The sequence below is a fragment of the Rhopilema esculentum genome, chromosome 12, assembly GCF_057945365.1.
Source record: "Rhopilema esculentum isolate cy_ngs chromosome 12, ASM5794536v1, whole genome shotgun sequence".
NCBI classification, from domain to species: Eukaryota; Metazoa; Cnidaria; class Scyphozoa; order Rhizostomeae; family Rhizostomatidae; genus Rhopilema; species Rhopilema esculentum.
In genome coordinates, this window is record NC_142826.1 from 1,035,158 (window position 1) to 1,252,290 (window position 217,133).

The following is a 217,133-nucleotide window of genomic DNA, read 5'->3' on the forward strand; positions in this document are numbered from 1 at the left end:
CATATCTTTTTCTGGTAGACTCTCCGTACCGAAAACCTTGGCGCAGATCGCGAACGGCACTTCTAGCAAAAAATATTTTCCTTCTAAGTATTCTCAAAAGCAGAAGTAAAATAAGTTGTTCTTGTAAGACGCCCGCCATAGCTGCAAGACTCAAATAAAATGTGATTTCTGAAATTTCAATACTTAATTCTATCTCAAGTGGAAACCGAATCGGTACATGGGTTAATTTTGAGATAGCTCGCGTTATCTCACGCTATTTCACACTATCTCAAGTTAACTTGAATTTAGACCATGAGTTAATTTTCAATTTAGCTCAGAATTATCTCACGTTAACCCATAGTGGAAACCAAGCTTTACTGATCGAATTCTCTGATGGAATCTAGACGAAATAAAGAAACGATCCTGCTGAGAACTCAGGGCCTTTTTTATTATATCAACCAGGGGGCAATGGCCCCTCCAGCTCCAGTGACTTTCCATTATTTTAAACAAAGGTTTGTCCCCCCCCCCCCCTGGGAGTTGACTGGAATTGGGCACACTTCCTTATTTTGTATTTATAATATTGTATGTTAATAACTAGTAAAATTATAAAAACACTTGTAAAGACGATGTGTCATTTGTAATAAAACCTATAATATTCCTTGTGTTATAAAAGGGTGGATACTAATACGATGCAAACCTAACGGAATTAGAGATCTTGAAAAAGCTACAAACACTCAGTAAATATTGCTACGGTGAGCAAAAATTTCTTTCAGATGACAAATGAAGACCAAGGGCTCTTGAAGCGTGTTCAAACGATATTTACAAAATTCATTTTAAATGAAACCACTATGTAAATAGCTCTTAGAGTAGCATTAAACCATTTTCTTTCAAAATAGTTTCTTGCTTGGTAAATATCAACTTTTTCACTTTATTCGCATTCAAATTTTGACTAAATGTTTCACATTCTACCAACCTTTTTTAATTTTTGTTAATTTAGTGTATCATGCATAAAAGAAAAACTGTGGCATTAGTTAAAGATAACTGAAGATGTTTGGAACCAAATGTGAACCTTAGCTAAGCTGTACCCATCTAGGAAGAGGTTTAGCATTTTCCATGCTCTCGGGCAAGATGGCCTCCGACAACGACGGGGAGTGGGATTTCTACAAAATGGTTTGTGTGGGCCTCCCCACTTTCCAACTTGCGTAAGAGCCTCTGTGAGATGTATGTAGTGTCGAGAAAAAAGGAGTGACATCTTTGATTGGACGAAAGATAAAGTGAAAAGCATTCATTGGATGAGAATCTGTTCAGAAGGAGTATGACGATACAATAAGAGGAAAAATTGCAAAGAAATAGGCAGAGCGTTTTTTTAAGAGTCTGAAAGACAGGCTGGTTTATTTAGGTTGCAAAATTCTGCAGTCAAAATTTACTGTAACGAAACTTGAAAATCTTTTAATTTGTCCCACTATATGTTATGACTCAAACGCTGTCATGTCTGAAAGCGTAGCTGATTTGGTAAACGGCTTTTAGAATTTTTTGAAACTTTTATTTGGAAAATTTGCCACTTTGGAGATATTGGCCTACCGGAATAATGGAAATTTGCCTTCTAATTTGTTACCTTATTTACTGTCGATCACCAAGCAAGCAAGCTTGTCCAAAAGTAAACATTGTACCTATTCTACGACGCAATCGTGGCTCTAAAAAAAGAAGCAAAAGCTATCCGTCAATATAGAAACAGGTGTGTGTGAATGAAGAAATACTCTAGCATCAAGAATAAATAAAAGATCGCATTCACGAAATGCTTTTTCAGAGCTTTATTTAGCTGCCTGTGTGGAGAAGTCGTTCCTTACCATAACTAAACCCTTCACAAGTTTCTCTATTACACAGTTAGGGCTTGCTGGCCTCGCAGAAGAGAGGAGTTGAACGAACAAGACTGACGAACGAACAAAAAAAACATGTTAAGTTGACGTCTTCGTTATTAAAACCAGCTATATAGATGATATTGTAGCTCAAGAGAAGCTAAATAACAAGCTGTTTAAATAGCTGTAGTTTTTCGGTTATTTCAATTACACAAAAGCTTTTGAAGACAAACTTCTGGGTTCTGGCTAAATACGCGATAACTGAAGTTTTAAGTACGCGGCCCAACCATCGTCTTGAAATAAATAGCTATTCGTAACCATAAAATTTCAAAAATAGTATACTTTTAGAGAGAATATAGACCTTTGGGTCAGAACTATCAACAATTTTATTATAGTTTGGCTAAAGAAGAGATGATATTATAAATTGATAATAGATACTGTTGCGTATTAGATACAAAAAATGAAATTCTCCAAAGAAAAGATATAGGAAAGTTAGCATTCCAATGTGAACTGTACAACTACTGAAAATATTTTGTTTCAGTCTTCATTCTTCTTTTTCTTAGGTATATAAATAGGAGTTATATTTTTCGGCATGTATTTCGAATATGGAGAAAACGGTGTTCCAACAAATACCACGTGATTCTCCTTGTACCAAATTCGCCACATTCCTTTATGAAAGCCCCTGACATCGAGGTCCCAAATCTTGAAGCATCGTGCCAGTCCCAGCCAGGTATCCCACGAGGTCGATGTCTCCATTCGGATGTATGCAACGTATATCTTTCCTTTCGTGTTTGGAATGAAATCAGCTTCGTGGGTGCATTGATTCTTGCCGTGATCAACCAATTCAGCGTTCCTTAGGAATGGAAAAAAATCATTTATCTAACGAGGGATGTAATATTTTCATCAAAATTTATAAAAGAAAAATACTGTCTTAACCTTATTCTCAAATGATGTATGATACAGCTGTTAAAAATAATGAATTTTTTTCATTATATATACCCCTAATGGCGGTTGCTGATAAGGGCAACCACTATGGGCATAGGCGGTTATTACAAAATCGAAAGATGGCACTAGACAGCGAAAGCATGATACCTCACCTTTCTCAAAATACACCTACAAAAAGCAGCAAAAATCTAACGCTTTATATACCTACATTTAGAAACAATATAGAGGTGTCCATGTCATATTCACAAAAATAAACACCTAATTTTGAAATTTTTTTAATTTAAGAAGCTCGGAAGAAATGTAATAAAATGTTAGCATCAAAAATTTATTGTCAACTGAGACGAAGAGTCAAAAGCCAAAGCCTGCCAGAGGCCAATGAAAAAAAGCTTTCAAAACTTCAAAACAAAACAATCAATGCGTTGAATGGGGGCGGTACTTCAAACATTATTGTTTTCAGTGAACTTTTTCATGGTTGTAGGTCGCGTAACGTCCGACGATCTGGACTAGGCGTTACAAAGTGACAGCACAAAGATCGCAGGGGCGTTAAGGGTCAGTAATGACTGCCTTAGAAAGAAGCTCAAGATGCAATCTGAAAAGCCAACGGAAAGAAGCTGATACATACTTGATCATGCTGTGGACCTCCTTTTCATAATTGTCCTTCTGCACCTTTGAAATATCAAATTTGACGCCAGTAGCCCGGTTCAGAGCATGTTTTGAGAAATAAATGTCTTGAAAGTACGGATTCATATTCAGTCCTTTCATGCCAAAATGGTAGGTCCTGGATATATCTGGTATAATACATTCGCGACCTTTCCTGTTTGAGTCCATCCGCATCCACATGTCCCAGTCCCAAAAATTTGTCGGTCCAGGCCATTTGGGTTCCAGCTCATCTTTATACAGGCTGCGCTTTAGAATCCTGTACAGAATTCACGTTGAAATTCAATTCCAATTCAGGAACACATAACAATAAAGTAAGGTATGAAATATACACTAATTATTATAAGACTTTGGTGTGTTAAACAGGACGAAATAAGATAGAAAAAGGCAGTTATCAAAAATGGTAAATTAATTCAAGAGACAAATGAGATCTTAACAAATATATTAGAATTTCTAGAAAGAAAGATATTTCTATAAAATTTGCACTCCTTCCAATGAGAGAGATGATATATTCCATGATTTGCCTAACAACAAGCAATCCACAAAACATTCTATCAATACGAACACAATCATGGTCACGTTATTACGTCACTTATGCAAGAAAAGTAAAGCATAATTTTAGAGGACATGAAAATTCTTACCAGCCTAGTCCTGGCATCGTTTCAACACGGTAAAGGAGTGCAGGGTCGTGACAGGAATGTTCGTATCCCTACAAATGATAACATAAATGTGACGATACGGTAATGTATGGTAATAAAAATGTGACATACTAAATATCATATTTTCTTTAGTTCTAGAAATCGCATTCTAGAACTCCTGATAAATTCGATTTCCTGATAAATGATAACTTCTTCTGAAATATTTCGCATTTTACAGTAATAAAAAGATTTGATCTTATCAATAATATGAAGATCTAAGAAAACATTATGCAAACTGTACTGTTAGTTATAACATTGACGCTGTGAAGTACATCAATGAATATTTCTTTCTATACATGATGATGGACAATTTAAGTGAATGCGACAGAGAAGAATTCTAGAAAAAATTTGAAAAAGAGAAGGTTAATAAACGGTTTGAGGATGTAAATCAAGGTAGCAAGATTAAACCATGTTCTGTTGCTACACTGTATGCACCTGTGGAGAAACGAAGCTGCGGTTGTGGGGGAATTCATCACATTTTTGTCTGCATGAAATCGAAGGATCATTTAATGGAATGAAAAAGTAAAACTTTATAAATGAGTATTCTCAACAATCGAAGACCCACTTATCTAACCTGACGTTGTGATATCATACGACCTTTACTGCAGATATGCGCTGTGAAAAAGTGGGCGTTACCTGATCATTCCATGCCGAGACACAATAAAGGCTGGGGTCTGATTCCAGAAGGGGCATCATCTGGCTGAAATAATCAAACAAATCTTTGGAAACATCAAGGTCCTCCTCCAGAATTAATATGGCCTTGGCGCTTGGGTACGAATCAAAAGTTGTAGACAGAGATTTCTTGTAATGCTGAAAAGATAGTATTGAAAGATTTTCATCACATAAGATTTTTACGATTTTAGTTTTGTCAAACTGAATACTTCACAGATCAAAGTTAAAAATGTTGGTTTATTAATGATTGCATGGTGAAACGCATTTCTGTTCAAAACATCATCACATTGGAAGCAGCAATGTAACATATTTTCTAATATAATCTCTAACGGGGCTTGGGCAGTTATTTCTGACTTGCAAATGCCCTGTCCAATCCACAAACTTATATTTCAAGCCTACCATGCTTGATGATCTGTTCGTACATTTACATGCAAATATGAATAATGAATAGTTCTTATTTTCACAAGCTGAATGACGAATTGCTTCCAAAAATATGACAAAACTTTAACATCTAGGATGGAAATGTTTACATTTTTTCAAAAATACAGCAATGACTGAAACTCAAAAGAGAACAAGCATATTTGACCTCTGAAAAAAGTTTGAAAGAATAAACCAGCTCAATATTGCGAAGCTTTATCTCGGATAAGGGTTTCAACTACCTGTGCATGTCCAGCACAATTCGCTTGTCAGAAAGGAAAGAACAGTACGATTACATGTGCAGTACCAGTTATTATGTACTAAGGGTTTAATCGAAGATGTGACATGTTGCCTGCTAGTCTGAGCTTCAATATTGCACTCTTCATTTACTTGTTTCATGATTGCATGCTAGTAAGAGATATCATATGCATTCATATATACTTAAAGAAAAGGCAAATCCCCAACAACATTTTAACCACAAACACAATAGATATTAGTCACACACACATAAAAAATGACTCACTTGTCCAATCCTGCAGTTTTTACTACAAACAGGGGTGTGATGAACTGCTTTGACGTTGAACAACCGACTCACAGCAGCAGGCTCCTCAAAAAATCCATCAATATATACAGTGGTCATTTTTGGATTTGCCCCAGGAATACTTAGCAATCCTCTCAGCATGCGGTACAAATACTGCGGCCGGTTTGCTGCAATGATTGCCACAGGCAAATCTGCAACCCGGTTATTGGGAAGTGGGCCACCATTTAAGTCAATTGGAGCTGGGTCTTGACCTAAAAATTGGCAACGAAAAAAATTCAATAAGCTCTGCACGATGCACTTTCGCCTTTGAACAATAACTGAATCAACAATTTACAGCTTATAATAAAAAGAATTATGTATATACCTCAGAGGATAAAACAACTTCTTAACTTTAAAGATTCTCAATTGGAAACCATATTGTATTTATGTGTATTTAAGGCATTTTTTGCTTCATTGCATGCAGTTCAGCAAATTTCAAGATGATAAAACTGATGAATGGGGTCAGCAATGCCAATAAGTTATTAATTTTTCATGTTAGATATATTTGACCATCCATGTCAAATGGCACTCTGTGTTCATTGACAATTCAGATACTTTCTGTATACAGGTTTGCCTCCATGCTAAAACGATTATATTTCATGAATGAAAAGTGATTTCGTAAAACGATTTGGTTCTCAATTCAGTGGAAAGCACTTTCAGTATTGAAATAAGACCAATGTGTGAATTTATTTGTGTTATTGTGACATAGCAATTGTTACCAAAGTTGAATGGAAGCTTTAAGGTTTAAGTCCAAAGTAAGGCACTAACATATTAAATGGAGTTCAGCCAATATTGAAGGGCATTTTAATGTGGCACTCACATGACTGTCACTAGCCTCTCTGGTGTAATACTGATAAACAATAAGCTGCCAGGAACTGTACCACAAAACATGCAGAACAGCCATAATTAATTTGAATATCACTGACTCACATGTACAGATACTCCTGTATCCCTCATACTTGTCACAAAACTCTTTCCGCCTCTGAGCAGTTTCACCCTTGCCATAATCACACGACTCCTCTTTTTCTGCTACAAAGACAGAAACCTGGACTATCGACGGGGGTGCCCATTTATCAAAAGCTGGGTTTTTCTGTATTGATTCTGCTAGCCACTTATTTGGTTTCTTTACAATGTAAACCCACGAATCTCTCCACTTTACTTGATTTACAAGCTTACTCCCAAATGTTGCAATTGCATTTCTTCCTGCTTTTTTTAAATGCATACTTCCTTCATCCTAGAAAGTTTAAAGGCAATTACAATAAATAAAGTATCCACTTTAATTCTAATTGATTCACAGATTACAAGCAAACAGGTAATGGTAATAATAAAAGGTAATTATGTATCATGTGTGATGCAAATAAAGCACAGTTTATCTAGCTTGGAAAGTAAAATAAAAGTGATAAAATTTAACAGAAGTCTGCTACTAGTCTACTAGATTATCATAACAATGAACTAGTCTTAGCAGGTTTGAATTTTGTTGTTTGGAACATAATAATTTTTAGCGTCCCTAGTAAATGTTTTATAGCTTTGGATAGATTTCATAGCTTTGAATAGATTTCAAAGACGGTTAAAGTTTATTTGAAAATTTGTGCTTTAGTGTTTTACAAAGTTTAGTTGCACACTTTCAAAAGGAACTGACAATTTTTAAGTTTAGTTTTTGCTATTTGTCATACATAAGTGATGTTAAATGATGTTAGTTTTTATCTTTTGTCTTGCTTAGTTTCAATATTAATTCAACATTGGTAAAGAGTACTGGGCATAGTACAGACCCGTGAGGCACACCTTTGTCAATCAGGAAAATCTTAGTGGTTTTATTTGTCACACACAAGTGTTAGTGTTGTAACTTATGAATCAAGCATATTTTGCCTTGGATGCCACAATGCTTAAGTTTATTGGGGGCATGAGAACCATTTTGACTGGCTGATATAAAAATCAAAATGTTAGAAATATTCAATCGACAACAAACTACTAAACAGGCACTCACTTTCAACATGAAAACAATGATGCGTCCTTGCTGAAGAATTTTCAGAAAGAGAATGATTTCTTCATCAAGCAGCTCTGCATATGTATCAAATATCCTAGTGGCCATCACAGACCCAGTATGCTGGTTCAGTACTACAATATGGAGCCCACGAGAATTTCCACCTTCAACCGCATCTTCATAGACCCTAACTCCATCAACTGAAACATACACTAAATCTTTGGCAGACCTTGCCTCTATCTTTATTGTCTTTCCAGTTTCTTCTGTAATAAAGATATTGAATAAAAGTTTATAAGAAAAGTTAATCACCACTGTTGATTACCTTATATATAGAAAATAATTGGAAGCTGAGCAAAATAGCTTTCCTAAGTATGATGCTGAAATGGGCTTAGACTTTAGGTGCACAAATCATTGGAAATATGGTTAATCAAGTTTTTTAGATCATAAATGTGTTCAGCAATAAGATGATATCAACTAATGTTGACAGCATACAATGCTAATGGATGCAAAGTAAAAATAGCTGACTGTGTAAGAAATAATTCATGCTCCATGCATTTATGTTTACTTTGATATTATTGATGTGGAAAGGCCATGCATATTTATAACATAACATAAGATGATATAACATAAATATGTCTGTTAGGCTAGTTCTATATCCAGCTCTATATGAATAAGGTTTTCAGTATCGCATTAATGATCTATATAAAATTGCGATACAAACCTTCATCTTTATCTTTTTGATCCAGCAATAAACTTGCTTTTTCGACTTCGTCGTCAACATCAGATGATGATGGGTAAGATGGGTTGTTGCTATGAGTCGTTCTTAGCCTCTTCGAGTTGTCAATTATAAATAGGACGTTAAAAACAACAGTTACAACGAGAACACTAATGAGAACTAATTGTAAAAAACGTCCTAGAACACCTCGCCTTCTGATTTTGATGGGTGTTGATAAACATGGCAACTGAATAACGTAAGCTGCTGAGCTTGGAATAAAAGGTTTTGCATCCAGATTCGGTTGCCAGGTGGAAGACATCTTCAATGATCCCTACAAAGGTATCTTCCTACCACAACACTTTTGCAACAACTTTTATTAGTCTAATGTTGTTAGAAACCTTAAACCTTTTAGTAATTCATCCTTGTCTTTGATAACAATATGTATGGCCTAAGTAAGCAATGACTGGCCTTTTCTTGTTGGCTCACTTTCATTGAATCACAAATATCTTCACAAATATCAGCAACAACGACGCCAAATTTTATCGCATGATTACGCATTTCACAGACATGCCACGTTTTCACAATAAAAACAATGCAAAGATTTCCCGATACAGATTCTTTCGGTTACAAAGGGCAACCAAGGTGACGCTCGCGAATCTTGTACAATTTCTTTCTTCGAAGCTCCTACACAGCGAATTTGAAGCATAGAGATGGGATTTGAAGCCATTAAGCGAGGCTGAGCCACTGATCTCAAAAAAAGACTGGATCGAGCAACCTATTGTCTGCGACCACTGATCTCAAAAAAAGACTGACTTTTAACTTTTATAAAAGCAAGTTCTTTTAATGCTAAAATTTTCAAGAACTTCAAGTCCTTAGTCATTATCTAGTACTGTTTGTTAACTTGTTAAAATTTCAAGTTTATTTACTCTCTATATAGATATAAGAGCTGAACAGGAGTTTTGTGTAATGATAAAGCTGTATAATATGGATACAGACAGATTTTCTTTGAGAGACCTTTTGCTATCAAGCAAAATTGTGTTGTAGTACTTGTTTCAAATATTTGCAATCATGATTTTGCTTATTAAATGCTTACATAAACTTTCTGTCAATATAGATACGAAAGTGCTTACAGATATATATCTAAGAATATCGACTTTAATTGTTTCTTCTAATAATTTTATAGGAAGCAAAAAAACGTAAGCCACCTAAAGACAGACAACAGTCAGTCCTGTCAGCCAGCAACACCACCAGCAGCACAACCAGCAGCATTGCCAATGAAAACCCAAACCATGACAATCCAGCAGAAGGTCCTCCAGCCAAAAAGGTTTGCTTACAGCCTGTGCAATTGTACCACTGCTACCAGTTGACTGCCTCTCCAAGGAAGTTGAAAAAGGAGCTGGACAAGGCTAAAGAAAAAATGGCGCACTTGAGACGAAGGCTAAAGACATCACAACAAAAGTCTCGCCGCCTAAAATTCAAAGTCAGGTCTTTGAAAACAGTTGTCCAGCATTTGAAGAAGAAGCAACTCATATCTTCAAGCTGTGAGCAGATGCTTACTCAGACATTTTCTGGTGTTCCATTGGCAATGATGAAGAGGATGACATCTGGAAACTCCTCCGGGAGGGGTGTCAAGTACTCTCCTGAACTAAAGTCCTTTGCTCTGACTTTACAATTTTATTCTTCTAAAGCCTACGAATTTGTTCGAAGAACATTTCAGCTTGCTTTACCACATCAAGCCCAAATTAGACGATGGTACGGAAGAATACCTGCTGATCCAGGGTTAAGTAAACCTGCATTTGAAGCACTTCGACTCAAAGCAGAGGAGGCTAAAAAAGGAGGAACACTAGTGGTATGCTCCCTGATGCTAGATGAGATGGCTATACGCAAGCACATTGCCTGGGATGGTACCAGATTCCGTGGCTTTGTTGACCTGGGAAATGGTGCCAACAATGATGACTCAGCTCCAGTAGCTAAGGATGCACTTGTTTTCATGGTTGTCAACGTGAATGGGTCATGGAAGGTTCCTTGTGGCTACTTCTTGATTGACGGCCTGCAAGGAAAAGAGCGTGCCAACCTTGTAAAACTTTGCATCCAACGACTGTCTGATACTGGTGTTACAATCGTTTCTTTAACTTGTGATGGCCCATCATGTCATTTCACAATGATGTCCGAGTTAGGTGCATGTTTGAACCCGCAATCATTGCAGCCCAGTTTTCCAGATCCCAGTGGCAGTGACAGAAATATCCATGCGATCTTAGATGTTTGCCATATGCTCAAACTAATGAGAAATACTCTTGCAGAAAAAGGATTGATGCTTGACAAAGATGGCAAGAAAATCCTTTGGCAATATGTTGCTGAATTGCAGAAGCTCCAGGAAAAGGAAGGATTGCGTCTTGGAAACAGGTTGAAATTGGCACACATCAAATGGTATCAGCAGAAAATGAAAGTCAATCTGGCAGCACAAACCTTCAGTTCCAGTGTTGCTGATGCCATTGAGTATTGCTCATCTGTGCTAAAGCTTTAGCAGTTTCAAGGGTCTGAAGCTACTGTGAAGTTCATTCGGATCATTGACCATCTTTTTGATGTTCTTAATTCCAGAAACCCATGGGCAAGGGGCTTCAAGTCTGCAATGCGTGTAACAAACAAAATGATATGGGAGCCCTTCCTCGATGATGCATATTCATATATATTTGCATTGACAGATCCCACTGGTAAACCAATGTATTGCACGCAACGAGAAACTGGGTTCATTGGGTTTCTGGTTGCCATAAGGAGCATCAAAGCCCTTTTCAATGATCTGGTTGAACAAGCAGAAGCTCCCTTGAAGTATTTGCTGACATACAAATTCAGCCAAGACCACTTGGAACTGTTCTTTGGAGCTATTAGATCTTCTGGAGGCTTCAACAATAACCCAACATCACAACAATTCATTGCAGCCTACAAAAGGTTATTGCTACGAAGCAACATCCAAGGTGGGCGAGGGAACTGCCAGAAGCAAGAGGAAGTTAACATTCTCCATGTCATTGGTGATTCCTGTAAAGTCAATGGTGAAGAAGTAACCCTCACTGAAGCATCATTGATCAGGAAATATGATTTACAATTGAGACATCAACCAATAGTTTCAGAGCATGATTACACTGATGCACCAAACTTTGCCTACCTGTCAGAGTTCAAGATGTCTGCCATTTCATACATTGCTGGGTATGTTGCAAAAATGGTTGATAAAAGGATCATGTGCCTTATTTGCAGCAACGCACTGGGAAGCACAAAGCATGTAAGTTTATCAGCAAGCTTTCTGAATTTCAAAGATAGGGGTGGTTTATTTAAGCCAACATCAAGCGTTATTGTGGTTTGCAATGAGACAGAAAGATGCTTTCAACGAATGCTAGCAGCGTTATGTGGCAAGCTTCCACAAGGCAAAGGCTTTCCAGATGCAGTCGCTTCGAGTGTTTTGGCGGGTATCAACCTATCTAGAGTATTCAGAGAGCTTGGAGACCATATGTTGGATTGTTCCTTACAAGACAATCACATCTTTGTGCTGATAAAAACCATAGCCAAGTGCTACTGTAAAATAAGACTTCACCATCTAGGAAAACTGGCAACAGAAAACATCTCAGGCGCAAAGATCAGGAAGAAGCTGAGCAAGCTAGTGCTGTTTAAGCACCAATAAACTTGGTGTTTACCAGCCTAAAATAAAAACGGTTTTTTTAAAAACCACCAAAAATGCTAAATGTGGTATTTCTTACCCTTGAAAACACACACAATATTTAGTCCTTTGCTTATAAAGAAAATCAAAGGAGGCAGAAAATTGTTCTTATCAACTGATTTCAAAAGTCTTGTAAATCAGTAGTGTATTATGCAATATAAATAGTTGAACAAAATTTTGAGCACAACAGCAAATCTGTTATTGGCTATGTTCAAAATCTGAATGTCACCCCAATGGGGGATTTTTTTGCTCTATGTATGAGTTGTTTTCCAAAAGTTATTTTTAGAAAAAGAAATAGTTTAGAAATAGACCTGACTTTTAGAAACTGTCACGATTTGTTTAGTGTACGTATAACCCTTGCCATTTGACAGTAGAGTGCATATTTTTAGTCCAATAGATAGACACTTTGAATTTTACTTCTAAAAATAATTTTGCAGGATATAGAAGGACTGAAGGTTATTTGTAAGAAGGTTACTGTACTATAATAGTTTCTAAATATTACAGAAACGAAATAACAACATACTTTCGGTGCTTCTGTCCGGCTGTTTTGCATTTGCTAAAGGAGTTCATGCATCCAAATTAAGTAAGTGACATAGGACTGTATCTTTTTATTTAATGTTGACATATCGAGTATTTTGGAACCCTTCGCAATGCTCTCCATTAGCAAGTGCCTTTCCGCAATACTGTAGTCCACAAAATGCCAACGGCATAGCAGAGGCTCCAAACTTCTATGCAGATTTTGAAGTAACAAAAAGACTCCTAATTCTTGTTTCTACCATACACAGCTAAGAATGCCAATGTCCACGACCTAAGATCTTCCCGTATTTACAAGTTCTAATGACCATTCACAACACTGCTAAGGCCCTCCAAGATGGCCGCCGCAATATTGTTATGGTCACAAAGTCGCGCAATAGGTTGCTCGATCCAGTCTTTTTTTGAGATCAGTGGGCTGAGCCCATTGGCTGAGCCCATTGGCTGAGCCTATTGGCTGAGCCTATTGGCTGGGCCACTGGAAATGGGGGCGGGCGTTTCACGATAAAATTACATACTACATACATACAAGGTTGGAAATGGAGCTCCAGAAAATTTTCAATCAGCATAAGGCTCCAGAAGTTCCTTCAACGATTTCCGACAATTCTAAATAAGCATATTCAGCTTTGTTTTGAGCTTCAAATCTGAAGAACACCTTAGTCTTCACACGTCCCCTCGAATGGAAGCCTAACAGCATAAAAAATTGAAAATATGCCCCGGACTTTCTTTCGAAGAAACATAGTATGTACTCTCAAGTAGCTCATTGTATGGGGGTCTAACAAAGGAGGGGGTTGGCATTTATTAAAAAATTCTACAATAGGGGGTGATAATAGATTGAAATGCTTAGATTTTCCAAAATTATGTTTAAATTGGGGGTGTTAAATAGGAATTTTTGCATGAAATACATAATTAGGGGGTGTTGATAAATAAAAATGGGTATGCAAAATTCTGAAAAATGGAGTCCCCCCCCCCTACGATTAGAAACTTGAGAGTAAGGTTGTTCTTTCCTCAAAAGAAATTCCTTCACAAGTGCCTCCCAAGGATCAGTACTTGGATCGTTGCTGTTTCTGGTTAATTTCAACGAGATACCTTTAAACCTCAAGTAATCATGTTTTCTTAATACATAGCTCTCTTGGACTCAGTTTCTGTCAGATTGAATAATCAGAGCAATCCAAAAGTAAGTTGCAAAACCACCAAAAACTGCGGTACAAAATACAGGTATATTTTTACAAAAAGCTGTCTTTAAGAAAACCAAGCTCTAAGATGACAAAATTGTTTATAAACCATAGTACTAAGATAGAATAAGAGAGTTTTATTTGTCCTTTTTTCTAATATATTTTGATGACAGGAAACCTTTTAAACAAAAAGGTTGAAGCTTTCCAACTGAATGCCAAAAACAATAGGTGAAGTTTTAGTTTTAGGCTCTGGCAGCCAGGGTACCCATCCCCATTCTCCTTTCGTCAGTCTCTGCTTCAATTGATACGAATATTAGGCACATTTCCATCTTACACAATTTTCAGTAACTGGCATAAATTATCTATATTAACACATGAATGGGTTAAGGTCCACACTTTAAGTTCTGCGTAATTTACTGAATTCATTACCAATCAAAGACATGGAACAACAAACCTTCCTTTCTTTTAAGGTGCGATTTAAAAATATTTCATGGACACCTTGAAGAAATCTTGATAACTTGATAATATTGATAGTTCAATTACTCTGTCTCTTTCAATTTCAATGAGAGTTTACCTCTAATTTGCATTTTAGGCTGGAAAGAAGTGTCACGTATTCCTGCAGCTTACAATTGCTCATACCTTAAAATACTTACACGAATAAAAACACACATCTTTCATAGCTCAATTGACTGCTTTTCCTTATCCTAAAGACAGTTTTTAGTCAATGGCAATTGCTACATATTTTGCAGTACATTTCTCTGTAGAAATAAATTCATCTCGCTTCAGGATTATACTCTTTAAAAAGAGAAATACCTTTTTCCTAAAACTTCGGGGTACTTAACTCGGATTTTCTACTTACAGAACCTTTGTTTTGCATTCAGTGTTTTGTTTAAGCAGTGATCTCCAAAACAAGGACCAGCCTGTATAAATAGGAAGCTAACATTCTAGCCCATGCCATGCTTCTTTTGATGCATCTCAAGTTTCTATCCTGGCTCCCAGTCTATTCGTCATTTTCTTGAATGGCTTTCCTTTCATATTGCATGAGGAATTATTTGCAATTGCAACTAAAATCCACTGCCATGCTGATGATACCCAACTGATGTATAACTGTGCAAGACTTAGCACCTTGCAGTAGCACTGGTTCACAAAAAGCAATTTAAACCTGATCCTAAAAATTATAATTTACGTCAGTTGATTCTCCGCGGCTACTACTTCGAGGAAATCCAGAGGATCTTAGGGCTATCAACTGTAGTGGCCAGGAATTAGTGAAAGGATAAGCAGATATAAATTAAATGATTTGAAAGGTGCTTCAATGTCCAACTTATAGCGACACCCCCTCCCCCTAATATTTCTGTGTCCTTCGGTAAATTTGCTTCCATTTGGTAAAAATAATTTGTTGGTAGTCAGTAGTAATCAATCAACGCCAAGATTTTCCTTTCTTATCTTCTTATCTTCTTTACCTTAAGTTAAAAGCTGTATTTTGAAATAGGCGTTTTCAAAATTAGACTTTAAGGGTGTGGCATCAAAATCCAATTAGCATCTAACACCCCCAACCTCCAATCCTTGTCGCTTAAATCTGTCCATGGTCAGTGCTAGAGAAACTCCTTATAGAGTTATCTGGAATGCACTTCCCTAGTATGTATGGACAGGGCCGCCGAGAGGCGGCCTGGGCCCTGGGGCAAAGTCCCGGTTGGGGCCCAAGAATTGGATAAAATTTTTTTTCGAGACCACGCCCTTTATAAAATGGGAAACGCCCATTTTTTTCAAACGTTTGCGCACGTTTGCTTTTTCAGTTGCAAATTGATCAATGATATTGTCGTAATCAATTTGTCTTGCTAGTTCGTGCTCGATCGAATAAATCACGAGGCTTGATAGTCTGTCTTGAGTCATTGTTGAACGTAAGCGGTTCTTTATTAATGCTATTTTGCGGAAAGGGGCCCCAAAAATATAATATAGCTTTATGCAACGAGTCTAAATGCAAAAATAACTCACTTGAACGGGCCATAGATTCAAACAAGATTATGTGGGTTACCTAATTTTTTATCAGGGCTCCCTTCCCCCAATAAGTACGATTTTGCGAAACTCAGGGAAACTCAGCTTAAAAGATAAATCCGTAAAATATGTGATCTAAGGTTTATTCAGCTTTTCTTGGGGCCCCAGACTCGATAAATAAAGCTGATAGGCCTTAAATTCGAATAAAACTCAGTGTACGGACCCAATAAAATTACTGCCATCATTTTCGATATTAACAAATATATCCTTAAATGCATTTTCAGTTTCTCAAAAGAAGACATTTTAAAAAAATTTCAGAGTAATTTCGGGGCCCCTTTCAGGCCGAGGCCCTGGGGCAAATTGCCCTCCTGCCCCCCCCTCTCTGCGCCACTGTGTATGTATGTATGTATGTATGTAGCTAGTGCAAGCGTTGCAGATTATTCTGACAAAGGACAATGCATCCCAGTGTCATCAAGTTTGCGTTTAACGAAATACAGAAATATCATAATTTTGCAGTCGGATTTAAGGCAAGAAAAGAGAAATTCGACAGTATGTGTCCAGTTTTGAACAGAATGGAACAGGGGCGAATTCAGAACAAATTTGAAGAAGGGGCAGCTGGTAGTGGGGGCGCTGAAACATTTACAGAAATTGTTGACGAGAGTACGCTGTACGCAACAATTTCAGACCCTTACTACAGAGGGAAGGCTCTGTATTCACTTTCAAAGGAAATTTTCACAATAATTGTGCCAAAACAATGATATAAGTCTGAGCATGACTGGAGGTCTCTTAATAATTTTAATAATTAGTCTCAATTAGAATTTGTCCCTTAATAAATAGATTTTCCGGTTGAACATTCGCTGCTCCGCTATAGTGGCTCCAACCCTGCTAGAGTATTCTGCCAAAAGGGCTCAAGAAATTGAACATAGTTTGAATGAAAACAGAACTTAATGAACATAATTTTATGAATAGCCTTTGTTGTCTTCCAAAGCGTGACTTTTCCAGCAAAACGTGATTTATTTTCGCAATAAACAACTTAACTTTGAGGTAATCCTTGAAGTAAATCAACCTATAGATTCCAGAAACTTTTTCGCCTGGTTCTCATTTTTCAAAATGGGCTCGCAATGTCCAAAAAGGGGCGCCAGACTTGCTTCAACTCAGTGAGATAGGGGTAACTGTTCCTAGTTGCCTCCCTTGAACCAAAACTGGACTGAAAGCCCAAGAATGGGAGCAAGGTTTTGGCACAGTGGCATACCTGGATTACCTCAGGAGGAAATGCTTAAGACAGATTCATCAACAAAAACAAGAGAAAATTTTATGCTGTACATCAATAGGCTTAGCTATAACTTTGAATTAAGAACATTTTTCTACCTTTGAGGTGCAAATAGCTATAACTTGTCAGCAATCTTCAATGAAATAAACGAAGAATAAATGCAAATTTCTTCTGATTTGCTCATTTAGTTACCTATCACATCTTTTATGGATTCCTGTTGGTTATCGTATCATATCTGTCACCCACTTGGAAACTCCAGTTCCAACATCCTTGAATACCATAATTAAAACTTGACTGTTGAGTAAATGAAATTAAAAAATATTAGTCTTTAAGAGTCTTTAGTTGACGGCGGTGCACTGATCTGTAGGCACGGAGGAGCGTGGAATGTTTATTAATCCAAGTTGGAGACAACGCGTGCGCAGTGGAAAATCAATGTTCGTCAAAATAGTGTTGTGATGGCGGCGGTGGCAGGCGAAAAGGCGGAAACCAACTTTCACAGAAATCTGTAGGAATATTAGCAGTAGAGATTGATTTTTATCGATTGATTTCCACAATTTAGATTGTTCTAAGTGTTGCGGGAACTTTAAGCTGCGGAAATGCCGAAGAAAAGAGATAGCATACGACGCAAGAAAATTCGCAAGAAGGACATTAGCCTTCCCGATGCTTTTGAGCACCGTTTCCACATGACATACGACCACAGAGAAGGTTCGTATGTTGGAGTGCCCCCACAATGGAAAAGGTTCCTGGGAAGAGAATTTGAACGGCCTAAGCCTATTATTGACGCGAGTATTGTTACAGAAATCGGACCAGTTATGGAAAAGATTTTGCAACAGAATGGGCGAAGTTCCACGGTTAAAGCCCCCTCAAAAAATGTAAATGTTGCTCGGTCAAACTCCCTCAGAGACACAAGAACACCAAGAGAAAAAGCTGAAGCTAGAGGTTTCAATGATTCTGGCATGGCGCAACCTTTGCCTAGCCAGGATCGTGCGAATTTCGTTTCAAGAAGTTTGCCAAAGAATATCCACGCAGCCAATCGGCACGAAATGTATAACCAGTTTTACTCTCACAAAACAAATGGACAAACATCAGCCAGTAGGCTCGGAGACTCAACATCAACTCGTCCTTCTGGAGATAAGAACTCCAATTCACAATTGATAAAGAAAAAAGTCGAATCTGGACTGAAGCCCAGTAGCATGTCTTCGATGGAAAATTTGTCAATTTCGCATGATGAATTCAAAGAGTCGTTGCAGTTGGTAGTTTCCCAAAATGACCCACGCGAACATTTAGAGCAGTTTGTAAAAATAGGAGAGGGTTCTTCAGGAACAGTGTGTATTGCTAGAGACAAACGGACAGGAAAGGCCTTAGCCGTGAAGAAAATGAATTTGACCAAACAACAAAGAAGAGAGCTTTTATTCAATGAAGTGAGTTTGATATTTTTTGTTGACACAAGATTCAAGTAGGCATTACTCTTCTCTTTATACCATATTTGATGTTTTTCATAAATATTGGCACAGGTCACGTGTCACTTACGCAAATACAAAAAACTTCCTGAAGTTTTACTTTGTAGAAGAGAGGAATTAGAGTTTGAACCAATGAAACTAGAATATAACGTTTAAAAATTTATGGAATGGAGGAGGTTGGAAAAGTTTTCATTTTGTTGCTAGGTAAGGTTAAACTAAAACTATGCTAAAAAAATTTTTCATAGAACTTTTTTCATATTAACAACCTATAAACGAATCAAGGCTATTTGAAAAAAGCCATAAACTCAAAAGACAAAATCAGAATAGACAGGAAGTTGTGGTCAACGATTTCTAACATTACCATGACATACTGTGGCTACATGGTTTTGAACATAAAAATAAACTGGTAAACTTTATTCCAGGTTATTTCATTTGAAATATTTTATCTGTGTGATAAAAGTGTTGGCTTTATTTGCATGAATGGAGTTTTTATAGTTTTTTGCCAAGAATTGATTTCTTTCTAACGAATCAAGATAATTCTATAGTCTTGTGCTTGCGTTTTTCTGATTGGCCTATTTCGATCCACAACTGGGTATATATTTTTCCATTGTGTTTTTTCGGAACCTATTCTGACGTTTTATGCTCTGAGGAGTGTCAGACGAAAAAGCTTTTAGTATGCCGTAAAATGTTTGCTTTTTTCAAAGCCATTATAATTCTATAGAAAAGTTTTATAATGGTAAATGGTATACTCTGAAATTAACCTATATGAGTTTCCTTTATTGAAGATTTATATGTGTATATATTGCCTGATGATCACAATAAGTGTGAAACTTGTGTTTGCAACCTAGAACTATGCTGTTCTATACACCAAGCGTCTTTACATTTATAATACCTATCCTATATTTATTAGAAAGTAACTGTTTATTTTGAAATCTTTTTTTCAAATAACCTAAATAACTTGTTTATAGAATGATTGAAGCGGTATAGGCGGAGGATCCTCTCTTTAAGGAAACTCAGAGTAACAACTTAAACCCTTCCTGTTCTATACACCAAATAGCCAGTATCTATTTTTATATATATGTATATTTTATATATGTTTGTTATAATTTTATTTAATAATGACTTTGAAAATTTGCTTTACTGTCATTTGAATTAGTAATTGTGATTTTTTGAAGTTTGTCAAAAGACTCTTGAGCATAACTTTAGAAAATTGCTGATAAAAACTTTTTAATGAGAATTAAGTTTAAATCAGTTTGTTTCTAAGGAAGCTGAATACATGGCAGACTGTTTAAATGGTCTTTGGTTTGCAAAGATAAAGAATGGCCTAATATACCTGCTAGTCTACCTGCTGTTTCGTTCTTAAACAAAGAAAATGATAAATAATTACTTGTATTCAAATGCAATTGGCTGTCAGAGAAAATTTTCACTACCAAGACCCACAGTTTTTGGGATCTACAGATACTTATCAATTATAAAATAAGCAGATTATATGCGTACAAGAAGTTTGAAAAAATATTATTTCTTATTCAGAAATGTTATAAATATGATCTGTTTTGAAGAATGCTCAGTGCAATATTGAATTGTTTTTAACAAAACATTTTAGTTTGAGTTTTTAGACAATAGATTTCCCTATTTTCAGATTTTGATCCCTGTCAGCTAATCTGAGTGTTTTAAGTTTATCTTTGTTGCAGAATTAATTTTGAGATGTGGTTGAATTAAGTTTAAGCCTCTGATTTTGCAAATAAAGAGCAGAACACTGCACATAATATTTGGTTTTTACATATACATTCTAAATATACATTTGGTTATACATTCTAAATAATTATAATTCAAGTATGTTTATAGAATTTGATAATCAGACCATTGATTAATTAGCAAATGTTATGTTCATCCAATGGAGTAAGTTATCCAATGGAGTTAATGGAGTAATTTCAGCTCATTTAGCTTTTATCTGGCAATTAGAATTGCGAATTTGAAGCTTTCCTTAAATTCATTTTTTACTTTAAATTACCTTAAAGCTCAACATTGCTTACCTTAATTCTGATTTTCATTAACCAATATTTTTCTGTTTTTCAAAGGTGGTTATTATGAAAAATTACAAACACTCAAATATTGTTGAAATGTATGAATCATACCTTGTTGGAGATGAGCTTTGGGTTGTTATGGAATTCTTAGATGGTGGAGCTCTAACAGACATTGTAACTTACACAAAGTAAGCACTAAACTGCAGCAGTTTTGTACTTTACCTTGCTGGTGTTATATTTGTACTTTACGTTTTTAAGGGTGTAATATTGCACTTAACATTATCATAATCCACCGTTATTCCCCTTTTATTTATGAAGTGTTTTCCCCTTTTGTTGAAGTTCATCTGACCACAGCTATCTAACAAAAACCTGTTTCACTTAACCACAACTGCTTCTTCTTTATTCAATTCTATTCTGACCCTTTTGTCACATCCAGATATTTGGGATCATCTTTATCTTGTCTTTTCCCTGCCTGTGTATTTTCCTCTTTGTCTTTTAATCAAGGTGCTAGGTTTTCCTGAGTTATTTTTCTTTTGTTGGTCCAAATAACCTTCGGCTTCTTGTTAAAAAAATTGAATAGAAAGGTTATTTATCTATAACAAATTGAGAATGTCACCAATGATAATACCAGTGGAGGCTAACAACCAGTTGCTTGATTATTGATTTAAAAGATTTTCAAAATCAAAGCCTAGGGCTGCCACTGACCCAGGGGTGCAACACCCGATATACTATAATCAAACTTATTAAGAACATGAACACTGCAAGTGAGCTGATAAAACGATGATTCATGCTGAAGAGCTGATGATCCATGAAATCAATAGTTCTTATATTGATTATTGTAACCTTTGTTTCTGGGAGCCTTGTAGGGCTGGCTTGGGCAAATTGAGGCCCATGTGCCACATCTTGCCTTTTGGAAATTCCTGGTGGGCCTGCATGAGTGTTCCATCAATCAGGATCAGGAATGATGTTCATGCTATACAATTGTGTTACTTTTACTTTGAAAACTGTAACAATTTTTGAAAATACTTGTACTGGAATATTTCTCCACTTGACATTCACCATAATTTCATATATTTATTATCTTTATCTTTCCGGCAACAAGTGATTGCTGAAATATAGAATAGTTAATTGCTTTTTGCATTGTGAGAAAATGAGGGCTGCACAGAATAAAATTATTGTTGGTTTGGCCCTTCTAATACAGTTCAGATTTCTAATGTGAACCCTTGTAAAAATTTATTGCCCACCCCTGCTTAAGGGTGTCTTTTCCCTCCATTTTAATGATTTATGATGATATATTTTTCAGCTTACCAGAAGATATAATTGCATACATTTGTAAGTGCTGCCTCAAAGCATTGACATACTTGCATTCTCAAGGAGTTATTCACAGGGATGTGAAGAGTGACAGTATTCTTCTATCTCACAATGGCCAGGTAACAATTTCACCATTGATGTATCAATTTACCCCCTGGTTTTTTGTGTGAGCTTATTATTATTTTTTGTTGTTCCAGTTTATTAGCAAAGATGAGAAATTATTATTAAATTTCTTGCTTTGGTACCTAATGTTGACACCTTGACTTGAATAGATATGGAGTATCATTGAAATATTACCAAGAGTTTGGTCTCTTTGCTCCAGTATAAGAATTTTGGTTGGTGCTTTGGGGCTAAAATTCTAGTTTATAAGTTGGCTGTGTGAAACAAAGTAGCATTTAAAAAATCAAAGGATTCTTTTAATTTATTTATTTCTGAAAAACTAAAATTGTGTTAAACTAAAGAACTAGAAATCATTATTTTAATTTACTGATAACACCTATCATGAACACTTATGTATGGACTTGGACTTTTTATAAAAAGGAACAAAGAGTACCCTCTGCTAAGCATGTAATGACTTCTTTTACTTGAAAACAATTTTAAATGTCAATCAAATATACCTAATATTGCATCCAAACATTTGCTTTGTTTTTGTTCTTAGAAAACCAGAATCACTTACAAGGCATTTAAATTTTGTTATGGTTAAATATAAGCATTTTTTGTAGCAGAGTAGATTCATTAAATAATAGTAAGGCATGGTATACTTATTTTTCTTAGGTAAAAATATCTGACTTTGGCTTTTGTGCCCAAGTTAGTGAAGACATTCCAAAGCGCAGGTCACTTGTCGGCACACCGTATTGGATGGCACCAGAAATCATTGCAAGATCACCCTATGAACAGAAGGTAGTACTTTTGATGATAAAAACAGATATTGTAGCTTTTTATCTGCTTTTCTGGGAAGGTAAATACGGAAAATGTGTCAACACAAAGTAGAAGTGCAAAGAAAGCGATTTACAAATGTTCCTATTTTCTTGTTTATGTAGATAGATTCCAAAACTGCTAAATGAAACAGCAATCAGGCTCTACCAATAATCCAAGACATGTCGCCATTAAAGATTTTTGCACATTCTGGGTTTTCTAGTAAATGCTGCCTGATAGCAGAATGGCTAGTTTTTCCTGTCGTTTTTTATCTTCAAGACTATGTACATGAAATAGATAATGGAATCTATCTACATTCCGTTTTCCCCTCGGGGCTCCATTTACATTTTAAATGGGGTAACATTTTAAATGTAAATATTCAATTGTTTAGATTAGAAAATTCTACACAGAAAGATATTATGTTAAGATTTAAGAAATATTTTTTTGTAAATAAGTATGAAATTTGTTAATTCAAGTTTTACAAGATTTATTTACACCCTTTTTCTTGCAATCTCCTGCATAAAATTCAATATCTTGTAATTCCAATCTCCTGCATAAAATTGCGACGATTGTCACCATCAAATATTATGTTTTCAAATATCTAGCATTATCTTGTAAAAGTATCTATTTTATAAAATATAATTTTGCAAGTGTTTCTGGTAAATTAAACTTAAAACTTATACAGATTCTGCAACTTTCTAAAATTTTCTCTAAATTGACAATCATTCTCTATGTGAATATTTGTGTAGGTTGACATTTGGTCATTTGGAATAATGGTCATGGAAATGGTTGATAGTGAGCCACCCTTTTTCAATGAGGCACCACTCACTGCTATGAAAAAATTGAGAGACAGTCAACCTCCAAAACTGAAAAATCAAAGTGTAAGTTGATTCATAACTACAATCAATGTTGGATTTGTTATCCTGAAATATTCTTTTCCATTGCAACTTTGTACATCCCTTGTATATATTTCTACCTTAAGGCATCAACTGTAGGTTATCCACAAATTATACAAGGGTCATTGACTGAAGCAGATTGTTGACACTGTTGTGGTTGTGTAATCTCTTTGGTTTTCAACCTGGTTACCCACTTTGTAGTACAGAGGCTTTAAGGAGATCTCCTATGCATGTTAACCATAGTGTTCATTGTCTGAATTTGTTACACTAAAGATCTTATGTTACCCTATTCAACTGCTCACTCTACAAAAATTGCTGATTGAATTTGCCACCAAACATATAAGTATTCTTGCGGGGTTTCTGGTCTTTTGAATAATATTTAGTTCGAGAAAAGATGGCAGGCTAAGTAGCAGTTAGTCGATAGTGGCTGGAGTTAAAGTGACTAAATGCCCACCCACCCCCAAAATTTATTCTTTATTTTATCATAGTCGTTTTCATGATGTGCTTGTTTTTCCCAACAACTCTCATAATATATCAAGTCATTGCGTGCCAGTATTGCGCAAAATGCTTTTATGAGAGCTAACTTAGGTCGTGGAGGTCATCAAATTCCTGAAATTGATTAAGAATATGAAGTATTCCGGTGTCGAAAATTCGAATGACGTTCAAGAGAAAGCACCAATTGCTCGCTGTAAAGCAAATTTTTGAGAGTATTATTTGAACATTTCAGTCAGGTCCAGAGCAGGACTCCTTTGTTGAACTGCGCATTAGAGCAAGTTTTAATAAATGTCACATTTATATTGCTGAAAGTTTGTTGAATGGTTAATTTAGTCGAGTGTAAAAGTAAATGAATAGTAGGAATTCATATTTCAATGCTCAGTTTATTTTTGCAAGACCTGTACTCGTGCTTATCCGTGTTTTTAGAATCAAGCTTGTACAAAAACTGCATCTTGTCATTTCCAGGTGTCCCAAAAGTTGCAATCATTCGTGGAGGCGTGCCTTATCAAGGATCCAAACTTGCGGCCTACGGCTTTTGAGTTGCTGCAACACCCTTTTCTTCGACAAGCTGCCCCTGCGGCGGCGCTTTCTGGGCTTGTTAAGGAATACAAGCAAAGCTCTTGCTGAGATGTAATGGCATGTAGGTTTTTAATATCAAAAATCCATTCAGTTTATATTAAGAACGGTTGGCTAAAGCAGTTGGACAACATCCTAAGATTAGCGCAACTTTCTTATCAATTTATGAATAGATTTTAGCCAAAGTTTCTTCCAACATGGATTACCCTTTTTAGACGAACAGGATTCAAGTTCTGCCTAACATTTTAGATATGTTTGAGTTCTTTCTTATCTCTCCTGCTATTTCCAGATGTTCAATTGTTTGTTTTTCCGATTTAAAACGAATGAGTTTGATGCCATGGAAACACATAAAGTTTAAGTACTTTTTGATAATCTTTGAAGATAAAAGTAAGTGGAAGTAGTGTATTTTACTAAGGACCCCCCTCCTCCTTTCTCCTCCCTCCCGAATGTACGATATGTTCGCTAGTTTTGCAGTTTTCGTAGAACCTGGTCTAGCTGCACTTATATTTACGGGTTAATTCATGTTGCCAGAAAAGGGAATAAAAATGATTTTTTTCATCTAATTTTTTGTGCTGATCCAAATTTGTCATTGACAGTATAAAAGGGGTCTGTTTATCCTGTTGAATTTATAAAGTTTTTGCCTTCTTGATAAAATCGTAGTGTTAGAGGCCCCACGCTTCCTACTTAAAGCCTCGATACCAAGGTTACCATCAGTTGTCGATCAAAAGTGTCCAGAAAACTCTCCTCGTACATTACAGAAAATAATAAAACAAAGGCGGTTTTAGTGCGGTACATTCGTTTTCGTTGTTTTCGTTACGGCCATTAACCGTGTGTCCAGTATGTTTTCTGGACTCTGTTGTTTTAGTATTATTGTTGCAAATGTAATTAATCGTCAAAGATGGGGATACCTTACCGTGTAGTGCTCCTTGGGGTATAAGGAGTTTTCGAAGGGGTTTGGTGAAGAAAATATGAGTATAGTTAGTGTCTTTAAAGACAGACAAGATTATGTTTTGGTAACAGTAGATAAAGCATAACTTTGATAACGTTTTTGAGAGACTGAGCTAGGCCATTGGTGTGGCCATTTTAATTTGTTTCAGTTGCTATGGAAGATTTTTTTATTTCTTGAGATTAATAACAACGGCATTAATAAAGCATAATTAAACAAGATATTTTAGTAAATAGAAATGGTCTTATTTCTTGCTAGAAATTAATTGCTCGAATCTCTTTACAGTTTTTACTGTATGTTATGAAATGATATACCTCCTTGATGATTTTGTTTTTCATTCGAAATGCAGGGTGAGTATTTAAAGCAGTTTGACGTAAGATGCAATATTTGTTTTGCACTGTGTATAATTTAAGAAAGGTAATTGTCGTGTAGTTCTTGATTTCAATTTTTGTATGTTCCCAAGTAGGGTTAGTTTCCGACCACAGTTATACCGATGTTTTATTATAATCAGTTATTTTAGAAGATGTTGATCATTATTGTAATAGGACGAACATGAACGTATACACTGTTTGTTCCTTGCAATATTCTTCGGTGCTCGAATCATACTATTTATGATCCCTCTGATGGTGTCGTAAATAAGTATATTGGTTCAGACGTGTTCTCAGATTTCTCTATGCTTCTCTCTGTTTACAAATTTCGCACTCTTTTTACAATGATGATCAAATGGCAACTGCAGTTTTCTAATGTCTTTAAAGGATAAACAATGCTAAGAAAATTTTGTAGGCCGAGATGTAACAGCAGATCTGAGAACGTTCCAAAATTCCTTATAAATTCCTTGAAGAATTCTTTACCTTCATGCATGTATCAAATCAATGTGATCTTCTGTCGCCGAAGTAAGGTACTGCCACCAAAACTGGGGGGGGGGGGGGGGTATAGCTTAAAGGAAATCTGTCACGGATTATAAGAACAAAGGGATTATTAATTGTTTCCAGTCCCCTTTTTATTTATCGAATTGTAAAAAATATGGCGGAGCGCTGGAACTGTGTTTAGGCCATTGTTCCAGCTATTGTTCTCGTTAACCAATCCACAACGAGACAGATTGCCTTTAACCCTAACAAAACCAGGCTGTATTTGAATTCATGTATAAACCCTATTAAAATTTCTTGCAACGGCGTTTTGGTAATGAATGATGATTTTTTTGTGCCTTGTCGCGTTGCTTTATAGCGTGAGACTCATCACGTTAAAGTTATCTGTAAAGCGAATCAGACCTGCCACGGTACCAAACTTATGGACACCTGAGCATGCGCTGGGATCATGAGTGGTTGCATACTTTTCACCTCACATGTAGTTGAATTATTAATCAGCTGCGAGGGAACTCCAACTGTCCTTTAAAGGTGTCCAACAAAAGGAAAAAACAGACATTCACATGATAAAACATCGCCATTTAAACGGTTAATGGAATTCCCATTTCGGGCTCGACTCAGTCAACTATTGTAGAATGAACAAAGCAATGCTGTGCTGTGCTTTGAAAATTAAAAATTAAAAAGACGACGCACGTATTTTAAACCAGGAAACAAACTTAGATGCAGCACAGTTCAAAAGATGTTTTTGACGTTGAACTAAACAGTTTGCAAGTAAACATCTGAAAGAATTTTAACTTTGGATTAGTAACTAGCGAGAAAGCTCGAAATTGAAAAAAGATTGAATAATATCGAAGAAAAAGTTTATTCATTTATGGTCCTTCCACTTCTGCATTGATTGATTAAACAATTAGGATTACTGAGTTGATTGAGATTACTCCAAGTACCGAAAAATACGTATAAATCATAAAAAGTAGGGTATAAATGCAGATACAATACTTCCTTTGCAGTGTGTAATTCCCAACAGTAACGTGCTTCTAGCATGACCCTCTCTGGCCTCATCCTCTGTTGAATTGGTCATTCGCATCACTTGTCATGTATGCACTTTGATATTATTATGAAAATCGTGTAGAGTATTGATATTCAGGGATACTCTTTGTACTTTGTATAGGAACCTATTTGTGGGGGTCAGCAAGATATTTAGTATCAAGATCTAATACGAGGGACAAAGCGATCTAATAATCTTCATGGATATCCTATTGTTTTATCTCAAAATCCTCGGAAATCTAATCCTCAGAAATCTTTTTTGTATTGCCCCTCGACCTATTATAATTGGAAATTTGTTGGGTTCGTAGGGCCCCTTTTCATAACGCTATACTCCAGCTTGTAGCAAATTGATAGCAAATGGGTAGCAAGTATTTGAGCAACCAACATATGACCCGATCTTTTTGTTTCCCAGCAATTTTTCTGTTAGATTTGACATCATTCCTGACGTCCCCGCTGGATTTGATATCATTCAAAACCAAAAATGGAAGAATTTGTAATTCTATTACATTCAATACTAAGAAAATGATTCCATTCAATACTTAGAAAAGTTGATTTAGAAAACTGAATTAGGTAACTGTTACCACGGTTATGAAAGGAGCAGGAAGCTCAAACATGTTTACGTATCTTATGAACTCCCTGTTGATACCGGCTGTGCAGGGGAAATCCGCAGCCATGCACTGTTTGCGATGGCCAATCAGAACACATAGCTGAAGGTGAAAAACCACTGACCCGAAGCAGTCAACCAATAAGCGGCAGGCATTTCTTGCACCTGATTTGAAAGTAATACGTGCTAGGAATCATGCTAGATTACGAAGTAAAGCACTTGTTATTGTGATTAGAACAGTTAGCTCTACGATTGAGGAGAGTGGGTTGTTAGCAAAGCGAGAGAACGAAACAGAGGTACAAACTCACATATGATACGACACCATTAGTCATGAGGCTTTTGTCTATAGCTGGAAAGCTCCAGGAGCAATCTGCCTGTGGTTGTCAAATGGAAGATGCGGAAAGCATCGACGATTATGATTTGTTTCGACCGAGCAAGGCTAGTATTCTTGTAAGAAGGTGCAAGTCTGTAAATGGTACGGTTGACACACCGAAAAAGAAAGGCGTGCTGAAATCCAGAAGCTCGCCTACAAGTCCGAAAAAGGTACATTTTGCGGACTCAAATGGATATGACCTCGTAGAGGTGAAGAAATATACAGCAGTTTCAGAGGAAACAAGTGATTGGTATCTCCCTAAACAGGTACTCAGGCCAAGAAGCATCTCCGTACCCCCTATTTCGTCCATGAAAACACCGGGAGATAAGCTCATCTTGCCGTGTTTTTCGCTGAAGCCATGCTTTGACTCAGCATGTCTGGACAAGACGAATCAAAATGTAAACAAAAGTGGCATTTGCCTTGAAAATGTAGCAACCGACGCACGCTGGCTAACTGTTACTTGCAGAGTTTGGAATTATCATTTTGTTAAAGAGGTCTCGGTTCGTTTTACATTCGATGGGTGGGACTCATTCACAGAGAGACACGCCACCCATGTATCACATGCTGAAGATGGTCTCACTGACAGGTTCCAGGTAAGTCTACATGTGCCAAAAAGAGTCAAGGCAATGGAGTTTGCCCTAAGGTATCGTGTCGATGGCATGGAATTTTGGGACAATAATAGATCACAAAACTATAGGGTCGTGGCTTATTCGTGACTTCTCAGAAGTAGTGAATGACCCTCGGTCGGTCGGTGCAATAAATACACCAGGCCGTTTAAATGGGAATACGTTCGTGCTAACTTGCACGTGGATTGTTGTGGTAACAGATTCTTAAGGCCCTTGCAAGCGAATGACAAAGGCAGCTGGTCGTTAAAGCTCGTGCAGTTTTACATTTGGAAATCTGTGCTTGAAGAATGTATGGACAAAGAGGGTGTTGTTATGTGTTTGGTTTGTTAACGAGCACATTACTGTTAAACCAATCATCATTAGTTCGTAAAACGTATCCTTAATGAGGAAGTAATGATTATTGATGGACTTTGATGTTTTCGTCATCATTCCTTCGTAATCATTTACACGATCATTTTGTTCTATGTTTTTGGCATCATGCAGAACAAAAACCCAAGTGACCAAAATGGTTGTTTTAGAAAAACATACACATTCAAGCCTCCTGCCCCTTGTCTTTAATGAGAAAATGCAAAACTGCTTGCAAGACATGAATTTGGGCTCATCCGTAAACAGGCGAAATAAAAAATCCGGAAAAACAATTACGATATCGTTTATTGTTTGAAACCCCTGTCCATGTATTTGCTTGTTTATCCAGACATAAAGCAGACCGCGATGGTCAAAGAATGGTTTCAGAGGAGTTGAGAGCCCCATGAATGATATAGGATAGATGATTGACGTCAATGCATGTTTACAAACCTGCCTGCATTCAATGTGGCATCTGTGTTTGTTGAATGGCAGGCCAGTGGGCATTGTTGTCTCAGTACAAAACGCCTGCTGGTGAACCTGTGTCGAGGTAGATGGAGATAAAATTAATCAAAGTAAATGTTCATCATAATCATAATGATTATCAGCTGTGCCGTACAAAGGATTAATTGATTGAGGGCACCATTTTTTGAAAACACAGGAACTTAAGGGATTGTTGGTTGGAAATTCTGAGGCTCGTGTACATAAAGTCGCTTTATAAAAAAGGGTGTGATCTTCGTCGAAAACAAGTGTAGTCAGTCTCTTTGTGGGCCTGCACTTTGCTTTATGACGTAGCAAAACCTTACTCGGAAGGGTTTGGAAACATCCCCCATGTTTGCGACTACTTGAAATTTGTTTCTTTTTTGCCAGTGGATGAAGACAGTGGATACTTTAAGTTATCTACTACATCTGGCTTTGCCTAGACTAAACGTAGGTCTGTAAATATAAATCATAGATGAGAAGTACTGATATGAAATATCTCTTCTGCTTTGACAGTTGATCGTTTATTATTCAATGGCTTTGTTTAATTTTTAGAATTATTCTTTGTTTTAAAGGACGGATTTTGAATAAGGGTTATATTTTTAGAGACAAAAAGGCGTATTAGAAATCTAAGCGTCTTTGGTTTCATTTTGCTGTTGATCTGTTAGTATGCTGAGGATTTGCGAGATAAAGTTTTAGAAATCCACTGTATTAAGAAATCACAGTATCTTTCGTTTTGTAAGTTGATTAAAAATCAAGAATGGGATATTAAACTTTTGACTTGCGCCACTTACAGTTACAGTTACTTTGTTTAAAACAAATGTTTAGAGAGGCTTGAATGTGTGCTTCGTCATGATACAAGCAAGAGTCCAACTCTGAATTTGTTTTGAAAAAGTCGTCCATGGCCGTAGCTATTTGAGTGGGAAGAGGAGGGGGGGGGGGGGTGCTCAAGGCTGTCACACAACTTTTCGGAAATCCTTTTCAAAAAAATATATTTCTTCCAGCTATGGGTGCCTTGTCAGCAAAGTAAATAAAGGAAAGCTCGTCAAATTTGTCGGCAAATGGGACTGGCTCGAAGTGGACACCCTTGGGCACAGTAGCTAGGGACGACCCTGAAGTTGGTATTTTTATGTTTAGAGGGGTTAGACCTCAGATTAATTAGATTAATTAACAATGCAGAATTCGTTTTGAAATCATTTTCGTATCTTGATAGCTTGAAATACGTTAAACCTCTGGCTACTAGCTGGCCAAGGCCCCTTCCATTTGCAAAATTATTTTCCTGCTAGGGAAGGAACTTATACCCCCAGTGTTATATGATCAAGTTGTTTAATCAGCATATTTTTCTGTGTCCCATATTCTTGGTTTTTCGGGCATTAAGTGTTGAAAACAAGGAAATTCGGACAGCAACCCCGCCAAGTTGAGCAGTCTCCCTTCATAATTCCCTGCTTTTGAATATCTTCCAATTAAAAATCTTTTGGAAGCATACCATAGTTAGGGAAAGAGACTTTGAGTCCGTGCAGGCTAAATATTTGTTACCTGCACTTGAATTATGTGTGTGGTAGCCAGAGTAAAAATTAAGAAACCCTACAACAATTTTTAAATGAAAATTTCTTATGGAAAATGCATGTGTAGAGCTTGATAGCATAGTCGAGTCGTTATTTTCAATAGAAATATAATTTGGGTTAAATTTATGCTTTAAAGAATGATTGGGCTTGTTGAGCTGTAATAGTCTGTATTAATTAGAATTGTGTAGAATAGAATCTGTTGCAGTCAGTATAAATAAAAATCCATTCTAGTAGAATTCGCTAGAGGGAACCAGCTGTATATAGCTTGCCATATTGAATTTAAAAAATTCTATTTGCTTGATTTTTTATCTCTTTCTTTGAAACTTCATTTATCATGGGTCATTATGGAAACTGTCCCTGAAGTTGACACATGGAGAATGCAATAATACCAAAAAAGGCACTATGGTTCGCCAAGAGACCTGTTTCAAGGGACAGTGCAGGCCCGTCGGAACCGGGGGGCTGGGGGGGGGGGCTGGAGCTCGTTACCCTTGCTAATATTGGGGGGCTGCCCAATAATTTTCAGACTGTAGTATGTTTCCTTTAGAACAGTGTACTGAATGAGAAGGAAAACAATGGGCAACCTCCTAATATTAATTTCGTGTTCCGACAGCACTGTAGTGTGTCCAATGGACAAGGAAGATTACTGTATAAATGAAAGAGAAAAAACCAATAATTTACATTGATTAGGTAGCCATAAAAATACGATGAACACAAGGCGACTTATGCCCTGTTCGGGACATGAAGCTATTCTTATTAGCACGATTTCGTATTTTTAGAGATTCATTAGGTACAGAGAAATTTTTAGCTGCTTACCCTAGAAATTGAGGTCAGCAAATTAACGTCTATTAAATACCATGTCAATAAACAGCCTCTATGAAGCAGGTCTTTACATGAAGGGCTTGAAGTGTAATCGCTGCACGTTTTTTCAAAATTTTTAAAAGAAAATATTCTCGAAAACTTCTCTGGGCCCTAGATAGACAGTAAGCAGAAAAATCTAAAAATCAAGCTTTGAGGGGTGTATCAATTTTACCAGTGTACAAGATTTTCTAGAACAATTGGTTTTATAGAGATTTATAAGATGGGTTTATCTCCAAAACAAAAGAATTTTTGCCAAAGGTATACGAGATTTTCGTTGAATGACACCCCGCGATCAAGCTCCATTTGCAGGGCGGTTGCAACAGTGTTCTTGAGTGTGATGACGTCATAGCAGTGTTTTTTAGAATTTTTGAGTTTGGACCACAAAACCTGAAAGAGATTATTCATTCACTCAAGATATTAGCCCAAAAATACCTATACAGATGAGTTAAATGTAAAAATTGGCTGAGAAGTGGCTCTCTCATCGGATCACTGCTGCTTGCTCTTGTTCCAAGCTAGTCAAAAAAAGTTCGTACGAGTCTCTAAGACTAATGCGTACTTCTTTTCTTAAAAAAAGTAAACCGTTGGCAGACTTTAATGGCCATTTACCATCTAATATTTAACTTATTTAACTGCTTTTGCACATTTAGAGGTAATTGATGGTATTCTTTCAGGTTGCGTGCTCAAAAGACTCTGTTTCTATATTTCACACTTAAGAGCCCTATAATGCGAAATTACGGGTGCGAACTAATTAAGAAATAAAAAATCAGGTTAGATTAATTATAGAATTATTTAATTAATTGCCTTCATCCACATTAATTAAGGAATTAATTAAGGAATTTGCTCAAAAATGCCATTAATTTCATTCATTAAGGAGTTTGTTATTAAATTTTGGATTAAGAAGATGCAAAATTTAAAAGTGGAATTTCTTAGTCACACCCGTAATTTCGCGTAATGAGATATCTAACACAAAATGAAAAGCACTAGTTTTTTAATGGGGCTCAGGCTTATTGAAAACATTTCTGAATAAATTCCTGAACGGCAGAATCAATGATTTTTCCAGTTTTTTCAACCTTTCGCACTGACTTGGCTAACGAAAAATGCTAAAGGTACAATAGTTAGAGTTTGAACATGTTAAGCTTCAAACAAGAGCTTTTCTTTCTTTCAAACAAATGAAGACGTGTTGGGGTCACAATCATATCTGTTGTCAAGTAATGCCCAGTAGTTGGACATTAGTTTAATTTTGTGCCCCTTCAAATTTTTGGTACGCAAATAGCCTTCCAAGACACTACGTCCTTGTACTTATATAAACAAATAGCTGATACAAATATCAACTAAAAGGAAACCAATGGTTGCAGACCAAGCAGGCGTATTTATTTTCACTACAGCAGCTGTTAACTGATATGATTCTTAACGTATATCATTCCTAACGTTTACTGACGTTACGTCATCTATATTCTAGAACAAATGAAATCAATCAGAGGCTTCTAAGGACATTTCATTTGAGCCCAGTTAAGCGAAGGTTACACCAAGAGGAACAGAATCTCTTTTCTTTTCTCGTTGCTTTTAGGTCCTTCAAGGCTGTAGCATCAAGGGTAACGAGCTCCAATCGTTTTCTACCCTGAGTACCAGACTCACTATATAAAATAATATTATATAGTTGAGTCTATTTTATACATAGTGAGTCTGGTACACAGGGTAATCGTTTTCGTGACTGGCAGAGATTCGATTGGCTCAAAGGCTTAAAGAAATGGTCATAAAGTAAGTACTATAGGGTAAAAGACTTTTGAAAATCTAAACATCATGGTTTCCCCGATCGTGACAACATCATGTTTTTCCCATCATGACCTCTAGCACTTTTTCTTTGCCCTACACAGAAATTTGATAAATATTTTGATAATTGCAATATAAGGTTGCCATAGCCAATGTTTGAGTTACTTTTTATGAAACCTGTACGTCCAAATGGTTTCAGTTTAAAACAGAGATTTGATGAGATTTCAATATTACAGAACTGTTTGGATCATGCACCAACTTACTTCATTTTAGTCTTATCTCTTTGTATATCAAAGTTCACCAACCGTTACCAAACCGGAAAAATAATCGAAACTTACTGGCAAGGAAAAAAGGGATTTCAAACAAGTGAAAACGAGAGCATCAAATGCTTAATAAACAGCAAAATGAAGATATTTCGATATCGTAGATGAACACCACACAAATTGCCTATTGGTGGCAATGTTAAATTGTGATGAATTATTTTGGCTCTGTAATTAAAATGATGCAGATTTTACCTGATGCCGCCAAGTACTTGGAAGGACATAAAAAGGTAGAGACACACCTTGACACCGCCCAGAAAGAAGATACAAAAAGAAAATGACTTAAAGCTTAGAATAAATATCAACTATTGATAGTTTTTTCAAAGAAAATAAATGGAGCCTCTGCTGAAAAATACTCCAATTTGGATACATCATCTGAATCAAGTGACAATACTAATTCAAATCACATCACGACGATGAAATTCGAAAATTTGCATAGGAGACAACAGGATTGGTAGCCTGAAAAGAATGGGTCTAAAATTCAATTAGAATATATTGGAAATTTGAAAGGAAAATAATGCAATAATCTGCTAGCTATTGTGTCCTCCGAATGGCATATGTAGATTGGTCACGAATATCGTGATAAGAATTGGGATAGGCAAAGTAGAAGAAAAAGCAAACAATTTATCAAGCCCAAATTTGAAAACGATGCAGCCGGCCTTCCCAATGAAGCTAGGATGAAAAGTTTCCAGGTCTTTTCATTTCATGTGCCTTGATGTTTGGCTGTGATCTAAATTATTATTGGATAGGATATACAATAGGCTATTGTTACACATCCCAATCAGGGCCCTGCAGGGCATTGCCGGGAAATTCTGCATTTGTTTCGATTCAATCATGCTCTGTGATGTTATCCAGCGATGCAAAAAGACAAAAGCACGCTGATTCAAATATGGGCAATATACCACGCTACATATGGCATTGATTGGAATCAATTGGATTTGGAGCCCCATTGTGATTTATTTGTTTGTATTTGCATTGAACAAAGCACTTGAATAACAGGATGAGATTTCGTGGTGGTGGATTTACAGAGATGAATATAGACTTGTAAATAGAATAGCAATTAAGCAAGCATAAGTTTCGTGTCCCGCCACACGATCGGCGTTAATGTACCAGGATCGCAACCTGTTTGCTTGCTTCAGCCAGTAAACAGTTCAGTTGATATCGAAAGGCCAGAAGAGCTTTTCGGGACGCTGCAGACTCTTGCTGTTGTTAGAAAGGCATTGAATATTTTTCACAGCTTGAATAAAAATACCAGAGATTGTTTCTTAGTGCCGCGTAAATAGGATCCCAGTGCAATCCAAGGTATTCTTGCTGCAGTTGGTGAAGGCAGTTGGGCTGTCGCAAGAAAAATGGGGAATTGCATGGGACAGAAAAGAATAGGGAAGGAAGACACTGGGAAAGGACGGGCACCAAAAACCCCAGTTAAAGACCAAGGAGACAACACGCCGTCGGCAAACGAGAAAGAAGTAGAGAAGGAGGCCAAAAGTAAACAACCCGCCAACAATATTCAGGCCAACGAATCGAATGATCAGAACTTAAATCACTCCAAAAAGCAAGATGATAAACCCGAAGAAGTGACAAAGGACACATGTCAACCAGAAGAGAACAAGGGAAATGGCAACGATGCTGGAAGTGGCGTGTTAACAACAAGTTGGGTGGTTTTTGATGAAGACGACGATCAGAAATCCAAGCAGGCTGATCGAAAAGCAGGCGAAGGGGCGAAAGAGAATGGCCTAAAGTTAGCAGAGGAGAACCAGACCAGTGAGAAAGAAGATGGAGCACTTAAAGTTGATAAACAGAAAACAAAAACAAAGGAAGCTAGCGCCGAACCTGGAAAGCCTGTTTTGCAAAAAAATAAAGACGAGAAAGCCTTCAAAGGAAACGGTAAACAGAAAGAAGTTGTAATTAAAGACGACAAGAAAGATAAAGCTAGCCAAGATTCAAGAGAAGAGAAAGCTCAAAAATCAGAGAAAGTTGAACAGAAAACAGAAGGCATCGAAAAGGCAGAGAGTGCTTCTAATTCAGTAAAGGTGTTGCATGAGGTTAAAAATGGGCGAATAGTTGCTACGGAAAAAACCAAGAATGAGACCGAATTAGCGAGAAAGCCAGAAGAACTGGATGCCAAGGAGAAAAAGATGCAGGTTTTACGCAAGAAGATGGAAAGTTATTCTAAGTCCCTAACAACCTTTGGAAACGTGATTGATTTTGAAGAGAACATCTTCATGGACCAACTTTTAAATAAAACAATTTTGCTGGAAGATATAAAAATTTGTGGTAGGGAAATCAACGGCCTAATTGCATTATCGGGTGATCAAAAGCCTTCAAAAGTGGTTGTAATGTGCACAACAGATTCGTGGAAATCCAAAGCGGAAGAGGAAGCGATTCCTTTTTCATCCTCTTACAATATCAACGATTTTCATGGGCAAAGATTCTTTTTCTCTCTTTTCGTTCCATTTGCAAAGTCGATCGAATTAGCAATCGAATGTTTTGTTGAAAACAAAACTTATTGGGATAACAATGATACGAAGAACTATTTTGTTGAAAATTGGAAGAAGGAAAATGAACCAGGAAAATTAATTCCTCGATTCTTAACACCAAAGCACATGGCATTTGCGAAATTTGTCCAGTCGAAATCCGTTTGTGTAAAAAGCGCATCTGCTCAGAATGGGAAGGTAAACATAAAAGTTGCTACTAAAAAGTGCCTTGGAACCCCACCGGTTGTGCGATACACACTGAACAATTGGGAGTCGTTTTCAGATGTTGCTAGCGTCAAAGATACTGAAGTATTGGATCAAGCTCCTGAGCGCGGTTACGATTGTTATATGGTTAACTTTAATGTGCCAAAAGAAGCGAAGTTGGTTTTTGCAATTAACTGGAATCATGAGGGAAAAGATGAATGGGACAACAACTTTGGCAAGAATTATGAAGTGACTGTTTAACAATGAATGTTTATTTAGTTTTGTTGTTATTCGAAATTAAAATTTGATAGCTTTTATTCTTCTTTAAGTGACTAATGAAACAGTTTTCAAAAACTCACCCTCTCGCTGCCACTCGCTGCTACTCAACAATAAAAGTTGATTTCATTTCATTTAAGGAATATTAACTTTAATTCACTCAATTGCATCGTCAGAGGAGCAACTGCACGGTATGTGATTCCTTGGGGGCATTCCCATATTCTCTTGGGAGACTCTCGAGCCTCAGTTGTGCACTGGGAATTTTTAATCATTAGTTTATTCAACAAACTACGCAGTACAGCCTTGTTCATAAAGTTCAATGAAATAATGGGAAATGTTTTTGAGAATTTTAGTTTGTATGTACAGCTTGCTTGACTATTTTAGTGCCCTTCTTGCATTCTGCTCTTATCAGCGGGTTGGGACCGTGAATTCTAGTTTAACCATATTAAGATTTTCAGAAGAAAGAGCTTAGTTTGGATAAAACAAAACATTAGGCCCAATTAGTATGACTTGACGCGATAATGAAAATTATTGCAAAATACAACTTTTATATGTCAAGAACAATCTAAGAATACAAAAACCACGCATAATGAAAATAATTTTTTTGAACCGAACATGCAATGCCAATATTCAACAGCGCAAATTAATCACGCATGCTGGCTCAGATGAGAGTACGCTCTCTTTGTTGGGAACCTCTTTCTAAAGGACAGGTATTTGTTCAACCGTAAATTCAAATTGAATGCTTGTGGCAATAACATATTTAACTTTCACACTGGCTTTAAAACTAAACAAAAGCAGCAAATATTCAAGTAAGCAAACATTAAAGGGACAATTTTCGAAAAAATAAACGATCAGATTAAACAGTTTTCAAGCATGCCCAAGTCAACTTATATTTTTCAAAGATTTCGAAATGATTTTGGGCTTAACAAGGAGTGCTAGGAAAGTCAATACTTGCAAAAAACCAAAAGGGGAACTGCAACTTTGCTCTTTTGCTTGAGGGCCTTCACATCAAGTCAAAGATCCAAAAACAGTTACAGCTACACAGCAAGGGTTTGGCAAACTCAATCTATTAATGTATCTCTTCAATAAACACAAAGTTAAAGTATTAGAAGCTTTATGAACCCAATAAGATAACAGTTAATTCAGCATGTATTCAATTTTTAGTTGTCATTTTGAAAGCTTTGTCCATTAATAATTCTGCCAAGAAATAGCAGAAGTTCCATATTTGGTCAAAAAACATGACGGCACCTTCACCACCTCTCAGCAAGAGGCTTCTTTCATAGAGGACAAGGGAGCACTCGGAAAATTTATAATTCTTGTAGTCATTGTTATCCCAAAATTCAATTGAATTCATTGCATTGCGACAGAAAATCGCATATTCCAAGGAAGTACCAACTGGCACGTTGATGTCAAACTTGAATCGCTTAATACCACCCATTTTGGTCTTTTCTTCGTCCTCAATGCACTCACAGGTCTTGTCATTGTACGAATCCCAAGAATTCAAAGTGAATCGAACTTTCACCTCCCAGTTCTCCTTGTTTTGATCAAAGTTCTTCATAGAAACAATACCTGTAACTTTTCTCCCATGAATGCTAAAATTCTCTAAAGCAATGAATCTGTCTTTCCCTTTTCCTTGTTCTGAATCAAGGTTGAAGCACAGGGTCCGCACTGTTTCTTTGCTTTTTGATGAACCCATGCTTGCCAGAAGCAGGAGTTGGTGTGAGAAATGTGAACAGATGCAAATTTTAACGGGCAGAAGTCTGAAGGACTAACACAATTAGATAGCAAAACAGAAAGTCAGTTTCGTAAACAGAGTTGAAAACAAACCGAGCCGAGTCGAAACAGGAATATCTGAGCACAAGGACTGAGCAATAATCCGAATGCAGTTGTCATATGGTGCTCTTAGAACCTTGAATAGATTGGAACTCCCTACCTTGAGCCAATTTAAAAAGAAACTTAAAAACATTTGTTGAGCTGAGAAAAACACCACGACATCCCGGAAGATCAGCAATCGCTATGTCATTCTTATACTGATCATTCATTTTCCAATTGTATTCTTTAGATTTTCCATGCTTATTAGATTATCAAGGATCTTTATCAAAAAAAGAACATGTGAAATATATAATAAAATGAAATATTATGAAACATATAGAACTAGCAAAACGGAAAAAGTTCACTTAAAAATAACCCATATATTAACCTTATGAACGTTTTTCACGCAGGATCAAAGATTGAATCAAAATATATTTTGTGAGAAAAGATTGTTGCTGCCCCCGTAACATTTGCATCATTTTTTGTCGTTACGTTTTATGATGTGTTATGATTGGTGGTTCTTGTTGTTGTCTCAAAAAGAAGCGCTTGGTCGTATGCGTGAAGCCCTGGCAGGGCTAACAAAAAACCCTAGTAGAAAATATTATTAAAGTTGGAAACTGTTTACTTATTAGAAAATTTGGGGTGCTGCAGCCCCTTCAGCTCACTCCATCACTCCACATTGTATGTTGTTATGAAAATAGTCTTGAATTTATGCGAAGTCTTGGCAACAGGTCAACAACGTTATTGGAATAAAACATTGTTGAAAGGGTAAGCCAAAATTGGTTGTTACTTAGGGCACCCACGAGTCTTAATACAGTTATTGCTTAAGCCACCGCCCCTGGCCGTTAATCAGCACCGCCCCTGGGACCTTTACTTGCTGATCGTTTTGCAAGTGGTCTTGCATTATTTTTCCAGCTTCTGAAGACGAGATAGTGAAGTGATCCACCATACCTATATCTTCAGTACGCTTGCTCTTAAGATGTAATTTGGGCGATTTGTAGCAAAGTATAGAGGTCTTGGGAAAATTGGGAGCACCATCTTTCTCCCCTGTAGCTTCTCTAATATATTCATTAATTTTTGCTCAAGTTGGAATTGAGTTTATGTAAAAAATCTAAGTAAGTTTGACAATTATGGACCAGCTCCCTACATACACATATAAACATATCAAAAATCATTAAAACATTGATATCGATCTACTAAAGCAGGCACCGCGCAGCCATTGGGCTAGCAGGGGCTATAGCCCCCCCCCCTACTTTTTTGCAATAATAGGTTAGAAATTTTTAGAAAGTTTACTCCAACACAATTTTGGAAAGCTTACTCTAACGGAACGGATCCCAAGTGAAGTAGCAGTTCGTCTTGACTAGGAGCTCTTTTTTGTTCATTTTCTTGGCCAGTTCAGTTCAGTTATCATTTTAAAATTCCACAACATACAAAAATCCATTAAACAAACTAACATGAAAGTAAAATTATAACAAGTTACAAATACGACAAAATAGTTAATATAAATAATTACCATAAACTAGAAATTTGTATGGAGAGGAATTTCTTGAGGAGGAGCTCTCTCAATAGGTAAACTAATCGAGGAGAGAGCACCCCTGTACTAAAATCCTATTAACTTTTGAAAATCTTCAAAGAATGTTTGGAGGTTGATATAACCAAAAAGCAAGTTATGGAAGAATTTGTTCTAAGTGATGAGACCAGTCCAAAGGCATACCAAGGCCCCCACCAAATGCACACTAGAGCATGAAATGCCCAAGAGAACCCGAAAGGCAGTGCAAGAGTTCTTGAATGTCTTAAATGTCTTGAATGTCGAAGTTCTTGGTGTCTTATCTTGTTTAATCTGTCTTTATAGTAATTGATATCTTGTCTGAATTGGACTGTTTATAGACAATAAGTAGAAAGAAGCAAGTATTTTCTAAAAGGGGCGTTTTCCGGCGTTCTAAAGGGCGTGACCTCAAAAATTCTCGGCCGCGCCCTTGTCAGGCCACCCACGTTTTGAATGGTGGGCGGTGCCTGTACCAAACTCAAAGAACGATACTTGTAGTTTTTAAAGCAGAACTACCTGCTTCCTTATTTTCGCATCAGAGACTGACATTTTCTTTATTTTGGTAATTATGTTTGGTTAGGTCGTATTGTATCTTGGCTTGCTTCGAAGCCTTCCTGGCCTAGGTACCCATTGAAGAAAACAAAGTGAATGTCTTTATTCAGATACTTTGTGTTATTTGAGCGATTCTGAACAGCCCTTGAGTGATACTCTCATGTTTTATCCGTAGAAATTTTCACAAAACATTCAAGATTCTGTGGTCTATTGGTTATAAGAAACAAAACTCACAGTTACTTACTAAAATAGAATGGAGCAAGATGATAAATTGCAAATTCGTGTGCACATGAACGGGTTTTGTCTTTTTAAACCCTTATTCAACACAAAAAGCTATTGAGTAGTGCATTTACATTTAATTCAATTATGTTAAGAAAGTGTTGGCTACAAGCTTGTAATTTTGCAATCATATGATAAAAGTGAAGTTGGACTGACGCTAGTCAACCAAATGTATAAAGGCAGACTGAGCATTGACCTGCTGGAAACATTATATTGTGTGCATGATAGTGAGTTTCCTGCAAAATATACCCTAGGATTTAGCCGGGAGTCTCTTAGAGAGGAGAGGTCGTCTCCAGGTGTAGAAGCATTTATTCTTGTCTTTGGACTCGTACCTAAGAGATAGAGCAACAATTACAAAGTAAAACAGACTACAAAGTTGGTACATGTAGCTTAAAATGGCTAAGCAACAGGAGGCGTGGCAGTAAAACCAAGGGAGCAGTGGGTCTGATATCACAGGGCTGACAGGTTTTCGAATTTCTTCAAAAGTTTTTGATAAATGGAAATGTGTATAGAGAACGTCTAAAAGAATGTTAAATTTTTTGAACTTATTGAAACAGGGTGGGCAACTTGTCCCGGGCCATTTTTACGAGATTTTATATCATAATGTACTTTGTGTTTATCGTGTGAAAGATCATTGTTGGTTTTTTATCACGTAAATATCACGTAAGGCAATGGGTTATTTTCGCAGCTTCCTTTATTGAAGACTCATTGCTGACAATGTGCCTTTGCGAGCGTGGCGACGGTCCAAACAATGGCAGTAAACTTCTACAGATTAACCAAAATTGATTTCAGACTGTCTGAAAATGCATTATGGGATGCTCGCGTACCGCAAAGGCTCGGTGTTAGCAATGAGTCTTTAAAAATATTTTCTACATCTTTTTTTGTGTCAAATGCCTTTTGAAATGAAAAAGTCTCAGCATCATGTAACTTGTGTGTGCGACATAAACAAGTTACTCAGAGAATGTATAGTTCTTGTACTCGTTGTTATCCCAAAATTCGCTCTTTGCATTGCGACAGAAAATCGCATATTCCAGAGAATTACCAACTGGCACGTTGATGTCAAACTTGAATCGCTTAATACCATCCATTTTGGTCTTTTCTTTGTCCTCAATGCACTCACAGGTCTTGTCACTGTACGATTCCCAAGAATTAAAGGTGAATCGAACTTTCACCTCCCATTTATCTTCGTTTTGATCAAAGTTTTTCATAGAAACAATACCTGTAACTTTTCTCCCATGAATGCTAAAATTCTCTCAAGCAATGAATCTGTCTTTCCCTTTTCCTTGTTCTGAATCAAGGTTAAAGCACAGGGTCCGCACTGTTTCTTTGCTTTTTGATGAACCCATGCTTACCAAAAACAGATAATGTGACAAGTATGAACGGAATTGAAAAAGTTGAGCACAAGATTCCTGTCCAGTACCAGTTGAGAGTGATTAAGCAAAGTTAGTTTCATAAATAAGACAGAAAAGTCCGAAACAGGAAATTCTGAGTACTTGCCCACGCGCAGTTAATTGCAGAGAATTTTGTTTATCAAATTTTCAATTGGAAAAAATCCCTATTGTACCTTTCAAATAATTTTACAGGCTCCACTTGTTTTTATATGTACGAAACTTAAAAAATATTTCGGAACTGAAGTTTTCTAACTTTTAACGGAATTGACTACTCGCAGTTTCTAAAAGGTTTCTTAATTTTTGAAATAACAGAATAATATTGGAACAGAGAACTGACTGCTATACGATTTTTCAGTGCAATTCGACTATTACATGGACACTGGAACACATTTTGGGGCTAGGGGGCTCTAGACAAATAAGCAAACTTTTATGGTAGTTTTCCACCATTATACTTGATGCCACAACATTGATATCATATTCCAGCAAAAAGTGAGGGAGCTGCAGCCTCCTCCAGTCCCCTCCAGCCCCCTGGCTCCAGCGTGCCTGTATTTATAAATAAGATAGCACCCCAGACTGAATTTGTATTATCTGATTATAATGCATATGGTCGTCCTTTTTAATGGCACAGGGAATGATTCCTTCCAGGAGAAAGGTTTACTATTACTGTATAGTTAGGAAGTTTCTTCCTAATTTATGAGTCAGTACTGAGACTTTCTTAGCTACAGTTCTTTATAGATAGTTTTTTTTAAACAAATTTTAAAGATTGACAAAGATTGACCAGGACTGCGATAGACCCAAAGCCAATAAAGAATAGGCCAATCACATCTTTGTGCTTTAAAATTTATTGACGTAGCATAACAGCAAAAGAATGATAGAAACATAGTCAGTCCTAGTTAAATTTATTTTGTAACTCAAGCAATATTACAATTTTCCGCTAACAGCATTGCTAAAAAACAATGGTCAAGGTAGGATGATTTTCGCAGTTGTCTTGTCTAGACTTTTACGAATTCTTTTGTCTGGTTTCAAAACAAAACAAACAACAAATTATGACATGATCTTGCAGTTTTAAGTCAAAGACGACAGGCCCTGTCTTGGCTGATGCTAAGAATGCAGGTATAATCGTGTTTTGTCGTAGGAAAGAAGAATCATGGCCTTTCACCTTTGATCTCTACGTACCGTGAGTGAGCGTGTATAGTTTATGGCAGCTGCAATTTTGCTTGCATTAATTTAAAGTTTTTCAGCTCAAAGCAATTAAGCAAAAGTTTAGTCATATTCTTGTCCAATTTTTTTTATGGTTGGAATTCTCCCAAAAGACAGCAACGGGCCTACCACTTTCAAGCGAAGATTTCATTATCCACTGCTGAGTCTCACTTTGCTGAAAGAAGCCAAACTTTCAGCATTTCCGAGTTTTTATGAAACAGACGAGACCATATCAGTAAATTTATAATTTTTTTCGTTGTTATTATCCCAAAACTCAGTCCCATTCATTGCATTTCCACAGCAAATCGCACATTCGAGAGTCATGCCAACGGGCACGTTTATTACAAACTTGAATCGCTTCCGATCATCCATTTTCGAATCTGGTTCCTCCTCGACACATTCACAAGCTTCATCGTTGTACGAATTCCACGAATTCAAAGTGAATCGAACCTTCACCTCCCAGTTCTCCTCGTTTTGATCAAAGTTCTCCACGGAAATAATACCTGTCACGTTCCTCCCATTAATGCAAATATTCTCAAGAGAAATCAACCCAACGCTCGTTTTTTCTTGCTCCACTTTCAAATCAAAGCATGGTACCAATTTATTTGCTGGAACTTGCACTTTCTCTTTGCTGTTTGACTTGCCCATCTCTATCAACAACCAGACAGCTACAACCGCCTTCTACTTTCAGTGGCAGGCCCAACAATTAAGGAGAACTACACAATTTGTTCACCTGTCAAATTTGCACAGGCAGATGTTTAATTGAACCATTGAACATTGGCTTGATTTTATTACCATTTCCTCTCCACCATGCCTGTTCCTCCGCAGGGTCTGTTGTTCCACATCTGAATTTTCATGCAGACAATTCCGAGGGGCAATTCACTCTTGCAAATAGCGCACGAGATTTTCCCTAAAACAGAAGGATTTCTGGGGATTTGCAGATAAAACAATAGGATTTTTACAAAAGGTGTACGGGATTTTCTTGGAGTGATTTGCCCCTCGGACAAATCTTGCATTAAAGTTCTCTCTCATTTTGATAAGCATCGGCCAGAACCCACAAAACGTATCATTGCAACCTTAATCTCAATCACTCCACAACTCTCTCAACCTAAAAAGGGTTCTTTACAGCACCTCTGTAAAAAAGATATCAAATTTTGATATTCAGAAAAGCAGTATATTTTTTTCTTGTTTTGAATAAGAACGATGCTGTTACTATCAGATTTGATCTAGAAAAATAGGCTAGAAAACCAGAAAGGAAACGAAAAAAAAAGGGAAAAAGAGGCATTATAATTTTATCCTCTCTGTCCATTTTCTTTACATCTCGCTCACTTGTTACGTTTCTCGATTTTTCATGTTTCCTACACAACTGCAGCACTCATGCCTCTTTTAGTTGATAATGTTAAGGAGAGACAAGGAGACTTGAGAGGCCAAGAAGAGAGGGACCTGAAAGCAAGTTTGTGATTATAGCTTAAACAAAGACAGGTTTTATCTTTAGAAAGATAAGAGATCGAGGGTGTATAGCCAAGTAAATAAAAACTTTTGTTCTTGATTTTGACGTCCATTTGAGGAAATGCATCATTTATAAATGGACGTGTCATCAAAAGTGCTAACGCTGGCTGAGTTGTTCATTCAAGACTATGTTTGTTGTGAGACATTCTCACTAAAATTATTTTTCATTTTTTATGTCAGCTTTTCAGTTCTGAGGTACAAAAGATCTTTGCACTGGATTTGCAGCAGCAAAAAAAAGAATTTTTTTCTGCTGTGGCCATCATATACAACGTACACAAAGTATAAATACATTAAAGCTACGTTTAGAATTGTGTTATCAAAGGAGCTATTGTACATAGAGGAATTTGAATAATGATAGTGAAATTAATTAAATCTGAGACTAATTAACCCGGACAAAATTTGATTCGGAACCTTTCAAATGAAGTGTTACCAATGGTAGCACAACTATCATCGATTTATTTGCGTGCATCTAAAGTAATAATACAGCTTAGGCATACATATACTTTCCGGGAGGGTGGGTATGGTTAGGGAAAATCATTCAAGAGGAGCCTGTGCAAGAATGACGCCAACGATCTGTAATCGATCTAGTGCAAACTTATTTCAATTAAGGCTCGAATCTCAAGTATTCTGCTTGGAAGCTATTCTCCACTACATTAAACAACTTAGGCAAAATGCATTCTGCAAAAGTGCCAACCACGTTTCTTAGGCAAAATGCATTCTCGATTTACTCGTGTTATATTCTTTACAGCGAAGCTGAGCTGTTGCAGACTTCTATTTTTCTTTCTTGAGCCCATCTTCGTTTCTTTCCTTGCTGTAAGGATTTGGCAGGCTCTGTATTACCACTAGCGTGTCTCCATTTTCAGGCCCCAACATTATCTCAGTGCTTTTCGTTCTTATTCGCAAAAATTTGAGGTCATCCCGCGGGTCCAAGTTTTTCACCACATATCTCGCAGCAGCAACGAGCTTTTTTGTTGCGACTTTGTAGTCTATTGCGCGCGCCAGATCCACAGACGATCTTTTTATAATTCCTTTACAATCGACGATCAGAAATCCCTGCACCGAAGGATTCGACTGAATTCTTTGAATTACTTCCTCAGTCGGAGTTAGTACTCTGCAAAACAGTAGAAGATTAAACCTTTAAAATGTAGTTTTAATAACAGCGCCTTCCTTCACTAGAAGCATAGACGATGTATTTATTTATGGAGTACGCGACAGCATTGAGATCTTGAAAAGTATCACCAAAAGAAGTCAACCCACTTGATTCCACAGTCATTGAGAACCTTTGAGCAATGGATGTACGATAAGGGTGGAGAGGTCAGGCAGGCAAGTACGTTCGTAAGCTCATTCATTTGGTCCTCCGATGTCCACAATGAAATTGCAGCGGAGAAATGTTGTGTACCTTCCAACGCCAGAAGGAAAGATGGTAACCAGAAAAAGAGATGCATCTAAATGAAATGCATATTCAGAAACAGATAAAAAGTCGGGAACTGGGGAATCGGGGAAACCAACACGAGACTCAAATCAAGAACAACATCTGAAGAGACAAAAACAATTTAAAAAACAAACAGTAACCTGCTTGTTAACGTTTAATGAACATGGAAATGTCAAGCTTAGTGATGAATATTTGCCATCTAACCAGTCACTTTATCATCTAACCAGTCACATGAAACGTGGAAAGGTTCTAATCACTACCACCAGCTCTTTCAATTCATCATTGGAATGATTCTTTCTTGAATACCAAGGCAGCATTGCTGCAACTACATGGGGGGGTTAGGGGGTTGGGGGGGGGGTTTACCCTGGGTACCAGACTCGCTTTCATATATAGTGAGTCTGGTACCCAGGGTAGGGGGTTTTATGCTAGATACACCTTTAGAACATCTTTCCAGGGCGTTTTTGTCATTCGCTTTGATACTTATGTTTATTTTTGAAATCAAGATGAATACATCAACACAGCGGAAGACAAGTCATGAAACGTGGAAAGGTGCTTGCTGGTATTATACCATTATGTAGTGATACCACATTTTGTAACAGTTCATCCTTCATATAGCGGATATCCCATATCGAGATGCATATGAAACACACTATCATTAACTTCATTTTTATCCCCACATCTCTTGATATCATCATAGCAAAGAAACCAGATATTTCCACTCCATTTCAAACCCAAAGATGGTTTGTTTTGCTAAATATGAAACTGCTCTCAGTAAATTGCCAACCGTCGCTAACCAAATGTAAAAGTAATCAATAGAAAACAGCCTTGCTCCTACCCTGAATTTAGCATGAAATTCATTGATAAAGATGAACATTTGAAAAAGTGCGATTAGCTCCGAAAGACATCAATGAAAAACATGAAGAAGTCCCGCTCTTACCATACAGCAGAAAATCAATTGAATGCTTTAATGACGTAATACAAAGAAAGCGTACTTACACATCTTCACCAGTTGGTATTCCAACATATCTGTCTTTGGCTTGGGAGAACAGCTCTTCCAACTCAAGCTCCTTGATTTCGTCCGTCATCTTTGAGCTATGAGTATTTCTCTTACTCCTCATTAGCGTATGATAGGAAATTCCTGTTCCGTTAATCCGAAACGTGATCGGATTATGAAAACCGTGATAAAGTTGCAGAAATAAAGACGGGTCTTTTTATGATGTTAAAAATGACAAGATATGTGAGGCATAGGCATTCACAAGGTATCACCAAAATTTGTCTCATTAACTCTTGTTTCAACATTGGCAAATAAAAACAGCTTAATATGTGCGCATTTTTATAGTCGTCTTTAAATATTAACGCAACTGGGTTATTGTTTATTTATGAAATGAAATTTTTGGTGGACATCTTCAACGGTTCCAAGCTCTGATGCAATTAAAGTACTCAAATTAGTGCCTCCTTGCCCTCGCATACGCCACATATCGCTTAGAAATGGAGCTTTTTACAGGTTATAAATGTTCTTTCATTTGGTTCTATGGTTTTAATCTTACTGAGGAAATGACCTTGTAGAAAGCAGTTTCCATCTACATACGGATTCCATTAACGTTTTGCCATGTTTCTTTCAAGCTCTTTAATCTCGTTTCAGACTTATGCTCTAAAAAGATTGAGACTACATTTAAATAAACTACATCCTGACTGGGGGATAACAAGAATATATTCTTTGAAGACTAAATCCTAAATATGTGAGTGGTGAATACACAATTGACATATACCTCGTTATACAAAGCAAGGCTATTTTGTCACAGACAAAGGGGACGCATAGAACAACAGAGAAGAAAATTCGGTAGAATTTTGGGTGATGATGAGCAGACGAAGAGCGCTGTTGTGGCGACAAAGCATCTGCTGTTTCACGTACAAAACTCATAAATTTGTTTCATTTTTGTCAAAAGAGATTAACGTTTACGAAAACACTTCTGATTAGTGGTTTGTAGACTGACTTTACGGATGAAGAATCACCAAATGGTGTTGATAGAGAGCGATTATCTCTTGAGAAGAAATCTGGGTCATAGAAATAACGGTGTTCTTGAATCCATAATTATACAGTTAACCAATGAAATCATACAATTCGAGTCAATGCTGGAAAAAATCAATTGCACTTTACAGATATAAAAAACATGATCGACAAAAAATGCTGTTTTCTCAATTAATCCATGAACTTCGATTTTAAACATATTGCAACTTTATTCGCACTTTGAATATGAAACTCTTAAACATTATTCATACATAGGTTTGTCACCTGAAGGGACACCCGAGAGTCCTATGATGCCCCTTAAGTGCCCAAGGGGTCTAAGCCGGTAGATTAAGAACCCTTTTGGTTTCGTAAGTCGAATGCATCTTTGAAGTGATAATTTCCTTCTGATTAAAAAAGGCTTTCTTGGGACCTACCCACCCTTGAGACCTACCCACCCTTGGGACGTGCCCACCTTTGGGACCTACCCACAAGGAATTTCCCAGAAGACGATAAATTGTAAGTTCATATTTCTGGTTTATAGTACCAGTCGAAAAAAATTAATTGAGATGCAGCTTGTGATAAGATATGACAGGTTCTAACTGCGCTGCATTCTAAGCTTACAATAGAACTCTCTCTAAAATTTCTGGTCAAAAAAGCTAGTTCCCCTCTATTTCCAATGACTTAATGTCAGAAACACGAGTTCGCCAATCACAAATTGAATTCTCACACAAACACTGTAATCCAGATTTCCATAAAGTTATTATTTCAGCTCTTTACAAAATATTACATCTTTGCACGTGGTAATGAAACAGCTACGTGAAAATTACAATTTTTCTTGAAATTGAAATAAACTTTCATATCAATTTATAACAACAGATAAAACGAAGCAAGAAAATCTTTTATGTATAAATTTGACAAACGTAGGCAAGGGAATAACGCAGGCAGGGGAATAAAATTGTAAATAATTTCCCTTCTTACTAGCTGATACTAAATATGATAATTTATAAGTTAGTATTATCAATGATAGCATCTCAAAACAGCCGTGGAAAATAACATGTTATTATATTAGGCATGAAAAAACACCAAAAACTATTTTTCATTCACTTTTTGAAATGACTTACTATTTTTTATTCGCATACACAATAGCAATTTTAATAAGCTACCTAAAAAAATAACACACAAGCATGATGGGCCTAAGAAAAAGTGAAGTGAAAACGGATGTGAAAATGTTTATTACTTTGGGATTTTCAAATTTTATTACGTTTTAGCACATTAAGATGGAATTATTATCTTTAAAAGATTTTGCAAATAAGACTTTGAAAATTTTCTTCTTACAAAGCTGAAAGAATTTGCGAAACCAAACAAAATGGGGTTAGGCAGGTAAGTACTACAACATGAGCTAGTTTGCTTTTAATTTTGGCGTAACTAATTACAGTGAATAAATTAGAACGAATGCAAAAACTGGTCAAAAGTTCAGTGTCTGTTTTAGCGGCCTACCTTATCATTTTCTAACAAAATATTATTTGTAAATAAAACAATTGAATATACAAGATACGACACGCTACAAGTGGTATGCGACATAAATTGGATCTAATTTGTCTTCCAAAAAACTATCACGCAAATGCATTCGCTGCTTCTCACCTCGACTGTTGAGGGGGATTACTGCTGGGTCAACTACAACAACAACGCCAACTATCAACTGATGATCTTCAAGTACAACGTTCGTTACCAAGGGAACAACATCAAGAGCCTCTTTTTCATCAGCATCCAGCTCCACAACAACAACCAGAAGAGTGGTCCAAGTGAAAACAGCACTGTCATAAAACATAAAACAGGGTAAATGGGACAGAAGAAAACGCTGGAATTTCATACTGGCCAATAACAATTGGCCAGAAACTAAGTTGTAAAAGAACAGGCATGCGAGACATAACAGATCAACAAAAACACAAGTAAGCATGTTTTGAAGAATATAGCTTGACGCAAGCTGCTGATTTCAGGAATCAAGAACACTACAGAAGCTTATATATTTTTCATCTTGTTCTTTAAGGACCTTATTCTAATGTTTTATTCTCTGAGGAGTATCAGACGAAAATGATTTTAGTGTGCTGTAGAATGTTTGTTTTTTTCAAAGCCATTTTTAAATTTTGTTCAATAGTTTATGAAGACAAACCATTCACTGATTCCTTTGTGGCATCGCGTAACGCTAGCCTCGATATCAATTGGGTGATACCGCAGTCCTTTGATAAGAAGGGCTTCGTCGAGGGAGCCGACAATAAACAGAGCATCGTGTGGGGCTACAAAACAGGGATACTGAAGTTAGCTACATCGTAATATCTATTAAAGGCAAAATTAAAGCATAAAGTGACAAGACAAATACAAAATTGAAGGTCAGTACAACATTACCTCCGTCTGTTTGCGTCAAGTCGGTTCGTTTGATAAATCCCAAGTAGCCGGTTCTGGCATAAGGGGTTGCGATGTCCCCCGTCGCAAGGTAGACATTAAAGTGTTCTTGCGTCAATCGGTCGTCGTCATTCACGTTGAAAAATCCTGATCCGTTATGAGATGACGACACGAAGATCTGGAAGGAAAGCAGAGACTGTGACGACATCCATGGACATCACAACAGACCAGAGGACTCTCTTCTACGCAAAATCAATACTTGGTAGTTAGAAACAAGGAAAATTTCTATCACTATATTTATGAACACGGTGTTAATTGGATTATAATTGCTGCATACATTAAAAGGGATTCTGACGATAGTTAAGATCATAGTATGCAGAAGGAAAGCATCAACGAATAAATCAATACTAGCAATAGTAGAAACAAGACATAAATATAGACATTGAGGCAGAACAGAACGTTAACCCCAAATATCAAAATCATAGTTTGATTTTGAGATGTGCCCCCATAGTCCATCGACCTAATAACGAGCCTGCAAATCACTGCAGCACACATACATGCATATAAAAGCAAAGAATCAAATCGGAAATGAATTAACAAGAAATCACGAGTACCTCTCCAAGTGATGAGTCACCACACTGGCCTTTGGTTTCTGGATTTGCAATAACAACCCGGACACCAGGAAGAATCTGAAAGTGAGCAATTACTCATCAACTTCACATACATGAATAAAAAATAAGTTATACATTTTTCTCATATCTTAACGAAATCATAACGAAATCATACTGAAGTTACTGTCTTATTCAATAAGTTGAAAAATTTATTCTGTTGAAAATCCATTAAAAGCTTAAACAAAATTCACGAAAATATTCATTTATGATACACTTACATACGATGTTTTAAGACTAGAAAATATTGTAACAACAAATTTGCATACCCTTCCAGATTCGACCAAACACAAACTGTTAGGACTTCCTCTTTCAACTTGAGCGATCCTAAATTACAAAATATGACTGCATTAGTAAAGACAACAGTTTAAACAACATGAAAACAAACAATGACAAGGTTCTCTGTCAAAGGCTGCTACGAAGTTGAAAGAGATTCGATCTAAATTTAAATACTGTCAAGGTTGTCAAAATTGCTTCAATAACACAGACAAAAAATCACAGAATAAAATTCAGTAATAAACTATCTTAGACTATCTCTGAATAGAATGAAGAAGTTAATTACTTCCAATTTGTGTTTGCTGATTAACAGATTTGGTGCTATCCCTGATGCCTTGCAGTGGTTCAGGGAAGGGTTCAAAACTCTTTTAGTTTGATCTTAAAACAGTTTTAAGGAATCTCTTTCTACCTGTCGTGTCGGAGTGATCTGGTGTCAATGTAAACACTCGACGCTTCCGGGTGAGACGCTTCCTGGAAAGAAAATGAATTCTGATTTACAAGGAGCAAAACAACCATTGGATATAATATCGCAAAGAGGCAAACATTATTATAACATCGAATCAGCTTTACATTGATATTTTTGAGCAAACCTTCCATACCTGCATGCTTATGGCAATGTTAACACGTGACCCAAACGATGTGCTGACTGCATTTTGCGACAAACCAAGGGATGAAAACAAAGCACTAAATGTTTGCGTCAAAGAAATTCTAGGCCGCTCCTCTGCAACGGCTATGCATGTTCGCAAGAATGATAAATTTATCCCTTTCATCTGAAAGATAAAGCAGTGATAATTCATACACTATGAGATTGAAAAAAAACGGTATAAGAAAATTAAAAGCAACATGATTGCGGAGATATTAGATTAACCAAAAGTAAAGCTGTGTCATGTTTTGTAAGCAGATGTATCAAGCTTGGAATCTATCAATATTTCAAGAGCATTAAAGCTTACAGGGTAAATGATTAATGCCCAGTTTTGATAAAGCTAAGCTTTTGCATCTACAACCTCATAGATGACGTTAAGGTGATTCAGACGGGGGATACAGGGAAGCTGTTTTTGATAAAAGAAGAACAAAGCTCAAATAGTGTAGAAATTGAATGAAGAAAAAAAGGCTTGGAAATTCTATTTTAACAGTCGATTTCGGTAGAATTTATAAATGAAATACTGGGAAAGAATTTGATTTGCTATTTTAAACGAAGTTGGACATACCTTCATTGTGGGAATGTGAGGAGCCAAATGCTTTGTACAAAGCTCCATGACTGGATATGAACAAAATGTGTCTCTGACTGTAAAGAAAATTAACAATGGTAAAATAGGTAAAATAATTAAAGCATGTAGGAAATAAAACGATTGAAAATACCAAATAAAGAATTTGCATTTCTTCTTTAACGTTAGAAATAACGACTTGGGCATTGTAAAACGGATGTCTTTGTAAAACGTACTCCATACAACCAGTGACTGTTACGCTTCTCAGAACACTCTTTCTATTACAGAATTATTTCATTTAAGTACAAAAGCATCGATCCATGCAGAAAGCACGATCCCAGATACCACAAATTTCAGCGAAAATGCAGCAAGAAAGGAGATGCTTGGGCCGCTCACCTCTATATTGACTTATGGCTTGGATCCACAAACTTGGACACGATTCTAACTCAACGGGAGGTACTAAAATTGTATGATGACCAGAATAAATACTGTGGAAAGGAAATAAAAGAAATTTAAGTGAAATAATTGGACTGAAAGGAAACTCTTACATATGATACAAGAGGCTTTTATGTTATGCGAACCATCTGCTTAAGTGTCATTCTTAATAAGATTATCATGGATTTTTAGGGTTCACTGGGAAAAAAACAAGATCATTAACCACAACAGTTAAGTCTATAAAGCCTATAAAAATCTATAGATATCAGGCCAAACAGAGAATTAATCAGCATTCACAAAACCAAGATTATTCCAACCCAGCTCTTCTCTGTCGATAGAATACATCAATAAAGATTCAATGAAAGTTATCAGTACACTGACCTGCTAAGACACCACAATGTGAAACCAAATCCACAGTACGGATCAAGACAAATTGCTATCTCTCTCGATGGATAAAGCTCGCATGCTAACTTTTGAGCCCGGCATAACGACGTCACAGCACCATGAGAAACCTGCAGAAAAGTTGAACATTAAATAATGAACAATTTGTTTTAACACAACATTATAAGAAGGATAGAACAAAAATTAATTCCTCTACTTATTGCCCCCTAATATACGCCCTTATTTATTTCGGCTAAGTGAAGAACGCCCCCTCTTTTACAGAAAATAAACTTGGTCTCTTGGAATCCTTCTCGTATTAAGAGCCTCTTGGTACAATGAGCTTTCTCTATAGCGAACCTTTTTCAAGGATCCTAAAAAATGGAAATAACGAGATTACACTGTATTTAGCACAAAAACAGGGTGCAAATTTTGACAAACCTTAACTCCAGCTAACATTCCAGTCGTTGATACACTGAAATCTAAGTACGCAACCATTTCCGAGCTGGCTGGCCTATACGCCGGCGATAGTCGCTTCTTCGGTAGATCTTCAGTGGGAATAATAGCAGGCCACTGCCTTGCCTCAACTACAGTTTGAGCCTCTTTTGTACGCAATAACTTAATAAGTGGTAGCGTTGTAAGTATGGCGACTGATTTGCTGACTTCAACGATCATTTTAACGGTTGGTAACGTTGTGATTACGTTGTGAAAATTCGGTGGTCGAATAGGAACAGGGATGAGACCTTGAGAAAAGTAAGTGACATGAGCAATGAGCATATTCAGTAAAGTTACAGAGCAGAGCAGAGCAGTAGTGGAATATTAGATGAATAACAAGTTGGACATCTAGCCAAGACCTTTGAAAACAAACGCGAATCTCGAATGCCTTTAGCACCTTGTTCCATTTTAAGCAAAGTTGCTCCCCTATAAACAGTATCGAGAAACAAAAAAACAAGGCAACCACCTAAAATAATATGCATTTGTTTTGTAGCGCCTTTTTCTAGGTTAAGAGGATGGGGGTAGGTAGTTTTCAAGTGTCTGTGAAAATATTGTACACTTCCTTGCAAAATCTCAGGTACCTCGCCCATGACTGTAGGCAGCAGAGGAAAACGGGGAGACTTGACCTCATGTAGGAATGAATATATAAATTTTTCAGACAACATTAAACTCACAGCAGGATAAAAAACGAAACCAACATACCCACGTATAGACATCCTAGAACGGCTGTAATTAGATCAAGCCCTGAAAAAAACAGGAAGAAAGATCTATTTCGCATACTCAATGTGTCAGAATAACCTTAGAAAAAAATCTGGAAAAAACCAATTTTAGTTCAGAGCGAGGTGAGAAAAATTAAGAGTGATAGATGGCTAAAATCATGGAGGGACAGAAAAGTTAAAACAAGTTGTTGACATACTTAATATTCCTATCCAACTATAAGATGAATATACAATGAGAAAGTAGATGATACGCAATTCATGATTTAAGATCTTTTCAGGCAAGGATCGTCCATCAGGAAGTGAGCAATGATTCATATACAAAGCAAGACTGTTTAATAAATTATTCTCCAGAAGTTGTTAAAAGCATACCGGGTGGGTAAAGTAATGCAACGTGGTCACCGGTCTTCAGTTTCGCTTGTTCAATGCACAAATAAGCAAATCTCTCCGCTCTTTTGTGCAGTTGGAGGCAGGTTAAATTACCAGCAACGTGGGCCTATAATCAACAAAAAGCGATGTAATCCAAATTTAATTGACCAAAGCTTAGAGATGCCTAATTCATAAAACATTGAATAAACGTTGTAATAAGGTCATAAGACGCTATGACGGGAAAGATGGTTTAGCATGCGAAAGTAAATAAATATGGATTAACTTTCTCACCTTTGCATTCAAAAGTGTGAATATGTTATGATCAGGTGATGATTGCGCCCTCCATTTTAATATTTCTGACAAAAACTGGTACTGGAAACAAAAAGTGAAAATGGTTACTTCAGAAACAGAAAGAGCTTTCAGTTGTTCAAATCAGTTTTTTTGGGTTCTGATTAATGCTAGAAATAGCAAAATAAAATTTTAGATTCTGTGCAGCATTGAGAAAAAAGACTCGAAATGAAAGGCAAATGCTCTGAAAGGTACCAAGAATAGTTAGATAGATTGTAATGGACTAAAAATTCTCGGCATTTTTTATATAATCGAAGTAAGTTGAGCCATATGGTGTACTTTCCATTCTATTGCAAAACTTTAATCTTCCAAAAGAAACTGAGCCCAAAAGTAACCATACAAATTAAGTTAAGTGGATGTAAATTTTTGAGTTGTGGGTGTATTTGTTTTTCTTCGTGGAATGTAAAGTTTTTCACGTTGGCCATACCATGCCGAGATACATATTTGTTAACTATGGGGTTTAATAGTTTCTAGCGCTTCAGCATTTTGACTTCTTCATAATCCCTCGCCTAAGGAGGGTTGTGAGCGGCCAACGTCAAGCCTTCGTAACAAATCATTACAAAGCACAACAGCTTTTATTTCATAAAATCTTTCACAGTATTGATTTTTTTTAAAAACAGGATCTATTATTCAGCAGATCTTACAATTCTTTCTGCGTGTTGGTCAAAAAATACAATTAGGCCTGAATCTAGCTGCGAGAAACGCTTGTCGTCAAATTGGTGAACTCCTCTGATTGGTAAACAAAGTATAAAGAATTTCTTAGCCAATCGAAGAACTGGAACCTACGCTTCCACTTTAATTTCAATTATGCTTGCGAGAGAGAAATTTCCCCAATGAGTACTGACGGACAAAACAAAAGTAAGTTAACCTTCATTTCAGCATTGAGAACTAGGCTAGGCTAACCTTCATTGCAACTCGACTCAAAAGTGACTTTTCACAAAGGACTAAACAAACAAATGTTTTTAGATTAAAAGTTTCGCACCTTTTTCGCTAGATCAGATTCATCTTTTTCACCGATTTCCCTGCCAACAGCAAAAGCCATTCGGGCCCCTTTCACCAGATTCCCAACCATGGTTTGTGCAGGTCCTGGCTCTGTTGAAAATCGAAATTTCATTACAATGCATCCAAAAACTGCGTTTGAAGACTCATCAGAGCGTTTTCTTTTCAAAGATTTAAAATGCGCAAAAGAATCTAATGCTTGAAAACGAGTTTGATGTTGACTCAGATTAGCGTATATTTTTTATTGTAATCATAAGCGAGGAGCTTCACAATAAAAAGTTACATCATCATAGTCAACAGAAAGTCGGCCATGCACTATGCATTATTTTAGGGATCACGGATAAAGAGAAACCACCCCGTGCAAATAATGGTACCCATGTTTTAGTGTAGCGGGAACGACGGCATAATTGGGCTCGAGACTGCCCAATTGGACCTTTAATCATGTCAGGGAGGAAGAGAGGGAATACAAATTTGATCAAAACAAAACCAATTAGGTTCTATAAAATAATTCACTTCTGCATGTTACTTTTTGGTTGTTATTTGACGTTTCAGACTTTCCTTAACCAAAGCCTTCAAGAATGTTGAATATTTGTTACATCCCGTGCTAAACTTGATAAATTGAGTTTAACTTGTTCATTTGCATGTAGAAGAAAAGGCTTCCAAGCTTTGCTTGTGACTTTTAAATGCACTCGCCTACCTGACATTAGATCCTTTCCTGACGAAACAAATGTACCTCAACATCGTAAAGAAAAACCTGACAATAATGATTGACACCATGCAAGGCAACAACCAATCAGATGTCTTACCTGAAACCTTTAGCCGTGGTTTAGGAAGGTTGGTGACAGTTGTATGTGGACACATCAAAACATTCACAGGGTGAAGAGAGCCTTCCAGAAACCTCAGTTTTGCTTCGTGTACACTAATTGAGCCACTGCTATACTGTAAAATCAAACATTATAAAAGTTATAACTTAATGAGTCAAGCAAAATCAATCGATAGCTGGTAACTTCAAAGGTTGGTTATGTCTAAACGGGCTTTTATACAAAAGGAAAGATTGTTTTCAGTAGACATGCAATTGTAATACAAACAGTACGTCCAAACTAAAATGAATTAAAACTTTTCCGGCTTACTTATGTACTTATGCATGAATTTCAAGAAGCAGAGGCAAGGCATTAAACTATCCATGCGAGGTTGCAGCAAACTTACCCTTGGTAGTCCATCTTGTGCAACTAGGCATAGACAATAGATACCAACCTGCAAAAATATATTGCAACAGTTGACTTACTATTTCAAACATACAGTATCAACTATAAACCCATTTATTACTTCGATACCCACACCCAAGGGTCTCCACAAGGCTCTAGCTTTGTCATATTCGTGTTGCAAATGAAACGATTAATTTTTTTCGTGCTGAAATCGCATTTTGCATAGAACAGTAAACATTTATATCTGTGGACATAGTCTAAAAACAAAATTAAGTAGCAAAATAAAAAACTTAGGAAAACTCACTCCGTGAATCCCGTCTACAGCTGGAAGCACGTGACTCATCCACAGGAAGCTCTATCGAAAAACAAAGGAAGAAAATTAAAAATAGTCAGTAATGATTTGACTGGCAAAATTTAATTGTTATTTACCAAGTTTATGATTGTAAAAATTACATATTGAATTAGAAGATTTACCTCCTCCTCTGTACAAGTCCCTTTTTGCTCAGCTACCACTATTATTCGCTCCTCTTTTAAAATTGTTGCTGAAAACACTGCTATTCTATAAGGAAAAAAGAAAAAACATTACCAAAATAGCTCGGTTTTATAATGAATTAAAAGCAACAACCTCAAGTATCCGTGTCAAAAATTGAGGCTCTAAATATCACCTGTTTGTTGTACAAAACCTGATTAAATTACAAAAAGTTCTGGAATATGAATCTTATTAATAATGGCAACATACAAAAAAGCACAGCAAAGGTGTTTATAGAGAAAGAATAAAATTGTTCCTGAAATTGTAGACAGGAAAAGTGATTATTATTACACTTGAACATCTAGCAATTTTGAAACGAACCTTCCTTTATGCACAAATTTAATTGGATCTACAGCCAGAACGGTCGATTTGATGTCTTCAGCATTGTGCTTTCTTCCTTTTACAGTCATGAGGCCTTCTGATGTTCCCGAAACAAACACGAGCCCACCCTTAAAAACAAGAAAAATTTCAGTAATGGCAATTCTATCAAAGACATCAGAAAAAATTCCATTTGGATGAAAATTTATTCTAACCCCTACAAGAGCTTGGACGAAATATCAATTGTTACAAATCAATAAAGGATGCATAAAGTACATACGGGACCAAGGAATCCTAAAAGGCCTGTTAAAACATAGGAATCTGGCGCGGTTTCTCCATTTTCTAATGTAGGCCGTACCTAGAATAAACAAAAAGATATATACCTGTGGTGTTGATTTAAATGGTAATGCTATATAAATTAAGTTACATATGCAGTACAGTCATTACCAATAAAAGGCAGTTCAAACAGTGCAGGCATCAATCGATATAAAAATGGATGACAATGATGATGAAAAGAATTCTTTTTATTATATTCTTACGTTGAAAACTTGATTTGTTTTGCCATGCAGTCCCCAATAGCCATCACCAACCGTTCTGCTTGATATGCACAGTTCACCGACCTCATCAACTTTGCACAGTTCATTGCTTCCATCTAACTTCAATACACAAACTTTGGCTGTAAAAATAAAAAATGGCGGACGATAAACGTCAATGAACATAAACAGCAAACAAGAAAACACCAACAACAAGAAAACAAGAACAAATTCTTTTAGGATAAATAAGAAGGATTTCTTGATAAAAGGGTTAAAACTTTGGCTTCTCACAAAGTGATCTTCAGTCCGCCTCTCATTGTGAGACATTGACATGTGCATATGTTATGTCACTGCAAAGACTTCACGGCCCCCTGAAAAGCAGTTCTCATGGACTGACGGGGCTACCGTGCCTAAATAATTAAAAATGTGAATGTAAAGACTTGAATAGAATAACAACATCTGCTGAACACATTCACAAACCTCCTGGAACAACCAGACCACAGTCCTGTAAAATTAACGCTGTGATGGATCCTTCTTTGTCAACACGAACAACGCCATGACTAAGCCCAGTCAGCGACAATATCCCACGCCCGCTTGAGCCACAGTCAGCACGGCTTGTCCTTCTTATTGCAATGGTCAGTGTTTCAGGGGAGTACGCGCAGGGACAAAGGACCTCTGGACGCAGGCCTTTTCCTTCAAAGGCTGACAGAAACGTATCGCAAGCTGAAAGTGACCCTGCAATAAACACAATAATATGTTTATAAGTAACAACATCTTGCAACAAAGCTTTAAAATAGTGTAACGCTACCTACAGACAAAATTCACAGAAGCGCTTAAGTATGCAAGGTAAACATGACACTCTCAAAACGGTCATCGATATTGACATACAACTCTATTTCATAGCCTTGATTACCTAGAAATTTGTAACACAATGAGTAAAATAAAGCTGACGATAGATTCCTCGTTTGTTTAATGAACGGGTTCAGGGAGCATGCCTCAAGTTGAAAACACATTCATATAATCAGAACCCACTGTCAGCTTATTTACAGTTTTCATGCATATTCTGTACATTAATATTCATATTTAGGGTGTGAAGTCAGTCTTTGGAAAAAATAAAACCCGTCGTGAAAGCAACGGTAAACATCTGAAATTTCTTTTTGAATAAAATTCCGAAGATCTTTGTTGCTGAATTTACAAGATAAATAAGAATTGCTTACAAGGGTTCGCTCGGTCTGCTAGCAGCAGCATCCTGAGATTTGAAAAATTGACTTCTCTGTGGTCCCTTGTGGCGTGCAAGCTCCAATGCAATTCTTTTGAAGTGACAAGGCATGCACTAGCTAAAAACAAAACAGTCTTAAATAAGTGAAACGAAGAGATATTGTTAACAAATGATCAACGAAAACGTGCAGCTCAATGGGGAATAAAACATTTTATTTTTGCAGATAGATAGAATATAAAGACTTGCGAGACTTGCGGATGTAAAGATAATCGATCCTCATAGGGACAGACAAGTCTCAAAAGGAAAGACGATTCCAAAAGGGACAGACGATCTTCAAAAGGGGCAGACGAATTCTTTGCAAAATCTAAGCGAACTATTGAAATATTACAGACGTTTTATATCTAAATTGAATCGCGAACCGCAAAGTGCTGGTGACAAAGAGTAAAAAAAGGTCAGTAGGAAAGTCGTCCTTTCTTTATTAAATCTAAAATGATTCATGATTAAACTGTAAAATTTCCCATGCTTTTTTTAACTACTAGGCATCGGAAGGTTCAAAATCGGTTATGTCAAAACATGTAAAACCGAACCTTTATACTTGCTGGCCATCATCATCCACATGGCAGGACTTTGTTGGATGACAGACGGGGGGACATAAATGACGTGCATTCCATAAAGGACACCCTGCAAAGAGAGGCAATAGACAGTCAGTCGAGCAATAGATTTACCAGTCCCGAGGCCGTAGGAATTGATACAAAAGATGCGTAAGAAATGTATCAGATTATACATTCACACAGGTGGGTCGAGAGTTTTATGCTTTTTGTTTTTATAAAACCCTATTTGCAATTATTCAAATTGAACAAGGTTGGCATGTTTCTTCTAACAGTTTGAATACCGAGACGTTAAACAACAGTGTGATACAGTAGTCTGGTAGAAAAACTTCAAAGGAACTTACAACGCATACAGAATGCCATAATCCGACTCCCCTTTTGTAATCCAAAGCACTGACGATAGTGTCGCCTGCAAAAAAACAACAACAACACCGCAAATTACCATAATGTTCAACGCTTGCATGCGAGTCAAATAAAAAAAATTTAATCAATATATCATTGCTATCTGCAAATTTTGAAGATAGCACAAAAGTGCTGAAAAATAGCAAACTTTCAAAATTTAAAAATTACATTGTATTCCAATCCGCCGATTAGGGAGCCAAAAGACGGTTTAATCTCATTCAAATGCCTCCATGTGTTTCTGCTATCAGATTAATAAGGGATGCATGGGAAAAAGATAATTTACCTTCATCATACTGACAAGCCTGGATTAGCATTTGTGTGTGAGCAATCATGGTTTCTCGAGACACAACCACGCCCAGTGCACTACCATCCCGATCTTCCGAATACTGCGAAAAATGGGACGAATTACAACCATACTAGCTACATTGTTTTAAGAATTGTAGTTGCAGGGTTCGCAGTTATTACTTATTGCAACTTCAACGCAAAACTTCAGAAGCAGTTACGTTAAATTTGAAAATTAACAATGACAAAATTGTTGTTGCCATCAAATTAACAAATTTTATCTTAATTCAACTTGGATTCCACCTACTAAGAAAGTAAAACTGTTTTGAAATTGGGTATTTCCTATTATGAAAAAATTCACCTCTATGTATGCCGGAACCTTCCTTTCCTTGCCTAACAAAGGAACGTGCCAGTCTCTTGCCGGTCTACCAAGATTTTCAGTGACGAAAAATTGAAGCCTAGGCCAGCCTGTAAAAAATATGAAACAAAAATTGAGAAAGGAATTATTGAAAACTGAGACAAAAGAAAAAAACCGCGAATGGTCTCTTCAAATAATGAAGACCTTACAAAAATAATATAAACATCAAAAAGCAGTTTGCATACAATGCTTCAAACCGCATACCTTTAAATTGAATTGGATGGCCTAAATCGTCTCTAGGCAGGTTTCTCAGACAACTTTCGGAAGTTAGCACCCAGGAAATATTGCAGCTACCCAAGAAAAATCCAACATGTTGCAATCCGGCATCCTGAACCAAAGAAAATGAGATTAAGGATATCGATTCCAAATTTGACAACAATGAAGGTTTTGCAACAGTGTATAAGGGAGAAAATGGCTGTCTTTTTACCGTATGATTATGTAATGTCAGGAATAAAGGGTTCTTAATTGGCAACCGAAAGTAGCAATAAAATAGCAGCAGTTGTGTATCAACAAGATCAAGGAATAAGATGAAATTATTTAGCATTCCACTAGTAGGACCGTGGCTCATAATTGATCATATATATATATCAATTATAATAGATCATCCGAGGCCAAAAAATTGTTTGCAAAAATGTGAAAAAATTAAAAAGAAGGCCGATTTCAGTATAATGACGACACAATTTTGATGCATAGATCTAAAAAAAACATTTTGCAATATCCAAGAGGGTTTCTTGAATTTTCTTCTTTTCAAGATATGATTATCTTTCTTAGCAAATCATTATGGAATATGACAGTTACAAAATATTACGTTACTACAAGAGAAATAAAGGTAAACAAAGCTTCGTTTGTATTAAGATAAAAATCATTTCATTCACCATTAAAAACTGCATAAACTGAGAATGGCTTTCATTACAATAATCAATAATGGAAACTGAGTAACGATCAGAAATGAGGAATCCATGCTTGGCTGATCGCTTTTGCACTTGGAGATGAAATAAACATGGACATGATGAATTCAAATATGAATTGATCTACTGCTGCCTTTGGATACTGGAATTTCAAGGTTGAAAGTAGGAGTAATGCGTAGGAGCATGTTTATTATCTAGATTGATATGTGAAAGACAGGCTTAATAATAACACGGAATTTCAGAAATGAATTTCATAGATGGTGTCATCTTTCAAACAGTGTTTGCTCAAATTAATCACAAATGGCAGTCAAGTGAAATTGAATTAGAGGGACCAGACGTAATTACCTCCTTTTTCACAGGTGGGTCGATTGGCACAGGGACAATACCCGCAATTAAACAGCCGTAAAACGCAGAGATGAATCCGACAGGGTCATCATAACTGTACATAAGAGCAACCTGAATTGCGAAAAACAAAACACCAGTAAATAAACTGTTAAAAGCTCTAAAGCAATAATAGAAACGTGATAAGCATTGGCTGCGGATTATAGAGAAAATAATGATTTTGTTACAATAGATGCGACAAACAACGGCGAATTGTAATACTCTTAAGAAAATTCAACGAGTGATTCATAATACATTCATGGCGACGAGATAAAGCCTTAACAAAAAAGCCTTAACAAAAAAGCCAGACATTGGCATCAATACAAAACGAGGATTATTTTGGAAAGGGTGCGGGTTTAGTTTGCCAACAACGTTTAAAATTTAAAGAGCAAATTGGACGGGGGTAGATGGGGGCTGGTTGGCGACTGGATGAGACTGGAGGGGCTACATGAGGCTAGAGATGCTGGATGAGGCTGGAGGGGCTGCATGAGGCTGGAGGGGCTGAACGAGGCTGGAGGGGCTGAGCGAGGCTGGAGGGGCTGAACGAGGCTGGAGGGGGCTGAACGAGTGTTGAATACAAAACTCAACACGCAAGACGAGATTCTAAAACGTTGCTAACAAAGAGAGGAAGGGCATCCACTTCCTTTCAAGTCTTTATGGATTAGATCTCTCCCTGATCTTTGATAAACAAAAAAATAAAGCAGCAATACTGTACACAACATCTGCATTGCTAAAAAATTGCTGACAACCTAAAGTAAGACCTTTGATCTCAAGCCCAAACTACTCAGGAGATGAAAAGTAGCTTACCCTGTCTCCTTGAGAGATGATATTCCCGTCTCTATGACTTCCAACTTTGTTTAGAAGCGAAAATGCTACTTTTTGACTACGACTAAGAAGTTTTGCTAAAAAGAAAAAAAGGTTGAATGAAAGCACGGTAGGGATCTTGTTGTTGACAACTCTTGAACACGAATTTCACGACGTTTGCATTTCTGACTTTAATTGGTATCGGTTTCTGAAGTTAAATGGGAGTTGCGTGAAGGCGCAGATTGTGGACGGGGCTTCCTTTAACGCTGTGTTTCTTTTGTTTTTTTGTGAAGACACTGAAAACCTTTCATTTCTGTAAGAATCCATAAAAGAGTTTCCAGGTGGGCTTAAATCGCGCGCGAAATTAGAAACAACACTAAGCGGCTAAGCAGATACTGTAGTTATGGTATCGGGGTTCAGTAACCATTTTCAATCACAAAACCTGACAGAAGAAAATTTAAAGCAAAGGATTAGATCGAAAGTGACTGATATGTCAGTCGTTATGTCATTGTGGAAATACTCACCGTACAACAGTGTATAGAGTATTTTTCCATTGACGTCGATCACCGAAATTGCGGGCGCTTTATTGGATGAACCGTATTTTCGAATGGCTTCGGTGAAAGCATGAGGAACATTCTCTGGAAGCTAAATATGACAAAATCAAAATTAGATACATCACCCTACACCACTAACCAGAAACAGCAATTTCAATTTGTCTGGAGCTGACACACTATTATCAACATGGCAATCATTGTAATGCTCTTATCGGAATACTCTGCCTGACTAAAATGCCAGATGATTAATGTTCTGATGATAAAAACCAAGATATGCTATAGAGAAATTAAATTGCAGAAAACTAATCTAACAAATGCCTTACAAATTAAAGTGCGAAAATGCGGCCGAGGAGCTATGCACCATGGAGACAGATGTGGCCTGATATGAATTCTTCGAAAAGCTATTGCCTTGATCTATGGTTTACTGGTGTTTGTCTCTCTTGCCCTTATTATGTTTAATTGAACAAAACAGAAAGTTGAAAAAACTCACCGAAAACATTTCTCCAACTGCTGGCTTGCTAGAGGTACCCTCTGGTTTTGGTGCATTTGGGTCTGGTTTGCTAACTACAAAGCAAGAATTCGCAGTTTAGTTTACACAAAATTGTCGACAAAGAAGATTAAAGTAGGAGCAATGACTTAGAAACATGTTACAGATGGGGGTTTCAATCAGTTTATATATTAGAAAAATACTCATCAGCAACAAATTGGGAGAGGTTTTGGAATAAGTATGGTTTGAGGTTCACATACACACGAAAAATTTCAACTTTTCGTTCACACATTTAACATCAAAAGTCCATGGGATTTACATGATGTATGAGATTAAAATAGTCGAAGAAGATATAAGCCATAAGTCATTGTTACAAGATAAAAATGTGCAAAGATCAGAAACGACTGACAAAAAGAGATGAGCCAAATATATTCAGAGTAATCCTGCTACTGAGATAACGCCAGAATCAATTCTGGGTAGCAAGCACGTATAGGGTAATTTCCACCCCGATCCATAACATGAATTTTATTGGCCGTGAAATCACCAATGAGCGGGGGGGATATGTAGGTGGGAAGGTTGGGTTTTAGTAAATCTTAATATTGCCTGTTGAAATGACTAGTTGGACGTAATTCTTTGATGGATATCAACCTTCAAGCTGGTCATCTTCTTCAACAAAGTACTGTTCTAGTGGCTTCTTCTTCGGCCTCTGCAAATTTAAAAAAAAATTGGCATTTTGGATCATATTCAAACATGAAAATCTTTCCAGATAGAACGAACAAAGTTTTACTTCACTGCAATACTCTCTGTTGGGCACTGCTTGGAACCACAGGATATGAAATAATTTACACTGGCTTACTATGTTGAAAAAACATGACTGGACTGGAAATAATATTTGGACAAGTAGAGGAACATTTGAGACAATACACCAATAGCTTCGCAATCTCCTCCAGAACTGCGAAGGACCGATCAGATAAAAGATCTAGTTTAGATTTCTAATATAATTTTCCATTCTCGTGAAAAAAGTAAGGCAATAATATATAGGTATTCTGACTATGTTCCTTTGCCAAACTTGAACAAATTTTACTGAGCAAAGTGGCTAATTGGAGCTACCTATCTTCCAGGTTGAATTTTTTTGCCTGTCTTGAGAAACCTTGTAAATGTGGAAATAAATCAATCATTCTCAGGTCAACAAGATTTGTGAACAGTCATTTATTGAATAAAAATATTTTTGTTTTATTCTCTCAGGCAGAAACCACGCTGTAAAGAGCAGGCAGATGTTACAATGATAAAAATATTATCTTTCGTATTTTTCCACGGAACAGTTTTACGGGTGTCCAATGAAACAATAAAATATGTGGGGATTTGTCAAAATAGTATTATTTTACAGAAAAAGCTTTTGATATGCGGTGAGACCAACATTCATGAGATTGTGGCAAATTTGATTGACGCAAATGAAATCCGAGCCAAGCGAAATATTCCCATAGTTTAAGAATGAGATGACCAAAATGGGTCAAGCTTTTCGGTTTGAGGTAGCATCAGACAATGACAAAAACTACTAAAAATATCTCTTAACATGCGATCTGAGAGTGCAAGCCAGGTTTATGAAATTAATTAAAATTGGTATTCTTACTTTTAAAGTGTTCAGTAATTGTTGTATTTTCGCTGATACTCGTCCGCTGCCATTCATAACTGGAAAGAAAAGTAAAACTTAATTTAAAAAAGTTAATTCGTAATTAGTGATCAACTCAGTGCCTTTTATCAGTTTCTATTTAATCTAGCCGCTTGTAATTCACCGGTCAATATTGGAACAGGCAGGTTGAGATCGAATGCAACCAGTAAATATCCAAACGGAATGGCAATTAAATCACATTTGTTTAGCCTATATGTTCGACTACGCCGCGCACAGCCAATCTTTCAGTCGAAGATAACTTAGAGAAAGCGTAAGAATAAATTGAGATTTAGCATTTCAATCTTATAAGTATAAACAACTTTTTTTACCATTATGTCAGAGATAGTTACGATGCCACCATAATGCCAGAAAAAAAGTTACGTTCAACATAGCCAACTCAAAAAGTTACTCAAAACTTGACATTTCGCTAACTATATGCTATAATTACCGCTCTGTTTCGCTTCCAAGTTAGGTGTATTTTGACGGAACAGTTACGACGTACGAAGGCCAGATACAAATACCGTGATAACATAAGTAGTAATAGTACCATGAGTGCAAAAGAGCACATAAATATCCCTAACGGAGAGATATAAAGTAATTATCGAAAAAAACATTGTGATTTCTCGTTCTGACCAAATAAGCAGGCAAGCTCACTTGACACCAACAAGAGTGTGCGTGTGTGTATCGTAAGTGCTGCGGCGAAAGCTCGCAGTCTTAAACGAAAAGAACAAGACCGAACCTTCACTTCTCTTAACTCTAACCGATGACATATGCACACTCCGTCTTGTATTCATCCCAAAATTTGAAGAATCACCTTGAGGTATCGTCACGTCCGGAGGAGGTGCTCTATTTCCAAATTCGTTACTCTTCGTCCGTGAGACATTTGACAATCCCCGTTCTCTTCTGTCTCGAGTTCCTTCGTCGGTTACGTGGACTACGGATCTTGAACCTCTTTGCTGCACTGGTGGAGTTTGAACGCTCGGTGCCAAATCCTCCTCTGAGCCTACTGGCGTTCCAGTTGGAGTATCTGAATGGGAATTACACAAGAAATTGTAAGTTTTAATAATTAAAAAGCATGGATTAATTTCTGAATTTTAATCCTGCTCTCCAAGCAAGATATCAATTGTTTTAAAGCCGTGTCACCGTTTAATTCATGTTTAACAAAAAAGAGGACCAGTTTTGACCCGGAGTTTTCTCAGTTACCAAATCGTGCATTTTACTCTAACATTCAGACAGGATGGCATTTCCGAGATCTACACCTCGACTAAAACCGATTTCATAAAACTGGCATACCATCTGCACAAAATTTCTGCGGTGGAAACAAATTTTGGAAATATTCTACAAAAGTAGTAAAATCGTTAATTAACTAGCTCATTGTCAGGAGCCCCGGCAAATACCTTCCTAGCCTTGCTCTGCCGCTGATTTCTACTTCCTTTCAAAAAGTTAAAACAATCGAAAAGTCTTAGTATAAGATACTGTTTTTCAAACCGATGTGTAGCAAATCATTATTTTCGGCTTAATACGATATAGTTAACTCTAATTGAAAATCAAAAAGGAAAGAGTAGCTCAGTACTTTAAATCTTTCTTTGACAGCGGGCTGGGTCCTCGATATGGGGAACAGTATTTCACTACTATTGGTTTTTGAAAGGGATAATTTTAGACCTTTGTTGATTAAAGGGGAAAAGGTCGCTGCTTCCTGAGCATCTCGAAAAAGAGTTTTGTCTTTACTACAAGGGGAATCCCATTCAGTGGTTTACGTAAAAAGTTTCTGTTTCTGAACATCGACGAAAAAAATAGAGGTACAAGAATGTATAACAAGCAACTTGATTGTCAAATACGCCGAGGTCCAGTTACAAAAATTGGTTATTTTGATTTCAACATCGTTTCTTAATTTTATTTCCCGAATTTCTTCCAAGCTTTGATTTATTTCAGGACACAGAAAATATGTAAAGAACAAACAAATTAAATAAAAGAAATAACACAGATTTCCATTTATCGAAATGATTTTAGCCAGAAATCGTAGATCCTAATATCGGATACGTTCTCGAGAATTTACTGTGGCCGAATTATGGATTTTGCAAGTAGCTAAAGTTACAATTTACTGACTGTAGGCAAAAAACGTTTGCGGTCAGATTCACACATGAACCTTAAAACCGCCATGATAAAATTGACAATGCAAACCAATTCCATACGGAGCCTTGTACACAGACAATTCTACGGAAAACCCCTCAAAATGAGATCGATCAATGTAATGTTTATTTCAAACACTAGGAGGTAAGGGGGAATGCCAATCAGCAAATAAGGTTAAAAACTTCTCTAGCTTGACGCTTTGGCTGAATTAATAAGTTGAAAACGCAACGAAAAGTAGCTGGAACCAACCTGTAAATCTGGTTGGAACCATGTAGCTCGAAGAAGGTCTGTTTTCAGCAGTTTCTGTTTTCCTTTTGGTAACAAACGATTGCCTTTTCGTAGGTGCCGGGAGGCCAGCGGTTTCATCCGACTGTTTCTTGGCCAGTGCCATTTCAATGGCCTCCTTTCGTAGGCCTAAAGCGAAAGAGGTATCATGTGCTTGCGTCTTTTCGTTTTAATTGCTAGCTTCTTATTTGAGTAGGGTAATATAGATACAAAAATTAGTCAATTGCATAACAACATTACAAATAAAACAAAGAGAAAATATACTTCTAAAGACAGTTATCATATAATTGGCTTTAATCCATTTCAATTGTTCGCCAAAACGTGGCCTCTTATTTTCTTCTCTGAAAACAATGTCTAAAAAGCAATAAACCTAAACAATGGATTAAGTAAATAACCTTTCTTTATTTATTGTGTTTTAAGGCTTGTTTCTGAAGAGAACAGCAAATCCAGAATGTCGAGAAGAACAGAGTGGCAACCAGCAATTTGGGTAACAAGGCAGCACATAGGCCTAGTAATCCCTTGGTTGCTTTAAAAAACAGACATTTTCAATAAGAAAAACACATCTGCGACCAGTGTTTATTAGATTTCAGTCGCGCAAGGTTAGGTTTAGATAAATGATTTGTTGAAAGAGAAGATATCCTCAGATGAGATTAAGTGTATCAAGGCGAAAAATAAGCACATTACAGCTCTTTTAATTTTTGCAATTATCAAATTCTTTAAATTGTTCGTTATAATCTCAACTGATACAGACGTCTATCGCACTGTCAGGCATTCGCACGGTAGTACGCATAACCAGTAGGAAAAGGAGCTTTAGTAGAGATGACATGTGGTTTTTAAACAACAAAGAAGATATGAAACGTAAACAAAGAAATCCCGGACTGAAGAATGGAACTGCGATCGATCACATGGCGGGGTCACGTGCCGAATAACCAAGGCAAAGCAGTCGTTTGTGTTACGTATCTTCAGCAAGTAGAAGATGCTAGAGGCTTTCGAGTTACTCGAAGGAAAACCAACTAATCTGTGAAAACGATAAGGACAGATTCACGAAACAAAGACCCTTTATCGGAATTAGCATTAATATGTGACGCATTTTCCGACAGGATGCTGATATATTTGGCAAATTCAATCTGAGATCAAATCGAAAAAGATATCTGGTTTAAGGGGTCATAAAAATAATTTATCTATAATATTGATTTCCAAAGTACCACCATTTCAACATACGACTGTTGTAATTGAATTTTAGATGACAACGCAAAATTTCTTTCTTGAATAATCATGAGCATAATAAAGAAACATATCATGGACAATGATGACAGAATTGGACAAGGCACACTCCTTGAAGTTAAAATGCCCCTAAACCGTCTGAACTTTTGTTTGGTTGTATCTCATAACTCTGGTTAAACAATAAAACGCCAGAAATTCCTAGCAGCAAGAAAAATACTGACAAGGGGTTTCGAGAAAACGACAATAATATTACGACCTAGTGGCCTATATGTATATGAAAAACTCAACACAAAGAAAGTATTGATCAACACATTGAGCACATGAAAACAGCCACCCGACGCGTCGTGCTTCGTCTGCCCTGACGTTGTGTATAAACAAAAAAAAGGAAAAACTAAGTTCAGAAGAAATTTTAATTCCACTGTCTCAAACATTCAATATAAGAAAGTTGCTAAACGAACTAATGCCGAAATCTTTACTATCATACGAAGACATCACAAAACAAAGAGGCATGAAAAGAGAAACACACTTACTTTTGTTCGCATAGTGTGCAGGCATCGCAAAAGTTTATTTGCGATGAGACGTAACGCATAACAGAGCGAGGAATAAAACTGTTTCTCCCATAAACCGCATTATATCATACTTCCAGCCAGACACGTTTACAATAATATAATCGCGGATCGTCTCGATGTGGTTGCCAAACAAGACTAAAATCCTTAGACAATGCAATCCCAAGATGAATGATAGCCAAAACTCTCACAAAGAGGCCTCGTAGATGTCATATACTTCAAGGACGTAACTCGTTTTGGCTTGCTTCTGAGAACAGTAAAACATTTTTGGACTGAAGGCGCGTCAAGTTGAAACCTCTTTATATCAAGATTGTTACCCCATACTAAATCTACTACTATTCGAAGCTTAGTTAAAAAATACATAGAGATATCATAGCTAAAAGAAATTTGTCTGGGATAGGAAACAAACAAGAATTTGTACAACATTCAATATCTCGAAAAGTCACTTTAACCAGAAAGCATAATTGGCGTTTCAATTGCATACCTAGGCCTTCCAGCTCTAGCTCTTTTCTATATTTACGGGGAACCACCCTTTGAGAAAGACAGGATTCAGTCGCTTTTCAATATGATAACCGATACTGTACACAACATATATGGCACGCAAGGATCAAAGGGGCATTTTCAATATACACGCGGAACTGTTTGGGTGAATGGAGCACACCCTTTTCTAATCAAATAATTGCACAGGTCCCTGTCCTACGGGATGAATAACTAAGTTTTCCGGAAACGAAAACTGAAAATTCAAACAAGAAATTAACAAAGATTGGACGGACAAAATTAGTTTGGACGGACAGACAAAATTGGACGGACAAAAATGCCACAAGGAAGCTAATAACGATACAACGGTAGCACTGTTCTTAGACTGCACATTGAATCACATTTAGAAAAAACTTTGTGATATTCTAGATGGTGCAAAATTTTTCTTCTCTCAGACAAGTGTCGGTTCAATTCAAGGGTCATCAAATGCAGGTAATTACTTGATTGATGTGGCAATTGGGTAAATCAGAAAATGCTTCAATCTTATTTTCCTAACGTCAAATTAAAAGTGGATGCAAAATTATTGTTGACATGCAGAAAAGCACACACGTTAATACCAGGGGGTGTGGGGTGTCACACGCTTCAAATCTTTGAAATTCTTTAAAGTTGTCGGAAAATTTGAGAAATCGGAAAATCCAAGTTCTATATCCAAACGACCGAACGGTTAAATGATAAGGTTTTGTAATTTAAGGTTTAGTACAATCTTGGTACAAAATTACGACTGACTTGCTGTCAGTCGGAAACTTTGTACCCTTCACTCAACCTCCCAACCCCCAAAAAGGCAGCCAGTCGCAAAACTTTTTCTCTGTGAACCCTATTAGAATGTGACTACCATGACGCCACTGATCTATTTATACCAATAATCAACATTGCAATGAAACAACTTCGCATTTATTAGAATCACAGTACCCCATAAACCGGATCACCATGGTCAGCTGCCCATTTCCAAGGCCAATTGTTCTCACAAGGATGTATTGTGAAGCTCAAACACAGTTATTTCGAAAATTCCACTACAGAACCACAGACCATGGGTTAGGCAAGAAAAGCTCAAGGTGCATATCCCTTTACACAATGTTCGATGTATGTTACACATACTAAAATAACACAAACCACAACAGCCTCAAAATAAAGAACCATTTGGTTGACAAAGTATGTGCTTTGATAAAAAGGCGGTTTCGTGTCAGAGACTGACCATTGTCTTAAGAAAATGAAAGAATTTAAAACACTTAATTTGTTAAACTGCTGTTATTTAAAATACAGAACAAAGTAAGGCATCCAAATTGTTATGAAATTTAAGAAAGGCCAATCAATGTGACTCCATTGGACTTTTTAGTTAGATTATTGATAATCAGCGAGCAGTGTAAGGAGTGGAACAAAATCATTATGTTAAGAGCAAGAAAGTATAAACAATAGATTTAAGGGCATTCAAACAACCCTGATTAGACTCTATTAAACATGAAAATGGCTTGCAACTAAATACTTATGCTGGAATTTAATTGGCATTTTGAAGTGGAATGCATTAAAAATTCAAAATCTTCATTAACTTTAATTTAAGCCTTACTAATTTCTATGTTTGATATAAAGAATACTGAGGTCTTTAATTGCAAATGTCAGCAAATGAAAACAATTTTTAAGTTTCACCATATTTAAATATTGTCTTAATCAATTATTCAAATTACTTAAGCTTAACTTACCAGAACTCTGACTAACTTCATCACTTTGCCTTGGTGCTTCTTGTCTATATTTCTCAGGTCCTGCTAAAAAAGTTAAGGCAAGCACATTATTGACATGGAGCTGAATCAGTCAAACCATTATCAGGCGCGGATCCAGCCAAAATTTTGACCGGCTTCGAGGTGTTTTTCCCAGTTACGGTTCTGTGTTGTTGGTCCATAAATATTGCCAAAAGTTGCTATTGAGCGGTTCTGTGTTGTTGGTCCATAAATATTGCCAAAAGTTGCTATTGAGGTTAGTAAAATGTGATTAATTTGCCCACACTTTATCTAAATTGCTGCAATTTACTCGGTCCATTTGATCCTCTTCTCAGAGATAGGGGGCAGGGGGGGCTGAAAATAAACCTGGGAGGGAGGACCCACAGGATTGGGTCCGACGTGAAAGAAAATTTTTCAAATTCAGCCTTCCAGAATGGCTAAAGATTCATCTCCCAGACTAAAATTTAACAAATTACTATAATCCTCAGAACAGAGAATTGGACAATCTTCAAAAAACACTGCTTCTTGATTTTTAGGACAAAATTGGGAGGGCTGGAGTCAGTTGAGGTAAGAAAGGAAGGGTGACCTTTGGTTCAAAGTGCACATCGATGTGAATAACAAGAAGCTGAAGTGAAGATAATTTTTACTAGTACATTTTTAAATATTTTATGCCTTGAAGGCAGAGGTTTGCATGCTCTGGTATGTAGAACAGGATGGCTCTGAACTACCACCCTGAGCAATTAGCACACAAAACTGAGGCGATCAATTAATCTTAGAAGTAAAACTATCAACAAAAATATAAACAAATATATAACTCTGAAATGACCTCTTTGAAACGGCGCTAACAGTCTTGCTTTTTTCTTTTCAAATCCCTTTTGGGTAATGTCACCTGCAAATAAGGAATAAACATTAGTAACTATTAAATGAGAGTAGATTTTATTAGAAAAAAATATGATGTTGAGCATTATTCAACAAAAAGGTTCATTGCTGCCAGAAGAAAGCCATCTATATTATCATTAACTATTGTTTGCATCATTTTGTAAGGAATTTTTCAAAAGGATTATTAAAATGCTTTGATAAGAGGTTTTTAACCAAGGCTTTTGTGAAAACAAAAAAACTGAGGCTCTGGTGATTTCTTATCATTGATAAATCAAGGAAAAGACCACAATTGCAGTATTTTAAAAAGAATAAAATTGTGGAAGAGCTAGACTGGCAGCCAATGTAAGGAAATCGAAGTGATGTTCACATCCAAAAATGTAGTATATATTAGACTATGTTAAAATTTGGCATCATCAAGGGGATTAGAATTTGAAACCAAATGTTCCAGTAATATTAAGGCAAAATTCTGCATCCCAAAATCCTGAAAGACTTTAAGAAGGGATAATAGGATGCAGTATGGTGTATCAAGCCATTTAGCCTAAAAAACTGAACAATAATCTAGGAACAGTTGGTGGTGAACTGAGAATGATCTTATCAATTTTCAGACATAAAACAAAAATTAATATGGCTACGCTTAGATCAATGTGCTATGTTTGCTGTGGTTGATAAAACATAATAAGCCAAGTTTACTATCACCAGACAGTTCAGAAGATATTGCGATTTTCAAGGAACCTAAAAATATCTAACAATTTGTACTTGCTGATTAACTTTAACTATATCTTATAACTATATCCTGGTTATATTTGTATAACCAAGGGTGCTGTGGCCGGGGGGCAAGGGAGCTGTGGCCTCCTCTGCTTTCAAGATTTGAAAGATTTTCAGAAAAATTATTGCTATTTGGAAAACTCTCAAACTTGAGCTGTGGGTAAAAAGGAGAAGTGAAATGAACCTTTTAGCCACATGAATTACTTGCACTAAAATACGTATCGTATTATCATAAAGCAATTCACTTTTGTAAAGAAAATAAAAGAGTTCCACAAAAACAAAATGATTTCTCAGGATTTAACAGTCTCTACCATAGAGTGATTTGCTTTTCTTCAGTTAAAATCCGAATCTTTAAGGGCCAAATTTGGTTATGGAAAAAGGCAATTTTGGTCATAAATTATATCTTTATTTGATATTGAAGACCAAGACAGTGCAATTCTGTGCCTTTCACCAGATTTGAAATTTTGTCCTAGATTTGAAATTTTTTGCAGTTCTGTTGCATAAGGTAAAGCAAGGAAGAAGTTGATCAATACCATCGCTTTTCACCAGTGAATCGATATTCATTTTGAGAATTTTATTAATAAAATTTGCTCCAAAGAAGCAATTTCCAGCAAACTTGAAGCATTAGGATTATAAAAAATTTTGCCTTTTAGCAACAACCAGGGCCGCCTCAGGTGTTAAATTTAGTCTATCATTGTACTAATCTACTGATCTATAGGGTTGCAAGTTGTCATGGACTTTCACAGTAAGTATGCAGAAACAGAGGCAAGATATAAGTGCATTTTAAATATCTTTCCAGCTAAGACAAAGAATATGCCCATTTCTCCCCCACCCTCCTTACACTAACATGAAATGCTTCTATTTGATTAAAATAAGTCAATAAATTTTATTGGAAAATTTTCCTTTTGGACCCCCTCTAGAATTCATTTGCCATGATGCCCCTATGTGCAACTAAAAGTACAACTATAGGACAAGCTTCTTTGAGATCTCTCAGTTCCTGTCAATGGATAATCCTCTTTTTATCCTGTCAAAGGACATGCAATAAACATGTCAGAGCATGAATAGAACTGGAAATGACCTCAGGGTGAAAATAACCCAACAAAGAAATAAGACAAAAAATATATCAAAATAAAAAATATCAGCTGCCAAATAAAATTTTACTCGCGAGAAAGCCAATATCACAATCAAAACACTGAATTAAACACAGCAAAGCATGGGGAAGATCTTAAATTGAATTTAGGTTTGCAGTAATAGAAGGTCTCATGACATGCAAATATACTAAAATAGAAGGGACTTGTGTGGTTGCAGGCAAATATTTGCAATTCGAAGAAGCCCAGTCAAATCAAAATCTCAGTGAAAAGTGCCACACACTCTAGTCAGGCCAGAGAGGGCAAAAGTTTACATTTGAAAAAAGCTATTCTCATAATAGGTTCTTCATTAAAGATTTGGGAATACCTGTCCTTTTCCTGATAAAGTCCTCATTAAAGATTCATAGTATACTAGTACTATTCCTCATAAAAACTGTTTACCCCTCACCCCTTAAAACATAAACTTTTTTGGCATAAATTTTAAATTTAATCAATAGTTTAAATGCTATACAACGTAGGACAAGTAGTGCCTTTTTAACTTATAAGACCCTTCCGTTAAAAAATTCCAAATATCCATTGTCATACTAAGCAGGTAAGAGTTTTTGGGAATCAAAATCCTACGTCACAAGAAACAGGTTATTTAGTTTCATATTTTTTAATTTTAATTTTTCTATTTTAAAATCTTAATGATCCAAACATTTTGATATCTTGTTACAGCTCAAGTTGGCAAAAAAGTTACAGAAACAATATTTATTAAGAGGCTTTCATCAAGAGCAAGAGGTCACGGAGTTCGTGGGGGGATGGCTCAACGTTTCAATATACGTGACGCGAACCTTTGGAATTTGGAAAACTCTTCTGTTTGAGGAAATTTGAGAAATCACCAATTCTACAAATGACATCGGGGAAAATTTCTCCTTTCGGAATCAATTTTAAATTATTCGCCGGATCATAGACAGCATGCTACACCTACCAGCATAATAGCCAACGGAACAACTGTTTGGGCAATCACCCCGTGATCAGATAGACAGGAAAACATTTCATGCCCTATTAAATTCGTCACATTTAACCAGAAAAGCCTATTACCCTTATCGTAATAAAAATTAAAACATAAAGGGCACCAAGGCTCACGATCGGCATAAGAAATCTTCTTTGGGAACATTATCATCAACGTGTGAGCAAAAAATATTGGAATCCGTTACAAGATTTTCAACTTGCTACTTTACCTTCCTCTAATTCAAATTCAAGATCTCTTAGCTTGGCAAGAATCTCTTGCGGCAAAAATGAGAGCGAAGGCTCTGCCATACTACAGACATCTGGAATATCTATGCCGCAACAATTTTTCTCTTCAAATTTCTCCAACTGCGCCTTTCACTTCCACACTTTCCAAATGTTTACTCCCATTTGGGTCTGGGTTCTAGTCTCTTGACTCCCTGTGCAGATGAGTTCATTTCTGTCACGTGATGTTTGTCCGGAAGCACTCCTCCGCATCGTGGCGACAGGGCTTGCCAAAACGGTAGTTATTTTGTTTCCGAGGCAAATTATTCGTAAAAAATCATAAGGAATCAGCCGAAATTGAAGAGAAATTCGGAAAATTTTCCTTTGTTGCAACTTCCTTACATTCAGGGCACTGTTGATATTACAGGTAGAAGATAGATAAAAAATCAATACTGTTTAAAACAGTTATAACGTTTTTCAGGATTTTTCACACATTACTTTCTTTCTCTCCGCTGTTGAACTTCATGATTTATAAAGTATTGCTCGCAAATCGGTTAGAGTTTTATTACCCTTCACAATTTCAAACATTTACAAGAAAATTACTACACTGAGTACCAAAGAATCCCGCACAAACAATTTCGAGAAATTCATTTTCGGTTGAAAACTTTCGGTTTTGTTTTCACCATGGAAGGAAAAGAATAATGGGTCTAATTCTCTGTTATTTTTATGGAGTTTGTAGCTGATAAAGTGTCATTCTGTTCTGTGCAACTTACATAAAAATAAGTCATTTTGGATTCAAATATAAATGGTACTTGTTGGACCAACAAACTGTGACATCAATAAAACTGCTTTGGACTGCTTATATCCTGCACGGACCACTTCTATTCTACGCAGACCACATTTCTTTGACATGGACCATAACTATTTTACGTGGACCACTTCTATTCTAGACATGGGCCGCTTCAATTTCAAATATTTTCACCTCACTTTCTTTGCAAGGCAACTTTCAGGTCAAAATACTTCCTAGCAGCAACCTTACTTTTTCTCTTTATTCATTTCATTTGTTTTGATTTATTTCAACAATGCTAAATAAATTCAGTAGGGATCACGCCACAGGGAGGGGGAGCCTGCCCCACTTTTTCAATACTGCAATAAAAAGTGAAGGAAGCTTGGTCCCCCTTTCATCTGCCTTGGCCCCCTCCCACTTTCAAATTCGTGGTGAGGGCCCTGTTCAGTAAATGTAAATAAAACTGTTTTTTTCAATGTGCCATCATTAAAAAATATAACTAGCCTAATTAAACTGATGAATTGCAAATCAACTTTAGCTTCCAATACCGTAAAAGCTCTATTAAGCCCCCGGGGCTTATTTACTCCTTTCAGTTCAATGGGGGGGGGGCCTAAAAGAGAGGGGACTTATAAGAGAGAGAGGGAGCTTATTAAAAATTTGAAACAAAAAAGTTTTAAAATACCCTTTGTCATTTTTGTTATAAAAATAACATGCAAATGTTCCCAAAAAACTTTTCTAGAAGCTTCGAAAGTTAAATCAATCAATAACAAGGTCCTCATTTTCATCAACATCACCAGAATAAATTGATAACCCTTGGACATCTTCAAAACAATTCTTGACTGACTACTTAGTCGCACAAGTTAGTCTTAACATAGTCCGTATTTAACGCACACGATCTTATCATCATCTCACCCGTCAAGAGACCCACTAAATAGGCATGATTTCTATTTGACATCAAAGGCTAAAGAGGAGAGCTTAATAGAGAGGGGGCTCATTTAAAATTTTTGCGTGATAAGGGGGGACTTGATAGAGAGGGGGCTTAATAGAGCTTTTGCGATATATAAGAAAAATAAGATATTGTGAAAAGAAAGGAACTCGGAAGTTAAACATATGCGCTGAACTTTAAAGATAAAGATTATCGACCTCATGTCATTTCTCTCAACTCTTATCTTCTATTTTCGCTCGCGAATTTTTGTGGCTCTGGTACCCAAGGTAATGTGACGTGTGCAGCTATGGCGTCACAGAATAGAGAGGGGTGACATGTAGGTCCACTGCAAGAGCAAGCAGACTAACGACTTTGGAATCATATAAAAGTTTTTGCTGGAGAATTACGACGTCGTTGGTTGTTCCAGCTTTGATCATTATGATATACACGATATCCAGCTTTCACGTTTTCGCCTGAGTTAGAGTAACTACCATTGATAATTATGTATGAAGCCGTTGATAAAATTTCAGATAACTGGTTTTGCCGCATAAGAACATTATCAAGCGTTTTGAAGAGAGTTCCCCGACAAAATTTGCTGTAATCAAGCCTAAACTCCCTTTTAGAAGCATTGCGTTAGTCTTCATTTTCCATAGTTTATTGTTTAGAACATTGACTGAGCTGAGGTATTGGCAGTTGACATAGGAATTGAATTTCATGCCGCTTGCAATAAAGTTTTTCATCAAATGGTTAGAATGTGATGACGTCATACTACCATTCATGCATTAGGTTGCTATAGTTTGTTTGACGTCATGTACGTTAGCTGACTATGATCTTGTGCCGACCGTTACACAGACCCTCTACTGTCAAGTTAGGGGTCTGGAACACAGGCTAAGGAAAAGCAAAATTTTGAAAATGGGTTCATTCGCTGCCTGACGGCCCAAACAAGTTAAAATTTTCAGCACAGACTTATTTCAACATTAAGGTTCCAATTCTATGATCCATTTTTGCCAAATGTGAAGATAAAAATTGCCCGGATTAGAGTGAATGCTTCATCAGAGTCAATCACTTATTGCTCATTTTTGGGAAATCACTTTGTTTTCTTAATTCTGAAACGAGGCCCGTCTCGTTTCATTCGCCTTCATTCGCGCCATTTTTGCACCCATTGAATTTGTGTTTTCACGAAAGAAGCAGCGGATGAAATAAGTTATTTTATAGTTTACATGTGGATAAATTATATTTATTTTGCAAACTGCAATATATTTTGGAATGCTACATGTAACGCGGGTATTTATATGGCTGAATTTGCATGACCTTTAGAGATGGCGCCGCTAAAAGGGCTAGGCCAGTCGCCGACCGGTGTCGCACTTTACGAAGTTGCAGGTCAAGTCAAGTACACTGGAATCAAAATCTTGCAAACGTCATTGACGTATGGAAAACTTTGTATATATGATGACAAAGGACAATATTATATTGGCGTCCATGGAAAAATGTTTAAAATGTTCAAGGTTCGGTAATTTCAAATTTTGTTTTTCACATGACATGTTTGATGTTTACATTTCGTTTCGTCGTGTATAGGATGCATTACGGGTTTCTTTTCCTGGGCAATGAAGGAAAATTTTTCGTGCTCCGAAACGGTTTTTTATAACTAAAATATCAGAAAAGTCTATCTTCTAGTGGATAAATTTGTCTTATAGAACATTTGTGATTAAAAACAATGATTGCAGCAGCAGCAGGAGAATAGCTGATATGCCATGTTAATGAATTTTGCACAGTGGCGGCTCGTTTATCTGGGCTAGCACAGCTCAGCCACACCAAAAATTTCCAAGAATATTTTTTGAAATTTTAAACTTAATGAAATAGACGTCCATTGTAATTTAAGCACTGTTCACTAATAATCACTGTTTCAAGTTTCACTCTTTGTCCATTTTCTAGTTTGTTTAGGTCCCAGTGCCCGCAGTTTGTTTGAAAACTAGATAAAATGTATATCACTATTATCAGAGACCATCCCTTGAGCTTTTTAAGCTAGCCCCAGAGTAGATGAAAATGCAAATTTGTTCAAAGATGGTCCTATGAATTTGTTCTTATCAGAATCCCTTTTGTCTGTCCTCAAACACAACACAAAATAGGATCTCTATCCAAGGGGTATCTCCATTACAACTAATCAGAAGCCTTTTTGATTACACAAAGTATACCTCCAATGCGTGCTTTCAATTTGAAAAAAATTAACTTCACAGCATATGACAATTTATTAATTAATAGTTTGAACTTTTTGGTTCTGTCTGTTTGAACTTTTTGGAACTTTTTGGTTTGTGATATCTTTATGTTTTTATGGATATCACCAACTAACTCCCATTTTTTGTGACGAGCAAATAAAGTTGAGTATAACAACATAACTGTATTTGTGGAGAAATTAAATATTACTTGCAATTGCTGTCACTTGCTGTTTCAATTAAAACTTTCAAGATTGTGATAGCCTTGTTGACCTCATTTTGATAGCTTTGGTTCTCAAGTATATCTTCAACTATAGCTTTAGTTCTCAAGTGTAACTTTGTTTCTTGTCTTCGCAAGAAACAAAGTTTCCAGTCTGGCAACAGAGGTAGCCGCTATATCTTAATTTGTATTGAAAGCTCTACTAATTATATTTGTTATTACGTTTCGTAGCTGAACAATAATATAAAAGAAACAAGATCAAGAGATGGTCAGCTCACACTGGTGTTGCTGGATGGGCACCAAATAATTGCCAAAGAATGTTCATCTGCAGAGGTGAAAATCCTTGAAGGTTGTCTCAGTAAAATTAAGACATCTGGAACTCTAAAAGGTAAGTAGTAGCTCTGGTTAGTCTAACTTTGAAGACAAAACATTTAAAGCATTTCCATGAACCATATTGTTAATGCCCTTTCTCAGAATCTTGTATTGATGTTTGTATATGCATATTAATAAAGATTTTTTAAAGACCATAAAGGTGCGAAAAGAATCTAGTTTAGTAGCGAATTAAAAATGTTCCTGCTATTTATGGTTTATGTTTGCTTCAGCAACTTGAATTTTTCTCTAATTGCAAATTTAAAAGTTTCAGTGCCCCTTAAATGTATGTTGAAATTTCTAGGGTGGAAATGTAGTAAACCAACTCAAGAAGGATCATTGAAAAAGGACAATAAAGAGGTCAGATATGTGGTATTTCATTTGCTTTAGAAAGGTTATGACCCTTTCCAATTAGCGAAACCCTTCATGTAAGCTTCAAAATGACCACACCCACATCTCTCAGGCCTGGCCATGAGCATTTAGCAGGGGCGCGGTACATTGATGTAGGCTTCAACAGCCGCCTTTGCACTACCTTTGCAAATTGGGTTCAAGAAATAGAAGCTTTATCTTTAGCGCAAAGTTTGCACCAAATGAACGTCACCATCTTCTTTCCATCTATCTCCTCATTTTTCTTCCAAGAAACAGCCCCGTTGTTGTATCTTTCGAAAGTTCTTTGCTCAACAGTTGATCTTTTTTGGTTACTCGCCATGTTGAAATGATTCAGGTTTCACGTGTTAGGAATATTCAATTGGCCTTCGAAATAGCATTCTGGTTCAAATGAATCCATTCAAAAGATTTTCTTCCCTATTGCATTTAAAAATGCTTTGTTTGTTTTTCACGTGATTTGTTAGGAAGTTAACGAGTTTACAGGAGTATATGACTTTATTAAATTATTTCTAAGTGGGTCAGGTTCCTATCAATATTTTAGTTTCATTTCAAGAGGTGTCGAGAAATGAAAGGAAGACCAAGGCGGGCGATTAACGTGCAAACTGACATTGAGGCGAGCGATAACTAGCTCGCCTTGCATACCCGAGGCAAGCTTTAAGGCGCGTATGGGCGATTGCCCGCCTCAAACGGCCAGGTCTGGAAATTCTCTACAACGGGGTGTGATATAAAGCTCGAAATCTACAGGGGTTTATATCTTGTCAATTTATTAATCTCTGAGAAGTTCCAAATTGATGTGATTAGTTGAAATGAAATTTTGTCCTTTTTTGTGTTGATTTGGTATGGAATGACCCTTTTGTATATTTTGGCACACCACTGAGTTGAGATACTTCTTATTTACATTCTGTAGAACCATTTAATTTTATCCATCAACTTTATCCAGTCCTCACTCAATCTTTTTGTTTGATGTTACCTTTTTCATAAGACAAAATAGGTCACTTCACAGCAGCAGATAAACAATTTCCAAAAAAAACAGAATTAATATTTGTCTTAAATCCAACTGTCCTCCCAAAATGAATTTGCCCTTTATAGAATGAGAGATATTAAGATTAATGTATATCAAGGCTGGGCATTTTTAGGTGTGTAACCTCTTTTTGCCTTTTTATTTCTAGAATACAGTTTTAGAGAAGTCAAAGAAACTGTTATTGAAAGTGAAGAAAAGTTCTCCATTTTCATCACCAGGAAAATATGCATATTTAGAATCTTCTCCACTGTTGAATGCAGTATCAAAAAGTCATTCACATATAAGGTGAATCTTAATTTTTTTCTCTTTAGTCTTTGGCTTGTGATATATAGAGCAACAATTATGCCTTCTTGATTTAGATATAAGTGGTTTAAAATTTCCCCATGTAATCTATAACTCACAGTCAAAATTTAGAGTAATCCTTTTTAAATCTATATGCAGGCCTTTCCCAGAGACACAGGCTATAGCCTGCGCCTGTGCAAACCCCACACAAAAAGTTTTGTGAGGGCTTTTTTCTGCCCACGCAGTTGTTTATAACAACGTAAATCCACTTTGTCTCACTCTCTAATCTACCTGCTGCTGAATATCAGCGTATTCATAAATAACGTCGTGTCAAAGAGATATGTGGTTTTTATAAATATCATTATAAAAAATAAATTTCCGTTTCTGTTGACATCAAATGTTAACAAACTATAATATTACCTGTTACAACTAGCAATAGTATTTTTGGTTGTGTAGGATATGGTTGTGTAGGAAAGGAACAACAGATAGCGTAAAATAGCAAAAATGAGAATTGTTACACAACATTGTCAAGTACGAAATTTGTTTTATGAATACACTCATTTTTTATAAGAAACACGCTATAAGAAAAGACAACTGGGCAATCAGAAAAGTATTAATTCGTTTTTGCCCTTTGACTCTTCAACAAGATGAGAGGTAAGCGGCTGGGATTTGTCAAAAACATAGAACCAATAATTCACCCTTCCTTAACTCTCTCGTTACTTTCGATCCGCATTTCTGCTTTCCTTAAGGCTTTGAGGTTTATGTATATGTTATTCATCGACTTTTATCAGATATCTCTTTTGTCATTTTAAGGAGTAGTAATGCACACAAAGCTTAAGATAAATCATCTATACAGGTAGGCAAGGTAATTTATTTTTCGGCTAATATATACTCAAATATAAATAGATAAACAACAAATGATGCAAGGGCTAACGCACATATTTCCCACGCAGCCAAACCAGCAGGGGTCTTTTTTAGCCCACATGCTTTTTATTCCTGGAGAGGCCTGTATATGTCAATTATCATTTGTACCTATGTAACATGATCCAATTTTTTTAGAAGAGAAGGAAGCAGAATCAAAGGGAAGATTTTCACATCACCTGCAAGCAACAAAGAGAATGCCAATGGTAAGTTTCAAATCCTTCAGTGTGCAAACTTGTTGTTTACACAGAGTGTATTTTAGCCAACAGACCAAGCCATAAGCATATGAATCTCTTAATTCTTGGAAGTGGAACTCCCATGCCAGTAAATAAAAGTATATTGGTGCAAAGGCTGTTCAGAACTTAAAATGGATCAGATGAGCAAGGCCAATTTCCTCCTAAGCGTTGCAGCTTGTTATTTATTACAACAGTAAATCAAGTTTGATTTTTCCTCCCTTTATCTTTTTTCTAATTCCTAATTCCTAATTCCTAATCATTTACATAAAAAAGATGTATTAGTCTCATTCACCTATCCTAAATTAGGTATGTTGACATCTAAAAGCTATATCAGAACTCTTGTTTGCAAAATCAGAATAATAAGTTTCATATTTTAGAGTTTATGATGAGCTTCATCATCTTATCAAATCAAATCCCTTTTTACCATAGCGAATCCAGTTACAGCTGATCGAAGCTTTGAGCGTTTAGAATCAAAATGTGTGGACATGGTATCTTTGTATGTCATTTATTATATTCCTTTTCAATATTATATTTTAAATTCTCCTGTCTTTGATAGCATTTAGATTTTAGGTGGATTATGTACTCAGGAAATTTATCTACCTTCAAATCTCATATTTTCAAGCCTTACTCTACATTTGTATAATTTATTGATATTCCTCAAGCAGTTCGTTTTATATATTTGACAGGTTTTGAATTTTTGAATGGCTTCCTTTGCTTTAACTACAAAGGAAGGAAAATTAAATATTTATTTATATCTAATTTTGTTTTGTATTTACTTTCAGGGAGGATGAAGAAGTATGCATGGTCAATGGCAGAAACCAAGAAGGATATTGGTGTAAGTGTGCCTGTTGTCATGTGTGCTGTACATATTATATTGTACATATGATGTGGTGCAAATTTTGTGATTGATGCTTAACCAGATGTGATATTTTATTAATTTATTGTTGTTTATACATTCATTACTTGACATGAAATTTCTTATCTTTATGAAACAAAGGTATTTTTAATTTAACAGCAAGACCTCCAGGTGAAGAAAGGAGCCACAGTCCAAGTTTAAAGTATGGCTGTAGAAATTCATCACCACTTGGGTTCAGCACAATAAGGTATTGTTTCTATTTTGCGTCTTAAGTATCTAAATATTCAGACATTTAATAATTCTTTTTAACATTGGGCTACATGCATTGTTGTCATTTAATCATTTATTGCCACCCACTAATGTGGTTTAAGATGTTTCAGGACTTCTGTTAAGTCTCATTTGTTGATTTTAAGAAAAACTATCTATGTTGATTCCATGATTAGGGTTTGATTTGGTTTTGATTTTGTGATCCTGTTTCAGGAGTGATGGCCTCAAGTCAAGGAGAAGACTAATTGATACAGCAACTACCCATCCGGATGAGCTAGCCTTGAGCTTAGAAGGTAATGTTTGAAAGCTTCTGTCTATGCTGTACATACCATTATTTAATCCCAGCAATGGTACTAAACCTACTCGTATGTCTCATAACTTCAGTGGCGGAAGTTATGGGTGCATGGGGGGTGGGGCTCAGGCTTATTAGATTTGTGCAGCGATAAAACGGTTTTGTGCAGTGATAAACAGAAAAAGTGTGCAGTGTTAAAAGTACAATTTATAGTCAAAGCAAACAAATTTTTCTTATGTTTCACAAGCTGTGATAGCCTAAACCTACCCAGGGTCGCAAAGAGAGGGGGCAGGGGTGATTCTATTCCTTAGGGCCTCAAGTTGTAAGGAACTTCATAAAAGAAAGAAGTCGATTTAAAGAATTGAATTTATCAAACTTAACTGAAGTATGGCTAGAAATACCAAACTATTTGAAACGAAAGACGATGACTGCAAGGAAACCAGTCTGAATATATTTTAAGCTTAACGAAAATATGACCAAAAGTGTTATTTTGTCGGAAAATCGTTCTGCCCCCCTCCCCCCAAATGAACGCCTGAATTTCCGCCACTCTCTTCATGGATATGTTATGCCGTTTAAAGTTGACACATATAAGGGATATTTAAGATTTGAACCTTTAAATAAGATATCACATTGTATGTTTTGCTAATTTGGGTCTCTGTGATGCTTTGTGTAAGAATGCTATGGTTTCTGTAAATTGTAGTCGCATTTATATGTTTTTCTTTCTCGTAGATGATGTCAGTGATGAAAATGATTCACCTTCAACTTCCACAAGAACTCCTCTGTACGTATTCAAAAACTCATCTTTTCAAGACAACTGTGTCAAGTTTATTTAACCTAGTAACTTGACTTTATAAACCAAATACGTTGTTACACATTTTTATGATCGTTCTTATTTTGATCGTTTTATCTTTTAGTTCATTCAAGTCGAGTGCCTCTAGAAACAACCTTAGCACTTCTCCACTTAGGCCTAAGGCCCTGCAGTCCAATAACCAGGATTCAGGTATGTTTTCTGCAACAAAAAAGGCATCTGTTTTCGCTCAACTTTGACATTGCATCATTTGTATTTTATGTTTCAGTTTTAATTACGATATTTATTGTGATCAATTTAATTTTTGTCGTGTAAGGTTGTATTTTCTTGTAAATGCGCTTAGATAAACTGTATTTAGCAATAAAATTTATTGAGCTGTGTTTCAGGAGACATTGCACTCTAGTTCTACATAGCTTTTAATAACTTCATGTTTTGATCTTTTCTCATGGTTCTGGATCTTTTGATTCCTGTTGTTTATTTGTATTTTGAGAATAAAAGGATACTCTTTATCATTCTTCGTTTCTTTGCTTTGATAGTTTGGTTATTTGGTAACATAATAAATGTTTCGTTTATCTATGATTTTCTTTTAGCTTCGAAGGGTGTATCTCACAAAGCATCTTCCTTCTACGGTGGCAGCAGCTCTACCCTCCCTTCATTTTCAATGTAAGCAAACATTGCAAATAGATTCAAATGTAGTCGTAAACTTGGTGCAGTCGCCAAAGGTTTTCTTACGCATCAAGTGACAAAAACATCTTGATCCTGCGAAAGTCTTTAGCGCATTCAACTTTTAAATAGCGGAGTATGTTACCTAAAAATCAAACAAAATAGATTATAGTTAACAGCGTGAATGATATATATTTTCAAATAAACAATCTAAAACTGTTTCTAAAAGATCTACAATCACTGCAAAAATTACTTGGAACACTTTGCGCTGTGCTTTTGTATTTTTCATTTACTTCTCCGAATACTACGACTTCCATCCTTCCTCTTCCTCCCCTCCCCTAGAACAATGTTTAAAGTATAGAAAAATATTATACAAGCCACACGAAAAAGCATACTCCACAACCCCTTTCTTTTTCTATGGTAAATCAACATTGCTCTTAGGGGGAGAGAGGGATGGCTGTATTCGCCTTTGAAAAACTGAGGTTAGTGTGCCAAGACTTTCAGCTGTGATTGTAGGCCTACAATGGCCTACAAGGAATTACCAAGGCATAAGGCAGTCTTCTATGGAGAGACCTTATTTAACTAAGTAACTGTAAATAAGAATTTAATCAATATATTTTTCGTTTTCAACATTAATCAGGAACAATTCTTCGAAAGAATTCTATAGGATCAAAAGATTTTTTATCTCTTTGGCGATGTTGCTCTTGGATGCCGGGGTTAGTTTTCTTCTGATATTCTTTGTCTATTCAGGAGAAAACTTTCAAGTTTCAATTGGATGGGAAAAGGCTTGAAAAGACAGCTGCCACTTCAATCTCAGGAAAAGGAGAAGAAAAGTTTTATTTTCCGAAAGCGAGAAAAAGATGCTACCCAAACACCATCGCTGTCAAACCAAATTGCACTGACGGGGTAGATAAAACGCTTTTTTCAAATTGTTTGTGCAGTTCGATGGCTCTGTCGCTTCCATTGACGCTTGCTTAAGACGACTTTTTTCAATAGATCTTTCTAGTTCCTCGCAGCAAAGTCTGAAATCGACTGTGTGTTTATGCAGCACAACCTGCCTCGCAGAACGTTTGTTTCGTTTAAAGTCACAATGGAAGGTAGAATCAGGTCGTAAAGTTTGTTGAAAATTGATCAAAATTTCAGGCATTTAAGACCTGTGACGTATGTTGGTTTTGACTGTAGCGATAATGGAGACGGCAGTTCATGTCCTTCTCATTTGAAACATTTGCAGATTGATTAAGTCTTTGTTAGTTTTTTATTGTCTTAATTCCAGTTCCCCGAGAACAAATTTATCAGTATTTTTACATTGCATTATATGAAAGATTTTAAGAAAGCATGGAAAAGCGTAAAAACATAGACTTATTTGGTAATATAGACAGTTGAATTGAGACTTTAGAAGCGGTTGTTTTTTAATGTTTTTTTATGAATGTAGAATTACGCACCTCTTTAATTGCTTTCTGCCTTCTCTTGGATTCATTGCTATTCAGCCAAAAATTGTTCTTATAAGAACAAGATTGAAAGAGCTGTTATTTTCAGCAACTCTCAATTCTTCAATTAAAGGATTTTGATAAAAGATACAATGGATTTTCGCACGTGTTGTGTTTAAAAATAAGTTTTGTGATCAAATAGTTTTTGCAATCAATATAGGCATTTTAATTGCATCGTCACATTTTTATGTAACAATCATCGTTTGTTCTGTTTTTTTTAGGTTTGCAAATCTGGGTAACACATGCTACATGAATGCCATACTGCAATGCCTGTTGGGAATACCAGCGTTTTCGTACGATCTTGACAACACATTGCTTTTGTCCAAAGTAAAGCACATCTCTTTGTATAAGTAAGTGAAGTCATTTAAGTCATTTCAAATTTTGTGACAAAGGAGTAGTCAATAAATGCTTATATTATGATTAAGACGAAAACTTATCAAGGAAAAAATACTAAATTGAGAAGTTCATGATAATAGTATTTGGGAAAGCTAACTCCAGGAACAACTAAAAACAGTACAGATTTTTATTACAGAACAGAGAATACTGAAATTTCTCAGATGCCAACACCATGTAAACATTAAAGGATCTATAATCACATAATTATGATGCAAATGATGTGTAAAATGATCCAATAAACACTAGCAAATGGATAACTACTGATAGAAATGCTTTGCTTAGATTGATAGGTAACTGAATGTATAGACGTACGTTGTTTCCAGACTACTCATTTATACTGTACTAAAGCCCACTTAAATATTTAAGGTTATCTTGAAAGTTGATATTTACCGGACTGTCTTTAAATGCTCTTTGCTGTATAAGCAGAGCTAGACACGCTATTTGGTGTATAGAAGAGCAGGACGGTTCTAAGTTGCTACTCTGAGTTTCATGCTTAATGCGGTCATCAGGCAACTGCTCTATATGGAAATTTTAAATTTCTGTTTTGTATTTGGTTATAATATTTACTTACTATCGATATAGTGTATCTATATTCTCTCCTTTTGTCTGTTCCCAGGAGTCTTCACAATTTGCTCATAGCTAAAAGATTAGGTGAAAGCCAAGATAAGCAAAAATGGCTGTTGAAGAGCATCAAGAAAGCGATTTCAAATCAGGCGGCAAGATTTTCAGGAAACATGCAACATGTTTGTTTATTTGAGTTTTATTCCTTTTTGTTAACCTCAAAACTTATTTATGTTCTTTATTTTTTCTAAGCCATTATAACATTTTGAATTTGAATTTTATTGTAATTCTCATTTGCAGCTGTCAGTGTCCTTTTCAACCTATCATATGTTAATCAATTAACCTATCACCTATCAACCTATCATTCACCGAACAATCAACCTATCACAAATCAACCTACCACCTATCAATCAATCAATCAATCAATCAATCAATCAATCAATCAATCAATCTATCTATCTATCTATCTATCGCCTATCAACCTGATACCTATAACCCTATTAGCTAGCTTGTGTGTTTTATGGGTGATTATCTTTATGACAGTTTTCGATAATCTGTCCTCAATGACCCTCTAAAGTCGTCTACCATATACCACAAACTTAAATCCATCTCATGATTTCATTATTACTTTACCTGCAAAGGATGCACACGAATTTCTTGGGCAGTGCTTGGATCAGCTGAAAGAAGACATCATCAAACCTTCACCTCTTCAGGGGAACGAAGCAGATGAAACCACCCCGTCGGAAGGCGAGCAGCAAAAATCTCTAGAGGCAGCGTGTCCGGTTGCAAGGAATTTTGAATGTCAAGTCTCGCATAATATTGAATGTGAAGAGTGAGTACACATGCATCCATGATAATATGTTCTCTTATAGTAATGGCATAGAACAGTTGTTATTCATGCCTGAATGTATGTGTAGAGCCAAGTCTTATAGTAATGGCATAGAACAGTTGTTATTCATGCCTCAATGTATGTGTAGAGCCAAGTCTTATAGTAATGGCATAGAACAGTTGTTATTCATGCCTCAATGTATGTGTAGAGCCAAGTCTTATAGTAATGGCATAGAACAGTTGTTATTCATGCCTCAATGTATGTGTAGAGTCAAGTCTTATAGTAATGGCATAGAACAGTTGTTATTCATGCCTCAATGTATGTGTAGAGTCAAGTCTTATAGTAATGGCATAGAACAGTTGTTATTCATGCCTCAATGTATGTGTAGAGCCAAGTCTTATAGTAATGGCATAGAACAGTTGTTATTCATGCCTCAATGTATGTGTAGAGTCAAGTCTTATAGTAATGGCATAGAACAGTTGTTATTCATGCCTCAATGTATGTGTAGAGTCAAGTCTTATAGTAATGGCATAGAACAGTTGTTATTCATGCCTCAATGTATGTGTAGAGCCAAGTAAAATTACTTGATGTACATTACAAGATCAAGGATCGGTTTAACCTGTCTATGGCCGACGCTCTGTATTATAGAATGCTTTCACGCTTTTTTATCCCCAAGGTTTTGACACAGTTGTGTTGCTGGTTAGATACTGAGCATGTCAAATGATTTTATTATTCACATCAAAGAAACTTTGTAATGCTATTTGAGCTGTTCTTATTCGTCTCATGCTTCTATCCTTCTGATCTCTGTCATGTATTTTCGGTTTCCTTCTATGCGTATCTCCTTCTGTCATGTCGTAAACACCCATCGAATGTTTTCTAGGTGTAGGAATCAAATTGCAAAAGAAGAAATCTTCTATGACTTTTCTTTGGACATTCCAGAAATGTAAATATAAATTTGATTATTTCCTATATTTCATCTTTTTAACGATAGTACTTTCAAAATGTTTTCTAGAATTTCCTGCAAAAGTTTTATGTTCCTTAGTTCTTTTAAACCAGAGAACATGTTTTTGCAATCAAGCACAATAGCGAAAGTTGTATCAGCCTATGATATACTGGGCATTATTTATAAAGATTAATAAACTGCCTTTTACCGATTAAAATTTTTCTATCGAACACATCATATTCTTTAAGTTTGTGCCCTTCTTAAATTTCTTTAGAGATGAAAATACAGATCCAGAGGAAAAGAATTTGCAAGATCTTCTCCAGGATTATTTCGAGGTAATTGCCTAAAAACACCTTTGCCTTAACGCTTTTTCACAGATGGTTTTTAGCAACATATGCTTCTTTAGAAAGCATATTTCTAAGTTTGTTTTGGTTTGATTGGCTTGAAAACACATTTATCTCATTGGGCTACTAGCTCCTGTAAATTTAACTGCAATATTTTTATGTGATACGCTATTTATACGATTTATACGATATTCGATTTTGTTTTATTAGCTTTAATTGGAACAAAGTTTTAATTCTTTTCCTGACAAATAACGCATCTTTATGTTGTTGTCTTGAATTTGAGTATGGTTGTCTTTCAAAATATTTGGGAGTCGAAAGAGATGTGTAAGACTGAATATGTGAAGACTAGGCCAAGTTACGTTTGTGTCTGTTATGTACGACAAATGAGAACATATAATTTTTTCAAGCTGTAACTTTGTTGTGTTTGTTGAACCCCTGAACTCTTTCTCGTGGTTTAGTTTATTTTTGCTTGGGTCTGTTCCAGGAAGAAAAAATCGGGTACAAGTGTGAAAAATGTGAGTGTGAAAACGCCAATCTCTCTCACCACATCAGCAAATTGCCCAGGTAATCAGCTTTGAATGCTTGTACACTTACTGCTAAGCAGTCAAAATGTTTACTCTTCTCTTACTTTTGATATCACTTGATCAATTAAGCCTTGAAGATGGATCTTTGAGCGTTCAAGATGTGCCACACTGCTCTAAACTCCTTTGCCAACCACCTTCTCATCCCGTATATTTTCATTTCTGATAAAATAGTATGAAAAACTCAAAATATAGAAGAGGTTGACGTAAGATTGCAAAAAGCCCCGGGAAAGGTTTTGATATCAAAGGAAGCCTTGGAAAGGTTTATTGACAATCATCATTACAGGGATTTTGTTTGGAATTTGCAAAGAAAGCACGGATGCTTTCTAAATTTAAATCAAAGTTTCGCTTGATTCATTTGAGATTCGTTACCTTTTTTTATCTTCTTCTAATTTCTCATAATGTCTGTAATCCCAAAGAAAATAGTAACCAAAGAAGGTTCACCCAATCAGGTCACGTTATCTTCCAACACTTCTTAATTGCCCTTCTTTTCTTGCTTTTGCAGGGTGATGATTCTTCATCTTAAACGTTACGAGCTGAATGATAATTATACCAAGTACAGGAAAAAACTCGACACTGTGAATGTGCCGCTGCAAATTGACTTAGGTGAGTTTGTAGATGTACTTCTGTTCTTTTGCTTTTCTTTACTTCTTTCAAATTCAGGACCATTCAACCAGATCTGGCCTTATGAACAATTTCCTTGCAATTTTTTAAATTCATGTTGCGACCAACTATCTCCAGTGGCAGGTACTTATAACCAATCAATTACAACTTGCGAAGCTTGTAGTGCTCAATCAACTCAAGATCGAAGTTTTATAGTATTGACCAAGTAATTCACAATTCATTGAGAAAAGTGAGGAAAACACCATTTATTTTAGTTTTGTGCAACGGTTAGCCTTAAATTGGTGCTTACCGCTCGCAATTTTTTAGAAAGTGAATTAGTAAGGGATGAAAACTTAATTCGCTCTAATCGTATCACAAAGGCCCATTTGCTCTTACCCTAACAATGCTGCGTGTTTTTCTTATTCATATTTTTCATTTGTTACAACATATTTGACTTTTGTTATACTGATTGGGAAAACACTTCAGTTCCAATTTTCGAAAAATGCAAATTTGTGAATTGTTGTTTGGATTCAGTGAGTCTCAGCTTAATTATTGCTTTATTTAGTAATTTCAAATTCTCTTTTCCTCGTAGTTTAATTTGTCTTCTTAGTTGATTTTCATTAACATATAGATCATCTAAGAAGTTTGTTTGGACCTAATTTTTTCTTTATTTGAATTTTAGAGGTCAAAACAACGTAAAGTAGTAATATGTTACTGTTATAACAGCCATTTCAGATTTCCCATACACCAAATAACAACTCCATTCATCGTTAAATGTAGGCATTCTTTGCACAGAAGAAACGACAAAGCCTATCGCTTTTGAAAGGATTCCAAAGAGGTTTGCCATATTTTTTTATCGATTCAAATCCAGTTTTGGTTCCAATAAGTAGGAGAAGACTTGAAATCCGAATATTTCAAAGTTGTAAAATCAATCAGTCTGCTGCTTAATTTTTGAAGGTTTTACAAAACTGGCTGCTTAATTTTTGAAGATTTACAAAAAAATTCTTATATTTTTACAACAAAACTTTCTAATCTGAGGTCAATGTTGCAAGATCTTTATTGTTGCAAGATCTCTATCGTTCATCCTATGTATGTTTGTTCCACATCATGCCTTATTTCATTTCATTTTCAGTGGAATCAAGCGACCACTACCAAGCGATCATACCATTGATGTCGATGATTTTGAGCCAAGCTACAAAGCTAAACGCAGGCTGGCCCTACCAGACGTTCCAAAGTATGACAACACTTCCTCATATAACCCTACTGGTTTTTTCATATGTTAGGCCCTTTTTTATTCCTCGAAGTTCTCAGAAATAATTTTTCGTTCATTTTCCCTGCTGATTTGAATCTTAGAAAGGACATACTTTTGTACATTGTAAATTTAACGTATTTCTGCAATTCAATGTTTGATAATTTTGTTTTTCATTTTAAGGCTGTCTAACCCTGAAGAGGAGGAATCAAGCCTTGATTTTCAGCGAGATATTGAGCGTGCAAAGAAGCTCTCTCTTGATGCAGTTAAAGTTGATTCAGTAACCGAAGACGAACAGTTGGAATGGGCTCTTGCAGAGAGCCTGAAAACAAATGAGTCTCTTGTTGAAAGTGATTTTTTACCCCCCGCACTCTTGGAGATCGATCCAGAAGTACTGCCGGTATTTTCAGAGTTTGGAGGTGAAGCGACAGAGGACAAAAGGCTACCAGTTCCAGACAGGGTGGATGCAGAATCTTTTACCGGCTTGCAAGCTAAGAAGGAGAACCAATTTGACAATGAGAAATCTGAAATTTTTGTAGGGAAGAACGAGGAAAGTGAAGTAGGTGGTTTTGACGATTGGCTGTCAACGCAGGAGAAGGAGAACGAGAAAGAGAATGATGAAATATTGATTGAGGTGATTTTTTGCCAATTAAGTTTTTACTAAAACAATTTTGACTTTTTTGAAGAATGTTTTTATCCAGATAAAGAATACAGGAGGAAACCTTGATACAGTATTTTGAGGTAAATCTTCCTGTTATTAACATCGGTTTAAACTATTTTATCGGAGGTCGTAAGTAGCAGGGTGTCAAAAGTGAAAGTGACCTTCGGTTAAGCAATGTTTAGTTAACTACATAACACAGTCCTAATTTGAAAATAACTTATGTTGTATCAGGCTCTTGTGTTTTGACGGTCACCTACGAAACAAATTAAACACTTAGAGAGGTTGTGCTAGTATTGCTCTATAAACGATATCAAAACGCCCAGAAAATATCTGAACAATTATAAGTAAAAGGAATTAAATGAAAATAAATTCCAATTATCAATTTTTTATCAAATATTAACAAGGTCTGCTTTAATTCTTGATAATGCTTTTCACCAAATGAAATTCCTCTTTCACCTTGTCAGGCAAAGATATTATCTTAAATATGGTTTAACATTTATCAAATAGGCAAATAAGTTATCTTTTGTTTAGGAGTTTCAGTGGCAGATAGAATCTCTGCCAATTGTCTTTAGACACTAAAGTCAGGTTTCAAAAGCAAATTCGGCCATCCCTTTCCCTATGCCAACACTTTTGGTTAATTGTAGAATGGTGTAGGAGATTAGGGAGTAAGGTTTTTCAATGACCTATTTTATATTTGCCTAAAATGACAACATTATCCTGGGGGGGGGGGGGGTGAGGGGACGAGAGTAGTAATATTTCGTAAAAGAAATGAAAAAATGAAAATACAAAACTAGTTACTTGGTGTTTCAATACATTTTGGCAGGCACTGTAGATACAATAGAAGCAGCACAAAAAGCAGATCACATCCATAGTGCTGGCTTATTCATTATGAATCGATACCTACTTAATTACTAATTTTCCTGTAGTTGTGTTTGCTGATTTTCTAACACTATTTTTAAGACGCGAGAAAGCTATCTTGGAGTTTATCTTTAGTTGTGAAGATACTGTTTTGTTTCTCTGTCTATAGAACAAAGAGAACCAAGCAAAGCATCAAATTTTCGATTTCTATTGGCCAGTGTTTTCTGGCTCACTGCAAGATAGCTGGTACAAAAGAGTTTTTAAGTGTGATGTCAAAAACTCATTTTTTAAAATTTTAAAATTTTGCTTCAAATTGTATCAAATCTTTGTATCAGTGGTGGACACTTGGGGGGGGGGGGGGGACGAGGGGGGCCACCGCCCCCAATACTTTAGAGGACAATGATTTGTGTTCTAAAACAATGGGAAATGTGTCGTCATCTTATTAAAACAATAGGCTTCCCCCCCAATATTTGACCAAATGTTTACCTCTGCTTTGTATGAATGGGGGTCAATCAAATGGATATGTAGTTGTTTTGAGAAGCCCAGAGTATCAGGTTTGAAAAACAAACATATAGGTTTGACCAGGGCCAGAGAGATTCGATATTGACTAATTTACCTATTTTTCCATTCAAATACTAAATTTTTTATTCCTTTATTAAAAAAATATTTTATCATTTATTAACTAGAGTGCTGCACAGGTTGATAGTGAAGAAGATCAGCTCAAGATGGCCTTAGAATTAAGCTTAAGGGGTAAGCTGGAATATTTATGCAACTGGTAACAATGAAAAAAGTTTTCCTATCAATTGAAATTGGTGTTCATTTCTCCAATGAAGACAAACTTTTTTTCAAGCATTGCAAATTAGAGAATGGTATTGAAAAAAGCAAATATTTTGCAGCGTCCTTTTTTCAAACTATTAAATTATTACAAGTTATTACAAACTATTACAAACTATTACAAATTATTACAAAGTTCCACCAAAAAATTATTACAAATTGAGAAATTATACTCTATTATGCTTCTTCTTCTTCTCAGAGTACAATGAACATACAACCCCAAGGCATAAACCTCGACAAGTAAAGTCAAACACTACAGGCAGCTCAGACTCAAATAAAAAAACAAAACAGAGACGGGTAATTATTTTAATTTTCTTAAGATCTCAGCACCAACTCATCTCAACCTAAACCTAGCATCCAGTGCTCTATGGTATGATCATGCCAAAAATAGGTGTTTAAGCTCAAGTTCATTCCTCTTTCACTATTAATGTGTGACCATTGGCTGATTCATCAATTTGCTTTCGGCACACTTGCACAAACAGGTTGACTAAAGTGGAAACAGGGTGATTAATGTAACCTTTACTGGCTTCAGATAAAATTTCAACATCTGTCCTGTATCTTTATCAGGGGGAGAGCACTGTTGCATCCCCACCAACTCTTTTAGCAAATGTGAGCTTTTAGGTACGGCTTTTCAATGTAGCAAAGATGATTCAAATCTGGCCCTCCTTTCTTTCCAATGTGTTTATATTTTATGCTCTTTTCACCAATCTTTTTATTGTCAGTTAAGGTTACGGTAAACGTTTTTGACACGAAATTTGGGTTTCTCTACTTAAAAGCAAAACTGAAACGGAATCAGATTAAACTATACATCATTCGATGCACGAGAATTTGGCCATTCCAACCATATCAAAACGATCGGCAAATATTTCAAAATGAAACTTTCCAGGCAAATTTATTGCTTAAATGAGTGTACCACCTTTAAAAGCTATTTTGTACCATTGCGTTGGAGGTAACAGAATCTAACTTATATCAGCAGAAAGTGCAGGTACCAAAGAACCAAAGCCTGTCTCAGATTTTTCAAATTCCTCCTCCCCTTGAAACTATACCCTGTCAAATATTGGCAAGCAATTTTTCTTCCCTCTCACAGCTGTATTGGGCTATAAAAGACGGACCAGAGCAAATACAAAAATTTTGAGACACACTTTGCTCACCCGATATCTGGCCGTGTGCAAAGTTTTGAGCCATTCGATTGGTTCCTTGGGTACAAAATAGCTTTTTCGACTTGTATGTAGAGGAATTGTAAGTCCGGAGAAAACGGCAGTTTACTGATCGCACGTGCAAGGTACACTCGTAAATCACAGTGTAACCCGGGTCAAGTCATTTGAGGCTTTAAGATCATTAAGCCTGTTAAAATAAACACGGCCATACATTGGATACATGGATGTTCCATGCGATATTGTAAATGAAACATGCGACCACAACCGCAGAGCAACGATAATTGGCTTAACAGGTCAAGAGATTTTCAGGCCTCAGCTAAAAGTTCTGATAAAAAATTATGGAAACCTTCGTTCACATGGGATTTTTTCCATTTTCGAAACTTATGTTTGTTTCAAATCTGGTATCATTGTTTGCCTTGAAAGTTCGGGTACTTGAATGTGAAAAATCGACAAATGGATGTTTTCATCCAGAAAACGTTTACCGTAACCTTAAGCCATTACTGTTAAGAGTCTTATTTGTATTAAGTGCTTCCTGAGACATCTCATATCTAAGCTTGCACTTGAAGTGCTAACAAAATAATGAATTTTAAAGAAGAGATGAGCTTGTCTAAAACATTCGAAAGAACTCAAACATGGTATCAAATTATATCTTATTTGAATGTAATCGTCACACAGGATCTGTCTTTTTAGAAATAAAGCTTATGTTAATTGTTGGGTCATTTAATTAAAGTTTGCATTAAAGTTGACAAAGAACGAACATTTAAAAGGGTTTTACTCTTTGTTTTACAGGTCAATAGAAGTGGATGTGCTACCCCAAGACAATACAACTTGGTTGGCATTGTCAGTCATATAGGGGACAGTTCTGTTGCTGGTCATTACATCTGTGACGTTTTTGATTTTAAAGAAAAGGTGTGGAAAAGTTATAATGATAGCAGTGTGAAGAAGGTATGCAATTTAATGCTAAATAAGTTATGATTTTATTGTTTAAGTTAAGCACCATTGGGTCTTAATGCTTTGATAAAAACTGGAACTTAATGCATTTCAGCATCACTGGTAAAATTTCTTTTCAGCCCTGATCAGAAATTGATTGTCCAGTTTGTTAGGAGAAAGAGCCTATTTTTCCCTCAAACAAAATAGAACAATATATCTAATTGGAGACTTGGTAGTTTCACTAGTTTTGCCAGGATGGCAATGTGGAAGTAATAAAAACGATTTTCCACATCACACCACATATGCATTTTTCAGTCTGTTGTGGAAGCGAAGTTTTTGGTATAAAAGTGATATGAAACTGTTGGTAAATATATTTGTTGAGGTCATAATGGCAGAGAAACTTGTCCTCCCACAGTTAGTGATAATAAGCATTTAGTATTGTGAAGAGGAAACAGGACATCCCCTGTTGGTGCGATCACCTAGGCATGTAATTGATGCCTCCTGCCTTGATGTATTTTGTGCTCACACATTTCTATATCATGAAAATAAACTGAATGTGAGTGTAAAATAAAAACACTTCATACTGATAACATGTTATTGAAAAGTTCAGATGCTTAACTTGTATTTTATATAGAAAATCAGCCTTTAATATTTTTAATAAACTTGTGTTGAAACCGCCTTCATGAGGGAATTATACTTTCTAGATTACAGAGTATGAAGTCAAGTTTCGACGCAAGAATTGTGCCTACATCCTCTTCTATGTTGAACAGTAAGTAGTTTTTCATTATTTCTATGTTTATCCATCTGCAAACATGTAGATTTGGCTTGTCACTGCTTAGTGGCTATGATGTGACTAAACCAATCACATTGAAACACTTTACTTAATCCTTTAAATAAAGTTGTTGATAGTTGCTGATATGTAACCTATCTTCCTTAAGTTACGAAAAGGCAACACAAGAGCCTGGCTGAAGCTGGAAATGGTCGACTGTCTCATTTTTAAACACCTTTGATTGTTTTATCAGAGATGCTTCAGCTTTGCTATGGCTATAATGCTATAATCTACATTAACGAAAAATCTTTTCTCATACCTTTTAAAATGTTTTCTATTGTTTGAAGGGAATGTTACAGAGACATTATGAGCAAATGAAACATTTTCATTGATAGCAGACTTTGTGACAAAATCATTGTTCCTGGATGGTGTAGAATTATCGGTTTTACTTTAATATTGAGTTTTGTCAAGTCGTAACCACTTATTACAAATTTTGTAACTATATTTCAAAGTACAGTATCTTTTTAACTCACAAATGTTGTGTTTTGAATTGATTAAACTAACTTTCAGAATAATCGAAAATAGAATTTAATGTACGTCTCAATTGCTTTCTGACCCAATAACCTAATTCCTTCATGTATATATGACACTTGATGTTTTCATTGATTTTTTCCCTTAATTTACGATAATAATAAACAGCGTCACATGTCACAAACAGATCAGATACAAAAATTGATATTTTCATTATTCTATCGTCTCAAATGTAGAAAAAGTGAAGGCCAACGAGTTTAGACCATGCACTTATAGTAGCTATTTGTCAATAGTTTGTTGAATTTCTTTAAGAAAGGTTAAATATGTAGTAGAATTGGTTACTGTGGTTTCCAGGTCTAATCTGTATCTTCAGTTTAGAAGTGAAATTGAATCTCTTTTATTTTGTTTATTCTATTGCCAACTTCATTGAAGACTGGAGATGTTTTGATTGCTTGTCTATCAGATATTTAAAATTTACTAAATGTTACTCTTACCCTACAAGTCCATGCCCTACCCTACAATTTCATACCTTACCCAATACCTTACTCTACAATTCCATTCCTTACCCTATCGTACCACACCCTATCCTATCGTACAACACCTTTACCATACAATATACTACCCTACCATACCACACCTTACCCTACCATACCACACCTTACCCTACCATACCACACCTTACCCTACCATACCACACCTTACCCTACCATACCACACCTTACCCTACCATACCACACCTTACCCTACCATACCACACCTTACCCTACCATACCACACCTTACCCTACCATACCACACCTTACCCTACCATACCACACCTTACCCTACCATACCACACCTTACCCTACCATACCACACCTTACCCTACCATACCACACCTTACCCTACCATACCACACCTTACCCTACCATACCACACCTAACCCTACCATACCACACCTTACCCTACCATACCACACCTTACCCTACCATACCACACCTTACCCTACCATACCACACCTTACCCTACCATACCACACCTTACCCTACCATACCACACCTTACCCTACCATACCACACCTTACCCTACCATACCACACCTTACCCTACCATACCACACCTTACCCTACCATACCACACCTTACCCTACCATACCACACCTTACCCTACCATATCACACCTTACCATACCATACCTTACCCTACCATACCACACCTTACCCTACCATACCACACCTTACCCTACCATACCACACCTTACCCTACCATACCACACCATATACTACCATACCACACCTTACCCTACCATACCACACCTTACCCTACCATATCACACCTTACCATACCATACCACACCTTACCCTACCATACCACACCTTACCCTACCAAACCACACCTTACCCTACCATACCACACCTTACCCTACCATACCACACCTTACCCTACCATACCACACCTTACCCTACCATACCACACCTTACCCTACCATACCACACCTTACCCTACCATACCACACCTTACCCTACCATACTACACCTTACCCTACCATACTACACCTTACCCTACCATACAACACCTTACCCTACCATACCACACCTTACCCTACCATACCACACCTTACCCTACCATACCACACCTTACCCTACCATACTACACCTTACCCCACCATACTACACCTTACCCTACCATACCACACCTTACCCTACCATACCACACCTTACCCTACCATACCACACCTTACCCTACCATACCACACCTTACCCTACCATACCACACCTTACCCTACCATACCACACCTTACCCTACCATACCACACCTTACCCTACCATACCACGCCTTACCCTACCATATCACACCTTACCATACCATACCACACCTTACCCTACCATACCACACCATACCCTACCATACCACACCTTACCCTACCATACCACACCATATGCTACCATACCACACCTTACCATACAATCAGTACCATACCCTTCCGTTCTGTACCAAACTGTTTCCTGTGTCATACCATTCCCTTCAATATCACAGCCTTCCATGCAGTACCATACCATACTGTACCACATTATATCACAGAAACCATACCCTTGCATTTTCTGTTTCATCATATCTAGCATGTTGTCACCTCCTTTGTTTATTATGCGATTATGAAATCAAAACTGGGACTGCTCTCAATACTTTAATATCTTAATTAAACTGTCCAAACATCTAAACAAAATGTCATTGTATCAATCATTACGGTACAAAGTAAAAACTTTTAGGAGAATGAGAGAGAATTTGAACTAAAGGATATCCTCAGTATATCAGGAATTTTTTCATTTTAACAATGGCATCAGATAGATGTACTGAAAAAACAATTTACAATGACCACTTTAAGCAAATATTAAAGAAATCGATCTATGTTAGAATGCCCACTTGATAGAATTCACTCACTATTCTTCAGAAGGATTTACATCACTAGTTTTGTTTGTTTTCAGATTGGTGTGTACATAACATCTAGCTTACTACCTTAAAGACAGGTTATGTCATGTTTGAGGGGAAACATTATTCTTCAGGGGGAGGGGATTATTTATAACAAACTGCATTTTATGAGATTTCCTGATAATTCTTTAACAGTGGTGGAGCCTCCATCTAATGAACACTTTGATCATTGTTCATTGTTGAAGGTATCGGTTTTCAAGAGGTGTCTGTTAATGGAGGTTCCACTGTACTTAGTTTATGTTCTTTCTATGAGTAAATCTCAGCTAAAAGCTGCTAATTTTTGAGTCAAGGAATCTCCACACAGATTTCTCAGCTCACAAAGGGCTGGTGTCGTATTGTCTTATTGATATGCCTAAATTATTATAATTACGAACAAAGTGTTTTTTATTTTAATAAGGACCATTTCAGTTGATCTTTTGCAGTCTGTATAACCTGAAAAACGAAACACAATGTCATTTTACAATAATCATGGGAGTATTTGCGTTAGAACGATATTAGAAAGGAATGAAAAGAATGAGAAATTAATTTTTTCTTGAAAATATTAAATTCTAGTTCTAGAACTCAAGAGGCTCCAAAAACTTAAGGTTGGCTGAGTGATCAATGATTCTTGCAAAGAATAAACAGGGCCTGTAAGAAAATGTTAAGTGAAATTTGAAGGTATTTCTGTTACCTGTGCAACAGTTTGCTCTGATAGTGGTACTTCAACTTCCATCTGTAATACAAGAAAAGGCTTGTGAACAGTTTTTTGGTGGTACAGTACTGATTGGTCAACTATAACGGTATTGTTCTTGCGTTTTGCTGATTGGCCTAATTTGATCCTGATGTTTTATACCCCGAGGAGTTTCAGACAAAAAACCTTTCAGCTAATATGTTGTAAAATGTTTGCTTTTTCCAAAGCCATTTTCAAGAAAAAGCTTATTCATCTTTAACTTTTAAACTGAGAATAAAAATTTCTAAAAGGCTGATCATAACCAATTTGTAAAACATAGTGATAAAAATTATAAGAATCAAGAACTCACTTTCATTGCAACTCTTTGAACAATGTTGTTTGAATCAGCTTCGAGGATAACCCTGTAAGCATTAAATGAAAAGTTACTAGTTTTATGCTGAATAAACTAATAAACATTTTTGTAAGCAAAGTATGTCTCAAAATTTTTGTATTTGCTCTGGTCTGTCTTTTATAGCTGAATACAGCTATGAGAGGGAAGAAAAATTGTTTGCCAAATTTTTGACAGGATATAGTTTCAAGGTGAGGAGGAAGTTGAAAAGTCTGAGACACACTTTTGTAGCTAAGGATCTAGGTGTTTTCTGCCGATATAAGTGAGATTTTGTTACTTCAAATGCAAGGGTACAAAATAGCTTTTGAAGCTGGTACACTCATTTAAGGAATAAATTTGCCTTGAAAGTATTATTTTACAATATTTGCCAATTATTTTGATATGGTAGGAATCACCACATTCTTGTGCATCAAATGATGTAAAGTTTAATCTGATTTCATTAATAGTTTTGCTTTTAGGGAGAGAAAACCAAATATCATGTCCAAAACATTTACTGTAACCTTGCATGAAAAATTATATCTTAGTTTCATGTTAAAAAATATTTTTTTTTAATTTGCTAGACCTTGAATAACTTTTTTAACAAGTAAAGTTGAAATTTGTTTCTAGATTGTGGAACACACTAATAAGCAACAAGACTATGCAAGAGCAATTTAAGCCTTTGTTAATTCAGCATTAGCAATAATACATTTTTGGTTCAATTATTGTTTCACTGCAAATTTCTACACGGACTAACACAAAATCCCATTAAACAAAAATCATTCAAAATTGTAATCATAAAACTAAATAAAATAACACAACTTATACAACTATTATAAATTTCTTTCTAATAAAATGGATGGATAGGAATATCACACCTTCATTACTAAAATATCATTTTTTTAGAAATCACTTGAGGTATACTACCACATCTATTTACTATATATTACTATAAACTATAAATATTGCTAGAGCTAATGCTGCCACAGAGGTGCAAAGGAACAGTCACACATACCCTTCATCGACTAGCTCATCAATTGCTAAGTAGATAGCATCAAGATGATCCAAAAGAAATCTTTTCTCAACATTCTTTTTTAGCATTTGATTCACAGCATCAAAAAATGCATTCAAAACACTTGCAAGAATCAGCTGCAATGCAAGAAGGTGATTAATTATCATAAAACTAAGCAATGCCATAAACAATATTTACTACAAATTATTTTCATTTGCCTAAAATACTTACTAAAACCAGTTTCCTAATATTATGACAATAATAAGATAATTCTTGCACAGTTTTTTAAGAAAAATAGTTGATGTAATTTGTACATTTATCAGTTATATCTATATTTGTCTTTCAGAGACCTGGATTATAAAGAGTAAAAATCTTATGACTCTTTTACTTACTTCATTTTCATGAGATGATCCCATCACATAAAAATATAAATCCACATTACTTCTATAGACAATTGTGAAACCATCCAACATTATTATTTCAGCTGAAATGGAATTTGAAATATATCATTTTATTAGGATTCATGGCTTTATTTGGAAGAGTAGTAAATGAAAAGTTTAAAATTAGTTGACAGAAATAGTAAAATGAAAAGTTTGAAAAAAGTAAAACTATTGAAAAAAAATTATAAAATTTGAATGCAAAAGAAGGTAATACAGTCATAAATTCCATTAAATGTCTTTTCTTAATCTCTTTTTATCATGACCATTATCTATTTATCTTTTTATCAGAGGGATTTTCTTACAACATATTATCTTCTTTGTTTCCTTCTTTCTCCAAATTGTTTTATCTATAGATCTCAACTTGAGTTTTTTCAATGTAATAGATGAGATTTTGTTAGCTATTCACTTTCTCTCTGGATCTAACACTTATTATCCATACTCTTACTAAGTATGTGAAAGCTTGAGAATGTGACGTTCTTTCATGCTTATCAAACCAGGGCAAACCAGTCTAAATAGTCTTTTCTAAGAAGCTGAAAATAATCTTTAAATTAATTAATGAAACAAGCAAATAGTAGTATGATGAAAATTCAAAATTATTGGCACCTTGACACAAATCTTTTGAATAAAGAAGCTACTGCATTGTAAGCAAAAAGAATTAGTTTAACGGAATCATAAACAAATACAGTTATTTTACAAGGGTATTTTCTCAATATCCTGCACATACACTTAGCTGGGACCAGACATGGTAGTATTTTATATAAAAAAGAATGTAATTAAAAGATGATTCAATATTTACCAAGGTCAAGTTACATTCAGTTCAAGAGTATCAAGATCTGGAAGTATTCCTGTTACAGGATAACTTGAACGCAACTTAACCATGATGTAAAATGATTTTGCTTCCCCAGTTAGTTAATGTTGAGTAAAATCTGGCCAAAAGTAAGGACTTACCATTTTGCCTTGAAGTTTTATTGTACAGATTCTTTTCAAATTCCCTTTGTTCTTTAATGGATGCAAATGTGTCATCGAAATACTGTAAAAAAGATAGTTCAGCTGATACTACAATGCATTAATTTTGTAATGATCTAAACCAGTGGCGTGCTGGAAAGAGATCACAGAAAGGGGGCAAAGGGGCAAAATGGCACCCCTTATTGTGCCATCTTCAAATGTTCCTTTAAAGTTTCGGAAATATGCAGCAAATTAAAAGAGTTCGGAAGCAGGCCGATCTATATCTATATATCTGTTGATGAACCAAAAGGCCTTCAAATGAGGGGAGAGGGGACAGTCAATCACTGACAGGATGTAAATGAGAATTTTCAAAATGAGTATGTTATTCTTTGTAAAACCTAACAGTATTTTTGAGTATCGTTGTAACACCTGTATATATAAAATAAGAGTGAGTCTAGTACCCAGGGGTACTGTATCATCAAACTGCACAACAATGATAATTAAGGATGTCATTATTGGTGAAGCACAGCAAAAAAATTGCAAAAAAGATTTTCTAGGGATGTTTGGAAAATGCATCCAAACAGCCAAAACAATGCCCTAGGCCATAGAAGATCCTGGACAATACCCATAAGCTATCTTCAAAAAATGGTCCCAAGGCCATTTTATGCAGGACTTGTTTCGGTTTACTACGAATTTGCCTGCTTTAAAAAAATTACCTGAAATTCTTCAGCTGCTTAGACCACCCTCCGCAATACAGTGTTTCAATTAAGGAAACTTAGCATAATAATATCAGACCTATTATATCAGACCTAGATATCAGATAATTTTATGAAATTGAGCCTAATCTGGAAATTTACCGCCAAGCCCAACATTATCGGTGGGTTCCTCAAAAACACCTCCTACCTCAGTACGCCCCTGGTATTTACTTGTGTAAAAATCATTTAGATTAAGTGTGCCATCTTGAGATGGTGTTTGACGATCCTTGTTAAGCACATCAAAGTTAGTAAGGAAGAAGAGGTGGTGTGTTGCTAGGTGATTCTGGTTCTTTTCGCCTGAAACCACTCAGGTTGGAAAACATGTATGATTTTGCGGACGTGTCAATGCCACCAACAGCATATTATCAGCTGAGACCTGCGAGCGGAGGCATTTGAGCTGCGAGCAACACTGCCCATATATACATTACTATAGTATGATATATAAATTTTTTGATATTTTGGGTCACTAGAGGTGCGATTGCAAGAAGTCTAGCGTCGCTGCGAGCATAGGCAAGTTTTCCAGCCTGGAAAACCAATTTCTCACCTTGGCTAAGATCCTTTCTCCATCATTATCTAGAATGGCTACCCCCTTGACAGTGTATAAGGATGCCTCCTAAAACAAAAGTGTCTAATATTATATAACTATAAGAGCAATTGTGCATTCAATTTGGTAGCAAGTTTTTTACCGCTCTAAGAAAGGAAAGAAATAGTATTTAAGTTTACTTGATTTCTAATTTTCCTCAACATCTCCAAATTCTGTTATAACAAAGGTTTACTTAATTCTACAGTTTTATACAGCTCTGCGATAGGCTAAAATCAAATTAATTTAATAACAAACATAACATAAATGTAACAGAAGTTTAAGCGAAGCTTTCACAAAGAAGGCGTAATAAAACCGAATCGTATTCTATTTCAAATAAATTGATTAAATATAAGGATACCCCTTTTCATTTTTATTAGCATGAATGTTGCTTACTTGAAGAACACTATCCATTTTCTGTAGGTTTATGAATTTGTCTTGATCTCACACTTCCCTTAGGCCCATAATGAATTCAACTCAGTCTCCCTGTGTTTTCCATTCGACGTGTCAGAGCCTCGTCTTCCAGCGGAGATTTTGTTTCATTCGTTGTTGCTGCTGAGTTTAATTCTTGGCGGTAAACAAGAAATTTAAATCAAAAATGAACAAACCAACTATAAAAAGATCGAAGACTCCTGCTTATTCTGTCGCATCAAAGGTTTGTTCTGATTATGAATATTTTAAGAGACTTGTATTTTAGTCGGTCACATTATGGTTACCTATTTTAGGAGCGCTCGTTGATAAAGTAAATTGATTTAGATATCTAAATAATTAACACAGTGCTCACAAAACATATGCACGTAGAGCGTAAAATAGCATAGAGTTGGAGAAAATAAAACTACATGTTTAATCTCTGCAATCCTGTTTCGTGATTGACTCACTCTTTTGGTTTTATTTTCTCCAATTCTATGCTATATTTAAATAAATATATTTATTCAGATGCTTTGAAGTTATTTTGTATGTGCAGTCATTTCAGTTTAGATCTTATTTAACAAACAAGTAGAAAAAAGGAAACAAGCAAGAGATCCGAATTCTACCCTTTTCAGCTATAAACAACTGATTGACCATTTTTCCTGGTCTTTCTTGTGCTTCTGAATACAGATATTTTTTTAATAGAATTATTGCGCTTTTGTTTTTTGCAAATGCTAACAAACAAAGTAACAAACACTTTATGCCAGAGGTGGGCAACCATTTTGGAGAGTGGGCCAGGTCCTTCTAACATTTTCTTTAAGCCATTCTTTTTTCCAGTTTTCCATGGGTTGCAAAATATTAATATTGTTTCCATGTTGATCTGAATGCATAATTCTACATGTTTCATTTTTTACAAAAGTCTTAGGAATATCTACTTTAAACTTTGTGATTCTTTGAATTACCCTAAAACCAGTTTTCCTTGTGGTTCTTAGTTTTATCCTTTTGACGAGATTTTCTGCTACACCCATACAGTTAGCTTCAGTTGCTCATAATAAATAAACATGAGAAAAATAGTTAGTTTTAACATAGATTTTAGTTACAACCAACCAGTTTTTCCAGTTTTTGTCTTGCTGAAAATGTTTTTGAAGTTTGTTATCAAAGTTACCCTAGAAAAAGCCTTTAAAATTCAAGGGCTCTTTTGGGGGATATCTCTTCCAGCTGTTTTGTACAGCATTGACGCAGTAGCAGAGGCACTGCAAGGATTCAATTATAATTCAAATGACAGACTAAAGATTTTTAATTGCCTTCTAATCCGTTAATAAATCATAATCTATAGTACTGTTGATTGTTTCAAATATTTTCTCCACTTTTCAACTTTTCTTCAAGAGGGTTACCACACACTTTGACTTTGCCTAAAACAGGCAGAAGACCATGTCCAAAAGTAATCTTAAAATACATATTGTGTAACAATGTATACAAGGAATTTCCAAGGATTTGTAGAGATGCCTGAACAAAGCCTATGTATAGCAGAATATTTGTTAAACAGTTGTTATGTAGGGAAGAAGGAGTGCACTAAATTGATGTTTATATCAATAGCTATGGTTTGCTTTAAAAATATGTTTCGATTGTAAAAACCCAAAAGCATGACTTTTCAATTTTCTTGAGAGGCCTTGAGTAGGGGTGTTTGAAGGTGTTTCCTCTTCCCTACTGGACAAACATTTAGCCTGCGGGAGCAAAATCCCCTGTCATCATTATGCAAAAATGTACTCTTGATTTGATTGTTTTTGAGCTGTTCAAAGAACTACTACCAGAAAAATTTGACCCCCCCCCCCCCCCTGTGAATCGGTATAATGTCGAATGAAAAACAATGGAGCACATTCTAGCATGCATATCAAAACAAAAATCAACGCTTTTGTCAATAGTAATGTTCCAAAGTTTCTGCTAAACATCAGTCATAGGTACAATATCATCAAAGATTCTCACTTTTTATTCAGCCCTCAACACAGTCCTTGATTACAAGAGGCTTAGCAACAAATGAAGATGGAGCCCAAAAAAGGTGTGTATCAGTTTTTCAAACTCTTTTTATCATGTGGCATGTTTACTAAGGTATTAAAAAAGGAAACACAGAATCAAGTATGCCTCAAGGAAAATTATAATCTAAAAGTTGATTTGATTAATGCTAAGCTGTGTGAAGAATAGCACATGCTCTGATTCTTATTTTACTTTGTTGCTACAATGCTGCTATTTTAATTTGTAAATTTCCTTTCATTTCTAATTTATTAATCATGTTTTTGAAAGGATTCAAGGAGGAAAAGTAACAGAGAACAATCACAAAAAGACAGCGACATATCTGTTTTACAATTCATCTGATTCGGATGCTGATCCGGTATTAGCTAATTAGTTTTTTATATAGAAATAAAATCTTATGCACATTGAATTATGTAAATTGAAAATTTCAATTGGCTTCTCTGGAGATCAGGCTCGATTGACTTCCTGAATTTTTATTTCCATTTTCTTATTTAATTGGTTGCTACTTAAGATACTCTTGATACATACCTGTAGCCAATAAATGAGCTCTTTTCGTTTACATCATAGTGATGAAGTTCTCTCATTTTAATATATTCCCTTATCGTCTTTTCAATTTGAATTTTTTTTTTCTAACTAAGGTATAATGCTCTTGATTCATCTTTAAAAAACTTATCAAATCCCCTTCTATTGCATTGTAATCAATGCCAAGATTTGAATTTTAGATTTGGCATGTCCTATGTAATTATTTGTTTCTTGTTATCAGGTTTATTCAATGAATAAAAAGTTGAATAGATGTGCATCATTGCTGAATAATATAATGAATGATAAGGGTTTGTTTTGTTTTTACTTTACAAACTTGTAATAAGGAAATCCTCCTATGAAGGGAATTTGCTGCACTTGTCCGTTTTGAGATTGACATTTTTAAAGATCATCAAAATTTGAATACTTGCCCCAATTTTATTACAAGCTTTGAAATTGTATTGGTTTCAATTTCTATCAGTTCTCTAACATGCTATTATTTAGAGAATAGTTTAAATTTTTCGTATAGCTTAAAATCTTCAAGATTGCACAATATGTTCTTTTTACACCCTGGCCAAGCCGATTTAGTTATGATAAAAAGTCAGATTTGTTTCATGTCCTTGCTGACATTGTTGTATGCTCTTCAATTCGCCGGTTGCCAAACAAGCGCAACACTTCGTCCAAATTTGCCTGAAAGAAGGCTATCAATCAACAATTCGACAGCATTTTTCTAACTACCATTGTCTGCACATTATTTGTTTTACCGTGTAGCCAAACTGCTAAAGCATTATCCAAAAGCATCGACATTTTTTTGACAAAGTTGGACTAAGTCCCCATCGTCCAACGATGGCCCTAACGTGTTGCTAACCTATTTATATGGAATTTTTCATAAGCAAACTGAGGAAAATTTGGAATCCCAAAAATTTATAAAAACTCGGACATATTTAGCCCTACCCACACTACTTCATTTTCACGTAGAAATGGACAGTAATGCACAGCTTTGAGATCACCTGGCTATACATAAATGCGAATATTTTTTAAAACGAATATTTTAAAGAAAATTTTGAAAAACGAGAATGGAATGAATTGAAATGACCGAGGCAGTTTAGGTTTGTAGTCAATCTATAATCGTATTTTACATTCGTATCTTACATCCATAGAAGCATTAAAAAAAATTTTCAATGTTCTGAAAATAGATTGGATGTATTGAAAGCTGCTAACATAATCATCTAGCAATTTTTTGCTGTTACTTTTACAATTTCTTGGTGTTATCTGAAGGTACAAAAACAAAGCCAAAAGTTTTTGATGCTGAAGTGAAACCAAACACGATGAGCAGAAGAGACAAGAAGAAAGTAGTGAAAATTGTTTTGCCAAATGCCATTGAAAGACCGAAGCGATCAGCTGCAGGTAAGATGCCTTAGGCGTTGACATTAATTATCACGATAGACTTAGTATTGTGCCAGTATTTTTCAGCTACCTATGAATGACCTAATTGCTGTTTATACCCTGATTATATTGCTGTTTTGATATTCAGGCCATGCATTTCATTGCTGGTTATTTGTTATTTTATTTGTGACAATTGTAAGACTAATCTTTTTACAACGACCCTTAGCTCAAGATGCAAAAGCTTCAACCATGGTGACATCAACTCCAAGAACAACTGGCAAAAAGGTGCCAAAGTCTAAAAAGAAAAGAGAAAATGAGCTGAAGGAAGAACTTGCCAAAATAGAAATGGAGAAAAGTCTTCTTCAAGTATGTTTACCTTCAAGAATATCTTCCTCAAGAATGATGGAAAATAGCTTTTTCCATGTCTGCCAAATTGCTATTGATTTCATTCCTTTTTTGAGTCGTTTCCTTACATATCATTAAACATTCTGAATTATATGCTATTTTTTGACTTTCTGACAAATGTTGCTTCTGACAAATATTTAAGTTGCTGAAAAGGCATTGTAACTGAGATGCAATCTATATTATTCTTTAGGATCAATACTCTCAGCTGCTGAAGCATCATATGCTATCTCCAAACAATCATTCTGTTACATTGCCTATGGATACAACTGCTCCAAACTTATCGTCATCTCATCAAGATATAATTCAAAGAGTACCGGAGGCTCTGTTTTATTCTAATTTGACTACTCCTAAATCAAACAGCACTAAGGATTTGTCATCTAGCATCGTTTTCAAAGAACTGGAGAAAACAATCAGTGGAATTTCCGAAAAATTGTCATTTCCTGCTAAAATTTCAGCTTCAGAGGAGAAAGATACTTCAAATCAAATCACTGAACATAAGCATAAACGCTTAGGGAGTTTCACGGCCAGCAATCGTTCAGCAACAGCCATGGAGGTAAATAAATTGCTAAACAATGGGGTAGACAACCAGGCAGGCGAACAGCGTGCTGTTCAGTGGTCTGAAAAGGCACCGTTAGTAGAATATTTTAAAAATCCGTCACTAGATTCTACCTCAGTTGAGGATTCTGACACTTCGAGTTCGCATTCGCACGACGAAGAAGACGCTACTTTAACAGCTGGGAGTTTTGAATGCGAAAAAGATTCTTTAGAAAAGATCGAAGTGGAGTCTTATACTGACAGTGCCTCGGGGGATGACCCTGATACATCCAGTCAAAGTGATGGATATGATGATGATGATGAAAATAAAGACTTTGAAGAAAAAGAGAAAAAGAGAACTGAAGAATTGGCGAGCAAGCAAACAGAAAAACAAACCCGTGTAAAGACAGTGAGATTTGAAAAAAACGATGACAAAAACAATGTCAGTGAAACTGGGTTGGTCGAGGACAGAAAGGGGACGAAGAGGGGATTATTGTTCAAAAGTGAAAGGTCCGGATCTGATGGCGCTGAGGTATTAAATGCTGATCCAGTTGTGGACACAGAAGGTTTTCATGTTGCACAAACTGTTGAAGGCAGAGAAGGTATTGCCAAAAATGACAAAGGAAAAAAAAAGAAGAAGCGATGTGAAAATGACTCTCAAGGAAATAAAGATTTGATCAGGAATAAACAGAAGGATAGGAAGGTTGATCCAGTATCGACTAAAGAAACACCCACGGCAGAAAGGGAAGATCAAGATAGAAAGTCAGAGAAGCAGTTTTATCAAAGTCCGAATGATACAGCTAAAAGACCGTTGCTAGAGGCTGTTAGTCAGTTAAGCGTGATGAAAAACTCAGATGATATGAAACTAAAGCCCCATTCAACAGGGATCGAATTGCATGGAATTAAACCTGGCTATGCAGCTACCCAGATAACAGCCCTGAGCTATCTTTTTAAAGAGCTTACTAGCCTCCTGTCAGACAGAAGTAAGTGCTGATTTTTCATCTTTTAAGCGAACGTTGTTTCTTGATTTGTTGATGATAATTATACTATTATTGCGAACCTAGCTGAAACTTGCCGGGGATCGATAAAGTGTTATCACAGATAATCTTCAAACCAAGCCTAAATGAAAACCTTGCCTTAGTACAACGTAGGACCTTAGACTGGACTATAAAGATATCCTTCTTAATAATTGTTGTGGTCATGATTCTCTGCTTTTTTATCTTTCAACTGTCATTAGAATTCCTAGTCTTAATAACAATTTTTGTTTGCTTTTATTTTAACTAGTAAACAGCGAAGAAAGTAGATTGTTGAACGAAATCGATCACATGATTGGTCTTTTGCCATTCCTTATCAACAATCTTGATCCGAATTTGCAAACTGAAATTAGCCTTGCTGTACAGCCTTTGAGAGTGGAGAACAGCGACCTAAGAAGGTACTTTTGATAAGATTTATACTATTGTTTCGATAAAGGATATGACACATACAAGTTGACGTACTGTACACTTGCAAAGAACGAAAGTAATTTTTTTGTTATGTATGCAATACCTTCAGAAAGCACAAGCTGTTTTAAGTCAATTTGTTCTAATTAATTAGTTTGGCCTATCTCGACAGTTTATTCGTATATTTTTTCATCTGAAGATATTTATTTACAATACTTTATGTACTTTATATAACTCTAAGTGATTTTTCCTATGCAGAAAACCTTTACATCCGATTGTACTTAAGTATCTTTTCATGAATTTTCTTCCTTGTATTTGGTTAGCTTATTGATAACACTTTTCACTGCATTCAAACTGCCTTTTCTTTTTTCAGGCAACTTCGAATTGCTAATCAAAGGATAAGGGATTTTGAAATTAACGTTCAGGAGCTGCAAGATTCACTGAAACATGCAAGAAAACATACTCTTGGTAAGCACAAGTTAATGTTTTTTAGGAAAGTGTTTCTATAATTTCCGAAGTCCTTTAATGTACCAACGCGCAATGAATGATATTTATTTTCAACTATGAAAATTAGAGGAAATAAAAACTTCCAACAGGGGGTCTAGATACAAAAACGTGAATGAGGTTATTATTTCACTGGTTTCAAAGTTATTTTTTATTGAATTATTCTATTGTGATCTTTTTGCTATTTTATGTTTTCCGATATCTTTAAATTTTCGTTTCAGATCAGTCCCAAATAGAAAATCTGAGACACCAGATGCAACAAGATGAATCAACAAGAAAACTACTTATGGAACGCATTTCAGGCCTAACCAAGGTAGGTTGATAAAGTTAAAAAGTTTGTACAACTTTTCAGCCCATGACGAAAGGGTAGTCTAATCTTGTATCTAAGTAATTATTTATTTTTGTAGAATGCAGAAGATTTGAAGCAAGAAAATTTGAAGCTTGTGGAAAGAATATCTGTAAAGGTGTGTCATCAAAGGTTTTTTCAATTTTGATAACTGCCCAGATATGTTTGTGCCTGTTGACTAAATCCAGTTTTTACTTCCTGTTGTGATTACCATCAATGGGTTGAAATGTATCAGGTTTAACAGGTTAATTTTTAATTGCAGGATGCTGAAATAGTGAGGCAGAAGCAGCTTTGGCAAAAGGAAAAAACATCTGTCTACACAGGTGAACAGTTGTTAAATTTCTGTCTTTTCTTCTCATTCTGCCTTCCTTGTTTAATTTGTTGTGTTCCTTTACTTATAAAACATATTAATTATCTCCCTTGCGGTATATTCTAAACCAACACGCAACTTCTCTGCTTAATCATGTGAGCTGATTGATTTCTTTATTTCTTATCTATTGTCTTTTTTCTTTGGCCAACGAAGATTGTAGTAGATCTTGAATTATATTAAAAATGGCAGCGTTTTATTAAATAATCATCTGTTAACTTTTCTTCTAAATTCCAGTCAGTTTTGTCTAAACATTTTTTAGAAACATATCTCTCCAAACTAAAAATAATGGTTCGTCTTTTGTTAAATCTTCTGAGTTTTTTATCTTTAGAGAATGACTTTGCAAGAAACAGACTGGAATCATTTTCATTGTCATTGCAAGCCAAGGAAAAAGAGAACAAAATTTTAAAAGTTTCCTTAACACAATCAGAGGCTGAAGTGGTTCGACTGACAGAATTAAACAGGTTAGCCTTGACTACTTTCTAACTACCTTTTAACTCTTGAGCTCCCTCTTTGTGTAAAGAATGTTGTTTTATGACATCCCCAATCTTTAGAATAAAGCTACATGTTTCTTCGAATAAAAGAAACAATATTTTCCCCCTTAGAACCCCCCCCCCCTCCCTCTTAGAGAATCTTCTGTCTTGCAGACCTAGAACAGGAACCAAAATTTATGATTCTGCCATTGGGTATAATTCACTATAAAACTACGATTGTCCCAGAACTATAATGGCAAACTGTTATACAAATGCAATGGAGTTTATTCCCCCCCCCCCTTTGACTCCATTGGTAGTATTTTCTATGGTGAGCGGCACTGACTGGGCAGCTTTAACGGTCACGTGCTAAAATTTCATGATAGGCTTTTTGGGATCTACTAAGCGTATTTCGTTCTTTATTCATTGACCATTTTAGGTTTTTTCTTGTTCATCAATGCATTTGTTTTATCTCCTTTCGTCAGAGATCTTCGTAACTCTGTGGAGAGGCTGCTACAGGATGTAAATTTCAAAGATTCTCGACCAGTTGTAAGAGATTCTAAACCAAACAATTTAGTTCGACACCGTGGCCACACTGGTGCAACGTCAAACGTTTCAACTAACAGAAAAGCCTACCAACTCACGCCTGACGATCCATACAAGCCAGAGACCGTATCACATCAAATTTCTAATATGAAGCCTACGCAAGATTTGACTACGCAAGAAAGGGATTCTCGACGATATACACGCCCTTATTCAGACCAAGAGAGTGACTTTCTATCCAGCACCACTATCTCTGATCTAACAACAACATCAACATCTTCGGTGAAATTTGAAAGTTTCTACAGTGAATTTGAACCAAATGGTAATTTTGACGACCAGATTTCAACACTCACATGTGATAGTCAAGAATTCCGAACTAATTTAGCTAATTTAAGCTCAAACATTAAGCAAATGCAACAATCGTTGTGCAATGCCAAACGTGCCTAGTTTATCGTGTGGATACATTTGTCAGATGTATGTAAAATATATTGTATAGAATTATTTTATTAGCTAGTGAAGACACATGACTCAAAATTTCTTCAATTTGTTGTTGTTTACCGAATTTCATGAAGAGATGCTTTGATATAAGCTTCTTGAGCCATAGAATGCTTTTGCTACAATTGTTAGAGATGGACCTGAATTGTGTGGGTCGTTGATTCACTTTGAACCGCTGATCTGACAGGGTAAATGTTTTCTTGCAACGAATGTTCTCAAAACGTAAACATATGCAGACTTTGAGCATATTGATATCAACCTATAAGAGCCGCTACTGTTATTGCGGAGGAAGACGGAGAGGAGGAGGAGAGAGTGCAAATAAGCACTTGCAGGAATGAATAATCTGCATGGCGTTGAATCCAAAGGCTATCGTTGAACAGGGTGCTATGTGAGATGTGGGGGGGGGGGGTCACTTCCCTTCAAGAGTTGTGAATCGGCTTTTTACTCGGCAAATTTTGCATTTTTAGTGCTTACTCGTCAAACTTGATGGTGGCATATATTGAAAATCGTTGAAAGTCTATGGTATATTTGATACTCTTCGCTCCACGTTAATGTTTCAACTGTTAATTGGCATATAAGGAATATAACAAGTTAAGGAATTACATAGATTACGAAGATAACATGTACAATTACAAGATTACAAAGATATATATCTATCTTGTTGCTATTTCCTTGCATTGTGTGTTATTTATCTATCTATTCTAAATGGTAGCTCTTTAAATAACACTTTGGCATTAAGATATTAAATTCAAATTCATGTTATTTAGCAACATATTTACAATTTATCGAATACAAGTTAACCAAAGATATAATAATAAAAGATACAAAGTTAAAGATTGGTGGATACAGTATGCTCTATATAATACAATTCTTAGTAAGTTGCCCAGGAAACTGAGAGAACCAAAAAGGTTTTCGAGCCCAGTGTCCTGATACTTGGGTTACGATTGGTTTTTCGTGCAGGAGTTCTAAAGTGATGACGTCACAAAAATATACTTTATAGAATTTTTGAATTTGGATTCCATAGCCTGAAAGAGCATCATGAAATACCTCTCAATATGCCCAATCAGTCAAATGTGTTACGAATTGGCTGAGATATGGCCACATGTGTACTGGCTTTTTCCCCATCAAACCTCTGTATTTTAGTCTCTGTTCATACCTTTATGAACGGACCGAAAATAACAGTGATTCGTTAGCAAACTTCAAATCTTTCATTGGCAATATCTCAACGGGTTTTGGACATATTTGGCCAGTTTTGCATATTTGGAAGTATTTCACTGTGATATTTTATGTTGTGTGGTTAAAATTTAAAAAATTTAAAAATGGTTTTTGGTGATGTCACACTTTAGAACTCTATTTGGGATGAAATTGGTCTAATTAGGATGAAGTATCTTATTTCAGAGAATGTGTAGCAGTTTTTAGGAAGTAATTTTGCACATTTAGAAGTATTTTATTATGTTCTTTCTGCTCATGCGGTCAAAAGATTCGATTTCTATGACGTCATCACTGGCTGGGGCAATGGGCTGGTGTTGTTTGCGCAACTTCGAGGTCGAAGGACAAATCAAGAATACATGAAGTACTTACCGTCAGTATCGGCCTAGGTTTGAAGAGAGCAAGGAAGAAAAAATTTGGAAGCACAACACCCAATAGAATGCACAATTCATTAGGAAAAGACTGGGTTTATTTTGTAAGTTTTGCTTTTTTTCTAAATCTAGTTTGCAAAAGGTATTGAGCGTTTATTTGAGGAAACGTTCTTCCTCGTTTGTGAAGACAGTATGCAAAGTCATGCATGCTCAAGCTTGTTTTTCAAAGAAATATTCGTATTTAAAAGTTCTTCTGAAACGATTGTTGATAGGCAACCCATTTCAGAAGCATCAAACAAAGATGATGTCTTTGTTGCAGAGTTATTGCTTCATTTTAACTGCTCCTGGAGAATCTCAGCTTGTACAAACTGTGTTTTTTGCGAAGCTTGCCTTTCGGGGAAAATTGCCTCTGAAACCACGAAAGCTATGTCAGCAGATAATGAATAGTGGAATATTTGAAGCAAGCACCTTTTTAGAATTTCTTCACAAACCTGATGTTTGCCTGACGATTTCCATCTTGCATTTCATTCCATTTCAGAGCCATTTCTTAAAAACTGCATACAACAGGAGATACAAATTTGATTTGTACAAAAGCACAAAATGCTTTATAGATTACTGTCTGGAGTCCTAGGGAAACATTCCATAACACAGGCACTCTTAGATCTCTTGAAAAAGACTTATTCTTAAGCCTTTATAACTGGAAGATTTGTGGTGGTATTATTTGGATATTTCAAGTCATTGAGACTATAGATCATTCTTTTCTGCTCGCACAGCTAAAACAATTCACAACCAAATGTGTAATTGGTTGGAAAGGTATCTAGGTTATAGAAAACAGGTTTTTTTACATGGCTTGACAAATTTGCATGCCACAGGAGTTATGTAAGGACCCATTATTTTGTTGCTGTATGTACAGGACACACAAGATACCATCAAATTTGAGCCAAATGGTTATCTCCAAAACATAATTTAGGGGTTATCTCCAAAAAATAATTTACAAACAAATATTGCTTACAATTGAAACTGTAAACTTTGCATCTTTGTTCCACAAAAATTAAGTATATTTTACCAAAACAGTACTTTAGGATTCTATTTGCTGCAGGGGTGGGCAACCTTTTTGGAGAGTGGACCAGATTCTTCAAACCTTTTCCTTAAGCAGGCCAAAAAAATGAAGAAGATAGTCTTGTACTAATGATAATAATAATGATGAAAAATTTTCAACTCAAGTGTCTTATATTAAAATTACAAACCTCTCTGTTACTCAGAGGTAGTTTGCCACTGGCTTGCTTGGGTTAAGAAGGCTATCAGAATTGTATGTGCAAAACAGAAAAACTGAAAACACTGAAGGATTTAATTCAGGGTTTGGAGAAATCAAACTTGGAAGGAAATATCCACCAATCAACATTTCACATCAGCTTTTTAGCTCAGACAATTCAATTTAATATACATAAACACAAATTTATCTAATACAGACCCCAACATACTAACAACTGATGTGACAAACCAGATCCTTATTATTTCTAGCAAAATGTGCTCTACTGTATGAAAAAATATTTCCATTATTCCCAGGTTTGATGAAGATAATCTTGCTTTAAATCAATAAGTTTTAATCTATATTTGCAACCTATATTTGTCAGAAAATCATCCTTGAACTACAAATTGTCAATAACTCCCCCCCTTAAATAAGCCTTGCTACTGTAAATGTTCAAATTGGCCCCCCCTGGATTTGTCAATTTTTGCCATCTAAGGTTGCCTTATGGCGTTTTTTTGAATTAACACAAAAGAACCATACTTTTGATAGCCCCCTAGGAGGCTAGTTGCAAAAGTCTACAGTATGATAAATATTTTTGCAAGAACCTTGCATATTAGATGTATTTCTGTGAATAACATGAGTCGAATTGAATTGAATGCAATTTGAGATGTAGCTCGGATGGAACAAGAGCCAAGCATTTAATTTGGTTGTTTGGTTGTAAATGGATTTTTCTTGTTGATGTTTTGCTCCTTTACAAATATTTTGTGTTTCAGTTTTATGAAGTTTAAAAGATTTGCAATTTAATACCTATCTTTGTATCAATTTTTCAACAGCTTTGAAATGAGTGGAGATAAGGTAGACTCATCCTACACGTCATTCCATCCACTTAGCCCAGATGTAAAAAGTATAACATCTGGATTTTCATTCTCACGGCTCTTTGACTTACCTTGGAAGAGAGGAAAGAAAAGTCTGTTTGAGCAGACAGTTGCAGAAGAACCAGCAAAAGAAAACCAGAATGATGCAGCAGAGTCAAGCCATCAAAGGAACCAAGCAAATTTAGCAAGAGATGTTGAGAAAGTTGGTCATGCCCCTAAAGATAATTCATTAAATGTCCCTGCGAATCTTGATCCAACAAATTATGGGAAATGTAGATCAGAAAACAGCTCACCGAATTTGCCTAGAAAAGAGAAAGGAAAGTACAGGAATGTTAAGACAATCCTTCGCAGGCTCAGTGCTTTAGCAGTTGACAAGAAATCAAATGAGGTATTGCTAGCATTTGGGTTATAATGTATGAATTATTGTGTAGCTATGTATATGTAGTAGAAGGAAAGGCAAATAAGTCAGGATTATTCCAGAATGCAAAGAAGTATAGTTTATTTTGCAGAAATAAGCAGCATCTGTTTTTTTTAAAATAGAAATTTCAAGTACACTACTGATTTAAGAGCTTAAAAAACAGTGTTAAATATCATGTTGTATGCCAAAGTAGAACCTTAAGCTAGTTAGAAAATTGTATGAAATAAATCAAATTTGCAATTGCTAAAAAGACAAAAAATAAGTAAAAGATAATAATATTCTGTTGTGATAATTTCTGCTCTTTTTTGGTACAAAATATTGAATGATGTGATTTATTGTTTATTTTTTGTTGCTTGTTGTTTTTTCATGCAACGTTTTTGTATTTGAATAACATGTGCTATTGCACTTTTATTTTTGCTTCTTTCTCCCATTTAATATATATGGCTTGGCAAATCTGATGACATAACATATAAATATATATATATATATCTCTTTTAGGCTTCTGTAAATTTTAAGCATGATTTCAAACAATACTGGATGCCCGATGAGCATTGCAAAGAGTGCTATGAATGTGGAGGGAAATTCAATACATTTAGAAGAAGGCATCATTGCAGAGTGTGTGGACAGATATTTTGCAGCAGATGTTGCAGCCAGGAAGTACCAGGACAGACAATGGGATTTGGTGGTATGATAGAAATTCAGATTTAAAATTCTAGTGGCTCTGAGATGAATAAGTAGAAATAACAATGTTGTTGATTCTAATTTGACATAATGAGTCTAAATTGTTGACAAAATCACACAATTGTAATAAGCTGTTTGGTGAAAATTGGTTATCTGAATTATGTGAATGTGAATCTGAGAGTGGATTGATCTGATGATAATTAAATATCTGTATGCGAAGATATACCCAGAGACATTTGAAAGCAGTAAAGAAAGCAAAACTAGAATCTTTAAATGATATATATTGTTTAAAAGATGTTTTGTAGGTATCATTACCTGACTTTCAATTTTTGATATCCAAACATCTTTTGGCTCATTTGATTTAATCCTAAGTTAAACAGGCCTATATGTTCCAAAATTCGCATGAGATAAAAGTAGATGAATTTGAAAATGCATCAGAAAGGACTGTATTATGCGGCAGTTATCCAGTACGATGCACTTCGCATATTGGAACAATCATCTGTCCACGTTGTATTAGATATGAAATATCTTAAGCGTGATTAGGTATAATGTGGGTGGATCTATCCCATGCCAATCACTCTTAAACCTTTCTTTTAAACGACTTTCAGGCGCTAATTCCAGAAGCCATGAGAATTTCTATGACAGGAATGTTCATGACTGGCGTTCTGGAAGATGCGTGGGCTGGTGGAGCAACTTACAGACTGTACTTTAGGAGTAAAGGGAAAGCATACACAATTTAGCATGCAAGCATATCAAGTCTGCATCATAGCGGAGTACATCTCCTAGCGTAATGCAAAGAATTTATATCATACCATAATTTACTTCGCAGTGCCACGATAGCTAAAGTTCCAACCGGTTCTAGATCTAAAATTTGTCTTCAAGAGCATCCTGTTAGGTACAGTCATTATAACATTGTTTTGTTTACACGTCTGTGATCTTATTTTAGGAAACATAAGAGTCTGCAACTACTGCTATAAAATCGTGAAAGCATATGTTGTTGATGACCTTGATAAAAGTTTAGAAGCGCTAAAAGCAGATATCAAAGTATGCTTTGATGATGTAAACAACAGTGAGCCCTTTGGTGGTGTTGGGAACTCATTGACATCCTCAAGGACAAGTTTATCAAGCTATCATACCAGAGATGATTCTGGCATCAGGAGAATGGGAAGCTCGAATAGTCTGCCTGGGATAATTGAAAGGGAGCTGAGAACGCAAACCTCTGTAGCTAGGAATCCTTTTGACGCTTTTGGTGTTACTCCGAAAGAGGCCAATGATATCAAACAGGTGCCTTTCTTTTGTCAACGTTTTGCTCTGATTTAGATGTGAAGTTAATCAATCTGAAAAAGTTTTCAAAGGATCATGTTTATTAACAGTCATGTTTTTTTCTAAAGATACTTGATTTCGAAAACGCTATCGCTGGTTTAGATTGCAAACCAGTTTTTTCATTAATCATTGATAAAGTATTAGCACAAAGAAAAAGAATCGCAGAGTTTGGAGTGCTGCATCAATGGTTTTGTATTAAAACAGTGCATCTGGTTTTTGAAGAAGTGCTTATGGTTTTGTTGTGACACTTAATAGAATATTCTCTGCTCATGTTATTTTCTCTATTTTTCGCTAAAGGATTTTTTGCGAGATCTCTGGCGCCAAATTTCTGATACAGGATCAAAACTGGAGTTGCAAAGTCACAGATTTCGACTGAAGACGTACACAAACTGTTTTGTTGGGCATGAATTGGTAGATTGGCTTCTCACCTACGGAAAAGCAGCAAATAGGTATTGTATACAGCAGTTTTGTTTTGCCACTTATTTTCATTGCAAGCAGTGGCGGGGTGGCTATGTTTTTCCTAGGGTGGCCAAGTCGATTTTTGCTTCCTATCTATATATCATGGTTATATAAAAGCACGCGTTTCTAGAAGAGGAATAAATTTTTGCAACTTAAATTCAAAATTTCATGAAGAAGTTTTGATTGAAAGTGCGAGTATGAATGGAAGAATTCAGAGTAAAATAACGTAGAGCAAATTTTTGTTTCGGGTTCCTTGGTTTTTTAATTAAAGGTAGCCTTAGTCCATTTCGCCACTGCTTATGGGCGATTTGATCAGCCTAGGGTCATCATATTTATGATGCAGGATATACAAACATGGTTCAAGTTTGTTATTCTTTAGTAGTTATTAAATAGTAGTTCTTTCAACAACTTGAAAAAATCAAGTATTGAATTGTACCATTGAACCGGACAGAGGCGGCGCGCACGAAATTGAATCTGGAGTTGGGCTAAGAATCAAGTTTAGTGACATAGGAGGACCCTCCATGGTTTGGATCCGACGCGGAAAAAAGTTTTTGAAATCAAGCCTTCCAGAATGGCTAAAATGCATCTCCCAGACAGAAATTTAACAAATTACTATACCGCTCAGAATAGACAGTTCGACGATGCTCAGAAAAACATTGATTTTTGATTCTTTGCGCGGCGACCTTTGGTCCAGAGTGCACATCGATGTTAATAACAAGAACCTGCTGTATTGATTGCCAGGGTGGATTCCACGTACTTAGGTCCGAAGATCGCCGGCGTACACTCGGGTCTTTTTGGCTTTCTGAGTGCAAGCTGATAGAAAACATTTTTGGCATACGTAAAATTCTCGTTAGTTGGCGTGCTAAACATGAAGCCACGTACATAGTTAACACAAAAACATATGACACAAATGTTGATTGGGTCATGGTAACGCAACATGCTTCGATTGTACAATCGCACGTTTTATTAGATTTATCACAGCAAGTTACAGCGAAGTGTTCTACCCATGTACGATCAATTTTGATGTTCCTAGCCAAACATTACGATCAAAAAATTTTGGCGCCCCCTTATCTCCATTTGCGCCTATATTCAGGGGCCCCCTGCCACCACACCACTGATTTCAAGAGCATTTTACCGCGTGTTAAGTTTGTGATTTGTTTGCAAGTGCATTGGGTTTCTTAATTAAAGTTCGATTTCAGGTTTGGCACGTGGTTTCGACAGTTTTTCTCTTCCTGTATAACACGATTAATTAGCTCTACCAAAAGTTACTACTTTTCCGAAGAAAACGACTTTCATTCTCAAAGTATGGTGTTATAAATTGAATTTTTTAGACCACAAGGAGTAGCAATCGGTCAAGATCTTTTAGACCTTGGATGGATCGAATCGATACCAGCGACAGAGGAAGACATATTCAAAGATGAGTACATGCTGTACCAACCTGGCAAGGTGAGGAGCCTCGTATTCTTTCATTGCTGATAACCATTGAGCCTCGTAATCTGTATTGCTCATCGCAATGGAGCCTCGTATTCTGCCATTATTGGCAGCAAGGCACCATTCTGTGACAATAATTGCGGTCACCAGGTTACGAGATGGGTGAACTTATTAGGCGACAATAGTTTTGTACGTAAATCATCTAAGTAACAGTATTAACGAACCGATTTGAATTAACGTTTTTTGGAGGGGTCGTGGTCCAAAAAATGTCTTCATCCCCAGTCCTTTCGCCCACTCCCTTAGGTGGATACAAATTTCTGTTTAGCTTTTGCTCATTGACTGAGGTCTTTTTGCTTTGTGGAGTATCGAACTAAAACTTCTTTATCATGAGGCATATCTTGTTAGTATCATTTAAACAATTAAAGATTATTTGACGAAGAAGAAATTGTACAACGTACAAATAATTGCAACTTTGTGACTTTACCTCTAAAGTATTTGCATAAATCCTGCTTCCTGAAACTTTGACTTATGAGCTTGCATCAAACAGTATGGCGATACGAAGTGTTTTTATGGCTGTTGATGTTTTCTCCAATGCTCTTTTCCCTTTTAAAAATTTTCATTCTTTACCCGTAGAAAGTCTTGGATTGATTTTTACGAATTAGTCTAAAAAGAACTTATCTAATTTAATTTAATTTGAAACATTTAGCTTGCTGTCCCAGAAATGGAGTCCCAGGTGTCACTTGTATCCCGATTGGACGCTGATGGGCCTTCTTCTTTAGAAGGAGAGGAAAGTGGTTCGGCCAGTAATGTGTCTGTTGTTGATGATGACGATGATGAGACACTTCCAATTTGGTTCAAGCAGATTTCTTTGGATTCAGAAGAAAATCTGGTATTTTTATTTCATTATATTGAAATTAAGATAACATGTAACTCTAAATGTTTCAAGGTGATTAATATTGCAAAGAAGAAAAAAGATCGCAAAGGAGCAACATGTTTATTGTTATCTACGAGGAACATATATATGTGCGTATGAGGAACACGAAGCTTCGATTTGCTTAGATTTGCTTAGATTTGCTTAGATTTGCTTAGATTTGCTTAGATTTGCTTAGATTTGCTTAGATTTGCTTAGATTTGCTTAGATTTGCTTCAAATGAAGACGTGTTCAAGAGACATTGGCATGCTGAACTGGGACAGCTAATCTAGGGAGTAGAATATAAAATAATTTGCCATGAGCATTTAAAGAAAATAAAACTACAGTATCATCCGTACAACCAGGCTGAGCCCGATTTCTTTATTTTTTCATTATATTTTGTATATAATTTTTTCTTCTGCATTATATTATATAATGCATATCATTATTATCATGGATATGCAGGAGCAAATGTAGACTTGCCCATGCAGAAGAAAAAGTTCTATTATGTTAATTTTTATTGCGGGGTCTTATTTTTTTATGAAAAGCTCAAATGGCCTACAGGTTTTTGTACTCGTCTTTGATGTGCTTCTAAGAACGATACCATTTATGGTCATTGATCTTTTTGTGTGAAATCTTTTGAACAACTCTGTGAACATGGCACAAAATGTGCTGTAACAAAAGTAAAATGTTTTTTAGAGAACTCTGATGGAAATGCATAATTCTGGAACGCCTTCCCTTTCACGACGGATTTCTTCAAGTAAGGAGAAAGTTTTCTTTAATTTGTGCATATAGTCATCTAGAAAATTTTTTACTAAGTTTGGAAATATGAGCTCTTTGAAATAAATTTGGATCAATTTGTCTCCCAAAGAGCATACAGGACGTATGGCAAGTTATTGCTTACGATTGCTTACATATGCATCTGAAAGGGAATGGTTCTGTTGGTTTAGCCTAGTCCTCGTCTGTTAATGTACTTTGTTAAGGTCACAACAAGCTCTTTAATTAAGTGACCTGTGACGTGGGTAGCCCTTTGCTTACTATTTACGCATCTGTAAGCCTTTGGTGAAAAACCGTACAGGATTATGTATTCACGAAGGAAATCATGTGGGTTTTGCATGTTGCACTTTACCAAGGATGAATCGCAATCAGGTATAACTAGACCCATTACAGCTTAAATAGTCAAGACATGTAATTAAACTATTAGCAATTGAAAATTGATAGCTCTTCCAGACCAGATAAGTCTTTTGTTCAACTTAGAAGCATTTGTCTTAAGTCCAACACTACTTAGTATACTGGATGATATGATCTTGTGGTGTCATGTTTTTATCATCATAAACAAAAATCGATATGACGAAGAGTGGAGTCTTTCGATGTTATCAATTATTCGTAGGTTAGAGATTTTGATATGCCGAGTCTTATTAGGCCGACTTACTTACTCTTAGTGGTTCATGATTTGCCAAGCTTTGAAATGTGAATTTGTTTATAGGTCGACATTTAGACCTGGATCACGCAACGTTTGAAACAAGCGATAACAAACAACACATACCTGCACGTGATCTTTCTCTTCATATGAAGCTGGACTATTTTGATGACGAGGATGTAAGTTGCTTCTTTCATTATTTCTCAACTGGAATAATTATTATTTTGTTTTGTGTTATTAATTTAATTCTTTGCAACAGCAGCCTCAAAGGGCTGAATTGTTCTAAGACTCGCTGTTTTGCAGGACAAGTGTTGAAAACAGCAATACTTATGGTGAACCTTTTATCCTGTTGAAATATTCGTATTATTATTATTATTGTTATTTCCTCAAATAAAGTGATAACTTTTAGAAAACATCGCTGATAGCAGAGTAGAAAAAAAGAAGGAGAACACGAATGCTTTGATATCTGATTACCCTATTGAGAATTGGGATGTGTTTATATTTCTTTTTTTTTTAATTGAACAGAGAGGGATCACAGAGAGAGATAGTTGCAAGACTTTATGTAATATTTTACTCTTTGATAACTAAATTGATTAATTACCATACAGACTTGCTTCGATATCGACGCATAACGAACTATGTAATAAGGCTTTTTATGCAAATAAATTTGAAAGACTTTTTTGTACGGCGGTTGCTTAGAATGACAGATATTTGCGCAAAAAAATGGAGTTCGATATTTTTTATGTTTTGGAGAATGTCGAGTGGGTCAAAACTTCAAAAAATAACACCTGTGAAACTTTTGTGCCTTGAAACACAAACTGAGAGCATTCATAAATAAAAAAACTTACATGACGCTGTAAGAGATTTTTTTCTGCAAAAAATGGGTAATTGTATCGAGAAATTGCAGCAATAGCCGGCTGCTCAAATTGTGTACCTTTTTCTGTGTGAAAAACCTTTTTTTCCTGGAGGAATTCTAAAGATCCTCCAAGGGTTGGTACGGTAGACCAAAATCGTTTGCATCGAGGAATGGTTTTTGAAATTGCAAAGGAATAGGTTTGAATCGTTGAAAGATTCGACATTTAAATTTTGAAAGATTAGTAAAATACAGCTAGAAATAAGAACCTTTAGCCGACTTAAAATATCCATTGATAACGAGAAAAAATTCATCTTCTTCTCGTGTAATACAGCCAAAGTGAAGCTCAGTAAAAGTCTTTATTTAATGATATTAAATGATTTTTGAATGTTTTTTGTTATGCATATGCCGCAAGGAAATATTGAATTTGTTTGGCCATCTCTGAAAATATTCAGGGTCGTATGACTTTGCTATTCAACTTGCGCTCATATTTTGGAGATGTGAAATGTAAAAGCATTTCTGAAAATATTGAGACCAAAATTACACAAAGAAAAGACTGCACGCATGTGAAGAACTTTCTGATGCTATATCTAGCCAAATGCAACGCCATACTTTTTATCAGCGACTCTTAATACTTCTTGTCAGTTAGATATAGGTAAGGCCGCTTGTTGTAGGTGATGTAGTGTTTCGCAACGATAGGCAGTTACAAATGATAGAAGAATTGTAAAAAGAATTTTTTTGTTACTTTAAATTGCAGACTCATGAGCTAGATCTTTCAAATTGTGCAATTGTTGGTAATTGTGCTTACACGACAGGAGATATTGTCCAACAGCTGCTTTAGTGGGAATTTCATCTATACATACAGCCTAGCCCTGTGGTGTATGCTCACAAGTTTCATTGAAATAATGTGCAGAGTTCTTCCTAATTTTGATCGGCCGAATTCGAAATTTGATTTTTTCGCTATTTGTTGTGCTGAAAACCAAAGAATAAAAGTTCGCTTTGTTTTTAAGGCATGTTAATCTCCCGATTATCCACGTTCGATGAGCTGCTTTTTAGATATTTTCTTGACCCTTAGGAATCAGAGAAGCAAGTTCGCAAAGAAATTTACGACCAAACGAACAAGCTGTCACTCATCACTCATGTGCCTCCACCTCCGTTAGACACTTATGTATGCGTAGAAGGACATCCTTTCGTTGCTAAGAAAAAGATTGCTAAAAGCTCCAGCTCTACTCATTTCGGTGATGATATTTTGCGAGGCGTTGAGTTTCCGAAGCCCCGTCTTACATCGCAGGTCGCAGAGATTGGGGCGTTTAACGACGACAATGGAGAGACTTTGGCACGGGAGAGACTTCGGTAAGTTAGCTGACGTCTCAATAAACAAAATTAGAAAATGATAATAATTATGATACCAATACCAATTAGAAAGTTTAAGGATTGTTAGGATAGCACCTTAAAGCTGAACCGTTTTGTATGCCTTAAAGTCTGTCTTTCACCAACGCGCAGCAGATTATGATTATTATGATTGCGATGGTGACGGCTACGACGATTATGATATAATATTGCAACGCAATTCGCATCAGGACAGAGTTTCATCCAGCGTTGCCAGATTGGCCTTTTTCAGGCCAAATTTCCTAATTTTGGCCTTTTTCATTGCCTGGAAAATTTATTTTTGACCTACTACTTAAATTTGGCCTTTTTGGCCTTTTCAGCAGAAATTCTAAATTGAAAGAAAAAACTAAAATAATTGAGTAATTAGTAGCTTACTACGCCCATATGTCAAATATTATCACCTATAAGTCACTCAGAAATATCCTGGAAATACTTTGCTTCAATGAGTACTTCGCAGGAATTGGCAAATCTAGCAAAGGAACATGCACCTGTCAACGAAAAGGAGGTTACTAGATTCATAACGAAAGTAACTCCAACCATACCTGAAATCATTATTAATCAAGAAATTGTTAGGAAAAGTATTGCAAAGTAGTTGAAACCTAACAAAGCAATGGGTCCGGACGAGATATCTCCGAAAACGTTGCACTTACTTGGTAGCACAGTTGATTCTGGGTTTTACTGCATGTTTAGAAAGAGCATAGAAAGTTCTAAATGCCCCATGGGCTGGAAGATATCTTGCCTCAGCCCTTTATTTAAGAAAGGAGCTCAACGGAAAGAGCCAATTTCAGACCAATCTCTCTGTTGAGTGTTCCTAGCAAACGTCTGTCATTCTTTAGACAATCATGTGAATAGGCATAAACTATCAAGCAGCAGGCAATGGGGATTTAAAAAGGGTCACTCCACAGATGGTATGCTTTTACATCTAACTGAGAAATGGAGGAAAGCACTAGATTATGGGTATGAAGTAGGGGTTTTCTTCTTAGACTTTCGGAAAGCCTTCGACACCGTAAACCATGAAATACTATTGCAAAAGTTGAAGTCAGTTGGGATTTTTGGATCATTGTTCTCCTGGCTGAAAGACTATCTACAAAATCGTATGCAATATACCAAAGTCAACGGAAAAATTTCAAGTAACCAAGAAATCAGATATGGAGTGCCACAAGGCTCTGTTCTTGGCCCAACACTTTCTAGCTTGTATGTGAATGATTCTCCAGACAGTGTAGTAAACGGTGAACTTTATATGTTTGCTGTTTTACGGCCGGATCTAGTGTTGATGAAGTGTGCATCGCATTACAAGATGTCATGAACGAAGTTTTCAAGTGGTGCTCTCTTAACTAACTTACAGTTCATGAGGGCAAAACAGAAGCAGTGATACTAAATGAAAAGAATTTCATAGGTCCACTTCAGCCAATAACTTTTGGAAATAAAGTAATCGATTACAAAAAATTCTCAGACTGTCTCGGTGTAAGGATAGACAGTAAGCTATGTTGGAAACCACAAATTGAAGAAAGTTGCAAGCGTTATAATAAAAAGATTTGAAATTCTTGCCTAAGGAAGCCTTAGAAATCCCTACTTTAGGATAGTTATGTCGTGTGTAACATGCGGTATTGCTGTCTTATTGAAAAGGAACAACCGAATTACAATCTGAGAAATCCGCTCCGATTGCTGGTGGATTGTCCTAAAACAGAAATTGGTAGGAAGGCATTTCGACACAAAGCTGCTATTGCATGGAATTTGATACCGGACAAAGTTAAAGGACAAGTGACACGCTTTTGGCGCCAAATTTGTTTCTTCTTTTAACTTAAAGTAAAATGCTGTATGAGAGTGGCGTTGAAATATTTTTTCTTTCTGATTTCATTTTCCTACTTAAAAACCCTTTTCAAATTATGGCGGGAAATGAATCACGTGACACCGTGACGTAGATTGTGATAATTTGTTATTGCTGCTACTGGTATACAATCCAATATGAACGTTTACAACACGCTTCTAAACGATTTCAGTTCGTCTGACCTGTTGCGTCGTTTTTCGTAAACTCTCTATTTATGACAGGAAAATTCCGAGTTATCACAATGTACGTCATAGGGTCACGTGATAAAAAAGCAAAATCGCGCCCCCGGCGCCCCTTGATTAGATTTTTTTGTTCTAAACCAGGAAAAACTCACTTCTAAATGATGATCTATAAGATAATGAAAAGAAAATATAGGGTGAAAAGTGTGTCAAATTAATCAAAGTGTGACCAAATTCAAAATGGAACTAAAGTCAATTAAAGAGACTGTACAATCAATAACATACGGAACATTGCTGCTTGTCAGCGTCAAGTGGAAAGAGTGACTAAATTCCCAACATATATTGACACTAATTTCAGTAAGATAATATTAATTGTGTTTAAGTAGTTGTGGGTGTTATATTTAGATTTTAGTTCTAGATTAGATTCTTGATGTAAAATTTTTTTAAATAAAATAACTTAAACTAGATGCAGTTCCACATCAGCACTTGTGCTGCCTACTTTAACAACCTGCCTAAAATAAATGATGTATGTATGTATAACGCATGCATAGAGGTACAAACAGCGCACGCGCAATGTTTTTTTTGGAAATATTTTATGATTTGGCCCTTTTATAACATTTTGGCCTGGGTTGCCTACCCGTCTGGCCTTTTTTTTAAATCACATCTGGCAACCCTGGTTTCAGAAACGCAGGATATGCTGTCCGCCGGATTCTGTGAATCTTGCAATGAGTAATTATACGGCTGAGTAATTTTAGTAATTAATTATACAGACGATGAGAATCCGATGCAGTCAAATGTAATTTTAAAATAAATTAAATTTAATAAAAAGCCTGAAGCTTTCTCAATTGTACATAAGACGGTATGATAAAAAGCACAGTGGTTGGTCTGGTTTTCAGTGTAAATCAATCATTTTGCTTGCAAGAGTTGAGCGCCTTTCCGTAATAGTGACTCGTTTACCGGCTCCTCACGTTGGCATGTTGTAATAATGGTCTTACTTTTCTATTAGGCCGCGTAATTGTCTTACGATTTTCAAAACTGCCGCACGTTAACAGTGTTATAATTTTTAAACAAGTTCTTTCTATTTACAATTTATAATTCTTTTAAGTTAATTTCAATATAGTTTGTACAATAGATAAAGAGCCACGACTATATTGTGGAAAAACTTGAGAAAATAATAATAATAATAATCATAGATAAGTTTAGTTATCATTAAGTTAGTCTAAATAGGATTTTAAACCGTCTGCCATATCTTATGATTATTTCATAAAAATCTCCTTGCAATGAAAGTGGTTAATTAATATAAAAAGCTTGAGATTCGAAGTTGATAAATGACTCCTTTTGTCGAAGATGTTGGTCTTGTTAGTGATTTAGAGACAGCCGTTCTTTGAGGCCTTTTTGAATACCTTCTACTGTGTTATTTGCAGTAAAAGGTCTTTAAAAGAAAAAGTTTGGATAAGCAAGTAAAACAAAAAGTGTTTTCTTTCATGGCACATTTTGTCAGATAATCAGCATGCCATAGTAGCAAAGCATATCCCACCCTGTAAACCACCCTGTAACCGCAACAAAGTATACCTTCTGAATTTATAATAAGCCATCATTATTCACATTTGTCCATAAATATAGTCTATTCCTTAATATAAATGAAAACCAGAACATTTCGGCATACTACAGTCTGCCATTGTTGCCAAACTAGAAGGTTCATCATTACTTTTTGATTTTTAGCAAGTTGTTTTCTGTTTGAAACGAAATATGTGAAAAATTCCCTATGATCATCCTTTTCAAATTCGCTCTATATACCTTATTCGGTCTTTGTTCTGCTCTTGCCTTAAACCTCATCTTATATATAATATATATATATATCAAATTATTTTAGACTTGCATCGGATCACCATTTACTTATCCTATTGGACCAGCGGATCAAAAAGGATGGCCTTCCAATCGTCTGGAAAGATGTTATAATGCCGATTGTTGTTCGAATAAGTGAGCAGGTAATTAAAAGAAGATGGTGCATGTTTGCATACGTATAAAATTTATGACGCGACTTCAGTTATGCAAAGTCTTTCTTGTTAATACGAAAAGTGTGTATAAAAGCTACACGATTTTTCACACGGTACTTGAATTAGGTCTAGCATCATTTGGTCCCGCCACTCAGTGGGCTTATCGCTAACTGCACTGTACCAAACTCTTTCATGCGCTCATTCGTTGAAAAATTACCCAATAGCTTTTTGGCAGCATGATACTGTATCAGTGTACGTCTCCTTCTGACGGCATCCTTTAGATTAATGAATTTCCTTGCTGCCAGCATCTAAAAAACAGGCATGTTTCAAATCTGTTGATTTTTGTGCAGTAGTGACATGAGTTTTTCGTAATGAATTTATTAAATAATGTTGGATTTTGGACTTCCATATTATGATTTAATAAGAATGTGTTTTCGCCATGAAATTTGTAACTGAGATACAGCATTCGTTCATCGCTTCATTATAGAATAAGTTTAGAGATTTAGGCATCCATTGCCATTCTATGATATTTTGAATAACACCCTGTTGTCATTTCACCAAGGTTGTCCCTGACGTTCGCCGTGATGACGATATGGACATCAGGCAATATGTCTGGTTCAAAATTGTACCAGTTGGAGACAAACCTGAGTGCCAAGTGGTCAGCGGTGTTGCTTTCCCAAAAAACGTCGTGCACAAAAAGATGACTTGCTCCTTCACACAACCAAAAATCTTGATGCTCAGCTGCGCAATCGAGTACCAGGTAATGCAAACTTACTTCACGCCACAGCTCGCCAAAAGTTAATTGCCCTTTGCAAAAAGTGATATAGTTTGTCTTTTTCTCGACCAAGGAGCATTTACCTGTACACATTGACTCCTATGCCTGAGTCAAAGTTTTCTGTCACAAAAAACTGTTTATCATGTGGCCTACCAAATTTTTTTTTTTTTTTTTTTACATTGATCAAGGTTTTTCAATTTACATTGATCAAGTGGAATAACACTGTCCTAGTTCCAAGTTTTTCTGTAAACATTTGGTTATTGTTTACAACGAAATACTGTATCTGCAGCTAACTACCGCACTCTATACTGAAAATGGATTTGGGTCATATCAAAGTTCCGTCTGCACGTATCGACAAAGGAACCTCAAGAGCTTTGGGGCTTTGTATCGTGGGTGTCATCCTGAAACCCAAAAAATTTCAATTGTCTAATTTTTGGTCTCAAGAGCTCTCGGGCATACTAAGATGACGCTGGAAATGATCTGGATTCCAAACGATTCTCATTCATTGCAGAACCCGAAGTATAAACGAAGTGATAGCCTAGGATTTAATGCAATTCCATGTTGGCGGGAATAAATTGTCTATTTGCCAGATACAATATGTTCTAGTAGAAGAGTTGATGACGTAAGGGCGTATCTTTGGTTGATTAAAGATACCGAGTCTTTTAAACCAAATTCTAGTGCTGGAAATATCTTTTGAAAGATAAGCGGCTATCATCCTGGAAAGAAACGCTTTCGGGATGAAATACGCTTAAAGGCTAATCTGCCGCTCTTCGGCTAAACTTTTAAAGTGATAACAGTCTTTTATGGCGGGAGAAATGTGTGCGGAATCTGAGATTTTGAATGTTACAGATCACAATTTCTATTAAACGCTGAACTGCTTAAGAGAATCTTTTATCTAAAGACAAAACAGCAGCAACCCCCTTTTTTGTTTTCTTTTCTTTATTTCTTGATTTACCTCTGACACATGTAAAATTATGTAAAAAAAATTCGTATGCCAATTTTTCTAGAGGTCTCTTACTTTGCCCTATTTAATTCTTTTTGTTCTTCGTTTTTGTGTTTATGTGTAGTTTTAATTGGAAATGTCACTCATAATGAAAACTAGATAACCTTGTGTAACCTTGCTATTATGCGTGGCATGTAGTTTTAGTAGTTTTAGTTGTAGTTTAAAGTTTTAAATCATAAAAAACTGCTTAAGCGTTGCGGCTATTTGCTATTCGATAAAGGCCTGTGTACTGCAGACTGCCGTTGCGAAATATAATGACTTCGCGTCACGTTTTCTGTGCTCAGATACGCCTTGGGAAGAGAACAGAGTTTAATATGCTGCTAAAGACGCCGCAAATCAACTTCATATGTTGCAATATTTGACTTATGAAAGTAGTTAAAAACTGAAAATATGTGGTCCGAATTCTTGCATTGTAGGTTAATCATTTCCTTATCTATATGTGGACCTTTTGTCTATGCCACAAGGGTTTGTCGACCAAAAAAATTTATTCAGAAATTTACTAATAGAACAATTATGCGAGTGCTTTCACCGCCATCTCCCTATACCCTTGAAAGAAATCTAAAAATCTGGGTTTTAGTTCATATATTCTCTAATATGTTTGTCATTATTGCAACTGTGTAGCAGGAATGAAATAAAACGACGATTGCCTTTAAATAGGTTATAATAGCCAACTTTTCGTTTTTTTTACGTTTGTATGTATTATTTTTTTCAGCGGGTTGAAAACAAGCTCACATCGATTGAACCGGTTGTCCTTCAAGAATATGAATTCCTGAAGAAGTTTATTGCCAGGATCGTGTCGCTGAAACCTAACATTGTCCTTGTAGAGAAGACGGTAGCAAGGGTTGCCCAGAACATGCTTTTGGAAGCTGGAATAACCCTTGTTCACAATATAAAATCGGTGAGTGTTTTTTCAGCTGAATCAAACATGTTTTGCCAAGATTAAGTGCAAGTTGGGAAGAGTTGAGCAGCTTGGCCCCGCCTCTGGGACTAGTGCTTTATGTTTGGGTTTGTGCGGTAATGAGGGGGGGGGGGTTGGGGTGTTGGATGTATTCATCTACCTTAATGGCAATTAAAGCACGACCCTAGGGTAAGCAGCCCATTTTGAAAGTTTCTCTGCTAGTGTTGCGTTTAGAGCTTTGTTTGTGATTGAAATTAAACTTTTGCAGAATGTAATGGAGAACATTGCAAGGTGTACACGAGCTGCCGTTTTGCAGTCAATGGAACAAGTGACACGCCCGAGGCTGGGGACCTGTCAGCAATTCCGGTTGCAAAAGTACCTCTTGCCGGTAATAAAGAATATCGTATTTTTATACACATCTTTCGAACGTGAATATTGTGGTGTTCTTACTATTTTTGGCAAAGATTTTAGCGCTGTATTACCTGTTTCATAAAGAATTTTAAAAAAATAAGGAAATAAGGGTATAATTTTTACTCTATTCTAAAACGTGAGCAACTTCGAGCTGGTCATTATTCACAATGCACAGTTTTGATGCACAGTAGAGGTATTATTTAGGTATTAAGAAACCATGACACAGTCAGTTGTCATATATACAATGCAAATGATATCCTGTCACATACAGCTTTTTTGTGTTTATCTAAATAGCACTGTTCTGTAGAACCTTGATAGGCTCCGCTCATATAAGAGTTTTGAACAAATCTTGTAAAAATCCTCCATTCATATTATTGTGTATTTTTTATTTTGGAACTTTCCCCCATGTTCTTTCTTTAGGATGGTGGAACCAGAACTCTCATGTTTTTTGAAGGTTGTGCTCCAGATTTAGGTTGTTCTTTGGTCCTGCAAGGTGGCAATAAAAGTATCTTGACAAAGGTGAAGGCGATCTTAAAGTACCTTATTTATGTTGCATATCATTTGAAGCTTGAGCACAAGTTTCTTATGGACGAGTTCGCCATGCCACCGACCTTAGATAACTTGCTTCCAACTGGTTCCATATTAAAAAAGGAGAGACACAGAAAGGCGGTTTTCAAGATTGCGGAGGAGGATCTAGAGGATCTAGAGAACGAAGAGGAAACCACTTCGCTTAATCCAATTGAAGAAAGCCTGACAAGCGAGAATTCAAAACTTGATAACATGTTAGAGGAGTCGAAGAAATTCAAAGAGTTGATCTCTCAAGTTGTTCTTTGCAGCTCTCCGTTTTGTGTTTATCCGTTGCCTTATCTGCTTACAGAGGAAGGACAGAACTGTGGCTGCCGTCGATTCAGTCCAGGGCAACTGTACAAATCAAAGCTTTTAAATGAAGTAAAAAATCTAGAAGAAGTAAAGTTCAACAGCGACGAAAAAGGCGTCAAAACGAAGACAGTAAATCCAAACTTGATAGCGAAAGGTCCACATCCATTTACAATTCCAGATGTTGTCCCCCGTCCTCAAGATCAAACGACTAAAAGTTTATTAGCTGATTTTAGAGCGCAAGGGGGGCTTGTTGATTTGAAAACCTATAGAGACTTTGAAGAGGTTCATAAGATAAGAAGAAAAGAGGTGAATATAAGAAGCAAGGAAAGGAGAGAATTTCTAGGAAAAGACCATGGTGGAGAGGAGGGCAAAGATCAGACCTCTGCATCACCCGATAAAAAGCAAGGATCGTCCTCTGAATATGAAATATCGGTACGTTTTGAGTTTTACTAAACTTTAAATACAAACTTAAGTTATTATTTAATAATTGTTGTGCTGCATGATTAAAAAAAATTTTTGTAAATAACCAAACATATTCTGTTGCCTAGTTACGTTCTTATATATTTTATGGACGTCAATTTTACTTGTTATTGACTATTTGGTTTGATATGTTCTTTTATTTGGACTATCTTTTTAGACATTTATGATACTGTTGGAAATATTTAACTTTCCGAATAGAAGTATTGATAACTTCTCTGTAAATACAATAGTTTCCTTTTTCAGGGGGATTGCTTTGATCCGTACAACCATCAGAAAATTGCTGTCCTTTTTAGTAGCTACTCAAGTGAGTCCCACAATGCTCCGAAGCCATGCATCAGCCCTTGGTAATCATTCTGATTTTTTTATGATTGACATTTTGAAACTGTAACTACCGACCCACAGATAGTGGCCTGGTTGTGTTGGACCGCTGCAGTTAATTTATCGTGATTTTCTGTTTTGTAGGAAGGCAAAGACTTTAAGCAATTTTTAAGGAATCGTCCAAAATACTTTCTGTGATATGAAGGAATCGCAATTTTTGAGTTCACTTTATAAAACATCTTATTGTGTATTTTTAGCAGCAAGGAAAATTTTCTTTCCCTAAAATCACCGTAAGCGGCATTTGATCGCATTGTTTGAGAAGTGATTTGTTTTGGTTACAATGCTTGAATTATGAAGTAGCTTGCCAACCACAAAGTCAATGAAAGCAAACTCTAAGGAAGACGGTGAAACGATTCTTATAGCCTGAGATTAATTCTGAGAATGCAAATAACAAGTTTCAATGTAAAGCTGAATACGTTGTTAGTTTCCTGTGACTATGGAAGAACTTTTTTGTTTCAGGGCTGTATTTATGGAATTTTACGGTAGAAATGACATCACTCTCGGAGGATTTCTAGAACGGTATTGTTTCAGGTGAGTCTCTTTCGTCTTTTCTTTCGGGTTTTCCTTAAGACCAATGGCTTCTATAAAACGCTTTGCAAGTATTTATGTATACTTTGTCTATGCCAAAGAGCAGTTTTGCTGCCAGCATTGTTTACTTATTAAGCCGCGCATCAGGTATCTCATTGCACTAACTTTGCTTAATCTTGCTTGTTAAGCTCTGATTTTCATCGGCTTTTGACAAACCATTCAAATATTCACCGTAAAATTTTTGCCTTGAAATCGGATTGATTAGCTGTTTCTGTGGGAATTTGACAGGTTTTGTCACGGAGCATTCTGTTTGATGTGTTAGATGCAGATTTGAAGCGACGCCATGATTGGATTGTGTTTCTAATTACATATCCTACCGTTATCAAATCATGCATTTAAGGTTTTTTGTCTGGAATCCCAAACTAAGAGTATGAGCAGGGGCATTCCAAAAAAATTCGCTTGTTTATCGTTATGTTCTACCGTACAGTTTTAGTTTTAGTACCGTTGCGTATTGTGGAGTCATAACACCCCATTGTCAATCAGGCACGTCACTTTTATAATTGTTACTTGGAAGGATCTTAATCCAAACTTGACTCACTCTTCAGCTTGTCAGTAGGCCCTCCCTTCTCGTCTTCCTTCGTTAGTCCCTTCTTCTCTCTCTTCTCCTATCCTTTCTTGCCTCTCTTTTGGCCCCTGCTGATCTATTGACTGTCAGTTATATACGCTGTCAGGACAATCAAAGACCTGTAGATAGCATGGAAAAGCTTGCATCATTTACTGATTTTTTCTAGGCCATCCTATATATGTTCCAGTCACAACTGCGACGTTCCAATGGTAAATCACGTGAGATATTTTGCCCATGGAAATGGTTCATTGTATATTCACATGAGAAATTTAGAATCGCCGATTCCTGGATATGACCGGACAATACTGACCTGGAGCTGGTGCAAGCAGTGTAAACAGGTGAATTTATGCCGGACTTAGTTTTTTGTTGCTCTCGAATCTTCTTCTCGGATTAGTGGTCTTATTAATTTTCTCCATATAACGGATGGTCGCTCGAACAGGCGTCGCGGTTCTTGTTTAGTAGAGCCAAATCTCAACAGAGATTTCTTAGAAAAAACAGTTTTGTAAGAAAAGCTTAACAATATTTTATATATCTGAGATAAATTTGTAGAACCTAAAAAATGGAAGTGAAATCCTTTGTCCTGTAAAGCAAAGGTAAAAAAAATAGCATAAGTTGATGCTTCCCCCGTTCAGAATTAAAAGAATATCTACCAGGATTATACTAGGGTAGGCACGTGGCCTTATCCCCTCCTCCTTTGACGGCCCCCTGGTTCTGCGTATTCCTTATGTTTCTTATTCCAACCATAAACGTGGGAACTGGTGTACCTAGACTCTTTAAGTACGCAAAGGGTCTTGTTTGTAGCGGTTGCTCTGTTATTGCATTGATAAGCTGCGGTGTTTTTGTGCTTACAATGTCCTTATCATACTTTTCTCCCATCGTAAAGTTTCCTCATTTCAATATTCGATAGAAGCTTTTTCTAACTCTGAATGTTTTTAAGAAACTGCTATGAACATTAAATCGCTCTTCTTCAAACAAGGCTTTAATTACAGCACTAGACTTTGTTTGTTACTCTCGCTGCTTTTTTACGAATTTCATTAATTTTTCATCAGGTCCTCTTCTTCTATTTGCAATTTACAAAAACCAAGAATCTCTATAATCTCTTAGGTTACCCCCGTCGTGCCTTTGTCATTTGAGTCATGGTCACTATCATTCGCAAAGTACTTGGAGCTTCGATTTTACGGGGGACAGTACACGCGACGAGCTAGTGCGGAGCCCTGTGGCCATTCGCTACACCAAGATCACTATCAGTACTTTAGCTTTGCGAACATGGTTGCGTCATTCAAGTGAGTTTTTTAAAAACCTTAGCATACCGTATAAAAGGAATTTAGAGCGTTTTCCGATTTACCAAGAACTTGCAAATGTCGAGCTCAATTTTAGATTGCCAAGCAAAAACTGCAGGATGAGTAACAGGTAAATAGCTTATTTTATCGTTTATTTTTCTTAAATACACCTTCCCAAGGTATTACTTTTCATAAATTTTGATATTGAACTTTAAAGCACCGCTGACTTGGAAAAATCAAATTTAATGACCCGCAATGAACTGATTTTCATAAAGTAGAAGAGCCTTATTTGAAAATAACCTACGTTCGTTTCGGTATAATCTTATCTAAGTATGGACCAGGCTTTAGAAATGCGCAAGCTGATTCATTCCGACAAATGATTTGAACCACTTGCTCTGTGATCATGGAAGGTATAGGAACATGTAGAATCAATTTCAAATCCTAGAACTGTTTTGTCCATGTAAAGACATGAGCGTTTTCCGCCGGCTTTTACTTTCCGTCGGGATTCCCCCCAAATACAGACAGAAGGGTCTGAGGCGTTTGACAATAATAATGAGACCCGTTTTCGGACACCACTTTTTATCATTAGGTTATTATACACGATAATAAGTCTTTGATCATTTAATTAACATTTGTTGGCATTATTAACCAATATATGATTTTTATTTTCTTGAAGAAGCGTAAGCACGAAGCGTTTTTGTTTTTGAGCGTGACGTTGCTAGATTCTGTTCGATCTTTATCTCTTGAAGCTTCCTTTGTCAGACCGAAACCATGAATAACGAATTCTTTTGCGATTCTGATATTAAGAATTAGATTCGCCCGAAGCTTGTTTGCTAGCAATTCTGTTCATTACTAACAGCTGCTTGGTAATCTTGATGAGATGTTCGGCTGGAGATTTTCCACACAGTTTTTTGTTTCGTCTAAAGAAATATTTGATGTTATCTCTGTGAACCATCACCGTAGTTGCATCTGCGAACTGCATCTCTTCAGATTTAAAGACATGATGACTTGCAACATACTTTGACCAATATTTTCAACAAATATTAATTTTGTCAAACGCCTCAACAGATTTTTATCATTGACAAGTTGTTTCAAGGCTTAGCGAATTTTATTTGGTAACTTTATTGTAATGTCTTGGGCCTGTGAAAAAAGTCGTTGTTGATGTTTATCTTGAGCTATAAGATGAACTAGAAAGAGATGGGCACCATATTGAAAGGGTTAAAGCCATGCATGCAACAGATACACTGTAGACGATGCATAAGAGACAGGTTTTATGAAAGCCTCAAATGTCACTTGTGATGGAAGAGAGTAGGTTCCATTTATTGAATAGTGTAAACAAAAATCTTGAATTTGACCATGATGTCCAGCCAGTAGGCCTGAAGTTGTCACGTATACATAATGTCTAAAATGTCATGACTTCTTTATGATTTTAGAGTGCTCTCTTTACCACAACCCGTTTGTTTTCAGGTATCGTCCTATTGAGTTGTATGAGGTTATTATTCCAAGCCCAGATGTTGTTATTGGGAAGGAAAGACAACCGAGCGAATGGGAAAATGACGTTGAAGAGTTTTGTGCCAAGTAGGTAGCACCAAGGCCTTTTTATCCTGGAGAATCTAACAATTTTCTTCATTTGTTTACAACCTTCTCGTCACCAGCTCTTTGATTTAGATTTGTTCATTTTCAACTATTTCATTATTCCTAAACTGTCTCGAAAACTGTGAGCCGAAGTTTGAAATTCGAAGTAAAATTGGGATAATTTCACTACAGACATCAAATTCAGAATGGATTTGATTTTGAATATGTTTGTTTTCAAAATGTTTCAGAAATTCAATAAATTTCACCTAATTTATTCTTATTCATTCAACGTATTATAATTGGTTTCTAGAGCCGATCAAGTGTTGAAACAGATTATGGAGCGCATAATTGACTTGCGCTCCCTCGATCCAATAACAAATGCAACACGAGAGCAGAGTATTAAAGATTTTCAATCGGACTTTCAAGTATGTGTTTCTTATCTTGAATTTTTAAAACGTTAATTACGTTAGATGATTTTTTTGAAAATTTTTACGCCTGCATGGTCAGAGTTTGTTTTGATTGTAAGAAGAGAAACAGCTTAAGATTGGTTATATTTAAGGAAATTCATGAAAGGCACAAAAAGATTATCTTTCAATGAACAAAATTTGCTTTTTCCTTTGCTATTCCTTGTTGATTTTTGAAGTTGTGGCTATTGTTTCGTTTATATAGAATTTATAGTAGACATTTAATTTCAATTCCATAACCCAGTATATTAAATTTCAATGTTTGTATATTCTAATTTGGCCCCCTTCTATTTGGGCTACCATGGCTAAAATTACAAAACGATTGAAAAGAATGAGTTAATCAATAAATGAACGAGAGAATGAACTAATTAGTTAATCAATTGATTAATGAACACAAAATTTCAGTTTCGTGTTTTTATTTCTCAATATGCTAAAATCATGTAGCATAATGTTAAATGCTAGAATGCTAACAATGATTAATAAACAAAACTTCAAGTAACATAAGCTGAAATTAAGCAATAGATTTACAACTAAATAATAAAGAATAATAAAGCTCTTCTTATATATCAGATGTTTATTATATCTTTCGTATTATTAGGCGGAAAGTTATCATTTTGAAGACTTTATGCAATGCTTAAGGATGAAGGTTGACAGTCTTTTGAGCTCGGAGAGAAGGCAATCCTTAGAAGATCCAATGAATGCGTCAACAGAATTCCATAATGTCGTCGACAGTTTTATCTTGAAACCTTCAGAAAAGAGTGCACTTATGACTAGCATAGGGAATATGCTTGTGAATCTCAAGAAGAAACTATGTGAAGTCATTCTCGCATGGAATGCAAGGTGTGTATAATAAAATGATTAATAGTTGTTTTGAGTCAGAATTTCTCATCTGATGTTCCATATTTGCAATTCATTGCACGCATCTTGTTTGATCTGCAGTGCCCCTACCTCTATGTCAATGAACAGACCATTTTCTCCGTCATTTTAGAAACCCAGTAACTCTTCGCTTACCATGAAACGCTGGGTACCAGCTCCCTCAACTCCCATCTGGTATTTTATGCAAACAAAAAGACAAACTGTGCTAAACCCAAGCGAATCGTTTTCAGATGCCATTGCAGTAATTTGTAGTTATTTGTCACTTTATCAACTAGCTTTATGTGCAGGAAGTAGGAAGTACGGCTACAGGATTGAAATTTATTTACGAATTTTGTTAATCTGACATCTTTGGTTGAAAATTTGCGAAATATTGAAACTTGATCTTCAGCTTTCGAATCTTCCATTTTCGGTATAGATTGATTATCAAAATTGATGCTGCTGTACATCTTTTAGGCTGCAAGAATTTATCCAACAAGAAAAGAAGCGCGAAAAGGCAGCCAAGCCATCATCGTCCCCAAAAAGTGAAGAGATGCGTTATCAACCAAATGCTGTTCCTAATGAAATTGGAGAGGCATGTACCCGTTGTTCGATTATAATGCAAATCGGAAGTACCATGCTCATAAATGGCTTTAAACAAGGCATGGGCCGGTTTGGGTCTGGGCCAGGTGGGGTAGTGCCCAGGGAGGTATGAGCCGGGCGGGGCATGGGCCGAGTGAGGTATGAGCCGGGTGGGCATGGTTCGAATGGGGCATGGACCGAGTGGCTAAAGGCGACCACCACTGTTGTTTTCTCATATGAAAAGTAGAAATGATTTCAGGGCCTTTTCTGCGAAATTTGACAATCAATGAATAAATTGAACTATCCCAGTTTCAACCAGAGTGCTTGACTGCTTTGATGACGTAGAGAATTCGCCTAATTAATTTTAGATCTAACGTGCAAATTATTGATGCTCTCTCGCATATTAAATGATTCAAAACTTAATCAATTAAACGTATTTAAGAATATTTTCATGGCTCTTGTGGTATCCTGCAGTTTTGATCAAGACCCCTGCGCTTTATCAACCTTTAATTTTGACAACTGATTACTTGGTTTGTATCGTTTATATTACCTTAAGTATTGTTTGTGATTCCTGGATTTATATTTTTATATTTGTTTAGCTACAAAACAAAGTCAGTTGCATTTACATTGTTTCGATTTTACTGGTAAATGAAAACATGTTGCTTGGCATTTTCGTTGGCAAGAACAATTGTCATTTGCTGTTTGCAAAAGGCATCTCGAAGTCTTTAGCGGGATTTGATAAAATTTGTGATCATCCATTTTTTGTGATCATTCATTTCATTTCATTTCAAATTCTTTATTCACTGTAACCCAGCCAATCTAAGCAGATTGCTTTTCAGGGGACCGTGACAAAAACTTATAAATGAACCAAATACTTTTCCAATTAATACCCAGATGAGCAAAGCGAACAAGAGTAAAAGAAAAAAACTTTTTATAGCGTTTTTAAGACCTAATTTTTCGCTTAAAAGAAAGCTCATTGGCGGGCTTCTGCGAACCCATTCACGGTCACGATCAGGCTTGAACTTTAACACGAATTTAGCTTCCATGATCCCTCACATTTACTCGCATTTGCCACTATTTTGTGCCGAAAAAATTTAACACGAATGCCATATCAGAAAGTAGAAACTTGTTTTTTGGTTTAGAAATTTGTATTTCAGAAATTTGTTCTTTTATGTCTTTGCATCCTATGTATCTTATTTAATAGTTTTTCCGTTATAGTACTACCCGACTGTGTCGCAAGATCAAACAGGAGATGATAATGGTGCTACTGGTCAGAATTTGCAATACACTTATATCCACGCACAAACCGCCCAGGAGCCTGTGTCGGAAGTGCTTTTAAACAACGGGGCGATTTTAAGACAAACGTATTTAGGAATCGAGCCGCCTAAGGAATACATTGCATCGGATATCAATAATGAAACCTTGAGTCAGTTTGGTGCGGAGTTCAGTGATGAAGCGAAGGAAGCCATTGATCAAGCATGTGCGACAGGTCAAATTGAAGGTCAAATTTATGGTCAAATTGAAGGTCAAATTTATGGTCAAATTGAAGGTCAAATTTATGGTCAAATTGAAGGTCAGAATTCACTTCCAGGTCATACTGAAGAGGGCACAGAGGCTCATAATGAGGAAGAAAGTGTCGGCGATAGGAGACAATTGAAAATTGATTTATCTCTAAATATCGGTAAGGAAGACCAAACAGCTTCTGAAAAAGAAGGAGAGAATGGAGGGGCCAAGGGTGAGAGGACACAGGTTGGAAGCCCATATATGGTAATAAAATCACCTTTAGCTGAGAAAGGCGATGCAGAAACTGGAAAACTACCAGAAATGTCACCGAATGAGCGTAGCATTGGCTATGATGATGAGAACGACTTCAGCAGAAAGAGCAGCGATTCGCGGGTAAAATAATAATGATGAATAATAATAATTTGTTTATTTTAGGCTGGCTTCTCATATAGGTAATTAATTTGCTAATTAATGCCAACCAAAACTTAAACGTTGATGTTAACTGAATTACAAGTATAAATCAATTAACAAAGAGAATATAAATTACTATCATAAAAACCCTGAACAGGTAAATAAGTAATAGGTAAATATCGAGTTTTTATGGAATCAGTTTGAGTCATCGCTTCTCAGTTGGTACAAATGTGAGCTTTGAGCACAAACCTCCAGTTGTCTGCTGTTGATTTGTCTTATGTTTCTCAGAGGCCATTTTCCTTTCTTCAGTTGACCGTTTTGATAAATAGAGAAAGCACTTTTTGAAGCATCTGTGAACGCAAGCCAGAAGCCGTCAGACCAATCAGCTAAATTTGATTGTTTAGAAATATAATGAAAATTTCAAGATTTTACCAGTTGTCTTGTTTTTTAAAGCTTAAATATCTTTTATTCAGATACATGCAAAAGAGTCCAACCTTAGACGCACTGGCTCCGTTCAAGTGGAGAGAGGATCACTATCCGATATAACAAATGGAGTATCTCAAAGGCGATCGATGTGTCGGGTTGAAAGTGAAGACTCCGTTTGCTCAACTGAAAGCAAAGAGCACTGGATGGTCGAGTCACGTGAGCGATCGTCCACTGTCATTAATACGCTAGAGACAGATAACCTCCCGAAGTATCTTAGACGAAAGCTGATGTCATTAGGGCAGTCGGATGAAACCTCGTCACTTCATAGCAGTTTATTTGTTGAAGATGGCAGTGATGCAGGGTCATGTGACCTAATGTCGCTGCAAGATGTTCTTGATTTTCCAGATGAAGACCAATCATATTTATCGGAAGCAGATGAAATCGATGATATCAAAGATGTCGACAGCGCCAGTGAAATCGGCTTTGGTGAATCAGCTGTCGACTACGAGATTCCAGAAGTCGTGAGCGAGGACGAGCTGATTGAGCCTATTTCGATTACGAAAAAGCTGAAAAGCCTTGGCCTGCAGGTTGACGAGAGCTCGGAATGTGCAAGTCAAAATTCAATTCCCGTTACACAAGGAGATACGAACGATAGAGATTTAAATGGGACTGACACAACTAGGGGTACTGGTGATTTGATAAAAACAGATGCAAAAGTAGAAGTACCAACTGACATCGAAAAAGCCCAGTCAGATGCACCTCAAGAAATACAGAAAAGAAGTAATAAGGAACGAAAGTCTTTGCAGAAAAGGCGCTACCCACCGTTAGGTGCTTGGGCTGATGAGGACAGCGATTATTTTGAACCAGCAAACAGCGGAAAGAAATTTGGAGTCGAAGATAAAGCACCGAGTTCTGAGCTAGATGACATTTTATCTGGAAAAAGACCTTTGTTTGAAGAAAATAGTCCCGACGAACTAGAGACAAAAGAAGGTCCTCCGGATGGACTCTTAAAGGAGAAACATTCATGGCGTGATAAAGAAGTAAGGAAGTCAAGAGATGATTCTGATGTTCCTTCTACAACGCTGACAGAAGGTCGAACTATGGGACACAGACGCTTGATGTCAGCACCAATTGAACTAACGCCAAGTAAAGCTGACAGAAAATCATCCATAGAAAAAGAGCTGCCTGGCAGTCCGTTTGAACTTGTTAAGAAAACGCCATTGCAGGATCATTCTCGAGCGAGAATAAGAAGCTATTCCCAAGGACATTTTATTGATTTTGCTAAAGGGCAGGAGGAGCTAACCAAGATGGCTGAGGAGGTGTGTAAGGTTGATAGAAAAGACCTTGAGATGGATGACCCGGAGGAAATTCAGGTGACTTATTTTGCTTCCTGGAGCAGATATTTTGCAAATGTTTATGCAGGAATGTTCAGTGATAATATCACGGAATATTGCAATTAAAGATATAAAATTACAATTTCTCTTAATGCTTTTCAGGCATTTGAGGTATTTTGTTTTCTTCTTAATTTTTGTCCAGTAATGTAGAACGGTTTGGGTTTCTTTGAAAGAAGAACAAGTGAGTTCCTGATTGATATTTGAATTTGCAAAATTGACTCGCAGTTTCCTACCTCGATACTGTCAAGCAAGTTCATTCAAAACTTTTGAGTGATTGGAATTGTAGCATTAAGATTCTTATATTCTTTTTCGGTTTCTTGAATTTTTTAATTCTTGTCCAATTAATATTGGCCTTAAAAAGGTTTTGCAAGTGTTTCTTTTTAATGACATCTTCATCAGCTCAAGCACCTAACGTTAGATAGCGTTTTTACCAAAAATGATTTCATTTCCATTTCAGTATGATGAGAGTTTAGATGAAACCCTCAAATCACCTGAAACGCCATCAAAGGCCGAGCAAGGGTACAAGACAAGTGTGAGTACCGATGTTACGGACAACAAAAATGAGAAGAGAGTTGAGAAATCTAGATCTGGTGCAAGGAGGGTGAGCGATGCGGAGGAGAGCGAGCGGGAATCTGTGTCTTCTAGCAGCACCATTCTCCGAAACAAAGGTTTGGCTTATTATACTTTAAGCCGTTATCCACTTTTATTAACACCTTTCGAGTTATGGATTCCTGGTTATCTGCAGTTTTATCTAGCATATTAATTTGGCTTAATGTCGTTGATGTTAGGTCACTCCCGGCAAAGATCGTTACAATACAGAGGATTCGGGTTCATGGGTATGTTTCACTAGTTTTGTTTTTTTCATTTGCATTGGATTTGACAACGCTTTTCCTCCACAGTAGCTCCTTTACAACTTCGGAGCGTTTTTCGCTTCGTTTATTGTTAAATTGATTACCATTATGTTCATAATGTCAAGCCATGGCCTTTTTAAGGGAAACCAGCTGGGGGGGGGGGTGGTGGTAGCAGACTTTTGTTTCTATAAAGTGGGAACATTAACCTATTATTTTAGACAATGAAACATAGCTGTGACTGGAAAGGCAATTGGCCCCTCTAACATATATGTTCAAAAGGCTACGACTGCCCTAATATATTTGTTTATCGATTGTTTAACTTTTCGAAGGGCATTCAAATAGGATTTGAAAAAAATAGAATATATTTCATAATATTAACAGCTTATAATATTTTTCACACTTTTAAACAGACGCTCATGGCTTTTTGTTTATCGCCTATTTTTCTATTTAGAAAGCAGAGACGAGCCAGAGACAAAATCCATCTCCTTAGAAGGTAAGTTTTCATTTGCAATAGAATAATCATTTATAGATCCTCTGTTAGGTAAAATTAAATTATTCTGCGAATTTAAAAATTGATGCTCATGAAAGGAATTGGATATGGCTCAAGTAATCTTGGAGCCAAGAATACGATACAATGTGCTGTCGTAAGAATTCTTCTTCTTCGGTTTTCCTTTGAATTGAAATAAAAATGTTCTTGAAAATAAATTTATACATACCAAAAAAAAGGCCCAGCCTGAAGAAAAATTTGTTTTGAAAAATATTTAAAAATGGACATTGAAGTTGATCATACGAAGAACTGAATTTTATTTTATAGTTAATGTCTTTTAAATCTATAAATGATTTTATATGCAATCTTTGATTTCATTCATATTTCGATTAGTTTGTTCCATTTTCTCGTCTGTTTTTTTTAATTTGAGAAGATTTTTTGAATCTAGATAAATAATCCAAAGCCTTCTGGATGTTGTAAGAGAAATAAATATGAAAAAAACCCATTCTCTTTTCTTACCTTTACACATCAAGCAAGAGTTTACATTGTCTTTAGAACGTTTCCTACCTCTTGCAGTGACAACAGCTCAGGGACAGAAAAAAGGCACAGAGAAAATGAAGAAGATTATATCTCACTTGCTTCCCGGATCGAACTTTCAGCCAGTCCCGATGCCCTAGTGAGTCTCGCGATTTGTTAAATTTTGCGTTTATATTTTTGTGCAATAGGCATGCTAATTTTGAACAGAATTATTTCCCTTCAACATTATCTTTGTCCCTTGAGCGAGAAATTCCATCTTTCAGATTTGTCAATGTTTCATTTTTACGCTGTTATGGCTTCGAATTACAAAGCACTTACTGCTTTCACGTGTTCGGATTGTTATTCTTTTACAGCCTTCTTTTTTGCATGTTATTCTTACGAGCTCTTTCCTTCTCAGCAATATTTGCCAGTAATCTAGATCGGGTTTTGAATTCACTGTTGTTACTTCGAACTGAGTATTTTTATTCCGAAGCTCCAAACTACTTTATTTTTGCCGTAATAAAGAAATACCTTACAAACCAAATGTCTGCTTTTTTCCAGTCCTGCACACGAGCATTACATGCTGCCAATCGGTGACTCGGTCTCTGTTGTTATCAACGAGAAAGAACCCTCATCAGTCATTGCCTATGCACTCAGGTATTCACCCACCGTCTTTGTATACTATACTTTGCTTCACTGGTGTTAAAATTAAACTCAGATTGCACATGTGTTCGATGCTGCATTACATTTTTACAGGGTCCTACAAGTGTTTGTCCACAAAAGTGACTATTCAGACTATCGTTGCTTACATAGTGAAAACACTTAACTGAGCCATTCTTCTTGCATTTGTTTACACGGTCAGATACGCATTTCAAGTAAAATCACGAGCCAGCCTGCTTGCTTGCTTGCATTTTTGAGGGAAATCTTCATCCCATTGAAGTGCCAGTTTGAACCAAGATATCGGTTAGGCGAGCCGTCTTGCTTCAACTGTTACTAATAATATCTCGAAAAAGCGAGCTTCGCCGGCTTACCTGCCTATAAAACACCCTCTTATGCATATAAACATACACACATCTCCTTTGAAAGTCTTAGACAGCAATTAAATTTTCTGAACCGTAATCATAAAATTCTAGAGATCCTTGTAGGTTCTGGCATAGCTAATGAAATTCCGCGTGGTTGGATCTTTTCGGACCTGGCAAAATAGTTCGACTTATACTTGTGCGTAGATTTGCATATTGAAGTCACAAGTAAGAATTATTCACTCTACCTGTCTGCCTGTTGTAAATGCTTAAGGGAGTTTTGTTAGGGGACTGTTTCCTGGCAAAAGTCAGAGATTCGTTTCAAATGAAGAAGATAAAAGTCAGAGATTTGGTTCAAATAGAGATAGGATTGAGAATTATTTTGCTTTATTAATAAATGTTTTGCTTTTGTAGTTCAATTGACTACTTCAACCAGCTAAGTCAACTTCGCATGCTATTAGATGGGCCTGCGATTGAACAAGAGACGCGGCAAGCAAAGCAGACAATCGAAAAAGCAATGGAAGCACCCGAAATGCAAGTATTCCTTTGTTCAACTCAAACTTTGACCAAACACGAATAATTTATCTTACCCCTTTAATAACGCCATTTGCGCCAGTAATGATTGTTGTCGGCCCCAATATTTTCCGCTTTCTCACAAATGGATCCTTTTTCCATAGTTTCGTTTAAAGTAGATCATTTTATCAAATGTATTCACACATGTATGAGAAACTTGGAGAGGGAAAAGCGGTCTAAAAGGACAACTTGTGTCCTGTTTTCAACCAGTTTCTTACAAGGATGATCTTCAAGTCATTACAGGGGGTCAAGAGATAAGCCCAGCTTTTATGCTAATTGGCTCTTCTAAACGATCTTAGAGATGCTAATTTGCCACAAATTTCAACAGCTGTGGAAAAGGAAAAACTTATTTTGAGTAGTCTTTAATAATGTCTTGCAGTCTTTACTTGAAATAAAATTCTTGTGGTCTTTGATGAAAATTGTTGTAAATTCGCAAAGTTTTCTTACCTGTAAAGAGACCAGGTATAGTTAAACACAACAGGAAAAATATATTATATTGTCACCAGCTATTATATTTCTATGAAAATCGCGACTTTGTGCCGAGTGTGTATTTACAAAAGTATTTCTACTTTTGTGTGTTACTTTTGCAAATACATGAATAATCGTAGAAAATGAAGATGCAACATTTGTTAATGCTTGGATAAAAACATTCTAGGAATTCCAGTGAAGTTGTGTTGCGAAATCGAAAGCCACAAGGGAAATCGTTGAAGAGGCCTCGATCATGGGCTGGCGTTTCCATAAAGAGCCCTTTGATAGAGTACCAGATAAACTTCCCCGCAGATTTGATGGGAGAGAAAGGTTTGCAATCAAATTGTAGCTTCCGCTTTATATTTTCAAATTACTGCAAAGAATCATAATTTTATCAATTAAAACAATGTTTCTATTTAAGCGATAGCTTCTTCAATCTCTTCCAACCCTTTTTCTTTTAAGGGTTGTTTTTCTCTTATGCTTCTCTTTCTCTTTTTCCTCATTCTATCAACCCTTACGTGTTTTTTTATACCACAACAAAATTCCGTTATGACCAGAGTATGCAATTATGCAAATTATTAGTTTCTCCTTTGCTTTTGTAATAGGATTGTTATAAAACTGACAAAGGCTAACAGAACTAGAAATAATTACACGAAAAAACATAAAGCATTCCCTTAAATTTACTTTGAGCTAGTTACTTGAATGTCAATTTCCAAACTGAAACTCACAAGCAAATTTTCGAGGATAATATTGTTCTGAGTGCACCGGCGCTAGCTGGCATTCCAAAATTTTATTTGCTTTTAAAATTATCCGATGTGCAGTTTAATAACACAAGAAATGTTAACGTTCAGTGTTATGTCTTATACTTCCCAATGGTTAATGTCTTCTATAGGATACATTGTCGTCCTGGGTAGAAGGAGGTGCAGATGACAGTCAGACTCCCGAAAAATAGGAAGGGGGAAGAGTGGCTTTTTTATTCAAAGATTTTTGTCCTAAGCAAGCGCACTTTGTTTTTCTGAAACATTATTGAAATTTGAAAAACAATTTTTGGGTCTTCATTTTTTGTTTGAATTCATCAAACGATAAGGTGGTTTTAATATGTCCAGTCCATGCAACGTGATATTGGGAAATAGCATGTAATTTTTCATTTCTTTTCTTGCACAGATCTCTAATGTGAGCATTCCCATTGCAGTTCAAAATTCAGTTCCTAAACATCCCTTATGTTAACGCGTACCTTTCCATTGTTTACTTGTTAATTTTGTAAAAGTGCCAGTGGCCCTTTTCACCACGCAGCAATAAATTGCGCTTGTCTTTATGAGGTTTCAAAGAGTCAGAAAAAATACATTTGCTGATAACATTGCCTTGACTTTATTTGAATCGAATAGGAACCTTAAGTATCTTGTAAGAAAGCCCACAATTAAGATATTTGCAGCATGGAACCGAGTTTTTAAAGCTGTATTCGATGATTAGCAATAATCCTTATTTGCATGGAAATGTGATTTGACCTTGAAAATATGAGTGTCTTTATTGCAGTGGAAACGGAAAAGATGAACCGGTGCTGTTCCACTGTCGACGGAAAGAATCTAGGGATTCGGACTCGAATGTCATTAGCTGATCAATATTTGATGTCATCCGCCGTCTTGAGCGAAGCTGCAAGTAATGACCTTGCTCTGGACAGCCCAGGAATTGTAGATTCTGACGACGCCAAGACAGACTCTATTGATGGCCTTCTTGATGATAAAGAAGATCTTGAAAGTGCAATAGGGGATATAAAGCAGGATTTGCCAGGTCTGTTTCTTGAACTCTTTTATATAAAGAGACTGAAAGCCTTAAAGCCTTTGCAAAAGTCGGAGTTGGTTTAATTGAAAGATTTTAGTTGAAAACCGTTGTTTACCTAAAAATCAAATCAACCAAAGCAAATCCAACGTACACGCTGTCTCCATTGCCTCGACTTTAGATTTCTTGCCTTGCCTTGCCTCGTAATGAATCTGCTACATGGGTGTTTTAAATATGACGATTGTATTGCGTAGCTGTTATATTGCTAAAGAAAAGCTGATCAGATGTTCATTGGGCGCAGCTGAAACAAAAGCTGTACTATTTGCCTGTTGAGCGCACATTTCCAATAAGGAGAGTGGGATGATTGCTAGTACAGAAATCAGCATGCTGCAACGACTACCGTTCTTACGTAAGCATCGAGAGCGGGAGGGTTTCCAAGCTTAAACATGTTCGCACAACATGCGCATGTTGTAAAATTTTGATCTCTGGAGATTTTTAATTCGAATTCGAGAAAATTTATTGTCCTTTCCCCAGCCGAAATGTTCAGCTATCTTCAAAATCTTCCTCAAAATTTCTGTAATGTCAAGGTTTTCGTGTAAGTTTCTTTTTTCTCGACGTTTTTGTGGTGTTTAGTTATGGCTCTTTAGCTCCTATGCTCTTTATTTAAATTTTAGGTGAAAAAACTGGCAAGGAAAAAGACGAGAACAAATCTGCAATCGACTTTAACATCAAACTGCGTAAGCCTTATTACAAACATTCCTTTTTCTGTCTGTTGTCTCCAGTAGGTGACCAGTGCTGCTAGACTGTGCCATGTATTGCTTGCATTTCATCTTCGACTCTAGCATGTTTTCAAGCGCTGAGTCCAGGAAACGTTGTTAGGAAAGATCAGGCTATGATTTTTAGTTAGGAATTGCACATAAAAAAGTTTTTGAAAGGATATTTATGGATTTGAAGGGTTTTCTTTCTGGGGTTAGGCTTAACTCTAACAAATTTAGCGAGGAAAATAATGAAAAATTTTATCGAATAAAGAAATTGAATTTTTACAGTTTCCAAAGTTTCCAAAGTTTCCAAAGAAGAAATACAAAGATGAAACTTTCAACCCCTTAATTTTTTTAATAGTTTTACAGTGGAGCGTTAAAAGGATATGTTTTTTCATTTCGCACTACACAAGGGCCGTAAACAAGAACGGATATTTAAAAGAAATGGAACGCTGAATAAAGGATTCTTTCGCGGATTTTTTGCGCTTAATGAATAACATTTTTTAGAGGTAGAAGATCTTGACATTTTTTTTAGACATACTATAGCTTTTGGTCTGGCTTTTTGAGAGTAAAAAACCTAAGAGTAATGATCAAAAAGGTTAAATATACCCAGTTGTGGATCGAAATGACCAAACAGAACCGCCAGCTGTAACCAACAGTTGTCAACAATAACTCAGTTCCATACTTCCTTTTGCGTTGTAATTGTTTTCTGTTAATTTGATATCGTTTTCTGACCAACTCTCTTTTATTTCACATTTTTTAACAGCTGCCATTTTTCTTTGTAGAATTTCACGATAATTCGGCAAAGTTTTATTGTAACGTATATTATGCGGAGCAATTTCGTCAGCTAAGGGAGCTGATTTTTCCAGAAGGCGAAGAAAGGTAAAAATCAGACAAGAATTACTTGGATTCTCCCCCTCATTTTGCTATCGGTTGATATTTCTTCATTCTTATCAGTCCAGTCATGCAATACACTGCTTGCCCACAATATTCTTTTTATTTATTTGTCTATATGTATTTTTATTAATTTATTTATTATTTTCAATATAGATCTCTGTATTGTTTTGCACCGAAAATTTTTTGAAAACTTTCCTTCGCCAATTTTCTTGTTTGTTTTTGCTAACTAACACCACTTTACTTGCTCCTCAGTTTACAAATGATTCGCAATGCGCATTTCATTTGTTACTTGTCATCAACTGTGGTAATATTCAATCTTGGTATCATATTTGTTGAATAAAAACAAATTATCTTGGCATAACTTATCTTCCGGTGTATCTACCCAGCTGGCTCAATCAGCAATTTTTATATACATTTTTGATGAGGTTTTCTAGAAGTAGTCATAATTCAAAATGCTAATATTTTGATTTAGATGTTTTTAACAAAATTAAAGTGACCACCTCCCAATAATATTGACCTCCACTAAATCGAGTGACCTCTACTAATCAAGTGACCTCTATTAATCCATGTGACCTTTGTCTGATCCTCTGTTTGACCTTTACCTTATCAGAATGACCTCTACCAAATCAAATTGACCTCTACTGAATCAAATTGACCTTTACTAAGCAAGTGACCTCTATTAATCCATGTGACCTCTGTCTGATCCTCTGTATGACCTTTAACTTATCAGAATGACCTCTACCAAATCAAATTGACCTCTACTAAATCAAATTGACCTCTACTAATCAAATTGACCTCTACTAATCAAGTGACCTCTATTAATCCATATGAACTCTGTCTGATCCTCTGCCTGACCTTAACCTTATCAAAATGACCTCTACCAAATCAAATTGACCTCTACTAAATCAAATTGTCCGCTGCCAAGTCAGAGTGACGTCGCTCTAATCAATGTCGACGTAATCATTGAATGCTAATGCTGAATTGAAAATTGGAAGTTAATGGTATTATAGAATGACCTTTTTCTCAAGATATGATATCCTAGGAAATTCTTGAGATTTGATGATGATTTGATGGTATGTTTGCTAATATTATTTTACGGAAATTCTTTCCTAGGTACATTCAATCACTCTCAAGATGTGTTTTTTGGAAAGCAAGAGGAGGCAAATCAGGATCCTCATTCTCAAAATCACTCGGTAAGGAGAAGTAGCTTATGTTTATGTCAGTAGTTTTAAGGTACTGCCGCTGTAAATTTCACATTACATAAGGACATTCTGCAAACAGCATATTCAGGGTTTGAAAACGACCGGTTTTTGAGTTCTTGAAGATTGACTAAATTCGTGGCAATGTATTTACTAGACTAGTCGATGTTATATTCAAGACGTATGAATTATTGTAAGAAAATCTCTTATACTGTTGCGGAAAATCGAGGAAATTAAATCTGTAAAAGACGTTTTTGTAAAAAAACAGAATACCCACATAGATTGTGATTCGGCTATAGGTCAACATTTACTAAGAATCCAGAACGCGCCAAAACATATAGTGACGACAGTTTTAAGGTCATTGGCAAGCAAGGTCGGCTTCTCGTTTAGGTGTTTTGGAATCTGTCTGAATCGAAATAAAGGATCCCGACTTCTGTAGACAGAAAGAGTTCGTTTTCTCTCTCGGACTGTTCAACTAGGTGAGAGATTAGCGGCTGCGATTGGTCAAAGCATAGAACCAATCAACTTTGAGCTATTCTTCCTCTCACCTGAATTTCGATCCACATTTGGATATTATCTTTGGAAATTATCCGACGTTTATACTCTGGCGCGTGTCTGTCGAAAGTACTTTAGTATGACATGTTTCCGCTTTTCCGTACTATTTAGAAATCAAATCTGCGTGCACAAATTGATGCACAAATAACATATCTTGCATTGTTTTTTGTTAAAACTCGATGCTTTTGTTGGTGCTAATTCTCTCCTTTAATAACATCTTGTTGCTATTAGCCTTGACTTATTTTTTTCAATAGACGACCGTTTTGTGATGAAGCAGATGTCTCGGTTAGAAGTTCAGTCGTTTGTGGAATTCGCACCGCACTATTTTCAATACATGGACAAGGCCCTAAAAGAGCAGGTATATTGAATGGCATGACTTTCAGTACATTTGACGTTGAAGCTGTTTGCGAATCGGGATCTTGTTCGAGATACCCCCCCCCCCCCTTATTTGTGTAAACATTTTCTTTGTGGTTCCCAGGGGACGAGACCTGATTTCCATGCATCATAATTCATTATACCTCGTACTTGCCGGGCTACATGCTTTCATTTTTGGAAACCCGCGGAAACCCGCGGAAACCCGCTTTCACATAATTTGTTTATCATGTATTCTTGATTTGTAAATGAAGGAAGGGAGGGGTGAGAGCAACGATAGAATTAAGACAGGGCTGTCAGGCAGCGCAAATTCCTATCTATATGCCTGCTATTGTTTTCGATCTTGGGAAGCGCAGCTTGATAATAAACAGAATAGCCAGCACGGCGAAAAAAGAGACATATTTTTGTTTCGATATAAATGATTGTAACAAGCTTTAATCCAAATTCGACATTATCAGTACGACAAAATCAGTACGACAAAATCTATACGACAAAATCTGTACGACAAAATCAGTACGATAAAATCAGTACCTGTCATTATCAAGAGGAAGATATCAGGAAATTGAAACATGTTTTTACTTCATGATTGTTGTCAGTGATCAAAAATTGTCACCATGACTCAGTTTTGATGTCTCCTAACCATATGCTGCTTATCTTGGCACGAGAAGAAACTGTTCAAAAATATTTTGAGCAAGAACCTCAATAAAGAAGGATCTTTATGTTTTTAAATGCGTTTTTGGATTTGCTGCAGAGGACGACAGGTTGCCTCGCCATAAAAGAAACCAAAGGCTTTCAGGATAAGATTAAAAACCCATTAGTTTGTTGTTGGTAGATACTATTTCGAGTGCATTTTGAAAATAAATCAGGAATGACATTCAGATCAAACTTGAAGTCATTTATAAATGTATATTTAAGTAATTGCTAAGTTGAAAGCAAGTCCTGTTACCTTATTGCTAAATTAAAGACACCCACATCGATCCTTACTCCCTAAAGTGAACAGTTTTTACACATGAGCCCTGAGGTCCCTTCATTTGGTGACGATGAATAAAAAAACTAAAATTTAAACGAAACCCCTTCGATTTCCCTCCCCTTTCGGGTCCAATGCTCGGTTGAATGAGCTCTTTTGTCCGAAACAAGACCACCTTCAAACAAGAGCAAGGCTTGCCGAGGCGAATTTACCGTTCTCTTGTATTTTATTTTGTTTTTGTACGATTTCTAGCCACTTTTCTTGGCCAACTTTCGTGTTTTTGTACGCCCTTTACGGAGGCAAATTCGCGATTTGATGTATTTTTTTTTCAGTTTATTTTATCGTAATACATCAGTCGAGAGTAGATGCTTTTCACGAAGGTCATAGCACCTGCATGGCTAGATGCTTTTTAAGGTTGCGTTTCGCAAAGTGGGGTTGATGTTTCTTCAAGAAACCTTATATGGATTTAAGATCATGTTGGCTAGAGCATTTCCCTTAGCCGAACTCTTTACTTTTGTCATCAGTATCAAACTTCAGTATCATGACATTTTTTTATTCTCTCACAAGCAGCTAAACCTTTGTCTACGAAATTTTGCTGCCTTCAGATCATGAAACTGTTTCTTGTTTTTCTTAGCGTCCAACCACACTGGCAAAAATACTTGGAGTTTATCGAATTGGTTTCAAGAATGCACAGACCAATACATCGATGCGACAGGATGTTTTGGTGATGGAGAATGTGTTTTATAATCGCAAAGTAAACAAGGTATTACCATAAATTGCTGAACTGATCGTTTAAGGTGTCGATTATATGTTATATTTCTCACGTTTATCTCTGAGAAAGGTGTTTCTAGACCGTATCTAAAGAGCAATTGCCTTGCTGTCTGCTCGCTTCTTATGAAATATATCTAGAATGACTTCAACGAACGCGTTTTTGCTTTTGATGATAACCACGAGATTCTGGTAACTGAAATTTGTTGACCATTATCTCAACCTTTTGCCGTTGTGGCTTTTGATCTTCTTGATTTGGGTTATAACCGAATTTGATTACTAGCTACAAGGATTATGCCCCTTAATTGCTTCAGGATATTGTTCTAACACCTGAACTTTATTTTCATTGAACTTTCTGGATTATGTTCTCTTGAATTCGGTATTTGTTTATAAATTTTCTTAGGTCTTCGATTTAAAGGATTAATTCAGCATTCTTTTTCTTAGATCTTCGACTTAAAGGGCTCAGTTAGAAGTCGTTATGTGCACACTTCCGGGAAGGAAGAAGTGCTGATGGATGAAAATCTTCTTGAAAGTAAGACGTTTTTTCAAAGAGAGTTTTTTGAAAATCTATTTTTAAGTAGATTGCACTTGAACTTTTTATATGCTATTTATTTCGAAGATTTAAACATTTTAGTACTCTAAATCCTTATTGTACTTAACGTACATACTTTTTCTTTTGGTTCGTAATTTTAGCAACAGTAACATCAAGGTCTGTAGGGTTTTTGTTATGCATGCACATTGCATTTTGTGATCAAATTTACCCACAATTTTCCCACAATCAAGTCACAATTTGCAAGGGATTCGTTATTTTTTTATATTGTAAGAAGTCAATTTTTATCTTTGCAGTGATATGCGAGACTCCACTCTTCATTCGCCCCCATTCCAAGGCTGTCCTCTCCAAAGCCATTCACAACGATTCCGAGTTTCTCTCAAGCCACAGTGTCATGGATTATTCCCTTCTTGTCGGCATCGATGAGGTCAACTTTGAATTGGTCGTTGGAATAATTGGTGAATGCAAATTTTAAGCTTTTTTAGTTTCATTGGTTGCGAAAAAAAGCGGGCGCTTCTGAGGGTTGAGGGCGCCTCTTGCTAAAAGCAATTTCGCTCTTTGGTTACGCAATTTTTCTCCGTTTGAGTTTTGGTTAAATACTCGTTGCAAAGCAACTTTCAGCCTATAATGACATAACACGTGAAGATTTTCTACTTAATGAGGATACCCTTTATCATGTATATATATATCAAAGTCAATCAATCTTTAATCAATTTTATAATCAGACCTTTCATCATGTATCTCTTGCTAAAAGCAATTTCGCTCTTTGGTTACGCAATTTCTCTCCGTTTGAGTTTTGGTTAAATTCTCGTTGCAAAGCAACTTTCAGCCTATAATGACATAGCACGTGAAGATTTTCTACTTAATGAGGATACCCTTTATCATGTATATATATACTAAAGCCAATCAATCTTTAATCAATTTTATAATCAGACCTTTCATCATGTATCTCTTGCTAAAAGCAATTTCGCTCTTTGGTTACGTAATTTCTCTCCGTTGGAGTTTTGGTTAAATACTCGTTGCAAAGCAACTTTCAGCCTATAATGACATAGCACGTGAAGATTTTATACTTAATGAGGATACCCTTTATCATGTATATATATACTACAGCCGATCAATCTTTAATCAATTTTATAATCAGACCTTTCATCATGTATCTCTTGCTAAAAGCAATTTCGCTCTTTGGTTACGTAATTTCTCTCCGTTTGAGTTTTGGTTAAATACTCGTTGCAAAGCAACTTTCAGCCTATAATGACATAGCACGTGAAGATTTTATACTTAATGAGGATACCCTTTATCATGTATATATATACTACAGCCGATCAATCTTTAATCAATTTTATAATCAGACCTTTCATCATGTATCTCTTGCTAAAAGCAATTTCGCTCTTTGGTTACGTAATTTCTCTCCGTTGGAGTTTTGGTTAAATACTCGTTGCAAAGCAACTTTCAGCCTATAATGACATAGCACGTGAAGATTTTATACTTAATGAGGATACCCTTTATCATGTATATATATACTACAGCCGATCAATCTTTAATCAATTTTATAATCAGACCTTTCATCATGTATCTCTTGCTAAAAGCAATTTCGCTCTTTGGTTACGTAATTTCTCTCCGTTTGAGTTTTGGTTAAATACTCGTTGCAAAGCAACTTTCAGCCTATAATGACATAGCACGTGAAGATTTTCTACTTAATGAGGATACCTTTTATCATGTATATATATACTACAGCCAATCAATCATTAATCAATTTTATAATCAGACCTTTCATCATGTATCTCTTGCTAAAAGCAATTTCGCTCTTTGGTTACGTAATTTCTCTCCATTGGAGTTTTGGTTAAATACTCGTTGCAAAGCAACTTTCAGCCTATAATGACATAGCACGTGAAGATTTTCTACTTAATGAGGATACACTTTATCATGTATATATATCCTACAACCAATCAATCTTTAATCAATTTTATAATCAGACCTATGTATCTTGCTTCATAGTATCTTCAACCGTAACATTTCATTGCTGTAACTTTCATAACTGAAAAATTGTACATCTAATTGGTTTGTTTCTTTCAGACTACATTCGAACTTTTACATGGGATAAAAAGTTGGAGAGCTACGTAAAGTCGACAGGAATCTTAGGTGGCCACGGGAAAATGCCAACTGTTGTGTCACCAGCTGTTTATAGAACTCGTTTTACAGAAGCAATGCATCGATATTTCTTAATGGTTCCCGACAAATGGACAGGTTTTGGTGCTGATCACAACTGAATTACTGCAAATCTAATTTTAATTGATCCTTCTTCTCTACATTCTCGCTTATACTTTTTGTACATAGAAGTTGGCTGCAAACGGGGGGGGGGGGGCTGACTGATAATTTATCGCTGATGCTTACGGATAAACAGACGGCTTAGTCAACAAATAGATTGAATCACCAAAATTGATTTTTCCCCAGCTTCCTTGTGGTTTTATGCCCACTAAAGATTATACTTGTGTCTATAAATGAGTTTCTCAAGAAAAATCCACTTTTTCTTTAATAAATTTTTGGCGAACTTTTTAAACATCTGCAAAGTAAAGATCAACAACCTGAAACTAGAATTTGTTGCTTACTAATTGCCCCAGCATTTACAATTTCAATCACTGAACCAATTGATTATCCCAACAGGAAAACAAATGATTTCTGTAAAAAATTCCTAGTTTATAGAATTGTCCTAATTTTTGCAATTTGTTGTAGAATAATCAGTCTGAATCAAGAATTAGAATATTGTAATAAAAAATGGCTTATTTTATTATTTGATTTTTTATGGATTGAATGCATTTTGTTAGGGAATGACAAACAACGATTAAAAATCCACAGGTCTTGCCTTTCACTGTAAATTTAAATGCTTCCAGTTATTGTTGTACGTATGTACATGATTCAGTTAAATGATGTTTTCTAGTTTACAATCGCATCAGATTACGTTATTTGTTTATCTCGCACAGGAATACAGGTGAAGTTTCTAGTAACATTTATTAGTCTGTTTATTCGGCAATGAAAGGCCCATCACTGTGTGGATTACACAGCCAGTATATGCAGTCGGGTCATTCCACACTGACAAACATGCTCAGTTCTTTTAAGTCTGTTTGATGCCATAACACATGTTCCTTGTCACATTCCTCATCTAGTTAGAAAATGAAAGTGTCAGTCCTCGTGAATCCATCATTAATCTGAGAAATGACGATAATATAAAACAGCCTTTTCCTGCTAAGTAGGAGAGGACGACTGAGTTTTATAAAACAAATGAGGTATCGTCTCATTTCATAAAACATATCTAGTGCACTTTAGAAGTAAAACTGGGGGTCAACAAATTAAAAGCAGAATTTCTTAAGACATTAAAGAATATATGACGAACCCCAACAAAACGGCCTTTGAAAGATGGCGTAGCAAGGCTGCCCTCGTAAGCAATGCTTTCATAGTGGACTAGCATAGAATGATAAAAAGCTTATTTAATCTAGTGCGCGCAGGCTCATTAAACCTAACTCTTCCATACTTCCCTTATTGTGAATTCGCGTGGCAATCACGTCTTTGATAAATCTATAAACAAATATTGCAGTTGCATTTGCAAAAACCATATGCTACACGGTTTTAACGAATAACGGGCCATGCTTTTATCAGTCTTTTGTCGTCTTGTCCACCAGTAAACTTATTTTATTGAAATGAAGAATGTTTACATTTGCATAATCAAAAGAAGAAACAACCTGTTCTTATTATGTGTTCATGAAGCATTTTCAATTACAATTTTTATGCGACATAAATTATTGGAATAAGCAGTGACATGTCATTTTGATTTTGGACACCTTGAAGTAAGTTAATGCGTTTTTCATATCTTTAAAGGGGGCTCCGAGCGACGAAGTAATCCGTTTGTGAAATATTGAGTTAGATTCTTTGTCTATAGCCCTTGCCGGAGGTCGAGGAATCAGCTGCCGTTTCTACTCATCAATTATAGATAGCGAAGGAGGTTGGAAGATCTTTATAAGTATATTACGGCAGACGGAGACAATTTCTTGAGTTGTTTTTCATTGCTGCGAAGAGTTTTCATCACTGACTGACTGACTGACTGTACCTTATGTTTGCAAAGCTTTATTTTACAAAGAGAAATCATTGCAGATCGCTGGCCTTTATCGGAAATGTAGACAGTTAAAGATCACTGGTGGTTGCGGCGTTCGTCGTAAAGCTCTTCTGAATACAAGAAGCGAAAACAGGATACACAGCGTGAGTCTTTGTATCCACAACTGAAAATGGTGAGACTTTTGCACCTTCCATCGCAGCGCTACATAGTTGTCAATTGGGTAATCATTATTTTCCCATGTAAGAAAACCCCTCAAATTTTTATGGAATTCTGTAATTTCTACTTGTATAAGATGCTTTGCTTCTTATGCTTCCAAATCTAAGCTAAGGACGTTTGAGTTTCGAGCTTGTCTGAATCAATAAATCTTTAACAGCTTTGATATTAGAGCATCAGTTTCTTTGATTTAAATGCTAAACTGAAAAACCCCTCTTAATTGTTTAGAAAGATGTTTCGTTGTTGTCTATTTGTATAAACAGTAGAATTTCAGTGGTTGGTGAGGACCAGTCATGATGTCGTTTCACAAAAGTCTTTTTATTGAGTAGTATCGAGGTATCGTTATATGAAATCATATTGAGCTAAGAAGGTGTTCATCTACACGTTCATCTACGAATTTTTTGCAAGAACCATGTTTCTCCATTAGTTAGTTATATAACAAATGAACATCGAACCGCTTATAATTTATGTCTACTAGACCAACACCCACGTGTGAAATTGGGTTCTATTGAGATTACCGTCTTAGTGGATCACCGTTGAAAGGAACCATCGCAAATCCAAAGTCATTATTTTATGCCTGGATTTTCGATTACATGAAATCCGTTTAAACCTTTGATGGAAAATACCAGAAAATTATAGTTAATGATCTCAAAAAAATTAAAAATTTATGCTTTTAGTCTTCAAAATTGCTGTTTTGATGCTGATCTGAAAACCCACGGGATTGGCGTCCTGGGATTTGAAGGTGACAATTGAAGCAGCTTTGGGATTTATGGTACAGTTTGAAAAGCAATCATGAAAATATTTGATCTCTTCAGACAAAGATTATTATCAGGGACCAGACAAAGATTATTATCAGGGACAAGTCTTATTCCTATGGCCAGATAATACTTAATACCAAAAATAAAATCAATATCGTTGCAAATGAAACATTCTGAATCTAGTATAACTATTGACTTTGGAAAATATCATATAATATGACAGCTTAATGCAATACGAGGCAATGAAACATAAGTCTTGTTGTTTGACAGAAAGTGAAGTGATATTGTTTAATGCCATCTATCATATAAAGATTTTATAAATGTGATACTGATACAGTGTCATATGTACAATGATACACTGTCATACAATGTGAAATAGTATCAAATGCGATGCAATTATAAACTAAATTAAATTAAATTTATCTATTTAAAAATGACACGGAAAGCTGAAACATAACATACCAAAGTAAGTTAAGTCAGAAAGTTAAGTAAGTTAAGCAATGGCCCAAAAGTAAGTTTTCGATCCACATCTTCCTTTTTAAAATTTACTCATTGTCCGGCGACAATTCAACGCTTGAGTGTAAAATAAGAAGTGCTCTAGTGTACCATGCTATGTTCTACCCTGAGTACCAGGGCCGCAAAAGCGCGCTGATTCCGGCACCCAGGATAGCTATGTTCCTGATCTGCCGTGTTATTCTCAGATCTTATGGTACCAAAGGTTATTTATGATACAGATTGTGATAAAATGCATGAATGATATTTTACAATGCTTTAAGAAACTTCTAATAAAAAAAAATTCTTCCTGATAACCTTTGTAATTGCTCTCGTAATTAACAGGGCCATAAATTCAACGATACTTTTGGAACTTAAGTATAGCTTCGATGCATTCGAAATTCTGTTGTAAAGTGGAACATTTGAGTCTATAATTTGAATCTATTCCTCTAAATTGAAAATTGGGCGCAAGAGAAGATAAATTTGTATTTTTAATTTGTTGCAACCTTACTGTTTGCTTTGAAAGCCAGGCCAGGCCAATACAGCTTTTGAAAATTGTCATTTCTTTCTTATTATTAGAGTATCGAAATATCTGCTAATAGAATTCGTTTGCAGGACGAGAAGAGTAGTGATGTAATTGATTGAACTCGAGCGCATTTCATAGCTTGTCTTTTATGCTTTGTTGCTAGTAGCTTTGTTTCTAAGGTTTTGTTTTTGGCCTTTGAGAATGCTGTTAAAAGGTGGCGGGTGGTCAATTCAAACTTGATTGTAATTTTATACCGTGTGCTGTTAGGCCATTTGCTAAGACAATTAGTTCGCGTAATTTACAATTTAACTTCAACGTACTTACATTCTGCAAAATGACATTCTGCAGCATCAGATTTTACCTTATTACTATTTCGAATCGTTGCCAAGTATTGCAGCCAACTTCTGAAAATGAATTAATTTTAATTTTATCACAATTGACTTATCAAGAACAATTTTGTCTTTTTTATAAACTTTGTTAAAGCCTATAAACTTCGATTGAAAATAGGAATTCTAACTATTTCCTATGATATGTTAATTTTTGATGGCCACTCTCCGTTGAAACCTTTCCAGCCACTTTTCTACCCGTTTACTGAAAGAGTCTCTGCTAGACTAGATTGACATATGTCTTGTTACTTTATCTTTAAAATGCTGATATGCTTTACATTGTTATGCCTAATATATTCCATTATTGTATAGCAGCTAATAGCTTCCGATGTCATGAAATGAACAAGTGCCATATTATAAAAATCTTAGACTCTGTTTTTGCAGTTGTTAACTAACTGTTGCATTTAATCTTGAAACACTAATTGAATGTTTATAATGCTTTTATTTTAGGCTGAGATGCTAACACAGTCTCAGAGACATGGTAATTATCTTTCTACAATGCTCCATTTCTCGATTAACGTTATATTCATTTTCTAGGCCTTTAGACTGTGTTTGGGCCCGAAGGTGGGAATATAAACTATTACGTCATGAAAATATGAGCTCTGATGTCATGAAAAGCAAAACATAAGAACTATCTGAGATACCAATGCTTACAATATCTACGACAATAGATTGCATATCATGTTTTAGAAATGTAATTAAAGTGCCAAGCATAACAAATGCTCCATAGTCTGAGTAGGAATTGATCGAATGCGAAAGAGCCATGTCACTACGTCAACTTTTGCTTGGCGATTAGGCCCTACGTTTCTGTGTTCATAACGACATGAAGAGAACAGTGAATAATTTTTTATTGTTTGGCTTTCACGTCAAACTTGAATTACCTCCAGATGATGTTTATTCTATAATTCCATCAGACTCTTTTTAGCCATTGCTTTTGATATAAAAAACTGTAAAAAGGGCAGAAAAGCACTGCTTATCTTATTGGATAGCACTTGTTACAGTGACCGATTATACATACGTACGAAACTTCGGGACAGCTGTACTTTTAATGAATGGCACTTAGTTAACATTTGTGGCATTGGTGGCACAGTGTGAGCTCATCCACCATCGAAAATCTTTCCTATCAAGTAATACACTAAAAGTATCTTACTCACAGCGGCAAACATTTAGGGTACTTTACTAGAACCTTAAAGGTACTAATGGCAATTTCAATGTCGAAAAAACCATACGAAACATTAAACAATAATAAAAACTTTTCATTTTCCATTCAAGTAAAAGCTATGGTTACAAATCTCTCTATTACGTAGGCATTTTGTAACTGGCTGGCCTGTTTTCACAAAATATTCTTACAATTACAATTGTAGTTATTAAAAGAAAAGATTAAGAAAGAAAAGGAAATGAAATTCAAAACTCAGAAATATTGAAAAGTTAGTAGCTCTGGGTTAGTCCAAGTTTTGTTCCTACAGCAGAATATGTAATATGTGGTACGAATGGAGATGCTTTGAAGTTTAGAAACATTTCTGTTGATCGTCAAGAGAAAGAGAGTCACACACGTCGATGAAAGAGCTGCAGGTTGTGCCAAAGATACCAAGTGAACTGGTAGAAATATTGACAAACGGGACTAACTTAGACTGACGTTTTAAGCCAGATATGTGGGTAGCATATTTCTCTGACTTTCTACTAGCATTGCAGTTGAGATTTGTTTCAAAGCCTATGGTTAGCTCTAAAACGTACAGACAGTTTCACTTGGTTTTGAGAAGTAAGTCAGGGCGTAGTTGGTCGCCAGTTATGATAGATGGGTAGTGAAAGTCTGGTAAATCCGCGCAGAGAAAAGATCCATTGAAGGAAGTGGCTAGAAATTTTAATGCAGAATTATGACGCCATGTATAGCGGCCATGGTCAGGGTGCATTTTGCATCCAGCAACAACGTGCAGGAAGGAGACAAAATTCACAGTCAGGAGTTTGACTAAGGTTCCATTTTAGCAGATGTTTACGAGTTGGAAGGGTGTTGTTAAGACACTTGATGGTAAAGTTAAAGATGTTACTAGGCAGATTGCTCCGTGTACTTGACCAAATACCGTTCAGCTTTTCCAGGGAATGTGTCAGTAAGAAGGAAGTTGTAGCTGCTTGAGATGCTGAATTTTGATAAAGACGTTCTTTATTATCTGTTTGGCAGCCTTTAGTACCTTTTTCGTATTTACGATGGATGTCGTACTGTAGGTTCGTGCCGTGGCTGTTGTTTTTCCATAAGGTTAGGCATTGCGTAAATTTGAAAGAAGGCAGTTGTAGAATTAGGCCAAACTGATTTTTTGAGAGGATTATACCATTCAAGGTAGCAGAAACTGGAAGATCAAGCCACTGGCAAATGTAATTGAACATAAGATTGTCTAGTTTTTTAACAACACAAGGTTTTTTGGTAGATCTGCAACTATAAAATGCCAGATAACTTCAGACAGAACATAATGATGGAATAAGTTTGTTTTTAGGATGCTGACGATGCTTCCTAAAAGTAGAGAAAAGAAAAATATGTTTAGATTTATGATCTTAGTTGCTCATTTTAAAATCAAAGAAACGGCCAAGATACTTAAAGGAATCGCCATTTTTGACACCAGGCACTATTTGGTTACAGATTAAAAGTTTCGGTTGAAATTGGGGGGGGGGCGTAGGGTGTTTCTTTATACCAAAGGTAACACATTTGTCGACCCTGATAATGAAGTTTGCCCATTGGCAACATCTGGTAAAGCAGTTTAATGGTTTTTGGTTCTCCTTTTCTCCATTGGTAGCAACAGCAGCATCATCAGCAAACTGAAACCAATGTACTGGCTGAAACCAGATGGACTGGGTTGAAACATACGGTCATGAACAGGAAAAATGATAATAATAATAATAATAATAATAATCAAAACACTTAAATTGCGTCATATATCCACAGGGCTCATAGGTGCATTACTTTTAGCAAATAAGGATAGACTGATTCTTGACCCATGGTCTTTCCAACCTTTGTTTCTGTTTTTAGATATCTCGTACCGAAACGTATTAAGCAAGATAGCTCCGGTGTCAAGCATTGTTTATTTCTATCCAAAACGTCGCACAATCAGCACCTGAAAAATAAGCACGTTTTGGTATATTTGGAATAACACAACTTGACACCATTGTGAAATAACATAAATAGTATGCAATGTTCTAATTAATTATTCATGTGTCATTTTGTTTAGGAGAAAAATTTTCTGCCTAATAAAAACAACATGATAGAAACCTTAACTCACATGTGGAAAATATTTTGACAAAGTAGAATATGTAGGAGGTACAAGAAAGAATAACAGATAAGCATGAATGTCCATTTGAATTCTTTAATTCTTTTCTATATTTGACAGTCACATAATGCTTTGTGCAGTTAACTTAACACAGTATATTACTTTTGACAATTTAAATCTAACATCAATAACTGTTCTTTCACAGATTTCACAAAAGCTTTTTCTCTGTTTGACTATGATAAAGATGGTGTCATATCAATTGATGATATGAGAATTGTCCTAAAATCTCTTGGTCACAAAATTTCAGATCAGGAATTAGACGATCTTATAAAAAGCATTGACCGAAACGGTAAGAAATAAACTATAATTGATTTTTATTTTCATGATATCAGAACATCATCTAATGAAACCAAGTCATCGCTTTTGGTTGCATAATTGCATTTTGTGAAACACATAAGAGTCAATGGTAAAGGCATGTTTTTTCTTTATATTTCTTTGAAATTCCCATTGCCAATATGTTTTCAATATGTTTTCTTGAACAGATGGCGGCATTCACATCAAAACAGCTGTATATTTATATAGAATCCAATGACTGCGTCACCTGCAGCCTAGTTTGTTTACAGCTATGAAAACACAGTTTAAGTTTTCAGTCAAAACTTCGATTCGCTACGAGCTTCTCGAAATTAAAAAGTACTTATTCTTTAAAATGCTAAAAGTAATTTTTGATTTTGACTATTGGCAGACCGCTTACACCTTACTTGGTTGAAACGTTCTAGCCTGCGCGCCAATCCACAAATGCTGTCACATTTATGGACTAGGCAATATTTATAAATATTTTGTCCAGGCAGAGGGCTTGGTCAAGTTTATGAAAATAATTTATGCATTGAAACCCTTGAAATACTGCATCAAAAAACCCTTCAAGCAATATGCACTGAAGCCAAACAGAACGTGGATAAGATGGTAAACATGACGAGTTTAAAGTCTTGCGAGGTTTGAGCCGTTGACAATGTGAGCTAATTGCATAATTTTGGAGGGATGCATAAATTACCACCAGATTCTGGCGGAAACTGTGGACAAGATTTTGATCAATGTTGCCCAGTCCATAAGAGTTTCAGCATCTGTGGACTGGGGTTCAGGCTTCAAAGTCTAAACTTTAACAAGTTCTGTCTGCACAACTAAAAATTTGTTTAAATGCTATGGATGGATGTTTAGATTCGTAAATTGAAAGACGACCTTGCTTGCCAAATGATTTTGAAATTGTTCTTACTTTACTTTTCTCTGTTCCTATCTAGGAGACCTGCTAAGAGACCCTATCTACTTTTCTCTTGGTAGTCCATCCAACGCGCAATCATATTTGATATGCCATTGGATTTTCGCTATTTGATGGAGTAATTCCGATCCAAACAAATTTTTTTATTTAAGACACTTTTTGAGCACAATTGGTTTACCGGTGGATGAGAGAATAACCACGGTTGTCGAAATTGGAGTATACAAAACTTATGACAAGAATCTCGCCTTCGTTTAAACGAATAAACAACTGCAATCTTTTTATCAGAAACTTAGCTGCGTTGCTGCTTTTCTGCAAAGTGCCTAAAAAAGATTTTTCAGGATTTGCTGTCATATGAGTAACCTGTGACCAAGACTAGAGCAATATCAACTCCCACCCCCAATTTTACAAAATTTTAAAATAATGCAAAATTGCTGGAAGTAGAAATGTTTACCAAATTTTTCATTGACAGGTCCTGGCAACTCTTGGAAATTAAAAAACATCTAAAGTACTGTGACAAACTTTAAACTAAAAGTCGGTTTCATATGCAGTTGGGCGCTGGTACATCCATCATTGGAGTTACCTTAAAATGAATAGGCCAGAAGCTCTAGTTCTCTGACTGTACCATCATTACCAAATCAATTTAAAAGAAAAGTGTAAACAATCATTGCAGAACCGATTATCTTTGATGGGTTTAACACAAATGTTTCTGACAAAATGTTTTTCGACGCCTGGTGGTGAAAGATGACCTGGGAGATCATTGTAAACAAAATAGATTCCTAGATATGACGACCAAACCATCCCTCTTCGGCTCTCTTTTGGGGCAAGGTTACGATTTCTGGCTCATCAACCTTGTAAGGACAAACAAAATTCTTCCAATGAGTGAGGCATCACCCTGTAAAAGTGCAATTATTCTTGATCTTTGCCATTGTAGGACAGATATTTTGCCTTAAGAAAGAATTCTTATCCTTTAAAAAATTTATAAAATCATTTTTCTTAGGCCTTTAAAGTAGAAACAGATAAAGCCTAAGGTTTATTTTTATAGTCACTTAGTCCCTTAGTTATCTATCTGTAACGTATAACTAATACCTAATGTTGAGGATTTAAAGATTCATGGACCCTGTCCGGGTTGGGCGAGGAACTCTTCCTGATACAAGTAAAATGAAACTCGTTAGTAACATTACTTGCATTAATATCTTGATATCATCCTGTTAAAACAAGGACTGCGTCAAATGAAAGAATTGCTTATTGGACACTGTCAGCCGTTAAGGAGTACATTGGACATGCGCTCTTATTAAATATTAATTTTGGATGTTTATATTCAAATCTATTTCTGAATTTGAAGAATGCTTTCTTGTGTTTCTTTCATGTTGCGCAAGACAGTAGGCACATATTAATAGCTAAAATGTTTCAGGTGATGGCAAGATAGAACTGGCAGAGTTTCTTGACATGATGGGAGCGAAACAACAAAGTATAAAAGCGGTGGAAGAAGAAGTTAGAATAGCTTTTGAGTTCTTTGACTTGGATGGAAATGGATACATCAGCATGACAGAGTTAAAGCAAGTTGCATTGGAGCTGGGAGAGGAATTAACAGAATCAGAAATCGACGAGATGATTAGAGAGGCTGATGTTGATGGCGATGGACAAGTCGATTACAATGGTGTGTTTCATATTTTCGTTTTACTTGAGTTCCATGAAGTTGCGATATTTTATTGATGAAATTTCTCATCACAATCTAGGTACCTGTTTCCGCGATTGACAAAACAACATGATAGCGAAAAACAATTTCTAAATACCTAACATTAAGTTATACTTAATGAAACAAGCATGGTTAATTATTGCAGACCCATCGTTACTCACAAATTCTGATCTAGATTATTCATCTCTGTTACACCAACATTTTAACTACTGGATACATTTTTAAGATTTACCATAGATTTTATATGCAGCTCGTAAAGAAACACGTTGATATAGCCTGATAGATGATGAGAAACGAAAAACACAAGTAGATTTGTAAATGGCTTTGAAAGAAGCAAACATTTGAGTAAACTAAAGCTTTTCGTCTGACACTCTTCAGAGTTTAAAACGTCAGAACATAGATCGAAAACTCTACGCTAGGAAATTTATATACCCAGTTGTGGATTGAAATAGGCCAATCAGAAACGCGAGCACATGGCTGTTGAGGTTGCCCAATCAGTGCCACTTGCCTGTAGAGAATGTTACCAATGGAGTCCTAAGGGGAAAACGACTTCCTTTTGTCTAGACAATAGCGGTTTTTTCGTTTAAAAGTTTGGTCATGTCAGGGACTCGAACTACGGACCCTTTGGTGTGTAGTCAACGACCCTAATGACTGAGCCATATTTGGTTTAAACAGACAACAGTTTGTACGCTAAAGACTGTTTTTTCTCTTGCAGAGACATCTAGGCATCGTTTCCAAGCCTAACCTAACAATTAAGCGAAGAACATATGATTTTTTTAAAAAAAGAGCTCCTCGGCATTTTTAGCCCCGAAAGCTGACTTCAAGGAGCTTTAGGGGAATATTCTGTTGCATTATATAAAGTTGCAAGGGTTGAAAAAGCAGTAGCCATCCTCGGAAAGAGAACCGCGAGTTTGAATACGACCCAGTCAGATGGGTCAATATTCTTCTATATTTTCCCACGTGCTCATAGGTCATCCTGACCCGGTGTCATGAACCGGCCAACCCTACCGGGGACTGCTTAAACATTGCTTTGAAAATGGAGCCTGGGGTTGAGTATAAATGGACCATGTTTATAGTTGGTTTATTTGGCTTTTTCTTAGAAAAAAACAATCTGGTAAAAGGTTTACGTGTTTTGATTTAGAGTAGAATTTAATCCATGCTCATTATAGGGGATGCCATTTTCCATTTTTCTCAAGTTTTATTTATTAACGCCTTTCTGATGTTTATTTTTAGAATTCCTGAGGATGATGATGTACGATGGCTCGGGATTGTCATGATCAAAAAACAAACTCTTCTTACTTCTTTGCAAGCTCGTATATACAATAAAATCAACAAATCTTTTGGGATGATGCATTTGATGCATTAAAACAGGACTTCAAAAATATGCAGACATTTATATTGCGTAGCATACAAGCACTCGAAATTAGTACCGATTTGTGCATGCTTGAATTAAGAAGGCCAGGTTGGACATATTTTATTCTTGATTAAGGGCTTGGGATACATTTGGGATTTATTCGATAAATGTGATTTCTAATGCTTAAAAGTAAATTAAATTAAATACTGACAGTTGTTGGTGTTCCATCTATGCCTTACATGAAATCTAAAAAAAAATGCAAAAAACTTACCTGTCGAAATAATTATTTACACCATTGTTAAAAATTTGTTTTAGAGAAAGTAAATATGGCGTTCATGTTATCCATGTGAAAAGTGTAAATAGTGAAGATATCATATAGTCATTGTTTAAATCCATTCTTGTCTTATTTTGAGGATACGATGTTCCTTTAATGATGAATAATGTTTACAGGTCTATCCTAAAGTGTAGTTAATTCTGCACATATTTGAGTCGTTTACTGGATATGGGACAATTTATGATTACTGATGATTTTTAACAAATTCTTTCTCAACATAAGTTGAGAATTAATACCTTAAGCTAAGGAAACACTATTTTGCAAAAATTGTTTTACAGGAAAAATATAATTTTTGTAGCTGAGTGATGAATAATTAACAGTTCAAGGGAAGTCTAACGCAAATTAGAAATGTTAAACTCAAAGAAAGCACGAGCTTTAGAATGCGCTCTTTTTTAATATAAGAACAATTTTATAAGAACACAAGCTTCAATATTGGTCAAAAGTTGAGACCAGATTAAGAACAAGCTGAGGCTGAGCTACTATAAAATGCAATTTTATCTCAAAAACAACGAGGGGTTTTAGCCATTTGTGGGTGCTTTCTTGGTGAATATTCAAACGTTTCAGCAAATGAAGTTTGTCTCACTCACTTTGTTGGCAAATAAGGCCTGAACACCTCCCTAGAGTGAAAAAGCTAGCAATCGCCCTGCTTACATACACCCTAATGATTTAAGAACTAATTAGGAACTTATAAAAAAGAGATTCAAATTATTCGAGGAGAGGTTTAATGGCTCACTAGAATGTCACCAAGAGGTCATCGAGAATTTGTCATAACAACAGCAGTAAAAACCACGGGTAATTTGGCTATTCTACAAGTAATTGCCTTAAAAATTACAAGTGTTTCAAACAATTTTTGGTGGGTTTGGTGCATGTTTAATGATGTCAGCGTGAATACAGGGTCAGCATGAAAAATTAATGGCACACTGTCGCCATGCCAATTGGGTTTTTAAGGTTGAATCTCGATGTATAAACTAGTATCTGCACTATTGTAGCACTAACATTAAAAATGTAATAATTATACTTCCTGTTATCAGTTTTTCTTCGTATTCTCTGGCATTTTAAATGGGCTTCATTTGCAAAATTTCTGACGGTCTCAAATGTCTCAAATGTCCAAGATGTCTCGAAGTGCGACCAAATAGCTTCTTTTCTTGATAGGTAATCTTGTAACAATGAAGGTTATAGTGGAAATGTATTATGTATAACATTATCAAAAGTAATCATAGCGCAGAAAATTGATCAACAAATGAGCTTGTAAAGTTGTAGAAGTTTCTACTTTGGATCAGTTTTTAGCATTTTCTGGGCTGATATCAGACTTACTTGTACGAAAAGGAGCTTTAGTTCTTCTGAATAAGACGAGATTGGAAAAATTAAACTCCTTCAAATTGAGATGTCCAAAATTCGCTGCCTTAACTGATATTCCTACCCCTAAACTAAGAACAGTTTGGAGAGCTGACAGAAAAGGATTCGGTGATGCCACGCCGCCGATTGGCCAAATCTGATCCGAATGCATCGTGAATCTAGATATTCAAAAGTTCTCTTAAGGGGGCTCTCGTGCAATGAGTCCAAGGTGAATCAAAGCAGATAAGCATAAAATCAGCTCTAACGTCTCTTCAATACAATACGACAAACACTGAATTGGTTAGCAAGTGACTTAGCAAGAGACGCTTGCTCGTGGAAGTGACTATAAGCAATATTTTTGCAGAAAACAGATTCCCACTTCCGAATAACCTGGGCACTAGTAAATCTCTGTCAAGTGCCGCACAAGGGAGCTCCCCCTTTTGTCATATTAATCGTGAAGTGTGAAATTGTGTGGGACACATCATACACTGCACGAATTTCGCGCCAAAAGCAATTTTGCGTTAAACAAACTTCCAGTTGCAAGTAGCTAGTTTGAAGACAGTCTGGAAAGTGGCCTAGGATAGGACAAATTGAATTTCACAGACTTTCTAGAATGTTATAGATTGTCATTGTCTTCTGGGTTTTTCAATTGATTGATGGGTTTGTGGTGCTGTAATAACCTGAATCGTGTTACCCTATGCAGTGAGTGGTTTCTTGCAAGCACTTTTGATCGACTTTGTGCAATGTTTTCTACAGCAGGGACTTAGGTGAGTTGTCTAATTATCAAAGAAATTTAGAAGTCAAATTGTTACGCTAAATGAGCTGTTGTGAGAGTAGACCCATCAATAGGAAATTTATTGTCAAAAGAAATTTTTAAATTAAAAGACATTTTTATTTGCTTAACTTTGAAAATTAATACTTGACCAATGAACAAGCGCAATGGCGCTTACAACATTAAACCAAAATGTGTATGTTTATGTACGTATTGTCGCTTTTGACTGCAAAACCTCTGTGCTTCCCTTGAAAAGCAACATAAACGTGTTATCGATCAATAGTTTAATTTTTCAACTCGCCTATTTGTCAATAAGACTTTAGTTAGAGATTTAATGCATCTTGTGAAGGCGTTTTATTGCAATCTTTCATAACTAGGCCGAGCATAGAGGCAGTTCCGTGTTTTGGATTCTGTGCTGAAAACCCCTAAGGTTATCAAAGTTTTACGGTCAGAGAAAACTCTACCTTTATCTAGGGTTTATGACAAAGAGAAATATGATTAGTGGAAAATGATCACAGTAACCATGTGATTCCACTCTATTGCTAGCAAAATTGAAATTGTTTGGTCACGTGATTTACAGGTCATTCGTTATAAGAGTTCATCTGTTCATTTTGATTTGAAAACTGACTGCTATAACCTATTCAATGACTTGACAAAAGTCAACGAATCATAATAAAAACTGTTTGCTTGTTGCAGAATCGCTGTTGAAGAAAATGTTTCGTTAAAAGATGATGGCAGGACTGAAATTATTGTCAATGAATTCAAAACAAAATTACAAATATGGAAGCCAAAGAAACATCGTAGAAAAAACACCTTATCTTGAGATGCGACTTTTTAAAGAAACACTGCCAGTTGTCACCGTAAGGTTGGAAAAGTTCCTGAAAACGAAATCTCAATCTCAAATTCTTCACAAGGTAGGCATCCTCTTATTGAAACATTTTTATTCAATAATAACATTTTGAAATTGAATACTCCATATTTATATTGAATTCAAATTTTTTACAGGTATTATTTTGAATTAGGATTTTTCTGTTGGATGGAATTCGATACAATTTCTGCGTACAAACATGTTTGCTAAACCAGCCTTGATTTTTTCATAGGGGGATTTTAAAGGCCCCCCCCCTATATTTTTCCGTGATGCGTTATTCGCCATGTTCTCGTGCGTGAAATCGTAAAATTTTATATGCGTGGTTTCGTGAATAAAGATTCCTACGTGAAGCGTGAAACATGAGCTTTCCTTGCGTTATGTCATGAAAAGGCTTTAACTACACATTAATGAAATTTTGAATGATAATTTAAATTTCCTGTCGTTTCTGCTGATTTGTAGTGCAAGCAAAGTGTAGACTTTCAAAGTTTGACAGTTGTGTTGTAGTCCTTCAAACAGGGCTCTTATGAGCAATAACAGATATTACATTTATTGTTTGCGGAGCGTGAAAATCCAATTTTGCAGTGCGTGAATGCGTGAAAAGTAAAAAAAAATTGTGCGTGAATGCGTGAATCTCGACCACTATGGGGGGGGGGGGGCCTTTAAACCCAACAAGGTGGAATAAGGGCTGGGCAAAGAAATGTTTTAATACGTCTGAAGTTTTGGAAAATATTTAGGAAATAATGATGTGTAAGACGGAATAGATAGCCTTATAACTGTTGGCAAAAACTAAGGTGATAAAAATTATATCTAAAATTCTTGACTTAAAAGCTTCAACTGATAAGATTATCAAATAATAAGATACATGCAACGTTTTTAACACTTATTCAAAACGGGAAATGTTGAATGCTTAACTATAATCAAATCCAAAGTTTATAGATTTAATCTGTTGGACGAAACTGTTGGACGGACAAAATGCAACTTTTTAAACAATACCTTTAAAATTGTAAGCTAACACTTCAGGGTGAAACTAGTGGAAAACTTCAATACGTTTTCGAGACAAACTAAGTAACAAACGTACATAGCATGATTTGATTTGAGTTTAAGAAAAGGATTCCGTCCAATCAAATGCAACGTTTCTGAATCAAACGTCTAAACAAAGTAACGAAAAAGGTTCATCTGTTGGACGGAATGACCATTTTTGAAATAAATATAAAGGGCCTATCGTTAGCAGCACACAATGACAAGCATACTTTTGTCATGCTCGATAGTATTATTGAAAACTGAGCAACAATTTGTTACATAATGGTTGACTATTTTTCTGAAAAATCAACTTTACTATTCAAATTTTTTGTTGGACGGAAAAGATAATGAATTGTTAAAGAATTCAGTAGAGTGTTCCTACTATATAATGCCTACATACTTGAATCTGTGATTTTTATACAGAAGGCATTAGCTTTGACTAATAAATATACAGGACCCTTATACAGGATACAAATATCAAGCAACGTTCTGAGTTTGTGACATTTTTCAAATTAGGCCGTTTCCACCTAACAGATTTTTAAAAAAATACTTGGTACTTTGAAATCTGAACAAACACAGCAAGATAATTTTTAAGGTGTGACACTGGTATTTTTATAAAGTTTCATTTTTATGCCTTTCAAAATTTGCCATTTTTCCATTAATATTTTAATTTTTTTTTGAGACTTAAAAGTTACACTAACTCAAAACAACATCTACCTATTTATAGAGTTTACCTTTAGAACACTTTAATTATATTTTCATGCCATTTTTACACTTCTTTTTAGAAACATGTTTCATCTCATTAGCATATGATAATGCTAAGAGGCTAAAAACATTAAATTTTGCCTGATTGGTAGTGTAGATTCGGAATCTTTTCTGATTTTCGAGATTTTCGAGGAAAGATCTCAAATGTGACATTATTTAAGCGCTTTTGTATAACACGAGAAAACCTAATGTAACCGAAATGCAGAAATGCACCTAATAAAGCCCTGGTCAAACGATCCAACATTTCACCCAACATTTCGCCCAACATCATGTTGGATGGTTTGACCACCATATTGGGTCATCCAACATCGTCATTTTTTATGTTGGATGAAATTTGACTGAGGTCAAAATGTTGGCAGCTAACATCCAAAAATTCCATTGTTTTCAAGTGCTAGGTGAAATGTCTGGTCGGCCATTATTGGCTCTGCGCACGCGCAGATAAAGGGCGTCAAAATTCAGTCATCGCATCGTTGCTTTCTCGGGCTGGTTTCGTTCGTTTTAACAATCGCGCTTGCTTACAATCAGTTGCACTTAAATTATGGAAAATATAACGAAGTATAACGAATTTTGCGCAAAAGAGGAGGCGTAAAGCGTCAATGAAGAGTCCGTAGCACAGAGGAGCTACAAGAAAGCGCAGGGAGACGAATTTAGGCCACGGCCTCGATAAGGGATGCAACGCTTGTCCTGAAAAGCCGCGATGACAGTGAAGGCAGCGAGTACCTTTCGTTTTTTCGGATCGAAATGTCGCGAAACTGTGCAGCCTCCAGCGCGACCTTCTACCCAGTCCTTTCTCGATCTGCGCGTGAAAATGTTGGGTGAAGTAAGTTTTTGAGAAGTTAATTTTCAATCAGTTTTATGAATACCTGGACGCAAATAAATCACTGTACGAGCACCAGTCTGGTTTTCGACTCTAACATTCGGTTGCCACAGCCCTTATGGCTAGCCCCAATGGTTGGTACCTGAATATAGACACAGGAAAATCCATTGCTCTAATTTTCATTGACCTGAAGGGGGCCTTTGACACGTTTGATCATGAAATCCTGCTAAAAAATGAATATTTACGGAGTGACTGGCCTGGAACATGACTGGCTTACATCATACTGGGATAATGGTAAACAATTTTGCAGGTTAGATGGCATTTCCTCTGATATGAAGGGAAGAGATTGTGGAGTTCCTCAAGGCTTTTGTCTTGGTCCACTCTTATTCCCGATTAGCATCAATGATCTGCCTTATTCTCTGCAAATATCTCATGTCAGCATGCATGTTGATGACGCGGTTATTTCTCTCTCCTCAAAAAGCACTGATGACCGACAGAATGACCTAAACTTAGAACTTTTGAAACTACAGGATTGGCTGCATGCAAACAAACTTTCCCTTAACGTTGTGAAAACACAGTCACTTATTATAGGTTCTGGTCCAAACATCCATAGGATCGAAGGCCAGCCTGATGCTCTACCATCTTTTTCAACAAGTGATCAGGAATATTGAAATGACTACCAATACATTTAGGTGCTCAGATAGACAGTCAACTAAAATGGGACAAAAATAGCGATTCTTTCAAATCCAAGGCAAATCGATCCTTTGCACTTATTAAGTATTCTTAGAAATATCTTCCATCTGACGTTCTCAATAAAATGTATAGAGGATTTGTTGAGCCCGATTTGGGTTACTGTTTCTCCGTTTGTGGCTGCTGTAGTAAATCAAAAATTGCCGTCCTGCAAAAAATCCAAAAAAGAGCTGCAAGAATTGTAACAAACAGCCTATACGATGCTTCAGCTGCTCCGCTAATTCAGAGTCTTGGCTGGTCAACTATCAGTAATCTTGTGAGAAAAGAGACTGCAACGCTGACTTACAGGCTCTGAATTCACTTGCCCCTGACTACTTGAGAAAATTATTCATAACATATTCAGATGACAGAGAACGGTTTCTTCGCTCATCAGAAACTGATGTTAGGATACCGTTAATGAAAACGATCAATGGCCATAAGGCTTTTCTCATGGCGTTGCAAAGCTCTAGGACAGTCTAGAAAGAGAAAAAAAAATTGACACCATCCCTCAAAATTTTCAAAGAACAACTAAAGAAGGGGTGTAACTTTAATTTAAATTTTACGTTCTTTTTCATAGATTTTGTATTATATTATATTGTAAATTAGGAATGATAATTTCTTTTAATCTTAGTTTAGTGTGTTAGTTTAAAACAGGTCAGTTTGAAAAACATATCGTGATATGAAACTCATAACCTCTTTTAATATTTTAAAATGAAAAATGAAAATGAAATGTTGGGTGAAACGTTGGATCGTTTGACCATCAACGTTGGGTCATATTCCAACATATCCTGTAAATTCTATAAGTAGAGGAAATAGCACCCAAATTATCCTTCATCTATGTCCTTTTCGGTAACATTTACCACGCATAACCCTCTACCCCCCTAGTCTGGAAGGTCAAACTACGCCACTGGTTACCCTCTACCCCCCCTAGTCTGGAAGGTCAAACTACGCCACTGGTTATACTTCCCCCAATCTTCGGGTTGTGTGCCCACCGTAGCCAGAATCACAGAAGCAGGTTTATTCATAACAACGATACACAATCCTTCCCCTAAAACTGTAAACAATGCGAGGATTGATTGCAAAGAATTATTTCGTGATGGCCTGTTTTATTTGACTTTCAACCATGTTTAACCAAGATTACAAGTACAATTAAACGATGTAAATTCTGAGATTTTTTTCTTGAATATTTGTAAAGTAGGGGAGTACTTTATCTCGTTTGGAACTGAGTTCCATATTTGGCTACATCTGTATGATACGGTATTAAATCCATGTATTTTGTAATGTGGCTTTGCTGTTTGAATTGGGAGTTTCTTAAGTAATATGGGCATTCATTTATGGAAAATATTTCATCCATAAAAGGTGGATTCAAACTGTTCAAAATTTTTGTAAATTTCTATCGCAAGATATTGTAAATTTTTCTTCAGAGAAGATATTGTTTTATTCTTTACTAAAAGTTGTTCAAAAGTTGATTCATAATCATCATGAGCTATTCTCATTGCTCTTTCATGAATCCGATTTATCCGGCTATTACTTCTCTTACTGCAAAACATCCAAATTTCCTACTGCATGCTAGATGCAATGTTCAGTCAACAAATTCGAATACAGCAGGACTGTCATCGTAATTTGACTTGCCTGACCCTCCTCGTCAAGATGCTCTTCATCAAGCACGATTCACGCCCTGCTTCTGCGAAATTCTCTTATTCGCTTTCTCTGTGTTTAGAAATGGTTCATCTCAGAAATCCCATTTCACAACGCAATTTGCATCTTGTCTTTTATTTTTGTCCGAAATTTTCCCGAGTCAAGATTTATTGGTCTCAATTTTTCTGTCGAAAATTAAACGTCCGAAATCATACCGTGCGAAAGTTTTAGACTGGTTCCATTTCTCTAAAATAGTTCTTAAAAAGAGATCAAGAGGCATTTTCGGGTAGAAGCTGGGATCCAGTTTATTTTGGGTATTTCGACCATGCTGATTACGAATTTGGCGGATCCCAAGCGAAATTTGCTAATTTAAAGGCTTAATTTGCATATTCAAAATGGCTGCCGGTCAAAAAACTTCAAGGTATAACCAAGGGACCCTCCAAACCGCATAAAGTTCTGGCAAGTGGTATTCAAGAATCTTTTAAATTCTAAGCTTTGTCACGCACAGACTGACACTGTCTGACACAGCCCATGATATCCTTCAACGAACCATTAAAAAGATGCAGAGCGCTTACCTTTCAAAGCCTATATGAAGTTCAAATAAATCCAAACTACAAGGAGAAGCAGACGATTTTCAAGGCCGATCGAAATATCCTCATGCGGCTGATCACTGCTTATGAAGGCAGCCGTGAAGTTGATCTTAAGAGTGTGCTTTCTCATGAATTGATGCCAGTTCCTCATCTCTCACTGAAATGAACTGTTCTCTTCGGACTGGAAGCAAGTCTGTCCTCATTGACAAGCTAACGGATAGCATCAATTGTCCAGAGAGTATCGATCTTCATGGAATAACAGCGTGCTTAATCATCGATGGTCAGGCTCTAGTGGTGTTATTAGGCAAATCAAATGGTTGCTCTTCGTTTCGTGATTTAGCAGACACATTTGTTTCAAATGGGTAAACGCTACCAGAGATTTAGCAGTGCGTCAAATGGGTAAACGCTACCAGAGAATCGACGTTGTTTTTGACCGCTATAGACAACTATCAATCAAAACTAGTACCAGACTAAGGCGGAAAAAAACTAGGCGGCCTGTTCGCCGAGTAAAAGAGAGCGGTTTGGTACCTCTTCCAAAGTTCTGGTCAAACGTCTTTGCATTGCCAGAAAACAAAGCAGATCTTGCACGATTCCTGTCAGAAGAGTTGCTTCGCCAAGCAACTGAAGATAAAGAAATTGTTACAGCTGGTGGATTTATCAATGAATTGCTTGCCCAGTCATCGAAATACTACACTGATACCTTGTCTTTGATTGCAGACCATAAAGAAGCAGACATCAGACTTGCCCTTCGTGCTATCAATGTCACCTGCAATACAGTAGTAGTTGCTACTATAGAAATGCAGATATGCTCATCATTCTGGTGTCCCACTTTTAACGAATGCGATGCAATGATCTTTGAATGATGTCTGAAACGTCAAAGAAGAGAAAAGATATTCCAGTCAAAGAGATTGCATGAGGGATCTGTTAAAGCACTCATCCCCTTTCACACTCTTACTGGATGTGATACAACTTCATACTTGTCTGGGAATACAAAGGCATCTGCATGGAAAGTTTTTAAAGAGTCTCATGAACTCTTGCGAAACATGGGAGAAGAAGGTATTAACGAACAAGTTATGTGGAAAGCAGAACAATTCTTTTCCACGTTTATGGTGCAGGTCGTATCAACACCACAAATGAAGCCCGACACGTTCTATTTTTCAAGAAAAAAAAACCCGAGGCATTGCCTCCAACAAGTGTTGTGGCACATCTTCACATAAGAAGAGCACACTTCCAAGCAATGATATGGAAACAAGCTGGATCACCGCATCAATACTTACCGTCACCTACAGATTTCGGATGGGAGCTTTTTGAAGATCGATTAAAGCCGATTCTAATGAGAGTGAAGCCATCCCTACTGCTTCTCTGGAGATGATCTTTTGTGGATGTAACACACGATGCAGAACTCATATAGCTTAGTTTGCTTTAAGATTTAGATCAGACACTCCTTCAAATCTTAATGTAGGGTCAAGCTTCACACTGCAGGCCTTGCGCATATCAACATGAGAAGAATCCTCAAGATTTCTTGACAAGTATGGAAGAATTTAAAAATTAGCAATGAAGTTTTAAGTAAAACTACAATTATTCTTGTCTAAAGAACAGTCAAGAATTTTTAGTCAGAAGATAGTGTTAATTTGCGTAAGGCCTGTAATGTAGCGTGATGTATGGCATATGCAGCAAAGCTGAAAACATCGAATTCAACTGACCTATAATCGATTAGATTCCAGCTTGGACACACGTTAGAGACCTTCACAAAAATGCAGCATAGTAGAACTGGATGTACAAAAGAAACGCGTTCAGCCACTTGAATAGTCAATGTTGACATTTCACCCGATTGCTACTTGGGGGAAAATTTCATTTGAGAAATGTCATGCATAAACTTGTCGTTAGTTCGAAAAATGAAGAGCCGAAAGTTTGCCATTTCTCTTAATATTAAATGGGCTAAATAAAACTGGAAGATTTTATTTTAAATGGTAGACACTAACCAGCTAGAAAACCAAATCAATGAGTTTAACTTTTGCCGGAGGATCATAGATCATCGAGAATGCCACCATTCGACTGATTTCGAAGAGACCTTTGAAATGTTGCATGACCTTTTCAATTTTTGATGGCGTGAAAAATTTTGTTAATGACGTCATCATATTTATGACGTCATGTAAATCACAGAAAATGTAATAGATCAACTTTACTAGCCCAAATTGGCTCTCTTTATCCTTAAAAGTAAATTCAAGACATTTTAGAGTATTTGCACCAGTAATTAGGGGTTTAAATGAAACAATGACAAATTGGTGTAAATAAATCATGAATAAGCGATATAGATAATAAGCTTAGATGGAAATCATATCTCTGATTTTTACTTTTTGGTGCATTTTGATACATTCTAGAGACTATAAAAGGACTTAATAATTAAAAATGAGATATTACCAATAGTTGGCAAATTCTGCCATTTTCTTCAATTATAACATCATATTGACGTCATGGATGTAATGAAAAATTTAAAAAGTTCCCTGTTGTGTAGATTTTGTTGCTGTACACCATTTTACCAAGTTCTATCCTCATAACAGCAATATTAGTGAATATCCTATTCGAATGCAGTGTCATGGATTTTCTTGGCAGCATTTTGAAGATTTCGACTGGCAGCCATTTTGATATGCAAATTAAGCCCTTAAATGAGCTAATTTCGCTTGGGATCCTCGAAATTCGTAATCAGCATGGTCGAAATACCCAAAATCAACTGGATCCTACCTTCTACTAAAAAATGCCCCTTGTTTTATAATTTCTTGGAATTGGAACCAGTCTATTTTGGGGAATAATGTATTTCGATGCACAACTGGGTATATATTCTTTATCTAGTGCTTTTGGCCCTTTTATTCTGACCCTTTATGCCTAGTGTCAGACGAAAAAGCTTTTAGTATGCTGTAATGTGTTTGGTTTCTTTCATTTGCAAGTTTTGTACAGCCAAAATTAATTGAAATACGTTATAAGCATGGTCATTTTCATGGCTTCGTTATCTTAATGATCTTAAGATGTTGAGTTATAACTGACGGAACAATGTCTGAACATGTAATAATGAAGTTATACTGTCAGGTCCTAGCAGACAGTAAGAACCCAGTTAGGGGTGCTGCAACAAGTTACCAGTCAATTGATATCTTGTAGAACTAGAGATAGAGTTCTTGCACATTTTATACTTTGTGTGAGTCAGTCTAGCACCATAGTGTTCTTTTGTTCTTCAATTTACTGTGAACATTGTTTTTGACAAATGCGAAGAAAGATTTGTAAATTTGCAGACGAGCAATTCCAATATAATACCAACGTGTTTTGATATTTCAATGTAAGCTCCAGAAATAGTATACCATTTAAACTTCCAGAAGGAATTTGACATGGTTATGTTCAAGATTCAAGGTGTATATTGGACAAGCAATTGTTTGCATTGGTCAGCAAACCAGGTTCAACTACTTTAAAAAAGGATACACTTGGCAAGCATTTGTGGGACGGTTACACTGGCTACCGTTTCTAATGGCCTTCAATTGTTCGACCTACACACTCATTATATTAGTCTGACTAAATTTTCAATTCAGCTGAATTCATCCCTGGGAAACCAGACGACTCTGCGCGCACGCTTCATATTCATTGACACTATTTTTCAACCCAAAATTGTATCACATATTTATTTAATTTCTCCAAAATGATTTTCTTGCTTCTTTTTTAACAATTCCAAAGATTTGGTATTAACTACAATTCCCAAAAGATGGTACCATTCCCTTGCAACCCTGACTCTTTATATGCGTCTTCTGATATTTGAGTCAAGTCTTTCTGTAGATGTCTTTGCTTTATGAAAGCTTTCTTTTCCAAATTTATTTATTTTCAACACAGTTGGTAATAATTTATTTTTCATTTTCAATTATTTAAGCATGGTAGCCAATGCAGGAATGCTGGTTCAAAAATCAAATCTGCTATTCGTTATGATCCTAGCAAATCTGTTCTAAAGCTTCTTAAGTTTTCAGTAACACCACAACAGCCCAATACAACGCTACAGTATCTGTGGTTGGGTTCAACGATGCAACTGTAAACGTTTTTAAGGAAATTTTGAGGAAAGCATCTTTTTGCTTACTTTAACAGATCAATCGCTCTAGATACCTAGGCAGAGGTGCTCCCGCTTTTAATTCCAATCGAGGCTATTGTCAACTTGAACACCAAGAAATCTTGTCTTCTCAGCTAAAGCTAAGTTAATATATCTAATCTTGAAGCAGAAGTTTTTCCTAGTACATACAAATTAGCATTCCCTATGTCTTCGCTACATTTAGTGATAGTTTGTTTCCTCGTTGCCAGAAATCCAATTCCTTTAGGTCAGTATTGATAGTTTCATTCGGTTCTTTTAAATTCTTAGATCTTAAGAACAGAATAGCATTATCTACCTACATGGAGGTGACTGAGTTTCTAACTGCATAGGGAAGATAATTGATATAGACTATGAAAACTAGAGGGCCGAGACATGAGCCTTGTGGAGCACCACCTCTATTTTCTGCACTCTAAGGCTGGAATACACTATGCATTTAATTGGATTCGATTAATTGAATTGCCGAAAATTGGACAGCGTAAACGCACAATTTGATGTCTTAAAAGCTGTTTCGACAAAGCAAAACTTTCAACTTTCGTCCAACTTTCAACTTTCGTCCAACTTCTTCTATTGGGTTCTCTAGTCCTCCTTCTCTCTCTAGTCCTTTTGTCTTTAATAATATGCACTGTCCTTCAAGGGTTTTACTCCACCAGCAAGGTTGTTTTTGATCACGCTGCTTTTTGAAACTCTTATAAATGACTGCAAAGATTCAAAGAAATAAGAAACCAAAGAGTATATAAATTTGAAGAGAGAGGAAAGCTATCTTTGGGACACAAGATCGACTCTGTATCGCAATAGAGATGAAAGACAAACAAAATTGACAAGCTTTGCTGAGAATTTTATCTTTGCTGATATTGCCTCTTTAAGCCTTGCGTTGATCTTTTTAATATCAAATTCAACAAGTTGCAAGAGCGCATCAAAATTTTCTCAAGAATTCGCAAAAGCCTTTGATATTCGTCACCTTCTTCCAGACAAAATTATTGCTAACTGCCAACTAATTTAGAGTCTGTATCATTAACCCTACAACACTGTTTCCTGCTAGACAGGTAGGACTGAAACCAGAAGGGATCACTGTCATAAATTCCATAGTGCTCGAGTTTTTGGCATAGACGTTCATGGTTGCTTGTAACGAAAGCCTTTTTAAGGTCAACAAGAACTGAGCCAATCATATAGCCATTGTTAATACTATAGTACCATTCATCATCAGAGTTGAGGTGGAAAATTTTAATCTAGAGGCTGGTTGTCCACTTGAAAAAAGCCCTTTTATGTCTAAATATTTGTACAGCTGGTTGAAGACAAACCTTTCAAACAACGTCGAAATAACAGGCAATACAGAATTGGTCTGTAATTTGATTGGGTGGACTTTGCTAGTTTCGAAAGAGGTGTTAAATATCACTAGGAAGCACTTTGCTATATATGGCAATGCCAAGTCTGAAAAATCATCTTTACCAAAACGTTTGTGATTTTTTTGGTCTTCCAGCTGCGTCTTTGAGATCCTGTCCATGGATAGAAAGAGACTTAAACGTCTTTTTATTGGCGTTTATGGTGTAGTCCCTCGATATGAGAGCATCGGGAGTGTGAACCGAATCGAGATTTAAGACACTGAGATTGGATTAGGAATTAGAGGAGCAAATCATATTAATAATGTTATAATTGGTGTTAAAGATTCAATTTTGTTAATCAAAAATATAGAAATCCGGTACAAATGACATTGTAGCGTAAACTGTGATTAAAGCTCCTCCACAGTGACAAAGCTTAAAATTTTTAATCTTTGCTCGAGAAAAGGTGTAATCCAGACTCCTTATGTAATGGATGCTGTAAGCGAGTGTAGTGGTAAGCAGTTAGATCATGAAAACTTGCACACCACTTTCTTTTAAAGACGCAAAAATTTGTTTTGATTAAGAAACTTTTATGTCATTAGACAAAAATAATATAACAATAGATCCGAAAAAACCCACACATCAGATCACAACTTCTTAAGTTTATTTTTGGAAATCGTACTAGAACCCTCGTTCAAAATCATTTTTATTCTTATCATCTTGCTTCTTAGCATAAAAACCTGCGCAACCATTTAATCTCAATCTTGAACAAGGATTTTCGATAACTGAAATATGGTGATTAAGAATTAAGAATATGCAGGCATCGCTTTAACGACACGCTATCGACCTTGTCAAGGCATTTTGTGAATGTTCTACAGTATTGTCAGAGCTCTGGATTGTGTATTTTGTCGTTTTGTTGTTACATACAATTATAAGATATAGCTTTAAATCCACCATATGTACAAAAGAAAAAGATAAAAAGATGTAGAGAGAGTGTAGTCGAACCAATAAAGAGTTTAGATAAAAATAGGACTAAAACGTAGATGACATAGCATGTGCAAATTTGATGAAATTTAAATTTTATTGGAACCGGTACAAAAAAATGAAAAAATCAACTCACATAGTTGGTAGCTGTGTAGATAGAGAAGTTTCAGAGGGGGCGAGCCCCACCCCCCCCCCCACCCCCGTAAAACTAAACAGTTATTTTGTCGGAAATAAAACATGGTTGTCTATTTTTTATCAAAGTGATACATTTCGAGAGGGAAGATTTTAAAGCTAAATAGAGCGATTTCTTCCGTTGTTCTGAATAAGGTTGGCAATCGCTTTCAACAAGGTTTGGTACTTATAAAAATTTTTTTATCGGAGAAGCCCAGAAAAATTTTCAAGTAGTTTGATTTATGACACTTGCCTTAAAATTAATTATACAATTTTATCTCCTGTTTTAAATCAGTTCTAATGTCGTTATGTTACCCAGATATCAAAGGAAACTCTGTAGACAAAAGGCAAGTTCTAAAAAACTTTATCCCACAAATTCAGTCAAGCAGTGTAAACGGCAAACTTATAGAAATTCAGATGATTTATCAAAAGTTCTTTTCGGTTCTATAAATATATCTGTGCTAAGATATCTTAGCTAGAATTTAGTGCTTTGAGCAAATTCTTTGGGTTTTGTCTGGTTTTTACTACGTTAAATCATAACAAATGCTGCATCCTTGGTATTCTAAAAATGACCGAAGTCCCTCTCTGAGCCGTCTACTTGCGAAACTCCAAAGCCATTTGTTTGTCGGTTTCTAAAAGAGGGAACGAAAGGGATTGTCTAAACTATAAACTATATTTTCTCTTTTCAGCGCTAAGGGATTTAACTTTGGCTTCTTAGAGAGGGCGCTCATTAGAAAAGGACGCTCTTCAAAAAGGGACAATCATTAGAAAGGGGCACATTACCCGCAATTAAAAAGCAAAGTTTTGAAATCTTTGACGTTGAAACAGTTTGAAAACAATCATTGCTTTTACATAAATCAAGATTCCATAAGCAAATCAATATTCCCTTTTTGAGATTGAAGTGCATAACCAAACAGAAATTCTTAACAAAACACCTGTTTTAAAGAAAGAAAATTTTCCAATCTCAACAGCCTAGGTTTTGTAAATAATGTTTTACTTCATGAATATAGTGAACACCTATTTTTATAGTATTAGGGGGTGCTCATTAGAGAGATTTCGGTCATTTAAATTTTCGTTCACAAAATAGGGCGCGCATTAGAGAGGAAGCTCCCATTAGAGAGAATACGGAAGCTGTTTTATTACATGTCTGTGTTGTTTAACAGAATCGTAGTTTATCATAACCCGCTTATTCACTTACACCAAGGCACTAAAGTATTTGCAGTAGCTTTGCGTTAAGCTATGGCCGATGCCCTATAGGGTCATAAAGAGACTCACTCCAGAGCTTTGGAATACATTTCACAAGAGATCCCAGCACAACTCTGTAGAGATCTCCAGATTGCACGATTGCAAATTTTAATGTATGCCAAATAGTGATTCATGAGGGAGTTTCCTAATTTTCACCAAACTCGAAACTATACCTAGATCTTCTCTGATAAATAAAGCTTTTTCATGAACATATTTATATTCTTTCTGTAAATTTAAAGGTCATTGGCTCTTACAATCAGCTTGCTTTGAGACGATGTACCTTGGTCCAAGCGTTCCAAAGTATAAGAACAATGCCTGCCAGAAGTACTTGGATTAAACCAACTCGTGTTTTTCAATTCCTTTCCCCGAAAACATTTACTTCCACACCCCTTCCCCACCTGACTAGCCAAGACCAATATCATACAAGTAACAGAGAAAAATGTCGTGTAGCTATATTTTTGGAACTCATATTTTGAGCGCAAGTCATACTGCACTTTAAAAATAAAGTGGGATATCACGATTTACTGGGCTTGCCTTAAACTGTTAACTCAAGATAAATGACATTGCTTGTTGCTCAAAGAATCATTTTTAGACAAGAAATGGGAGAAGTAGCTTTTCTAATTCTCTTTAATATGGCCCTTAAGCTTTCCAGTCAAATTCATTCGGGATTTTCTAGTGGTTCAAATGTAGTCATTATGAAACAAGACGTTTTCTATCAAATGTCGGCACATGGTCTAGGTAATTATGACTGAATGAGTATGCATGATACAGCGTGGATATGGTACCGAGTCAACTGTCTGTGTACCAGCCTATCTTTATATAGATGAGCAAACTAACAGCAAAATTAACAATATTTCTACATATATTTCAAAAATGCAAATTTCTTCTGAGCATATAAAAGATGACAATATTCCTTCATATGAAAATTTCGCATTGGTTAAATCATTGTGCTATGGTGGAGGCTTATTGAAGCTGATTCACCGTGAAACTGTGTCTTCCTGTAGATTTTATGTATAAGCTTTTATTGTCTTCAATAATTCATGACATAAAGCACAAATGGTATTGAGAAAGTTGTAGTTATCAAATATTAGAGCCGAAGGTTTACCTGCTAGCAGATTTATCTATCAATCTTCTTTCTGCCTCTTATCTTCAAGGAACTTTGAAATGTGTGCAGGTTTTGGGGTTTTTTGTTCCAGTCTATTGCTAGCAAGCAGCTGGGACGTTGACCTACTCGCAGTTACATTCTACGGCTATCATACATTGCTTTCGACAGTTGCTTTTGAAATGGCCTTTTCATTTATTATGGAAACATCATGCTCACAGCCAATAGAATCTTTTGAAGCTGCACAGTAAGCTCATTCCCAAAAGTGGAAGTCTCATTTGTACAATTGAAAGGAGCTGTTTGACCTGAAATCATCTTTGAGCAAAACAGCGTAGACTTGCAAAGAGCGTCAAATCAATGCATTATGCAGATTCAAACGAGCTTTAAGAATGCTCTAATATATGTTCTTATATACATTAGGTCTTTATATGAATTGAAAATTGACTAAATATTAAAATTGCTGAGAGCATTGCAGAAAGAACAAAAGACGGTTCATACTTAGAAAAGTAAACATAGAACCTGTTTACTCTGGGGCATTCGAAGAAATTTTTAAATGATCGAGTAACTGTCATGTCCCTTTAAAGATTGAAGGTTGTAGCAAGAAATCTTCAAATTTGCAAGCGGCCTTTATCTAATGCAGAGCCCTCATTTCAGTTATGTTAATAATTGTTCAAAGACTCACAAATATAAAAAGAAAATATCAAGGATCTTTCCGTTTCTATGCCTGTTATAGATGATGATTAACTTCTCGGTTTAATATGTATCTTGCACCATATGGTAAGTCGAAAAAGGACTTTTAAGCGGCTTGTGCGATCTGATTTGCATCTTCTGTTTGGAAATCCTTAGAACAACTTTTCACCAACGCGATTTGTTATATGCCTTCTGTTTATCCCATTAACCAAACTTTTGATGTGGTTTACATTCAAGCAACGTATAACACAGAAATTGAAGTTCTGGTAAGAACATTAGCCAAATTGCAGCTTAAAGCTCACATTCTAATAAGCAAGAAGATCCCTTTTGATGCAAGAAATCTAAATGATACCGCCAATCCTAGGTACGGCAAGAAATTAAGTCTTTTACATGAACATCAGATTAAAATTGTCATCTTGAAAGTAATCTTTAGTATCTTCAAGTTGTAGATTAGGTACCGAACTTTTGCTGCTAATACCATTATGAAGTTTAGGTTTGAACGATTTCTTTCCAAAATAGAACCCCGAAGCACTGTATGCAACTGAATAGTGCTTGATCGGTAGAAGAGATTGTTGACTCAAAAATCCTTAATTCAGTGCAAAATATCTATTAATCATAACAGTTCATGCTTTTTATCATCGTCTTTTTAAGTCAAACTCAAGTATATGCAGAGTGTTACAATAAGAATACTACCTCTAAGTCATTTAAAGGCAGCTTTCACGTAACTTGGTTCCTTTGAACCAGCTAAATTTTTAACAATAACGAATATCTTGTTCCTATTTTGTTTGATGCCACAGAATATTCTTCTTCAAATCAAAAGCTAAACACACAAATAAGAATTTCAATCTGGCGCCTCATTTGATGCCGTGAAGCCCAAGCCGTTTACGCTCCTTCTCATACACGTCGATGTTTCGTTTCATGATTTCGACGCATGGCCCAAGCAGTCTTTCGAATGCTGCGATGTCCAGCACTGCAAGCGTAACATCGCCCTCGGCGTAAACAGAGGCTACCCGTGGCTTGTTTAAAACTAAAGCTAGTTCACCAAAGTATTCTCCGTCCCTAGCGTACGCAATTGTTCTTTCCTCCAGCTTTGATTTGTCTGGTCTAACTGATATTTTAGCCTTACCTTCCATAATGAAATACATATTTTGTGCCTCATCCCCTTCACGAATAATGCACTTTCCATCGGTGAAAAGTTTTACATCCAATGCATCAGCAAGGTTCATCCTCTCGTATGCTGTTAATTCAGCTAGCATCGGCACGTTTTCGAGGATTTCTTCAAAGCGCTGTCGCTGTCTTGCTGCCGCGGTCACGACAATGGCTCGAAACACCTTCTGATCGAGACACCAAAGTGCACCATTTGTCACAGCAACGATCGTTGCCGCTCTTGGGCAATTATACATTAAAGCTAACTCTCCAAAGCTGCCTTTTCCATCTATTGTAGCGATCTTCTTCCTACCAGTATCGCCTTCAATGAATATGTCATATATTCCTGTTTCAACGACATAAAAATTATCCCCATCGTCTCCTTGCTGAATTATCACCTCCGATTCTTCAACCTTTCTATGGAAAAACGAGCTTAGCACAACTTTCAATTGTTTTGAGTCAACTGTTTTAAAAATCAATATATCCTTGACTGCTTTTTCTAGAAATTTCAACTGCTTTTCAGTTTTCGGGTAAGATACAATTTCGACATTATTTTGCTTGGTTGGATCATAAGATTCGGCGGCAACGGCTTGGCGCCTTCCTCTTGGTCGTGTTGGTGGCACGAACGGCTCTTCGTTGTCACTATCCATATCTTCGACTTGGTCTATTGGTTTTGTTCTGTACTTGTCGCCGGCTTCGCTATCTCTCAGAAGCTCAAAATACCTTGCTGCATGACTTACAAGGTCTTCTGGGTTTTCCTGCAGAACGGTAAAAACAAAGTCAGTTAAAAGCTCATGGTAAAACGCAGGAAGTTTAAACACGTTCATTTTACATGTAGCTTGCACAAAGTCGTTCACTAGCGTCAACAACAATCACAGGCAACTGATTGGAAGCTCCGTTTATTTATAAATTTGCCTGTGCAAACAAATTGGCGTCGATGTGTTGATGAAATTCCGTTGGCTCAGCAAATAGACTTAACGAAAACTTCAAATCTAAAATGGCATCAAGCACTTCGTAATTGTTTTGTTGCTTTGCCGCTTACTGCTACACTTGACGTACCGACTTAGCTCATTCCACTAACAAATCATCTACGTAAAAACAAATTGATCTTGAGAAGCTAAAGCTGGTTTAAAGGCGACCGCAGGCTGTAGGTTCTTGCGATTCAAATGCATTCGATCTCATTAATAACGCATAAGTAAGCAAAAGTAATTCAAAATATCGGAGTAACTTTCCTTTCATGCACGTGACGTTTTTCACTCATCAAACATAGCAGAAACGCTTCTAATACCATCAACAGTGGCAGTTCTTCATTAATTTTACATAAACTAACGTTTAAGAGCGCGGGTCATCTATTAACAGTGTTGAGATTCTCTTAAACGTGTGTTAATTGACTGGCTTCTTGTCGCCTGATAAGTTTAAATGATATAACGAAGAATAGCATAGCGTAAAGTATGTGCCAAGCAGTAAAACGATCCGCCATCAAAAAATGTGAAGCATTCATCTTAGTTCTTCTCTCAATTTTTCATCAATGTTTGGTTGTGATATTTTCCGTCGATCTCGTTGCTTACAATGCGATCAAACTTGGTGAAGCTGATGATATATCAAGGCATCTTAGCATTTTTAAGACTTCTTTCTAAAGAGCACAAATGTTGAGCCGCTTATCAATATAGTAATGACTGTTTTTTGTATACATACAAAATAATGCAATGTCAGTACAGCAGTCTTGCTTTAACGTTTGCCAGCTGCTTTATACATGAAGAATTCAAAGATTCTACTGTGTGCAAATTCAATTTTTATTTAAGGTGCAACGGAGGGCTTTGTTTGTTTTCTATCGTTATATGCCTACAAAAAGACGTTCTCATTAGCTCTTCGTTTAATTGTCGTTTATAGCAAAAATCTTCGGTTTTCATCCACTCGACGGGATAGCTTCAGCTAACGGAGGAATTACTATACATTCTTTCCTCAAATTTTTCAAAAAATTCTTTGAAATTATTGATTGCAAATCGTTAAAACGAATCTGCTTTTATTAAAAATAAAAAACATTTGTGATTTCTTTTCTTTTCATAATCAATTTCTTTTGACTTTCCGTGCGTTTTCAAAAAGAAATTTCACACACAATAGGCTGGCTTTTCCTTTGCATCATAATCCAAAACAAACTCTAAAGTGATTATCAACTCCAGCTTTGAATTTAAAATAAAGCTTTTTCTCTACTTCCCAACACTTGATATTTTTCAGCCATTAAAAAGTATTCTTGCAATGTAATAATAAACTCAAAAGCCTTCACCATGGTCAAATTTTTCATAAGATATTTATCAGATATTGTTATCACTGAATACTGTATTATAGTGAACAACATTCTTTTCATTCACCTAGTTGGGGCACGAATTGCAATAATCACGAAGAACGTCTCCTTCTCCTTATGGCGATGTTGGTATCTCATATGTAACTGATTTAGGAGCCTGAAAGGGTGACATAGCCTTAAAAGTTACAAGAACGCGAAGAAAACAACCATAAAATTGAAAAGGAACTGGATTTTTAAATGTGGCTCCTAAATTGATTTACAACTGATAAATCAAGAACACTTTGGGTAAGGTTTCTTTTTGCTTACAGAAATGTAGTAAAGGTGATAAAAAAGATTACTATTGGATAGATTTATTCAATTCCAAGTGTACTTTAGAAGAATGGCTTTTGCTACAACAAGGCATGTCATGTGCTATTTGAAAATAATTGCCAGGAAAGCTGCATCAGGAGAAAATTTCATTGTGTTGACTCTTCGCAAATATTTACACGATATTAATTCCGAAATTTATTTTGAGCCAAGGCTGTGTTTGGTTTTGCTTATATATGATAGAGGGGATACAATAGTTGTCAATCGATTTCAAGGACGTTAGGTTTTATTTATAATTAGTAGACTTGTTGGTAAGAGCTCACTGGCAGATCACATTCTATGATAAACAAGTCATTAAAAGGTTTTAAACAGCTGTTTATACTTGTAAGCTGACATACGTGGATTTTCCTAATCAAAATTACGAATAATCGTTAAAATCGCTTAGCATTGCCTTACATGAATCCTAAAATAAACCTTGAATAATGTTGATCTGTTGTAATGAAATAGATTTTTGTCCACGACATAACAATCAAAACGCGTTAATTCCCTTCAGAAGGTGCTTCTGCAAGATCTGTTTTCATACGTGAAATAGTCATCTGTTCGCAGCTAATTTACGGGTGCTGACAAGCTGATAGAAGTAATAAATGATAGTCTGAACAGTTTCTATGAGAAACGTGAAGCAAAATGACCGTTAAAGATGGTAATTTTCCCTGCTCACCAAGCTGTGGTCGATATAACAGCTGAAGCAATTCTTAATTCAGCCATTTATCTGTTATTTTCTACTTACTGATTGATGATTACAAAACGATCGTAAGAAAGAATCAGATAACTGAAGGAGGAGCCCTATTATCACTCTTAAAACTCATTCTATCCATAAGCTCTTACATCTGAAAAAACAAAGACGCCAAGATCTCTCTGAATAAAATATCTTAAGCATTGCTCTGTAAACATGTTATTTATTTAGATTCTGACGACAGCTGGCATCTACCCGCGCAAATGAATAAACTTGCAATTCAATATTCCTTTACATCAATCCATCAGAATATGTATGACCTCAGCTTGGTCATTATATTGCTCTCCACTGAGTTTTCTCATAACCAGAGAAGTAAAACCAAAATTAAATCTACTTATGAGACGCCATCCAAATCAATCAAAGCGGAAATTTCATAATCGTTTCTATTTTTGTCTGTTTTATAACACTTAAGCTAGTTAAGCTACACTCTTTTTCATAAAAATAAGTAATTTGAAGTTCAGACTGGCTGTACTTAATCTTTTCGAAAATTGGGGATGAATTCTCTTAGTTTGTTGTTAAATTATTATGCTGTAAGCAATGGAATAATTAGATAGTGTCCTCAAGGGGAGTGAGTGTTCAGGCCTTATTTGCCAACATAGGGATTGATTTATTCTTTATTTGTCGACAAGTTTAATAATTCACCGACGAAGCACCACTAGATGGCAAAACTTACTCTTTTTTAATTGAAACTTGTAGGGTGTTTCACAACATTGCTCAAAGTTGCATTTCACAGTAGTTAAGCCTCAGTTCGATTTCGAATTTCGAGGCTTTTGTTGTTATAAAATTGTTCTTAAAAAGAGCGCAGGAAGCAATGCTTTTCAAGGACATTACTTTTCGTCTTTAAATTCATTTTTGTTTTCAAATCAAATACAGAATTACTCTGTTTTAGGCTTGATTTATTTATAAATCTCTACCAAACATGACTCAGACAGTGTATACGGTCTTGACAAACTTTTCGTTGATTCAAATTTTTGATCAAATTCCAGAAGAGGCAATTCATAAAGATGATTTCAAGCGTTAATAGTCGTCAGCAACACGTTTATTGGTGATCAAGAACAGGTACCAGCCAGGCCTTATTATTGCAATATCTTATCTGTCATTCGCGATAATTTGTTTCCCTTTCATCTTGCAATAAAGAGCAGGTTGTATCAAATTACTTCATTATCTGAGCAAACCACTCAAGCTTAAGAGATCCAATTGGCATCTCTTGCATGTCGATGCTTTTGCTTTTTCTTGTAAATAAAATTAGGCAACAAAACCACAAATGAAGCTGTGGTTCTCGAGATGATTTGTTTGAATGTTCTCAGGTGACAATGTTTCTTCACAACAGGGAAGAGGGAACCCATTGAAGAAATTATTAATGTGGCTTTGATATAGATGCAATTGACACCAACGTATCGTTTTGATAGCCCATATTTAAATATTGATGAAATGTATTATCAAAATATTGCTGTATCAGTATGAATGCAACAATCAGTATGATGCAGAAGCAACTGGAATTCAATTCAATGAGAAATAGGAATGCTGGGTGTATATATTTACTGTCTACATAAATGAAATGATTTTTACTGGGCTTAAGTTGTCAGAAGAAATTGTCATAAGCTAGAAAGAAAATGCTTGCAAAGATAGAAATTTGCCCCTGTATAAAACGATCGTAACTGCTTTTCGAAGAAATTTGTTTCGGTTCCAAGCTTGAGAGATGTAACACAACTTAAGGCTAGAAAATTAGGTCTACGTGAAAATCATTCCAGAAGAGGAATTGATTTCTATTGATTTTTGAAAACACAAAATTGATTTAAAATTTATTTCCTTTTTTCAAATGTATGTCAGTTGTAATTTGTCCTCAAATGCCTTTTTAATTTAAAGCAGAAAGGTATCTCCCCAATCTCTTTCCAATACTATCTGTCCTTGCCTTGGTGATAGAAAGGGCTAGGCCCTAAACCCTAAAACCTAGGCCCTAAAAACAAATCAAGTTAAAGGGCTGAAACACAGGCTAGAAAGAGCTGGTTTTGCATCAGTTTTCTGACTATTTAGAGACATTTAAGTTAAATAAGGTATAGAAATCCAAAGGGAATTGAAATTCAGTCCGATTGGGTCAAAGTCTAAACTATTCATTTGTCTGTCTTTCTGTATGTCTTTCAATTCTTTAATAATTCTTTAACTTCAGCAGAGCTGTTTTTCACAGAGCCGCCATAGGCTACAACTCAAATTACCAGAATACAAAAGTAAATTACTAGTAACAATTAACAGAAAATATGTATAAAATCAAATAGTTATGAAATCAAAAGCCTAGTATAATATATAACTGCTTGACATTTCTTGATAGTCTCTTCCAAGAAATTTAGATTCTCTGTTTCAAAAGGGTAAATTCAGTTTCTCTTGTGAGTTTCTTAGGATCCTTTACGAACTTTGGCTTCTAGTGAAAATGTTTTGCAAATATTCGGGGACCTGGCTGTTTAGCGATTTGTAGACCAAAGGTTCTGTGCCTGTAACTAAAATTTCCTTGATAGTTTTTAGTGATAGACTTTTTAATAAAGGATCACTAGGAGCATCGTGGCTAGGCCCTGGTGTTATTCTTACTGCTTTGTTTTGAAGCCTTTGCGATCTATTGATTTCATTGTTGCCACAGAAGCTAGTATAGAGGGTTCAGTTCTGTGATGCTGGTATATTTGCTTTTAAATTCTTTTTAAAGGAAAAGTCTTCTTTATTTGCTTTGGCATTTCTATTGCCCGCCAAACCAGATCTAAATAGCTGGGCAGAGAATTGTGTTTTGATAGTTAGTAAGTCGGCCTTTAGGACCCTTGCAGAGTTTATCCCAACCAAGCACGTATCGATGTTTTGAAGATCCTTATTCACAGCCAAGCTTTAGTATACATGGAGGGGCTTTTATAATTAACATACATTGTAACAGAACTGTTTGATACAGCATGTGGTCATCATTTATGCAAACCAGAAAGAGGAAAGGGCCAAGGAAAGAGGTTTGCGGTACGCCTATGCCGATTGTTTTAACCTCAGGGTACACCTTTACCATAGTAAACTGTTGTCTATTTGCTGGCATTATCGAGATAGGCTATAATTAGATCTATAATGAAAATCCTCGTTCATGAAAATAGGTGAAACCCTATCTGTTTTTCAAGCCTGTGAAAAGGGACTAGTGGAAATCAAAGTGTTGAAAATGAAGGCTAAGCATTCAGTAATGTAAGGCGTTACAAGTTGCATGTTGTTGAAAACTCCCACTTTTAACCATAAAAGGAATGAAAGGAACATGTCACCAATCTTTTGATGGTACAAAACTTGAAAATGGCTTTGAAAAAAGGAAACATTTGAGTAAACTAAAGCTTTTCGTGGTCTGACACTCTTCAGAGTTTAAAACGTTAGAACATAGATAAAAAACTATGACGTTTTAAACTCAGAAGAGTGTCGAACATGTCATCATTATATGATATGTTAGCAATAAAGCCGAGGAGAAAACATCACCGCTTTCATTGCAATGTTTTTAAAAAAGGGCGTTTCCAGCACTTAAGGGGGCGTGGAATCTAAAATTTTCTTGGCAAATCCTCCCTATTTGCCTGTCCACACCACATACTTCCAGCCGAAGCCTGCTTCTCTTGTTGGAAAGTGATAAATTCATCGAGATTGAATCGAAAGCTAAATCAAGCGTGTCTTTTGTATGAAGCTCTTTAACACTTCTCTGAAAATACTAACTCTTTTAATGAATCCTACAAAGAACTACATTCCGAATGGTTTGTGACTTTAGATTTATGATATCGATAAAAGATTCAGTGGCTAGAAAACCCTTTCTAAACCCAGCGGTGGCCAGGCCATGACGATTGTTTTGTTGTAAAATTGAAGAATATTTGGTATGTGCATCAACGCAAAATCTGTTCCTTTTTAATTACAAGAAAGTGATACAAATAATGAAGCAGGGATGATTTGATCCAAATTCAAAATGCTTTAATTTCCTTTGTTTTTCTTTGAGTAGCGAACTAACATTTCTAAGCACCTTTTTAGGGGGACGTTCCAAAGCACATTTTTTCAAAAAAGAAGGCTTTTATATGATATAAAGATATTTAATGATTGCGACCAAGACACATCTTTCAAAATTATTCCAACTGTTCCTAGCTTTCCGTTTTCACGAAAAGAGTGCAATACAAAAAGGAATGCTTACAAACAGTAAATACTTACTTTGAAATTATATCAAGCGACCATTGATGATCTCGTTGCTCAAGATACTCGCGATTCAAGACTCAAAGACGACACCCATACCACAGAGAAAGGCAAATAGATTGTCCATGGAAATATCGGTCGCAATATTATTTGAGTTATAAATGAGATTATTCGTAAAATTCTTCCATACTGCCACCTGTTATAGACTTTTTAAATTTGACGCTTTTTCTAAGTGTAAATCCAATTGCGCACTGAAACAGAAGCCGCAACGTCTTTAGATTAACGAATCAAGCTCTGTTATCCAACGATGTGTAGTTTTGACCCAACCCTTGTATGATGTTTGCATTATTTAAATAACTTCATCTTTGAAATGCAGCCTGATATATGTTTTGTTTCAACGCAAGATGGTTACTTTCTCATGGAGTTACAGACTAAGTGTGTCTTGTTTTCCAATTGAAGCACATCTATCTTTGGCGCGACTTGCTTGAAAAATGACCTTGCTTTACTTCAAGATGAACTTGGATTGGTTTTAGCTTCAATTATTAACGTTGATAAAAGAAATTTGCATAAACTGGCCATACATTTTACTTTTATATTTGCTTATATTCTTTTTTGTTACCACTGTGTCTGACAAAATTTTAAAGAGCCTCATGTTATTTTAAGATTATTTCATACAAGAAAACATTATTTCGACAACAGATAAAATTATATCACAGCTTTAAATTTTGCCCCTGACTCGTTTTTGGAGGCTTCATTGGGGCATGCAATAAAATTTATAGCAAAGGATTGGCATTTAATATCATGTGCTGATCACAGACGTTTCTGTAATCGATATTGCTGCTGAATTTTCATTTTATTCTTTGTGTATTAAGCAGGTGATGGCATAATGGTTTTTGCATAATGGAAATCCTTTTGTTTCTCCAAGAGAATATGGATTTGAATATTTTGAAAATGGCTGCCATCCATGAGACCTTTTCCTAGTTCTCTAAATAATGAAAATTACTGTTTTCCGGATACCTATTTCATACACCACATAGCGTAGCTTTCTAAATATATGACTGAGAGCACTACCGAGTTTTAATGCATTAAAACCACAAATTAGAAAAAAGACAAACTCAAGATTTTCTGTCGAATAAGTGAAGTGGTTGCCAGAGTGAAGACTGATTTGACAACACCGCAATTCCCCAATTTTTTCTGACGGACAAAATGACATTATTGAAAGAAGCACACTTTCAAAACTCGTGTTGACAGCTAACCTAATTTTGTTTTAATGACCAGCTGCATTTTTCAAAGAAAAATCTATAATCCCCTTTAAATTTTGGCTTTTTTCTTTCCCCTGCTTTGTTTCTTTTTTATCACAATTAGCAACATTTACTATATCTCTAAATCTATAAGCTCATCCATTGGTATATTGTAGTCTAAGATGTGGTACACTGCTAACTTTTCCTTTTCATTAATGATAGAAAATGCTTCGTACAAAGTTGTGGGCAGCATTATGTTGTCCGGGTGTCAAAACAAAGAGACATCATTTCGGTAGCGAAGTTGTGTCCAATTAGGGGGGCTTGTGTCCAACTAGGGGGGCTGATGCCACCTAATCCAATCTTTCTACGCCTATGTTGTTCACGATCAATCAATAGTGTAAAAACGTAAACAGCCTACCAAGACATCTTGTTTGCAATGCCAAGCGCAGCAAGTATGTTGCTTGATGTTTCGGTTGCAAGCTTTCACGGGTTGCATGTTTATTGCTCATTTTAATGGAAATACAACACAAATCTGACATATGGAAGCTATAAACCACGATCTCCTTACGTATATATGGAATTATTTGTTGAATCCTTACCTTTCCCTCTGATGTCTCCTTGTGAGCGGGATCCTTGCCAACTGTAGTTCACCCTGTTAAGAGCAATAAAACCCTGTCGTCACATTTACGACTGACTTTAACGACAGTAAATGGGAGTCGAAACTTACAAATGGTCGATCTTCACCTGCTCGCAACACGTTACTTTAAACGTTGAGCAAGACACATGCAGATCAAAAATAATCCATAACGATTCTGAAATATCATTATCGCAAATTACGACGGATAGGCGTAACTCCTGAGGAAAAGCCTCTTCCAGTAAGAGGTTTACTGCTAATGCGCACCTCCTGTCATTTTGTGCACTTAAGAACAAAATTATGGCAGCCAGGTGAAAAACTTTCTCTGTTCTAGCGTAACGGCTTCTCTTCGCTGCTCTGTTTGTTGTCATTTCAACGTCTCTTGAATCTGAATGGAATGTATAACAGAGTACTGGAACACAGTGGCGTACCCAGGGCCGGAGTAGTGGCAGGATCTGGGGCGTAGTCCCCGGAATTTTTCGGACCACGCCCTTCAAACACTCGCAAATGCGGGGAAATGCTCTTTTTGCAAAATTTTCCGCCATTATTTGCTTTATGTTAACTACAGTAAATAGCAAAGTATTTTACAATTGTTATTGACACAAACATACAGTATACTACACCCCCCCCCCCCCCAATGAGTTTTACATCGTTTTTGGACAAATCTCGAGGATCATATTTTAGAAAAGTGGGGGGGGTCCGGAACCCCCTATTCCCCCTCTTGGGTACGCCACTGCTGGGACATAGAATTCGAAGTGACAGAAATAGTGTGGATTTAATCAAAGGGTAAGCGCTTGACGCCTGGGAGCCCTATGTCTGCTCAAATATTTACCTGCCATTTTAATCCAGAATCATTGATAGGGGAATGAATGACCCTTAGTTTTCACATAATAATGATGATATTACGTATTATGTGATATTTTATTTTAATCATTTATCTGTATTTTTTCTGTACAAATCTGTACAAACATTTATCTGTGTTTGTGACTGTCTGCCCTTGCCATATGACCGATGTGTGTTCTGGGTGTAAATGTCTTATGATATTCTTACTTTTGATGTATAGTAAAGCTCATGGTAATACCAAGTGTCTGATAAAGAGAAAATTTTTCAATAAACGAGACGACGTTTTCTCCTTTCAGGGAATGCGAGCTGCATTAGCAAAAATGAATGGAAAGTGCTTAATTAACTGTTACATGTCGAAACATATTGCGAGTTTTTGGCACGTTTTACAGACAGAAAATGCCCAGCAAATGTTTTATAAATGTTTGCAAATACTGATTTTGTACATTGAATACTTGTGTAATGTCATCAATGTATAGAATAAATGTCTTTCGACAAGCAATTTCTTTGAAATGATACTCAAAGAAAATTATTAAAAATGGGCATACTATTATCTCAGTTGTTTCTAACGATCAGTATGGTTATGGTTATGCTTATAATCCTAGGTTCTCCATTAAGATCTTGTTTCTCGAATGATTTTAAGTCAATTTTCCAAACCTTTTTGGCTCAATTTTTACATGCAGAAAAGATACCAATAATTTGTAGAGTTTATTTTGTTACAGAATCGCACATAAAAAAATAAAAGAATTACAAAAAAAATATCTAAAAATGTTTGATTTTTCATTCACTTCCTATTCGTTTATTGTTCATAGGAACAATAAGGATCTTACAGTCAATTGATAATCATACATAATAGTAAATAATAATACGATGCCTTCATCAGATCTTTCTCTTTTGCAAGTTGAACAAACAAAACAAAGTAATCAAGTTCATAAATATTAAAACACTGATGAAATATTTTGAAGAATTGCAGGGATAAAGTGAGATCATGAATTTCCACAATTATCTTTATTGCCTTATGCATTATAAATCAATCCTACTTTATCTTATAATTGATGCCCAACTTTTTACACTAGTGGATCAATTTTTTATTAACTTGACCTACTTCGGTTACTGTTAATAAGAAAACATTTTTTAATGCAAAATACTTGATTTAATAAAAATATAAATATCCAGAATCATACTAAGTTTGCTTTAGAGCGTTTCCAGAACTCGCTATTATCTTTTTTTCACCAAAACACGATAATAAATCCTATTTCTTTTTACTTAAGATGTTAACCAAATCATGCTGCATAAAGGTTAAAAACCTAACTCGAATTTCCTCCAAAGTCAATTAGGCGAATCTTAAAGCGCACTTCTACAATGGAGAGCAACGGAAAATAAAAAACTAATAAAACGAAACTTAGGTCATGAATAAACCTCTCAACAGCTTAACGGAGAATATTTTTAGAACTGTAAACCCATTGTAATGACAAACTCTAACTGGACCATATGAGAATACAACATTCACTCTTCTATACTAGTATTGGAGACGTTTTCGGCATCTATTTGATACACATAAATTCTCAAAACATAATGTGTAAACTATGGGCCTAAATAGACTATATCTTTGATGATTTTAATGATTTTACTGTTTTAAAGAATTTGTTTTTCATTAAACTTTAGGAGCAGGACTCTAGTGACAACAGTACATTTTTGTACTGATAGATTATCCTGTATAGAATTCGATTTATTATTATTTATCATTTTCAGTACTTTATGAAAAGAATTTTTGGGAAATTCCATCCTTTCATCCAGTAATATTCTTATCAGCAATGATTTTTGTGTATTGAGCAATTGTGTTCCTTCTTCTTGCCAGATGCTTTCATACAAAAAACACGACATTTTTTTCTTAGCTAACCTCTCCATTGTTAAATGTTTTTCTCGTTACCTTTGTTGATAGTTTTTGTAAGTCAGCTTATTCACCCCGCTTTGCATTCATTTTGAAGTTGTTCATTCGTATCAAAAGCCCAAAATTGCGAACTGGGTCAGTTTTGCTTCGTCAATAATTAACTAGTTCCTAATTTATTAATTTCGTCTACATTCTGGAAAGAATGTTGATCAAATATGACAAATTTTTCACAGCACTCGATTAATTTCAATTTAGTCGTGGATTTAACCTTGGTAACTTTATCACTAATCTTTCTACATTTAACGAGTGCTTCTCGATTAATAAAGATTATGTTTTATTTTTTCGGAGCAAAGCCCTGTATAACTGTTGATATCGCTCTACTTTGCGCTGTTTTCTGCTTCGTTACTCTCTAATCTCTATCGCGTAGCTACAGAGAAGTGCAATGTTGCTTTCAGTGCATTTATTCTGATATTAACTAACAGCAATCGTGAGTAATTTTACAACCATCTGTTCACACTTCCATCGTTTTAACACATTCAACAACATGACTACTAGTTTCTTTGCAATGCAAACATACCTTTCCAAATCCAAATCAGAAAGAAACTTTTCAGACCAACTTTATTTCTTTGCCTTTTAGGAATAGTATTCTTGGCTTACCAAACCCCGCCCCGATCACCTTTAGTGTCGCCAATCCCCAACAAACCCCAGAAACATATGAAAAAATTTATCTTTATTTTTTGTAATATATCATGTCATGAATATATTATGTTTCATGCAATATATCATGAAATCTTATTGCAAGTTCTTATTCACCACATAAATCGAAGAACAGGAAAAGACATACGGTGTTGCCTTATTCTCTCATGCCTGAAGCTCACATATTGTTGTCCAATAAACAACTTCACTTAGAGAGTGGGATGACTAGCGTTGAGCTTCTCCGGGCCCTCAGAGTTTCAATGGGTGGGCAATATCACATCATATTTGCTCGCTGTGTTGAATTTCACTCTGTTAAGCCCTTACTGTGGCTCATTTTACAGCTGAGAACATCAAGAGTTATTTGAAGCTTCATGAAGTAAGTGCACATATCAGAAAAAGAACAATCCCTTTTGCTATTAATGTTCTGAAATTGTGCTGTTCAAATTTTTCTTTTCTTCTATGGTACCAGCAAATTTGAAGAATTTAGTGAAGAACTATAACTTAGTGAAGAATTTATGGGTAACTGACTGATGCAAGCATTAATAGGCGTACGGGGTGAGTTCAGATAGGGGGGGGGGCTGAATTTTTTTGCCCGAAATATAATAACACCCAAATACGGAGTATACTTTAACACATGTGAGCTTCTAATATTAGTCAAAAAATGATTAAAATTCAACGTCATTAAAATTATGTTAACTAATAAGTATTTTTGAAACTTTACACATTTTCATCAAAAAAGCGAATTTCTTCCACGACAGCGACGAAATATATAGATCATTTTATCGATATTTTTTGTGAATATGATTTGCATAATTCTCAGCAATTCACGCATTTTTTGCTCACCTGCCTATTCTTGTGATAATTGAACAGTTTGTGTTCCATTTCTAGGAGGTCAGAAACTCATAATCAACTTGTAGAAGGAGCAAGCCAGATGATTTCTGTTTAAGGGTTAGCATTCACGCTTGCATTCCCTAATCACGGGCCTGTGGCGTAACACAGTTTAGAGCACCTTGATTCGGCATTTTTCAGCTTTTTCTATCAACGGCATATTATTTGCGGATAGTTATAATTTTTTTTCAATTTTATAGACCAATTAATTAAAATTAGAAAATTTTCCACGGCACTACCTCAAGGCAAACTAGTGTGTCGTGACACAGTCGTTGAAAACATCCAAGGGCCCTCGACTAAAAGGGGCCCAAGGTACTTTAAAGTTCTTCAACTCTGAGAGTTCCTCAACCGAAGCTCTAAAACTCAGTTCTCCCTAGCTAACGAGAAAATAATTCTCATTTTTATCTTTTTCTATCGTGTTTGACATGCTCTACACCATTTAATGTGATCTTCGTGCTGTCCGTGAATAGAAGTCTCGTAGCAGTTTTGTGCTTAGGGCCCCTGAAGCCTCTGTAACGCCAAAGCACATAAAATGTGATAGTCACTAAATCGCGCACAGATTTCTTCCAAAGCTTTATCCATTACATTGTAAAATAAATTAAATTGGTTCTACATTGCTTTTTAGATGGGTTTCGGGGTCTTTATTCTTGCAAAGAAAATAAGTGTCCTGTCGTCTGCCTTCCCCCACTGGCAAGACAAGTGCGTCTCGCTTTGTTCCTATTACCTAAATGACAGTTCATGTTCAACTTTTCTCTTGAAATTAGATGTCTTTCGGTGTTGGCCTTAGTGATATTGTAGAGACCTTGAACAGCACCAAGTCCATTTCTCATTGACTCACTTTCTGCAAGATTAACTAATGGCCAAGGCAGTGGACATAGATGCTCAGCAGAGAACATTCCTCCATTCGCTTTGCCAAGCCCTCAGCTTATTTTAGATAGTCGAAGCATTTGTCAACAAGTTTCTACATACGCTTTTAAGCCGCAGATATTTTCAAACATGTTCAACATGTAGTTTTTCATTATACTTTTTGTTTTTGGAGAAGATTCCTGCCCGAATTTTGCCCGAAAAAATCAGCTGCCAGAATCTAGGGGTGTTGAAGCCCCCCAAGCCCCGCCCCCCGCCCCGTACGCCTATGCAAGCAGTTTAATTCCATCAACGTAACGACCAAAAGACCTGTTGCCAAGCATCTTGTAGAATGCCATCCCGCCGTTCAGATTTGCACTAGACAAAAGTAACCATCAATTCACATTTTTATGATATTGAATTTCATTGCTTTTATCAATCTGACCAGAAGTTTTGAAGAAGTTTTTCAACGGAAAAGTTTCTTTACAGACTTCTCATTGTCATCATTTCATATGGAATGAAAACAGAGGAAATTCTTCTAAAAACGTATTTCGATGTCTTTTACTTTAGAAACAGCTTCGTGCTTTGTAACAAAGAGTGCATTATTGACAAAACCTGCGAAACATAATGCTTATTGTAAGCAACAATAAACAAAGACACTGCTAGACACCCATCAATTGCTAAAGATAGCACTGTTTTGTTTGATTATTGCAAACAATTTTTCTCGAATGCCATTCTCTCAATCATTTTCTCTTATTCTCAGCCAATTTTTCTCAATGTTTTAGTTATCAGCACACTTTCGTTTGTTACTAAAGTTTGAATGCAAATTTAATCTGTTAAATTTAGATCAAACTGTATCGATTCAATTTTATTAACTGAATTAATAACTGTTGTGAAATTTTGAAACGCTGGCAAAACAGAGAGAGGATTTCTCAGTCACAGTGAACATCTGAGGTCTTAAAATATAAAATCTAACGCAGAATCTTATATTTTATAAATACTTGAAGCTATCAGCAGCAAAAAGGTATATTTTTGAACCAGCAGTTGATATTGTGCTATTCCTCTCTGTTTATCTCATTGCAAATGTAGTAATTTTGTCTAACAGATTCTTACAACTAACATTGAAAAGACACAATCATGCTTTCAAAACAACTGAAAACATTTCTCACCTTGATTATCCAAATCTCGGCAACATATGCTTGAGCAAGTATTTAAAATTGAGAATCTTTAACAACAGACCTAGGCTCTCGTTTCCCAATGTCAGAATCACACCATAACAAATCGAAGAGCACCAAGGACTGGTTTGGCTACAAAATGCACGCTAGTCCTTGGCCCACCGCAAACAGGTCGGCCACCAGTTTTGCTTTGATTCCTACAGTTTGTTTACATTCAAGTCCATGAAGTTTGGACTAGAATTTAAAGACTTGAGTTTCGCAGCCAATCAACTGTAAATAAGCCCTACCAGCGACAATGAAAATCCGTAGATCCTTGAGCGCTTAGAAATCGCTGGGTGCTCAAGTTCTTGTCCTTCCTAAACTGATTATCTCTTGTAAGTAGATTCAAGGGTCTTGTGCCCACTGTGCGCTCCTACTCGATTCACTTGAGTTTGGTTTCAAATGCATAAAACAATCTGCACATGGATATAAGTACTTTTATTCCAAGCCTCTGCTTATTTCAAAATGTGGAACTTAGCATTACAATATTGAATTGGATTGATGTGGCGCTTTCATTTCTCAAGCAAACAGCAAGCAAGAAACGTAGCAGAAAACCAATAAATCCAGGAACCAAGCAAAACAATCAAGAAACATGCAAGCATTCAAGCAAGCATTCAAGCAATTAAGCGAAAAATTAAGCAAGCAGGCAAGCCAGCAAGCAAGAAGGCAAGCAAGAAGGCAAGCAAGCACGTAAGAAGGCAAGCAAGCAAAAAGGCAAGCAAAACAATCAAGAAACATAGCAGGAAAGCAATAAATCCAGGAACCAAGCAAAACAATCAAGAAACGTGCAAGCATTCAAGCAAGCATTCAAGCAATTGAGCAAACAATTAAGCAAGCAGGCAAGCAAGCAAGCAAGATGGCAAGCAAGCAAAAAGGCAAGCAAGAGAGCAAGCTAGAAAGCAAGCAAGCAAGCAAGCAAGCAAGCAAGCAAGCAAGCAAGCAAGCAAGCAAGCAAGCAAGCAAATTAACAAGTAACAAGTCAAACAAGCCTAGTAATTATATATACTCTTATCTTTAGTAACCGCATAGTCCAATTTTAATAAGCGCTTCCTTTTTTAACAAGGAAATAAGTTGTAACCCTTATTTAAACAGAAGGGCACCACTTTTGAAAATGAGCAAACTATCCAATTGCAAAAAAAACTCTTTGTAATTATATTGTCACAATTCCAGCTGTATCATTAAGCAACCAAAATGTTAACAGCACTTTTAAAGGGAATGAAGAAATATGTAATATCGCTAGTGTGTAATATCAAAATACTTTAAGGACTAATATGCCCAACTTTTCCAGTTTATTTTTCGTCAGATGTATAAGAATTAGGTATAATTTCTTAGTATGACCACTGATTGGGGGGCCATTGCTTTTCCCTCACTCATCTCCTACCCAAAGCCATTGATTTTTGAGAAATGCAATTTTTATGTCCAGTTTCCTCTTTACACGGCGTTGGTGTCACAAAACAGTTGAATAAATCGAATCTAGTACCAAATAGATAGACTTTATTTTCAGGCGGCAGATATAAAGATGTGTGAGTATTGTAGCGTATAACTTTGCCTAGCAGAAAGTTTCCATTGGCAAAACGCCTGCCTGCTCTGTAAGAAATGATATCAGATACTCTAGTACCTTCGTTGCCTTTCGGGATCACATCGGTAGCGGATACTGTTCAATTAGATAAAATGAATAAAAAGATCCAGAAGTGAATCTGAAAAATATAAGAGAAGAAGCGGCTTGTTCCGCATACCAGCGGATTTGTGTTAAAGTGTCTGGAAAGATGATAGAAGTGTAGTAGAAGTGTGACAGCTCATTTAGTTGATCACTAATTGACACATCATTTAAGCGCGTGGAATGAATGATATATTACAAGTTCTTCCTAAATTGCCCAGGTTAGTGTCATCTGGGTATTTTTTAGAGGTCGTTAAACATTTACTTTCCAAACTCGGACTTACGATGTTACTTACGACGGACCAATATCTGTGTCCAAGAACTACAATAGCGCTTATCACCATGTTTGTACCCCATAGCGTACAAGACCGGGTTTCAAAAATATTTCCCTGTCAGACTACGGACAGAAGCTTTGCTATAAGAGAAGCTGGGCGATGAGGTATGACGCTGAAAATGGATCCCGCTTTGTCTAGAATTTAACGGTAGAGTAATTGCATCTCAGAGGAAAGAGATTTATCAGAATTACGAGATAAGCATAGCTGTGCCGTTAATGATCTACTTCGAGTATTAGATTTATGCATAGTTGATCCAGGATTCGCTAATATGTCTTCATTTGTGCTGCATGATTCAATGTTGCCTATTTGTATGCAGATCTTATAGCCGATAACAAAGTCGCAATCCTGTTGCACTTTCAACTTTGCATCAGGCAAATATCAACCAAGGAAATTAGTAGGCGAATATTCCAAAAGAAACTTTTTTGTTCTGACTTTGCCATGAACGGTGTCACTCGTTCCTTTGTACACTTATCAGTACGATTACAGAGTGCACTGACGGATTTTGCTCATTCTTGAAAGAACGCTACCGTTTAGCGTGCAGCTTTAATCAACTTAAACGCAATTATCTTCTCTTTTATATTGACGATAAATGCATTGTTCCTCCACAGGAGGCACTTCTAGCGCTCCAGTCAGGTGGTTAGTCTTAGAGATTTTTCCTCTGCTGTCGTTCTAGCTAGCATCAAGTGCCGCCGTAGTGAGCAAACTTTTGCTGTCCCTGCTGACTTTGCAATAATTATCATAATAATGAACACACTACCATGATTATCATCGTTATTATTATAACAATATAGCCAAGCATATTTTGATTGTAATGATACAACTTATTTTATTTTGTGATTGACCAGGTATTTTCATCTAATCTCTTTTGAAAATGAAAACAAAAACTTTTTTAAGGGTTAAAAATGCAAATTTATTGATCATTATTACGAGTCATTTAACACTATTGTGAGAGTAACACTCTTTTAAAACAAAGTGTTGGGCGTTCTTGTCCCAGCTAGCAAAACTCATAATTCACTGATAGATACTTTCTTGTGATTTAAAACAGTAATCTATATCATATAAAAACAAAAAAATAAGCAATTTGTAAATTGCACTCGACCCTTCAGGTCTTTTTGTTGCTGTTTTCACGAAAAATTCATTTTAGGGCACATCTGGATAGACGTTATTAAAGAGAAAGTAACTGACTGCCCCGGAAGTGACAGGGCCTTAAAAACATTTGAAATTTTAACAGCTTACTTTAAACAAAGTTAATCTGAATGTTGCTTAATGCTTTTTTGAATAAACAAAGCTCCACCTGCATTAACAATCACGAAGATCCCATTCTGGGAAAAATCATCTTTTAAACCGTCCTCCGTTTTCTCTTTTTCGAGCAGGCCATTTATCGCCAATTTTTTCTTCGACTTTTCACTGTTTTGAAAACTGAAACAGCATTTTTTTGCCGGCGATGTCCAAGCGCTTTTGGTTAAATACATTATGATTTTGCCTTGGCTCATGAAGCAAGACATCTTGGTCACAGACCTTGTCTCGGTTATGATCGGCGCGTCTGTGCGTAACCAATTTGTCATTCGTGAAAAAAGTAAAATGTCTAACATGTTTGATATTTTTGTCATTCGTGACACATTGCTTGCTGTGTGCTGGGACGGCAGTTTTCTTCCTTACGACTGGGCAATAAAGCGCATGCGCACCATCAATAGCACAGATCTATTCTCTCTTGATGAGCAAAAATGGACGGTCTTATTCTTGGATTTTCTTTCCGTATACAAAGAGCAACTTCTAACAGAATATTTTAAAAGTTTCTTGTCCCAGCAATGAAATCGACGAAACGTCTCCGGGTCTACAACATCCAGTTCCCTAAACAAATTCACAGAATGCCTTAAGTACTTCTTCTTTGAATCCAGTCAACATTGAAATGGCTAGAAACATTTCTTCTTGATTTTCTTCTTCTTCAGAGAAAGAGCTATGGAAGGCATTTGAATCCACTATTTTCTCAAAGCTAAAAACCCCCATCTCTAGTAGTCGCCCCTATCCTAGAGTCGCCCCTTCTAAAAGCAAAACTTTTTAGTATACGATCAGGCGTTTAATAGATCAAAAACGGTACTTCCTAACTGCACCTAGGTCGCCAATATTTCTTCTAAATTTCTGAAATTTTCAGCCATTCTGATTTGTTCAATGCCAGTGAACAACCAGTCTACGCCAAGTCGATCTTGCAAAGTGAAGGTCGTCCTTGACATCTTACGTTAGCCGTTCATCTAGATAAAAACATCTTTCTCGAAGGTGCCGACAACGAACTCTATTGAAAAAATTCGCTGCTTTTTAGAATTCGAGATCACTTTTACTCTTTCTCGTGTTGCAAAGAATGTAAGGATTCGCACAAAGTAAAAAACAGCATCAAATCACCACCGTTTTTTTCGTCCGCCGCTCTCCGCTTTCGTTGCAGATGTCGTTTAACGCAGCCACCGCCATCGTTGACGCAGCCACTGTTATAGTTTAAGCCGCTACCGTAACCGTAGCTAAAGCAGCCGCTGCCAAAATCCTCATTATTGTCTCTAAGTTTAGCACTGTATTCTAGTACTTCATTCCTTATAGCAGGTATTTGAAGAGATGAAGACTTCACGCATAGCCAGTCTCTTTGTCATTAAAGGAAGCTATTTTTAGTAGCCCTGGTCACAATGCTCTCATTTCATTAACTACTTTGATCTTAACCTATATTCCATTCAACAAATCTCAATATTAAATGTTGCCGCGTTAATCGTTTCCATACATTTCAATTCAATAATATTTTGTTAGGATCGTTAGTATTGCTGATCTCTAAATCTAGGAATCTTCAATAGAATTTTTTTAAATGCTTTTAACTCATTCCTAGCAAATAATCTGTAAGTCAAAGAGCATAAGCTGTTCTGACTGTTCATGATTCACTCAGTTCAGAACGTGGTTTATACTTTGTTTCTAAATACAATAAAGCAAGATCATTGAAGCTTGGTCGCAAAATGAGCTAGATTTACTTTCAAACCCTTCCTTATTTCACAACAAGCCCTCGCAAGACATGAAGATAATTGGGTTCTTTGCAACAACTTGTTAAGGTGGCCGTTAACTTAATCAGTACAGAAATTAACGCAAAAACATTAAAAAAACAGCCTTAGAAACGACAGATTAAATATTCCACAATGACCTACAAGTTTCTACAATGAAAAATGTTTCTGTAATCAAGGTGGCAAGAAATAACGATCCTTAACATACCAAAAACAAACTCACCTCAAGCGATTATAAGCAATGCTACGTCGTCCGTGTTTATGCCAAAGACATCAAGTCAAGTCTGAAACTCAGGACAGAAAAATGCAGCTGCAATAAGAAACAAGACGAAGAGAAATCGCTTTAGCTAGCTGACGGTATGATTTCAAGGTAACCGAGAAAAATGCAATTGATAAAAAGCCAACCACTCTAGTGCATTAGCACCTGCCCAACTATCCGGGGGTCAGCTCAAGTATTGTGGCAGTTTTCAAACTGAAGTCGTTTCTACTCTTGCAAAAATCTATAGACGTTTTATCAAGAAGAATGATACTCCGATCTTCGTATTTCGTCGCCGCATTTGTTCGAATTACATGTAACAAACGAACTCCCTCTAAACCAACTACATGTAACGAACAGTCGGTAAAACTAAAAGGCAATCTAGTGGAAGTTCAGAATCTAGTGATTAATCAGTTATTGGGATTAGATAATTCATTAAAAAAGTAAGAATATAAATTCTTTTAAGAAAGACTTGACATTTGTCGAGAAAAAATTTCATCGTTTCTAACGTAAGTATTGTATTCCGATTTTCAGTAAAATATAATTTCTGTCAGTATTCCAAGTCTTTTACAATGTCGACTTACGAAATACGAAATACGGAGACATAAACACTTGGAAGAAATTGCAAAACAGTCACCTTTGTTTCAACTTGTTTCTGCCTAACAAAGAATCCACTGTACGAACTGATGACTGCATGGCTGTTGCAGTATTTCTACAGCTTTACATTATTCGCTTAACAGAAGGCCATTTTTGAAAGTTTTAAGGGATATTGAAAACAAAAGCACATTGTCCAGTTTCTCTAAATAAAGCCGAAATGATTTTTGTTTTTACGCATATGAACGAGACTCTGTTACTCTTTTTAAATATTAATGCCACAAGCTTAGAGGGAATACGAAACTATTTTTGAATTGCTGCATTTCGTCCTACACAACTAACCTTGCAGCTTTCTCTCATACAACTGCGTTTTTGATGGCTTATAAGTCACCAACTGTTAGAAAGAAAGCCACTAACGCCGAGGACCTTTGTTTTTGCAAACTGTGCTTTATCATGTTTTCATGTCGCTTATCAGATCGTACTGCATGCTACCTGCCTGAAATCTTTTATTTCAAGCTTTTAACAGCCGCTCTTTCGTGCTGGCCTCTCGATCTTACAATTAGATATTGCATGTGTTACGTCATAGTTTGACTAATCATTTGTTTCGGATAATTATTCTTTGCATTTTTCTTTTGTAAATCGAATTATCTGTCCACCAAGGTCCCAGTTGAATCTACAATTAATTTTCAAGTCGCACAGTTGCAGTCACACATTCTAGAGTCCTTTACAGTAAGCATATGGCCGAAATCCGAACACAAATAATCAAGCCGGTTGCTTGCTATCGGAGCTAAAATCTTCACGTGATAGGGCGGAATAGGATGGAAGTATTTGGTAATGATGCATTTAGGAGAGATCAGCCAACTGAAGCTGGAGTTGATCTGAACAAGTATTGAAATCCTTTGTCAGCACTTTCAATAACAGATTTTAAGATTCTTTTAAATTGAAAACATTTTGCTAAAACAC

At 36.1% G+C, this 217,133-nt stretch overlaps 14 protein-coding genes and 2 long non-coding RNA genes across 24 annotated transcripts; 9 read left to right on the forward strand and 7 right to left on the reverse strand.

Moving 5' to 3' along the window:
• Nucleotides 1–1,934: 1,934 nt before the first annotated feature.
• LOC135681360 (protein O-linked-mannose beta-1,2-N-acetylglucosaminyltransferase 1) lies at nt 1,935–9,224 on the reverse strand. The gene is made up of 8 exons (XM_065195802.2): nt 8,507–9,224; nt 7,789–8,048; nt 6,735–7,038; nt 5,748–6,016; nt 4,772–4,945; nt 4,079–4,146; nt 3,403–3,696; nt 1,935–2,688 (listed from the first exon to the last, which is right to left on the reverse strand). Exons 1-8 carry the CDS (start codon nt 8,817–8,819, stop codon nt 2,373–2,375), a joined length of 1,998 nt encoding a protein of 665 aa, XP_065051874.1. The 5' UTR covers nt 8,820–9,224; the 3' UTR covers nt 1,935–2,372.
• An 8,367-nt stretch (nt 9,225–17,591) lies between these two features.
• Nucleotides 17,592–26,358, forward strand: LOC135681359 (serine/threonine-protein kinase PAK 4). Its single transcript, XM_065195801.2, has 6 exons — nt 17,592–18,595; nt 20,713–20,846; nt 21,962–22,088; nt 22,744–22,869; nt 23,634–23,765; nt 24,741–26,358. Exons 1-6 carry the CDS (start codon nt 17,771–17,773, stop codon nt 24,900–24,902), a joined length of 1,506 nt encoding a protein of 501 aa, XP_065051873.1. The 5' UTR covers nt 17,592–17,770; the 3' UTR covers nt 24,903–26,358.
• A 2,079-nt stretch (nt 26,359–28,437) lies between these two features.
• Nucleotides 28,438–32,952, forward strand: LOC135681508 (protein phosphatase 1 regulatory subunit 3C). The gene has a single exon (XM_065196015.2). It carries the CDS (start codon nt 28,639–28,641, stop codon nt 29,395–29,397), a length of 759 nt encoding a protein of 252 aa, XP_065052087.2. The 5' UTR covers nt 28,438–28,638; the 3' UTR covers nt 29,398–32,952.
• Nucleotides 32,953–35,476: 2,524 nt separating this feature from the next.
• LOC135681583 (uncharacterized) lies at nt 35,477–37,628 on the forward strand. The gene has a single exon (XM_065196122.2). The coding sequence runs from the start codon at nt 35,992–35,994 to the stop codon at nt 37,579–37,581; it is 1,590 nt and encodes a 529-aa protein (XP_065052194.2). The 5' UTR covers nt 35,477–35,991; the 3' UTR covers nt 37,582–37,628.
• A 1,121-nt stretch (nt 37,629–38,749) lies between these two features.
• LOC148958682 (protein phosphatase 1 regulatory subunit 3C-like) lies at nt 38,750–39,292 on the reverse strand. The gene has a single exon (XM_089111844.1). It carries the CDS (start codon nt 39,290–39,292, stop codon nt 38,750–38,752), a length of 543 nt encoding a protein of 180 aa, XP_088967970.1.
• A 5,294-nt stretch (nt 39,293–44,586) lies between these two features.
• Nucleotides 44,587–45,024, reverse strand: LOC135681675 (protein phosphatase 1 regulatory subunit 3C). Its single transcript, XM_065196248.2, has one exon. It carries the CDS (start codon nt 45,022–45,024, stop codon nt 44,587–44,589), a length of 438 nt encoding a protein of 145 aa, XP_065052320.2.
• Nucleotides 45,025–46,141: 1,117 nt separating this feature from the next.
• Nucleotides 46,142–49,920, reverse strand: LOC135681674 (dynein light chain roadblock-type 1-like). Its single transcript, XM_065196247.2, has 2 exons — nt 48,314–49,920; nt 46,142–46,996 (listed from the first exon to the last, which is right to left on the reverse strand). Exons 1-2 carry the CDS (start codon nt 48,433–48,435, stop codon nt 46,657–46,659), a joined length of 462 nt encoding a protein of 153 aa, XP_065052319.2. The 5' UTR covers nt 48,436–49,920; the 3' UTR covers nt 46,142–46,656.
• Nucleotides 49,921–50,065: 145 nt separating this feature from the next.
• Nucleotides 50,066–78,521, reverse strand: LOC135681590 (disco-interacting protein 2 homolog C). 4 transcript variants are annotated; one of them, XM_065196131.2, is made up of 40 exons: nt 78,338–78,521; nt 75,209–75,271; nt 74,368–74,427; nt 70,311–70,475; nt 68,671–68,958; nt 67,893–67,951; nt 66,911–66,968; nt 66,266–66,339; nt 65,746–65,866; nt 65,225–65,319; nt 64,382–64,492; nt 63,333–63,456; nt 63,072–63,178; nt 62,712–62,814; nt 62,371–62,435; nt 62,006–62,099; nt 61,417–61,536; nt 60,680–60,934; nt 60,206–60,342; nt 59,947–60,024; nt 59,670–59,797; nt 59,294–59,378; nt 59,124–59,174; nt 58,821–58,868; nt 58,421–58,553; nt 57,598–57,707; nt 56,559–56,639; nt 56,271–56,394; nt 55,885–55,926; nt 55,129–55,430; nt 54,691–54,821; nt 54,271–54,362; nt 53,878–53,954; nt 53,269–53,439; nt 53,079–53,140; nt 52,663–52,720; nt 52,340–52,414; nt 51,729–51,903; nt 51,496–51,619; nt 50,066–51,139 (listed from the first exon to the last, which is right to left on the reverse strand). In XM_065196131.2, exons 1-40 carry the CDS (start codon nt 78,414–78,416, stop codon nt 50,887–50,889), a joined length of 4,578 nt encoding a protein of 1,525 aa, XP_065052203.2. In that variant the 5' UTR covers nt 78,417–78,521; the 3' UTR covers nt 50,066–50,886. The 4 variants fall into 4 exon arrangements, with proteins under 4 accessions (XP_065052203.2, XP_065052204.2, XP_065052202.2 ...); XM_065196132.2 differs by having other exon boundaries at nt 68,746–68,958; nt 74,368–74,430; XM_065196130.2 differs by having other exon boundaries at nt 74,368–74,430.
• On the forward strand, nt 73,053–75,880 carry LOC148958683 (uncharacterized). The gene is made up of 2 exons (XR_016144436.1): nt 73,053–74,638; nt 74,919–75,880. It is a non-coding gene; the product is annotated as an uncharacterized LOC148958683 (long non-coding RNA).
• A 2,641-nt stretch (nt 78,522–81,162) lies between the features above and the next one.
• Nucleotides 81,163–101,692, forward strand: LOC135681591 (ubiquitin carboxyl-terminal hydrolase 37). 2 transcript variants are annotated; one of them, XM_065196135.2, is made up of 28 exons: nt 81,163–81,546; nt 82,703–82,859; nt 83,145–83,200; nt 84,397–84,533; nt 85,593–85,657; nt 86,117–86,183; nt 86,470–86,522; nt 86,703–86,790; nt 87,024–87,103; nt 87,832–87,883; nt 88,017–88,102; nt 88,501–88,573; nt 89,324–89,479; nt 90,282–90,410; nt 91,073–91,199; nt 91,659–91,849; nt 92,727–92,789; nt 93,064–93,124; nt 93,618–93,697; nt 94,220–94,320; nt 95,098–95,155; nt 95,450–95,551; nt 95,750–96,200; nt 97,772–97,835; nt 98,119–98,216; nt 99,866–100,021; nt 100,711–100,775; nt 101,123–101,692. In XM_065196135.2, exons 1-28 carry the CDS (start codon nt 81,361–81,363, stop codon nt 101,151–101,153), a joined length of 3,033 nt encoding a protein of 1,010 aa, XP_065052207.2. In that variant the 5' UTR covers nt 81,163–81,360; the 3' UTR covers nt 101,154–101,692. The 2 variants fall into 2 exon arrangements, with proteins under 2 accessions (XP_065052207.2, XP_065052206.2); XM_065196134.2 differs by having other exon boundaries at nt 81,164–81,546; nt 85,590–85,657.
• A 1,778-nt stretch (nt 101,693–103,470) lies between these two features.
• Nucleotides 103,471–109,075, reverse strand: LOC135681594 (coatomer subunit zeta-1). The gene is made up of 8 exons (XM_065196142.2): nt 108,932–109,075; nt 108,500–108,568; nt 107,204–107,285; nt 106,208–106,299; nt 105,819–105,952; nt 104,789–104,840; nt 104,440–104,481; nt 103,471–104,201 (listed from the first exon to the last, which is right to left on the reverse strand). The coding sequence occupies exons 1-8, from the start codon at nt 108,947–108,949 to the stop codon at nt 104,154–104,156; spliced, it is 537 nt and encodes a 178-aa protein (XP_065052214.1). The 5' UTR covers nt 108,950–109,075; the 3' UTR covers nt 103,471–104,153.
• LOC135681592 (uncharacterized) lies at nt 108,946–119,345 on the forward strand. The gene is made up of 14 exons (XM_089111939.1): nt 108,946–109,190; nt 110,938–110,999; nt 111,242–111,329; nt 111,735–111,801; nt 112,769–112,897; nt 113,103–113,242; nt 113,472–114,798; nt 115,100–115,247; nt 115,628–115,722; nt 115,980–116,071; nt 116,166–116,222; nt 116,367–116,427; nt 116,803–116,935; nt 117,427–119,345. Exons 1-14 carry the CDS (start codon nt 109,134–109,136, stop codon nt 117,929–117,931), a joined length of 2,961 nt encoding a protein of 986 aa, XP_088968065.1. The 5' UTR covers nt 108,946–109,133; the 3' UTR covers nt 117,932–119,345.
• Nucleotides 119,346–119,526: 181 nt separating this feature from the next.
• Nucleotides 119,527–163,736, forward strand: LOC135681589 (1-phosphatidylinositol 3-phosphate 5-kinase). The gene is made up of 41 exons (XM_065196129.2): nt 119,527–119,663; nt 121,642–122,071; nt 122,600–122,786; nt 123,729–124,066; nt 124,403–124,554; nt 125,896–126,010; nt 126,702–126,884; nt 127,605–127,665; nt 128,392–128,504; nt 130,254–130,531; nt 134,448–134,562; nt 135,134–135,331; nt 137,062–137,247; nt 137,516–137,635; nt 138,079–138,969; nt 139,261–139,361; nt 139,855–139,926; nt 140,715–140,886; nt 141,653–141,831; nt 143,296–143,406; nt 143,714–143,828; nt 144,466–144,707; nt 145,197–145,314; nt 146,520–147,197; nt 147,689–149,014; nt 149,493–149,703; nt 149,824–149,871; nt 150,338–150,379; nt 150,950–151,049; nt 151,451–151,546; nt 152,323–152,442; nt 153,137–153,279; nt 154,483–154,737; nt 155,400–155,462; nt 156,269–156,365; nt 157,494–157,573; nt 158,389–158,492; nt 160,108–160,236; nt 160,686–160,773; nt 161,088–161,249; nt 162,865–163,736. The coding sequence occupies exons 2-41, from the start codon at nt 121,649–121,651 to the stop codon at nt 163,056–163,058; spliced, it is 8,406 nt and encodes a 2,801-aa protein (XP_065052201.2). The 5' UTR covers nt 119,527–119,663; nt 121,642–121,648; the 3' UTR covers nt 163,059–163,736.
• Nucleotides 163,737–163,885: 149 nt separating this feature from the next.
• Nucleotides 163,886–177,633, forward strand: LOC135681595 (uncharacterized). 2 transcript variants are annotated; one of them, XM_065196144.2, is made up of 5 exons: nt 163,886–164,630; nt 167,722–167,752; nt 170,731–170,874; nt 173,207–173,452; nt 174,725–177,633. In XM_065196144.2, the coding sequence occupies exons 2-5, from the start codon at nt 167,728–167,730 to the stop codon at nt 174,766–174,768; spliced, it is 459 nt and encodes a 152-aa protein (XP_065052216.1). In that variant the 5' UTR covers nt 163,886–164,630; nt 167,722–167,727; the 3' UTR covers nt 174,769–177,633. The 2 variants fall into 2 exon arrangements, with proteins under 2 accessions (XP_065052216.1, XP_065052215.1); XM_065196143.2 differs by having other exon boundaries at nt 163,886–165,068; nt 174,725–176,846.
• Nucleotides 177,634–177,986: 353 nt separating this feature from the next.
• Nucleotides 177,987–199,261, forward strand: LOC135681596 (uncharacterized). The gene is made up of 2 exons (XR_010515624.1): nt 177,987–178,200; nt 198,872–199,261. It is a non-coding gene; the product is annotated as an uncharacterized LOC135681596 (long non-coding RNA).
• On the reverse strand, nt 193,930–216,242 carry LOC135681593 (cAMP-dependent protein kinase type II regulatory subunit). 4 transcript variants are annotated; one of them, XM_065196140.2, is made up of 4 exons: nt 216,214–216,242; nt 215,544–215,630; nt 203,893–203,945; nt 193,930–195,242 (listed from the first exon to the last, which is right to left on the reverse strand). In XM_065196140.2, exon 4 carries the CDS (start codon nt 195,132–195,134, stop codon nt 194,193–194,195), a length of 942 nt encoding a protein of 313 aa, XP_065052212.1. In that variant the 5' UTR covers nt 195,135–195,242; nt 203,893–203,945; nt 215,544–215,630; nt 216,214–216,242; the 3' UTR covers nt 193,930–194,192. The 4 variants fall into 4 exon arrangements, with proteins under 4 accessions (XP_065052212.1, XP_065052211.1, XP_065052210.1 ...); XM_065196139.2 differs by lacking the exon at nt 216,214–216,242 and having other exon boundaries at nt 215,544–215,726; XM_065196138.2 differs by lacking the exons at nt 215,544–215,630; nt 216,214–216,242 and adding an exon at nt 210,255–210,715.
• Nucleotides 216,243–217,133: the final 891 nt, after the last annotated feature.

What these genes read in the sequence shown, in the direction of transcription:
- LOC135681590 (XM_065196130.2), bottom strand. Translation starts at nt 78,416, where the DNA reads ATGGCAGAGCCTTCGCTCTCATTTTTGCCGCAAGAGATTCTTGCCAAG. An exon ending in AAACAAATCAAGTTTTCAAC is followed by an intron (nt 60,025 to 60,205) that starts GTAAGAATATAA and finishes TGTTTATTCTAG; the next exon opens with GTACGGCCTACATTAGAAAA. An exon ending in AATCTGATCTAGCGAAAAAG is followed by an intron (nt 56,640 to 57,597) that starts GTGCGAAACTTT and finishes TTTTGTTTCCAG; the next exon opens with TACCAGTTTTTGTCAGAAAT.
- LOC135681593 (XM_065196140.2), bottom strand. Translation starts at nt 195,134, where the DNA reads ATGGATAGTGACAACGAAGAGCCGTTCGTGCCACCAACACGACCAAGA.
- LOC135681359 (XM_065195801.2), top strand. Translation starts at nt 17,771, where the DNA reads ATGCCGAAGAAAAGAGATAGCATACGACGCAAGAAAATTCGCAAGAAG. An exon ending in TTCTATCTCACAATGGCCAG is followed by an intron (nt 22,089 to 22,743) that starts GTAACAATTTCA and finishes TATTTTTCTTAG; the next exon opens with GTAAAAATATCTGACTTTGG. An exon ending in CAAAACTGAAAAATCAAAGT is followed by an intron (nt 23,766 to 24,740) that starts GTAAGTTGATTC and finishes TGTCATTTCCAG; the next exon opens with GTGTCCCAAAAGTTGCAATC.
- LOC135681360 (XM_065195802.2), bottom strand. Translation starts at nt 8,819, where the DNA reads ATGTCTTCCACCTGGCAACCGAATCTGGATGCAAAACCTTTTATTCCA. An exon ending in TCAAAAAGATAAAGATGAAG is followed by an intron (nt 8,049 to 8,506) that starts GTTTGTATCGCA and finishes TCTTTATTACAG; the next exon opens with AAGAAACTGGAAAGACAATA. An exon ending in ATACAGGAGTATCTGTACAT is followed by an intron (nt 6,017 to 6,734) that starts GTGAGTCAGTGA and finishes GCCAATTTTTAG; the next exon opens with GTCAAGACCCAGCTCCAATT.
- LOC135681591 (XM_065196134.2), top strand. Translation starts at nt 81,361, where the DNA reads ATGGCGCCGCTAAAAGGGCTAGGCCAGTCGCCGACCGGTGTCGCACTT. An exon ending in AAATGTTTAAAATGTTCAAG is followed by an intron (nt 81,547 to 82,702) that starts GTTCGGTAATTT and finishes TACGTTTCGTAG; the next exon opens with CTGAACAATAATATAAAAGA. An exon ending in AAGCACATCTCTTTGTATAA is followed by an intron (nt 90,411 to 91,072) that starts GTAAGTGAAGTC and finishes GTCTGTTCCCAG; the next exon opens with GAGTCTTCACAATTTGCTCA.
- LOC148958682 (XM_089111844.1), bottom strand. Translation starts at nt 39,292, where the DNA reads ATGGGTTCATCAAAAAGCAAAGAAACAGTGCGGACCCTGTGCTTCAAC.
- LOC135681595 (XM_065196143.2), top strand. An exon ending in AAAAAGCATTGACCGAAACG is followed by an intron (nt 170,875 to 173,206) that starts GTAAGAAATAAA and finishes AAAATGTTTCAG; the next exon opens with GTGATGGCAAGATAGAACTG. An exon ending in TGGACAAGTCGATTACAATG is followed by an intron (nt 173,453 to 174,724) that starts GTGTGTTTCATA and finishes GTTTATTTTTAG; the next exon opens with AATTCCTGAGGATGATGATG.
- LOC135681592 (XM_089111939.1), top strand. Translation starts at nt 109,134, where the DNA reads ATGAACAAACCAACTATAAAAAGATCGAAGACTCCTGCTTATTCTGTC. An exon ending in CTGATTCGGATGCTGATCCG is followed by an intron (nt 111,330 to 111,734) that starts GTATTAGCTAAT and finishes TCTTGTTATCAG; the next exon opens with GTTTATTCAATGAATAAAAA. An exon ending in AAAAACATCTGTCTACACAG is followed by an intron (nt 116,428 to 116,802) that starts GTGAACAGTTGT and finishes TTTTATCTTTAG; the next exon opens with AGAATGACTTTGCAAGAAAC.
- LOC135681589 (XM_065196129.2), top strand. Translation starts at nt 121,649, where the DNA reads ATGAGTGGAGATAAGGTAGACTCATCCTACACGTCATTCCATCCACTT. An exon ending in ACTATTTTGATGACGAGGAT is followed by an intron (nt 128,505 to 130,253) that starts GTAAGTTGCTTC and finishes CTTGACCCTTAG; the next exon opens with GAATCAGAGAAGCAAGTTCG. An exon ending in GGATGAAAATCTTCTTGAAA is followed by an intron (nt 160,774 to 161,087) that starts GTAAGACGTTTT and finishes TTATCTTTGCAG; the next exon opens with TGATATGCGAGACTCCACTC.
- LOC135681583 (XM_065196122.2), top strand. Translation starts at nt 35,992, where the DNA reads ATGGGGAATTGCATGGGACAGAAAAGAATAGGGAAGGAAGACACTGGG.
- LOC135681508 (XM_065196015.2), top strand. Translation starts at nt 28,639, where the DNA reads ATGAGGCTTTTGTCTATAGCTGGAAAGCTCCAGGAGCAATCTGCCTGT.
- LOC135681594 (XM_065196142.2), bottom strand. An exon ending in GATCATCTCATGAAAATGAA is followed by an intron (nt 105,953 to 106,207) that starts GTAAGTAAAAGA and finishes CTTGCATTGCAG; the next exon opens with CTGATTCTTGCAAGTGTTTT. An exon ending in GATGAGCTAGTCGATGAAGG is followed by an intron (nt 104,841 to 105,818) that starts GTATGTGTGACT and finishes TAATGCTTACAG; the next exon opens with GGTTATCCTCGAAGCTGATT.
- LOC135681675 (XM_065196248.2), bottom strand. Translation starts at nt 45,024, where the DNA reads ATGGGCAAGTCAAACAGCAAAGAGAAAGTGCAAGTTCCAGCAAATAAA.
- LOC135681674 (XM_065196247.2), bottom strand. Translation starts at nt 48,435, where the DNA reads ATGAGGAGTAAGAGAAATACTCATAGCTCAAAGATGACGGACGAAATC. An exon ending in ATACCAACTGGTGAAGATGT is followed by an intron (nt 46,997 to 48,313) that starts GTAAGTACGCTT and finishes ACTGTTTTGCAG; the next exon opens with AGTACTAACTCCGACTGAGG.